The sequence below is a fragment of the Aulostomus chinensis genome, chromosome 3 (assembly GCF_037954235.1).
Source record: "Aulostomus chinensis isolate RoL2024-O1b breed Wild chromosome 3, RoL_Achi_v1.0, whole genome shotgun sequence".
Lineage (NCBI taxonomy): Eukaryota > Metazoa > Chordata > Actinopteri > Syngnathiformes > Aulostomidae > Aulostomus > Aulostomus chinensis.
The window spans coordinates 19,995,680-20,225,222 of NC_141322.1; the positions used below are offsets into that span (position 1 = coordinate 19,995,680).

Consider the following 229,543-nt stretch of genomic DNA (forward strand, 5'->3'; position numbering starts at 1 on the left):
GGGCAGCACTCTTATGTCAGGCTTGGTATAGATTCCTGCCTCAAAGGCTGTGAGCAGTATTTGTCTAAACAGAATGACTTGTTTTGTTATGGGAGATGATACATCTTTTAAAAAGTTGTCAGAGACAGGTGACGACAGACAATATTTCAAGAAGTTCTTTAAAGACGCAAACATGCATTCTGCGGTATTTTTCAATCCAATTATTCATTTCAACCGGACATTTTCCATTTTCATAGAGCTCAAAATACTCACAGACGCAACCCAACAGTTTTGTTCAAGCTACTGTAACTGGTGATGCTACTAGTTGGGGCTGAGAGGCTGGTATGTGGCTGTCTGGTTTGTCAGGTTGACTGAAGGAATATGAGAAAACAGATGGAAAAAGGCACATCTTCACTTATCTGTCTGATGGAACAGATGTGGAGGTCTCCATGGGATGGAAATAGAAACTCACATCCAGTTCATACCAAACATGATGAGATTGACTGCTACATTCTGTACTCTTCTGTTCAAACCAACTCTTTTGCTTTAGATTTCCATTTTCAAAAAAAGACCTTTGCAGGCTTTAGAGATGCCGACTGTCGTTCTTATGAATGAGAAATATCTTACAGTCATGGTCAAATTATTCAAAGCCTACATGGAATAATTCTTTCTTTTGTTAACACAATAGTCAGCTATCAGCGTGTTGTGCAGCAGCATTTGAAAAACTGAAATACCATACATCTGCTCTTACCTATGAAATCAACATTTTCCTGATCTGAATATTAATTCTATAAAGAGACATGGATCACACTTAACCAGGCTACTGCTATGCTTCTGAAATTTTGTCATATTTGCGCTAAAGACATATTGACAAATCCCATTAAAAAAAAAGAAAAAGAAAGAGAAAATCTCAATCAGACCCGAACCTAAAACTGTATCCAGCAAAGCAACTGCAAGAAATCAGTTTTGGGAATTTAATGAGCTATTATCTCAGAGAATGCCTGCAGGAGACATGCTCACAGTGGTTAATGTTTAATCCTGCATGGGGGGTGAGATATCTAATACCTGCACATTGTCTTGATTATCTTAAAACAATGCCTGACATTGATGGCTTCCAACTTTGGTTTTAAATAAAAAAAAAATCCTAAATGGAATATCTGTTTTATAATGTGCCATGCACTCATCAAAATCACCAGCAACACAGATAAATTACATTACCACACCAGGACTGATAGCGTATGACATAGAACTGGAAAATAAATGGTCATATATCTTGTTACACACAAACACACTGACATGAAACAGATGAGTGTTATAATAATGACTCCTCGTACAGAACTTGTCATGGAAATAGACAGAAAATTGATCCGCTGGTGCAGTCCTGACCACATATAAACCATTCCTGACATTGATTCACTTGGCAACTAAATCATCATTCCATCAGAATTGTTTAGAATCAAGTTGGCATGTTGTGACAGTCGTTGGTGATGTCAGCCTAGCGGCATCCTGAGGGTCACTGCAGCAGAGGGGTAATGGTGCAGCTGTCCTGTGGTTTCAGTGCACTCACAGGTATAAACCAACAGTCACTCTGCTTCCTAACCTGAAGCATGTGTGTGTGTGTGTGTGTGTGTGTGTGTGTGTGTGTGTGATGGTAGAAGAGCCTGAAATCATTTGCAGAACTGCATCACGCGAGCGTGACTACCCCATGGTTTGTGTGAATACTGCGAAGCAAAACAGACGCTGTCCCTAACAGAGAGTCATCCTCATTTAAATGTGTCTGTTGTATGTTTGACACATGTTTCAGGTTTGCTTTACATTAATTCACATTGCTTTTTCTTGGGGGGAATCTTTATGCAAATATTTCACGATCGACACTGATACATTTTGTTTTTAGTCTGATTTCACCAGAGCTGGGACAAAGAAGGTCAACAAAATGTGAGAATGCTTCCAAGTAATTGTTATTCAGATTAGTCTGAAGTGGATATAGTTTCAGTTTTTATAATAGAAATGCATTAAAAGATATGTTTAGATAACTGAACATTCAAAACTGGTTCATTTTGTGTTTTTTGAAAATAAGCTGTAACTGTACATGCTCCCCACCCAGTTAGCAAGAAGCAAGGGAACGTAAACATCCACAGATTCCATATATTCTCCTTAGGAGTTGATAGACACACACAAAAAAAACATAAAAACAGACTTTAGTGTAACATTCAGCTTTTACGTTTTTTCAAACATGTAATACAGAAAACTCAAGAAAAGTAAAAAACAAATATCAGCAAATATGCATATATAACTCTCAATAAACACCTCAATAACAATTACATTTCTCAAAATCAGTACAAGGAAACTTGTCTGAATGCTGAATGAATGCTTATTATTTCCATCCATCCATTTTCTACCACTTATCCTGTTAAGGGTTGGGGGGGGGGGGGGGGGGCTGAAGCCTATCCCAGCAGCCTTCAGGTGTGAGGCGGGGTTCAGCCTGGACAGGTCACCAGTCCATCACAGGACCAACACATAGAGACAGACAACCACTCACACTCACAGTCACACCTACGGTCAATTTAGAGTATCAATCAGCCTCGTCCCCTCTTGATGTCTTTGGACTGTGGGAGGAAGCTGGAGTACCAGAGAGAACCCACACAGGAACAGGGAGAACATGGAGACTCACACAGAAAGATCCTGTGCCCGAGCCAGGGCTCGAACCCTGAACCTTCTTGCTGTGAGGCGACAGTGCTGACCACTGCACCACCGTGCCACCCACTTAATTATTTCACTTTGTGTTTTTCAATTTAAATGAAACAATTACCTTTTCAAATTTATGTAATCATCAGGTGACAGTCCACTTTCTTGAACTGATTTATATTTTTTTACTTTCAGTTCAACAACATTAAAGCATTATACAAATTCAACCCGTATTCTCAAATACACAGTCTTCTTTGTGCCACAATGCTTTTTATGGTTGAATTTTCATCTCAAGTTGTATCCCTTCTTTTGTCTTGAAAGATTTTTGTGTGTTTTGCCAGAAAATACATTATTTCTTGCTTTGTTCATTATTTCTACCAGATCCATGAAATTCAGAGCATGTGTCTTTAAAAACAGCATGTTTGTGTGTTTTGGAAATGTTACCTCATTTGCTATCCCCATGCCTATTTTCTGTACAATTAGAATAGATGCTACAGGTACATTTTAGCCCACAGATCCTCTTAAATTAGGTGCAGGGATACTGCTGAACTTTATATTGTACAATGCTTCATGATTCAGGAAGTACCTCCTTTATCCCAGAAATGTAGTTCTCCTTGCAATCTTTGCAAGTGTATCCATCAGGTTTTATGTTCTAATATGACACACATTCATATTTGTTTTCATACTTTTACAAATTCTTGGTTATATGTTTTCCCTTTCTCTCCAAAACAACAACAACAACAACAAAAACAAAGTTTCAGTATCTGAGATTCCCTAAATATGACATTCATGTACAAAATAACAAAAAACAACAACAAACTTAATATGGATTCCTGCACCTGTTGTTTGTGTCCTATAGGCTCAGCACACTGTAGCGTTTCAGATAAGATAGCATATGCCTGTTAGCTGTCAATCAATATCAAATCAACCTCTCTCTCTGGGCTGGCTGTGCCCAGCTAGGCAGAAGTTCCACCCTTACTGTGGCAAACCACAGGTATCACCATCAAGCGCTGCTCTCATTGTTTAAATTTCAACTTTTACTTTCTCCACTGTTGACCTTGTGAAGTGTGAGTGGTTGTTGACGAAGCAGCCGAGTATTTCTTTTGAAGTATTCTTGCATCTTACTCAAAACGGTGAAACATGGAGACACTGTCAGCAATAGGAGCTCTTGATCCTTCTGCTTCACACCCATATGCTGCGCTCCCTACAGCTCATGGTGAGTGTAAGAGCACATTTCTTATTGTGTGAAGGTACCAAGATGAGGAAGGGCAACCTGAGAAGGGATGAAGGGAGCAGGAGTCAGGGAGGTGAGCAAGGAGTGAAAAAGAAGATGTCATGGGTAGAGATGACAACGAACCAGGAGGGCAGTAGAGGAGAAGAGAGGGAGCAGTGAAAGAATAAGGAGGAGGAGGAGGAGGAGCCAAATGAAGTAAATGAGATGGGAAGGCAAAAGTGAATGAAGAGGAAGGAGGATGAGTAAAGCAGAGCAGATAAAAGACAATAGAACATGTCATCTTTCACGACAGCCAGTGATCAGATTTCTTTGTGGAGGACATAACTGATCAGAGAAAGACATTAAACTTCAAGATAATTAATATATTCATAAAACTTTGCATGCTGTGCTACTTCTCTCTAATATAATTGAAGTGAACGTTATTCTGTTGGTGTAACATTCAATTTAGAGTATTGAACACCACATTCATTTTTCACTTGGATCCCTAATTTGTAATTACATCAGCTCTGATTATTATGGAATAAATTCAAATGAAGCAGTCGTGTCAGCTAAATATGAACTCTCCTCGAGCACATACAATATTAGAAGACCACAGCAAAGGTGTTGAAATTATTCGTGCTGTTTAGAAAACGTATAAACTCATGTTAAGAAACCAAATGGTGGTAATAGATCCATTTTTTTGTCTGTTTTTGGGTGGCAGGACAGAGAATTGTTTATCCTCAATACTGAGTCAGAATGACGAGAGTTAGACAACAATCACATGTAATAGGACGGATGCTGGTGTCTGGGGTTTTTTTTTTTCTAGGATTTTCCCAAATAATGTACAGATTTGTAGGCATCCATTATTTCCAATGGCTGAAAAAATATTACATATAGCTACCATAAATGGAGAAAAAATGCTAGGTGCAGCCATGGCGTGCACTTAGCACTCCGAAATAGGAGCACTCTGCTGTGCACTTCTATTTGGCTTTCACTCTGTCTATTTTTCCCCTCATATTTTTTCTCTCTCAGAGAGACCTGGACACGGGTGATAATAGTTACAATGAATGTAAGTACCCCTCTCCACTTTCTTCTTTCTGCATTGGCAGGTAATTTTACTTTTTACTGCAAAAAAAAAAAAAAAAGAACTCAACTTTTGGCCAATGCAGATCAATTTAATTCCCTTTACCTTCCTGGGATGCTGCCAAATATATCAGATATATTCGGCAGGGCCTTTTTTGTAGAGTAAGTGGACTTCAGCCTCTATTAAGCTTCTTACTGACTCCACCGACCCATGTGACCCCCTGGTGCCGCTCAGTCATGTGGCGTATAAACCACAACGACTTAAACACTACAATGGTCTGACAGATTTGGTCACGTAGCGGCTTAAAATGTCAAGCGCTTCACTTCTATATGTCAGAAGCAGGTGACAAAAGTAGTAGGACGTATATTTCAGGCTTTGTGTTGATCGGAGGAGTTACTGCGTCATATTCTACATGGCTCGGACGAGTGCAGCATCCAGAGGGGTCGCAGCGTTTTACTGCATGTTTGATGATAAAGTCTGTGGCGAGAGATCATCTAATGTCAGAGTGGCGGTCAGAGAGACTGTATCAGATCAAATTCAAGGGTAGAAAACATGTTGCTAGGATTCACCTCAAAATCATGCATCTTCTTGAACAAATTTTACTGGGCAACACGAGAGCTCTTCTCCCAGCTCATGTACAAAGTCCTTGAGTTTTACAGAGTCCCCTCTAGTGTTTTCTGTCAAAGCCACATTGCACATTTTCAGGACAGAAAATCCCGTAGACTGATTTGATCTGACGGTTAGATGATTTTGCTGTTCTATCGTTTCATAAGACTGTACCATTGTTTTTCACTTGTCGTGCAGGTAGTACAACAGTAGCCATGCATACCACTGAGTACATTTCATCATGAAATTAGTGAAATCTAATTTATTCGGCGTAGCTGCAGCACATTTAGCCACACTGAGAATTACATGTTACTAAAACATTTTTTGGCCCCTTTCTTGTTTTAAATCTTATCTGTTGTGCTACATATGAAATAAGATATTATGTTTACAGAGAGACACTGAGAGTATGTAGATGAAAACAAGATGGGGATTACGCTTGAGTTCTGAAGGAAAATAGACAATGAGTCTTAAAGAAAAGGATGAGTTACATTTTGGCTTTACGTTCGAGGTATCAACTCAGACATCTGAGCTCGAGGCTCTCAGTTAAAAGACTCAGCCAACAAAACATGTGTTTTATCCATAAAAAGCAACCCCAGCTTAAAAAATTCAAATCGTGGAACATCGGAGATGAGAAATACCTATAAAACTGTCATCAGCTGCTACCAAGGCCCAGAAGAAGCCAAAATCCAAGATTGTGGTACAAAGTTTGGTGTGAATCTGTGAATGTTTACACTGCAGATGGGAGATTACGTCATTCATACTCAAGCTGTCTATTGGAGGAAGAAACAAACAATAGGTCCCTCTACACCCATTCATTTGAACATACTCATCATTGTACTTATATGTAATAAATCACCAAAAAGTTATGAAGCAAGAACATAAGAACATGTTTGTACATGTAATAAGTTGTTACATTACTGGTGGTATAAAAATATTATGTCAAGGATGTAATAACTGCTGATAACAATCATTTCTCAGTTCGTAACGTCATTAAAGCCGGTAATGTTATAAATTACCAACGATTGAAAAAATATGTTTCTCTCTGTCATTACATGATCCACTTGAAAGCTTTATTGCAAGAGCAGCATTGATGGGACCAACCATGAGAACCCGCAAAGCAAAAGAAACACGGCCACTGAATAAAATACTAATTTCACGAATCAAATGTATCTTGGAAATACCCACTGAAATATTTATTTTTATATCATTAACATATGTATTGTTTTTTCTTCAGGAATTCTCCTTGGACTCTTTTCTTCCCAATCTTGAAAGATATTTCTGTTTTTGTTCATCCATCCATTCAACGACCCATTTTCTTCCACTTATTCCTGTTAAGGGTCGCGGGGGGGCCTTGTCTCCTCTCTTGATGTCTTTGGACTGTGGGAGGAAGCTGGAGTACCAGAGAGAACCCACACAGGAACAGGGAGAACATGCAGACTCCACACAGGAAGATCCTGTGCCCGAGCTGGGACTCGAACCTGGAACCTTCTTGCTGTGAGGCGACTGTGCAGACCACTGCACCACCGTGCTGCCTTGTTTTTGTTCATTCAACAGTAAAGTTTTACATAGCATGACAGAGGCAGCTTATTTTTGCTTAAAAGAACCTACAGAAGAGACGGAAACCATAATGATTTTGAGTGTATTGAAGTGAATGAACTGTAATAACGGCCCATTAGTCAACTACATGGAGGCCGGTTATTTCTATAAATTCAACAACTGAGGATAGTGCCGCTTTTTCTTTTTCCTTTATAGTCTGTTTGTTAAGGCTTAAATGGTCTGTGGCCTAATTTTACCTTATCGGAAGATATTATCACAAGATATTCTGAGATGTTTTTCCTGAAGTCAGACAACAATCAAAATGGAAAGCGGGGGTGTGTAAAATAAATGTAATCAGTCATGTAATGTGATGACAGCACATGCTGTATGGCGGTTTGATAAGCGAGCACGCAGGAGATGTAGGCGTCTGTAACAAGAACGTATGTTTTCATAACCCAGTGAACTCCAACTTTTGCCTTAAAGAGTCCCATATGCAGCTTTAAACTAAATATTTCCATGTATGTCGACATTTCGTACTTAATAAGTTCCTGTTCCTACACTTCATTGAGTCAAAAGCCAAGCCTGCTTTTTCAACACTGCTCCATTACTTTAAAAGGATATATTTACTATGTTTTGTGCATATTTGGGACCATGTAGCATGACTTCAGTACATACGAATAAAGACTATACCCACACCGAGTTCTCTTATCTACGTACTGATAGTATTATTTGTTTACAGTAGTCGTATTTTGATTTAACCAATATGATTGGTTATTCTTGGGGTGTTTGTTTAAAAGATAAGTATCAGAATATGAGCTTAAAAAAATAAAATCCAGAAGGATCTATCGTACTCTCTCTGACACTCCAGGCTGATTAAATTTTAACAAGAAAATTCAATTTAATGTTCACATTTGGGACTAAGTGGTTAATCTTCAGTACAATCTCAAGGCCTGTCACATACGGAACACATTACACTGGCCATTCATTGTTCCCGGTTAGCCTGTTTTATTTCCACCATTTCAGTCCATGTAATCAAAAATCTTTATAAGTTATTGAAATGTAATTATGGGCCAGCTGAAATTGCCCAGGAAAAAAAACCCAAAGTCATTCAATATTGCCTTTAGCACCTTTAATTACATGAAAATGACTCATTTTATTCTCACATATAAACTAGAACATCATATAACAAGCAACTGTCGACACGCATATGTCTACTTTGTCCTTATTCTTGCGTCAGTAAAACAATTGTTAGCGTCACGAAACCCCCGCAAAGTTTCACTGTCCCGTTTGACCCATTCAGTCTGACAACTTTGGAAAGTCTAGAGGAGATGCGCAATTAAATTATTCGTCCACATTCATGTTAGCGGAGGGCTCAGTCGGCTTACAGTAGCTGCGAAGCATGCAGTCTTGGGGCAGAGCATGCTCAGTAGGTCCTTCCAGCAATGGCGCCACATACAGTACACCAAATTCATAAACTGTACAAAGCAGTTCGATTTACCGGGCAGCGTTGAGCTCAATGACCAATGTGTGAACTCATTTGCCGATTTTTTGAATGTTCATTTATATGCAAAAGTGCTGCAAAGAAAGGGCAGGAGGGGACGACACGCAGCGAAAGGCCCAGCAGTCTGGACTCATTTCCAGGCTGCAGCAGGAAGGAGTGTATACACACTACCATGTGACTGGCACGCCCCATAAACCAATATTTTCTAACCTAACCACACAATCTATTTCACTTAAACTGGTTATCTCTTTGTTCATGGACACAAAAAGATGGTTTTAAATGATAACATCCTCAGATGTGTAGCTTGGATATCCTATTATGAGTATCCACACCTGGGTGTTTTCATTCTGGTGTCAATAAGGAGCAAACACTCAGATCTGGAGTCTTATAATGATAACATGCCCCTTTCATTGAGCTCCTCCTGTAAACCAGCTGTGTCCTTGAGGTTCAGTGCATGTTGAGACATCACACTGTGGGTAAAATCAAAGCCGTGAAAACCAACAAACACGATCAGCTTTTCTCTAATTCAGGCAAGGTGAAGTCTTACGAAGTGGAAGGAGGCTGCAAGTTCAAACATCTGAATCATCATGAAACCAGTCATGCAACAAACATTTCATTGCCATCGAGTTATGAAGAGTTAACATAACTTAATGTAGGCTGCTAACAGCCTTGTGCCTGCAGCCAGATTGCCTTATTTGTCTCTGGACGACCACAAATCCTACTCTGCAGCATTTCAATTGACCTTATCTGGGATATTGAATAAAACACATGGTGATAATGATGCAATAAACATAACAAAACCAAATGGAAATACAACACAATTCAATTTAGATGAGGGAACAGCGGGCGTACTGCTTGCCCTAATGCAGTTGTGTAAGTGACTATCATTCGCTGTCAGGAAGGCTGGCGGATATCAATGAACATCACTGTGATTTCATTCGAATTCTCCTTCCACTCAAGAATGTGTTTTTGTTATTGTTATTTTAAAAATGATGTATTTGCTGAGTTTATCATCAGAATCTCTCTTTATATTTCTGAGCTGATGGGGAACGTTTTCTGGAAGATGTGTGCACAATTCCAGAAGGCAACTTAATCCAGTCTGATATGGAAAATTCAAGCCTCCAAGAATGAACTTTTCAAGGAAGCAGGGGACTTCTTGATTAGAGTAAAAATGTTTGTATATTCATAGATGATAATTTCTCACAAATTAAACTTATTTTTGGAAAAACTACCATTGCAGAACAGGGTTCATGTCAGTGTTTTTTTCCCATCATTTCTTGTTTTAATTGTTTATCTGGAACTCATCACTGCATCAGGCAAGACTAGAGGGAATGAGGGTTAGTCACGGACCCTTGTTATGTTTACACAATAAAATAATAGTTAACTCACGCAGCCTTTGCAGAGGAAATTACATTTTATGAAGTGACAGCAAATCTAATGTGACAGGACAATGGAAGAGGTGTAGAACTCTAGTGGGTCAGCGGTGGCCTAAAGCTTACAGAAGTTGGATGTGACCCGAGTTGCGAGTCGTCCAGAAGTCCTTTCATTCTTATGAGAACCTCCATGAGCTCTGAAACTCTGCAAAACTCCTCCTTCCATTTTGTTCCCTTCTCCGGAATATGTATCGGGTCTGCTGAATTTTTTTTGAGATTTCGGAGAGACTGTATGAAACAGGCCAACAGGCAAGGCAAACAAGCCGTCGTCCATTAATAATATTGTTCCTGTCTCTGTATTGCTCCAAGTGCATATCCCACATGACTAGATGGCGAAAGACACACAAAGTTAGCCTCCCACCCCATGGCTAACAAGCCACAACCCTGTTAGCCCGCTAGCTAGCAGGTGGCGTTTCCGTCGAGCCCAAAAGAAATGCAGTTCCTTCAGTGAAACAGCAGGGGGCATCATCCATATAATGTATTACAGTGACAGACCGATGTGATCCAGGGCTGCTCGGGGTGTTCCACTCAAATAAATAAAGGTTAAAAAACTAGAAATACTGTGTTGCAGGTTCTTCCACAAAGTAAGCCTGTCACATTGACCTTTGACCTCCAATTTTGTTTCAGTTGGTCCTTGAGTTCCAATAGGTGTGTAAAAATTTGAGGAAATGCCCTCATGGCATTCCAGATGTACTGTGATAATGATAATGGTAGAGAAGTTTTACTCATGTAGATGACCTTTGACCACAAATTTACTTTCAGTTCATCCTTCAGTCCAACATTCCAGATTTATTGCATAAATGAGGATGGAACTGATGTATGTACGGACAGACCACCCAGAAACATAGTGGCCCTAATTTACAGCTGTCGTTGGTGTGGAGTTAAACTATGATAATCCCTAACTTTGGACAGGAGCTGCGCTCCAGATGATACTGATTGATTCAAACAGCTGCACTTTAAATGGAAAACCTGGAAAATAAAAAGGGTGTGATGCATCGGTCTGGAACAGATGCATCACACCCTTCTCTGGTTTATTCTGAGAAATGAAGAGGCCTGGTCATAGTAATGGGTAGTCTATGACCAGGCCTTCATTTCTCAGAATAAGCCTGAGACACTAAGCAGATTGGTTGTGATGAAAGGAAGGTGTCAAATACTACAATGTAAATTGGGCTATTGTTATTTTTTTTAGCTTTAGGGTTGTAGATTTTCCATAAGTCACTGTGCGATAAGCTAATGATGATCTTCCAGACCTAAACAAAGTAGTAAAAACAAGGAGGCTTCAGTCTGTGTTTACGGTCCTCAAACACGTCCAGATGAAAAGACCCATGAATGTGATTTTTAGATTGGATACTCACACTCGTCTGACCTCCGAGGTTATTTTTGCCACAGAGTGCAACAAAGTGTTTATACTGAAGCAAAGATACAAAAAAGTTTGTCCTTTTATGTTCGAAAATATCTTTTTTTGCAAAGCACCCCCGAGCTCTCAATCGTCCCCTGGTGGCCGGTTGCTGAACAGGTCATAAATTGCATTCCCTGCGCGGGAGTAACAAGGGCCCGGGTCCAGACTAAAACAGACAAAGAAGATAAAAATTGCTAAACATGTTTTTCATCATCTTATGCAGATCTCATCACACTGTTGTATATTCAAGTGTTCACTTTCCAGATAGGTTTAATTATTAGGTCGCATAAAATCTGTCCGACAGACTTTAATTCCAAATGATGTCACTGGCACAATACGGCAGGCAGCGTCCGTAGCCAAGGTACTTGGACCAATATACACACAGTGGGAGAAAGCAAATGTTTGAACCCGTTATCACAGTGGGGGCCCTGCCTTTCCGGTCTCTCTTTATTACCACTATCAAAAAAAAGACATAACAACAGTATGTTTGAAGAGATTTCACATTAATATCTGCTCTGCTTAGGGAAAGGGTCGTCTCTGGCTCTCAGTCACAATTCTGTATCTAATCGAAGCATTTGGCAGAGAGAGTGCATTGTCTCTATATGGAGCAAGTGTTACTGTATGTAGGTCCATTTCAATTCAAGCCATGAGTTTTTTTGAGTCCCTCATATCGAAATAACCCAATATCAACTATGCAAAATATAAACAGAATGTTCCACATGAAACTTACAAATTTGACAGCAAAATAAACAAAAGGCAAAAGGAATTTTGCTCAGTAATCTGAGGCTCCATTTAAAGCTTGTAAAGATGAAGCTGAAAATGGAAATGAAACTAACAACAGAGAGACATTAAATATAAAACTCACGACTGGAAATGGAAAAGCAATGTTGGAAATACTTAAATGAAATGTATCATAGCAAAAACATTGATGAGTTATATATTTTTTTGCATTAAAAATTTGTTTTTTTCCATTTGTCTTTTTTCCACCACACTGACCAACAGAACTACTGTTGCTCTCGGGTCTGCGTGGCTGACACACTGACCCACATCTATACTGATGATAACTGTCGTACTATGGATCACTACCTCATACAGCCCTGTTTCAATAAATCCCTTAAAGTGCCACATTACCTTTTCTTTTTTGCATGGATTTCTGTTCCCAAGATTGCTGGGGTGGACTGAGGGTGAAGGAGGTGGGACGACATACAAAACCAGGCTGTTTGTTACGTAAATGTTGATTAAAAAAACTGAATGGGCTCCTCAAGTGGTCCACAGGGCATCCGGCCAGCCAGGAATTTTCTCCCTTGATACTCAATGGCCAGCCCAACATGGCGTGTCTTGTCCTAGATGTTGACATCTGGGAGAGATTTGATCATGCTATTCATTTTCCTGTTATTTATCCCCCCCCCCCCCACAAACATTTTTCATACATAACAAATTAGCCTTGATGCTTGTATGTACGATCTACTCAAGCAGACACCTTGCCCTGATTACAGTGATCAAAGCCAAATCCCTCAGTTAGCATGAAATCAAGATGTATTTCATTGTGTCGCTTCCCAGCAGATCTCCGCAGACCGCTGGTCATTTCATCGAGTAAACAAATATGATCAGCTTTTCCAGTTCTGCCTCTTTAGATCACAGCAAACAAATATGGACACTGGACAGCCCCGACCTCAAAGCCACTCACTTAATATGAGAATGTCAAATGGATTCAACTGTGTTTCCTATCACTCCTTAAATGTACCTATTATAACACGTTGAAATTCACATTGAAATTCAAATTTGACAGTAACAGCATGTATTGTGGTAAAAAAAAAAAAAAATCTAAATATATTGTCCACAAATGTAATTTCTTACCGTGAAAAAAAAAGGTGATTCTTTTTCCTAGTTGCTGGGCGAGACAGGTGTTGTTGTTGGGATAGCTCAATCTCTCCTAACCATTCACAAAGGTTAGGAGACTGTAAACCCGAAAATGTAAACAAAAGGATGAAATAAAACCCCCCCCCAAAAAAAATTCTCCTATGACTGTATTTTTTTTTCTCTTTTTTTTGGAAACAGGAATAGTTGCTTAACTGTTTGCAATCATTTTTTTCACCACATTTCTGGAGCTCAGCAGCTCCGGTTGTTGCTGCATCCTCTGGTTCTGCACACAAGGAATGGAGGAATTAAGGGAAATGTAATGATATTTTGTGCTGGAAACATATTTACATGCATAGTCAGATCATTTGCTTTCTAAGATGACTGGTTATTCAGTTGTAATTGAATTCTTCTGTCCATGTGCAGCATTTCAATAGAAATCTGATAAACGCTCATTACCGCTGAGCATTTTTCAATGACAATGTTCTTTTGGAGTAAAGAAATCAAAACCAGTTGTTGTTACACATTTTCATAAATCCATAAAATGCTAAAAAAAACAACAAAAAAAAACGTTTTGTTATTTTGATCTTAGATATCAACAGGAAAGAAACATTAAAATGATATCATTGTGTTACGTCATGGTGGTGTGGTATGGTTAGGGGTCTCATGAGTGGATGACATTCTGCCCCGTCCTCCTGCGAATGCCACTGTGGCTGCCTACATGTCCACAGGAAGAGCAGAGGGTAAGCAAACAAACAGTCCCCTGCTACAGGGCTTCATATGTAACACATTGCATCTCAAAATGTGGGAAACAGATCTTACATCTGTCTCTCATCCACAGGAAGATGATATCCATGAAATCAATTTTGGGGGGGGGGGGGGTGTTCTCTCAGTAGTGTATTATAGTGACAATCCTTCAAGCAACTCAAGAGATTTACAAAGAAAAAAAACAACAACTATCTGTATCAAATGTCAATCTGCTCCTGGTCATTTACGTAATGGACCCTAAGGACCTCACTTGTAGGACAGAAACTCCACAGCCAGGGAGTTCTCATACCATGAGACAATCCCACTGTCATATTCTACGTTAACAAGGAAGATATTGGTATGTTCAATCTGAGCGGGATTATAATCTATGTACTTAAACACATCAGAGGGGGAAACGTCAGTTAAAAGACATTTGACCACCACATTTACTCAGGTGAAACACATTTTGTTAGCAGGAGAAAAATAAACAATTTTGAAAATTTAAATGCTGCAGGCAGACGTGAACGCTGGTGGTAAAAATAAGTGCAGATACTGTCAAGCTACTGTTGGACAGGGGTCTTTTATCTCCAGTTTAGTTTCGTTTATGTTTCATGGTTTCTTTTCCCACACTTGGTCCTCGTCAGCCCCCAAAATGAACTCAGAGTATTTAGTCAGGATCTATTAGCATTTATGTGAAAACTCAAAAGCAGGATCCGTAGGAAGTGAACCAAACTCAATCAAAAATCAGAGTATCACCTTCCACAATGACGCCAAGGAGTATTGATGAATGGAACGACACGTTAAGTATCAATAGTAGGAAAGTTCCTCCTCACAATACTGCACAAAACAAATATAATCTTTCTTTAGTTTGACTTTGAGCCGAGATTTCTCTTTTCCTGATCAAATTTAGTTTGACTTGTGATTGACCCTGGGACTTGCTGAGTGAGGCCATGAGTGTCTGAAGGGGGCCGATACTCACCGTACACAGTCCTCACACTTATGATTCCTCTTTTTCTTACATGTGATGCTTCTCTCAAGCTGCACAGACTCTATAAAGTGCACGATCCAGGTCCAATTTGAAAAATGTAGTTAAATTGACATTGCATACCATTTAATGCCATTTACTGATTTTGTAAATGCTGCAGCTGCGGTAGCAACAATTTTGCTAATGCTACATCGACTAGCGCCTCTCTGCTAGTGGTGCTAACATTAGGTTACTACTCTAAGTTGTATTTACGTCTGGTTCTGGTTGAAGCTTTGTTGTGTTGTTCCATTTGGGACCTTTTGAAGAGGCAGGCCAATGTTACTGTTTTGAATGTAGTTTATTATTAGCATGATATTAGCTGCAGGCACACTTAAAAGAGACAATAACCAACAATATAAAACACATTCTATACAAATAACAGTAAACACACATACAGTCTATAGAATTAAGATTTTAATATATGTAAGTACTAATAAATTTACATAGGGTCATATCACCTATCCATCCATCCATTGTCTTCCTCTTATCCTGTTAAGGGTCGTGGGGGGGCTGGAGCCTATCCCAGCAGCCTCCAGGTGAGAGGCGGGGTTCACCCTGGACAGGTCACCAGCCCATCACAGGACCAACACATAGAGACAGACAACCATTCACTGTCACAGTCACACCTACAGTCAATTTAGAGTATCAATCAGCCTCGTCCCCTCTTGATGTCTTTGGACTGTGGGAGGAAGCTGGAGTACCAGAGAGAACCCACACAGGAACAGGGAGAACATGGAGACTCCACACAGAATGTCCTGTGCTGGAGCCGGGGCTCGAACCCAGAACCTTCTTGCTGTGAGGCGACAGTGCTGACCACTGCACCACCGTGCAGCCCGTCATATCTTATCTTATCGTACCTTGCATTCTCAGAAATTTAAAGTAATACTACTGAATTTTGATTCCACTCGATAGGCCTACACATGTAAATTCGTGAACTCTCAGCATTTATTTACTGCTTCAACTGTAATTTTACCATTTGACTTCTGCCACTTTTGAATCAGTTGTCATGTTTTCTCTCCTTTATATTAAAATCCTTTAGTTCACTAAATGCTACGTCTTCTAACGGTTGCATCAGCACCCTCTAGTTGTAACTTGGTCCATCACCCTGGAAACAGACACCGAAATGTTCCCGCTTCTTGCACTGCAGGGGCCAGAGGAGCCAGAGGCTGCATGGTGGGGCTCATTCCATTCACATCTCATCTCCAACATGCCGCATAATTTTCACCCACAAGCAAGCAACAGCAACTCATTTTCAACTCACAACTCGACCTCATGCAGTTTTATGGACTTCAGCTGCTCTTCTTGTTTCACGTTGTTCACTAAAAGCGCTGACTTGAAGATATGGATTCTTTTTTTTTAACTTTCTTACAGCTGTACAAGTAATACTATTATTCTTTTATTTGATTAGTTGATAAAAATGACATCACTTTGGCTCCATGAGTGGGCTGATCTCTTTGACATGTAAAAGGTGCCTCTCAGCCCGACAGCATCCAGAGAAATGATTTTGCTCCTCCGGTCAGTGTGGATGCTCTCGTAGGCTGTACACTTTAAATGTCAAAATATCCCCATCTGAGGTGTCGTAGAGGAGGAAAGGTGAAGAAAATGACATGACCAAGAAAAAAAAAATTCAAATGACCAATTCAACTTTTTGGATATATGTTAATTATCTATTAATTCGTGTTTAAAGGTTAGAGATGGACTAATTCCTCTCTGAGATTCACAGGAGTGGCTAAAGTCCATCTCTCTCTGACATGAGGAGAAAAATATGCCAAGGTTCTGTGGCCTTCAGAGCACTGCAGCTGCACAACAATACTGAATAGTTGGAGAAAATATCGGTCAAAAACATGTGCGCAAGCTCCAAAATCTCTTGCAATCGGCTGTAAATCTGCAGTTTGATAGTTGAATATTTCCTCATTTGGTTGATATCATCCCATTTGGGGCTAGTTGTCAATGAAAATATTTCAAAATTAGCACGTGTTTAAGATTTTCCTCTCCGTTGAACCTTGTTACTGTCTGACTAAGATGTCCTTCAAAATTGCTTGTTTATAAAGACTACATCCTCCCTGCTTGACTTTCATCAATTCATTAGTAACGAAACTTTTTCTAATTTATTTTTTTGATGAGTTGCCTTGTTGAGTTACGCTTAAGAAATCAGATAGGTAACAGATGACCAATCACATCAGCTTTGTGTTAAGGTTGAGCTGCAGATGAAAGGAAACATGTGATGTTCAAGCATGTCAGTGCAAAGAGCGGGCCTGATGAAATACAACGCACCAAACTGGCAGCTCTGCCTCACCGTGAATGACAATCAGGACTTTGTTATTGTAACCAGACATTTGAGGATCAGGCCATGACGAGGGAACGTAGATTAATACTGAGAATCATATATAAAGTTTGCAGAGACGTCAGGTCATTTTAGTACATATCCAACACTGCAACTTTCCCCCCAAAAAATAAGAATAAAAGAACACCGAAAAGAAAAATAATATCAGGAAGAGTAATCGTGTTTTGTCAAACTCGAGTAAATCAAAGAAACTGTTAATATCAGTCCGAGATGTTGTTATTTTACAACAGTAACACCAGTGAAATATACTGAAAAATAATCCGTTGTCTCTAACCCAAAAGGTCAACAGACGATGCGCGAGATTCACATTTCATATGTTGCATTTCATATTTTGCCAAAGTGGTGAATGAATTTAGAAATAAGAAATATGAGTTAAAAGTTGATAATCGTGACTGTGAAATAGATGAGGCTTGAGAGTGAGCGTATGGGAACTGACTGATGTCAATGTTTGGTATGAATGAGTCACATCGCATGGCTGGTCTGTGCTCAACAATCTGTTCAATTCACTGGAAACTTTATGCTCTTAAGAAACCTAATGGTGTGGAAGATTGATGTGTGTGTGTGTGTGTGTGTGTGTGTGTGGGGGGGGGGGGTGTTCTTCAGTGAGCTATGTCACATGGCAGTGCAGCGTTTATTAATGAACAAAACACATTACAAACGTTATCATTCCAATTCTTCTGTTTGAGTGAAACAAACACATTTCCCCGTCAGACTGACCTTTGTTAGAAACGCTCTGATCAAAGAGAAACACGGAGTTAATCACATTTACGACATGGAGGTGACTTGGGGGTATTTTCATTAGTGAGTGAGCCAAACTGGAGGTGTAAGGAGGACTTCAAAGTGGACCAGCTTGCATGGGCTCCTTCATTGGCTCACAGGTTTTCATACAAGGAAGATGAACCAACAGCTGTAAATGATTCCATTTTTTTTTTAAGAAAAAAAGTGCTGTAATATATTTCCAAGAACAAAGTCACTCTATTCAAGTGATTTTTTTTTTTGTTCAGAACATTTGTTCCTTTGACTAAAAAGTTCAAGATATCTGAACAGGGAAAGAAAAGCTGTTGATTCATAAATGTCCTAAATACATGGAACCTAACTGTCAATCCTGCTAATGCTAGCTGGCTAAATATCAAATGAAACATCCTTTTGGTGGGTTGATGGTTTCTCTTGCTGAGGTCCACTTCAGATTTGAATCTTCGATCCTGCTGACTCAGATGCACTAACATTTGTATTTAGCTAGAATCCTTTTGGAACGTACATCTTCTGGAAACAGCCATGAATCCAGATGAACGCTAGTTACTGTTTTGTAGTGCTTGGAGCTCGTTTCTACTGCCCCCAAGTGGCCAAAAAAACCCAACCATTAAATCGCATGTTTAAAGGGACAGTTCAGATTTATTAAAATAGCAGCTACTTGTTACAACCCCACCTCAATAAATACAGTGTATCTCTTTGAGGGGTCATGGATGGTTGGAGTTACCGTAAACTATTTAAATGACAAAAATAAATTCAACCAGGAAATCTCGTCGTCTACGCAAGCGATTCATTCATCATTTCTCGTCAGTGTTACCAGTACAAACATCTTCCCCTGGTGTTCTGCATTCATACATAGGTGACCAATAATTGTAGAGCTAAGTTTTACCAAGAGGCCATGTCAGCCTCCCTACTATCCAATAAGGGGATGACGGTATCTGTGTCTTGTCTCACTCACCTCTCTGCTGTTTTCTGTATGCTGTCTCTTACACCTCCAGTTGGTCCTCGTCCGGGAATCAGTTCCACCCCCACCCCCAACCCACCTGATGCCAGATTGATGACGGGGGCCAGCGCTAAATACTCTTAACCTCACTTCAGGGACTGCTAAGCTCATTTCTGTCCTTGCATTTTGTAACTGATAAACATCCTCAGGAATAAAAACTTTTATCCCATTCTGGTGGAACCGCTTGTGGAGTCAAAAGGGGTCAAGAGGTTGAGTTGTGTTGCATCCAACCAGTTACAGTAAAAAATTCCAATATAAAAGGTTTCAAAAACACATAAAAGTTTGTAAATGGAGATTTTTGAGGAAAGTTTTGCTGTCGTTAGTTGGTGGCCATGGAGCACAATTAGCTATATACATATGGCTGGCTCTTTCTGCATTCTGGAATCATAAAGAATTGTTGCAAGAGGGAAATAAATGTCTATGTGCTTTGTGAAAGGAAAAATGCCCTTTTTTTTTGGTGAGGTATCGCTTTTGACTGATTCAAAACTCTCAGTCAATGCTACGTTCTGCATGGGGTTATAAAATCTGTCTTTTTGGATTAAATGTGACCAAGATGTTTGGCGAAAGTTCGTAAAATATGTTCATATTTTGAATCACTATTGATTAGACATCCCCGCCCCAGAGCTGTTGAGACACTGTTGTTCAGAAATACTGAGAGGACTGAGACCACAAGTCTTACTGTAATGATGCTGGTGACCTCAATAATCATATCACAGTATGAGGACAAAGACCTTTAGAACTAGGAAAGCCAGAAAGCTAGGTGTTAGTCCACAGGTGGCCTGTTCCCTCCTGGCAGGATTGAGTCACACTGAAAAAGAGATAATCTGATTATATTCTCACTTCAATCCCTGAAACACACAAAGGAACTGAACCTGACACTGAGAGCAGCCAAGGGTGAAGTAAAACCATCAATCAGCTAAAACAGGATTAGAAACATAAAGAACTTTTGTTTTGTTTGTTTGTTTTGCCAGGAAGTATGTCATTATCTCTTTTAATTCAAGAAATAATTAAAATCATTTATGTCAAAGTAATGACACATTCCATTTTGACAAAAAAATACACTTCAGTCAATTTATTTATACTCAGAGGAACAAGGATGCAAACCTCAAGTGGACTGGGTGGCAGAGTCAGTGAGTCTTGTTTGTTTTTGCTGGCCCTTTGTAGCGTTTCCTTTTTCCGTTTTTTCTTTAATTTGTTTGGTTCGTAGTTCATTTGGGCGTTTTTCTTATGCACATCGGAAACTGTCCGGCATGTGTGTCCAATTCAAGATCAAATACGATTCATCATCTTACTGCACGGGCAATTTTCAATGATCTGTTCAGTTTTCTGGCATCATTTTAGTGAACAGATCAGAGACAGACATTTTTAGTGACAGCTCATGATATAGAAGAGAATTTCTTTCCTCATTGTTGTACCAGGATGACATGTTTCCATCTAGAGGACACAAGTTGTAATACAACAAATACTTACAAGGAAGCAGGGCACAAGACATCACTGTATCAAGTTATTTTCTAAAATCACTCTGTCGCTGTGGTGAAAAAGAACGACTTTGGATTGTGCAGTGAGGCTGCTGCAGCTTTAAATGTTACTGTGCTGTTTGTGGATTGATTTTAATCCTGAGTTTAAATCTAAATTGACCAGTAGATGGCACTGCAAGACCACTAGAGTTAACATATGACCCATACGATAGCTGCACATTTCACCAGATTTTAACAAGGACCCTTAAGTAATGTGCACAAAAAAGAACGAGACATTTTCTTGTGAATTTTCATCGGTTTATTCTTTTATATTTTAATGCTTGTGCAAGGATAAGAGTTACAAAAATCTACAGACTAAATGATAATATATCCTGTTCCTATCATACATTGTTATTTATACAAGTATCCTTTAACAGTAAGTATATTTTCAATCAGATGGACCTATTACATTTGAACAATATATTGATCATCCTCATGGAGACAGACGACAAACAGCACCAACAGTAAATAAGTTCATCTAAACACCCACGCAGCCTGAATGCACCGCGTGCAATCTAGACATTATGTAAGCTTCATCGATGTGCTATGTCACGTTTTTTAGAACAACATCGTCAAAATGAAAACACAGAACTGTCTACAAATGCAGCACAATTCCCAATAGTGTTTTTTTTAAGTGCATTAGTTACTTGGATGGTTGGAAGTTTACTAATCTGTTTCATATAGAGATGACTATGTTATGAGAGTCGTTTGACTGATTTTTCTATTCATTATAGGACTGACATCTATTTTACCCACAGATTGTATTGTAGTTGGGCCTAATCAGTCACACACTAACCTGCCAATGACATATGAAAGGCATATTTTCTTGTCTTTTAATTAAACTCTAAAAAGTACCGTTGCAAACAGCTTCCCACTACTGACACACAGTGAACTCAATGAATTCATCATCAACCATTAGATACTGCAGAATTGTGGGCAGAGACACAGGCTTTTATTGTGCTGTTGCATTTCTACCGGTCAACCCGTCCAGAACCAGCAGGCCCGTGGTCCCAGCCAGGCTTGGTTGTGTGCTGGGCGGCCAGATCACAGCAGGACCGCAAGCTATTTGTGCTTTGTTTGTCAACTGTAAACAAGTCATGAAACCAAAACCGTTGTTTTCTTTTGGAATTATTTTGCCCGAATTCTTTCTTTCTCTATAAACTTTTGGGAAGTTCAGTTTTCTCCCATTTTGAAATCATTATGTTTCTGAGTTATTTTTTAAGGTTACAGGCTGGATTTCCCTTTCAAGAAAAACAATCTCACTGCAGTCTATTGTTTCCTGTTGATTCCTGTGCCATGTACTGGGCAGCACTGCTGTCTGCCTCAGCTTTGTTTGGTTTACTACCACCAGGGGGAGCCAGAGTGAACATTTTTTTCTTTTTTCAAGTTCTACTCATAAAAAAATATTTCTCAATGTCAAAGATCCTTCCTTGGAAGAAAGGGTCATTCAGGTCAGGACCTCCAGAAGATATAATCAGAACTTCTTCACAGGATACAGAGACCAGACACTGGATAGTCGAGTGCACCCAACATGAAGGCGCCAAACACTTAAGAACCCGACTATCGCTGGCAGGGATTGAAACATAAAAATGTTGGACAAAAGCTTCCGATAAGCCTTCCAAAGACATCTAAATTTAAATTCATTGTGCTATTTTGTAGCAATCATGACTAAAATAAGTTAATTCTGATCTTCTTTTTTTTTTTTAATTATTCTACTTGACATCAGGACATTATTTTGATGATGAGCAGTGACCAGGAAAATAATCTGCACAACCTGGCTGCCAAAAGCTTCAGTCAGTCTCATCTAGATTGTGGGTTTCACACCAAAATCACCAGAGCAAGCTTCTAAAATAGCTTTTTTTGCATGGACTGACCACATATTTGAAAGGTAACACCTGAAAAATTATCAAAGCAACTGGATGTGCAACATATTGCTGCAATCGTTGATGCCGATATTAATCCGCTTGTGCATGAGCACTGGATTGTGGGTGGTTTAACATCCTGAATGTTATAATGGGGCATTTCTGAAAATCTTGCTGATTGAAAGACACTGGGCAATGGAACAGATTTTTTTTTTTTTAATTGGGATTTAATTACATAGCAGCCCAAAAAATCCTGCCATCTGAAAAATTGTCCTTGACACTTCGAAACCCCCCTATTTTGAGCTCAGTCAAATGAAACGTCATTGCTAGTTTCAAGTCAGCAAAAATGTTTTCACACCAAGAACCCTCACCCTTTAACTAGCAAATGAACTTGCACCCTGCTCTGAATGGTGCTTAAGTATGTTAATGAGGCGTGGTGTGTTGCAACCATGGCACATTGCTATTTTGAAACACCAGAGAATGTTGGCACCATAGACCAAGAAGAGGCTGGTCTTTGGTCAATGGTGTTATGTGTGAAGTTTTATTTAAAGGGTGCAGCAATCAGACACGCAAATGCATGGCACTGCAATGTGGTTCTAATGATGCCTGAAACCATGGCAACATGGCTGCCACCTCCCCCTTTGCCTGCATCACCTCCGGTGGCCTGGGTCGATGTCTGATGCTCCCATATATAAACATAAGACATGCTCACGTGCCTTCACCTGGCGCACGAGGTCAGTTTCTCTAGGAGACAAGTGTTCATCTCTCTTGTGTAGAAATGCGCACGCCACTAAAATAGTAACACGTCAAGTCTGGGAGCAACCTGGGCTTTAAGGGGACAAGAGGCACTCTGACTTGTGAGCTATAAGTGGCATCACACCTGGAACACACCTATGACTGGTTAAGTGTGTAATAACCGTCTCTTTGCACCGTGTGCCATGTTTTGCACCCTGATTACACGCCCTCTAAATACCAAAATGTTGCTGAACAGGCTCTGAACACATGGCACACACAGCGCCATCCACCAACTGCCTGGTGCCATAAATTGCTTAAATAGGGCCCCTAATGTCGCACTTTGCTCAGTACCAGCATCTAGTGGCCATTAGAGGAACTACACTTTTTTCACTCTTGGCCCTCGTATGCGCCTGTTTGAGAAAATCTTACATTTGCTGGTGTATATTGGCACTGTGGAAAAGCTCTCTTGAGAAACATATCTGTCAATATTAATGGAGCCTAAAACAGAGTTATAGTTTTTTATAGACTATATCACCAACAAGCACAGACTGGATGTCTACATACTTAGTGGTGTGGTATTCTCTTAATTGTTCCCTCGTAATGATAAAGGAAACCAGACACAAAGTCCAACCTCATAACATTTGTAACCTAATAAAATTTAATAGAAATGCATCAGAGTCTGATATATTTTCAAGTGCATCTGTTTTTCTACCCTGCATGGCTACTCAGGATGGTGGCGTTCAATCCAAGTATTCTCACAAGCATTTGAAAACTGACCTGTCCACCAACAAGTCAATGTGTGGGAAAAAGATTTGACAAAAACCAGCGGTACCGCCAAACACGCTACGAGTTTAAGTAGTGATAAATATTCATTATACAGACTTGGTGTCAACGGTTGTTGTTTTTTTATTCTGCTGTCAAAAAGAGGTTTATGGGGATCAGTATCTACAGTGTTCTCCAACTATTAGATTTGACTGAAGCTACATGTGACCTTGTTTGTCTGAGGATGAGGAGGAGGTGGATGGTGATGGGGATGGTGCTTTGGGAAAAACCCTGTCAGTAGGGGTGATGCTTGGGCTACCTAGACCAGAGGAGCTAGAACTACTGGAGCGGTGTGGTCCCTGACCCTGCCCCAGTACAGGAGCAGGTCGGACGGGTCTGACAGGTGGAGGCCTGAGAGGTGCATTGGGTCTGCGCGTTGACAGCGCGGGTTTAAAAGTGGTCATGGTCTCAGAGGAGGAGGTGTTGCTGCTACGTCGCTGGGCTGCGTCTGGATCCCTGATGACCATGGTGTGTAGAGGGCTGCCGGGTAGCTCGTGAGCCCCACCGGGGTGTTTTAGAGGCTCCAATGTGTCCAGAACAACATCAGGGGCGTGTTTGGCTACATTCTGTCGCTCCAGTTCACGCAGCTCGTGGAGGGCTGTATTCATTGTTTTCTCGATATCCTGACAAACGTGAGAAGAAAGCAAAATAATGTTGACATTTAAGAATCAATGGAAGGTAACTACTTTTCATCTGAAGTGGCAAAATCGATGAAGCCTCCCCTTGATTTGTCTCTTTCAAAGTCAATTCAAGTATAATTTGTTCATGTAATTGTTATTGATGTATGGTTTGCAATTTTTTTTTTCCTCACTGGATTTTAATGAATGTATTTTCATGTATCTTCTTCCCCTTTCCCATGCCAAACCATTCTTAGGAGGACAAAGTCTAATGCAATGACAGAACTCACCTCAGCGAGGGCCTCAGCCTCCAGCGCTTTGTGGTCTCCCAGACTTGCATGCCGGGTGGTGCTGGGTGATGATCGCTGAGAGTGGGTGTCAGCAAAGGCCTTTCTGTCAGGGTGGTTGACGCAGCCAGCACTGCCAAAAGTGGTGAGACGGCGTTTCTCTGGACTATCCGTTGGACCTCTGCTAACCGCTATTTTGTGTGGGCTGCAGGGCCGAGGCATAACCCTCGGGGGTTGGTTTGCAGGTCTGGTGGGGCTGTGGCTGTCACCATTCCTGTGGCGCTGAACTGCAGCCCCATCTGACCGTACTCTCACTCTAGAAGAAAGTTGTTGATACATCTCATTTGGATTTTTTATTAAGAAGAAGAAGCAGCAACCAATGAACTGCCTAACACGTAAATCAAAGTGACTAACCCCTACCTTCCCAAAGCTGCGCCAAAACGGAGTTCCAGAGTGTGGTCACAAGGAGTTTGGTAGTCATTTCTGGAGGAGGCTCGTTCCTCTTGATGTGGTCCACTGCTGGCCTCACTGTCAGTCCTCTGGAGGTTTTCCGAGAATGCATCGTCCCTGGTAGAGACGATCGACAGAACACGCTCACATCGCGTGTTCAAAGGATCTGACTTCAAACTCCATCCTCTTAAAACGCCTTCAGAAAAGCTTCATCGTGAACACATGACAGAGTAATACAAAGCTCTACATTCAAATCACCTTCAATTTAATCCTTCCGTCTGCATTACCATATAAAACTAACTATCTTACTAGCTTAAAAGTGGGCCAAATGAAACTGAAATGAAATACAGACGAAACCACTGAAGGAGGCAGAGGTTTGTAGAGGTGACTGACCGCAAGAGAAGAGACCAAATGGGGAAAACATCGGAAAATCACCTAAAAATGTCTTTGCAGTGCATTGGAAGGTAGATTGCTCTCAAAAGACAAAATTCCTGCTTCACCTGTTTATTTAGGTCATTGGACCTACACGTTGAACAACTGATACCTTTATTCAACTGATGGTTTGTTGTATCTTTTCAGCATGAAATTGATTTCAAGCCTGTTAAACTGCATTAAACATTAACAGCTAAAAACACTGAGGAGTTTTCTGAAGAATCTTGGACACGGATATCTCATTAGCAGGCAAGAAAACAAGGAGGAAAATGACCATTTTCGCTTCACTGATCCTTAGACAGATGCAGGTTTTATTATGCCAGGTTTCTAGAAACAAAGCACTAAAAACAGAAAGACTCATTATAGGAAATAGAGAAATAGACATCATGACCAAGCCTGATGTCACCCCCAGTTGTACTTCAGAAGAACAAAAGGACATCATGAACGAATATTATCTTGTTGCTGTCATCTTTTCCAAATCCAAACGCACTCGTACATCAGGCATCGCACTCACATGTCCTGTACTACAATGTACTGGTGGGGGATGAGCCCGTCCACACCGTTATGTCGGCCCTCCCACCAGTCCTCAGAGGCCCGCAGGTAGAGTAACAGGGAAGCTCCTTTCTTGAATGAAAGCTCTCGAGGAGTTCGGCCCACATAGTCAAACTTTGCTATGGCTTCTATCTGCTCCAGCTCTGCAAGACAGTGACAGACAGAATCTGATTAGTTCTTCCCCCAGCTGAGCTGCAACAGTAAACCCACTGTGACTCACCATCATCACTTGTGTTGGGTCCGGTACCGTTGTCTACTTCATCGAGAGCGCCCGGTTCACTGTGAGGACTTTCACTGCACGGAGCAATAGAGAGTCAGTCAAAAATTGTAATAAAAGGGAAACAAAGAGTAACCTTCAAGAAAATGCCACATGCATGAGTCCAAACATGTTTCCTATGAGAGCATGAAGAATTAGCAACCCCAGCTTTGGTCTTGTGGCATGGGACTTGCAGGTCCTGAGCTGGGTGGATTTGGGTGTGGTGACACTATCTAGGAAAACCTGGTCAGTGTGCTGGAACTTTTACTGCTACGTTCTATTGTACAGGGAACTCTGAAAAAACAAAAAGAAAACAACACAAAAACCTCGGAGAAGGAAAAGTACGATATGGCAGTCGCACAAATCCAAGTATGGGACTCAAGACAAGATCCACTACGTTGACCAAGACAAAGAAACCTGACATCACTTTAATACAGTAGAATAGAATAGAGTAGAATTACCTTTTTCACATTTATATTGGAACTTATGACTATTAACTCTGAATTATTGACTTCCGAATTGAAATGGCTTGCAGCATTAAACCAGCTCTAGCTGCCAGCGTGACAGTCCAGTCCTCCCCTGCTGCGCTCCACTGACTCCTCTCTTTTGCCATATTTTTGTTTTACACCATTAACATGCACGTTCACACACCATCCATCCTGACTTTCACACCTCATCAATCAAGATTACTGCCAGCCAAAAACATCTCCTTATGAGTATGTCACGTGAAGTCAAGGACTTTGATCCGTGTCCAGAAAAATACCACTGGTAGTTACATCCTGCCAACGGCCAAGAACATTCTTCAGGATCAGGAATCTACAATTTATTCCAGATTGCCTCCTAAAAGTGAACACTAAATTTAATCAAAACCTGACCGGTATTCGTTTTTAAGAATTCCACTCATAACATAAAGTACTTCAAAAGAATCGCACTGCACCTGAATGTTGCAAACACATTCTTATACATCAGTCAATTGGATACAGACACTCAACACGTCTATATTTACCTTAAAGTGTCTACAGGCATGTTCAAGCGGGACATTTTAAGTATGTAGTGGAAAAAAAAAAACCTTGTTTTCAGTCTGTTGCTCCAAAGTAAAATTACACAAAAGTATGATAAAAATAATTTGGACTTGAGTGTAATGTTTGGTACATCGTGTCAAACAAGACAAATCCCGCCCTGAGGTTTCTCTTCTACCACAACATCTCCAGCAGACATGTTTTTCCCGAATTAACAGAGGATTTAATATCACTTGTTATAATCTGGCTGCAAGCGCTTTATATACACTGTTACTGTTCAATGATTGTGTCAAATGTGAAGAATTATCACCTTAGAAGTTCATGACTGAAAGTATAAAGTGCAGAATATTTTCTGCATCTGAGTGTTGAATTATTGACTGTTAAAAGCTGTAATATGACACGTGCTGTTCGACTCACCAGTACTCCTCTCCTCCAGCCATGCACTTCTCATACACAGGCCCCTCTAACTCATGCAGGGTTGGGAAGATGGCCTCGTGGTGAATGATAATGGTCTTAATGACTTCATTAACATGCGCCTGGCAGGCCACAGGATCCTGGTCCTCTGGAATGGGCATCAATGTGGGGCCAAAGCAAATGGCCAGGTTGTATGGGTCCATCATGTTCTCATCACTGTACTGGGATAGGCTGGAGAGGCAGAGCTAATAAATTCCACTACATCCATATCACTTGGTGTAAAAAGACTAAATGACTGCTGAGATGACTCACTGATTTAGAAATGCAAACAAGTATCTCATGACGATGATCACGGGCCTCTGAAGAGCCACAATGATCTGCTGAAGGTGATGAGCTCTCTCTGCCCCCGAGTCAAGCTCTGTAATTGAAGAAGAAAAGTGGGACACATTATAAAGCTGCAACAAAATAAATCCTCCTGTCTGATCTGGAGAGGTTTTCCTGGAAGGTGACTCACTAGTAGTGAAGATGAGGTCAAGGAAACGCTCTTTAGGGAACAGCGGGTTTTCTAGACCCCTGAAATAGAGCTTAAGAACACCCGCCACAGAGTTGATGTCATGATCAGTCTGGTCGTCCACAAGTGGATCCTCTCCTACACACACACACGCACACACACACACACACACACACACACACACACACACACACACACACACACGATCAAGCGGTTAGTCATCATGTAAGGTGCCACTCATACAATTTGTGTGCAGGCTGGAAGTGGAAGGTTAAGATAAACACTGAGAGTAGAATTATCTTTACTTCAAGATGCTGCTCCTATGTTTTATGCATCTAAAGTGTGTTACACGGGACACACTAGATCTTCATTTGAACTTGAAGAGTGTGCGTGTGTTTGTTTGTGTGTTTGTGTGTTATGGGGTTGGGGAGTTGGGGGCCACTCTGTGGTTTTTGAGGTGGACAAAATACAATTTAAAATCCATCAAGAGAAGATGGCCAAGCACACTAACCTCTTTCAAATGCATTTTTAATGTCGTTGACTTCGACCTGGGATCCTGGAACCCGGAATATACCTTGCTGCTGAAGACCTGTGGACAGAAGGAGCCATTAGTATGACGAGTATCACTAAAAAAAGGACACAGCCACAGACAAAATCTCCTCAAGTCAGGAACTAATCCAGGCATTTGTAACTAGTGGGTGACTCCGGGTTGACTAGAATTTCCTGTCAGTGAGAGCATTGCACTACCATATGGTGCAAAGCAATGACGTGTGAGCAAAAAACAGAATACAATCACCATGAATGTGGCTAATATTTCATTTTCATCCACTAAAAATCAGAAATCTGGGACAGAGACAAGAAAAATGTTTTTTATTTGAGTATCATAAATATTGAAATCTAAATTCAACATGCAACTTAAAGATTTCACCTCACTGTTCCAGGAATGTTTTTTCTAAAGCAGCGTTCATCTCTGTATATCTACAGAGGTGTGTCCCACATTTCAATCAGCTCACATTTGTGTGTGACATTTGACCTTTTTTTGACCTTATCACCAAAAATGGCGAAAACTGTTGAGTGATAAAGGTTTTCTGCCTGCCTGATGATTTCCATGCTTATCTATTAGCGCGAGAAGCAAAATGTGCAATAAAGATACAAAGCTGTTGATAAAATGTACACACTGACTGGTAAAAAATGTGGTTATTTGTTTTGTTAAATAATATTTTTATGTCTAAAAAAATATCAAATGTACAAGCTGAGAACAGGTATGAATGCCTGACTTATTGCGATAACAAAAATGAAAGAGAGACAGAATTTGATCGGGCAAGAAACACATGGCACCTACCGTACAGGTTGATGTATCGAATACAGCTCTCAACCACCACCGGTATGGGCTGCCCCGAGTCCTGCCAGTCAGATTCAAATGAGAATTATTGAAGGCGTGTGAACAATAAAATAAGGTAAAAAAAAATTAGTCGCATCAGCAGGATTCATAAAAACACATTGTTAATTATTAAATAGCTTTTGGTTTTTAACTAACTGATGTTAGATTGACATAACAAAACCAAACAGCCAATTATGTTAGTATCTGCACCACCGTGTAGTGTTATTAGTTGTGTATTATCAGACCAGATTATATAAGTTTAGGCTTCACACATGAAGCGTGCCAACAAGACAGAAGTGAACACAGTGTGATGGTCCCACCCGGCTTTAAGACAGAGTACCTGAGTCCTGGTACGGACATTCCTTCTTCCCCTGGGCAGAGAGCAGTAAGGCAGGCACGTAGACAGAGGAAGAGATGCAACAACAACCACAACAGGTTAGTGAGAGAGACAGATCTTACAGCGAGAAAAAAGAGGAGGCCTGGCCTGAGAGAATGCCAAAGCATCAGCGCCTTGTGGGGTGTGAGACGTGGGGGCGAGGGTGTGGGGGTGCTGCTGCACGAGGCTGAATTCTAGGCCTGCAAATAATTCCTTTCATTAACAACTTATTTGCCCATTATTTCCTAGGATATCTGGTTGATTAGCAATGGGTGGCCAATTAAAGCCTGAATAATTTAGTGTAGAAACTGATGAATGCAGATGCTTCCACGTGTAACAGATGGGTCACTAAATGTTTTTTTGCAAGTACAAAAATGATTTGAATCATATATTCACACTATCTGACCTTTGCAGGCAACAAAGCTCAAAAGCATTGCAAGCCTATGGGAGAGTCTGCACCAACATGTTTCGTGCATGTCCATGCATGCATTTTTTGTTGGTATTTGTGTACCTGTAAATTTTTTGTGACCATGCGACTTCGATTTTTGTATATAATCTAAACCAACAAGCACGTCAGCCATCGGAGAAGCTGTTTGAGGAGGGATTCGTACAAGCAGGCTGCTGTGTGAAACATTTATCTTCAGATTTGGTCACAATGGATGAGTCAATGCATGCTTGTCGTTTCCTGTCTGTTCTGCTGCTCGAACTTGATGAGTTTCTGCCGCTATCCACTCGCTTGTCTGTAGATGCTATCAAAAATGTTAGCAGAGGATTTAAAAGAACGTATACAGTAGATACGGTACAGTGCTACAGGTATATGCCGATCTACTGGGCACATTCAGAATATAAAATGCATGACTACGCGACTCTTGTGTTCGTAGCTCTCTGTATGCAAACAAATTTGGACTCAACAACCAGCCATTGAAGCTGTTCTGCCAGCTCAAGGTGGTCCATCACCTTCTTATGACCTTAAGTTGGAGAACCTTTAATTTTTCACCTATCGGTTTTTGATGAAAACCTTCAATACTATTCCTTAGTGCTGTTGGTGCACAGTCTGCTTGCCTCTGTTTGATTAGAGTAGATGTGGCCATGTGGTTATTAGCATAGCCTAACATGGCTGGTGCATGGCCAACTGCACAAACAGCCAAATCAATTCAGTGTCTGGGGGCTGACAGGGATAAGAATGTTAAAAGCAAATCTCCCACTGCTGCGGCGCCTTTGAAATCAAACCATCACCATGTTAGAGCAACCGGTTTTCACCTAAACTTGTCTTTCTTGGTCGACTATGATGACAAGGCAACGAGCAAGAAGAAAGTCAGTGCATGAGTGAGCCAACATTTGGGTAAAAGAGTGGTCAAAGGCAAGGAAACCCCAAAAGACTGCTAGCGAGACAGCTGAGCTCATGGAGAGACAAACACCACAAATGAGCTAATACCTGAATGAAGGCCTCCATATTGCCGTTAAACAGCTTACGGTTAAAAATGGAACGAGGTCTAGACTTCCGCATTCTCTGGGGTTTAGGGGGAAGTGTGGGGGGCCTGGGGAGAGGGTGGGGGGGTGTACAGTTGGTACATGATATTTATGAATAATGCAGTTGAAGCTGACAATTTTTTCTCTGACTTATTTGGCATCATCTCTGTTCCGCAGTCATTAGCAACGTCCCGAAAACAAACAAACAAACAAAAACCCAAACAACATTCAAAATGATACTATATTAATATACATACATCAGAAGCGGGTGTTTGTTTTGGACTAAGTTTGCTAAAACATGACTTGAAATGAAAAAGAAGATGCTTGGGATAATTCAGTAGTGTTGTAATCACATAGTTTGTCCAGCAGAGGGTGCTGACATAATGTAACCACAGGCTTCAATGTTAACAATACCATCAAAACTGGATAGAGCCCAGTAGGGAGACATCATATCAAGTCACAGCTGAGGAGACAGAATTATACGGCGTATCGGTGGTTAGTTGGGAACTAGTCTGTGGAATAAAAATAGATAACAGTTGTTGGATTGAGTCTGAGTGCTGACTTCGTGCTAAATTCTGTACTTTTACTGGACGTTAGCTAAAGTCGAATTACTGCTTTAGTCGAACTAAAACTGGACGATTAAAATAGGTGTAGATGAGTTGGTCAGACTGAAATCGTACTTTTCAAAGACAGACAAACATCCTTTGATATTGGGAACCAAATTGCCCGGGCATGTATACACTCCGATCAGTCCAGAATTGGTTGCTCAGTTGTCTGTGTATAATTTGGTCTGTTTGGTCTACTAATATTTGGACACTCTAGAGGAGCAAAAGGAATAAACCGCTACCTCCGTTCAAGTAAACGGAGGGTTACACAGGAGGTTCTGCTGTTGAAACTCTTTTGTGTTCTTGTTCTATTCTCCTGTGTGGCCCATATAGAACATACTGGATGCACTTGTATTCCCTTCATAGCTTGCAGTGAAACTTTTTTCCTCCATGTGCCAATGAGCAGTTTTCTAGAAATGAACGAGGCCATGACTCTGACACAGTTGTCTTTGTACTTCCATGGCAAGTGGAGTGGAAGCTCATGGATATCAGCCTGTTCTGCAGACGCTTTAGAAAATTAAGAAGCGTGCAATGTTACATGATTTCACAGCAAACTGTTTAGTTCTCAGCAGCAGTGAACCATGAGTTTTACATTGTAAATATTATACTTTAGTCACAAGTGATATTACATTTTATAAATTGTAGTGTTAATTGAATAATAAGAGTCATGACTCATGAGTAAACACGCTGACTGGTTTGTTCGCACCCTGTTAATGGCATTTAATTTAATTTTTTACCATTTTTTTAAAAAATTACAACCTGAAAGGACCTTTCTGAGCTCCAAATTCTCTACTTTGGAAAAATTGGGATTAGCTTCTATTCACGCTTATTTCTGCCACTTCCAGGGACACGAAGGGAACGGTTTTACACATCATCGCCAACTTTATTCACTCGCTTGTCACTGGACATCTTACCTCGTTGTTCCATATTCAGCCCTCTCCCCTAAAAAACAAAAGAGGAGAAAGACTGAATTAGTATACGCTAGTTTTACACTCACAGAAGTTTGTGGTATGGTTGAGTGCTGGCCGAATATACAGGGCTGGCAGATGGAGACAGAAAGGGGTGTTATGAGAAAACGGGCATCTATTCAGACAGTCTCAATGGGGTGAGCACCATGGTTGCATTTGTCTCACTGCCAAGCAGCGGTCATTCAGTGGTCGCCCTAGTAACGGCGAAAGAGCCCCTGAAGGGGACAGCCTGACTACTCTCTCTGCACAGAGAAAATATATCCAGGGCAACAAGGGTGGAAGTGTTGAGGAACTGATTTGTACTGTGTGCAATGATTTCATAACATCTCACATTATGCCCCATATTTGTGCACACACACACAGACACAGGGACACACACACACACACACACACACACACGGACATATCTCCCTGTATGCAAACAAATTAAGGCCTCACTTTGATCAGTCAATCAGAAATGATTGTTCAAGGATCCTGTCATGTGTAAAGCAGCTTTCAGCACAATCCTTCTCTATGTCAAACTCACATAATTCCAACCCTACAGGAGACGCCTGCATGCAGTTTGAAGCAGCAACACAAAGACATCCTCACATTTGTAGACATTGTTTTGATACAGAAACACGCAACATAAATATCTGGAATATATTGAGAACATGGCAAAGATCCTGGAGCGCTACCCCGGCCTGCTCCTTCTCTTTTTGTAATTTTCCCATCTAAAGTGACCCTGCACATAGTTTTACGTCTTTAACAGATATATCAGAAATATACGTCGATAAAGATCCACATAACAGCCTAAAACAAGGTAATGACCACAAGTTGATGCTTGTAGATGAAATCCAATGACCCTCACCCTTCCAGCTTATGTGCTTTAAATAATGTGCATAATTGTGTATTGCTAATGAGGAGCTCCAGATGGACAGGCTATTTTTACCTTTCTCAAATATTTTTGATGAAAATTTACAAACCAAATACACACCCAGAACACCATCTGCATCTTAAATATCTGCTACTTTAGAAGTTTAGTAGCGTAATAGCACTTACAAAACCACTTATATGTAAAACAAATAAAACCTCACACCTTCTCCCAGTGTCTGCTTCAGAAGGTCATGCTTGGCTTGAAGTTTGACAATAAGATTGCTGCCATTCAAGTACTCCTTGTATTTCTGCAGATAACACAATCATAAAGACAGGTTAGCGATACTGTATATTTGTCATACTGCAGCGCCGAGCACTCTCACTGACTCACAGTGAAGTAGAAGCCCTCAGTCTCTTGCTGATTGGCACGTCTCTTTGCAATGTTCGCCTTGCTCATGTAGGAGTCAGACGAGGCTGATTTGACAGACTCGGTGGACTGGCTGTGCTGGAAGGCCTCTGAAACATCAAAGTCCTCCACTGTGAGCATGTCCTGCAGGGTCTGCATGGTGGCGTCTAGAGTCTTCCTCACCTAACACGCACAGCAAGCCAACACTATTGAAATCTGACTGTAACAAACAAAACATTATTTAAAATTACAGCACATATGTGGTAAATATCAAATCAGTATTATAAGCTATTATGTTCAAATAAGAAAAAAATGACAAAAATAATGGTATTTTACCAAAAATACATATCACAAACAGGCAGCGCGGTGTAATCAAACCAGCAGAGTTGAGGTTAACACCCCCGCAAGCCATTTTCACAGCGGTTTGATCGACAAACCGTAAACAACAGAGTAATTAGCTTCCTAGCATGAAGTGTCATGACATAAAAGATTAACCTTGTGAGGCAGACGGGGAAGGGAAAGGTTGTGCAGGGGAAGGTTTGTGCATTTCCGTATTCATGACAGCCACTGACACATATATAACCTGTGACCTTTAAAAAGGTCTGTGTGAGTTAATATTACAAAAACACAGGAGGGATTAAAACACTGTAATACCAGGCCTTTGATAAATGAGACAGTGAGATGATAAACATGGACTGAGGTGGTCCAATCAGAGGCACCAAATGTAAAATTGAGTATTTTTGTTTCTCATCTTCAGATGTTTTTGCTTGTTTCGTTTTTTTGTTTGTTTGTTTTTTAGGTTGTTTTTTTTTGTGTGCAGCTAAGCTAAGCTCAACTAAACTGAACCAAGCAAAGCTAAGCAAAAGCTAAGCTGCTTAAACTGATTTGCCATCTTGGATAAATAAAGATTTCTGAGAAGAACTGAATCTAAACTGAGCTAAGCTACATAGGTTCATATATCTGAGGAGGTACAGGCTGGAATCAACCTACTACTCAAAATCTCCCAAGATAGCCCCTTGATTTTTGACTACTTCTTTCAAAATGGTTACATCGCAGATCTGAGGAAGCCCACATCCCTTAAACTTCACAAGCACGTAGAGAGCAGCAGATATGAATCACATCCACTCTCTCCCCTGCTCTGCAACATTTGGTCGTTTATGATTGATGGTTTGAATGATAAGATGCTTCATTTCCTGCCACAGTGCTTTGCAATAACCTGTTGGCAAGCCACAGTTTTAGGTTACATGTTGCAACTCAGATTATTACTGCATGTGCTTCATGCTACACAATAGCAGCCTTCAGCAAGCGTCTTTCACCTATTGTTAACCTTGTTACTATTAAAATGAATGCTTCTCTCACTAGTAGATATTTCTACCTCAATGTGAGCCTATAGAGAATGTAAAAACTACGTTGTATGATTAAAATGTGAATATAACTCAATATATCAGCCTCTAAAATAGACACAAAATTGACTCCCACCCTGAGCAGCAGAGTCAGCTTCATTCTTGAAATGCTGCTTTTGACCCACTAAGACTTTTTTGAAAAGAATACCTCACCTCTTCGTTTTCTATCTTCAGCGTGGCCAGGCGAGACTGCAGCTGGTGGTAACGCATCAAGAGCTCAGTCTGGACAGGCTGCTGTGCACTCACCTGGCACACCTGGCATGAAAGGAGAGAGGAAACCACAGCGATTTGACAAAGACCGCATGCAACAAACAAGGATGAGAAGCACTCTGTCAAAACTGCAGGCGAACACAGCTAAAGGTCACGACCCCACCCCCCTCACCTCATCCCCCATGTGTGGCTGATAATCAAAGCGTGCTGGAGGACAGAAGATTTGGCAGTGTGTATCCATGAACTTCAGTTTATCTCCTCTGATGTCCAAGGCATCTACTGCTCCTTCCAGCACATCCAAACCTTCATGGCGAGAAGTTTCCAGACTATATTCTGCAGACAGGTAGGTTCTCATGGTGCGTGCCAGGCTAGCGTGGTACCCTAAGTCACAACACTGAGGATACAGACATATTGCCTTTAAAAAGGGATTCTGGTTCCTTGTCAGCACTTTAGCTTATTTTTCAGGATTTACTTACATCTATCATATCTGAGACATCATGGATATAGTATTTGGCAACCAAGGCGTTGGTGGCTGCCAGATTGAGAAGATAGTCATTCCGGGCCTTTGTGCATTTGAGTTTGTTTTCGGAGTACTTGGCTTGTCTCTACGTAGAAATGGGAAGACACAGTCACATCAATGCATGAAGTAAAACTGATCCAATCAAGTGCTTCTAAAGGTCTAGCAGCTCAGGCATGCGCACAGATACTGTACACAGATAAACCTCCCTGCCCTTGAAGCTTCAGACAACATAAATTCCCTTTTTCCTTTGTGCAGACTTTTTTTTTCCATTTCTAGTTTTTAATTTCAGCTCATGGCATCAGTTCTCAAATAAAATCGTGATGTAATGCCTGACAGCAGCATTCCAGATCTAAATCAGCAGACCACATGAGCCACTGCCCCTCCTTCTCACCCCTGTCACAGCCACCAGAGCTGAGGGCCCTGAGAAGCCCTGACCTGCCTTCACTGGTGTCACCCAGGTAACAATAGTATTTGTGCTGATGGGTTTCACTCTGGCGTCAGTTGAAGGCCTGCCGCGTTCCATACTGACGACAGAGGACACCTTGTGCATCTGAATAAGACGCTGCGAGATGCACGCTGAGAGATGTGAGCGGCATCGTTTGGCATCGTGGGATCATGCTCTAATTCGTTTTAGAGAGGTGTGACTCTCCTCTTTTGGAGGCTGTAATTGGTGGTGATGTTGAACTGTACTGTAATACTAAGAGGTGTTCCATATATTATGTCCATTCATACAAATAGGATGGACAAAATACAGTATCTCCTGCTACCACAGCAGAGTGGGTTTTTTAATTTCATTTCAGTACATATAATTTAATTATTTCAAATGACCATGAAGCCTGCTTTATCAGGACAATAAATAAGTTCAAAGCATTTTTCAATTTCCTGTCAAGATTTGATTTAAATGGGTGTTTCTTTCATGCAAAACTAAAACGTGCACATTGGGTCATTGATTTGTTGTTGCCTGTCCTTGTGACAGATGTAGTCATAGTGACTATCATTTCTGTGTGTGCCGATAACTTTGGAGAGAATGTTTGAATGTCGTGACATTGCTATACATAAATATGCCTGTATGAGCCGCTGTGTCTGCTTTAAAAATGTTCACTACACAATCCCAAGTTTCATTTTGCATATGTGAATCACCAACTTTTGAGCACACAAATAAAGTCACATTCGTTTGTAACTATGTTACTGATTCATTCCAGCAGCACGAGTGTCTTTGCGTGCCATCGTCGATGTCAATGCTACATTCAGTATCGCACGTAGACAAATGAGCTAAATACAGACCTTCTCCTTCATCTTCTCCATCTTCTTAACAGAGCTCCGCCGCTGTGGACGCTCGTCATGCCCGTAACGCAGCAAACTGGTGCTGATGTCACTGGCCTTGCCGATGTGCTTCTCCTCCTGTTTTTCAGCCTCCTTCAGCTTGCTCTCAGCACTCAGGCTCTCGGTATGATACATGTGGTAAGTCTTCATCACCTGTGAGAACACACATCCGGAGTGAAGCTCAGTGTCAAGGCTGTTTACTGAAAGTGATGCGACATGGATGGAAATAATACAAATCTCTTCTCTTAAGAAAGCATCCACATTGAATCCAATTTGAACCAAAATCATAAAACAGCTTGCTGTTTTGTTGCTGTTTATGCTCTGCGTGAAAAAATAATTACAAAATATAATTATTTTCCTTCTGGAGAGTTTCCTCTGTCTTGTTTTTTTTGCTTGAATGTCAACAATATTTGCTGCAGGGACATTAAGAACTCAAAGCAGCCCCTCTACTCTTTAAAGTAAACCACTAAAGAAACAACAGCCCAAACCTCGATACAACACCTACAAAAAAGAAGAAAAGAAAAGAAAAAGATCATCTAGAGAGGAGGATGGCTTTTTTACTCCAAACAATCTCAATGTATGCGCATGGACTGTGTGCACATGTGGAGAAGAACACATATCATTAATATTTGACGTCAGAATCTGACGGATCTCATGTGCACATCAGGAGATTTAAATCAATGACGTTAAGCTGCTGTTCTGCTGCAGGTTCACTGCGGGTTCTGATATTTGTGTATTCTGTTATCAGACAAGTTTTGGATAGAAGCTGAACAGACTTGGTTATTTTCTCAATATTCTCCATTTCATGCCACCACTTGCTAGAATACGCATATAGAGGGGGAAAATGCACGATTACGATTCGTGTGGATAAATATGAGAGGACAGATGGGTGAGTACTTACACTTAATGTGACATCCTTTCAGAACAGAGCAACTATCAGTTTGGCCTATTTTGCTTTTCTACTTAAAATTCACACCTTGGTAAGTAGCTGTTTTCCTCCAGGTTGCTCCTGGCAATTACCTGCACTCCACAGCCCAGAAAGGATACACAATCTCTAAAAGTGCTTTTTGTAGCCCATCTTTGGAATATTGTAGCTAGTTTTCTCACGCCAGACCAGCATCTATAACATACAGCATTGAGTAATTACACAGCCTGGATGATGTGCACGTAGATTCTTGCGCATGTCATTTCCTAAGCAATCATGAAGTCTCCTTCACATGCTTCTTTGATCTGGTGACGTTTTCTTCCATCGAGGTGGGACAATCTGGACGCAACGTTCGTTTCCTTCAACCGTTACTGTGGAGTTTCTAGTTTCACAACATGAGCTGCGATACAACCGTTTAGTTTGCTTGAGAAGAAACAACGTAGGGACAGAAGTTTTGAAGAAATGTCTATGAGGTAAAAACCTGCAAAGTGACAGCAGCACAGTTAATAGAGCTCAACTGTGCTGACGGCATTTAACTAGAAATCCTGAATCTCTGACGAGATTAAAACACCATAGGCTTCACCATCACTCACTCTCAAATTCTCGTTTCCTAGCAACCCTGACTGTAACTGATGTGCAAAGGACAGCGAGATCGATCAGCGAGGGAGAAAAGTGGTTACAAAGTGACAGTGAGACCTTCCCCCCCTGCTACATGAAAAAAGAAAGTGCCTGATTTCTACAGAATAAAAGGCCAAAAAGAGGGAAAGGCAGATCGATAGCAGACACAAGCAAGCTAACAAAGATCCATATTTAATTTTACACAAACAGATCATATTTACAACTTCTGCCATTTTTCCATTTGAGTTATTTATCTGGCTCAAATTTTGATAGACTACTGAAATGTTTGATGCTGTGTGTGTGGGGGGGCTGCAGAGGGGTATTTAAAAATTTATGAATCAGAGAAGATGAGTCAATATCATTAAAGCATTAAATGTTATAAATGTTGCATGTGAGAATATCACCGATGCCTTCTATGATGGTGCCGTTTCAATTTCAGCTCCATGTGCGATTTAATTTCATGCCCTCTTTTGTCTCTCCCTCATTTCATTGTATGAGCTACATCTGTTACATACATGAATCCAGAACATGTTGCCAAAATCTCCTGTTTACTTACAGATCTTACACTTTCTGTTTTCAGTCACTCTTTTTGTTTATTTTGATTAATGTACCTTTAGTCAAATACTTCAGGACCAAAGTTTTTAATTATCACTGAGTCATCCCCATTAGTATTTATCCAACAGCCTTTAAGATGTATGACAGATGACAACATGTGCAGCAAATAGCCAAAGTGTGAGCTAAAGATATAAATGAAGAAAATATGAGTGCAAACAGCACATGAACGTGTTCTCTCGACGGTTATTTAGTGCACTTGGCAGGGTGTTAAATCATAGATTCTCTAAGATGCAGGCATAGAGAATATTGTTCAATATGGCTTGTTTGGTTTGTTTGGTTTTTTTGCGAGCCGTGTACACTACAATACACCTATTTAAGTAGGAGTTTAAAATGTCACCGTGTTTTAAACGTATGCGACTTCATTTTGGACTTAATTTTCCATGAAAGTGCATCAATTTGAAGCTTGAATTTCAAATATGATGAAGGATAACTTCATATCCTGCAGTTCCTCTTGAACTGACTGTGGAGCTTTTGTCATATCAAATAACTGTTTTTGCAAATCAGCTACTGAACAATTGAGAGGAACCATTATATGACATTCTGCATGAAGACCCACGAGGATGCATTCTTGTTGCGTTGTGAAGTCTGTGTCCCACACACAGCAGGCAATATCGCTGCATCAGTTCATTTTCCTCCGCCAAAAAAGAGAAGGCATCAGCAATGGACCCAGCTGTTTCCTATTTACATCACCACACACACCAGTTGTGCAAGTGATGTTATATGCTGTGTGTGCCTGCATGCTCTGTATGTGAATGGTGTCTTTTTTCCCCAACACAACAAAACACATGTGTCAGATTACATGCAACTTTAGCTGAAATGTTGGCCGGGAACACCTCTGCAGCACAGACTGCTGAAACTGCTGGAAGCACAGCCAGGGGTAACAACACCCTCTCCTTCAACTGATGTAGATAATGCAAATATTCCCCCCTTTCACGACCTCTAGAGAAGGAAGAACTGACCTGTTAGAGACTGGGCTGCTGACAAAGCATATCTGCTGTGTGCAGCATCTGGCCAGCTGCCTCACAGGTCACAGGTTCTGGTTTGATGACTGAAGTATAAGTATTGCGTCACAATCGACGTATGGTTCCAAAATGTGACCTTAAGGTTATTAAAGTGTAATCAAATGTGTTTTTAGTTGTGCAACAGTAGGTCATAGCCTCATTAATGGTGGTTCCCAAATAATACACAAATTAGTTCACTCAACAAGTGATTTTCTTTAAAAAGGGTGGAAAAGGGCTAAAATAGATGTGGATGTGAAATGTGGGAATTTCTGAGAATGTAATGCACCACACTGAGGCATAAAACAGGGTGGATTAATGAGCCACAGGCAGCGAACACAAGACCAAAGGCAAAACGAGCAGCATGTTACAAACAGAACAAGGAGAGGCATGACAGCCTAATAATTTTGTTTAACTTACTGTGTAAAGCTCATTCGTGACTTTCACCAACTCCTCATGCATCTGCACGCCAATATCTTTGCTCTGTAGGGAGATCAAAGCAGATGAGAGACTCCATATGTGACGATAAAACATTTCTAAAAAGGGAAAAATTAAGGCAGATATTTAGACAACAGAATAATCGTAACTGCTTTATACGAAATGGAAAGTTTGAATGCTGTTTAATATGTGAGGGGTGTAAGCAGTCGTTGGAATGCTGTCATTACTCTGCACCAGAAAACATCAAATACAGTGCCTCAAGTGCACATGCAGATAAAAATAGAACTGTGCACTAACTGCAGAAGATTTTCCAGATTTTTTTCAGGTTTCATGCCCAGTTACAGGGGCTCAGAGTCTATGATGAATTGAGCATGTCCAAAGATGGGGCTTATAGCCCAAGAGGACAAACGCGGCCAATGGTGAGCGACTCTGGAAATCCTGTTGGGGCATCTGGAGCAACATTTATCCCAGTCAGGCTTTTGCCACCTCTTAGAGACCACTTGTCGAAACAGCAACCCTTCATGTGACTTGAATTAAACTCTGGCATATTCAATTAACTTAAAAGTGCTCCAAACGGCAGAGCTGACGAGTTCCCTTCCCACACGTGTAATGTATTAGCAATGAAACGGCACGGCAGCTGGATGCTGCAGCATGACATGATTTTTTTTTTTTTTTTTTGGAGTCACAAGTTGAGCTAACCTCTTGCAGAGGGAGACAGATTTTCTGCAAACAGTTATGAGTCTCCTTCTCTGCTGGCTAGAAGTCATCCCATTGACATCAAGGTTCCCCTCATGACAGTGCAGAGCCCCCTAGAGGGCATACATTACTAGAGATTCCTGCTGCTCTCAAGTGACACTCATTTAACATCTTTGACACCGATTATTCATCACATCCTCTGAACCATAAGCCCTTTGCTAGCTTTACCCGGACCACATATTACAATTATGCGCGACGTGTTGTTAAGAGTGTAACCAAAGAAAAAAAACGTTAAAACCTCAATGGCTGTCTATACATGGACTGCAATAATTCTGATTAAGATGTTTATCTTAGTTACTCACAGATTGATTATAATAATGGAAGAAAAGAAAAACAGAATATGATTAGAAAATGTCATTTCATAGAATATGTTGTTCCATAGACATATTTTCTTGATTGGGTTAAGCACTGTTGATAATCCATTTTCTATGATATCCATTTTCTACCGCTTATCCATTAAGGGTTGTGGGCGGGCTGGAGTCTACCCCAGCCACGCCTACGGTCAATTTAGAGTATCAATCAGCCTCGTCCCCTCTTGATGTCTTTGGACTGTGGGAGGAAGCTGGAGTACCAGAGAGAACCCACACAGGAACAGGGAGAACATGGAGACTCCACACAGAAAGATGCTGTGCTTGAGTCAGGGCTCAAACCCACAACCTTCTTGCTGTGAAGTGACAGTGCACCACTGTCACCACTGCACCATCGTGCTACCAAGACGAATGTTTTACTTTAAATTCTCTCTGTATGTTATTGGATTTGATGTGAAATAAAAATGGAATAAAGTCAAACACAGGACCAGGAGTCCCAGCAGAGAGATGATGTGGAGTGAGTCAGAAAAAAGTTTTGTTATCTGAAATGCATCTGATATTGAATATGAGAATATATTTGTTTAGTTGGTCAGGTTTAAAAAAAAAAATCGATCAGATCCACATTAAGCTTTGCTTACACACATACTTACCCTCAGAGATGGTTTGTAGTGAAGGATTCAACTGGCGTAGCCCAAGAGTCGGAGACAGTAACCCGCGAAACATCAGTCAAATTTGATCCGTCCTCAGAAGGACGACGTCACATAAGAAGCTCACAATAAACTATTGATGTGTCCAGTGTGTCATCAAACACTGAAATTCATATTCTTGTCACTGTGGCGTCCAGTGTGCAGCTGTAGGCATCAGTTGCGTAATCTGAACGGATGATTTCTATGACTCAAGACTATTTGACGTTCTTAAGAGTCAGGGTTAGATGTGCTCATCCATTTAATTCCATTTCTGACCTTTTTGAAGAGTCTGATGACATCCTCGCCCACGTGTGCCAAACGGACAATGACGTTGTTGTTGTAGATGTCGCTGAGAGTGGCGTGGTCTCTGCTCTCCCGCCTGGTCTGGTCCAGGACCAAATACCAGCAGTTAACAGTGGAGAGGAGGTTTTGGTCCTTCCTGAAACAGCAAAAAAGAAAAAACTTTATTCGTCTTGTGACTAATATTTACAAATCTGATAAAATACAGATATTTTTGCTCTTTGAGGAAAATGTATTCGACCTTCTCATTTTTTTGCAAAGATTAATGTTGTTTTTACCAGATTGGTTTTACTGTAGCAGCAATTATTGTACATCATAAGATGAGACAAGAACCATCAAACACAAATTACCACAAAAAAAAGCAATGCTGTAAAGTGCCCATGCTGTTTTTCTAACCAAATTGGTAATATAATTCAAGAGTACACAGCAGGACTTCACCGGGACTGTCAGCGGTCACAGCGTTCCTGGAGGTGCACAAAATCATTTACAATCAGAGCCGACTGCAGCCTCATGAAAACCTCTGGTAGCCACTACTTCGGTCTGCAGCCGTGATGAATCCAGACCTGCCCCGAGTGAGGTAGCTCTTAAGAGAGATACTAGAACCTGAATCTGTGAATCCTGCAGAAAGCACTCAGAGAAAGCATAGTACTATCAGGATCATGCCAGGATGTTCCTCTGACAACTGCTTCTCGTGGATTTGATAAATATGATCAAAATTCATCTGATGTCAAAAAATGCAGCTAATGCAGCATCTTAAAATAACCTAGAGCAGTCCAGCTGTGACAAGTTGATCCTGATCATGTCCAAAACTTAATCAGGTGTTCCTTGTAATATTATCTATCTTTCCACAGAACATCATCAAAATCGATCCACTAGTGTTTGAGATATCCTGCTAACAAACAAACAGGCGCATACCAGTGATCACATGACCTCCTCAGTAATTACATAACAGGGACTTGCTTTTTGTCTCTAAAAGGAAAACAAGTTCCTACAAAGTGACTAATAACTTGAGTTCCAACAACATGAGGAATATCGACTTAACACACATTTGTATGAATGTCAGAGTGGATGTCATCATCACGCACATAAACCTTCACCATTACAATGAAGCCCAAATCGAAACTAAGTCATAAAACCAAGTCTAGATCCTTACACTACCCTTTGAAGATGTCTCAGAAGGTCAAAACTGGCTTAAATGTTCTCACTAAGATGGTTTAGCTGTTCAAGTGTGCGCACGCACGCACACAATCATATATTTGTGAGGAATTTCATTAACATAATGCATTCCTTAGCCCCTCTCCCTAAACCTAGCCATCTCAACTGATTACCCGACCCCAACCTTGACCCTAAACCAAACCAGATCCCAATTCTAACCTCAACCCTAAAACCAAGTCTTGACCTTCAAACGGCCCTTTGAAGATGTGAGGACCGGCTAAAATGTCCTCACTTTCAAAAAATGTCCTCACTCTGTTAGTTAAATACATATTCTAGTACTCAATATGTAGCAAGTACACACACACACACACACACACACACACACACACACACACACACACACACACACACACTCTCTGTCTCGATCTAACTGCACTTGCTTTATTGCTTGAGGGGGCATGTGAGTTCAATTATGCTCCCACAGAGGATTTAACGTCTTCTTTCGTCTTTAGGGAATATTTTACTGTTTTCTTCTTGTTGTGACTAAAATGTAGAAACCGCTGATGGCCGATTGATGACCTGCGCTGGGATCCAAACCAGATCCAATTTTACTTCTACTTTAATGGCTGGTCGAAAGGAGTGAGTGAAGTTAATATGCATGAGTTTAACACTTTGCATGTCTTTGTTATAGGGAAGAGGACATTGAAAAGACAGTTGAGCCCAAGATAGCCATCATTAATTACATTCAGCTGCGGAACAGTTCCTCCTATTCATACCACACTCAAATCAGAAGGCTGCTCTGATTGATTTTGTACATAACTGTAAATAACATCTCTCACCTATTATAATGAATATAATTTAGGTGTTCGCGCTTTGTCAAGCTTTTATATAGCAACTCATAAATGTCCTCCTCCTTGTGGGTAGCTATATATAAATGAAACATCAAATGCACTCAGAATTTGATGATGGTTCTTTCAGACTTTGATTCGTTTTCACTTTAATATTAGAGGGACAGCAGCAAGTATAAAATCTCAGGAGTTTGATTTCAACAACACAGAAACGACACTCTGTTGCAGAGTTCTGCATTTTTCAACTAAATATATAAAATATACTTTTACTGAATATTTCTAACTGATTCCTTCACGATTACTCTGTAACAGCATGCCATCTCTAATACCATTAGCAACTATGCTCACATGTGCATATGTTCTCTGTTTCTTAAAATGATCCAGCAGGTATTTTATCCCTTTCTCAAAGAAAATGGTTTTGTTTGACTCTGATTATAAAAACGGTGTAATAAGACATGCAGCGGTTATTTTTGGATCAACTCTTGTTTTGAAGATCAGACTGAAAGAGCAGTCCAAACCTCTTTTTCTGTCAAGTGATTTGAAATCTTTCATCATTTCTGTCCCCAGAGAGTTGTATTTCTGCTTTTAATCTCTTTTAAGTGTATCCTGGTGACTGTCCTTTATCTTAGCTGCTGAAGATCAGTATTCCTCACATCCTATGGAACGCATGAATCCACACTGTACAAGACCGACTGTATGTCTTGATGTCTACTATGTTTCCCCTCATGCAGTCAAAACAGTATTGATTTTTTCCATTTATTGACAATACTGCCACGATGAGTTGAAACCCTATTCAGTTATGCCAGAATGCAACCACTTATGAAGTTGGATAATATTTTACGAGTTGTTGACGCCTTTTTGTACAGCACATACCTGCGTACCGAAGATTCTTTTCCTTTTTTCTTGTGTTGAATGTCCCAAACACGCCAGGAAACCACGTAAACAAACAGTATACACAATGTAAAGCAGCGTGAAGGGCGCTGACTGTGGTTTAGGGTTACTATTTTATGTATTTTGCTTCAGCCTGTTTTCAAAAAGGACATCAACTAAAGGGTGTTTGCTGCTCCCAAGGGCTTTAAGGAAATTTACTCATTGCTATTAGCACCAATGCCTGAAACACCTGCAGAACCACTGCAGACAAATGACCACGTTAACCCAGGTTTTGTGTCGTGCCAATTGGAGTGAGAGCCCATAAATCAGTGTCTGTTAACAAAGTCATTTGACTCAGGGTTGAATGTGGACTAGCCCCATCCCGTCACAGATAAGGCCAGGCGCTAGCTGTTTTTGGAAATTTATAGGCATTTAAGAATGTTATATTGGACCCCAGCAGTATAGTAGAGTTGTAAGTTAAGTGATTTTCAATACCTGTAAACAGCACTGCACACCCCCACCTGATCCGTTTACCTCTGAACATCTGCTGTACATAGCGCTGGCTCTATTTTCACTTCATAATTTGACCAGTCTGTTTGGATGTTGGAAAAGTAGCTCAAGTGTAGCACAACAGGAAAGTCGTCTGAGAGGTTCTGTGTCTACACTGAAATAAAAAGGTTGGATTCATGTGAAAGGTAATCCAGAGTGCTTGGCATCAGCATCTTAGCATTTCCCTTTCATCCCTCAACACTTTGGTAGAGATGTGAACAACCTATCCCTACAGGCCTTTCATTCACGCAGAACGATCCTGGGCATGAGAAGCCAGGAACCTGACTGTAAATCTTTGGCTGCTCTTGGAGTTGAGACTCGAAGGAGTTGATCCAAAAACGTGAATGGAAGATGACTATCTGACAGCCAATGAAAACTGCAACAATACTCATCTCACGAGAAGGTCTGGACATGCAGCTCTCAGCTTAAATGTCGAGTTTGCAGCATTTTCCTTCAAATTCCAAATTTAGACTTGGAATTAATCCGGTTCAATCATTACTTATGGGCCTCTGGATATGTGTGATGGTGACTGCGTCTGTAGAGCTTCAACCTTCTGCCTGCCCACTAAGGACAGCCTGCAGGTGAGGTTGGGTGTGGATAGAACACGGTGACAAGACAAAATTCAATCTTCTGAAAATGACAGAGCATAAAGAACTGCGAAGAAAAGTAAATACAGCCCCACTGAGGCAAAATGGCGAGCAGATAAAGCTCGTTCCAGAACAAGAGTGAATTAGTCTGGCTTTCATCCGCTTTAGAGCGCTGAAGGAGAGACGAGGGATGGGGAGCAAAGAGTGAGTCTCTCTGCTTTCTCCACAACAGGTAGGTTTCAAACACCATTGGTTTGCTTGTGCTAGCTGACATTTAGCTTTTCCCAGCCAACATTTAACATTTTCCAGCTGGCGTAGAGCTCGTCTTAGCCGGCATTTAGCTTTTGGTAGCCGGCTGTTAGTTTGTCCAAGCCAGAGCTGGCATTAAGCAGGTGTTAGCCAGCAGTTAGCTTGCAGATGATTGCAGGGTGGGGATGTTCATGTTGTTAGGGGCGGGGTGCATACTCTCCTGGGGCCGTTGAATCTGGGAGGGGCCCAGTTTGACTTAATGTTGTATTACAGACTCTACCTGTAACTTTATTAACAGTGCAACCCTTTTGCTAATTAATTCCTGTAAATAAGATTTTTTTTTCTTCCAAATTTAGGCCCTACTCTGAGCACGCATTCTACTACAGGCTCCCAAATGAGGCAGGTCTGGAGAATGTTCGTATGAAAATCTCCCCACAGCTCATTATTATATCTTGACACTAAAAATGAAAAGCTCAAAGGATAATATAGAGGAGCACTGAGGTCATACTGTTAAAAAAATGACAGAAAGAGTACGGAGCCAGCAGTGGATCTCCAAAATAAATTGGGATTAATGATGGAGAGACTCAGTCAGGGCCATTGTTGTCAGTGAGGATGAATCCAGCCTTTGACAGACAGACATAATGATGACCATTTAATGTGACAGGGGGGGGGGGGGGATCTGGGACAGCGAGTGTGGAGACATGTCATGCGATGTGAATACCATACAGGGGTCTCCTTTTATGGGGGATGTTCCATTTATCTCCGTCTCCATGATGGGAGATCCCTGCCATGATTACGCTTTATGTCCAACTTGCTGGAGACTGACACCAAAACAGAGACTTGTGTTGAGTAAGTTACACAACCAGGTAACATGAAAAGTTGTATGAATTTATAGATTCAACAGCTTTTTAACGGAAAACTTTCAACACCTGGGGGTGAAGAATGTTCATGGTTTTAGGTCCTCTACGTCAAACTTAGCATTTCCACATATGGCAACATACAGGAACATGATCTACAAGAGCGTTTCCTCAACATGCTGTAGGGTATGTTTGATTCATGACCCCGGATCTCCCTTACACAAACAGTTAAAATAATTTGAGTAAAATAGCCCCCGCGGTTTCATTCCTAACTCTCTGATTTATTTTCTGTGGCCAGTGAGAAAATATAAGTATTTGAGTAGCAGTCTAGCGTGAAGTTGTTTGAGAATGGAAATGAAATGACAGCCACACAGAAAAGACGGGGGGTGGATAAAGAGTCTGACCTAGTTGGGAGAAATGCAGCAGCCTGAGGCCACAAGCTTCCTTGGCCCTGGCTTCATTTCAGGTCATTTCCTCTGCATTTATACCTCCTCTACTTTTTTTGTTCATCCTTCCTTCCTCCCTGTCTCTCTCTCTCTCTCTCTCTCTCTCTCCTCATCTCTCTGTTCCATGCCAGTTATCAGTATGAAATATGTAGCAGTTGTTTATCACACACATTCGATCCAGTGCTTAGCAAGCAGACAGTGGCGTGACTCACTTGAAGTGCTGGTGCTCTCTGGAGGTGCGGATCTTGGCGGAGTAGCGCTCGGCCAGCTTGTCCAGGCTTCTGGAGTACTCCAGCTGGAGCTCGGCCTTGCGGCGGAAGAACTCCTGCAGGTCCTGAAGCAGCTGCAGCCGGGATTCCGACTGCTGCTCCAAACAACGGAACTGCTCCACCAGCTGGTTACGGATCTCTGCATATCAAAAAGAGAAACCACATTCAGAGTGAACACTGGGCCTTCTTTTACCCTGTCAAACATTGCTGCAGGTCAGCATTTAACCCACAGTCCTGGATGGAGCATGAAGTAGTAGAAATAAACATGCGAGGACACAGTCAAGCCAGCACAAGCACGAATAAAACAACAAAGTCATCATAATTGATAACACTGGGCATCAAAGAGCATTTGTCTACTGTGTATGGGGCTGGGGGGGTGTAAAGGGGGTGTCTGAATGCTGGGGTAGCACACGTGCATATGAGATGCATGTCTGTTTATTGCAGCAGACAGCACGGAAAATATAAAATAGGTCAGCTTCTCCAAATGCATTGTGCTGAGAGAGAGGCTTCGGAGAAGTTTGTCTTGAAAAACAAATATCAGGAATTCTTTCAATTATACAAAATGGCTGTGGTTTGATTCTGGCGAGGTTTGGAAACTCACTGCTGCTACAGTCTGAGAATGAGTACCAGATAGGTTTGGTCTTTAGATATGACATTTACAAAAAGACAAATATTTGCTTAAAATCACCAATATCAATCAATAAGCTATATATCCTGTTGATAGCACATGCTCACACTGGAGTGTAACCATGTGTCTGTTTTCCAGTGAATTCATTTTAATTTGATCATGGGCTGATAAGAACACAAGCTAACACAGCTTGTGTTTCAGGAGAATTATTAGTCCATGGAGGATTTCAAAATAAGCCCAAGTAAATATCTATAGAATATGCTCCCTGCAGGACAGTCTGCCTTGATGGTTCATTATTTCTAAACACCTCAGGGATTACTTGCAATAAAAACTGCGTCCAGTCCTAAAGTAATTACTTTTAACACTGACTGGAATATATGCAACAATTTTTCACCCACAGACGTTTTATTACAAGGCTGCCATAAGAGGCTCCTGAATGTGCTGTGTCAGACAAACCGTACATCATGTACCAACAAAGGCTGAGGTGATACTGTTGAATCCCCATATTAAGAGTGATTTTTGCCTCCACCGAAGAGGAGCTCTGATGACTGGAATGTTGTTGTTTTTAATGCAGGTGATATTACAAGGAACATGTGATCATCTTTTCAAGGTGATCTGGATCAAATTGGAGATCCTGGATCCTGAAGCCACTGGCAGGATTTAGCTCTTAGCGCTATTTTATGGGAGATGTCATAGATTATTTTCAATCGACTTCCTTGAGTCCATGCGAAATGCTTGAAAGATATCTCAGCTTGTGGAAATCCTGTTTATCATATTCTTAATCTGTGATCCACAGGACCTGTTTTTAATAACATAGTTGATGTCACTGATATCCAGCATATTTTCATAAAATTCACTGAGGCTACTTGTTAAGTATTAAGCTCCTGGAGAAGGTATGGACTGTATTGGAACAGGGATCCACAAAAGTTATTTTTAGAAACTGGGAAGAATATTATGAACAGATTTTGAAGATGCTCTCTTCTTAGTTTTAGTGCAGATGGTTATAATGTTTTGGCTGACTTGTGTAGACTGTGTGTCCCCCTCATGCCCCTGAAACAGCTTGCTTGCACTCAAAACGACTTCTGAAGGTGTCCTGTGGTGTCTGGTATCAAGATGTTTGCAGCAGATCTGGGGTTTTTTCAGCAGCTGGTGAGATACAAGCACTTTACTAAGATCGGACCAGACAAGCTATCCTTCACTCCCGCCAGTGCATCAATAAGCCTGTGATCCGGTTCTGGTTGGCACTCACCACGTCACAACAGGAAGACAACACAAGACTTGTTGTTTTTGGCTATGACCTGGTCGTCTCATCAGAATTTGTCCTGTACCGAAGTCGTTCTAAAACAGCAACTTGTTTACTGATTGGTGCCATGGTAACCTAGTAGATTATCAACTGAGGTGAGTGGCATTGATTAAGATGCTAATGCTGTGGCTTTCTTGTTTCATATGAAAAGACTTGCAAATGTATGACAAATAAAATTCAAATACCAAACAATGAATCATTGTTTTGGGTACATAAGATCAAACTCATCATTCCTGTATTTCTAACATGCTTTTAATTACAATTTGTCCAAAACCATTCATGAGTCATACAAACATTATGTCAGCCCACAGAGAACTGTAGTTAAAGTGGATAACCGTGTGATACTCAACAACTGGCTGGTTCACATCTGTGGATTCAACACACACTCTTACTCACGCACAAAGGGAGTAAACAAAGTGTCTCTCTCCAAGACAATGGGATGCAGTTGAGCAACACTGAAACGGCCTGAGAGGTTTCTTTATGACAGACCATTTCAACCATGCATATGATTTCTGTCCACTGAGAGGAACTTTGTTGAAATGTATCAATGGAAAACGGGAAGAAAAGGCCTTTTCTTCAGCTCTAAATGCGGTTTCTGTATCTAGACAAAAGGATTTCAGAAATTCATCCCCCGTAGACTATGAGTGTAAGTGTGAAAACGTGAATGAGACAGCAAGAAAGACAGAGTAAATATGTTCTGTAGGCCCTTGCTGTTTGGAGATGTAATCCTCGTGGTCCCTATAGTTGCCCAGTTGCCAGGTTACGTGTCTCTGGAGGCATCTCCATGAGAGCAGGCCGGTTCCCTGTTCTGACACTTGCACCAGTCAGTCTGTCTGCCATCATGGCGAAGGACAAGGGCAACTTTCCCTGCGTCGAAATGCTCTGAACACGGACTGTGCTGATGAGCGATTTTAAAATACGACAAGAAGTGTCACTCTGATGTAATCCTGCTCGGGCTAAAACAGACCGCTGAACAGCACAATTTGTCGGCCTTTGTGACTTTTTAATCATGCAGTGACAGTGGAGGAGAACAAGCAGACAATATAATGAGCCAATCTTAATTGATTTAACTGCACAGTTTTATCAGCGAGGCATCAAATAGACTCATATTTGCATTCGCTCTCCTGCTCGAGAGTGTTATTTTTAGAATTGAACCGTTACTAGAGACTGTGCAATATTGCACTACATTCAATGAATGATTCAAGCCTTTGCAGAGTATGCATAATTATGAAGAAGAAACTGGCAAGCACTTCACATTTATAATATACCAAGAAGCAAGCTTCAACAGCTAAATTCAGTCTGTCCCTCTCTCTCTGTCTCTTTTGTGTTTATATCGATATCACGATAGCAAAGGCAGCAATAGGCAGAGTCACATGCAACATCAGGTTCTGGAATTGGCAACAGCGTTTTAGCAAAATGAAAAAGATGGTCCACACCCACAGGCATGTGGAGATTTAATTAGAAGGAATTTACACATTTGCAATATTTATTTTCTTCCTAACCCACACTGTTAACATGCTGATATGTCCTGGGGACTCTGAGTACAAATGAATTGTTTCCAGAGACTTGAGGGTAACACCGAAGCAGGAAATGAAGAAAATAACTTGTTTTAGTTGCTTTAGGCATCATTTCTATTATGACTGCACAAAGGGATGTTGTTGCATACCAGATACAGATCATATGGTAAACATTAACATGATACCACTTTTTTTTTTTTGAAAACCGAGTACAATAAAACATCATTTTGATCAACCTAATTGATCAGTTTTGTTTACGTCATGAAGATCTGCTTGGTATGAGATCTTGACCTATTTCATCCAGTAGATTCAATAGCACAATTCCTGTCCTCCTGCCAAGCTACAACACAGCATGTGTGTAGTGGCGACATGCCTGGATCCCTAACAGATAATGCAGTGAAATGCATGGAAACTATTGGTCACTGTTGCCTTGCAGGCTTTCCAGTCAGACTGCTGCAGTAAAGAGCACCAAATATCACACAGCAAGGAGGAGTCATTGTCACCAAAGCAGCCTGCTTAAGCTAGCTTAGCACAGCTACTGCAATAGCCAGCAGCAGTCTCTGGAGCAGTGTCTGCAGTTAGCCATGCGTGACTAGACACATGTGTCCTAACCCAGACTGACACGTTGACATAATTTGGTAGAAAGTCAAGGCTGGCTTCTGTGAGCACTTGTGTTCCGAGCACGGTAATGGCTATGGTATGCCTTTACAGTCTATTTGCTGGAGTTCATTCTCTCCTTCGCCATCAAAATACTACTAACAAGGAGAGGCATCAGAATGTGTTCAACCACAGGACAGGAAAAACCAAGTTGTTGTGGGCAGAATTCCAAGCAGTTTTCTCCTGACTGTGCATCAACACGGGGGTGCCTCATGCTACCAAGACACAGGCAACAAAGATATTGTTTCGCTGTTGTAATACAACCCTGACATTTCAAGGCAGTATCAGTCTCGGCATTCTTTCATTATGATGAATACACCCACAGGGGTGTGTCGACATGCTCCATGAAGAATCCAAATCTGCTCTCAATAAGGTAGCAATAAGAACCAATAGTAATATGATAGTTTGTGATACTCAGATTGCCCCCATTCCAGTATAAGCAATATTTACTCTCTGTCATAGATATAACTGCAACTGACTTTTCCATGATGATCTTTCATAATGTTGCGGAGGCAAACATCCCCAGGTCGATGTTAATTTACACAAATTCTGCTGTGACATATGTTCCTTTGAAAACAACAAATCCTTCAGTCCATGTTTAGCATTATGCCCTATTAGAGCAATTTGTGCTCAAGACTCCAAACAGATCAAATGACATTAAAGATAATGTGGCCCACAGCTAGAAGTACAGTATGACACATAATTAGAGACATACTCTCATTTAGTTGTGTTTCTGTTCAGCAGGAAGCTCGGGGATACTTGAAATTGTAATTGAAGACAAACAGTGTTTGTCACAAACAAATAAATATGGACAACAAAAATAAGGTCCTTTCAGCTGGTCATAAAAACCACAGGATGACTACTGTGATGACTAAATACCTGCATTTTCATGTCAAGTGAATACTGACTCATCAGTGAATCTGAGGAAGTGTTAGTCAATCAGAGCCAAACGGATGTATAAGTCAGTTTTTTCGCCAGGCGTTATCAGCCTTCCACTCACATATGGCACAAAAGTTGGCCAGCACCAACATAAAAATCTTTTGAAAATAATAATGCAGGGGAGGAAGGTTGTTTGGGACATGGTGACGATGCTACTGATGTCATGGATGAGTCAAAATAGTGGCAGCAACAAGGGGGGTTTGGGGTAAATTCAAAGTGATGTCATCTAACGCCGAACGACTAATTGCAATGAATTGCAAATTCCACTACGGCCTGCAATTTTCTAATTGCAATAAGGCACAACTTTTCTGAGCTAATTATGTGTCAAAATACCATTTTAATTAAATATGGTGGTGCTGCAGAGATGTCCAGTTTACATGTCATATTCCACAGGCACTATAAAACTCAGCAAAAAAAAAAGACAATTATGACGTAAAACTAACTATTCTCTCAAATATGAAACATCACATTGCTACTGCAATAACAAACAATGTAATTTAAATCAGACTTTTCAAAGTTATGAAGCCCTATGGCCGAAATTTAAAAAAAGAAAAGATACTTGGGTTAATTTTAAAAATGCTATTATCACATAATTTGTTTAGGTGACTGTTTTTTTCCCAGGCCTCACAGTTCAATACGTCCTCCAAACCAAAGACCGCATATTAGAAATGTTTACAAAAGTTGAAAGTGCTTTTCTGCCGAGACGCGTTGAAAGTTTCCACTGAACAGTCATCGCTTAACTCAGCAGCAACGAACTAGGATTTGCTGTTGACGTTTGTACGTCAACAGTATTGCTCGAGTTGATATTTTGACATGCGTTTGTGATTTAAGTTCAGTCTATTCAAACAAAACATCAGCACACAACACAAATCTGGCCTGATAGATTAGTTGTTCAGTAGAGTGCACCGTTTTTACCAGTTACTTCACTCGTGTTATTTTTAAGATTAACTGCTTAATTGTGTTACTTAATATCAATATCAGCATCACTCCTCTAGAGACAATAATTGCAACTACAGGCCCGGACCTGTAAAGTTGTTAACTCAGAACACACCGCTTGCTGAAATGTGATATTGGCTTTGATCCTGATTGAACTGCAGTGCAGTCAACAACTCAGCGTTATTGGCAGCTAGAGTCAGAGTCAACGTAAGCCCTCGCCGCTCACTACTGATCTCATCCAAGTTAGCAAATGAGCTTAAGATGTCAGCTTAAAAGCTTTTGCTGAAACTGAGATGAGAGACAAAGCTGCGATGGCTTTCTCACAGCCGCAACACTGGTGTTGAGACCTGAGAGAGAGTGAGAGTGTGTGAGAGAGAGAGTGTGTATGAAAGGGAGAGAGTGAAGGACTCAAACAAATAAACAGACAGAGTCAAAGGGAGAGAGTACAACACACCCGTGCCTGATGAATGTTAGTCACACTCTTCATTTCAGACTCATGCTGACGAGCTTCGGTGAGAATCTCCTTTAGAGTACATTTCACTTGGGGCAGCTATTTGTAACATAACATCACCAATATTAGCCAAGTAGCATGAAGCGCTCTAAAACCAAAGTTTTCCTTCATTTGGCTGATAAGAAAGTTGCTTTTTAAGTTAATACTGTCACAGCTTTTAGGTGTTGGGTTTTAGCTCCGACCGTTTATAGAGCCTCAGTTTTGACCTTCCTGTTGCTGTCCTGTGTTATGGTTTTTGAATTGCTTCAAATTACTTCATCTCATTCCACTTATTTCATGTATTATTTTTTGAAAATCTCTGCCCTCTCGCGCCCTGTCCTCCTTTCTTCTTGTCTCGGTTCATTTTCCCTCCTTTTTCTGAGATCACCTGTGTCTCGTTTGCTAATCAGCCCTCATCAGCCACAGCCTTGTTCCAAGTGTCTCTTATCCAATCAGCTCCGTCCCTGCCTGCCTGTTCTCACACCTGTTTCTTGTTGTCTCATTAGGGGACTTCATGGTTTAGTTGGGCTTGTCAGTTTTTCTGTTGTGCGTCCTGTGTCATTCTGCCTCTTAGTTTGCATTTTAGTCTGGTTTGTTTTCATTTATTTCTGTCCATAAATAGTCTCTTTTTTTTTTTTTAAATCCATTCCTGTCTGATTGCTTCTGTATTCGGCTGACCTGCCATCACACCATCATCCCTGACAAATTTCACATGTATAATGAATAATTACAGACTGATGGTGAAGTTAAATAAACATTAACACTGAGGTTATACCTGATTGAAGATTATCTAATGGTGTGTTTAAGGTGAACTGATTCCCTTTTTTTTTTTTTTTAACTGTTAAAAAAATTCTACAGGACCTGCATTTTAAATGAGATGCATCTTGGGATTTGCAGGCATTCACATTCAGACTGTTAACTCTTCTATATGGAGCACAATTTGCATGCAGCTTGAGATCCTACCACCTTACAAAGCTCCTTATACAAACATCTCAAGGCTGCAGCTGAGAGGTTTTTTTTTCCACTTTCAATTAAGCTACCAGCCTTAATTCCCTCCAATTAATCAGCCAATTGCTTGTTATCATCGATGTATTACTTGATTTGTTTGACCAAATGTACAAAAAGGCAAAGAAAAGCAGTAAATCTGAGAGTTTCGGACTGTTGGCTGATCAGTCAAGTGACAAATCCCTTCAACTGTGTCAGCTGTAAAATGCAGCTTAGCATCTCTCTGTTTTCGTGTTCTTTATTGAGCTTGATTATGTTGCACTTCTGAAGACATGATGTACAAAATTGCTCAGGGTTAGCCTTGCCTGAAGTTGTCTCTAAAATGCTGTGGAGCTCCTCACTAAGGTCTTTGCTGATCCAGAGTCAGTGTTCTGGACTTCCTTCGCTCTCTGGGTGGTTTATGGTCACATATTTAGTGGCAGACAGGAAAATCCTTTCATGGTTCATAATTGATGCAGACATCATACATTATTTATGGACATTCGGAACTGTTTGCTGTGTGACCTTCTCGAGCTTCTCTGATATTACACTTGAAGCATCAAGGAAAAGATTCGCTGCTAACATTAGAGCTACAACAATTAAACCATCAATCGATCGCAGGAAAGATATTCACCAACTGTGTGTGATTTCAATTCGAGGTCAGTCAAGACCACATTTTCATCTTCTACAACAGGAAATGAAGAGTCTTTGGACTGTTGCTAGCAAATTCTAATCCAACACTCTGGGTTCTGGGAAATTAGGGTGAGCATTTTTGAAATTTTCAGTAAATTTTATAGATTCAATTCATTGTGGAAATAATTGTTATTTGAAAGACCCTGCTCACATTACTCAAATGTCAAAAATGTAATAAGTTTCTGTGAAAGAGACAGCTGTTGTTTGCAAGTCTGTTTGTAAAATCAATGCCGGTACCTTGACTTTGATATCAGTTCCAAACCACTTTTTATTTTTCCTTTGTAAAAACCAGAAAACACATAATGTGAAAAAATGGATTTTAGTTTTCAGCTCACTCAAAATTTAAATATAGACCAATTTACTTAAACGTGCTTCGATTCATCAATGCAGTTTTTCCATGAAAAATGAACTTCAATTTAGAGATTTACTCCTTAAGTATTGATATTTGCTGCTGAATGACAAGGCATCTTTGGAAACACTATAATACTGAGACTATTCAATTGGTGCCATAACAGTATGTTGAAGGAGGACACACATCCTTGACGTCTTCGGGTATGAGCAGAGGAATAACCTGCAAAATACAGTGCAGATTCTTCAAGGGGAATTTTAACACGTCCCTGTTTGATGAGCACCATTAGAGACTAATAGCTGTACTAAGAAACTAATTACGATGCCCGAGTAGCTTTGACTGGCCACACATGCAGGGCTAGGCTCGTCATAATCCTGGGTTTGAGGCGCGTGCGCGCCCGCGCGCGCGCACACACACACACACACACACACACACACACAGAGTCATGTTGAGTATGCAAAAAAACCGGATCTACCAAGTTGCAATCTATAGTGTTGAGGACTCATGTAAAACATCACCCAGCACAGCCAGAGTTAAGGCTCAGTGACAAAGTAAATACACAGGAATGTGTTAAAAAATACATGACTGCCATATAGACTCAGTCCCACCCCACAGCATCGCACACAGAAAGCCTAAAGCTTGTGGTAAAGTTACGCAATAGTGACACACAGAATAACAAATCGAGCAGGCCTGCACGTTACCAACCTTTCACTTGGGTCTCATATTCGGCAATAATCTCTTTGTCCTTCTTGACTTTCGCCTGAGATGACATGTTGGGGAGAAGGGATTGTGCAATCCTCAGGCAAGAATCGGCGTCTCTGTAGCCACAATGCAGCGATATTATTCCGTCTGCAGTCCTCTAGAGATAGTTGACCAACAATCAGATGCCAAACATCGCCTGCGAGACACAACTTCGGAGATTTAACGCACTTGAGTGTCTGCGTTGTGGCTGCGCTGCGTCCAAGGCGACGTCGAGCCTAAAAGTGCATAATGATGTCCGATCCTGACCACTCCTCTTCAGCAGCACGCCTCGGTGGATCGGGAAACAATCCACGTTTGATGCTCATGTCGTGAAGCCTTCGGTAGAATGTGGATGGAAGGAAGAGCGATAATGAGACTGCTCTCTCTCTCTCGCTCTCTCTCTCCTCTCTCTCTCGCTCTCTCTCTCCTCTCTCTCTCTCTCTCTCTCTCTCTCTCTCTCTCTCTCCGCAAGTTCAGTGCTGCTGCAGAAAAGGCTGAATGAATGTGAAAGTCAATGTGAGACTCCTCCTTCCCCTCAGCCCCCTCCCATCCACGCCCCTTCTCTCCCAAAGCATGATGTAAGAATCAGAGTGAACTGATTTGCAAACCCTCTGCCAAAAACAGATATAATGCTAAAAATAGCCGAGAGACATCACAAGGTTCCATGATGGTGTGTGAAACAGTTTTTCTGAGGTCTCAATTCAGCTATAATCAATAAGTGAGGCAATGCAGGAGTTGCTATTGGCAGGGACGTCACCATATTTATCACAAGTTTTTCAAGACTCATTATGATTCCATACAATATTCAATACATATTTTGATATTTTAGATACTTTGAGTACCACCTGTAGATTAGTACTGTGCACATGACAATTACTTTATCTAATTCATTACTTTCTGGTTTATCTTTAAAACCAAAATGCAAACAAAGGCTTATAAAGCTGCTGGCGCCATTCTAATGTACAGGGGCTGGAATATTCATACTGTAGCATGAAAAAATATTGCAATATATAGCTTTATTTATTTCACAGCCCTAAAGTGGCATTGAAATGGAGTGCATTATGGAGAAAGACGTTTTAAATTATCACCCACTGTCATAAGTATACATCAATATATGCTGTTCAGCGTCAACATCTCTGCAAACTAACCGTTGTTTCCGAAGAACGATCGGTAAAAGTTGGTAAACTGACAGTGGCTGTGCACAGTCCCCGCCTGGAAATAAGGGTAATAAAAGATGATGCACAGTGCTCTGAAGTCAGTCCTCTATGTTGGATGACTCAGGTTTATCTGTTGTGAAAGAATAAACTCCACTTCATTTGGACTCTTTCTCTCTCCGGTGTTTTATTGTTTGGCTGTTTTGCGACTCCATGTGGCACCAGACGGATGATGGATGCTCATGTCGTGAAGCCTTACAGTAGAATGTGCATGTGTGCACCGTGGGTTTTGGGGCAGGTTCAGCCTCATTTTGCTATTTGGGTGCATAATCAGTGCGTGAACCACAGCTCAAAGAGGACCTCGGGCTGAGGGACCAACCTGCACTACAGGACCAGTGGCCATGAATTAAAAGGGTACACAGAACCTTTTATTTCTGCTAATTTGTTAGTGTAAGGTGGACTCTGCCCAGGTAGGGGATGAATCCTACCTGTCTCTTCTCAAAAGAAATTAGTTAAATTTTATTGGAGAAACTTCTGATGAAGTCACTGAAATTCCATCCATCCATTTTCTTCCGCTTATCCTGTTAAGGGTCGCGGGGGGACTGGAGCAAGGCACGGGGAGAACTTGTAAACTCCACACAGAAAGATCCAGTGCCCGAGCCAGGACTCGAACCAAGAACCATCTTGCTGTGAGGCGACAGTGCTGACCACTGCATCACTGTGCCACCTGTCACTGCGATCGTACCGCTAAATTATTGCTCAAACGTGACCACTGGTCAATGAAGATGAATGTTTAATGTGTGTATGTGTGTATGTAGCGGGCTTGAATAGCATGGTGCAGAATGAATGTTTTGCATGCTGATTGGCTGCATGTCTCACATGTGTTTGATGAATGTTGTAGCTGGGACTACATGTCTATATGATGAGTGAGCCATAAGGACCCAGGAGAGCATTAGAGCAGTGTAGAAAGAGGCAGTGGTTCAGAGGTTCATGTCTGGGTTGGTCCCACTATATATCACCACTGTGACAGAGCTTTTAGTTAGGGCTGGTTCACGTAGCTCTGAACCATTTTATATCTATGCTGCTATAGGCTTAGACTGCTGGGGGACACATCTGGTCACATGGAGCCTTCTCCTCTCCCCTCCTCTCTTCTCTCCTCTCCTCTCCCCTCCTCTCTTCTTCTCCCCCCCTCCTCTCCTCTCCTCTCTGCACATTTTGAACTGTCATTATCATTATCTGTTGCACTTTGTAGTTTGGCCTTGGTGTCTCACACTCCCTCTGTGTTTACACAAATCCACCGGAGCTCCATCTCTCTGCACCAACCGCCGCCTGCATCACCCACCTACCCCCCATTTCCCCTGCTGTTAACCCGCCTGCACTCCCCTCCCATGAACCAGTCTGCCATCCAGTCCTCTCATTAAGCTGGCCCACTCTCCTTGCCTCTCTTGCCTACTAGAAGCTTCCTTCTTCAGCTGTTGTTAACATTTCCATGTTTTCCACATTTTGTATTATAAACTGTTTTCTTCTCTGTAACAACATCTACTGCACATCTGTCCCTCCTGGGTGAGGGATCCCTCCTCTGTTGCTCACCCTGAGGTTTCTCCGATTTTTCCCTGTTAAAAGGGTTTTCTATGGAGTTTTTCCTCAGTCACTGTGAGGGTCTCAGGGCAGAGGATGTTGTTATGATGCCATGTAAAGCCCTTTGACATAAACTGTTTGTGAAAACGGGCTATATAAATAAAATTGCCTTGCCTTGCCTATCTTTTGAACACTTTGACGTACACCCAATCTCCTGGTACGACTGCAGTGGGTCAGGAATGTAGGCTCCTCTGTCCTATGCAACACAAGTTTCCTGTTGAAATATTGCCCTGTGTATTTGAGTTAAATGTTATAGATGATTTATCTATCTCTTCCACATCACTCAGATAGTGGCCCTTCATATGGACCTCAAACAGACGGCATAAGCATCGGTCTTCTGTCAGCATTGCATGTGGGAATAGTTTGCAATCTCATTGACATTGAAGGTACTGGAAAAAACTTCTACCCAGTTAAGTTTATTTTGACTCTCTGCCATAACATTTGATTAATTTAGATTTAAAGAATGTTTTTCTGCTCCTTGCAACTGAAGGTGCTATACACATCTAAACTTCTGCTTGACTCTAAGCAGCTTAAAAGCTACCTTATCAGCTAGAAAATGGCTTCCGATGTCTGAGTTGATTGTTTCCAGCAAGCCAAAACGGGATATAACTTCATCCATCCATTTGCTACTGCTTATCATGTTAAGGGTTGCGGGGGGGGGGGGGGGTGCTTTTGCTCAGTTGGAATGAAAACCTGTTGCCGCACGGCCCTTACTGGACCAGTTTGACAGCCCTACTCTAAATTGACCGTAGGTGTGGCTGTGAGTGTGAATGGTTGTCTGTCTCTATGTGTTGGCCCTGAGATGGACTGGTGACCTGTCCAGGGTGAACGCTCACCTGAGGGCTGGAGCCTATCCCTATCCTTCAGAAGTGAGGCGGGGTTCACCCTGGACAGGTCACCTGTCCATCGCAGGGCCAACACATATAGACAGACAACCATTCACACTCACAGTCACACCGACGGATAATTTAGAGTATCAATCAGCCTCGTCCCCTCTTGATGTCTTTGGCCTGTGGGAGGAAGCCGCAGTACCAGAGAGAGCTCATGCAGCCACAGGGAGAACATGCAGACTCCACACAGAAAGACCCCGTGCTGGAGCCGGGGCTCAAACATGGAGCGTTCTTGCTGTGAGGCGACAGTGCTGACCGCTGCACCACCGTGGGACAACTTCTTTTCATAGAAATGTAGCTTGTGTTGTGCAGTCTGATGTAGGATTAATCCAGCCATGAACCATATATATATACCACCAGTAAAATGCTGAAAATGCCTTTCATACGTTGCGATGCGCACAGAGACTAGATGCAACACTCCACCAAAAATGGTGACCACCAGACTGCCTTGAGGTGCCAAGCGACCTCCCCCCTTGCTCAGTGATCTGAGCCATGCGTGTAATTAACAGCCTTTCTAAACTTTGTACTAGACAACACATAACATCCATGACTGCCTTTCCAGAAAACTTTTCTGTCTTGTGTAACTTTAAGGACCTCCCTTTTTTTTACCCATCATGTTTTTTTTTCTTTTTCTCTGCACTAGTTCCATCTTGAGCCATGATGAGAGATGAAAGACTCAGCAGTCCTCTGCCACAAAGATTGGACTCATACATGTGCCCACCGCTGCTTGTTTTTTGGCTTCTACTGCTAAATTATTTCTCTTGGCTACAAGGGTATCAGCCTTATAATGGGCCGACCGTTTAATGATAGCTTTCACTGATGGCATATGAATAGCAACCAATAGTTCAGAGACAGCTCCCCCATGGATTACTGGGGTGCCACCAGCTCTAAGAAAGCCTCTTTCCTTCCAGATGTTCCCATGTACACGAGACACCCGAAAGCATATGCTGAGTCTGTGCACACATTAAGATGCTTTCCCCTTGCCAACTTACACGCAGCTGTTAGATCACTGCTAATTGAACAGAGCAAGGTTGGGTAGCTTTGGTTGCCTGAACTGCTGTGCAGGTATTGTCTTATATGACTGCGTATCCTGCGTGATTACCTGTTGTGTCTTTAAAGCAGTAATCGTCCACAATGTTACATCCACTGTGATTGGCTGATTGTGCGTATCTTCACGCAGTTGCAGCAACAGCTGTTGCGTTGACACAGTCATGGGGGACTCAGTCTACAGATATCACCTTGGGAGTCACTAGATTAACTTTATTGCAGTGCAGGCCTGTTTCAATGTTATCCAGCTTAGTACTACAACACCTTGGCAGTGCAAGTCCCTTCTAATTGCTAGAAATGCTCCCTCTGCCTCCTGTTGTAGGAGGTTTTCAGGATAGCCATGCAACTGTTAGTATTATAAAATTGTGAGAATAGAAACCAAATCAAATGCTGATCATCGCATATATTTTATTATGCTGTAAATCATTGCAATCCGTTAAACCATAGTATTATTGTGCTCTGTTACCGTGAAAAATGGATGCCATATTCATGTAACTGCCACGTGATAGGACAATCTATGGAGTCTGAAGTTTGATTGAGCATGTAGCCTAAAATGTCCATCCATCCGTCCATCCATTTTCTTCTGCTTATCCTGTTAAGGGTTGTGGGGGGACTGGAGCCTATCCCAGCAGCCTTCAGGCGAGAGGCAGGGTTCACCCTGGACAGGTCACCAGTCCATCTCAGGGCCAAGACATAGAGACAAACAACCATTCACTCTCACAGCCACACCTACGGTCACTTGATACTCTAAATCAGGGCTGTCAAACTGATTCAGTCAAGGGCCGTGTGGCTGCAGGTTTTCATTCCAACCAAGCAAAAGCAAAACCTGATTCTACTTAAATCAACTAAGCTGTGTCCGCACAGCTCATTTGTTTGGATCAGGTGTTGCTTTTGCTTGGTTGGAATGAAAACCTGCAGCCACACGGCCCTTTACTGAATCAGTTTGACACCCTCGATTAGAGTATCAATTATCCTCTTCCCCTCTTGCATGTCTTTGGACTGTGGGAGGAAGCCAGAGAGAACCCACGCAGGCATGGGGAGAACATGCAAACTCCACACAGAAAGATCCTGTGCCCGAGCCGGAACTCGAACCCGAAACCTTCTTGTGGTGAGGCGACAGTGCTAACCACTGCACCACTGCACCACCTTGGTATAAGTATATTTTCAACAAAACTATTAGTTTTTGTTTCCGGTGAATTGTTATAGTTTGTCAAGAGGGATTTTTGTTGTTGTTGTTGTATTGCAATGTCAGTATATTGTCCCGCTCCAGCAGTTAACCAGACAAAGTTGCAGAATTTTCGATATCCATGTATAATATCGTTACCCTGCAAAATATTTTGTTTTGAATTGAGATGACAGAGCAGTTCCTTAGAGAAAGTCAGAGTCCCTCTGCGTCTCTTCTTGTTGTCATGCACACTTCTTTTCATTTCAGTTTGCTGACGATACCACAAAATAATTTCCTGTTTCTTCTGAGGTGCAAGAGTTTACTTTGTTCTCACAACTTCCTCTCACAGATTGTTATTAAACTTGATGCGAATTGATGTAGCCAACATAATTGAGCACTTTCTTTCCAAAGTAAATTAGATTTTGATCCACATTAAGAGATCCCGGTGTGCTAATGCATCCAGTTCTTCGGACCCCTGTCCGCTACCGTCAGCATGTGACAACAGCTGAAGCTGGAAGACAGCCCAGGAGAAATCTGCGGGGGAATCAATCAGTCACCATCTGATCTCTTTTCCAACCTCTAATTTCCTGAGCAAATGATACTCACCAATCTTCCTAGGCCTCAGTGGGACTGATGAAAGTTAGAGTGGGTTTGAAAAGAATGCAGAAAAGCTCTAACAAGGCACTTATACGTCTTTACCAGAAGAATGATTATCATGTTGTCCACAAAGACCAGATTAGATTCCTTCAGGAGCACAACAACAATGCTTTACCGTGATGTTGTTTCAACAACAACACAATGAGGTTTACACAATTTGTTGTATTTACAAAAAATAGAAATAGCAGTTGATCAATGCATATGTACTGATAATTATTTCTATTATGAGAGTTTTATGCAGCAGAGGACCAGCTGTTCAGATACAAAGACTGCACATTCCACACCTGCGTGTTCATGTAACAAACTGTATAAAATACAGTTTCTGAAAGATTTGTTCCAGCGCTTCTGCACCCAACACTCAGGAGATGACTTGAGAATATACAGTTGAAGTCTGATTCAGACGTGAATGGAACATAACTTTTCAATTCTTATTTTCCAGTTGTAACACCAGACTGAGGGGTAAGTTCATTTCTCTCCTCCAGGTTTGAGGACAGAAGGTCCCCCACATGTTTGATCACAAGGTGATCATCTTTAACCTTACTTTGCCATAGTTGGCTTACAATTTCATGTGAGAAAAGAATCTAAATTTATAGCATGAATGTTATCGTAGGAATAATAAGAAAATTGAATGCAGCAGGAACAATGCAGCATGTATTTCTGACCTTATTTCTAACAGCAGAATTTCATTTATTTTGAGCAGTACAGCATTTTTTTACAACATAAATGACATGCATACAACAAAAATTGAAATGAAATGCTTTGAATAGGAGACATGCAGTTTTGATATTCAGATTAATTAATTAATACTCGAAAAGGAGTAGGAAGGAGAAAAATTATTTAATCCCACAATCTCAATCCTCAATCTGAGGATTCATTTCAGTGTGTCATTAGGATCTGGTTACCGCACTTTCTGTCTAAAATGATATATGTGTGTGTGTAGTAAATCAGACATACTTTGTTGTTCCATATTTGAAAATGACATCTTTCCAAAAGTGCCTCTACACTCCTCTATGACATAATTATCATGGCCCAAATAATTAACTTTCATGCTGAAATTAGGAAATATTAGCAGAAAAAAATAACAATATATTATTTATACACCATTATTTATGTTGTGTGTTCTGTGACCATGACTGTCCAGTGTGTGAACAGAGATCATCACTCTACTAAATGGCCAGTAAATTAATTTCAGTGTTGCCATGTTTGTATTAAGTTTGTGTTTCATTTTTTATGTCAGTTATCATCACGACCAGTACTTTGTGACCCCACTATACACTTTATTTGTTTTATTACAATAGAGATATTTATTTGTCCATTTTTTTTTAATGGAAACAAAGTTATAGCAAACTTCAATATCACATCAAGGATATGGTTCATATTATTGTGTGCAAACAGCATCTGCAAGCGGAGAGATGTGAGGTGTGTTTACTGGCAGGAGGATAGCCTGTTGGAGGCGGGACAGGTTGTAAGTGTGTTTTTGATCTTTACAACCCACATACATCAAATGCATGTGCAAGCGTCCACTGATAGCTTTCCTCAAGCTGTTAAAAGTTCGAGCGCACAGCTCCCTCTGTTGGTGTATCAAACACACAGCAGCCGTCGTACTGTTGGTGCAAACGTATGGAGGGTTTTTATCAGTTAGTATTTGGGTTTTTTTGGGGGGGGGGGTTCCTAGAAGCCAGTCTTTAATGTCATTCCCTTAGTTTTCATGCATTTATTTAGTGTTTTTCCCAGCAAGGTGTGACATATTGGTGACTCAGTCATTCATTGGTTAGCACATTAATACACTCATTTAGAGCAGAAACTAGTTACACCCCGTATATACAATTACTAGTTATTAGGAGGTTTCAGTGCAGCAGCGTCATCCATAGATGATGAATGTAATAGTTGTGTCAAAGATGAATAATCACACGTTGTTATTTTCCAAAAATAGCTATTTCACAATGTTAGAACTTTTTTTTTTAACCCATTGACGTAAGGATATCGGCCAAAAAACATGTGTGTCCTGACATCACTCCTTACTAAATGAAACATGAAGCCATTCACGCGATGATGTCACTGCTGTGAAATGTTCAAGCGTTGAAGGGTTCGACTTAATGAGAGCCCCTCCCCCACGGTGGAGGTTTAGATGTCATTTGGACTGGTTTCAGTTTATGATCTCACTCTGGATATGCTGTATTTGAGGGGTTACACTCTCTACTGTGTGACTCTTATGCAACTCATTATGTGACTAGACACACCTTTCCACGCCTCCAAAGGAGGAATAGCTACAGCTGAGCAAGTCTCCAGGATAAAAGTCACCAGCGGCTATGGTGTGAATTATTTGTGGGACAACAGAAGTTTCCAACTTTACAGAGCCATGCTATGGACAATATTTTTGCTGCTGCTCAATGGGATCCTTATACTAATTTTCCTTTACCCCTCTCGCACAAGGTAAAGCCATTAATCTGTATGATGAGTATTGTAGATACTGTAAGACTGATTGACAACATTTTATTGACACGTAGTTGAGGTTCAAAGATTGCGCGAAATCATATTTTGTGAGAGTTGTCATGTATTAAGAAAAAAGTTGAATTCTGTAACAACAATAAATAAAGTGGATGTCAATCAGTCGGATTATTAAAAGACATGAAAAGACGATTTTCATTCATTTGCACTGCACTCAAACACACTCTGTAAGTAAATAGCTCAGAACATTCCTCATGGCTTTAACTCTGGCCGGTGGTAGGCATGGCTCTTCATCAACATGGCTGAGAGCTCTTTGTTTGTGAACTCCAAACCTGTCGGTTGAGTTTTGAGTATGGTAAATAAACGTCACAATCCTGCAATCAATCAGTTTCCTTCTGTGTGACAGACAGAAAAATGAGCCACCCCTGGACAAAGGCTTCCTTCCATGGTTGGGACATGCGCTTGAGTTTGGGAGAGATGCTGCTAAGTTTCTGGCCAGGATGAAAGACAAACACGGGGATATCTTCACAGTAAGCGCTGATAAAGATCAGCAGTTGATCTGACACCTGCAGGTGCCGTGACACGCTTTTATACCAATGTGGTTTTGACCGCAAGAAGAAAATTAGAAATATATTTATGATAAGAAAGCTATTTTAAATCCATCCAAAATATATAAGTGAAAAAAAAGAAAAATATATGAAATAGTAAATGCAATTGGAGTTATATAAAACACGCTTGTATAATGGGGATATGTTTATACGTATTTACATCCCTTAAAAGCAGTCACCTGTACATGTATGCAGAAGTGTTTTTCACAGAGGGATGAGAAATGTTTAAATCAGGTTATAGGATTTTTATTTAGGGGAAAAAAGGATAGATGTTTCAGGAACTGAGAAAATATGCATGTATGTATGATAGCACAATTTGATGAGTCCAACAGAATTGTTTTAATCCAATTATACCTATCAAGATTTCTGCAAGCAAGTAACAAATATTCCAAAGGAAATGAAAAAACTAAATTTAGGAATTACTTCTTGTGATAAAAGAACACAAATTAAAACTTTAAAATGTAACTGACAACAATAAATATCTCTCTACTGCAGGTGTGTGTTGCTGGTCATCACGTGACGGTGCTGTTGGACCCAAACTCCTTTGATGCTGTGCTGAATGACACCGTCTTCTTGGACGTCACTCGCAGTAGAAACCAGATCATAAAACGAGTTTTCAGCCTGCAGCTGCCAAGTGTCAAACCTACGGCAGAGAGGAAATGGATGGAAAAGTAAAAAACGCACCATTTCACTGCAGATTTGCAGGATGAGAGTTGAAACATCTGTTTTAAGTGAATATAATCTGTCTCAGGCATTTCAAGGGTCTCTGCCTGTCTGAGCTCAGCGGTTCCATGACCACTCATGTCCAGAACCTGCTGCTGAATGAGCGGAGGGGCTGCAGCCCATCAGGCTGGAGACAAGAAGGACTCTTCAGCCTTTGTTACAGCCTTCTCTTCAGGTGAAACACAGCACTGTTCTATGACTGCATTTCAAATATAATAGGATAAGTGACACAACTGTGAGTGACAAATGTGAAGCTTATTCAGCTGTTCTGTTGTTTTCAGAGCCGGATATCTTACTTTGTTTGAGAAGAGAGATAACGCTGCTGCCGTCTACAAAGAGTTTCGCAAGTTCGATAATCTGCTTGCCAAACTGGCTCGCTGCACACTCAAGAGAGGTAAGCTCCACAATGGATGATAGTACGATTGTTTTGCTTTCAATTTCCTATCTGACAGCACAGTGGGATTTATACAAATATGTGGTGGATCTGTGACAGGAGAGAGCAAAACAGCCAACTCATCACGAGAGCGACTGTGGGAGCTGTTGTCCCCTGACGGTGCAGGGTCCACGTCGGGCTCCTGGCAGCAGAGCTATCATGACTTCCTTCAGGAGGAGGGAGTCGATGCTGAAATGCAGAAAAGAGCTTTGCTGCTGCAGCTGTGGACCACACAGGTGGGAGTGGTTTCTTGTCCTGCTCAAATACTAACACGCACATTCACACACACTCTCTCAAATGCCACACACTAATATCTAAACATACAAACTCTCCACACCCAGAGTGCATGTTTAAATTCCACATCGCATTGCTCATCCCAGCCAGCTATGCAGAAGTGAGAGACGGTGAATTCCTCTGTGCCAGTTCCTCAGAGCAACCTGCCTCAACATGCAACTCAGAGCAGTTTGGATCATGTGATTTGGTTTCCATGACACTTAATCATAGTTGAATGATTGCACATGGAAACTGGATGGAAGAAAAATCTCTTTGTCAGTGAGAGGTTGTTTTCTTTCCTTCTCAGTTTCCTGCGCATGGATACAGATGTTGTCCTAAACAGGCTTTATTGGCTATTTCTATCTCGGGGCTTCACCCATACTGCAATCTTCTTGTTTCTATTTATTTAGATTAAAGTATGCAGAGCACAAATGACCAATATTTACTCAGGTGTGATGAAAATGTTGCTTCCTCTGAATCACCAGCAAAGGTAGTACAAGCACACACATTCTTTGCTGTGTTGGGAGGACCGACGCTTGCGTGAGAAAAACGGGTTAATTTCATTTGTTTCAGTTCATTCACAAATCTTTACAATGTATATATTCAAAAGCAAGAATGAGAGATACAAATGAGAGATTGTGTGAAGAGGGACACCCCGGTCTGCTATTCAGAGTTTGTGAATGGGGACCCAGATCTTAAATATAATTTACACAAGACAAATCCAGGCTAAAAATCTCATTAAAGTAAAAAGAAAGCAGCCTTTGAAGGACAATTCTCCATCTGTTTTGTGCAAAGTATATCCATCGTCATCTTCCGCTTACTCCTTATTAGTAAGGGTCGCGGGGGGGCTGGAGCCTATCCCAGCAGCTACGGGCGAGAGGCGGGGTTCACCCTGGACAGGTGTGCAAAGTATATTTTACCAATAAATATGATAAAAGATTTAAAAAAAAACAACACTGAAAGTTGTGAACATTACCTTCGTTTCAGTGTGCAAATACATTTTGAGCGTCAGCAAAAAAAACAAACCCTCCAAGTCTTATTATACTAAATAGGGGAGCAGGACTTAAAAGGGGAAATAGATGACATGGCACACCGAGGACACACCAAGGGATCTTTGCTATGATTAACTGTCACTTGTGCATTAAATTACTCTAGACTTTAGGGAAGATGCACAGCGATGCAAAATAAAACATGATGGTGCAAGAATGCATTAAATCTACAGTAACAAGCCTGTTTTGAAGACATAAGAAATACAATAAAAGGTACAGATATAGCTGTTAAATTCAGGAGATTAAAGTCCAACCTTGTTGGTAAAATATATGATAAAGTAAAGTGTAGATAGCTGAAAACTCTTAGGAGTAGCTGCAAAGTATATTTGCTATCCCTGCTCACCAGTCTGTTCAATTCCAAAGTAATATGGTGCAATTGCACATTTTTGCCAGGTGGAGGAGCTAGCGAGCTGCTTCATCGTCTCATCGTCAGCTGTGTAGATATGCTACATTTTAGCTTTCAAAACAGCTCTCTGATAACTGGAAATCTCTCTGGACCAAAGATCGTTCACACTGCAACAGTGCACAGTATGAAAGGGAGAGAAGACCTTTGCTGAGTCACCCTCACTGTGGGCATCATCAGATGCACTGCTGGTTGGGGGAAGACCATTATTCCTCCAGCATGTTTGTTTGTGCCTCATCATGCCTGCTGGGATATTGGAGCACACAGTCTCCATCTGGGAAGGAAACTGGAGCAGCACTGAGGAGAATAGACGGATTAGATGTGAGACGAGTGAGAGGTGCCAGAGTGAATATTGCTGATAAATGTGTTCCAGGCAGACTGAGGTATTCCGGAGTACACGGTAATACTAGGACTTCAATAAAGCGTCTATGAGGCCTGTAAAAGCTGTTGGTTGCCATTCTTCCTCCATGTTCATATAATCGTTAAATATTGGCTGAAACATATCCTAAAATTGATTTATCAGCTGCTTCCTTTAGAAGGAAAAGATTGGTTAATGTGTTGTGGTAGTTTCACCCCCTAATAGACACACATGCTTTAAAAAATAATTGCTGATGATATCAGGAAAATGAAAGTGCGGGAGGTCACTTGCTTGTTCGAGTCCTGCATATTTAATCTTTTATTTTTTTATTTTTAAGATGTACCACGTCACGGGTGTTAGTGTGAAAAGACTCTAATTGTCTGAAGCATCAGATCTGGTGATGTGAGCAACAAGGCCATATGATGCACCATTCAGCCAGTTTGGGGCGTTTGCCCTGGCTGTCAAAGGACAGCTTATCAGAGGTAGAAAGAACAGCTCCCTTAACCCCACCAATTACTGGCTCAGGTGTGGAATGATTCACTAGCTTCCCCTCATACTGCTCACATTCACACAGCAGCACTACAACATGCTCCACACTGACTTAGTGTGTGCTATAAGCTGGATCTTTGTTTGTTTGTTTTTCTTTCCATCCAGTGTAACGCTGGACCAGCTGCCTTCTGGCTCCTAGGCTTCCTGCTCACTCACCCGGAGGCCATGGAGGCTGTTAAATCAGAGATCCGAGGCCAGGAGAGCTCCCCGCAGCAACCCCCCATCAACAGACTGGAGGCACACGGCACACCTGTGTTTGGTATGGAACAGCTGCTGGCAGCCTTTTCAGTTATTCGCTCAAGCTCCTCCACCTTGGGGTGCAGCCGACTTAGCGAGCTGGAAACACAGGCTCAATTTGAGTTGACGGGAATGACAAGATCAGAGCAGCATTCTGAAACAATCCTATTGTTTAAGTTTGACCTTTGTTTCAATTAAGCAATGATCACCATATACTCTGATCAGCTGTAACAATAAAACCACCTGACAAATAATATGTTGGCTGTGCTGCTAAAACAGCTTTTATCAGCCAATATATGGACTTCACAAGGCCTCTGAAAGTGCGCTGTGGTATCTCAGGCCAAGACTAAAGCAGTAGATACTTTAAGTGCTGTATATTACAAGCTGGGACCTCCATGGCTCCCCACGTGCATCAGTGAGCCTCGATCTCATGACCCTGTCACTGTTCACCAGTCGTCCTTCCTTGGTTCGCTCAGATCTTTACACTCATCCATTTTTCCTGCTTCAACTTCAAGGACAAAATGTTCACTTGCTGCCTAATATATCCCACCCACTGACAGGTGCCATTGAAATACTCATTGTTATTCACTTCATCATTCTGATGCTTGCTAGAGCTTCAGAAGGTCCTCTTGACCGTGTCTACCTGACAAAAATATTTTGTTGAAAAGTACAGTTGAAACCTGAGGTGATTTATCTCACGCTGCTGCTCTTTCTGATCTTTAGATAGTGTTCTGAGTGAGACCCTGAGGCTCACTGCTGCTGTAATGATCACCAGAGAAGTGGTGCAAGACAAGATCCTCCACATGGCCGATGGACAGGAATATCACCTCAGACAAGGGGACAAAGTGTGTCTGTTCCCCCTCCTCAGCCCTCAAATGGACCCTGAGATTCACCAAGAACCACAGGTAACCCACTAGAATTGAAAGAGATATTGGGAACCTCCGATATGATACTTTGGTGCAATGTTTTAATAGAAAAATGTCGTTTTTAAGGAGGCAGGACTTAGCAATAATTGAGAAGTTTAATATAAGATGACGTGCAGATAAAATAAGAAGAGTGAGTTCAAGATCATGCGAGGCTTTTCCATGGCAGCACTTTTATAAAAAATGCACACATCTAACGTGTGTCTTTATAATTTGTTCTTCTCAAAAGACTTTCAAGTATGATCGCTTCTTAAATGATGATGGGACAGTGAGGGATAAGTTCTACAAGGATGGAAAAAGGCTGAAATACTACACCATGCCTTGGGGCGCAGGGAGTAACATCTGTGTTGGGAAAGAGTTTGCTGTTGCAGCCATTAAAACGTGAGTATAAATACCCCCAGATTCATGTCTTTACTAGGGCTTAAAATGATGCATTCACGATCAAAGCATTTTCTGTAATTTCATCCCAATTACTTGAGCAGAACCAGTCAAATCCATCTCCACATAATATTCCCCCTATTATCGTTTCAGCCCTGCTTTCATGTCCTCTGTAATTATTAGCAACAAGCTGTAATGTAGTAATCGCCTATACGCCGTAATGAGTCGCTAGAGGCTGAGGGTTAAAGAGGACACAGCCTCTGTCAGATATCATATTCAGAGAGAAAAAGGTTAAAGGTCAAACCCTGTGATTTGTAAAATATGCAAATAGGATGCTATGAGTCAGCTTTAGGTATTTAGTTCTCATGTACTTCCTTTTCATCAATTTGATTTATGGGTGCTTGAGTAATCGCTGCTTTTCCTAACTGCTTTGGTGTGTGTGTGTGTGTGTGTGTGTGTGTGTGTGTGTGTGTGTGTGTGTGTGTGTGTGTGTGTGTCTAGATTTGTGTTCCTGCTCTTGACTCATCTTGATCTGGAGTTGTGTGACCCGGATGCTAAACTGCCACCAGTGAATTCCAGTCGTTATGGTTTTGGGATGCTTCAGCCGGAAGGAGATCTGCAGGTTCAATACAGACTAAAGCAGATGCAACAATAAAAATGACTCATTTATATAAACTGTGTGATTAATAAGGTTTTTTTTTTAAATATATGTTGAATAATTTATTCTGTATTTAATCATTGCATGTCTTTGTAGGCTATTGTAATAAAACATTTCCCATTTTACAATGTCTCCATTCTTCACACATAATAATCTTCAAGGTTCCTCCCACAAATGTGTTGTTGCTTTTTCTGTTTTCTTTTGGATTTTTGACCTTTTTTTTCCAGAAAGATGCACACACCAGTAGCTATGTTTGAGGTACTTCTACTCACAACTATTCTTTCTACTGCATTACATTTCACCACCAAAACCAACCAGACAGGAGTAATGACACCGGAAATCTCATTATTAAGGTATGTTTCATACTGCAGTAATATGCTGTACAACTCTAATATTTACTTGACCGGTAGCAGAAGAAGAAAAGGGGGAAATAACAGATTGGACAAGTGCTGCTTCGTGTCTGGAGAGAGGAGTTGAATTACTTTGCTGGTTTACTTTTGTTCTTGTGACACAGTCGTGGAAAAAAAAAAACTGGATGAAGAGATCAAGCCACATTAAACTGCTTTAGTTGCTTCAATCAAAACTTCTGTCATTGATTTTTGTCTCAAGTTCTTGGCCATGAGCCTGTAGATCACACAACCCGAGGTCAAACAAATTTACTCCTATTTTGTTGCCTATTTGCTTTATCATTATTACATAAGGCTTTTTTAAAAAAAAAAACTAGAACCTCACTCCTGCTTAACAGATGCATCTCCATACAAAGAAGCATCCTGGTGGAGCTGAAAGAGTTAATCAGATGTGGAGGAGACCGGTGAAGCAGCCACGGATGGATCCACCTTCAGAGAGACGCGGCGCCTCCTCGCACAGCTGACTGGGAGCACAGGTAGTCTCCCGGCTGACTTGTTGATCTTCAGGCGGAGCAGCGGGGCGATGTGCGGAGCAGCAGAGCAGCGGGTAGGCGGTGGATCGTGCTGAAGATTCCTCCAACATGTCGGAGTCAAAGGATAGGGAGATGGATTGGGTTAGACCCTGGCAAGAGTAACCCAAGAACGGCGCCTCCTTTTTTCTTTTTCTTTTTTTCTTTCTTTTTGCTTCATCTTCGCTTGAGCCGGTGGATTGATTGTTCTCAGAGCGGTACGTGCTGCTTTCATCCACTACAACATGACAACAACTCATCATCATCATCATCATCCTCATCATCATCATCCTTATTGTTATTAGCTACAAACCTTATTATGATTACGATTAGCTTGTTTGAATCCTAAGTGACTGTATCTATGGCTGCAGAAAAGCTGCACCAATATGGAGCCTCTGGAAAACAGAAACGATGGTGGATTTTGCAGTTCACGGTATTAGACGAGCAAACATCCCGGTCTCGTCTCAACAGTGCACGTCAGTACAACGTGTACGCGAACGGCTTTTCGTGCTCTGATCGAAGCCAACAGGAGGGTCCTTCACCTTGTTTGTACTGAACCTCCGCAGGTGTTTACACAACCACCTCTGCACCCTCACTCGCGCGTTTGCGTGCGCATTGTGATGTGAGTTGGTCTTAATTGTGAAGTATAAAAACTTTGCATAGCACATTTGCAGGATTTGGTAAATAAACTCAATAGATGAGCAGCTTGCGCCACGTCTACAGGTTTATGTTCTATGTGAGGAGAAGATCTAGGCTCGTCGTCCCCCCCTTTTTTTTTGGGGGGGGGGGGGGGGGCTCTTCTCCTCGATCCGGGAGGAGAGGAGCTGCTTCCAGGCGTTTCAGCACCATTAAACTGGACAGCTCTCACTTTGTACCGCACTCAGCACCGAGGCGTCCCCGCGTCCCCACCCACACCGACGGCCGACTGACTCAAGAACGCTAGGAATAACACACACACACACACACACACACACACACACACACACACACACACACACACACACACATTACATCAGGAAATGACTGCAGCTGTAAAAGACAATCTGGAGACGTTTGGTTTGTTATTAAGACTTATTTAATGTCATACCAGATGTGTTCATAAAAATTATTCAGAGTGTTTTGGTTGTAATATTCATGTTAGAGAATTAAAATATTGGATTTTTTTCCCCCCAACTAATTTGACCGATAAGCAAAATTTTTGATGCCAACAGAATCTGTATGATATTCACACTTTGTACAAAACACATGTACACACTGTTAATTTGAAAACCAACTAAGGTTTTAATTTATTTCCTAAGCATTCGGGGAAGCTCATAAATGATAGCATATCATATCCTCATCTTTTCAGCACCGTTTTGTCATCATAAATGACAGATGATGAGCAAAGAAGACGACCTAGGCCTGGATCGACAACACTAAATTTTTTAAAGAAGGAACATTTTTTTTGCAGATTCTGATAATAATGATGATATTTTCACACATCTGTAATTTATATCGGTGTGGCAGGAAGATTTATTAAGCGAGGTATCTATCTTTCGGTCACTTCCTCAGAACAAGATCTCTAACTATAATGTTCAAATGTTTTCTTGGTAATGCATAAAATTGGTGTGAGTCATCACAAGAACTCACGCTGATTCTGGACTGAATGTAAAATTCACTTATTAATCACTGTAAAACTTCCACAAATGAGATATTCCTTGATCCTTTCAAAATCCCCGTAAAGTTCCAAACAGAATCTTCATTTCTCCCATCTGGCAATGACACTCATTCCAAACAACTGTCGAAAGACTCAAAGGTCATGGCCTACACCGTTGTTACTGTTGTGTCTGTAAACTTCCAGTCAGGCTTTGTGATACGACTCATTCCACCTTCAGAATTTGATCCATTTGGTCTGTTAACATTTGGAGGAGCAACACAATCAAGTTATTTATCCACACTGAAGCTACAGGAGAGCTAATCAGAGGTTCTGGTGTGTTGCCACAGACATAGATACCATAAACTGATAGACAACGTGAAGTACAAATGTGAACCTTACCTGGCGATGAGCTTTCATGAGTACTTTTGATTGTTTGCGAAGATGTGAATGTAAAGGACATTTATATATTTCTGGTCAGGGATTCTTGTGGCTTCTATGGCCTTTGTGAATAAATGCGCTGTGAGTAACTTTGTCCTCTTGGATGTCTTTATTCGAAGGATTTATAAAGATTTGAAGAGGTAAAAGCATAAAGTTACCAGAAAAAGAAACAAGTGTGCACAATGGAAATACTTAATTTTTCTCTCGGGTCATTTCAGGTTGAGAATTACTGCTCCTATCAGGTCAAAGGCCACTGGCTATCATCACCATATTAGTTGAGTTTTGGATTTTATCCTGCAATACTAATGTTTTCTTTCTATTTTTTGACTTCTTCAGACACAATAATGAAAGAAAACAGGACCGAGTGTTGTCCATAGTTCTGGATGTTTGTCTGCTTCCTCGTCCTAACGTCACCATGGAGAAATCTCTGGCAGAACTCAACAAAGCCAACTCACAATCAACGTCATCGCTTCCTCCCGAGCCGGTGGACATCATTCGCAGCAAGTCTTGTTTCCGCAGGGTCAGGCTGAACGTTGGAGGCCTCCCCCATGAGGTTTTGTGGCGAACGTTAGATAGGCTACCACGAACACGTTTAGGAAAGTTACGAGACTGCAGCACCCACGAGTCTCTAATGGAGGTGTGTGATGACTACAACCTGGAGGAGAATGAGTACTTTTTTGACAGACATCCTGGTGCGTTCACATCCATTCTGAACTTTTATCGCACTGGTAAGCTGCACATGATGGAGGAAATGTGCGCACTGTCTTTCAGTCAGGAACTGGACTACTGGGGCATTGATGAGATCTACCTTGAGTCGTGTTGCCAAGCCAGGTACCACCAGAAAAAGGAACAAATGAACGAGGAGCTTAAAAGAGAGGCCGATAATTTAAAAGACAGAGAGGGAGAAGAATTTGACAATACGTGCTGCGCTGAAAAGCGAAAGAAACTTTGGGACCTCCTGGAAAAGCCCAGCTCATCTGTTGCTGCCAAGGTAATAACTGTTATTGGATATGATTGGTTGTTTACGTGTGATCAAGCCTGCAAATGTGTGGTATCATTCCATTCCTGATACACACACAAACCATTTAGTCTGCAATAACCACACGTCACCACAACGTACTCAAACACAACATCGCATCCTTTATTGGACAATCAGAGATCGGGAAATAACTGATTTGGGGATGGACCACTAATTGAACGATTTATGCATCAAAACAGAAAACAATCACAGAGAATATAAAAGCTGATTTTTTCAGACCAACACTTTGTTTGTTTCATTGTTTTCAACAAAATCCAACCATATTCAATGAATGCATTGCAAAAATCGAGCATTATTCTCTGAAGTTATCAATCATGTAACGTTGTGCAAGCTAAACATGCATTGTGTTCATGTTCTTGAAAAATATGGCTGAGCAAGCAAGCAGGGATACATAAGATAGTACAAGTATGGTATGAAGCAATGAGTGAGGACAGATTCCTGTGGGTGTCTTTTTATTAGAAAATGAGGTGCACTGATTAATTGAGGTGACTTGATAAGTGATTATTAGTTGATTTTCTGCCTCTAATTATCACACCTAAACCTTTCCAGTGCAATAAAATCAAAGGTTTAATCCATCCATCCATTTTCTACAGCTTATCCTGCAGGGGGGGGGGGGGGGGGCAGCCCTCAGGTGAGCGTTCACCCTGGACAGGTCACCAGTCCATCTCAGGGCCAACACATAGAGACAGACAACCATTCACACTCACAGCCACACCTACGGTCAATTTAGAGTAGGGCTGTCAAACTGGTCCAGTAAGGGCCGTGCGGCAGCAGGTTTTCATTCCAACTGAGCAAAAGCAACACCTGATTCCACTTAAATCAACTAAGCTGTGTCCACACAGCTCATTTGTTGGATCAGGTGTTGGTTTTTCTTGGTTGGAATGAAAACCTGCTGCCGCACAGCCCTTACTGGACCAGTTTGACACCCTCGATTAGAGTATCAATTAACCTCGTCCCCTCTTGATGTGTTTGGACTGTGGGAGGACGCCAGAGTGGAGAGAACCCACGCAGGCACAGGCAGAACATGCAGACTCCACACAGAACCCGGAACCTTCTTGCTGTGAGGTGACAGTGCTGACCACTGCACCATCATGTCGACCCAAAGGTTTAATGTGGGTTCCTTTTCCTTCAGAATAACTGGAGCAACTGAACCTAGATATCTGTTTTTTTAATTATATAACACTAACTATATGCATCTTAGTTGCAATTACAACAGACATTTGCTATTCATTTTCTGTATATTTTCATTGTTTCATTGTTGTTGTATTATTCTCTTACATCAAAATTAATCAACAACTAAAAAAAAACTGTTTTATTTTTACATCCATATTACTTTCCCTGTCGGGAAAGTGTCCCTCTTGATTCATTGTTGTTAAAATTTTACCAAACCTGCTCTAAAAGTCAGTTTCTCTGTTATAGTTTCATTTTTGACATGGTGGCTCTGTCACTCCAGCAGAAAACACACATGTAGAGTAAAGCACCAGTCTAGATATGCGTAAGCATGTGTTTAAAGAGATATTTCACCCCAACGGTGGGTTTTTTCATTTCAAATACTTAGTTGTAGGTTCCTTGAGCTCATGAAGATGTTTTTCTACCGCTGCATCACTTCTCTGTGGTTCAACGAGTCAGACAATGGCATTCACGTATACTTAGCTTGAAGCTAATGGTGCCCCATAACCAAGTAACAAGTTTTGGAGGCTGCGAATGCCTGATGTTTCACTAAAAACATTTTTTTTCACCAGAAAAATGGTTGAAAATGTCTCATTGTCTCACTCCTGTCTCATGATTACATGGATGATACACAAATTAGATTGCATTACTCATAGATAAGTGGAAAGACTGAGTGAAACAGCCTGTTTGGTTTGTGACTGAAAGAATGAGATCACGTTGTTTCTTTTACAAGTTAGCTGGTCTGGACAGTTCCTCATGCTGCTACATTATGGAGTATGATCTATATCGTATGTTTGTATATCGTCCCTGTTTCTCCATCCTTGCTGGAAGAGGAGCTTCAGGATTTGATTTGTTGAGGCGCGATGATCTTCACGCTACACTGACACAGTGATCAGTGGCACCTCTAGTGGAATAACAGTGTATTACATGACAAGACTGACCACCAGCAGCAAATTATCTCTGTTAAAGATTATGCCTTTCAAGTCATATTGCCGTCATTCTGTTTGTGACAACCCCACTCAGAATCTCCCCATGTGAGATGCTTTCCAGAAGACTGGAATATTGAATTATGTGTGCGTGCACACGAACAAGTCAGAAATGATTGGGGATTGTTTGTATCATTTAGATAAATCAATGCTTGGCAGGAACAGGTTTTGATCGATAGAGATTTTACTTTAGATTTTTCTGATAAACAACTGAATTGGTTTGTAATTGTGGAGTTCAGGCTTATTCAGACAGTTCTTAGGAAGGAAGCACTCTGATACTCAACCAGTTCATTCAAAAGGAGTTTTAGAAATCAGAATTTAAAAGCCCTGTGATTGTTTAACATATCGCGGGAGCTTGCTGAATAAGCCTGAATCTAATCGTTCCAGTTCTAATCAGATACTTGGATACTCTCTTTACTGCATCCTCATCTGAAGACTATGCCTTTTATGTTGGATGTTTATCTGCTGTTTTCACCTTTAGTCTGTGCCAAATGACAGTTATTGGCCATTGCAGACCTTTCAGAAAGCTGCACCTGCACCCTGCAAGACCACCGCCGTGTTAAACATGAGCAGCCTTTGATCACGCTCTTCCTGGCAGGATTGACAGAAGACACATCGGTGCACTAAAAGGCAGAGCTACGCCTTGTTTGGCTTGCAGCGAGCATCTTATAGGAAATGGAAATTAAACTATTAGCAGTTAGTGCTGGCTTGATGCTTCATTGTGAGGATTTGGTTAGAAGTGTCAGCGCTTCCTACAAACACATTGAGTCTGTCAGTGAAATGCCTTCTTCATAGAAATCAAAGGGATATAAGAATCAATGTTTATTGTGTTAGAGCTAAAAAAGTGCTGCAGCCTACAAAAAAGAGATGAGTCGACCATACACGCCTGTCTCCATTATTGCACCCCGACATCTTCGGTTTAGTTTTTGAAGTACTTAACCAAGATGAAGGCTTTGAATAATGACACAGCAAAGCGCACATGCATATTGATTCTTGCAAATCTATAACTCTCAATAGCCACCCACTGATAAGCCGCTGCAGTGTTGAGCCATCCCTCACATCATCTGTTGGTTTGGCATCAGCCTACAACAAAGGATGGCTGCCAGAGAAAAAGAGCAACCTCGACATAGCAAGGAACTGAGTTTATCAATTTCTAATTAGCTTAAAATGGTATTGTGAAACCACAGAGCTAGCAACTAAACTAAAAGCACTAATAGGCGTGGATATATTTTCATTTCTTTAATAAGCTGTGGGCTTGTTGAGTGGTCAACCACAAAAACTCTCAGCGTTGGTCCATCGGCTGCTCTTCTATCCTGGGTCAGATGGAAATGTGTGTCTAACAGCCCATAAACAGATTGTGAATGGTGGAGCACAAAACAAATGGTTACTAAGCAACAAAGGTATCATCACTGGAGCAGCGGGGGACTGAACATCACATTAGCCATATTTGTGTTTAATACCCAGCAAGAAAAGAAAGTGGGCAGTAGATGCGGTATTCTTTTTTTTTGGAGGGGGGGAGATATTTAGGGAGGGAAAGCTAATATTTCATCTATTCTCTCTGACCTGTCGTCCTTCCTGTCTCTCTTTTCCCGCACTGGCTCATATCTCTGCTTCCTTCCTCCTCGTCTTCTGGCTCCTCCACTATACCTCTGACTAAATGTCAGGGAAATGTCACATTAATTATTCTTCAGGAGACTCCAGGCCCAATTTGAAGCTCCCTTCTCTCCTCTCTCTGTTTACATTCTTCGTAAGCCACAGCGTTGTCTGTCTCTCGCTTAAATCAGAAGTGACTCACCATAAAATGAGATTGTGCCTGACCGCTGGCTAAGCAATGCCTTACAATCACACTGGTGCCAAGAAAAGCCACCATCCCCCCCCTTTTTTTTTAACACCTGCAGTATCATTTATGTAACCTCATCACAGATTTGGATGGTTTCTGTCATTAATAATTAGTGATAGATAGGACCATTATAACCAGATTAGGATGCTTGACATATCATTTATCCTAAACCTCCACTAAGGAGGTTACGTGATCAGTGACATGTTTTTTTGTCTGTCTGACTGCAGGATTATGTGAAAACTATCGGGTAGATTTTCACCAAACTTGGTGGAGGGGTACGGACCAAGGAAGAACCCATGAAATGTCAGAGCAGATCTGTTTAACAGGAAAAAATGGCACTTTGGCTGAGTTGCAGTCTCAGCTCTCCTCTTCCAAACCTTCCCTTTCTTAAATCTATCAACTCATCACATGAGATCATTTCCATTTTCATTTTCTCACTCTGTTTATCAGCATGTCTTTGGCAGCAAACTATTTAAAATAGAAACCAAAGCCAAACATAAATGCTGCTGTCGTTTCTAGGTATTTGTCTTGTCCTCCGTGCATCCAGAAATGGAGAAATCACTAATTCTCTGCCAGTTTGTATTGTGGCTCAGATGGCAGGCAACAAATTCCAATTATTCTCCTTTCCATGTCACACTTAAGATGACATAAATGTAGCCTGGCTATATTCTGACCCATAAATCAGTCTGACGCAGAAGTGATGACACGAAGCAAGCGGACTAGAATCTATCACCCTTCCGGAAAGCTTGCGAGTCAGTCGCACGGATGAGAATATATCAGAGGTCATGTGATCACAAGACCAAGCATTCATCAATTACGTCTACATTTCTGAACAGAGTCAACCAGTATACTGTATGATAAATGTCATGTTTTCTTTGTCTAAATTTAAAGGTTATTGGAATAGTCCATGCTGTAGCAGTCAGGAAATCCTTAAACTTTGTTGTCCCTGAGAGACTCGATGGCCTTATTTAGAAAAGAGGAGAAGGAGGAGAGAAGAGAGGAGTTTGTAAATGTCATGGTCTCAAGCTTGTAGAAGTGACACTATTGTTGAGACAGCTCCTTTTGACAATATTCCCTCTCTGGTTTCCACATAATATAAACTTGGGTAAGTCTTTTGGATCATTTAATTAGAGGGTGTTCCTCAAAGATCCATTCTTGGTCACCTTTTATTTCCACAAAGCATTTGTTCCCATGTTAAGTCATTCTAAAAAGCCAGGACTAACATACAATTACTCAATCCACCTGTAATCCTTCACTTTCAGCAGCCATAATTAAATAAAATGCAGTACAATAAAGCTTCACATGCACCTAAATACTGTGATGCTTGTTTCTTTCGGCTTCTCTCCAAATTTCTCTACGGTCTGTTTATTCAATTAGAGAATATCTTTTGTATTATTACACATTTTCTTAAGAGTCGTGCCAGAGAAATGGCAATTAAGTAGAATTTAAATATCAAGAACATTTTATAGAGTGTAATTAAATTTGCTTATCCCTGATGAGACACATGCCTATATGTGAAGAAATGGAGTGCCAGTGCTTCTTTTTCCACTGGGAATTTTATAGTTTATCATGAAACATTAGACGGACCCTACTCTTCTAGTATTGTGGAGCTGCATTGAATTTTGGCCTATGGAGCTACAACATGTCAGTTCTCATGAATTAAAAACTGATCTTGTGTTATTCATGAATATCTGAATAATCCACAACAGCTCTGAATTCTGTGCATTCATACAAGTACTAAAAAAGATACGTTTTACTGTCTTCAGGTGACTTCTATACAGATTTTATACACTGTTATATTTGTGTTTTTTGATATTGTTATATATAAAATGGATTTTTTTCATTGTTAAAGTGGTAAGGTAGTATGACAGTCTACATTGCAGAGAAACAATTTCCTTTAAAAGTAAAAAAAAATCATACGCACAAACTGTCTGGCATACACACTCACATTTTTTTAATCTTGAGTACATTAGTAATCTCTAAACAAGGTCTTCATAGCAAATGCAGGGAACATTGATGAATAATTCAAACCTTTTGTCAAATTTGTTACCATCCAAGTTTGTGGAGCTTGACTCGTGTTGCTGAAGGTGCTGTTCTCTGACTGTGAGCCATTTTAAGTTACACTATATGTGGCGAAAGGATGTACCATTTTAAAACCCATATCAGTGATACACTGAGTATCAAGTAACTCCTCTATGGCAGGAAGCAGCAAAGTGAGCACGTGATATGAATTCGTGCTTGATAGGGAATTACAGGGAAATGATGTCAGTGTTTTCCAGGTTACTTGTGCATGTTTTCGGGGTCTGTGTGGTGCAGGGATGTAGGACAGGATCATGTGTACTTAGGGATTGAGTGTCCTAGTGCTTGCTTTCATGCAAGCGGCTCTATGTGCCAGGCACTCAGTTGCCTCATCAACAGAGCTGACACTCAGTGTTCCTGATGTCACTCTCCAATGTAGCCTTAGAAAACTTTAACTGTGACTTCTGACGGTTAAAGAGAACAAATCCGACTTTGGTCCAGATCTCAGGTTTCTTTAGCTATAGTGTACTAAAGGTATTGATTTATGGACATGGATTCGCTGAGCAATTGATTAACTGCTCAGGCCTTTTGCCGGCTTTGTGGTTGCTGCAGGCGAACACAAGAATACATAAACATTTGCGTAATACATAGTTTCTTGAAACTTAATCCCTGGGGTATATCATGCAATTTTACAATAGGTTTAAATCATCACATATGCAGAGTTGTGTTTGTGGATACTTGATCGATTGTTGATGAGAAAATACCCCAACCTCATTTGACTTATCAATTCACATTTTCCTGAAGAGTTTTTAATCTAGTCTGGTTATATAGTAATATTAAAATTTGTTTCTAGTCCTATTTAGAGTGAAATAGATGCTTTGAGGAATGGGTTTGATATGTCATTACCACCCCTTGCACCACAAAATACCAAAGTTTAGAAAAAAAACAAACAAAAAAAGACAATGTGCTGAATGCCAAATTGCTAAATTTTCTACAAAGAGGAGTCCACCCTTTTACACAGTCTGTGATTGAGGTTTTTTTTAAGTTTGGCAGTGTTTGCTTGCAGTTTTCTCATTGTGCTGCATGTTTTCATGCTCATTCACTGTTAATGTGAAAAGGTCGAGTCTCTGAGACTGAGTCATGATTGTGTGTATTTTTACAAGTCATGTCATGCATTTTGTAGTGGATCACTCAGGATTTGTGGTGTCAGCCGAGGCTGGCAGCGGTGGGTCCATCCATTGTGTGCTGCAGAGTGGGTTTAGTAAAGACAGTTTCTGCTCTTCAGTGACTAATTTGAAAGAGAAATTATATAACTGTTGTAATCAGTGCAGCAATCCTGATGTCACTACGAACTCTACACAACAGATACTGTAAGTTGAAACAAAAAGTTCAAGAAAAAGAAAAATTGAAACCTAATACATCTTCATAACATATTAATGAATTTGGAGCAGTGTAAGGGATGGATGGTTCATGAATTGTACATTGCCACTGCAAAGCAAGACAGCTTCTTTGTTGATTCAATTTGCAGTGGAGTTGTATTGTGAGCACTGAAAGACAAAGACGTCACAGTCCCCGCCAGGGGGAGGACAGCCAGAGGAGCGAAGAGTGAGAGAAAGAAAGTAGGAACAGATCAAGATGGATGGAGAGTGCAAACATGGAAAAAGAAAATTACTGTGAGACACGTAAGCTGAATCTCACTGTGAGGAAGCCGGTCTATGACTCAGGGAAAAAAATAACGAGAATTTAACCGATGATAGAAGAATGTTCTTTCTTCTAAGACACTAAGAACACTTCATCTCCTGGCTCAGTGTACAACATTATGTTCAAATTAATAATTTCTGTTTCTTATTGGTATGAGAATCAAAAATGAATAATTGAGACTGTAGGGTATTACATGAAGAAATTTTTTTTTTTTAAAGAATGCTGTTTGGACTTTTAGATCAGGTGCAGAGATATTGGTATGATTCTAATTCAACAGAATGTTCTTGCTTAAAGGGTTTTATATTCATTTATTGGGATTATTATTATAACAATACTATAAAGACTACTTCCAGACGTAGGTTCATAGCATGTGTAAACTTTGTAATGGAATTCCTGAAGAACTAGAGTATTTGTAATGGTTCAAAACTGAAACAAGACTCAAATACAACACTTGAAGACAGGCAGGCTGAGAGCAAACAAAGATCTGTAATAATAACGCTCACTGGACACAAACAGTTGGGGCGTAGAACAGTCGGACAGGAATCGGGGATGAGTATGATCGGAACCTGGAAGAGAGGGTAAGGGAAAAGCTGGAAAACTAGGACTGAGTATATCAGACAACTGGGAACAAAGAAAATGGGTCAGTGTATAAAGAAGGGGAGGTGATTGAGAAACGTGTGCAGGTGTGTCCAAAGGCCAGGAGCACATCTAGTCCTGACAGAAAATGATATAAAATTGTTCTTTAAATGCTAACAGTGGTGTGTTTTGTGAGCTATGGCCGCTGAGGCCATTCTTTGTGTCCTTTTTGAATAATTTTTGGAGCCTGATCACTTTTATGTGTTTCATATTTAAGTCCTAATGAACTGAACTGACAAAACGAGTTTGATGTCAGATTTGTATATTCCTGCAAGTCCCCCCCCCCCCCATGCATGAATGTGTGTCACACTTCAAAAGTCATTTAAGTAGTGTTCATTAGTGAGGATTATCTTGTGAAACAAAATGTGTAAGTCTCGCTGTTCTTTGGCCACAGTGCTTATTTTCTGCAATAATCCAAAATTCCATGTAAAATTCCCAGGGGCTTTTGATTGAGGGAACTCATGGTGGTTGGCCTGCAAAGAATACCTCATTCCTGAAGCGTTCTATTATGGCTGGGTTTGTTTCAACAGATCTGCAGTCACATGACGCTTGCTTGTTCTCACCCGGCAAGTGGCTCTATCACATCTCCTAAAACATTACATTAAATTTCCAAACAGGTGTCATTTGGATCAAGTAACCCCTTATTGAGAAACTAAGTGGTTACTTTCAAAACCTCAACTGAGTGACACATTAACAGCTTTTAGCCTGCCTCAGAGTATTGCGTTGTCTGAAGAGGGGCACAGTATTTAAGTAAATCTCTAGCAAATCCACAAGTAGCCCCACATAATACATTTGAAATTATACTTAGCATGAATGCTACATTGGTGTGGACTTGGAACACACCGATGGCAGGAGAAAAACCTCTCTGATGGGGTCAGAATACTGAAGTTACTGCAGGGCAAGAGGGAGGAAGGATCTGACATGACAGTCAGTCAGAGATAATGCAGGGAACACTGAGAGTGAATGACAAGAAGACCAGGAGACTATTTGTGCATGGCTGACATGACAGCATTAATTTGTAGATTCATTAGAGGGAAATTAGTTCAGGTGTCAGAAAGAGTCCCCCCCCCCCCCCCCCCAACACACACACTGACACACACACACACTGACACACACACAAGGATTTTTCTTTCTTGTTCCCATATTTAATTTTTGATTTATGCTGTGCAGACTGATGCTTTGACACTGAATAGTTGTTTTCGTATTCATGAGCTGATGGGGAAAATCTCTCTGTGGTCACATAGCAACATGACATGTCGGTGTGTGATGCACAAACCCTGAGACTGGACTTTTCAGACATAGAACGCATCTTATGTCTCCAGTTATTAACACGGTTAACATTTGCGTTAATATTTAGCCATTAGCCTCAAGCCAAATGTAGATGACCAGCTCTTTCTGCATTCTGGAGTCACAAAGTAATGCAAAAGTGAAAAAAAAAACCTATGTCCTCATGGCACCTATTTGTAAATACTTGAAAAGAAAAAGCTCAATGTCATACAAGTTGGTATCAGACAAAACTGGGCAACTTAACTAAAAACTTGAGCCGCTGTGATTCTCTAACATCACCTTACCAACGACCTCACCGTGATGATGCTTTTTTTTTGGTTTGAACAGAAACAAATACAGCAATAGAGGCATAAAACTTTTGAGTCAGCTCTCTCACCAGTTTTGCTTTTAGGCCACACAGATGTTGATTTGATGCTGTGGTTACTGACGTTGTCAATATATGCTACCTATCAATGCGTGCTACTAACCAGTTAGCTAACGGTTTGTGCTACAATTATCCTGCTCAGGGTTCTGTCATTTTTAGAAGGAATGGCAGTGGAACATCTGTCCATATTTCCAGAGGCAGACACACCATACAAATTTAGTCAGTCATTTGTTTTAATAAAAGAGGAGTTTATGAAATACTTGGAATTAATTACTTACAAGATGAAAAATTATGGAAAACTTGAGAAGGTTACTAAATATCTGGGGGTGCTGAACATCTTTCTCTGCTGATGTGAAGGCATATATGCTGAAATCATGTGTATCATCTATGATCTTTTTTAAAGGGCTTTTAAGGGTGAGGGTTAAAAAAATACATCACCCAAGGCCTGTAGCAGTTTATTATATATTTTATTGAAGATACTGAACTTGTCTTACAGTTGGAAGGACATTGAGGTCATGCTGTCCACTGAAATGCTGTCTCACTCATAGCAGAATGCTGTGTAAGTCTGCAAGCGAAGTGATTAATAATGAAAGTGTGTCATTTTTTTTTCCTGAATCAGTGCTCACTCTCATAGAGTGCTCATCAATGACTCTCTCAAGTGCTGAATCGCACAAATGTACAGAGTACCGCTGTGTAACAAACACGTAGTGAGGAGACTTTGAACAAAAACATTCCATTGTCTGATGATCAGAGGATGCTCGGGGCTGTAATTATACTCAGTAATGAACGGGCTTGGAATTCACTTTTTTGTCCCTCTGCCACTGTGTCTGGATACAGTTTACAGTGTTTTGGCTGACTCTGATACCCATCAGGGTTTATTCAAGACAACTGATGAAATGAGAGCGATAACATAACAGAAGCTGCTGCAAAATGCAAAGAGAATACCAGGAGATTTCTCAGAGCTGATGTTGGTGTGTTCTTATCCTATTCCTGCTGTCTTCCCGCGAGTCAACATCTGCTGGTGATTGTTGGTAACTTCTTCTTCTTCTTCTTCCTTTCTTTTGTCACGGTCACGGCACAGCACAAATCATGTTTGTCGTCCATAAAAGTTGTCCAGTTAAATTGGATTCAATTTCCTGCAGAGCAACATCTTCAATTGCATTCAATACTTCCTATTCAAAATGCCAGTCATAAAAACATATATAGTAAAACATACAAGCACATGCACTTATAAAACCAAATCCCACCCTCATCCACCCTACCCTGGTCCCACATGCGGTCACATGACTGATTGTCTTTTAAATTTTTCTACGGTTGGATTTTAAAATGCTGATGATTCTGTTCTGCTTTTAGTTTGGTTGGCAGCTCCTTCCCTGTCTTGGCTCTCTTAAATGAGAAGGAGGTCTGGCCAAAGGAGGCTTTCCTGTATCTTACAGTTTCCTGCGGCAGGATTTCTGGTGGACACTCCATCACCCTGTAGTGACTGCACCATGTCACAGAGAGCCTGAGGAGCCTGTCCATGTAAACACTTCCAGAGATTGGTGTTTGCAAATGCAGTCTAGCTTTACAAAGTCAGCATGTTCAGATCTGACAGATGTGACAGTGGTGTGATCCAATGGAGCCTTTTGTTCAATATTATTTAATGCAAGATTGTATAATTTTTCTACTGGTTAAATCACAGATGTACTATTGTAAGCAGGCTAATATATTTTCATCTTTTATTAAAAAATATCCTTTGTTTCCCTAAAAGATTCTCATTTCTGTTAATGTGTTTCCATATTATTACAGTAGCCATTGTTAGTACAAACATTATCTTGTAATTACTTTGGCATTTACATGACTATTACTCAACTACATACATGATTATTATCTCTTTATGATCATGCTGTTGCACATCTATTACATATTTTTACTGTGCTGTCATCAAAGTTGGGTTTCAGTTGTTCTGTTCAAAAACATCCAAATGAGGAACTTTCAATCCAAATCAGAATAGAGTTAAAAAAGAAGCATTGAACTTAATTATTCAAATTTCCTGACTAAACTGCAATTGCATTTGTGTCAGTTTTATGTAGTGTAATGGATGGCATGTCTGCATGTATGAGACACTGTAATACACAGGGACTTAATCTCGTAGTATGGACACTCAGGTGTAATGTAATTGGTTGATGAAGGTGGAAACCAAGATGGGTCCACCTGACAATCATTCTCCACTTTTTCCATGGTATACTGTCCAGTGAAGGAGAAAATAACCACTTCAGTGAGTTAACCCATGTGGAATGGATTTATTATGTGTGTGCAGTACTCTAGTGTACTCTAAGTTGATATTTGGCGTCTATGCTCAGAGGTCGCTGCTCCCCATGAGGCTGCAGTCAGCTATAGTTGGGTAGTGTGTCAGAAATAGACTCTACAGTTTGAAAATCAACATTGCATCAGCTAGGGGTGAACAAAACAAATGCATTTTCAGATGAGATATAAACGATACGCCTGATAAAGTCATTCACCGGAGTGGAGGATCTGCAGTCTGCTTACCGTAAATAATGCAGTCCACGCCATGGCTTTTAAATCCGTGCCATGTGACAATTTAAGGAATATATCAGTGAAATGAGTTTTTTTTTTTTTTAAAAAGCTTTCTTGCACAGACATCATGTAGGGGTGATCTTGAGGTACCTGCAGGCCCTGGTGCAGCATAAAGGGCATGACACCATTACTTTGATAGGCAGCCCCCTGAGTACTATCTCCTCAGCTCACCATCTACGTGTGCAGAGAGCAGCACAACTCCACTTGTCCTCATGGCTGGATTTACTAGCTGGATGGAAAGTTGAATGAATGACTTTGAGGAGGGTGTGAAGGCCAGAGGCAGGAATAGAATCCAGTAAGGTGAAGGGGAAACATTCATCAAGCCACTGGCTGATTGTGAGAGTAGGGAGAGAGCTCTTGACCACTGGTGCGGGAAGACTCTCACCTTGATGAGGATGTTCATGTGGCCTGGAAATGCTTTCAGGTGTCACCATGCAAGCCTCAATGCAGTACGCACAGTCAGAAACATACCGAAGGACCTTCATCCCACCACCACCAGTATTTTTTTTCCAGATGCCTTTACTTTCTCTGTGTTGTCATAACTTAAGCCTGTTGTAAATTCAACTGAGGGAATATTCTCCACCTCCTTCAAATTGAAACCAAAATAGCCCAGATTCAGATGCTGCCACTGGAAGTTGCATTTCAATCAGCATGGTCAAATATGCTCTGACAGCATAGCCAAGACAACTTCCACACTTGACGGACCAAGCGTTTCCACACTGCTGGATTCTTTGTTTCTACTTGTGTAACTTGAAAGTTCCTTTACACTTCATCTTGATTGCGGAAATCAAGGACATATTGTTTTAAAATGCATGCTAGACTGTGGAGCAGAAACTCTGCCATCAGTGTATCATTCTGCATTCATTTTCGATAGGATAGCACATAGTTTCTTGTACTCGCAGCAGGAATTGCATTGCACAGTAGATCGATCTTTACAATATATTATACAGCTCATAGTGGACCAACACCAAGTTTTTCCTTTAATTTGCTACATCAAATGGTCACTCTGACTGTTTAATTGTCTCAGTACCAATACAGTTTATATGCTGGGATGTAAGTGGGTAAAACCATGACCAAAACGTCATGGTTTTACATTAATCTGAGCGTAACTCAAGAGATTAATACTGATGATCTGAGCTCAAACGTAAAATGTGGACTCAGTGTAGCGCTGCACTGTGTTGAATATCTGCAGTGGGCGAGCTCCTACTCTGTGAATAAAATATGTGACATGCACATCTTTCACTCTAGGTCACTCACATCTTGTCTTTGCCTCACTGTTTTTAATGGTTTTTGTGCTCTCTCTCTATATCTTTTTTTTCTTTTATTTCCTTTTCACTGCCGTCACTAAAATGTGGAAAAGTTCACTGTAGTATCTCCATGGCAACTGTCATTTCTGTGATGCCTAGACTTGCAGCTGCCTTCTATTCAGGCATTAGTGATGATTGACTACGTGCATGTGTGTCTTTGAGTTGTGTGTGCGTGTGTGTGCGCGCGTGTGTGTGTATCTGTCTTTGCATTAATCAGCATCTCACATTTACATTTTCCTTTCTTCCTTTTTGCCTGAGTATACATGATGTTCTCTGATTTTTGCAATACATAGTTGTAGAGGATCTTTGTGTGATGAAGGAATTCGCCAAACACAAGAAACAGGCTGGAGACTCAGAGATGTCTTACACAGAACACTTTACTGGACTTCCATGATAGAGGTCCAAGGTTGGCTGTGTGATGAGGTTGAGTCAACTCCCCCACAGCATCTGAGTCCAGCCCCTCGTAAACAGTGGTACTAGAAATGTCAGGCACTACCAGTAACACCCAGTTGGAACTTCCTGCACTATGCGACCTTCTCATAGTCTAAACACAGCTACGAATCTAGACAACGCTGGCTCTGTGAGTGCCAGCTTTATTATCAGTAAGGGTTCTAAAAAGGAATTTAAGTCAATAAATGAACATATGGAAGACCCAGACCCACAGGAAAGGCGGAAGATGACGACGATGTATGGAAGATGCCACATGTTCACTCCCAGACCCACGTCAAGGCCCTGGGGTCAGACCAGCTTTTAACCCTACACATGAATGATGAGGATGAGGTACAAGAAAGTTCAAACAGAGGATACCAGATCAAATTCCTTATCACATCTATTGTATGGTGTGCTGAAAACTGCTTTCCATGTCAGTGTAGAACTTCCTGTGATATAATATTGTCCAGCTCATCACTGATGCTTGGGATGGGATACACTGCACATTAGAAGATAGCAACAGGATTTTTTTTTTTTTTTATGGACAGAAGAATGAGGTAAACCTTTTCCCCACATTCCCTGGCCTCTGTTACAGCTCTGGGATTTTTCCTCAATCCTTAAATGCCTTCACACAACACTGACTAAGCTGTCTTTCATCTCCTTCCAGCCCAGATAAATGTTGCGTATATAGTAGTCTGACAAAATTCCGGTTGAAAACAGTCTGCTTTGGTGTGCCAGAGCCTATATTGTTTCTATTTATACAGCCACCACGGACCAGCCAGAGTTTAAATTTAGATGCTGAGTCTGGATTCTCTTCTTCATCTGAAATTCATGAATAATTGAGAAGGAGAGGAGATGAGGTGGGATTCATTCAGGAGATGGATGGTCTTGGCATAGATTTCCTACCTACATTAGTGGTTTACTGAATGGAGTTTTGGGGGCACTTTGTGCATGCAAGGCAAGCACTGCATGAGTAAGGGGAAAGTTTGACACAGGCCCAAAAAATGCCTCTTACAGTAGAACTGGTCACCTGTCAGCTTGTCCTTGCCTCTCCATTTCTGTCATTAAGTGTACTGTACTTTTAGCATATTTGTCTTATTGATAGGGTCTGACTGAATACTAGAATTTAAGAAACAAATGCTTTTTTTTTAATTATTTGACTGTCCTACCTACTTTCAGGCATAGAGAAAAAAAACTTCAGTAGAAACGTACAGTATGTGGTACATGAGCTGAGGCAAACAAGGAAGAACAGCGGTCAGAAATGATATCATGAAGATGGTCTTACAAGGTATAATGTGGAGACTGTATGTGAAGATACTTAAATATCATATTAATATTAACACTATTTCACCAAAAAAGACTTCAACAGAAATACATAAGAAGGCAAAAAGGACATGCTAATGAATTTCCATGTTGACTTCATGTTTTGTGGATTTGACTCTCAAGCCAAAATACACAGCGTATTGATTATTTTAAAGACACAGGAGATTAAAATAAATGGGCTTCTGCTGTTCAAACTCTCGAGCAGATGTGATGTAGGGTTGGAAGAACTACAGCTCAGGCACTGCAAATGTATGTGTTTCAAACGATCATGCTGGGGAAATGTGGAAGACACAGCCGCCTCCCGTCTCCATGGAAACCCCATCTCTTTCACAGGCGGAGAGGCAGAGCCTTTCCACATTCAGAATCAGGGGTGTGAATTATTCCACATTGTTTAATGCTGTCTTTATTTTCTCTCATATTATTTATCCCTGCCAGCTGTGTCTTGAGTGACAGATGGGGTACACAGTGAAAACATCTGCAAACCTCTGTAGATCAGCTGGATGTATTTATGGAGTTCTTGTTTCCATTTTTGAGGGAAATGTTGGACATGTTTTACAAACTGAGCCACGATGCCAGTGAGCTGATCATCTCTGAGGACTGTGAGGCGCATGTCCAGTACAAATAGCAGTCTGGCACAAATAAGGAAGGACGAGTGACTCCAGCGACTGGAGCAGTACAGATGGTTCAAAGCTGTGAGAGCTGAATAAGGTGCAAATCAGGGATAAGAGGGAGGAGGGAGAGACAGGGAGAAGGAGACTCTGTCAGACATGCTTTTCACAAGCAGGTCCACATAGCCACCTCCTGTCGAACTTCAAGGGGGTTGTCATGGTGACAGTGGCTGGTAGTCGAAGCCGAGGGAGTGTTGCATGGTATGCCAGTGGCCTCGGATGGGGAAGGCAAGTCAGAGGATCTTAGAGATCAAGCAAGAATTGGATTACATACACCTTGACCAGAATATTTTCAGTCCATGCATATTGGAGTCGAAGGTTTAAGGTTATTTCCTGTCATTAATCAGTTGGTCAAATGTCTTTCACTGGGTCAGAGCTGGGCAAAGAACAAGTGTGAGATCTGAGCTCTAGGACTTCCTGATCTGTTTCTTGGGATTCCACCGCACTGGTAGCAGTATGCGAACATGAACCTGGAGGGACTGAACCTTTAACACAACTAAGCTAGAAGGGAACTCTGCAGAGTACATGCTTCCACCAAATGCATTTTTCCCTCTGTGTTAAATAGAACTGCCTAAAAACCAGGATGAATTCTTCCTTGACTCATGCTACGACGCTCCTCCGAGTTGAGTAAAAATCCATCCATAAAAAGGTCCAAAAATCCATCCATTTTCGAGGCAGGGTTCACCCTGGACAGGTCGCCAGTCCATCGCAGGGCCAACACATATAGACAGACAACCATTCGCACTCACAGCCACACACACCTATGGTCAATTTAGAGTATCCAATTAGCCTAGTCCTCAATTGCATGTCTTTGGATAGTGAGAAGAAGAGGGTTCTCTCTGGGGACTCCACACAGAGGCACAGGGAGAACATGCAAACTCCACACAGAAAGATCCCGTGCCCAAGCTGAAAACCTCTGAACCTTTTTCGCTGTGCAGTATTTTTACAATACTGAACTGAATTATCCAGTGTTATTTTAGAATAGTTGCTGGGGCCATTGCCATTATTTCACTATTGGGAGTTATCCATTTAATTATTTATTTGTTTACAATCACATATCGCATTACATTGTTCTTTTGTCCCCAGCCCATTTCTACAATGAACCCCCACTTTATGGAAAGGCAGCAAGTAAAACTGTACAGAAACTATCACAATCAAACTCACTTTTGCAGTGCTGTTGCCCACTTCATCAGCAGATCAGAAAAGTACTACATATGCAGCCCATTTGCCATTCATACAGCCTATAAAGGTAAATAACAAGTAGTGGAACATAGCTGAGTGGATATTTCCCTCTCAAGCTGATATCGTTGCAGGTAGTGACAGATATCCCCAAGTGCTCAAAAAAATTATTAACAAACCCCAAAACATTTTTTTAAATGAATTCTACGGACTGTATCTTCCTTATTATCTATTAGCAGATGCCTCAGTGACCACTCTTTTCATTCAGTGCCCGCATCATAAGATTCTGGCCATCTGTCCTTGGTGGATGAGCACTTGGTGGACAGATAAATAGACCTGGCCCTCATGAAACCACTGTTGCACAAAGAAAATTAATCACAGCTGCTGGAGAAGAGCCAACATAAAACCAGGCCATGCACACATTGTTGAGAACAAGAGTTGCTGCTGGGGAAAAACAACATCTACAAGTACAGTAAAATGCCCAGGAACAAGTTTAAATGAATGAGGTTTTTCTCCTCCCCACATCCCCAAGAGTGCACCTCTAGCAAGCTGAGCATTTTTTTGATGCAGAGTGGGTTTATCAAGGAAAACTGAACATGATACAGTATAAGGCAGTGTGTTGCAGTTTTCAAGGGTGTTCTGGATATCTTTTCAAACATCGTAAGGAGTAGCGACTCCTTGTCCTGTGGAAAACATAGATCTCTGCGGCGTATTGCGTCTCCTGAGCTACTTGATGGTCTGCCATGAGAGACACAAACCAGTGTGATCTGGCTTTGTTTAACGTCACAGTGGGATTTCCTGTCAGTCTGGTCTCTCGCTTTCACTTGTACGTAGATCTCTCTCTCTCTATCTCTCCCTCTCTGTCTGTCTTTCTCCCCTCAGATATAAAAATATACCTCCTTTTTTTAATCCTTTAGTAGGCCACCAAGGAGCATTTCTCCAAGTATTTATCACAAAATAGCTGCAGACATAAAAGAGCATCATCTGGGGTGTGGCCGCTGTTGACATCTTTTTTGAAATGTAGGCCTCTAGGTCGACTGGGAGTCTATAAATAGCCTGTTATTCTCTTGATGTTATTACAAGCATGTCTGGAGCTCCATTCAACCTTCTCTGTGACATTTATTTGTTTGTGTTCTCCTTTATGTGCCCAGAATGGTTTATCTCAAATTTACAGAGCAATATTTGAGGAAATTAGTGCCCAATGACATTAAACAACCCAGAAAATAGGTGATAAAGACAGCCGGGCAGTTAGAAGGAGTACACAGTGTAGAGACGAGGACATGAGGGACACAGGCCGGTGGGAATTGTGCAGGGTTTCCGAGTGGAACTTGACTTCATAACTCTATGTTAAACAGCAGCTCCAGCGTGCCTTCATTAGTGACCTTTTTATAGCATCTCAATCCTATTACCACTGCCCTCTGTAGCTGCACAGCCTCATATTTGGAAATTGTCAGCATCAATCTTATTCTCACACTCATTACAAGCATGTTGTGTGTGCTACCTGATGAGAGAATGTAATTATTACCTCCACCAAGAAAGCCATGTTTTCAGTGCTGTTTGTCTGTCAGCTGGATTGTGCAACAATCTGACGTTCATGAAACATGTTGAAAGTGTGCAGCTATGTAGTTTTCAATTTAGAGGTACGGCACTCTGACGCGTTCCTAGTTTATTACATCGATATACCGATAATACACGCCATTTAATGCACTATAATTTGCATATAACCCTGATAATCTGCAGGAGCAAGATATAAGGACATCTGTAGCCATGTAACTGGCAACAAAACCTTGTGATTTTAGAAAGGTGTTGGCATGTTTGCAAACCATTTTTCTGGCAAAAATACTGAAAGTATTTTTTAGTAGGAGCATCAGGATTTTTCCAGGTGTATTTCTGGCAACAGAAGTGTATTTTTAATGATGTCAGAATATTTTCTGGCATTTTCCGATGGCAAATCCAATTGTTTTAGCCAGACATCAGGTCTTTTATTCAAGGGATATGTTTGGGAAAGTTCATGGGTTAGGTTAAAATATCCTCATCAGGAGGTTTTTGAGTTGTTAACACAAGTTTGGTCAAAACCACCTTAAAATATTAGCTATTCTACTGAGAATAAAGTAAATGTCCGACAACACTGACTGTTCGTGTTGCTTGACAATTACAGGATTATGCTGGAAAAATTGCGCAAAATTTTATGCTTATCTAATTTATATCAATGCTTTTCCGTCTGATCAAATATGTTTTCCATTCTTAGCAGCTCTGCACCCTCACATCTTTGTCAGTTTCATGCTGCCCTCATCAGCTCCACCTTCACTCCTCCACCTCCTCTCTACTCTTGAAGTGTTTGTTTCAGATAGATTTGCTTGAGGGCAGAAGGAGAGGAGCACAGAGAGAGGAAAATAAACAGATAGGGTCATTATTCATGTCTGCCATGACGCTATGGCAACAGTGTCCTCTTGCTCTGATTGGTTGTTGATAAGGGTGCCTCTTTGGCCATCACGTTTAGTCTTGGGAGTGGACTTCAAATTATCAGGCCGTTGTCAAGGCCTACACTGTCAATCACATCTTAGCAAGCGTTGCTATAGCCTTCATTTCCTCTGGATATCCTCAGTGGGCAGTGTATAAGGAAAATGCCTCATGTCCCAGACGTCAGCAGTCACTGTTTTGTTTACACAAATGACTGTGTGTCAAACAAGAAGATTCAGTGAACAGGTGAGGTTTTGAAAGGAATGGGGAGCGAGAGGGAGAACTGTTTGATGCACTGTTTTATAATTAATGATAATGCTACAAAGAAATAATTAATTTCATACTTAACTAAATGTTACATGGCTGCCTTGTGGATTCAGTGTGACTCATGTCTACCCAGCATTATGGCTCAGTAGGACTCATTTTTGGAGAAGCCTGTTTTAACTATATGATTTATTGAATTCTTTGTGTGGGCTATTGGCACAAATGCCTCTGTGTTCCAGGCACAACCTACTCATCCTCTAAGTTCTGCTGTGTGTCAGAATTTTTTGGAGCCATTCGGGGTTGATATAACATACAGGCCCTAGCTTTGGATGTAATTCTGTCCCAGGTCCACCAAAATAACAGGACTGCTCTTGTCCCAAATCATAGCAAATTAACTTTGGCAGAATAGATTTGTTTAGGGGGTTTCAATGTCATACCACCGTTATGAATATATCCAGCAGCAGTTTCTACCCCACAAGCAAGACACAAGTGATTTTCAACAGCAGTAGATACAAAAAAATCTTTTCAATAAAGGCTGAGCTGACGAGGAGGGGGTTTCAGTGCGCACTCAGTAAATAGAATGAACACCAACTCGACTGACTGAATACTTTTCCCTATAATCATACACAGCTGTGGTTGATATAGAGAACAACTGTAGGAAGAAACTGGCTGAACTGATGTTACACTTGATTTCATTCAGGCCCACTCTCTTAGTGACAATGCAAATTGCAGATTTTGCTCAAATTGCTCATCAATTGACTGATGGAATGGTTTTGTTAGAGGAGCTTTTTATGTGGGCATATTGAGCAACTGATTCGACCCCTCCAAACAAAATCTACTAGAGGTGGTAAGACCATTTTCTTACCACTTTTGATAGATGTTGTTTGGGGGACAATGTCTACAGGCACACTGGTAAGGAACGCTGACCCTAGATATGCAGGTAAAGACATGGAAAATTGCCCCTACAGACATGCAGTCAAAGGGTCTCCACCCCCAACATTGCTGATTTACCAAAGAGGAAAAAATTCTGCTGAAAAATACCCTTAATCATTTCATAGATTTGTCCATTACTAAAGCAGGGAGGGAAAAGACTAAGCAGACGAAACCAGGCTAGAATTGTTTTAATGAGAGGACAAGAAGAATATCAGCATCCTTCTCAATGCTTATTGTTTCATTTAGATTCTAAATGAAAGAGCAAAAAAAATTCAGGGTGTAGGAATCAGATAAGATATATTGGCTCATGTAAACCTTAGGGCGCATTCATACCAGGATAGTCAGGGGGATTCTGTTCATTTGGGCAGGGAATGCAAAAAAAAATTCACTCCTTCATTTGGTTTGGCTCACTTTCACGCTGAAATTTTGAAAGCTGACCAAACTGCCTAGACATCATCACGCATTTACAACAGCTGCTGGTTTTGGGCAGTGTTGCCTGAAACAAGATCTGACCTGGAGGAGAAAAAGCATGAGGAAGAAGAAAACACAGCTTATTGATTGGCCAGGACTGAAAACGGAAATCCATCCCCTTCAGCTGGCTTGTTCAACTTTAGTTCACTGTAACTGAAGCGTGACCCACGTTTTCAGACAGACAAAAGTTTGCTTGTTTGGTCCCCACCAGATGAGCTTTTAAACCTAGTGGTCTATCCGAGGAAATAAACTCTGGTCCATTGAAACTGAACCAAATAGCTCTGGTGCGAAAGCGACCTTAGAAACAATTACAAACCCCAAAATGCAACCATTTCAGCCTGATGTTAGCACAGATTTAAAGTTTTCATTTTGACAAATAAAACAAAGGTAGTGTAAACACCAAAGTAGCACAACTTCTGTAAGTTGAACAAGCCTAAAAGTAATAATAATGAATACGTAACTGTATTGCAGTAGAATGTCCCAAATTGAACTTAAGAGAAAATGTTGGGATAGGTTCAGCTACATACAATATGCCACTCATAAGCATACTGAACCCTAGAACATGATTTATACAAGTCATAGCAACAAAGCTATCTGATCTCCCAAGCTAGCTTACAGGTGCTGATTAGTACAGCTCTGAAGAGGGAGCAGAAACACCGCCACAGAAGCACAAGATGCATAGGAAACAGTGGAAAACTCCACAATGGCGAACAGAAATACAGGTAGTTAGGCAGCAAATGAATCCAATGGGAATACTGCTCAACAGGTGAAACACAGACTGAAATTAGCAGTTCTCCAAAAGATCCAAAGTAAGAACTGGTGTTGTCAGCTGCTGCAGCAGGTGTGTTTGAGTGCATGCTCAGGAAGCAGAATGAATGCCAGGTAGGCTGATTAAACGATTCCATGCAGCTGTGGTTAATTGAGAAATTGATGGAAGGATATGATTGGCTGTTGTAAGTGGCGTTCACTACATTAGCTTTGTCTTGAGGACAATGCACAGAGTTTGTCTTGAAGAATTTTAGGCAAAAAAAAAAAAAGCTGCTTTTGATTCTTTCTGTGAGGAAAAGTTCAGGGTAAGAAAATCCTTTGGTTCAGATTAAAACGGAGTCATTACAAGGGCTTTTTGTTGGAAGTCTGTAGCAGAAAGCCTTTAAGGCAACCTTCTCCCATGTGAGGACTCAATTTAACATAGTTGAAGTTTGGACACACTTAGTGTATATACAAAAATTTTAGTTGTCTAGCCAGTTGTCAGTATCGAAATAAATGTGGAAGCATGGGAATAACTGTGAATCAGAATGTCAGATAATAATAATGCATAAATAGATATGCACAGTATACAGTATATACTGTGTAGTTTCCAAGGCTGTAGTAAGACATAATGATATATGAACATAAACTTTTTTGTTGTTGTTTTTGTACAATGAATTGATTGTGATGTTACGAGCTGGATTACAGCAAAGGATTTTTCCCGGTATTCTCACTGTGGTTCTCAAGAGTCATCTTCCTGCAAGAAATCTCTCGAGCTCAAAAAAACTGTCACTGTCTGTATGTCTGTGACTCAATTATCTCAACAGCAACCATTCATCCAACCAACGTCAACCTTGGCGCGTAAATTGCTGCTGCCTCAAGGTAGCACAGTGCAGAGCAAGAAGTCTGGGGTCAAAGGGGGTCAGAGGTCGAAGGTCTGAGTCAGGTTTCTGATGTCAGTGATAATGACAGCCACCCAGATACTGTCATTCTGATGGAGATGACTCATTATTTCCTCCTAGAATTGCAATAAGTTTCTGTCTATAAGTGTGGATGTATGTCTGGGGCTGAAGTGTCATGCAGATATTGCGTTGATTCTGTCTGCCTGTATGTGGCGAGTCCTTACTCATCACTGCAGACAGCTGGTCTCCTAGTTTTATTCAAAGATAGCATCATGTGGAAATGAAGTCCTTAAATTCTGTGGGAGGTCTGTTAATTCATGGCAGAGAAAATCCAGTCCATAGTGGTGCATCTTCGCACCCAACCTTCATCTAAATAGAAATCCAATAACCGGTGGCGTTAGAGAAGCATTTCAGTATGTCAGACATGTTGAATTTCATATACTGTATATGATCTTTTGTTTATTGGTTGGTAAAAATTATCTTCCAATAAAAAGCCTCTCTCATAAGGATGACCTGACAAGAGTGTCATGAATAAATAAATGGTCCAAGTCAATCCAGTCCATTAGTTCTCAGCCAACCACACACAGTCTGGCTTTTAATGAGGGTGTGTTTAGATTTCATGGCTATTGGAATTCACTTGCAGTCAGCACTGTCACACTGTAATCATAATGTACAATGGAAGAGGATTCATGTTTTGCCAATTTTAAAGCCATATCTTATATCTGATTTTGACTTATCTCCCTCTTATTCATTTTACTCATTTTAATTTGTCTTTCAGATCTTGGCCATCATCTCCATCCTCTTCATCGTTCTGTCCACCATTGCATTATCTCTGAACACCCTTCCTGAGCTGCAGGATACAGATGAGTATGGCCAGTCCACAGACAACCCACAACTGGCTCACGTGGAGGCTGTGTGTATCGCCTGGTTCACCATGGAGTACCTGCTGCGCTTCCTCTCTTCCCCAAATAAGTGGAAGTTCTTCAAGGGTCCTCTGAACGTCATTGACCTGCTGGCCATCCTGCCCTACTATGTCACCATCTTTCTGACAGAATCCAACAAGAGTGTGTTACAGTTTCAAAATGTGCGTCGCGTGGTTCAGATTTTCCGGATCATGCGGATCCTTCGCATTCTGAAGCTTGCCCGTCACTCAACAGGACTTCAGTCTCTGGGATTCACTCTTAGGAGAAGCTACAATGAGTTGGGACTGCTCATTCTCTTCCTTGCAATGGGTATCATGATCTTCTCGAGTTTAGTGTTTTTTGCTGAGAAGGATGAGGAGGATACAAAGTTTAAAAGCATTCCAGCTTCTTTCTGGTGGGCAACAATTACTATGACTACAGTGGGCTATGGCGACATCTACCCTAAGACTTTGCTTGGAAAGATAGTGGGGGGTTTATGCTGCATAGCAGGAGTACTTGTGATAGCTTTACCTATTCCCATTATTGTAAATAACTTTTCTGAATTCTACAAGGAGCAAAAGAGGCAAGAAAAAGCACTTAAACGAAGGGAAGCATTGGAGAGGGCAAAGAGAAATGGTAGCATTGTCTCAATGAACTTGAAAGAGGCATTTGCCCGTAGCGCAGAACTGATGGATGTGGTTGTGGAGAAGTGTGAAAGGCCACATGACAACCACCTCTCTCCAAGCCGTTGGAAATGGACCCCCAAGAGGGCTGCTTCAGAAACAAGTTCTAACCGCTCTTACAATGGCCAGGAGTTAGGCTCTCCAAACAAGACCCGAAATACAAGTCCTCAAAGGTTAAATGTTCAGAAGCTGGAGGAGATGTACAATCAGATGGCCAAGACACAGTCACAACCCAACCTCAATGCTAAAGAAAGAGGATCGAAGAATGGCAAACAGAGAGATGAGATTGAGCTGGGAGCCATACAAGACCATGGGCCACCTGTGCTGGGAACCAGAGAAGGCCTGGGGGACATGAAGAGCTTGTCTAGCATTGACAGCTACATTAGTTGTGCAACAGACTTCCAGGAGAATTCACACTTCCCCCATAGTCCAGCAACAGACCTTGGACAGGAAAGCAACCGGTTCTCCCATAGGCCAGCAATAGCTATATCCCAGCACACCGGCACAAAACCAGGCCAACAAGCTGCTGGGGAGCGTGAGCCTATGCTGGCCGCCTTGTCTGTCACAAAACCATCAGAAAATGCACGTAAGTTCTTATTTTCTGGCAACCCCTCAAGAAGCCTTATCGCCAAAGGAGGGTGCCGCAGTGAGAGAGATTCAGGGCCATCCCCTTTCTCAGACAGCTCAGTCCTATCAGACCATTCTCTGTTAAGCCCTGAAGTTTCTGTCTACACCACAGCCAGCAGCAGGACCCCACCAAAGTCCCCAGACATCACAGCTTTATCCCCAAACGTCTTCACCTTCCATGACTCCTCCATCAGCAAATACATTGATGCCGATACAGATGACGATGAGCATCTCCGTGACATCTCTGATGCCAGCCCCTCAGAGCGCCTGTTGTCTGGATCAAGCCCCAAACGCAGCATCAACATTAATTACCAGAGAGGTACCAACCATTTAGAAACAGCCCAGAAAATGCTGGGTCAAAATTGTCTATTCCCTCTTGAGGGTATTCGTGGAGTTAGTCACGAGAATCATGTGGTACCTGAGATGGCACGTAGACCAAAGGGGGAGCGAGGGCGTCAAAATACTTTGGACAAAAACCTCTGAGGTACAAGAGCAAAGTGAAAACCAGGAGAGGAGTGTTTGTGAGGGGACACCCAACAGACAAAACACTCTACAAGCCAGAGACAAAGGAAGGGAGGTACAAAGGGTCTCACCAAAACTTTTCACAAGTTACCTGAGCATGCCATGAGCCAGAGGCTCAGAGAGAACATGTGGGGTGAATACTCTGGGAGAAAAACATTTCTAAAATTGAGAATGTCACTGCCCCTCCTTCAGCTCATTCCTATTAGAGGAATCCCACAGCCACAAAACAAAGAAGCACTCCCATGTAGCCAGCAGGTCTGCTCAAAGATCCAAGTGAAAGCTTGAGACTTGGTTATAACTGGTTTAACACAACTGAATGATGGGGCCGGGGTTATCTCAATATTCTCCAGGGAAAAAATCCGAGCTGCCCACTGTCCCATTGCCCAGTCCCCATTCATTTTGTTGTCTTGGAGATACAGGAAAGGAACTAGAAGCCTATAAGCTACTTACTTGTGCCCTCCATTCCTAAACCTGGCCTTAGTCATTTGCATTTGTGTGTGCATGTCTGCATATATGTGTGTGTGTGTGTGTGTGTGTGTGTGTGTGTGTGTGTGTGTGTGTGTGTGTGTGTGTGTTTGAATATGAATGGTGAACTAATAGTAATTCATGTATACACCCTTTTGAGATTGTCTTACCTGATTTATTTTTATATAGATAAAGATAAAGTTCCTTATAGAGATATGCTATTTGATAGTCTGCTATGTCATAATCATAGGTGAAAAGTAATCCTGTATAAGGCTCAATGTCTCGGCACAGAAACTGCGGATATTGGAGGCTCCAGCCCATCATCTGTTATAATGAATGCTCTTTCCTGAACAGTATTTTGCCATGTTATTATGTCACGGTGAAATGGATGATTCTTTAAAATGTCTGCCAGTGAATATTTTCTTAGCATCAGTATCATCGATCATCAAAGATGACGGCGGTGGACCAAGAGTCGTTTCATTTATTTATCTTTTTTATTGGGGGCTAATATAACAGCCGGGAATAGTAATCTCACAACATAAAGTGCACATTTTAAGAAGCATGCACTCACCCAACTGGTCAACATGCAAAAACATGACACATTTATCCTTGCCGATCAGACGTGAAAATCCTTTCATATGTTCAGGCAATATTGTGCATTGTTTAAACTAAACAATATTTTGATGGTACACTGACTTGTGAATAAGACGAATGGTGCCACTTTCATTCAGCCTCTGAGCTCCAAACACCCACTTCTGCACTGTGTAATAGATAGTTAAAATATAATAACTTTTAGTGCTGTCTTCAGGTACGAGAGACAATATCAGAATTCGAAGCTTCGAACCATGCAGGACATTCATCGAAGAAGCTAAGAAGAGAGAAAAATGAGACTTTACTCGCTGCAAGTCACTAACAGATTTTTGCACCTACAGAGAAAGACTTATTTTTGATTTTGAACTGTTCTCAGTATTCTTACCCCAAAAAATGATTTGTTTCAATCCTCCAAATTGTGTTTGCCAAAAAAAAAGTTTTTATGCGGCTAACTGGATTTGATAGTTTGATAGACCACTCAAGCAGTGATTGGACGAAAACTGTTGAGAACGCGAGCCAGTTTGGTAAACAGGACCAACATTCAGGAAAAACTTGAATGGCACTGGCTCAAGAAAAAAAAAAAAAGAAATCAGTCAGCGTAACACTAGCTGTTAGCAACTGCGTTTTTGTTAGCACATATCTTCTTTCATTTGAGATTGTTGGTCACGTTTATGAGATCAGTCATAAGCATGAAGGATGTCACAGTTGAACCAAAAGTAATTTTACCTCATGTTACAACTTGTTTCTGTTTTTCTCTGTCCAAGTCTCATTGTCAAAATCTATTTTACCTCAAATCACATTACAATAGTGCAGTACTCTACTAATTATCAAAATTAATAGATTTGGATGCACCTTCCTATATCTGAACACCTGTATCAGCAGAGGCAGCCGTTTCTCAACAAAACTACAGCCTACTGATTTAAATGTTTTTGGCATATATTTGCTTAAAAAGTATTTTGATTTTAAGAAGAAATGTCCGGCATGCATTGGCTTTCCCTCCCCTCCAATATAAGATTGGTTTTATGTAATGGGAAATTTGTGTTTAAGACACTCAAAGCTGGAAATTGTCTTCACATTTTCCTTGAATAGTTAAAACAAAATCCATGTAATAAACTGTAATATCACTGTATAAACACAACCATTAAATGTCAGAGATGAGCATGAGCACATTCACACGCAAACACTCACACACACACATAGACATATACACAAACACACACACACACACACACACACATCCTGGTACAAATGATATATACAGGTATGGAAGACAATGCACATAGTTTCCATGGTGACAGCAGTTGTCCTCAAAGCTTGGCAGCAGCTCAGCAATTGTTTGTTAATTAGGGCAGGAAGGTCTGAATGAATGAAATGTTTAGCCCCCCCCCCCCCCACACACACACACACACACATGTATTACACACAGAGATATTCATGAGTTCCAAATGCTATGTTCTGATGTCATGACCCCTCACAATCTATGTAGCATCCCATAAAACCTGCATTTTAAAAAAATATATACATTAATGGCAGTTTCTTGATTGTCAGGAATCATTCACTATTATAAGTTTATATTGATATTTTCCTATTATATTCATATTATATATAGCACATAGCAGAGCAAGAGGCTTAAATAACACGCCTCTGTCATTCTGCACCAAAAGATTCATCTTATCAGACCTGGTCCTTCAATGCTGAATGCACATGCAATATCAGAGCAAAACAAAACTATTTGTTACAAAGTGTTTAAGTGTTCATTTCAAAATGTGTGGATGTCTCAAAAATATCAAAAATACCTATCCAGGTGGTAAAAGAGCAATTGAAAACTCAAACAGCCAAAAATCTCTAAGCCACTTCAAGACACAATATATATGTTAATTATACTGTAAGATACTATTATAAATAATATACTCAATAAGAAATGTGTTGAATATATATTAGATCGAGGAAAGAACAGGTGATAGGCACACAGTGTCGTCTAATTACCAATCTTTATTTCATATTCTGTTTTAATCACGAAGTTAAACTATTTCATATTGCTCTCCCACAGTGAGAGAAGGTGAGGTGTGAAAGGAATAGCAATGATTGTGGCAAGCAGTGTGTGTGCGTGTGTGTGTGTGTGTGTGTGTGTGTGTGTGTGTGTGCGTGCATGCATGCGTGTGTGCATGTGTGTGTCTGCCTGCTGTAAAGCCAGGGCTTTGCAGCAGTGTGGGTGCTGCTTAATGGAGGAGAATGAACTGTTTCCAAATGGAAAATGCATGACGGGGGAATCCTCCTTTTGTTTTCTCCATATTCTATCTGCAGTTCTGACAGTCATTGATTGCAGCACCAAGAAATCCCCGATTGTAAGAGAAATGTGTATTATTTTAACATTTTCTTACTCTAAGACATAACAATTTTTGCAGTTCAGCTTCCTCTACAGCTGGTAAGTTAACACACACCGGTGATTAACAATTTCATCCAGGATTTAAGGCTCAGCTGTCTCCTGTGACTCATAACATCTTTCTTTTTTTTTTTACTTGTATTCAGGTGATATTTTTGACTCATCTGTTCAGGAAATCAGATCCCTTTACTGCAAGTAAACTACTAATATTAGAATCTATGGCTACAAGAAAGAAAATCGTTTCTACCCAAAAGGATTCTAACTCGTCTGTAAGATTGCGCTTCAGAGAGAAAAGATTATTTAGAAAATATTTTTTGCACAGGTGTAGTTGCTGATATCCACTTCTTTTTTACATTTTTTTGAAAATGATTTATCATGTGAGAGAAAAATAAGAAAATAAACAAAACAAACAAGAAAATAAATCATGGTATGCAGTTGCTCATTACTCAAGTATTGATGCTTAAGCTATACAGTTAAACAGACTAATTTTTAGAACATTTTAAATGAGCTTGAAAAGTTCTGGTGAGGACCTGACCTTTTTGCTTCATTAAAAATGTCCATAATCAGTTTAATCTTTTCTCTAATAAAAATCTAAATAATATCACAAGATGGAGGTGGAGGCACCAATTCAATTCCATAACGAAAACTTGACACTTTCCATCAAGTTATTCTTTCTTTTTTGTGTTTTATAATCAGGTTCCAAAATAGAAAATAAAACGTGGATTTAATTTCAGATTAACTCAGCAAAAATATTATAAAAGTCAAGGCCAATGTATGCCAAACATCACACCGTCATGTAATTTCTCAAGTTTGAATATTCGCCAACACTTTGGATCATAAATAATATGGAGTCCTCCTGCTGTAAGATAAAGGGCATTTAAATCACACAATCTGTCAAGAAGCATCGTCTTCTTCCTCATTTAGGTTTTCTATACTACGGCAGTCAGGGACCATCTTATCTGAAATATGATGACAATCAATATCTCATGAATAGACAGCAAACGCTAATGTAGAGATTCATTACGGACAAATATGATAGCGCATACAGGTACATCAACACAAACATACACAACACACACACACACGCACGCTTGAGTACTGGATCCTGATACCAGAAAAGGTTACGCGGAAAAAAAAACTGAATTCCGATTTGTTACCTTGACTGTGATACTGTGACATGAAGTACAAAAGTTTAATTTTATTTTTACGATTCTTCTTAGTTTACACTTAATTTGGGCACTTGAACCCCGATGGAGCCATTCGAAATAGTAAATCTAACGGTATCAGAGAGCTTTTAATTTCGCAGGGATCCCGGCGGAGAGATTTAGATGTCATAGATAGAGATTCATCAAGTGATTTGTTTTTATTTCTCATTTAGAAATACAAATTAAGATAAAGAGCACAGATTCTCAAACTTTTTCCATAGTAAGACTCCCAACTGTACAGTAAATGCTTTTAATTGAATTCTGAAAATAGACTTTGGTTGTTAGCTGCTAAACTGAATGTGGTTGAAGTCTTATTTTTATATTAGAGCCCCATCAAACCCTTCAGAGAGAATTGCTGATTTAGCAGGTAAATCCATTCCAAACGCTCTGAACACTGTATTCCAGGGTTGGGGTCCATTCGGTCCATTCAGGACGGCCAGTAAAACACATGAGTCATCACACATGACACAATAAAAAGCAACCAGTGTTCTGGAATGAGACAAATTTCAAATAAAAGAAGTGATACAAATTAAGAAATATAACTTATATTTTTTCTACATTTGAAGCTCTCAGTGGAATTGACCCCAACCTTGCCTAAGCCATCGGTCTTTGTAAAGTACTCTGTTTCCAGGGAATTGAAAAAAACAAAACAAAAAAGTTATTTGAAAGATCTTAGCCAGCTCTTATACAATGTTGTTTGTAGGTCCCGAGGTTGTCTGTTTTGTAAAGACATTTTTACCTGTTGACTTTCTATGCTGTTGTTTCTGTATAAATGTTCTATCGTTCTGTGCATGTTGTAACTTTGGCGTTGTGGCTGCTTGTGATTCACACAGAGCCAGTTCTTGTCATGTAAAAAGAAAAAAACAACAACAACAACAACAAAAAAATGTCTCAGTGTCCCAAGATATTTCTATTTCTTAAGAAAAGCACCATTTCCCTTGGATGACTCAAAATGAAATAAAGGAGATCACTTTACATTTTGATTAAGAATGTTTGACTTTCATTTTTATGTGAGTTTAGAGAAGTTTACGATGCAAAAGTGTAACGTTAGGGTTTACAATGAGAACACACGCACATACACACAGTCACATTAATAAAAGGTACATCATCCATCGTCCAATATGTACAGAGGCAGATTGTGATGGTGATGATACAGGAGGGTGGAGAACATTAGATGAAGAGGAAGCTGAGGGCGGTCGGGCAGGAGCAGGCCTCCAACCTCCCCACGCGTCTCCACACTCCTCTGCATTGAGGGTTTCCCACTGCCTGCCACTGGAGAGCCGGTCTTCTGCAGCGGGGGGGGGGGGGGGGGGGGGGGGGGTGAAGTGAGGGAGTGCTCCTCATCAAACAGGTGATGGATGAACAATAATGCCACCTACTGGTTGCTGAAGCTCACTGTTACTCTCACCACTGCACTCAAAATACAACTCATTCTTTTTGAGGACAAAGGTAAAACTAAGTGTTCTACTGCTGTGCGTATATTTGCTAGCAGTATGATCAATTAGTGTTAATTAACAGATGATTTAAATAAATCAAACGCTTTTATCTTAATAAAAGTTGACTTTTTCTCCACCTGTGATTGGAGGAACCCAGCTATGCTTGCTGTTTTGAAACAAAATTAATGTGTACAAAGTGCAAAACATAAATATGCAAAAATAAAAGTACCAAAAGATTTGGTGGGTGATCAAGTGTTATTTTTAGCTCTATAATTTGACAACAGATAACTCACAGTAGTTAAATAACAAATCCTTCTCGTTAGGTGATGGATATTAACTACAGGAAAACTTTTGTTCTTAGTTAAAAAAAAAAAAAAGCCTGCCTGTGGATTAATCTCGGAGGGTGTTGATGCTTTTACTTCTCTAGATTTTAAATTTTATGAACCACAATTGACAAACAAATATCTTGTCATTTTGCTGAGGATCAAACTTTGATACTTTTATAGCATATTAATACTAGACAACTGTTCAACACCAGGCTACAGTCTCCTTAAAGTTAGCATTCATTTTGTGTTGCAAAACTGTTTTGAGTGGGAAATGAGTGGTGTGATGTTCCACTTTGCACTAAGATGATTTATCCATCCATCCATTTCTATACCGCTTATCCATGAAGGGATGGGGGGGGGGGGGGGGGGCTAGAGCCTATCTCAGCTGACTTTGCCCAAGAGGCGGGGTTCACCTGGACGGGTCGCCAGTCCATTCGCCAGTCCATTGCTGGGCCATCAGGAGCAATTAGGGACTCTTGCTCAAGGATACTTGGACATGGTCACTGGGGGAGGTGAGGATCAAACCAGCGACCCTTAGGTTGCTAATCAGCCACTCTACCTCTGAGCCAGGTCGCCCCCTGAGATGATATATATCATGAACAACAATAATAATAATAATACAAAGCTCTAATCTGGAAACTCTTAAAGCAAAACAGCAGGAAATGATAAACTGGCTCTATTAAGTGTTACATCTCCAGCAGGCAGATTTTGTATCAAGCAGTGTCACACTGCTTCCCCCGTTTTGTAGGTTTTTTTATTGTTATTAGGGCCTGAGCCCGGAGGTACTCTGGGGCGAAGACCCTATTATGTTTGCTCGTTATTATTATTATTATTGATGGTGATAAGGAAGTTCATCTGGTATCCTTTGTTTTAAATTTCTTGGTCTTATCCTCGTAATTGGGCTGCACAGTGGTGGTGGTTAGCACTGGTGCCTAACAGCAAGAAGGTTCTGGGTTCAAGTCCCGGCTCGGGCACGGGGTCTTTCTGTGTGGAGTTTGCATGTTCTCCCCGTGCCTGCGTGGGTTCTCTCTTGTACTCTGGCTTCTTCCCACCATCCAAAGACATGAAATTGGGGACTAGGCTAACTGGTACTTTAAATTGGCTGTAGGTGTGAATGGTTGTTTGTCTATGTGTGTTGGCCCTGCTATGGACTGGCGACCCCTCCTCTCACCTGTAGCCGCTGGGATAGGCTCCAGCCCCCCCACGACCCTTAGTAGGAATAAGCGGAAGAAAATGGATGGATGGATCCTCGTAATTTGTCTGTCAGGATAAGAGCTGGTCTGAGCCCAGGCCTTGAACTCAGGCTGGGAGTGAACCTGTGAGTCCTCCATACATTCTTTTACAATCGTAAATCCATTGTTAGAACCCTTACTGATAGTAAAGCTGATGCTTACGACACCAGCGTTGTCCTGATGCGAAGCTGTGTTTAGACTCCGAGAAGGTTACATAGCGCAGGAAGTTCCAACTGGGTGTTACTGGTGGTGCCTGACATTACTGGTATGACTGTTTATGAGGGGCTGGACTCAGATGGTCTGGGGGAGCTGACTCAACCTCATCTCACAGCCAACCTTGGACCTCTGTCATGGACGTCCAGTAAAGTGTCCTGTGTAAGACATCTCTAAGTCTCCAGCCTGTGGCGAATACCTTCATCACACAAAATTCCTCTCCAGAGAGATGAAACTAACCAGATGCAAAGTGTTGGACGGAGAGTGCACAGACTTGTCATTGCTACCAGTCATATCGAATACTTTTGTAAAAAGTCTGGATATTTCTTCAATTCCAATGCAGCCTTGAAGCTAAATGGTCCTTGGCAGGTAAAGGACAAGAGGCCACTTGTGCATTTTGTGTCATTTCCCTTGAATCTTTCCTGCAGATAACAGGAGTTCTCCACCATCATGATGTAACACCGCTGTAAGACTTTCTGCTCAAAGAGGGCAAGTTGACAACAGTGTGACTGTGATCATATTTGCAATTTCCTGCCCTCGGACCTCCAAACAAATATCCTGTATCCTTGTTGTCAGTAATATGAGCCTGTTTTAAATAGCAAAGTTAAAAATATCAAGTTTATTGTTCGTTTCCACGTCAGTGCTAAAGAACGTAGCAGACAGGTCGACGCTGTTTCCCTGATGTGGTGAAATTATAGTTTTATTTCAGTATCAGCAAAAAAAAGCTTTATTTTAATGTCATACTTTAGTTAATCCTTAAAAGATCAATCTTTTTTTGTTGTTTTTTGTTAAGAAGAACTTGCAATGTTGAGGCAAGTTAGTTTCAACTAAATGGCCGGTTCATTTCTAGTCATTCAGTTGAACTCCATCCTTACCTGTCCTCCTCCCCACTGTTTTTCTCTCCGTCTCCAACACAGCGCTTCAGGCCAACAGCCAGAGCAGGTGGCTGACACTCCACACACACGTAGTGACCCTCCCTCAGGTACTGCATCCAGCGTGTGTGAGGCCCTGCACTTTGCTTGCATCCATTTGTTATAGACTTCAACTGAAACTGGACACAATACCTGTTTCACCCAAACACGCATACATGTGAGGATACACACAAATACACGCACACCTACAGATACACACACACACACACACACACACACACACACACACAGGCACACACATACTTCACTCCATTTAAAAGTGATATCACTGTTCGGATGATACCCTGTAATGTCACTGCCATCCGGAATTTCTCGTTTCCTCCTGGCGTTCCCATAGCCTCCTGTGGTAATAAGAGCAGGGACTGCAGAGAGAGAGTTTGTGATAAGGATAATACGCACGATGGTACTGAGCCTCGTAAGATAACGAGAGCTTGATTTCCTCAGTGTTTGGCAAAAAAATGTCATTCCTTGTCATGACATTGACCCGGAAGGCTGATGTGAGGTTTGATCAAATGATTATTGAGTTGTAAGGAAACTTCTACCAGGTAATTCCACACTAGCGTACAGTAGGCAGGCCCAGACAAGAAGTTAAACGCTTACGACTAAATGTAGAAATACATGTGTACATTCAGTTGTGTGTGTGTGTGTGTATGGTGTTATTATCTCAAGATAAAACCTGTTTTCTGTCTTGAACAGGTTTATTAAGCTTGTTATCTTGTTATGCTTTCTGCATCCGATTCTAGCTGAGTGCGGTTCCACCCTGTGTCAGACCTCCATTGAAGTAAACTCTGCTGGGGTTCAGCTGTCATGGCTCTTTGATCCTGCATTTCAGCTTGAAATCAATCAGTTTGTCATCTAAACTGAACCAAATTTACATCTTAAAGTCTTGCAGGCAGAAGCTGTCAGAATCACGATAATAAAATACCTGCATGACATGAAACTCCAGAGAAGTAAACATCCTTTTTTTAATTCTTATGAAAACATGATCATTATCTCCTGATCTTGAGATATAAAAACTCATTTGGAGAGATATCATGAGAAAACAAGCTTTGTGAAATAATTGCTCTCGTTATCTTACAAAATATAAAAAGTACAGCCTATTTTTAATTTCTCTCTCTTTCTTGGATGGGGCGGAGTGTCAAAGACTTTCATGGTCAAATGAAATGTAGAAGTTTCTCACCGAGTGAGTTGTGGCAGAGTCCTTGCTCGGACCAGTACTCTACACAGCCAGCCTGCTCCTCCAAATTGGGACAAGGCTTGCCGGCGTTGAGTCGCTCCCGCTGGATGGTCCTGCTCCTCCGGCGGACCGTAGCCTTGCAGGGTTCAGCACAGCCGGACCACTCCGTCCACTCACTCACCTCACAGGACACAGCTGAGGACAAACCCAGACCGCATCTCAGAGTTTACCTTTATAGTCCCCGCAGGTCGGTTATTCAATTCGCTGAATGAATTCAGAGGCAATCTGGACATTTCCTATCAGATGTCAAACCAGACCAGAGCCATTGATTTGACTGGAGGGGATGAGTAGAGGTAGATACAGCGCTGGTTTAAGGATATCAGTAGAACACACACGTAATAAACTGAAGACATTCTACCTCTACTAATACACTTATGGATTACGCTATCGTGTGAAAGCCACAGCATTTTAATGTTGTAAGCAGATAAACTAAGAAATGGTGTGTCAACAGGAGCTCACAGGTTTGATCTCTGCTGTATATGAGGAGGAAGAACATCTATTTATTCAGTGGGACATCTATGCACAAATGGTAAACAGTTGTAAATCTTTATTGTTGTTTTCAGTTCAGGATACTGCAAAACACATCTGTGACAATAATAAATCTGTGACTGCTCTAATATTCTCTCCCCTACATGCATTACTTACATACATTTCCTTTTCTGGGTTTTTATCCATATTTATCAGTTTCATTACATTATGTTGTTTCACTGTCTTGTCATCTGTCCTCATCTAGTTTAAATCATTATAAAAAAAGGATTTAACATTATTTTCGTTCGGTCAAATTTTCCAAAAGCTTTAACGAGAAAGTTTCCAAAGTTTATGAAAGGAACATAAAATTCGAAAACTGGGATCAGTCTGAGTTTATCTTGTCATGCGTGTGGGGAAACCCACCTGGACAGGCTGTCTCGTAGTCCTGGCAGCAGTCCATGGTGCTCACGCAGGTTTGGTCACAGTAGCAGGTGCCGTATGTCCTGTCAGGTCTCCATCCTTTACTGGTGCAGGACGAGTCTCGGCCGCTGCAGCACAGACCCGCGTCCCTGCAGCTGGACTGGCACCCGACCACCAGTAAAGACACTCCAACGCACAGCAGAGAGACGGAGCTGCTCCTCCAGGCTGTCATCACTACGGACGGGTAGTTCACACACTGTGTTCATCAGCAGTGTTCTCATGCACTCATATAAGTTGAGCGACGCTCAGCAGGTTGTACAAACTGTGCATCTCTTAAAGAAACAGTTCACCACGGAGATGAAGTTGAGAGCAATGAGCATGAAACATTTGGCCCTCAAGACTGCATGAGATCATGAGCGACTATGACTTGGCCTATTTGACCTATTCCTTATTTTGTTATTCTACAATATGTCCATATTCATTACCAAAGGGTCTCAATTCGTCTTTTCCAAGCACCATCAAAGAAATCTGTATTTTAATTTCCTGGACTTGTTATATCTAAAATTCTATACAATATCAAGCATCAGCCAAACCTGCGATGATTATACTTTATATGTAGAGGGAATGATTTTGTACAGAAGCAGTTTTATTGTCATTTTTAAAAAAACAAAAAACAAAATACCAATAAGATAAAATTAAGCTTCAAGCAAGTATATGTAAGTCATTTTAAGGTCAGAAGAGTTAGAAGAGTGAGATCGCTGACGCTTACAAAAGGTCGTAAACTAGTTTGCTTCAGGGATGTGTTTTCATGGCCTCTCTGTGGTGAGGCAGTCTGCCCATGTGTGCCTCAATATGTGAAAAGGGCGGATTAATGAAACTCCTATGGCTGGGCTCAGTCATGCAAAAAGAACAACATTGTGGACAGTGAGGGCCTCCGCTGGAACTCCGATTCCCAGTGGGCTACTAATGTGCGTGTAAAGACAGAGGGACAGAGAGGGAGGCTCAACAGTGTGTGGATTGTAGGACTATATATGAACACACACACACACACGCACACACACACTGACAGTCGACTCCACAAGATGACTCCTTATATATATTTCCAATCCTGTAAAATGACTTTTCTTTTTGCAATAGCAGAAAGGTTAAAGACTGTCAGTTACAACATGTCATTAAAGTTGTTGTTGTTTGTTTGTTTTCTTTAAATAGTTACAGTACATACAAGACAAGCACTTTTGCGCTTCCTATGGACTTTTCCTTAATTAAGTCTAAATTCTTGCTTGTGTTGTACGTCGCTTTGGACAAAAGCGTCTGCTAAATGAAATTGTAGAATTGTAGAATTGTAGAATACAAGACATCATTTACGGCATTCTGTGCTGGCAAACAGTCACACAAAACTCCTCTGAGGATCTACTTTCTTTTCTCCGTATACTGATATTCACGTTCTCACTTTGATGGGATCTTTGCAGCTGTTTTTAAGTTGTCTATCTCAGCGTTTCTCAATCCTGGCCCTCAAGGTGCACTGGCCTGCATGTTTTAGACGTAGCCCTGCTCCAACACAGCTGATTCAAATGTTCGGCTGGTTACTAGGCTCTGCTGAGGTCTGATAACGAGCCACTCGTTTGAATCAGGGGTGTTGGAGCAGGGCTACGTCTAAAACATGCAGGCCAGTGTACCTTGAGGACCAGGATTGAGAAACACTGTTCTATCTCAACAATCTCATATCTGAAGCTTTCTTCCAGGCGGCCATTTTTTGTATTCCACTCACCAAGTTATGAATGTGGAGTTATACTCATTTGCTACAACTGCTGTGAATGAATATTATTTTCAAATGATGTTAAAATGTAGTTTTTAGTCATAATCAAGCGACAGATCAGTTCTCTGTAAGTGTCTGCAGGATAACTGTGTTTCTCGACTGAGGATCTGTAGTGGTTTTACGTCAAACCTGGAAACTCCCTGGAATGATTCACTGAACGGGGCTCACATGCCAACATTGGGAGGAAACAAGGCTGCCAGTGTTGGCCTAGACAACAAGAACGTGATACACAAAAAAAAAAAAACGCCTTCTTTGGAATTAAGAAGCACTGCGGAGATTTACAGTTAGTAATCTCCTTACTTACCAGTTCAGTATGATTCTCACTTAAGGACAGGTGAAGGTGGGACCAAGCCTGGCATTAAATGATGTCCCTTTACTGAACCTGTTACTTATAAGCTTTGCTGTAAGGCAGGAATGCATCTGTAAGGGTTTTAGCATTTAATAAACAGCTTTCACATCCTTACTTCTTTCTGTATGACTCAAATATGTGAAAATACTCATTAATTACACTTGTGATTCTATTTCTGTGCTCTGCTCACCCTAATATGTCCTATGTGTGAGAATTACCTCCTTCTTCGACCTTTTATTGTGAACCTCAGTATATTTACTAGTTTCACGTGTTGCAAACGTGTCCTACAAAGGCCCTGAAACGTCAAGAATGTGTGCTTGCAGTAATTCCATCCAACACGTTACTTTCCTGAGTGTAATGCACACATTCACAGCTCACAGCAAAGGTGGTTTGATTAAGAGCTCAAAGTATTTCTTCTAATCCGTGAGGAGAGTGTTTAAATACACCAAGGATGGAGAACGGGAGTCTCAGACGGAGGGAAACACCAGCTTGGCTGTCTGCATCATCTCAAGCTTAGAACGCAAGAAACTCACAGGTGTGAACTTGGAGCCAGTGTCAGAATGATTTTTCTAATGGACCTTCAGATGATGCTGCTGGATGTGATTTACTTCATCCTGCGTAACACTGTACGCATTGTCCTGCGTCCTCGCACCAAACCTATTGAAGAGGAGCTGGTGCTGATCACTGGATCAGGCGGCGGTCTGGGTCGTCTCTTTGCCCAGGAGTTCACTAAGCACGGTGCAGAAGTGGTGCTATGGGACATCAACAGCAGCTCCAATGAGCAGACAGCCAAGCTGGTGCGTGAGATGGGGGGTAAGGCTCACACCTACACGGTGGACGTCACCAACAGGGAGGACGTGTATCGCAGCGCAGAGCTGGTACGGAAGGACCTGGGCCGGGATGTTACCATGCTAGTGAACAACGCCGGAGTGGTGGCTGGTGAACGCATGCTGGACTGTCCAGATGAACTGATGGAGAAGACCATGAAGGTCAACTGTCACGCCCTCTTCTGGGTGAGACCCTTCAGTCAATACGCGTTTGAAATAGTCTAGTTTGAATTCAACAATCGGTGCAGAGGAGATGAAGCCCCTCACAGGACCAGTGGCCTTTACTCCGAATAGAGCTGTAGAATATTTCTTATATAATATCATATATTATTATATAATATCATAGTGATGGCTGCCAGTATATCACAATTACGTGTGTCTGTGGGTACTTTTAGATGTTTTACTATTTCCAAAAAAACTATGAGGCCAAATTTCACCAAACTTGATGGAGGACGAAGCCATTCAAGTTTGATGAGGCTCTGAGTCACAGGGCAGATGCACTAATTATCTTTCCGTCACATTGATAGATGTTGGAGAAGAGCATGTTTTGACTGAGTATTGGATGTGTGACATCACACATGGGCGGCACGGCTCAGGGGATGAGTGGTCGTCCAGCAACCAAAGGGTTGCTGGTTCGATCCTGGACCCCGGTGACCATATTGAAGTGTCCTTGAGTAAGATACTGAACCCATAATTGCTCCTGATGAGTAGGCTGGCGCCTTGCATGGCAGCGTCCACCATCAGTGTGTGTGTGTGTGTGTGTGAATGAGATGACACTGTGAAGCGCTTTGAGTGCTGCTAAGGTAGAAAAGCACTCTATAAAATTGAGTCCATTTACCATTTGAGTCCATCACACACAGAGTCACAGGTGTTTGTTGAATTGGCCACAGTTTTCACTTTTCACAGAAATGTATTTGCTCAGAACATGCAGCTCATCTATCATCTAAGACATCTGAACATGATGCTCCATGGTCATGATATGTTAAGTTTCAGAAAAATAAAAACTGGCACCTTAGCAGAGGTACAGTGCATTCACTCATTTTCCTACATTTTAATGGCGTTTCAAGGTTGCTCGCATGAATGTTGATTTTAAAGTTTATAAGAGGTTTTTTATTAGTCAGTTCCCTGTGAACAGAAACCTGCCATTATCAAAAAAGCAGAAAGATAAAAACAGCCTTGAATATATTTTGTGAAGTCTTCTTGAGAGCATTGGACGTCAGGGGTCACGGTACAAGATGGTTAAGACCTTGACAGATCAACGAGGAAGAGTTTTGAATATCACGTCACACTCTGGATGCTCAGGAGGCCTCAGAATCAAATTGACCAACTTAAATCACGGATACATGAAACTATTTCCTTTTTCCCCGTCACATTTGACCCTTTTGTTAGGTCGTACACCTTTTTAAGTCCAACACAATGACTCAGGGACTGAGTGACATTAGGATTCAAGTGTATGAGTTGCTAAATAATTAAGTTGCTTTTCATCATCGGCTGCTTTACAGAGTAGGTTATTGTGTGTGATGTGACGCATGACGTGTAAAAAAATGTATTAACATGATCCCCTTCATGCTACGGATTCCCTCATCAATCCTCTTAATATGAAGCTGCTAGTGTAGCATAAGCTTCCTTCACATTGAGCAACGTTTCAGTCCACACTGTTTGTTGCCTCATGTTTTAACAAGGTGTGTGTGTGTGTGTGCGTGCGTGTGTGTTTCAGACGGTGAAGGCCTTTCTCCCTCAAATGAAAGCCCAGAATCACGGACACATTGTGACCATCGCCAGCGTCCTCGGGCTCTTCAGCACAGCTTGTGTTGAGGTGAAGTGGGAGGGAGGGAGAAACCTCACTGCAACACTAAGATAGGACAGATTTATTGTTGCAATTACGTCACAGAGCTGTCAGAGTCGATGAGTTGCATTTTCTTCTTGTCAAAACACAGTGAGATTGCGTTTATGTGTCGGTTTTTAATGTGAGACAGGATTACTGTGCCAGTAAGTTTGCTGCGGTGGGTTTCCATGAGTCTCTGGCCCATGAGCTGCTGGCGGAGGAGGTGGAAGGAGTGAAGACGACTCTGGTCTGTCCCTACATTGTTGACACGGGCATGTTTGAGGGCTGCAAGATACGGTATGTCTTATTCATGTTCCCCGTCTGACTCCGGTCCTTTGTTTAATTCAGACATTGTGTGGGTTTCATCACTCTGGTTGGTGCCATTTAGAGTACAAAACAAAATGGGGAAAAATGTAAAAATGCTATCATGCTAACATGGGGCCATAAAAAGATTTAAAAAACAAAAGAGAAAACAAGGGGATTCCAGCTCATTTGGATCTATGTGCTATAATTTCACACTTTGGTGCATTATTTGCACTTTCAGCATTATAAATTCCTGGACAGAGAAGTAACATCCAAACAGCGTACAACTGGATAAAGATTTGGAATGTACCAGATGATGTGTTTGACAGTTTTTGGACAGTTTTGCTGTTGACAGCCATCAGTCGCCATTAGCTTTACGCTAAATATAGACGTTGCTGGCTCTTTCTACATTCTGGGGTCACAAAGGTATGTTTTTGCTTTGAAATAACGAGAAGTCTCATCCTTCCCAGCATCTACTTGTCTATAAAGAATAGCAAATAACAGCCTTAATGATTCCCTACCTATAAATTAACAAAAGCATCTTTCACGATAACACATAATAAAAGCGCTTTTCAGCACCGTGAACAGCTGCTGACAACCCTCATAACCTTGCCGAGTTACTGAGATACTTCAAAATATAATAAAAAAAAGCAACAATTACAGCAGGATTGTGTATCAATGAAGAGGAGCGCTTGTGCTGCTTCACCCAGCTCATGCAACTCACTGCGAGTGCCAACCTGTTTGTCCTTGGGTGGCACTAACAGGGAGGAAGTGGAACTGATACTAGCCCCTCTGGAACCCCAGTACTGTGTTGAACAGGCCATGAATGCCATCCTGATAGACCAACCACTCGTGTGCATCCCACGTCTCACCTACCTGCCTTTCCTCTCCAGGGCGTGAGTATCAGGACACGCATTTATGTTGCACAGTTAATGTCCGCAGTAAGCTTGCATCACGCTTTGTCTTTCAGGTTGTTGCCATGGGAATCCAACGTGGTTACGTATCGTTTCTTGGGGTCCGATAAATGCATGTACCCTTTTATCGATGCCAAGAAGAGACAAGTGTCAAATTGTGTCACTACGGTGGCATAATCTCAAATGAATACATCCAACTTTAAAATCACGTCACTCAAAAGGGGTTCTCAAATACCACATGATGCAAAACAGAAAAAAAGCATCTGTCTGCTTGTGTGGACAAAAGAGCAGCTGCCAGGGTTCAATCACATGTTGATGCAGTGATGCAGAGATGGAAAGACTTGAGGAGTTTCAGACGGATCATTCAGAAGCCTCGATGGTGACGACTCAGACAAGTGGTCATCAGCCCTGAAAAAGATTTCAAGAATGTTCCGATTTAAAGCTGATCCAAAATGTCGTCACTTTAAACTTGTGAATGAACCCTGAACTGACCAAATGAGAATTTTAACATCTACAATTGCATGTTGTAACAGAATATTGTACTGTACGTTTACATAAAATAAAATGAATGAAAATATCAACTCCGGTGGCTCCGTTTAGCTCCAGCAGACAGGTGAGTGCTGACAACTGAAGAATGAAGCAAATGAGGAAAGAAGAAGCTCTGTGAGTAAGAACAGAAGTGTCTCAAAAACCTGGAGAGGTTCTGCAAGGGAACATGATTCAAATATATTTGGAACACAGATTCATCATTTCATTTTTCCACAAGATTAAACCTTTTGTTAGCGAGTGCTGTCCTTCCTCCCTCTGCTCCGTGGATCAGAAGGACTCAGGGGTTTTAACTCAAGACAGCAGTAAACAACACACACAACCTCAACGCAAGTGTGATTTTACTCACCAGGGGCGGGAAGCAGCACCACCTTCCTCTCTCTGACATGGCAGTGGTGGATGTGTGCGTGCTGCACATGGAAACACTTGTTTACTGTGGTTTAAGGGTGATTTGAGCAGCGCAGATTTGGTTAAGGGAGACAGGTAACATTTGATTGGACTCTGGCTATAAAGACTGTCTGACACAAATGAGAGGTTCTAACAGGTTAAGTTGTTGATGATATCTTTCAATGCAAAAAATGTAAGATTATTTAATCATGATTGCGAGGATGAACAGAAGAAAATCACTAGTCCAGGTTAAATTTCATCAAAGTATCTGCATTTAAAATTGAGTAACTTTCTGTACGTACTACACCCCAGTACACACACACAGCAACCCAGAACAAGCTCCCGTTGGGGAGAAGAATGAATAATCAAACACGTGGACATTTGCATCAGAGGCTTACATGTCCTCATCGATGTAGTTTTTCAATAAATTTGCTCAAATTTTGTGAACAGTTGTTTTAAATTATACTGATTGTAGATGAAGGATTAGTCTAACACACATTACGGCATTAGCAGTTATAAAAGAAGACACGATAACGTTACTTGTTTGGTGCTAGACAGCACGCGGGTTTAATTACCATGGGGGGGAGCAGAGATGGGAGGCTGACATAAGGGAGGTCACAGGAGCATCAGAGAAACTTCCTCGCCACACAAAGTGAAGACAACATCACATTACATCACACGCTACACTTAGTAACAAATTCTTCCCGGACCTACATGGTTATGTCAAGAACACTTCACTTGTGGTTGTTGATGCAAAGCACTCCAGGAAAATCAACAGAGGTTCACCAGCTGCACCCTAGACAAAGATGAGGTCTAAACCTTCCTAAGATTGTGTTTCATTAATTACCTCAGGGGAATAACACTTAAAAACAAGAGTTAGCAGGTCTCAGAGAGAGAAAACTTCTAGACAAAACAAAACATAGTTCACAGTATATCGCTTCTTTTTTTTTTTCCACATGAAGAAAACCCCCAAAATCATTGACTAGGATGCAGCTAATTTTTCTACAAAGCAACAAAGAAAATGTGAACAATTAAACAACATCAAGGAGGGGAAACCAGTTTTTCCAGTCAATCTTGTTTAACTGAACATTTCAGAATGATGAATATGAACAGTGATGGTTTAGTGCTGATGGTGCCCAGAGCATCCTGCAGCCGTATAAAACAGATTAAGAACACAGTGTCGGAGTTTTTCTCTAGTGCTTTTACAGACAACCCAACCTGATCATCTAAACAGTGCCATCCAGGGTCTGTGCCAATGTGCTTGAGTTAGCCTGTTTGAGGTGCAGCTCACCTTCAATCTCCTGCTTGCCACATCTGCAAAAAAAAACCCCCAAAACAAATATAAGTCATGTTCAAAGCTCATCAGTCCACCGATGTTCCTGTTGGTAGATGATTTTACATGCAGTGGTGTTCAGTCCTTCATTCACAGTGACATGTTTGCACGAGAGATTTCTTATTTAGAACATCAAAGTCCAGTGTGCGGAATCTTTTAGCAGAAATACAGTCGAAGTAGCTAAAAGGAGCATTCTTGCATCAGTGTATACCTACACCTTTTAACAACTGGAGCTGCTCATCTGTCCGCCATGTTGTAACCAAAGTAGCCGAGAACAGACAAGCCAACAGGCTTTTGGTTTAAAAGTTGATTGCTTCTTTATGTGTTTTGTCATATTTGTCTAACTCTGGACCCCCGTAAATTAACTAGTAGAGGGTGTTCTGCTGACCGATGGAGGAAGAACATCTAACTCGTGTTGGGTGAGCTGGGATCCTTTCACGGTCCTGACTAACCGGAATCAAAGTACAAAGAAAAGACGGTGATGGAAGATGGTTACATTACCAGAGGGGTCACATCATGTGGGACAGGCTGACTATGTAGCCGAACAAAGTTAGAATTTATCTAAATGACTGTTCCTACGTTTGTTATAATTTGGACTCAAATCACAATTCAAAGCTGTGAAACAACAGAAATCAGACATGATTGATCCTGCAGTCCACCAAAGGTCCTCTCGAGGGAGAGGAAAGGCGAGGGGCTCCAATTTGCAACGTCACCACTGGATGTAACCCAATCTTACACACTGGTCCTTTCTACTTATTGTGGATGCTGTTGTAGCTGTTTGTGGCTGCTTACCCAGGGACCGGTCCATTTCCTGCTCTCTCATTTGGCTGCTGGTCCAACTCAGAGAGCATCTTCAATATATTCAGTGCAGCCTGTAGGAACAAAGAATAGCTGTGAGCTGCTGCTCACTCTGAATCTTACCCACTACAATAAAAGGCTCGTTTTTGTGATAGTGTGTAGTTTTTTTAATAAAAACAAAACAAAAAAAGACTGAGTTTAAATTGTCAAACATCAATCGCACGGTACATTTTCTCAGGAAATATTTCAGTGACGTTGATGAAAATATTCAGGCCCACTTCTGGTCATTTTGGAAGCATAACCAATTGTTTCAGTTGCAAATTTACAAATAATGACAAGTGGGTTATGGCCCTTCGCAGAGATCTGCCCTCTCTAAGTTCCAAGTGCACTTCTAAGTTGTTGTATCTGTAAAAGTGGCAACGTGAGAGCTGCACTGTTGTGAATCAAAGCAGCAGCAGAGTCCTCTCTGAGATGTGTGGGAGGATGAGCAGTTTTCAGCCTCGTGGCATGGCTGATTTTTACTGGCCGTGTTTGAATGTGATCTTCTTGACTGATTCAAAGCTACAACTTGCTGGGAAAACTGGCACACCTGCAGCATCCACTGTGACTTGTTCAGCGACAGGATGCCTTATTTTCCAACCCTGCATAGACCTGCACGGCTCTGCTTTTGAGTCATAGAATGCAGGTGGGAAAAAAACAAACAATGCTGACAGGATGTTGGACATTGTTAAGAGCAAAGCTGATAGCCTCAGAAAGACAGAGATACAGTTGGACGTTGAGCAGAGCTTGTAGCAGACAGAGAGGAGAATCTGGACTGGTAGTGTTTGCTGTGAAATCTCACAGATACTTCAAATAATAGATGAGTATCATGAGCTCAGAGTGAGCTCTGGATCTGGAGCGCGGAGAGACGTCTACGTTATCCTTCCACAACTGTCAGGTCATCTTCCTCTCATATCTCATCAAAAATGTTGTCTCTGCTGTAACATCAATGTAAACTCACAAACAAATGTTCCATCTAGCAAATTTTACAGGATGAAATCAATACATTGCCATGTGAGTGAAACAGCAGTGATAAACTCACCATATCATGACAAGATTCTACATCTTTTCCAATCCCATGACTGATGAGCGGTGGTTGGGAGGAGCAGTTTATCAGAGACACAAACTCATTCTTATTGTTTTTAGGAAAGTCTTTGTATTCCACCTGCAAGAAAATGAACCAGATCAGGAAATATGTAATAGTTGTTATGTAAAAAAACAAGTTTAAGTCCAAACTAATGAATGCACTGGTGGCCTGACTGAGTTTAAAAGGGCAAAGCAGTTGGTTACCTGTAGGCCCTGCACAGATGCAAGAAAACCAAGCTGTTCTGAGGGTCTGGTGAGGGGTCCATGGGGCAGATGAGACAGGTTGTTTTTGTTCTTCAGGATAGTTTCGGCAGTCAGAGATGTCCCTGCGTAAAGCAGCTCATTGGCAATGACGGCAGTGACAGTGGCCTTGCCTGGGTTGGGCACTGCTCGACTGTAGTCCTTTGCGTGGGATCCTTGGCAAGCTCCCACCGCTTGAGCCACCTCTGGTACCATGGGCAGGATACCTGCAGGCAGCTGCTGGTGGCTCAAGTAAGGCAGGCGGAAGTCCTCCTCCTTGGACACTTCAGATTTTTTATGGAGACATTCTATTAAAAAATATATATAAAAAGATACACTATGACCACTGCTACATAGTAGAGTATAGAAACACTCAACTCACCCAATGCCACCTCCTCTACAGAACCAGGTTCAAAGAAGGTCACTTTGCGCCCATCACCAGCTTTTTTCACTGGGGTCTGAATATCACAAACACAAGAAACAACATCATATATACATGATCTGGTCAACTGTCTTGACTAATGACTGGAAAGAACATCTACAAGTAACCTTCTCGTCCGTTTTGAGTGCCGGTTTGGGAGGTTGAGGCTGAGGCACTTTATATCCCAAGAGTTCCAGCATTTTCTCTGCTGCGTTCCTCTTGGCCACCTTCTTGCTAGGTCCCATTCCCTCTGCAGACTGGCCGCATACAGTCACCTGTTATAGCAAACATGCAGCAAATACACATCAACAAGAACACGCACAGGAGACAAATGTTGCATAAGTGGAGCGGGTGGCTCGGTTCATTAACTGCTGACTCACCTGCATGACGAACTCGCGACGGCGTGGTAGACCCCTCTCCGTCACCATAGTGTACTCCGGCTCCTTCTCTTTCTTGGCCTGCTGGATCTGAGCCAGGCGGCTGATGGGATTCATACCCTGACCATATTCTGGGCTGGTCTGCAGCTGTTGGCATGACATGTTCATTATAACTTAATGAGGAGTCTTTAGGTCTGTACTGATGATCCTCTTTCCAGTTCAGCACATTTAAATTACCTTCATGATAGATTTGGTTTTCTTCTTGATGCGTGGCAGTGTCTTTTCTACACTGGGTATATAGGGTAGCCTCTTCAACTCGGCCAGCACTGCTGCAGCTGACAGCTTCTTGGCAATCTTTTTACTCTTTCCCTCACCTTCTCCAGAGAACTCGCCAACTGTAACACGCACTAAAAATCTCTTCATGTGTGGGGGGCCATCTTCTTTTAAAACCTAGAAAATACCAAGATGTCACCAATTTGGATTTAAACAAGTACAACAAGGCTAAAAGAGGCATTGTGACTACATATGATTGACCTGATGAGCTCCCATAAATGAGTAAATGTATCACCTCAAAATTAACAGGTAAGTTGCGTTTCAGTGCAATTTCAAACACTTGGCTGATTTCGGATTTGTTGAGGTTCTCTTCCTCAGGCTCTCCGTTAATCTGTGGGGAGCAGAAAGCAGTAAGGCTGGATTCAATTGCTCAAAACAGTTCTGGCACTATTTCATGCTGACTGTGCACTTCTTTTCTCACCACTGGCAACTGTTGCAGTATGGGCTCCTTCTGCAGAACTTTCAGAGCCTTTCCAGCAGCGTCATGTTTGGCTAACTGCCGCGTTCGCCCCTTCCCAATGAACTGCTGGCACCCGATGGATAATTCCATGTGGTATAACATTGGCCCCACTGGAGCAAATGGGTAGTAATACCTGGACACACAGTCCACTCGAGAAATGCAACTCCAATCTCACAAACAGACTTCACAAAATCGTCGATAAAACTAGGATGAAAGGATCTTTTGCTTTAAAGGAAACTCACTGCTGCATAGAGCGCTGGTACGGCCCAGGAGCTCGGACATTGTAGTTGAAGTTTGGTGGTCTCATTCCCGGGTAAGGGTCTAGAGGTTTATACATGGGCTTTTTCCCAAGCTTCATACATAGCGCATTCAACTCCATGGTATGCGTCATGCCGTCTGCTGTAAGGCCAGCACATATAAACACAATGAATCCAAGACAGAACAAACCAGCACGTGAGCTACACTCCTGAACAGCACCAGTGGGAGCAGCCCACCTAGATTCTTGCCTGTGTTGCGGGGTGTCCTGATGGTGGGCTTGGGTAGTGTAGTCTCAGCAAGGGCAGAGGCAGCAGCAGAATGCTGGGCTTTCTTGATGCTGGTCCCCTCAGCCTCCCAGTGCTGATCTCCCAGGGTGAGCCTCACTGAGAATATCTAAGAGATGCAACGCAGGAGCCAAAACTCAGACAAAAGACTCTGAAATTCATGCGTGGTCTATCATTAAACCAGAAACTAATTGACTCCTTCCCCACAGGTTGGTTTGTGAAACCAGTGTACCTTAGAGTGAGCTGGCCCTTGCTCACAAAGTAGCTTATATTCAGGTTGAATCTTGTTGAAACGGGCTAACTCATTCACCAAACACATGGGGGTCTTCTCTTTAGGGTTTGCCATGTTAGATACTGTAATAAAGAAAAAGATCCTGGATACTCTCAACATATAGGCATTATCACAATGTGGAAAAATTTGAGCATCCCAAATATTCAAATGCTAAAACGAGGCTTTGTGAACAAACCTGTGGTGGTAGTATAGGGCGTGGCTGAACCTGCAGGGAGAGCGGAGCTCCTGGTGGGCTGGCTGGCGCTCTCTGAGGGTAAGGTGCCTGAGGCACAGGGGATGCTGTACCCAGGCTGTGGCTGCCCCAGCTGCAGCGGGGCAGAAGCAGCAGGCATGGGGCTCGCCGGACACTGAAACTGGAGCTGGGACATCCTTGTTGGTCTAGCTTTGTCAATAATAGGCTGAGGTTGAGATAAGAAGTGTGCAGCTCTGCCACTATAGGGAATCTGTTGATTGAGGAGGTTTGAATGTGAAGCTCCGCCTGGAAAAAGAGGATTTAACAGAAGTAACGGAGATTAGCACATCTTTAAATACAACAGAAATAAGAGTATCCATTGGGTGGGATATCACTGAAGTTATGGATTCTACTTATCAGGCCAATTGTTTGTTGATTCCTGAAATGTATTCATTTGTTAACTATATACAAAAAGGTATGTACTGGAAACCTGCCTATAAAATTTTAGATTGCTCAAATGAATTTTATGGCTCCTCATCTTTTTTCCTAACACAGTACAGAAAAAAGACATCAAAAAATATGCTAGCATTGATAAGCTTGTGGGCATACAAGGTAGATTCTAAGAGGTCATGATACCAATTATTTTATGAGCCATGCCTCCGATTCCCATCCCCAGGAGGGAATAGTCAAGTTATTTCAATACAGGCTGCTGTTCGCTGAGTCTTGCCCGGGAGAAGAAACCTATGTAGACTACAGGGAAACATGAATATACAGCAAATGGTTCCTGACAGCCAGATCAGGTTTAAAATCAGCACCATCTGTGCAGTTACAGTGCTGCAGCAACTGAGTACTTAGCTTTTGCGCATCACATTTCATCTTAGACCCCACAAATGGATGAGATCAATTCTATGCACTCATACAGACAAGGGCATAAGAGAGAATGTCATGATACAAAAGAAAGGAGCAGAGGACGCTGGACAATTATGCTTATTTATAGGTTGTGATTTCAATTATGCTAGTGGTGACAGAGTGCAGCAATTGAACTCTTCCTTCGGGGGATAAATTATATTGACAGAAAAACATTTAGGGAATAGTTAATTAACAAATCAGTTGTATTTAGCAGCCGTGCCAACTGCACCATTCCGGGTTTTGCTTCACTCCATCATAACAAGCCTGCAGTGTGTGAATGAGCAGACTCGGACACGTTTACAGAATAAACGTGTTGACATAGCCACGTCATTCCTCAGTAGAGACACTAGCACTGTTAGCTCGAATGTTGCTCGTCAACAATCGGCTCAAACCTAATAGTGAATTAACAGTGCAGCTAAAACAACAACGAACACATTGTTCTCAACTGAGGTGCACGGATGCGGGATGCTACCTGGTCTGGCTGTTCAATGAATGGCTCCTTAAGCCCATTAAATACACATGCAAAAATACATAACTTGTACCTCGTCGCTTCATTAAATATTTGCATGATACACATTTTGATGAACCGGGTCAAGTTTAAATAGCTTTAATTGTTAAAAAAAAAAAAGGTTAGCCGGCAAACTAGCTAGCGTCAATATCTACAGGCTGATGGATATGCTCCACAGTCACACATCAATGTGCTTATACTTTATCAAATTGTTTGACAAAGCATGTGGAAAAGCCTATAAAGAACATTTTATCTGGACGGTGGGATGAAAGCAGGCCGCCGGAAGACCACAGGAGCTTTCCCAAAAGACCACGTTAGCCAATTAGCTTCATCCACAGTGGCAGGAAGTGCACAAAGAGACAACTTACACTAAAACACTTACAACCGCTTAAATGTCTAAAGCAAAGCTATTTTCGAAAAGATGCATCTTCTTACCGAAAAGGACAATAGCTGACACCGTTGTATTCATCCTGTTTAAGTGACTCTTACGGCTTTTATTAGTGAGACTGAGCAGCCGGTGAAACTGCTAGCCTAGCTAGCCAGCTAACCCCTATCGGTACCCTCGTCGAGTCATTGCACAAACTAAGCCTCACCTCGTCGTCCTTTTGTTCTGTGTGAGTTACGCCATCGGACACATTGATCAAGTGTCGGTTGCTTTGCCAAAGGCCAGTTTGAAGAGCCAGTCTTATTTTTTTTTTAATCAAAATGCGGGCGGTGAAGAGATGGACATAAGGAAGACAGGGCAAACACTAAAGAGAATGGCCCTGTCTCGATTCTCTCTTCCGGAAGTGACATCGACAAGAGGAAATACTTCCAAAATAAAGCACAGTCCAATGAATGATGGCGTGGCGTCAAGTGTGTTGCAAGACCGTTCAACTGGTCAGTCACAGACAAGTAACAGCAATACAACAAAGTTCAATTCAAGACAAACAAAGTAAACATGATTTTATAGTTTTATTTTCGTATCAATAAGCCAAAAACACTGGTTTTGCAGCAAAATTAATTCCATAGTGTAAAAAAATGAAAACACACACAACTATTAAGCTCATTATGCTTGCTAATAAATATAAAATTCATCATGATTCACTATAAAATATTGCTTCTATGGTTTATAATCAACCCTAAACTCCACAGCATCAGGATAAGAGCAGTTAGTGAGTTGATTATAATTGATGCCAGTCCGACACACTACAGATTGTGGGCCTGACAGATGTTCAGAGAGTCTCTCAGCATCAGGTCACGCAGGCGCCAAAGTGCATCCGCCATGGTGGTGTGGGCTCCTTTGCTTTTTAGCCAATGAGCTGGCAGCCGGCTCTCCTGCTCTTTAGTCATATGTGCGTCTCGTCTTTGAGCTGTTATGGAAATAGGGTTCTTGATTAAAGCAATTATCAAACAGCCTACTGACATTCACCTTTTTGAGACCTGTGATAAAGAAATACTGCAACTAACTGAAACAGTACAGAAATAATCTGTTATTGTTAATAAGTGAATAAGGAATCATTTTCCATCAAGATATTTCAATTACTTCAGATTTAAATGTGAAGTCATCACATAACCAGTCAATATTTCTACTTCAGCATGTAAAGATTGACAGATGTCACATGGTGCATCACCTTTGAGTGTTTGGTCCCACTTGCTGACAGTGCTAGATTCGGAATTCAAGCCCTCAATATACTTCAGGTAGGCTTCTGAGTGGAGCACCCGCTGAGTCTTTGGTGGAGGAGCCACAAACATGGGAGTGGTGGGCTGCAGGTGTGAAGGCTGGCCTAACTGGCCTTGACCTGGATATGGCGGTGGAGCATGTTGTCCTGGGCTGAACATCCCAGGCTGGAATTGAAAAAATGAGACATATGAAAAAATGAAACAAATACGGGAGCCATTTGTTTTTCCATTTCATCATTCGTAGATTAGATATTTGGCTTTCAGAGAGAAATCAGTGTCAGGTCGGTGTTGGTTAAACCTGGGATGGAGCTCACCTGTTGAATAAAGGTTCCTGGTGCAGGACTTCCTGACATGCCATTCATTCCAGCACCCATCACACCTGTATAATATGAATAATTAAGTTCTGTCTGGTAATCGTAATGATAACGTGAAAATTTCACATTTTACCAAAGCAAATATTAAATGTAGGTTTTACTCCTTCTTGTATGAAATGTATCAGTTGAATGTTAGTAGCTGGATATCAGTGATCTCACATGCATTACATGAGTGAGTGTGGCTTTTGTGTACTTTTTGTCTAGGTGTGGGACATAATACACACTGAGAGGCTACTGTAGACCAGGAACTGCACTGTGAGTGGATCAGGCTGTGAAGCCCGTGGACCAGGTAAACCCCTCCGACAGGAGAGACACGATTGGTGGCTGGGACAGTAGCCCTTACCCTGATGAAGCATGCCAGGGTACCCAGGCATACCTTGCTGAAGATGGTGAGGAGGTAGGTGTGCCCCCCCTGCAGGGTAAGGTGGCATTGGGGCCACACTCAACAAACCCTCATGGGGGCCCTGCAAGGGCATGTAAGGTGGGCCGTAAGCTCCCATCATGCCTTGGGGAAGAGTGCGAGGAGAGGATGACAACATATCCATGCATAAGTGACATGCAGCTGACTATGAAATAACAAGCATGCACTACTTCTGCACACAGTGGCCCCTTTCACACACACACACACACACACACACACTATTAAGCCGCCAATCTCAGGATTCGAACACAATGTGATTTGTTTACACACCCAAAACACGTTAAATATTCAAACTTAGGGCTGAGGTAAAGGAGGAGCACTGCAACAGCAGGAGGCTGAAGAGGAACTAAACTAGAGATTTTGGTTGTCTGGTCTGTTCAGCAACTGGTTGATTGACAACTTTCATGAGAATAAAGGTGCTTTTGTGAATTAATATTTCCCGCGGCAGGCACACACAGACAGACACAATGTATTTTATCTTTGCGTCTATACTGAGCGAACACCGAAGCTAACTGATCATTTCTCCAAGAACTGCACCGTGGCTTCAACTCTCAATTCGGTCACACGGGAGTTTGATTTGGTGGGAGCCAGCAAGAATCTTGAATCTTTATGCGGGTCATACCTAACATCTACAAGCAGGTTCCATGTATGAAAGGGGCCAATGATCTAAATAGATGTTAGCAGACAAAACAAAAATGAGAGTTAAATTATTTTAAAAGGTTATTCGTGCAGTCAATTTCATGCGTCTCCAAACATGAAGATAGTGATAACAAAACTATAAACATATAACATGTAACGGCAGCAAAGGAAGAAAACAAATGTTGCTTTAAGAAGGTTGTTTAAAAAGAAAAATAAGTTTCTAAAGGTTAAGAGGTTTTTCAACAGTCCAGCTTCAACTCCCTGCAGCCATCTTGTCAAACACTCGTGCTGTCTCTGAGAGGGGTTACCTGACACAGGTGTCATGGTCTGGTTTATCATGCCCATAGTGCTAGGCGAAGGCACGACCCCCATCAGTGACCCTACGGGGGTACCTGCTCTTGGGGACGCTTGCCTCTGGGGTGGCCTCTCTCGTTCTTGTTGCTCCACTATTTTGGCTGCACGTTCTGCAACATACAGAAAGATTCGATTTTGAATGGTGTTTTCTTTAAAGAATTTTCAGTGTCATGTTGAGCTTTTCCTCACCTTCATACTCCGCTTTCTTGGAAGCCTCAAGGGTCCTCCACTCTGTGCCCACCAGTCGACTCAGCTCCCCAAAGGAGAAGTCTGGGTGTCGAGCCTTGATGACAGCCCGCATTTCACTGCTGAACAGGATGTAGCCACTCATGTTGATCTTCCTCTTTGCACCCTCTTTCTTTGATAAGCCTTTAATTTTAGGAGTGGTCTTTGAAATGAAACAAAAAACGAATTTAAAAAACAAACAAGCTGTGTGTTCGATTTATTATCAGAACCCTGTGACCATGTAAAACGGGGCAGTGGAGGATGTGTACCTGAGAAGGTATGTATGGCATCATGTCCATATCATTTGCCAGAGGGGTTTGCATCTGAGGCATGGAGGGCGTCTCCATGGTCTCATCCTCTTCATCCATGTCTTCCATATCATCATCTGCATCCTCGATATCTGCCAGTTTAACTTCCAGCTCTTCAATCTTTTTATCTAAGAAGGGTGAAGCTTCCTTCTGTGGTACTATCAGTTTCCTACAATCAAGTACAAGAGAACACATTCATACATTCAGACTGGACAAAAAAGGGTTCAACCTCCACCAAAAAATGATTTCTGACTAACCTAAAATAGTAGATCTCATCCTCCACCACTTTGGAAGAGTATGAGAAGCGTTTTAGGCCCTTGAACTTTTTCATCTGCTTCTCAGTCTCGATGTAGCGACTCTCACACAGCAGGTTATCCTCTTCTGAAACCTCGGTAGGTCTGCATGAGAGGTAGTCCTTAAACGAGGACACCATGCATTTGCCTGTGAGCAAACAATATGAACAAAGCTGGTGGGTAATGAGACTGGGACCAAAATAGTAGCTGCAAAGTAAATTATTTAAAAGATGACGAAGGCTAACAATGTAAATAAACAAATGAATGGCTGACCGTACCTATGACACAGGTCATGGGTAAGGTCTCCTCCAGATTACTCAGAAACACTTCTCTCTTGTAGAACATCTTGGTGGGCTCGTGCTCGGTTTCCTCAGGATGAATGAAAATGGGTCCGAAGAAGAAAGTAGTTCCACTCTGCACCCACAGCTTCTCAATCCTACAGCCAGTCAAGGGAGCCACGTGACCAATAGCTAATTTTACTTTTGTTTGTTTGCACATATAAAAGACACATAAAACTGGATGAACAGATTTAAACTGTAACAATGTTTTTGTTTTGTTTTTTTTCGAAACAAGAACGCAAAAATTGTCTCCACCCACCTGGCAACCCGAGGCTTTGACAGACCATGTGACTGGATGTAAACGCAGTCACCCACTTTAAACCACATGTTATTGTAGTGTAACTGTTCATAGTATTGACAGTCAGGCTCAGCTCCACTCATCTCCATAGGCACATCCTCTCTCTCCTGAATGGATTAACATGCAGAGATTTGTTTAGAAGAGGGAAACATGAAATGACCACCTCCACTTTTACCGGCCTCCTTGTTTAGTTATCTCTCACTGCTATGCTAATCTTGGGTGGCGGGGATCTGGCTGGCCTTCTGAGACTGAGCCCCAGAGTAGATAAATGTGTTGTAAAACTTCATTATCTTAACCAAACAATTTGTCTTTTCTTTTTATCTGGAACAACAATGACCCAGTTTTCCATGAATGCGGGTTCACGGTTGATCACACGCAGCACTGAGGAGGGCTAAAATTAGAGCAGATTCCACTTTTGAGTAATAGTTGCATGTAGCCAAGACAGCACAGAGGTAATAGGGAGTCTGGGATGTGATCAAATTTTTAAAAATGTGTAAATATCTATTTGACTTGAGGTAAAATTAGTTATCATATGGCGCGGATTTGACAGCCCACTCACCTCAGATTGTGTAACATATTATATTTCAACCCCCAAAATAAAGCAATATCTCACCTTCTCCAGGAAGGTGCCACTGTCTGCGTATGAGAGAGGCAGCTGTTTCTCCTGGTCCGGTTTAGCAAACATGGAAGCAACACGGATGACAGGCAGCGGCACCTCTCGAGAGGCCAATTTCACCGAGCTGGCAGACATAGCCCATATCTTGATCTTCTTGAAGGACTTGTTTCTGGCTGCATAGCGGGACTCACACACATACACATCCTCAGCTCTGTAGCCCTCGGGTTGAAGTTTGAAATAATCCTACAGAAATCAGATCATATTCATACACGGGTCCAAGACTATGTTAAAATTACTTTTGTGTGTGTGTGTTTTAATATTCTATAGGCTGTCTTACCTTTACAAACATGACCACACATTTTCCCAAAACTTTACTGATGGAAACTTTGTTGTAGTAGTCACTCTTGAAGACCTCCTTTTCCAGAAACTTGCGAGTAGCCAGGTGGAAGGTTTCACTCGGCCTGTAGAACCAGCAGCCATAGAGCCACTTCTCACCTTCACGCATAAAAACACGCTCATATTAGCAATGCAAGAATGTAAACACTTCAATGAAAGAGAAAAAACCTCATGGGTCCCTGAAATGGCTCATAAAATGCCATATTAGTGTGATTATTATTTTATCTAATATTGTATTAATCTTTTATAATTAATGTTACTCCAATATATGATTGCCCCTGATGTGTGATACATTATGAACGAAAAATTATTTTGCATTTCTTTTAACAATCAAAGAATAATCTTCATTTAACTGTTATGAATAGGTTTTACTGGTCTTCTATGGTCATGCATTGTACAACTAATTCTATTGTCTGTGCTTACTGGGGAGAAAGATAATTAATAACGGGTCCATCCATCCTAACCTGCTTCATCCTCCCACAGACGTTCGATACAGACGATGTGAGGCTTCAGGTTTGCCTCTGACGGCTGCACGTAAACAAAATCCCCCACGTGGTAGGTGCTGTTTTCAAAGCTGCAGTTCTGACTGTACACGCGCTCTGTCTCTGACTCCGACTGCCACGCCTCCCCTGGCAGGTCCTTCGTCTTCTTACCTTCTTTGATGAAAACGGAAATTTCTTTTCAGTTACATTTCATCTTACTCTTGAAAGCTAATCATATCTATGATCTAAAAATCAATAAAAACACACACCTTTGTTCCCCTCTTCATCCTCATCCTCCTTCTGCTTGTCCTCCTCGATCTCTTTTGGGATTTTCTCCCTCTTTTCCTGCTCCACATCAGTGTGCATGTGTTTTACAGTGAAGTTGAGAGCGACAGACAACAGAATCTCACCATTCTTGCACAGCTCATCTCTGATCTTAATGAAAAACTGTTGAAGTTCTACTGAATCCTCAAATATCTCAGAATCAGTCCTGCAAAAAAAAAAACGACACAGAAGGCAAACACTGGTGACTATCTTGGTTCTCAGTTTAAGGTGTCACTTTAAAGCCGGCCTGCCTTAAGATGCATTACACTCTTTTAGCTGCGCAAACACTGGGCTCCTGCAGTTCACATTGGAATGTTTAGGAATGATCTTTTCCTTGTTTGCACTACTGCGTATGTAACAAGCAGGAAAAAAAAACAGTCAAATTCATGTAACCACTATAGAGGGTCTGTTGATAACATGAAAACAATTTCCTATTGATTGTAAAATGCTCTTGTTTTGATTTCCAACACTTCACTTTTACCATTCACCCTCAGGCTGCCACACAGCAGTATTTGGTAAGTAAGTGCTCCTACCTGTGCAGTCTTCTTGCCTTCTCCAGCACCTCAAACATGTGTTCCTGGAAGAGGTCAAGTCTCCTGTAACGGCCGCGTTCCACATTCATTCTGATGACATCAAAGTTAAGCGGTGGCTTTTCAGGGGCAGCTGGATCAACAGCGGGAATTTCAGCCAACGAGTCACTGTAGCATCGACCCTCTTCGTCCTGGTGACCCATCACGGACACAAACAGGTTCCTAATTAGCTCTCGCACCAGAGTTCCCACAGCAGCAGGCCCAGAGTCCTCCCCTCCCTCCTGCTGCTTCCGTGTCTCCAACAACACCCGGTGCAACACTAAAGCATCCCTGTAGATCAGAGATTCCGGCTCATTGTAGATGCAAGCGTTGTTGAACATGAGAGTAAAGTCCTCCACTAGGGCTTCAACATCTTGGTAACGGCCACCTGCCATATGGCTTCGTAGGCGCTCCATGTCGATGGGGCGCTTGATGGTTGCGTAGTAGTCTGGTAACTCCGCACGAGACGGCAGTCGGAGGAAGATTGTGCTCAGCCGGCGACCTCGGCGGTCAGTGAAGTTTCGCACTGAATCATAGAGCTCATTGAGCCTCTGCTGGAGAGGGGTGAGGTATTTAGACTTCTTTGGAGAAACACCACTCTTTCCTAGATAAAAAAAGAAATTACATGTAAAAAATCCCGCCAAGAAACAAGCTAAGACACAGTAGGAAGAACAACAACAACAAAAAACAACTACTTTAACACTATTTCCTAATATCTTCACAACTTAGATTCATACAGTTACATCAGCACAAGCAAACGTACTTAGTTTCAGCTTGGGGGATCCCACTTCCTCTTCTTCAGGCGGCGGCCCCAACTCCTTGCGCTTGTCTTTTAGTATCTTCTCCAGAATGTCAGCATCATTGTACACCTATGTCAACAAAAAGAAGTGGTACAAGTGTCATGCAAAGATTGTTGAGTATTCACTTAAATTAATCCCTTCACACATCCTACCTGAGATCCTTCCTCATTATAGTGCCGGGCGTTGCGGAACATCAACTTCATGTCTTCCATCAGCGCTTCCTCTGTGGCGTAGCGCTCATTACGAATGTTGTGCTCTATTGTCTTCAGGTCCATGGGTTCCAGGATGACCTTATAGTAGTCAGGGTAGTCCTTCTTGGATGGCTTGACCATAAAAAGATCACAAAGGCGACGATTGGTGCCTGCCTCTCTCGCGTCGGTCACTGCAGCGTATAGGGCTTTCATTCGGTTCTTTTTGACATTTTTCTTGTGGCTTCAAAAGAAGCAAAGAACAAAAAATGTGGTTGGTTGCAGAATCTTCACCCTTACCAGAAGCAACAATCAATGTGAAGGTTAAGAGAGAACCTGTAGAAGGAGAGAAGACCATCATACCTTTTTCTCTTGACGCTCCCTGTATCAGATGACAGAATACTGTCTCCATCTTCATCATCTCTCCGAAGGAGTTCTCTCTTCTTTGCCTACACAAAGTGATCACAGAAACACAGAAGTAGGCCATTATAATCTTTCTTCTGCCCAAACTGGAATGGAAACATCTTCAAAATCCAAAGCCAAAAGTCTTTACCTGTAAAATTTGCTGAAGCCTAAAGGCCCTTTTGTAAATGCTGGAGTACGGCATGTTGTATCGCTTTGCGTTCTCAAACATCAAAGTGAGGTCAGTCTCCATTTGTTCCACATTGTCATACTCGCCATTCTTCATCTTTGCCCTGATATGACATGCAATTAAATCATTTTGCTTCCCCTGAATCTATCATATCATGGAGGTACACGCTTTGAACAATAAAACCAGCTACTCCTTTTCCATCATTTTGCTTCTGAAGGATGTATCTTCACCTAATTTGCTGCAGGGAAATCGGCTGCTTGATTTGCTGATAATAGTCGGGATACTCCCGACGAGAGGGCAGCTGCTGGAAAGGCTCAGAGAAAAGTTGCCCCTGGTTGTTCCTTGCGCCCCTCACGGCTTCATAGAGCTGGAAGATGGGGTTGCTCATCTCCATACTGGAACTCTGACTCTCAGCCTCCGATTCTCCTTCATCGTAGCAAACAGAGCCTGCAAATATTGACGTGGTAAATTGTGGCACAAACTAGAGGTATAATTTTCTGCTGGCCAAAGCGCCGATGCTTACCAGAAAGCACAGGGTCCTCCTCACTCTCAGAGCCGTACTGGAGCGCAACACTGACACCAGAGAGTCGATCCCCCTGGACAACAGACCTGCGATTCCTAGAAAATCACAGTTGAAACACAGCATGTGAATTACACTTGGATCCCTTAAGCTACTAAATAATTGTGTTCTATGGGTTTAGGGTTAACAAAGTTCACACACGTAATAAATGTCAAACCTGATCCGAAGACTCGACTTAGTCGGTTCAGCATGTTCAAGTTCAGTTTTCCTCTGGATGAAGACTTTCTTTATGGTGTTAGCATCCTACACAATAACAGAAGAATTGTTAACTTTGATGTGACATCTTCTAAAAGTAATGAAATCCAAAATTTGAAGAAGAAGAAGAAGAGAAAAAAAAGAGTTTACCTTAAAAACCTGAGATCCTGGTTCATTGTATGTTTTGGCATTTTTGGCCATCAGGTCAATGTCCTTGGCCATAGCGTTGACACTTTTATAGAATCCAATCTATTCAAGTAAAACAAATTAGTACAGGTTAGAGATGAGTACAACAATGTGTAGAACTGTGAATTCTAAAAAGACAAACAAGCAAACCAACTACCTGTATTCTTTGAGCGATCGTTCTCAGATCTATTGGATCCTTTATGATGGCATAGTAGTCTGGGTAATGCTATGAAAGGTAACACAAAGGGTTAGGACATACAGAACAGAGACAAGTGAAATACGACCATAACAGAAATGACAAATAAATGAACTGAATTACTTCTTTCACCAATAAAATAAAGGACAAAGAACTCTTCAAGGACGTACCACTTTGGAAGGCAATTTCTGGAACAGTTCACTGACCAGACGCCCTGAGGGATCAGCGTACGACACTATGGCCTCCAGAAGTTGCTCCAACACTTCCTTCAAACTGCCTGTTGAGGTCTAAGAGATATAAAATAAATATGCAAACATTTATTCCATCACACCATTACATCACATATTTACAAGAGAAACATCATACACACAACCATTCAAAAGCAAACCCCCGCAAACAAAAAAACAACCCTGACATTTAAAAACATGACAGGTATTAAGGTGAAAAAGGACACCAAAGTTACCTCATCTTCAGTTGAGACTCCTGGATTATCAATCGTATCATCACCATCTTCATCATCCTCTTCTCCATCTCCAGGCTGCAAATAGTCATTCCTGTTTTGCAAATAAACTTCCCACAACTTACAGGCAGCTTGATACTCCTCGCTGTCACTCTAGATTGTTGAGCATGAAGAGAAATAGAATGACAGAGACTGTCACGTGAGTGGGCAGACGACCATTTCAATCACAGAATGCTTTACAATGATGCCAGGTTTGTTTTCGTATCTCAGACAAATAAGAAAGGAGCCACTGTATTGTTTTGAGGTTTTAACCTACGAAAACAAGAACAAAATCAAGGTTACCAGGACATATAAAGGCAAACAGAAATAAAACGATGTTTTCACTACCTTGTAGAATGATTTGGCATTGTTGAACATAAGCTGGAAATCTGCAGTAAGCTGCTCCACATCTTGGTAATCCTCTGACTTCAGTTTATACTGAATTTTTGTCATGTCTATTGGCTGGGACACAACCTCGTAATAATTAGGCTGATTCCTGGAAAAGAACAAGAAAGCATAATATAACTATATTCAGAACACTGTGTTTCATTTTTCTGAATGAGTTGCACGGCAAAAGCAACCAAATATTCAGCTCTAATACCTTCTCTTTGGTACCCTAAGAAAAAGTTCAGAGAGATGTCTTCCTTGATCATCCTTATGGTCCCTGACAGCATTGAACAGCTCATGGCAAACAGCAATCTACAGGATAGACACAATTTAAGGATGCCAAAAAATCCTCCTTCAACATTTACACAAACACACAGCAGAAGCTTCACCCTCATTAATGAGACCACACACCTCTGTAGATCTTTAAACCGCCTACAAACACTGCTACAGTTATAATATATCTCCTAATTGTTGCATTTACCGAATCCACGGGAGGAACACTGGAGACTCGTCTTCTTTTTCTGCCACTTCCAGGAGTAGAGGAGGAGACTTCGTCTAGGTCACCGCCTCCACTCACACTGCTGGAGGGTGAAGTCGCTCTTCTCCGCTTGCTTGCAGACATTGCGAGCTGGTTTAACGACAGACTAAATCAGCCCTTAGCGGCACAAACAATAGATATTAACTTTCCATTAGGCCCGTTTAACGTGGATATAATCAAAACTTAAGAACAAAACATTCGACTCTTTCATTCATTACATGGCTAGAAGTTGATTCACTGCAAAGTCAACCGGTTAGCATTAGCACGTCTTGCATGTATTGAAACAAAGCAGAGATAGGCTGTTAGCATGTCTTCCTAGCTGGTTTGCTAACCACAAAGCAACCCGACATATACTAACATTAGAGAAAGTTTGAGAACAGAATAACGTGCACTAAAAGAAACTAATAAAAAAAAACAATTTTACCCCCAAATCAGCAAAGTTTTCTGTAGTTCCCTGAGCAAAAATGTGTTTCGGCTAGCTAGTACTGTTTGAAAACTCCAGCCCGGCCGGAAGTTGAGATTGTATTGTTTTGGTGTGTAGAGAAGAAAATGGCTAACGGTGACATTGCTTCCCCCTATAGTTTAGGAGTAGTACTGCACTAGCATTTTGGTAGGCTCACGGTATCAAAGGTAGAAGAAGATACATGTTATACTGTACAGTACCATATGGCTGCTCGGTTTCTGCTTTGTGTTGTTGTGATGATTTACTTGGCGTTTGAAATAATTGTTAATAATTTCAGAAAAGATTTGTCTAGGCTCTATTAATCACCAAATAATATATTTCTATCCTTATGAGTAGCATTGCGCAGCACAAGTTGCTATTGTAATTGTAAGTCTAGTCCATTTTTAACTCTGAACGATAGTTTGTACGGAGAAAGACATGCAGATAGAACATATTGTCAGGAAAATAAAGTAAAATGAAAGCATGTATGAGAGCCATCTGTTTCCCATGAAAATTATCTACAATTTGAACATACTTCCTATTCTTATGGCTGAATGTGGGGTCACAACCAGTTTGCTGGTTTGCAACCAGTCAAACTTCTTTAATAATTATCATAATAACTTGAATAAACATTAAATGTATGGTCCCCGAGTATCTATCAATTCAAACAAGTGATATTATTATTATTATTATTATTATTATTATTATTATTATTATTATTATTATTATTATTATTACTATTACTATTATTATTAGAGTCGGTGGTGGTGTGCAGGAAAGATGAAAAAACTTTTTGGAGGGCGATTACTCGAATTCCTGCGATTTAATGTATGGATGCCTGTCACATCTGTTGGGCTCCAACTTGTGTGATTGTAGGAGAGTCAAACAGGGCGTTGCCTATATTGCTGTAAAAAAAAAAACAACAACAACAACTGTGGCTATAGGCTACATCAGGCCCGTTGGTTGGGCTATATTTCCCCCTTTGTGACAAGATCGCTGTCGTTATAAATTACTCACCGTGACACATTCTCCCTGCTTCAACGAATAGACACACACACACACACACACACACACACACACACACACTAAGGGAAAAAAGAAAACAATTTCGCATGTACTGTAAGAGATTGTGTCTTGGCTGTCATACGGTGCCTCACAGATCACGATGTCAAAAGAGCAGTAAAGTGATTTCATGCTGCACTACGTCCACAGACGTCTGGTTGTCTTGACGTCAGGAGGATCCTGAGCGGACCCAGCGCTGCGCACAAACACAGCCACATCGCTCCCAGAGGGAAGGAGAGCTGCACACCATAGCCACAGATCGCCATTTAGGTAGGTTTTATTTCACTTATATGTTTCAGAAAATTTCTTCAATAGACGTGTAGTTTTATATTCGACCGTAAGAGCCTAAGTGTGCACGGTGCGCTTCCATGTCGCATGTCCGCAACCTCCTGATTTAACCAAAGATGCGGGCTTCTTTTGACTGCCGTACCCTTGAGCGCTGCACTACACCCACAATTCTCTTTTTGTTGGCTACTTCCATAATCACCAGCATCAAATGGTACTGGTTCAGTGTGAGGTTATTTTTTTATGCTTATTTCAGTTCAACATATTGCTTGTCATTCACCGCATGCAGCCTTAATGCAGAGCCGGTATTTAAAGAAAAAATGTGCAATTTCCCCTCTAATCAAAAGGTCTTAATCTGTTCGTAGCTTTTCCGTCTTGAGTGTAAGTCTTCACACGTGAAATACAGCAAAGGTCCCTGAGCTGGCAGCATCCTCTAACCATGCGTTTGTTTTTGCGGCGGAACATGCGCTTGTTCTGTGTGCACTGTTTGCCCTACTTCCAAGCTGGTATTTGTTGCTATTTATTGTTCCCCAGCCCGGTTGGCTGGCAGGAGGCTGTGGTTGTAGGTGTGGCTGCTGGTGGGTATTTATGTTGTAATTTTGTTGTTGTTGTTGTTGTTGTTTTACTTTGGCCATTTGCCATTTAAGAGTAAAAATAATAATCTCCATAGAACTTACAATCGAACTGGCAACTGCAAAGTTTCATGCTCCAAATGCAAGCACACAGTCCGCCACAACCTAACCTTTTAATCAGGAAAACGAGTAGTGTAATGGCTGGAGGCTCTCTGCAACACTTGCATCTATCAGCCAAATTGTAATGGATATATTAAACTGATGCAGTGGCAGAACATTTCTTTCAGTCTAAAATTAAATGTAGGCTATTAAGCACTGCAGCCAGAGTGTCAGTCGATTGTGACGTGTGCTAAGAATGTTTGTCTTTATTCTCCTGTGCCGAGCTGTAGGCTGAACATTGTTATGTCATGGTCCAACATGACATAAAGCCATCCTTCCTTCAAATCTCACCAACATCAGTATCCGAATCTCCATCTGAAGAATTCACCACAATTCCGTCAAATGTGTTTGTCCATAAAGGATTAGGCCATCATATGAAGTGCAGGTTATATATTCTATAAATATATTGACTGTTTTTGTTCTGTCCTCTCAGCTGTAGTGTGGCGAATCCGATCAGCGTTGTAGGATGCCTCTTGGAGAGGATGGAAACGGATGGAAAAAGAAGACGTCAGACATCAAAGAACATTATGACTTCAAAGAAGTGCTGGGAACGTAAGTCCTACTTGTGAGTTTAGTGCTCTTGACAGGGCGAGGCTGCTTTATCAACCAGGGGCAACCACGCTTACGGCCCCAGACCCTCGAGGGTCCTGAAAACCCGACCTCTGTCTGGTAGGCAATTATGAAGCATTCTGAATGGCGATAATTTTACCTTCGGGGGGGCAGAAGTTTCAGCAGTTGATATCTTGTACCCTCAGAGAGTAGGATGGAAACTATCTGCTAACATTCCAACGTGCTAAATCTGAACATTTCACTTCAGTTCAGTCATGTCTTGTTAAACTTGCTGGTTCTTGGAGCTCAAGTCAAAATTCAATCCCAAATTTATAGAACACTGGAGAAGCTGGAGGGTCAGGCAGGGGCCCGCTTACTTAAGTTCTCCCAAATGGGCTGCAGCATTTGAGTTGAGAAGCATAACTGACACCCTGGGTGTGCCTGTTAGTCATAATGCATGTTTGACTTTTATTTATAAATCTGACTCATACTTGTCTTGTTCTTGGCACATGTTGGATGTTTAATTCATTACTCCTGACTTAATTTATTTAAGTATATATTTTTCACCCCCACCCTGACCAACCGGAGAGTAGGTCAAGCAGAACAAAAGGGATCATCATCACGTTGTCTTTATTGTATTTCTAAAGTTCTGACTTATTAAAATGAACAACACAATAAACATTACATGATCTAATAATAATAATAATAATAATAAAAGATTTGTAAAACACTATCAAGATTAACTTCACCAAGATTTTGTAACTTTATCCTTGTTGCTTTCAGTTCTCATAATACACCCAATGTACTTTTATTCAAATTATCTGAATCTTCTCAATGACACCACATTGTATCATCTGCAGAAGAGGAATACATACCAACTTTTCACGCTAAAATGAAGGCTCGTGGTCCTAATATTGACCCCAGGAGGACTCCACATATCATATTCAGATTTACTCTCAGTAAATTCTACATGATGTTTTACTGTCATGGCCACTTTACCAGGTGCACACAATACAATATAATGTGATCCAATACCACAGTACTGCCTCCAATTCTATTATATTGCACATATCCTATTAAATTGTGGACTTGGACACCAAATGGTAGATTTTCTTGGAAACTCTGTCACCATTTAATCTAACTGCTCCATCTCGCTATAGATCTTTGATTTGGTTCGAATGATTGTGAAAAGGTGTGTGAATGAATAACTTTTGTTGTCATAGACTGGTTCCTGCAACTGTCGGCTGCAATGTGACTGTTAGATTTTTGAAGCCCAACTTCAATTCCCACAGGGGAAATCTGCAATTTATTTTTCTGTTGCTTGGAGATTGACTCTGATTACCTTCACTACGGAGTGATACATGGTCACCTGCATGTGTCTCTTGTGTGCTGAACAAAACAAATGAACGGATTTAGATGACTTTATGTTGAGATAGGTAATATCATTTTAATTAAGTTTTGGAGGCAATCTGGATCAGATTGTAGATTCTGTTTCTTGAAGAATTTTGTAGGCCATTTGCAGGATATGGTTTCATCCATCCATCCATCCATCCATTTTCTATACCGCTTATCCGTTAAGGGTCACAGGGGGCTGGAACCTATCCCAGCTGACATTGGGTGAGAGGCGGATTCACCCTGGACGGGTCGCCAGTCCATCGCTGGGCCATCAGGAACAATTAGGGGTTCAGTATCTTGCTCAAGGACACTTGGACATGGTCACCAGGGGAAGTGAGGATCAAACCAGCGACCCTTCGGTTGCTAGACGGCTGAGCCACGTCTGAGCCATGCCGCCCCTCAACAGTTCAATGATACTATATTTGTGTCCTGTGTCCATGTAGTCTCCTTGGTGGAGGTATGAACTCTCTTACTACTTCCTTGTACCATTTTGTTACTGCCACATGTTCCAGCTCAAAAGAGATTAATCACATCTGATCTAAGACACATTAATTTCAATAATCTCAAGTTAGCAACAACCAACGGGGATGCACTGCACATGGTTATGGCGAGGGATGAACTGTGACTGCACCCTTCATGGGGACAGCTTTGAGCCCAGATGGTTGGGGGGGCAAGTCTTCCCCCAAACTAAGTTGAAGCGACCTAGTACGCCTCCACCTGTGGTGACATGAGTGGGCCATATGGAGAGTGGTTGTTTTCTTTCTTTTTGGGCTCACACCTGCTTCCCTGGAGAGGCTGCACACAAGCAGATATTAATGACTGTGCAACTCTGGTCCAAATCCAAAAATGTGAACTAGGCATGAGCAGATGATAAGGCTGTCTGGCTGTGCGGGGATCTGTAGGAGGATATCAAAGATGATTCTATCAGCCTGTGTCTCAGAGCTGATGGATGCAATGCATGTCATCTAATAAAATGGATATATGATCATCCGTGGTAACTGCCTCCTTGTGTCCCAGAAGACTTAACAGCAACTTTAAATAGAGTTATGTCATGCAGGCTGAGAGGGTGACCTGGCAGGATAGTACGTTCCCATATTTCAAAAAGAATGGAACAAATATGTTGTAATATTCTTTTCCTCCTGTCACCAATGGTGGACCTGGCAGAGGGCAGAATTAATGTTTTGACGGAAAGCTTCTTATGCTCGGAGAGAAGATTACAGAGCAGCTTTATCCAGGAATTCAGTGTGTGAAGTTAATTGATTTATGTTGAAATATTATATTCAATTCTACCTAATCCTCACAGTGCACCTCTGTTTGGAGTCCAATTCAGGACAGTTTGTCCTAAAGCATGTGGAATTAATCACTCACCATTCAACAGTTGTCATATCTATCACTCTTTGGTCTTAGTGACTCTTCTTTGTCATTCTCAACAGGTTTTCTCTGTTCATAAAATGATTTAGCTCTTCTGAGGCATCTAAGGTCCCTATAAATTACCTTATATGCTGTATATAATTTGAAATTGAGGATAACGATCCAAGAAAATGAAGTATAAAAGCTATTTTTTTCTGAAATGATAGCACAACCACGATGCGCTGCCTTCCAAGGTCACTCTTTTAGGCTGCCTGTTGCGCTGTCACTATTGCACACACCCACACTCTGCACGCAGACATTTTTATTGCCACACTGGCTTTAGTGAGAAAAATGAGGTACAAGCTACTTTGATTTTGGAGCCTGAAGTAGTTTGATTGGTCGGTAGGTTGGATCAGCAGCCTGAGAGTCCACTGGATGATGTGTATTGTCCTTTTTGAGGGGGAGTGGGGGGTTCTGCGTGTGTCGATACATGATTGATGGATCAGTGTTTGAGTACTTTTAATAAATGAGTCCAGCATCAGTGTGTTTATACACAACTAGACTGGTGCTCTTACTGAGATGAAGAGGCAGGAGTACACTTCATTACTCATTGTAATACTTTAGGAAACTAGACAGCATTGAAGGAGCAAATACCTCCAACCAGGCGAACTTTCGGCCCCTGCACGTTCACTCTCGGGCCCTCATTAAAAGCTTCAAGCAATGATGAATTGGCCCTTGCACCCCCACACACAAGTCGCAGTGTTTGGCTGTTCAACAGAGTGAAAGGGAGGTGAAACCCAATAATATTTGGATTTTGCGTGAAGGAACAGACAAGGACCTGGGTCTGCCCAATGTCTCTGCCTGTTAAAAGGCCATTTATGTCACCACAGTTGCAGATGCGCTCGCTCATGGGGAATTATTGGGCATTTCATTCACTGACGTCGTGGATTTCTGTCAAGGTTTGTGGTGTTTTTAGCTGTGGTGATATGAGTTATTTAGTGTTGGGGATGCTTTAATGGACAATAGTGAGGAAATTATCAAAGTGATCTCGTGGCTCGGCTGAAGTGCTTGGCTCCAGTTTAACGAATAATTCAGACCACACACAACAATAAAAACAGTTTTAACAATCCACTACAGTGAGTTGAGTAGCTTCTCCAGTTGCAGATGTGCCGATATTTCCTCTGTACAACATCAACATTGATACATTAAGCAGGTAGGATGTGCAACAGAGTGTGGAGCAGCAGTTTGTGGAGCTGTCTGCTAGCCCTTCACTATGAGCCATCCTCAAACATTGGAGGAGAGTCTACGTATTCAGTAAATGATAGATTTTGTAATGACGCAGTCAGACAGAGGCAAGCTAGAAAATGAAATATCAGTTTCATTGAGGTTCTAAAAAGTAGTGAAGTACATCTGTGGCTGTTCAGGTTTAAGAACCATTTGGCCCAGATGGGTATTGTGTCAGTGCATAAACATTGTGATTATTCCTAGCTGAACACTGTTGGAAAGCCCTTGTGCAGCGTGGAGTATTTATACAGGAGAGCCGAGGAGTGAAGAGGTTGACTTTAGTTTGGTAGACAGAAAACATGCAGCACAATTGTTAGCGAACAAGGCCCAAACTTTATTTCATTGAATAAAAAGTGCTGTTATTGACAATGATGTAAAAATGGAATCGCAATGGGATTATACGATGTGTTTCTCTCTCCCTCTTGAGCACAAACTCTGACAAAATGGATTACTCTAAAAAGAGAAAGCTTTTTTGGGACTTGTTGGGATGGAAGAGAGCACTTGCCTCAGGTGAGATCAATATATTGATGAATGCTCGTAGCTTTCTGCAACAGGTCCAAGGAGCCTTCTCGCCATGATATATAGTGCAGCTTTCAAAAGAAAATGGAATGAATAAACAAGTAAAAGCCATTATGATTAATGTTTTCCATTGCAGTAAATATCCTGGATCTGCAGCGAGATGCTGCAGGCTTTAATTAGAATGCACCAGCATTTCAATAGTTCTAACATAGTTCTATTCAGATGCTTTATGTGGATTAATGCATCACTTAAGACACACTCTGCTTGCTTCTCTTACCATCAAAAGGAGTTGAATCAAAGTATTAACACTCATTAACACATCCTCACATCATTTTACAGCCATTCCATGTCCAATAATATTCAAGATTCGGAAATTGATATAAAGGTCAAAGTGCATATTAGATTTTGATTTTGTTTTGCGGTGATCCCTCAAATATAGTTAGCAAAAATGTATGACCCAAAATATGACATATTACAGTTGAAAAATAAGTTTGAATCCCCAAAGTGACATCGGTGCACTGAAATGATCAACTTTACCAGTAAGATGTGAATTGTGATTTACCTCAAGTATCATTTCTGAATTATGACTTAGCTCAGGCTCAGTTCTGCATCAGCAGTGCTATATTTTAACTGTCAATATTCAGATGTGTGTGTGACAGGGTTTTTAAGTGACATAAACAGAAAGCGTCAGCAAAAAAAACCAACCCTGCATTGGTGCAATGAAATGTAATCTTGAACAGCCAGACAGTTACTTCACTAAATAGCAAATAGGAAATAAATTCAAGTCTATTAAAGTGGACAACATCAACGCTAATTCTGCCACATCAAGATGTCCACAAAGTCTTAAACTAAAACCCATTTCACAGTAACAGATGAAGCTTCCTGTCCTCTTCCATTTACTGCTCCTAACCCAAACCCGTGGAGACCCCCCCCCCCCCCCCCAGCATCTCTAAGGAGAAATGAGCAACTGGATAATTACAATGTGTCTCACAGCAACAGTATTAAAGTGTGTGCGTGTGTGTCTGTGGCTATACGTCCATGAACCACTTCTCCTAGCTGTCTCATTTGCTCTCCATCATTCAGTCACTCACAACTATCAGGTGAAATGATGCAGATGTAATTATCATATTTATAAAGCACCGTTTTAAGCATCAGTCCAGGTAACATGCAGCTCTACAGTTGCTACTAATGAGATGTCATTCCCTGCCTGGCTAGTTTTTTTTAAATTTTTTTTAATCAGGAATCTCATATAAATAATTTTGAGTGTGGATCAAGTCACATACAGAAAAAAACATTTCTCCAAGATGTATTTATGCGTACTACTATTGTTTTAGCAGAGAAAAGGAGAATTGTGCAAAAAATAAATGGTTGAAATTGTAACACAACTTTTGCAATTTCGAGTGTTGACAACAGATAAATGATCAATCTTCTTTTTAACTTCATTGAACTGTGAATCCTGTTATGATAATATAAGTAACCATCATGTTGGTGTTGATATCATTTGCGTGATCTATTATCAATTTGAAGTTGTTTTGAAGTGTCCTATTTTTCTGGTGTCCAATGTCTGCACAATATTATAGTAATATGAAATAATACAACTTAACTAAAGGTGTTTTAAGCGCTTCACACGAGACATAAAGTAAAAACTAAAACTACAACAACATGGTCGAAGTTAGAACAGATGAGAATACAACATTACAGTGTACAAAAAGAAGATGCCGTGAGATCAGGCAAATAATGAAAAAGTTAGGCGTATCAGAGGAGCTGCCCTTGAAGGAGACGAGTCTTGCAGAGGTTGTAGAAGATAAAAGGATACTCTTGCTGCTCTGATTGTATAAGCTAGCCCGTTCCACCAGCCTGTACACAGATCTATCATGTGTGTAGGGAATGATGATGATGATGTACAGTGGCTGAGGGGGAGCATGGGCCTGTATGATTGAGTTCCAGTAGATTGGTGCAGATCCAGAAGTCACTCTGCAAGCAGGCATTAGTGACTCGAATTTGATTTGGGCATCCATGGGTAGCCATTGGAGGTGAGGGAGCAGCGTGGTGACGTGAGCTCAAAAACCAGATGCATTCAAGATTTAAAAAAAAGAAAAAGAAACGCAATCTCTGGCCATTGCCTTCCATTGTAATGCTAAATCCACTGAATGTCATAAGATCCAACCCTTGTGTCTCTCTCAGGCCATCAACCCTCCTGTAAGCAACTAATAAATGGATTTTTACTCAGTTTGACACTCTGGCTGTAAATGCAGCCAACGTAAACACATTAAAAGGCTTTTATGAGTCGATGGGAGTTGTAGCTTTATGTAATCTGAGTTTAAAATCATTTTAATCAGAACATTTTTAAACGATGCAACTAGAGGTGCGTGAGGATCTGCTCTCCTCAAGTGCATCAGCTTCACTATGCAAACATTTCTGCTGCGGTGCTTGACTGAGCACAAGATGGCCACAGTACAAAGCCATCTCAAGGATTACCACAAATCCACACTGAGCATTTATTATGACATGATGATGGAAATGAGAAGGGGTGCGCTGTGTGGCGGTCAGCTGGTACAATAATTCTTCAGCGCTGTGTTAATAACCTCTAAATGCAGAATAAACAGTAATGTTTGCATTTGATCACAGGGGCCGACCTCTGAAGTCATCAGACTTTTGTTTAATGTTGCAGACTAAAGTCAACTTGTCCACCATTCAGACTGAGAGGACTCAAATGTTCCAGAGTTTAACAGAAGAAAAAAAAATGATGAAATATTGGAATCACGGTGAGGTTTTCGAGACCAATCTAGAGACTATTAAAAATTACAAAACAAAAAGTGGAAGTTGGTGTCAAACGCTGTTCGGTTTGGATTTTACACCACTATACCTCTCTAAAACTACATGTTAGTAGAAATCTATAGAATTGTTTCATACAGAAATAAGAAGATCTAAAATTTAGGCTTGTAATTTAAGCTTTTTTTTTACTTTGAATTTGTAAAAAAAGGTCTGAGCCAATCACACACACTGAGTACTTCAATCGGCATATTATGTTTTTAATCTCTGTGCTTTGTGATTGAAGGGGCTATAAATTGTAGTTAATGATTTCATAAATAACTTACCAATACTTAATCAGTTTAAGGTATTTAAGTCTTTTGCGGTGCCAGGTTACTGGGCTCAGGTGGTTACCTGACTGATGGCAAGATCAACAGCGTACACACACATATGTTATACGGACCACCCTAACCGCTGTATATTGGTTCTGTAGTGCAAGTAATTATTTCACTTATTTCACCAGAATTTCTTTAGAAACTGTAGCACAGATGTCTGACAACATTACCCAGCGACCTGAGTCTGGTAAAGCCTGGACTCATGAGGGTGTGCCTGGTTCTCCACCCCGGCTGTTGTGGATGATTACTCTTTTGTCATGATTTTGACTCAGCTTTCTTAGTCACATTTTTTTCTTTTTTTAGCTTTTTTTTTTTAGCTTTGTTTTTAATTTATGTAAGTTTAGTCAGTAGCAGTCAGCTGTAGTGGCCCACAGGGAAACATCCAGGTACTCCCTGGACAGCCACTGCACCACTGGCTGTTTCACAGATATGTACAGGATCCCTGCGGTTGCTAACAATGTTCATGCGTTGAGGCCTCCTCCTGTGCTTCCTCCCACGCTCCTGTGGGGAGACTGCGTAAATACACTCTATTCTCCCTCTCATCATCGCCACACCATAATCCATAATGCAGTCTAGTCTCCTTGAGGAACAGCCATTCTACATTTACTGTATCTATTATTGAATGGATTAAAAATAGTTTCTTTTTTCTTTAAAAAAAAGGCTATTTCCGTAAATGTCTCTATGTGAGTGTTGCTTCACCTCTCAAGCCTTTTTTCAGCCCCCAAACCTCTCTCTAATGTCACCATTTTGAATTATTCATCCAGTGACAGACACACACACACACACACACACACACACACACACACACACACACACACACACACACGTTCCATGCAAACACAGAACCTGATGGTTGAATGCAAAGCATCTGGGCATTTAGTTTGTTGGACTTAATATTTTGGTGAATAGAATATGACAACATATAATATATAAAATTTTTAGCATGCAGCACCTCAAAATGATCCTCACTACATTATGTTTTATACTTTCTGCTTCCTCATGGCTCGTATCTGAAACAGAATGCTCTTTCCTTAGCTTTCCTATCTTGCCCATTTCACCCCTCACGCCCACACATTTCTCTTGCTCTCGCTAATGTGTTCATTTGTGTGTCCACTGCCTGTGCTTTAGGGGAGCTTTCTCTGAGGTGGTTCTAGCAGAGGAGAAGAGGACCCAGAGGCTAGTGGCCATCAAGTGCATCCCTAAGAAAGCCTTGGAAGGCAAAGAGAACAATATAGAAAATGAGATTGCAGTACTACACAGGTGAGGCCTCCAAAAGTTCCTCGCAATGTGTCAGCAGTAGTTTTGTGTCCGGCGGGAGGAATCCGTCACTGCGGGATCTTATGACAACGTATGTTGAGATGCAGAATTTATGCAGGGGTCAATTGAATGGGTGACTAAATGCATGGTGTCAGTAGAAACAGTAGGATTGTGCACCGGAAATGTCAGGAGTAAAGAAGATAGACCTATTTTTAGTGTCCCTGTTGCCAGGGCAACAGCACACAGAGGCGGAGATGGTGAGGAGTTCCCTGCAGCAGTGTATTGAAGAGAAAGAGACATAGAGGTTGGGGTGGGGGGTGGGGGGTAGGTAGGGGGTTGTTATTGACAGAATATAGGAGGTATGGGTAGGTGGAGTTTAGCCAGATATTTAAAGTGAAGTAAAGTGAATAACAGAGCAAGAAAGATCCAACAAAGTTAAATAATTTAAACACTAATTGATACTTCTGTTTAGTGAGTGTTTTATTCTTCAAAGCCTGAGCGCTAAGAGAAATGTTGGTTCAACACCACTGCAAAGGTAATTTTTTTCAATATGAGACAGGTGCATGTTAAAGTCCCTCCCATAGTGTGCAGAGATGTTCATCGGTGAGAGGTACAAGCAGCACACACAGGTCTTTATGCAACTATTCCTTATAGTAGACAGCTAGAAACATGAAGCATTTGTGTGTTTGAACTGGAAATGTTGTTATTTAGTTGCTAAGGAGAAAGTTCTTCTTAGGAAAGAGAGAGCGGAGCACTCTCAATCTGAAATATGCATCAATCATGCCATCTGGTGACCAATTTGGAGTAAGTTTTTAGAGAAATGTATCAATGTATGCTTTCATTTGATTTCTGTCCATTTATCTTCCTCAGAATCAAGCACCCCAACATTGTTTCTCTGGAGGACATCTTTGAAAGCACATCTCATTTATATCTCGTCATGCAGTTGTGAGTGTTTCCTTTGTTACATGAATGTAATATAAAGCATGGATTTATATAACATTTTTTTTGGGGGGGGGGGGGGGATTGGGAGTCAATTAGCAGCAATGCATCAATCCAAAAGCAAAAAGCTTCCATTGTTCTAATCCTCAGTGGTACCGATCCTCAAGTTCTTATCATTTAGGTGCTTTATTCACTTGAACTAACAGTTCCCACATCATTTTGATAGTGCCCTGACTTATGAATAAACAGAAATGTGTCTTTTTCCATTCCTCTCTCGAGCTCTGTATGTCTGTTTCTACTCTTCCTAATATATAGAGCTGCTTTCAGGCACTAGGGGCGAGCATGGAAATCTCAATGCAAAAATCATTTAAAAGGTAAAAATGGATGGAGGGAGCTAAGAAGAGAAAAAAATGAGTCACAGGTAGTCAGTCGATGTTACGCTAGCAGGCAGCTACTGTATTTGGAACCGGTGTAGTACTGCTGTGGGTCCAGATTCAGACACAATATTCGCATCAATCAGAAGCCTGAAGAAGGTCACAGTAGTCTTGAGAAAATCAGTTTCACGTAACATGGTGGCACAATAGCGCAGTACTCTGCTAAATGAACAGATTTGAATGCACCATTGTTCTCTATTTTACTGCTTGGTACCAGCAGCAAAACTAGGTAATGCGGCTTGAGGGGAAACGAGTGTGTTATCGGACAGATAGTTTATGGTGAAAGCAACACCGTGCCACAGCTCATATTTGTAGTTCATTAGAACCGACCTATTAAGCAGCTGTTGAATGTGCAGGGTATCTGGAGGGGAGCTGTTCGACAGGATCGTGGAGAAAGGCTTCTACACCGAGAGAGACGCCAGCCAGCTCATCCACCAGATCTTGGATGCAGTCAAATATCTCCACGATATGGGAATCGTCCACCGAGACTTGAAGGTATTATGGCTCAGAGAGGACAATAATGTACCAACCTGGCTTGCCTCACTTGTAAAAACCTGCTCTTTGATCGTCTCCTTCTGTTCATGCAGCCAGAGAATTTGTTGTATTACAGCATGGATGAAGACTCCAAGATTATGATCAGTGATTTTGGACTGTCAAAGATCGAGGGAGCAGGCAGTGTTATGTCCACAGCTTGTGGTACTCCTGGATACGTGGGTGAGGCATTCATTTCAAGGATCATCCATTCTCTGCTCGCCCCCCCAGCCCCCACCTCCCCACCCTTCCCTCTCTTTCATGTGAGCTCAGCACTTGCTGTTTCAGCTGATATCCCCTCTTTATTCATGGCGTTGTGAGAGGCTCTTTTATCCACTACTGAGTCAATTGCAAGTGTTTCTGAAGTACTTTCTACCTGTTTAACTTGACCCATCAGATCATATGGTATTACTGAAAGAGATCAAGGTCAAGATTACTTGAATTCACCCAGACTGCTACTGCTTCATGTTTTTAATGCCTGCTGTTTGTAATTCTCAGCTCCCGAGGTACTCGCTCAGAAGCCGTACAGTAAAGCCGTGGACTGCTGGTCCATAGGAGTTATATCTTATATTCTGTGAGTCTGAGCTCATTCTTTTCTCAGAAGCATACAAAGCGATACCTGTAATGTACTAATATCCCTCCTTCAGGTTATGTGGGTATCCTCCTTTTTACGATGAAAACGATGCCAAGTTGTTTGAGCAGATTCTGAAAGCAGAGTATGAGTTTGACTCCCCGTACTGGGACGACATCTCCGATTCAGGTATTTATTTTAAATAACTACAGAAGGTCCAGTAATGTCGGTTATTATAGTAAGTGAACTTTTCTCTGCAGCCAAAGACTTCATCTGCCACCTGATGGAGAAAGATCCTTTAAAAAGATACACATGTGAGCTGGCCCTGCAGCATCCATGGTAGGAAGTTTGTTAGATATTCACACTATTAAAACTACTACTACTACTGAAACTGTTCTGATGATGAGAAAGAAAGAATTTGCAAAAAGGGATTACTTTTCAAGAGCAAATACCAAATATTTGCTGGTTCAACCATCGCAAATGCAATGAATTTTTAAAAAAAAATTCGGATACAGCCAAGACCGCAGTTTGTGTCCATTACTTTCATGCATTCCATTCATTGCTTTGTCTGTAAAATATCACATAAAATAGTGAAAAATATATAAGTTAAAATGACACAATTCACAGCAATATTCTGTCGACTGACTACCAATTATCATAATCGCTGATCTTCCTGTTGATGTTGCAGGATCTGTGGAGACACGGCTCTGGACAAGAATATTCATGAATCTGTCAGCGCTCAAATCAAGAAGAACTTTGCTAAAAGTAAATGGAAGGTCGGTGATTAGAGCAGCGTCTTCGCTATAGTTCTCTTTCAATAGCTGTACGGCACAGATGAGGCTTATGATCTCCTTCCTCTGCCCCCCCCCCCCCCCCCCCATGCAGCAAGCGTTTAACGCTACAGCAGTAGTGCGCCACATGCGCAAGTTACAGCTGGGCACGAGTCTCGAGGGACCTAGTCAGATTACTCCCACCAGTCCCTGCCATGGACATCTGCTCCCCGAGGAAGAGGAGGAGGATGATGAGGACTTAGGTAATGGGGAGGAAGAGAGCTGTGAGTATGCAAATATACTGCGGATGAACAAATTTGTCTGTTAGGAGTCCAAATCAAACCTCTTCGGCCTTCTTTACCGGGAACAGCCACACAAGAGCAGGTGAAGGAACAGGAAGGAAGAAGAGAGACATAAAGCATGAACCCGCTTTACAGTTTCTCAGACGTGTGTTTGTAACCTCTGATTTCTCTCAGGTTTTACATTTCTGCTCATGGTTCATTCAGTTTTTGGTTTCTATCTTCCATGGAAGATTCCCGAGGCTTTACTTTAGATTGTACTCATACACAAGAATTTAGAAGTATTTTAAATTCTGATATCATCACTAGTTTTATTGATACAGTGGTACATATTGATAATCTAAAAAAAAATACTTTTCAGGTCGTACAGATGATATCATCCTGAAAAAGGAAAAAGGCTGATATTATCAAAAATGTCCAATGTGGTCTAAGTATATTAAAAAAAAAAAAAAACAGCAAAATGAATGCTGTTTGAATCTTTCCAAAGGGTTAAAGTATCTCTCTCTGTTTCTCTGGATGTTATCGTCAGAACAACATCAGTTTTTCTCCTTTGATGAGGATTCAGAGAATTTTTGCACAATTTCACAAAGCTTTTATTCACAGAAGCCCTCTCAGGTAAGAATGTAACCTTGACTTGTCACTCAGTTTAGTCACCGGTGAATTGCAGAAGCTGCTTCTCTGTGTACAATGACCTCAGTTCTCTGGAGCCGTAGGGTTTATTTCTGAGCAGCAACATCTAACATTAGGCCTTAATTCTTAGCTGTAACCTAATTATCTACACCTGCAGCTTTTGTAAGTGTTGCCTTTTGAATGTTGATTAGACGATGAATCATACCACATCGCTGAGAGAGAACAAATCAGCCCAAATGGAGCTCCAGAGTAAAGCACGTCACATGCGTCCTCTTTATATTCCCCAGTGTCCCACTATGAGGACGGCCGGCGCGGGAGCACAGAGGGGAGCACAGACCGGGACAGTCTGAGGAGCTGCACCTACTGCTGCAGGCCAGCCAGTCGCGTTTGAGCACAACCTCCCGGTGTCACCATGACGTTGTATCCCTGGAGCGCCCAGAACCCTCCGACCTGCCCACCCACCCGCCTGCCTGCCCGCCCGCCCGCCCGCCCAGTCTGGCCAGGAACGCAGAGTAGTTATCAGGCACAGTCACCCACCCACAGTCAAAGTGTGGTAATCCTTTGTTCAAAACCGCGTCCCGACTCCAGGTACACACATTTGTTGCAGAAGAGTATGCAAAACTACCACAAGATTTTTTTAAAAAGGGGCTGTCTGCATCTTTGTCCTGTAATCACCCCCGCAGCAACTCAACACGTCCTTTGTGCAGCTATAGCAGACTCTTTTAGCAGAAGTGGCTCTGGATGTTAGATTTAGGAGAAAAACAACCTCTGGAGTCATCATCAGAGATGAAGCAGTGGTCTAAAGGCAAATTCTCTTCATTATTTTTGCTTTTTGTCCTCATATTATTTGTCACATCTACCTCTAATCACAAGTCCATCATGCACTACATTTCTGGCAGCTTTCTCAAAAAAGAAAAAAAAGAAAAAAAAAGACAAAAGTCTGGCCAGACAAGGAAGGAAGGATACGTTACAGAGGGAGATGGGCTGAATCCTGCATGTCTTTGCACTCTTACTGCCCACATAGATGTTTAGTTGAGTAGAATTAATGTCACGTCTTCACTGCCGACACCACTTGTCTTTTATTTCCTCATGTCGTCATTAAGTGTCTCTGTCTTTTGTTTTGTTTGAAGCCTTTCTGGAGAGGAGCTGTGTGAGAGTGGAGGACGGTGATTCAGGGGGGTTTGGACTCTATTCTGGCTCAGACTGGGTGGTTCTGACTTGAAGTGTCTGCATGCGTTTGTTGGGGAAAAACATCAAAATGTATCAAAAAGGAGAATTTCTTTTTTCTTTTTCTTTTTTTTTTGTTTTTGTTTTATGGCTGTTCTGTTATCAGAGGCTCAAACTGAGATCCCCTTAAAACTCACACAGCTATCGTTTCTCGTCATCTTATTTCAAAGGTGTGTTGAGTTCATCGTGCATGAGAAGAAAAAAACGTTGCGTTCTATATCACCCTCCTGCTGGCTGCCGGGCTCGGGCCTGTGTCGCGCCGACCCTGAGGGATCTCAGTCTGGGCGCTCCGCCTGCTCTGTGCTGTGCACCTCTAGTGGAAGAAGTTTTGGTCTACTGTTTGCATGACCTGGTTAAATATGTTTACATGAATGATGATCAATTAGTATAAACAGACATGATTATTATTACTCTGTTGTATTGAAAATGATGTAATACTGTAATTTTGAGCTATATAATGTGAAGTGAGTAACACCAAAAGTAATGTTGTTGACAAAGTACAACACAGCACAGTGGACGTATCATCTACACGATGGTCAAGTCTCTCTACCCAAGTGACATTTTCTCCTGTACTATGTTTATTTCAGTCTATTTTTTTGTGCATTGCCTCTGTCAAACTATCTATCTAATACCCAGCCACAAGCAGAGAAAAACACACACGTTTTTAAAATTTTACATGGGTGCCAGGGCACACATCAAAAAAATGAGAAGTTGCAAGGACTTCAGTGTATGCGTGTGTGCGTGTGTGTGTGTGTGTGTGTGAGAGGGAATGTTTGGCGGTAGGTTTAGATCCGTCACCAGTTAAATATATGACTCAGATGAAGGAAGAATGATTTAACGCTAAATTACCTGTCTGAAAGTACTTTAATCCTCTTCCAATTAAAATTTTAGTTTAGCTTCAGTGAGCCAAACAATCCACCGCATATTTTTGTTGAATCGGAGTACGTTCTGTTGCCCCTCTGATCTGTGGTCGATACATGCAGGTCCATAGTACAGTACAAGGAAGCAATCGCTCTGGATTTACATGACTGTAATTGTGGAAAATATGCAAACTGTGTGTGAAGGGCTTCATGTTAAATGTGAGATAGCTAACGTTGATGACTTTGATAAACGGGCTATTATATTTGTTTGTGACCTTCTGTTCAATCTAACCTGGCTGTGTTTTGTTTTGTTTTTTAAAGCTTGTTTTACCCATTAAAAAACACATCAAAATGCATAAAGAAACACCTGTATATTATATATATAAATATAAGTATATATTGTATATCCTTTTTTGTAAAGCTGTTTTGAGCTACAAATGTATGGATGCAATGCATCATGGGTTATTGAACAAGATGTAAGAAAATACAATGATTTGTACCCACAGAGATACGATTGCAGGAAATGAAATAAAACTTCCTTGTCTATGCATTGTGTGGTTTCTCTTTGTTTTGCAGCCAGCACATCACACTGGGGCTCACATGGGTTCTGCCTGTCATAAGTGGAGTTCGACTGGGCTCAGAGGGGGCTTTTAGGTTGTTGGTGGGGCTGGAAACTGGCATAGTGCAGGGTTTCTAAAGCACCGGCCCAGGGCCCATGGGTGGGCTGTGAGAGCCCCCTATTGAGCCACAAAATGTCTTCAAATCAGTCCAATGTGTGGAGTGTAGCTGGAATTGAATAGATGAGCAAATTCATTTGGGTCTTTTAATGGGCCGTTACCCTTGAATAGTTGGGCTTCAAAGGAGAAATTGGGCCCCAAACTTTAGAAACTGACAAAGTTTAACCTTGAAAACAAATATCTCAAAGTCCAAATTTAAAATTTTCTCATGGTTGTTGCTGTTGTCTTAAATTTAAAGGACCTCATTGTCCTCCGCCTCACACTGTCCAGGAGAAACTAAACTGACCTGAAGCTCAGGTGTGTAGTGGAAGTTAACAAGCACCATTTTCACAATTATTGAGGTCTGTTTTCCCCCCCAAAACATCTGAGAGGTCCAAAAAATCAGACATGACAAAGAACAATTTTAGAAAGCATTCACTTGTGTGTGTGTGCGTCCGTGCGTGCGTGCGTGCGTGTGTGTGTGTCTTTTAATTCATTTCACACAGACGGGCAGAGACAGTGTGGAAGGCAGAGCCTGCACTGTCCCCCGCTGGTCAACTGTAGAATAACATGATGGCCCACATCATTGTTCTTGTGTGTCAGATTGATTGGCAGCATGGCTCAGAGGCACGGGGGCCATCAAGTAACTTAAGGGTCATTAGTTCGATCCTCACTTCCCCTGGTGACCAAGTCCAAGTATCCTTGAGCGAGATACTGAGCCCCTAATTGCTCCTGATGGCCCTGCAATGGACTGGTGACCCGTCCAGGGTGAACCCCGCCTCTCACCCAATGTCAGCTGGGATATGCTCCAGCCACACACCCCCCCCCCCCCCCAACCATTAATGGATAAGAAAATGGATGAGAGGAGGAGTGGATGTTACATTAATCCTTGTTCATTTTGTCTAATGCATGTGACACTGATATTAGAGAAAATCTCGCTGGATATGAATCCTCCATCTTGACAGCACCTCAGAAATAATCTATAATCTATGAGACCAAGGAAAATGACGCATCATGACAACAACAAAACCAAATGTTTGCTGCACTATAAACATGACAATTGTGGAGTTATTGTTCTATGATGCTGCTTTGTAAGAGAATATACTTACATGAAATGTGTGGAATTTATTCATGAGCAGCACATTTTCTTGATTTATGGCCAAATCATATTTTGTGAGCTCACAGTGACATTGACTTTTGACCATCCATCCATCCATCATCCATCCATCATTCATCCATCCATCCATCATTCATCCATCATTCATCCATCCATCCATCCATCCATCCATCATCCATCCATCATCCATCCATCATTCATCCATCCATCCATCCATCCATCCATCCATCCATCCATCCATTCATCCATCATCCATCCATTCATCCATCCATTCCACGTTTTGACTTTTATGTAAACATTCTTTTCTCTAAAATAAAGACCAGTTCAAGTCAAGTCTAGCTTAAGTTCAGTGTAATGTTTTTACACAGCCAAAAATTACGTGACATTTCCCTCAGACTGTTGTTTAATGTTGAATGCATGACTCTGAAACTTTTCACCCTTAATTTGCAGTACACAAACAAAGTTTGAAAAAAAAAAAAGGTGAAGAAAACCATAGTGGAATGTTTTGATACATTATGAAGTACAATTACTAGCTATTAGCTATATTACATCAGCACATCTTGCATACAGGAGAGGTGAGAACAGCATGTCCTATCGATGACGTTCTTAACCATAAAAAAAGCAAACAATAACAGCAGCTCAATAGCAGAAGTGATCATGAAAGGGGCGGGTCTTGTTTACTGGGAAGGTCTGAAATCTATTTCCTCGTTGATACTAAAGTTTTTATAACCTTCACTTTTACTGTTCGAATCCCTCTGAAGATTCTGGAAGCGGCGTGCCAGACTTTTCTTCGCACGATTGCCTTGACTGGCATTTTTGTGATCTGGCGCTCTGTTTCTTCACACAATCAACTTGTTTCATTGTAAATGCAGAATCAAACCAAGTTGTGAGTTGAAGTGTCGGATTATTCATGTTTAAGTATCAGTTGCGTTGAAAGGAAAAGCAGCTGAAGAGTTGACTTTAGTGCACCGGGGAGCCGGAATGTTAAAAGCAGTAAATTGAGTGTCACTTGATGAGAAGGACTATAGAGGCATTAGCGTCAGTTCAAGTGTTAAACCTGAAAGACAAGTGATGTGTAACGTGTGAAATCCGTTTAAGTGATGAAAACACTTGCAGTTACACTTTTCCACACAGTTGAATCTCCTGTGGATGAATACGGATCAAATATGAAAGATGAATACATCTGAAGTGGATCATTCACTGAGGGAGGGATGTGTAGAAAAGATCATTTGTTTATTTTCAAGTTCATGAAGTGAATGTTTCCGTCACTCAGCTTCTGGGGAAACACCCTCCCACCTCCACCATCATGGGCCAGCCTTCGTAAAGGTTGGTTTTTGCGTCATGAGGAGCTTGCTGACGGATGAAGGAGTTCAGAGTCAATTGTTATGCATTTTTAGATGTTCATAAAAGACTAATTTCAGCCTCACTGACCTTCTCAAAGGAGCTTCTGTTTCCCATCCCACCTCTTCCCACAAACACCCAGTTGTCACGGTATTTTACAGACTGGATCAAAGTGCTTCCCATCCCGACAAATATCTCCCTCATTTCACTCGTCATCCTGCAACAGAAAAGAACAAGAGGGTTGTTTTGTGCAGTCGCTGGAGCGGATGAATCAACGCGGTCCTGACATACTTTGTGGTCACATCATCAAATGAAGCTGCAATAACAATCATTCCCGGTTTAATCGCCTGCAAATATGCCAGGATGTCTTCTGGGTCTGTTGTTAAAGAAACAAGGGTGGGGAAAAACAAAACATTAGTAAAAAAAATTCATTAGACTCTTAAATTGACAGCTTTCTTTTTTTTTTTGTCTAAAGAAAAAAAGCTTACTTCCAGCTTTCATATTAAGATAGGCGCTTTTTTCCACATCTCCATTTTCACCTGTAATCAAACGAATGATTCATTGAACATGATTAAATAAAATACTCCTTTTTTTTGTTGATCTCAGAATGTTGGAACCTTCAAAGCAGGATAACATTCTCTCGTCCTTTTTTGATATTATTTTTGGGAGATTTTGGGCAGTAACTCGCTGATGAGAGCATTGGCTTATCAACAGAGTGAAGTCACACAGCGACTGCGTTCTTTCATGTGTTTTTCAGCAGCAGTTGGTTTTTTTTTCCATTTATTGTGAAAGAAATGTATCCCTTTACAGCAGGGTAGCATTCTGTAATACATAGATAAACCGGCGCGATTTAGAAAATTTATATTGTTATTGATATTTAAATCACTGTGGAAATTGTACATAACTGCATTTATATCCGTATATCCTTTGTACCCATTTATTACTGTGTATTGTTTGACATTTCTAACTTGACCAACTATCCACTTTGCTGTTGTCATACTTTCAATTTCCCTCGGGACTTAACTTAGCTTCACATAACTTAATTGTGACCAACAATTCTGATGACACTGTATGTGAAAGGTTCATAATTTCAAATAGTGGCCAAATGAGCTTAGATGATCATAAAAGTGTTTTAAATGTCACATTTTATAATCTTTTGCCTCCAAAATGTCTCAGAAACCCCCCTCACAATGTCGCGGTTAAAAGGTTTTATGTGGGAAAAACTTATTAGGAACTCCATTTGAAACGATAAACATCCTTAAAATCTTCTTTAAGCATTAGATTCAAACTTTAAGATGTCAGTAGAACTTAGGCTGTGGAACCATGTCACGAGTAGACGGAGGCTGGCAAAGTACCACTTCTAATTCTTGTGGTTTGATTTTAGTTTTCTGGAGGTTAAGGAACCTGATGACCTCACCAAACTGCCCTTCCGTAGCTCAAGGATCATGATATAAAACTTCCAAAGCGGCGTACGAACAGAAGTGAACTTGGAAAATATGTTTGAGATTCTTTAATACTGCATAGACTCTCTTTTTTTGTTCAGTATTTTTTTTACTCACTGTTTATGATGACAATATTCAGTCCTGGTCCCACATTATTCAACACCTGACTCATGATGCTGTTGAAATGAAGTCTAATTTTAGTGCAGAATCATTATTTCCTTTAAAAAAACAACAACACACACACACAAAAAACCCAATCGTGTTCAGGATGAAACCCGTACATTTTACCATCAAAACAGATCTTTGGCCCCACAATGTTTGCTGCTCCGCTCCTGACGTGAACAGCAAAGTGCTGAGGTGGGCAGACCCCGTACAGGTTGCACTTTCTCGCGGGTGTAGGCAAAGCTGCAAATACAGAAGAACGATCAAAATGTGCGACATTAGAAACACGAGTTTTACTTTGATTTAAGTCCCAAAATAATTTAAGAGATTTTTTTTTAACTTACTTGTTTTGATTTCAGCTTGGATTTGCTTTGCCTCGTTATTAATCCCTACAACGGCAGAACCGAGACACTCATTTAAAAAAAAAAAAAAAAAAAACTGTGAATGAAAAATTGATCAGAGAATATCACCTCACCTAAAATACTTCTTTTCCCCTGAATGTCAAAAGATTTGATTGAGATTTCCCAAGTTATTAGGAGAACGACCACCGCTGCAGCAAAGTTCAGAAGAGCTGCCAGACCACAATGAGCACGGTGACGTCACCACACCAATCACCATAACCTGGGTTTTAATCAAGTATCTCACCCCGATATCTCATGCCTGCCACTGCGTCCCTGCGCGGCCTGGATCCTTGAAGTATTCAGCATAAATAATTGTCGACCTTCTCCTGATCATTGTACTGTGACTCCTCCTTGTGCCACATACCAGCAGGATGTGGTGTTAGATATTGTTGACACACCCACTGTCTGCTTGGTGATCAAGTTTCTCTTTTCAACGTCAGCCTTGGGGGAAAAGGCCACTAGTAAGGGATACTGCTCGACCGAACAACGCAGAGCAAACTCAAGACAGTTTGCAAACAGGCATGAAGAGGTGCAGAAACCACAGACCTGCGATTTCACAGGGGATGATGGCATCCAACTAATGAAGAATAACAGATATTTGTATGCCAGTTGTTGATGTATTCAGTTTTATTTCGATTACACGCCATTTTCTTTGATGTAGACGACATCTCAACCTCCTGTAAGATCAATAATAGGAGATCTCTCAGGATCTCTCAGGATCTCTTGTATAGGCCACGCCCCCTAGGGACACACCTGATGGCGAACAAGCTACACCAAGTAGCTGAGAACAAATGTACCTCCAGTTGCTTGTTCGTGTTTTGTTGTGATGGAAGTAAAATGTAGAATCTGTTTGTGGATGAATTTGACGGACGAGGAGTCCTGTCACCCCTGGGGAGCAGCGAGGGATCGTTCAGTGCCTCAAAACCAACCGCCCCCGGTGTGCCTCATTTTTAGGGCCTGAGCCTGAAGGCACTTCAGGCGAAAGACCCTGTTATGTTTTTAATATACAATTTCAAGTGGGAACTGGCTGGAGATAAAAATACAGCTGCTAAAGATTGGACTTTAAAAACATATTTGGGACGGATGGGCAAGGTTAGTAATCCCTTAAAATAAATCAACAAGCGTCTGTCCTGCTGATGTGTTTCAGGAAGCAGGATTAGAGAAAATAACCTGAGCAGAACCTGCGGTTTCATTCTCCGGCTGTTAACATGTCTCCTTTCATTCAGTCCCTGTTTTTCCTGAGCTCTGTAATTAGCTGAGCTTTAATATCACAAGCCAAAATCCTGATGGGATATTACCTCTGTTCTTCAGATATCTAAAGCTACTGTGACTAATCTGGAGGATTTGGGCTGACCTTTTGTTGACCCCCCCTCCCCCCTCGATCATTAGGAACACCTGTGTAGTGATGGCAGCCTTTTCTAATCGGCATCTTGATGTTCTGCACCTGTAAGATAGACAGATTATTTTAGCGAGGGAGAGATGATCGCTAACACCGATAGAGACGCATTTGAAGATGTTTTGAAGACAAAGAACAAATCTGTGGAATTAATTTGATCCAAACTGAAAACAGCAGCCAGAATAAAAGTGTTTATTTTGTCAGGAAACAGTTGACGGTTGTGGGGGGGAAAAAAAACAACAAAACACAATCTGATTTTTGATGAATAATTGAGTGGAAATAGAAGTCAGAGACAAGAAGAATTCAATATTTTGAAAATCTTCTAAAAGGTCAGAAATGCACATTTTGACAAACAGACCTGACAAAACATTCAAGCAATGCCTCTTTTAAGAGGATGAGTTTGTATCATTAGGTTTATATCCTTTGAAATGTGCAATAAAAACACAATAGTGGAGCTTTAATTGTGTTTTGGAATCATCCATCCTACTTTTTCACCCTCCTGATGATTTTCATGGCTTGTAGTGTAGTTTATTAGCCTCTGCGGCTGCCTGTCTGTAGCCAAAGCACTGTCAGAACCTGTATTTCACTATAGAGTAGCAGCAAATGAATTCATACCATGGTGTAATAATAAAGCAGACCAGAAGAGGGTCTTTGTGCACCACCGCTGACTTCATTCAGAGGCTTGAATAACTGGGGATTAAAACGCATCCTTTGACCCCTTTGACGACGCCATACTTGCGTTCTGTAGCAGGATGACAGCTTTGACCCACTCTCACCTGCAGAATTCACGTTGAAGCCTTTCCTTTCAAAAGCTCTGAAGAGAGTATAGCAACATAATCAAGGTCGCGTGTTAAAGCCAAGGACAAACGAGGAAGCTGCAAGGATCAGCTGGTTCACAGGTTGAATATTTTAATAATAACATAAATTAAGAGGTTCAGATGCTATACAATATGTAAAATGATAAGCGGAGGGCATCATTATCATCGTTCACACCACCGCCAGCATCGTCAGTAACTGCGCCGCAAATCACATTCATGCAAAAAGTGCAATAAAACAGGAGTTGAACACTGCCAACAAGAGGAGACCGGCAACTTCAAGTCTCAACTTTTATCACACATTCAATAATTAAACAAATGATCTCTAATGAATGATTCACCTGTAAGAAGACTCTTATATTTGGCTTTGTGGATGTCAGAAAAGCATCGCTGCAACATCACTTTGTCCCAGAAGTCCATTACTGAGTCTCTGAACCTCCAAGCAAATTTACTTAAGAGCAGGTTAATGTTAGCATAACAAGGAAAAAAGAGATTTCAAAGGGGAAATGGGCCGACTGATAGAAAGCTGCAGTCTCACTGAGTCGCAGCAGCCATTTATTTCTGGATGCTGTATCAGTCTCACTGTCCGTCGACACTGCTACAGTGCGGTGGTGTTCCAGGATTATTGAGGTACATTTAGCCACAGCCAATCAGGACATTGTTGCTGTTGAATTCGGTTACTTTGTCACCTCAGTTTATCGACCGATTCATTTCAGGTGAATGAATGTGCTATTAGCCGCTGTCCCGATCCCTCTCTTTTCACAGGATCTGAAGAGTTCGTGCCACAATTAATCATATTTTCTTTTAACCTTGTTGTAAATGAATGAGCGTCTTACTAATGACAAGTGAAAACAGGAGAAATCTAGACGTTGGAGGATTTTTTCATGTTTTTAAGGCAGCTTAAAGCTTCAATTAGATATACTTCTTAGCTTCAAGCTAATAACACTGGCTGGTGTTTTCTAACTTCTGGAGTCTGCAAGAACGGATGCGGGGGGGGGGGGCATCTGTAACTGTGAGTGCTTGAAAGGCAAATTACACTTTTGGGTGAAGTAACACTTTAAAAGGCACCAATTAATATTTTCTCACTGCAAACCTGCATAAATGTGTATTTTAAACCTGCTTAAAAAAAAGCGGATTGAATTGAGCCACTCTCATGGTGAATAGCCACAATGAGAAGGCCGTTTTTTTTCTTTTTCTCTTTTCTTTCCACATCCCACGTTATTAACCACGCCGGAAAACAGGGTAAACAACAGCCGTGGTTACAATGTGATATCTTTTACTCCCGTCTGTGTTTCAAACTCATCACTGACTAGACAGAAGCAGAACTATCTGTTTCACTGGGTTTGGAGTTTACGTCAATGCAACAGACAATTTCCATGTTTACTGCGGAGTCCTTTCACCAGCGAGTGAACGTAGATTGAACCTGTTCCCACGGCAGACACAAGCCAGATGTTAGCAGGTGCATTCTGGCCAGTGGAAAATGGGCTTTAGGTTAAAGAAAACCAAACAAAAACACACTACAAGAAAAAGAGAAATGGAGGCAATAAAGGAACATAAACAAGATTTTCCACTGCCAAAAAAAAAAAAAAAAAAAAAATCACAAAAGAGCTTTGTGAAGGGTTTTGTAGGCCTGGCGATGTGGATCAGTGTCACTGATGATACAGATCAAGCTCAAAATGTCACATACAACACTTAAAAGAACCGAAGCTTTGATGAGTAAAACTCCATAAACACAAATCTGCACAATTCATCCATAACACAGATTTGTGCAGTCTGTCTGTGTAGCAGCAGGCACGTCCAGATTCATTCCAGAAGATCCTGTCAAGAGAGAGAGGGGGAGAGAAAACGGGAAAATGACATGTGATGTGATAATGAAGGTTACGGCTGAACACAGTGGGACTGCTGAGAGTGAAAGCTCCAGTGCAGAGGGTTCAGATGAAGCAACCTCGTCTGACTCCTCTCCCACAGTGCAGGCTGTGCTGTCGCCATCCTCCTCTGTCACCACTGAACCCTGATCCAGCCGCCGCCGCAGCAGTGAGTATCTGTACGTCGCCTCACTGGAATAAAGTAATGTGACACACCAAGGTGTGTGCGTGAGAGTGTGTATTTACTGGACAGAGTCATTTAAAACAACCCTCTCAAGGCTCATTGATTACATTTGCTTACTTGACTGGGAAGCAGTATTTTCGGATGATCAATACAGCAGCAGCTATTGCCGCCACAGAGACGAAGATCACCGCCGCAATAATCCCAGGGTGAAGCCTTATCCCAACCTAAAAAGACAAATGTATCCAATAAGATTTAACAGTGGGGTAGTTAAAGAGCCCATAAAGCTAACTGCTCACTTCATAGTGTGTGGCTCAAATAAAAAGAAAATAAAGGCAGGAGATATGACAGTCAAACAGCAGTGTTATGGATCACACTGATGTAGAACAGCGGGGGGCTTCTTCAGTGACCACAGAACAAAAAAAAAGAGGCATCTCAAATCAGAATTTTGATCATGAGCACAGATCTTTCTCTCTTTTGCTCATCCATCCTGAGGAGGCAGATGGCTGAACAGACCCATCTGAGCATGCACTTCTCTGCGGTACACTGGGCAGGTCAGGGAGGACGTGGGGATCACCAACGCAGCCGCAAGTCTTTTTTTTTTTTCCCTCTTTGTTTTTTTGGCAGATTTGTGATGCTGTTCTAACAGAGGACTGCTCCCCCCTGCCTCTCTCTCTTCTTCTCCGGGCAGGTCAGTCCTGATCTGGAGGTTTCCAGGTCAAATCTAAAACTCCTCAAGGAGAATCCTTGTAATGACTTATTAAACCACCTTGTCTTGTTCCAGCCGTCTCACGCGAGGCTTTCTGGTCACATGGTCAGTCCATCTGAACTGCAAGCGGGGTGGGGATAGGGTGTCAGGAGGATGCAGCTCTGTTCCTCCGTCCCAGTTCACTCACTTAACACTCTCCTTTCACTCCATTTGACACTCTTTCCAATAGTTGGTGGTACATCAGAGGGAGAGACACAGGTGGCTTTAGGGGTACACAAGGAAAAGCAGTGGTAATACTACCGTAAAGCATATACTACTACTCAACAATGATGGGCAGCAAACCACCCACCCTCACTGTTGGGCCTGTGGGCCGTGCGTGCGTGTGTGTGTGTGTGTGTTCTTGTACTTGCTACATATTGAGGACTAGAATACATATTTAATGCACAGAGTGAGGACATTTTAGCTGATCCTCACATTTTCAAACGGCCATTTGAACATCAAGACTTGGTTTTAGGGTCGAGGTTAGAATTAGGATCTGGTTTGGTTTAGGGTCAAGGTTAGAGTCAGGCAGTCAGCTGAAATGGCTAGGTTTAGGGTGAGGGGCTAGCCTTGCACAGGTGTCAAACTGAAAAAGCAACACCTGATTCTACTTAAATCAACTAGGCTGTGTCCACACAGCTCATTTGTTGGATCAGGTGTTACTTTTGCTTGGTTGGAATGAAAACCTGCAGCCACGCGGCCCTTTACTGGATCAGTTTGACACCCCTGGCAAGGGAATGCATTATGTTAATTAAAGTCCTCACAAAGATATAAATACAAGTGTGTGTGTGAGTGTGTGTGAGTGTATGTGTGTGTGTGCATCCACCATCTCTTAATCTATCTGGCTCAACCTGTTATGTGCCAGTTCTCGTCATGATGGAGGTTCCACGCAGGGTTTTTAACAACTGGTCAACCTTGTTCTCTGCTCCCTCGGGGTCAACTTCATCTAAAACCCACCATGGTGGGGGGTACTGGCCTTGCTGAGGACTGCAGTGAGTATCAGTGAGTTTTGACGTGCTACATGATCCCGAGACATCTCAGGTGGAGGCAGATCAGTCTCCCTGTCCAGATGCAAAGATAGCAGCCCGGTAGAGCTTCATTCTTGCTCTGTGGCAGTAATTTCCCAGACACACCTTGTGAACTTCATGTGCACAGCACAAGACTTCTTCCCAGGTAATTGAACCTTGAGGTGTGGGCTGGCTGGAGGGTTCCCTGAGAGCTGAGCAGTACCAGACTTCAGGTACTCTGTGTTTAGGCTGCTGGTTGTCAGGCTAAAGAAGTCCTGATTCTTCACCGGAACACAGTCATCAGTAAACACATGTTTCTGAACACACACACACACACACACACACACACACACACACCCTCATACCCGGATAACAGCCTGATCCCTGCGCTGTTGCTCCGGGATAACGTCATCTGTGATGAAGGATGATTGCGTCACCTCACGTGTAAGTCATTCACCACTCACCTGAGACAGTTCAGTCTGACCTCCGAGAGTGAATCCTGTTGTATGTTCGAAATATGTGGCAAGTTCTGAGAAGGCGTCATTAGTTTATGACACACGGATCTATATAACGTGAAATTGTATTCGGTCGCTTTAAAATCTTCCAATAAGTTCATTGTTATCACTACCTGGTGATGATAGGAGCTTTAACATCAGGCTGAAATTGGCGGAATGACTCACATTCCGTGACGAGAAAGTGTTTTAACATCATTTCTTTCTTCATTAAATGTTCATGACAGTTAATATCACACCGCGTTTGTTTTGTCTAAAATTTGAGTATTTCGATCATGTCGTCTAATTTACCAAACATATGTCAATTATTTTTTAAAAGAACTCTTGACACGTTACGTGTTTCATGTCCACATACCTGTTCGGCGGACATGTCTGATAACCCTAAAAGTCCAAAGTTGTGTGACCTTCAAATAGAGCTCGCTTAATAAATGCTACGAACTTAAATTTGGCATCGGGCTCCAAAAGGAAAAAGTAAAATATTTAGAGACCGTTGTCGCCATTGTTTGTTTACTTCCTGCTTGCTCTCACCTTGAGCCTCGCAACATTGTCACGCCCATTTCCGGGATACGTACGGATTTGATTGGCGTTAAGCTGCGTCCAGGTGCGGGCGGATGGGAAGGGGGGCTGTTTGTCATGGATTTATTACTGATGTTCTTGACACTGGTCAGTATCAAGGGTTGACCAAAAATTCAGTTTCAGTTAAACCTCAATCAAATAAACGCTACATAATTTAAAATATGCACGAACACACAAACAATGTAGTTAGAACAACAGAGGACTGCCTATATCCAGCAACTGAAAGTTTGAATTAAGCCAACAAAAATCATATGGAAACTACCACTTTCATAAAATGAATACAATATATTTAATGTGTGGTATTCAGTGTCTACATTTATATCAGCGGTGTTGTCCTCATCAGGATCGGTGGAGGGAAAAGTACATAGTTCCTTTATTTAAGTAAATAGAACTAGCTAGATAAAACAAATCTTTCGCCGTTGAAAAAAAATCAACTTCAGATCATGTCGGGAAGTAGATTTATAATCCAGTTATAGACCAGTAGATCCATAATCCAGTTTACGAGGATATGACAAGCAAAAGAACACATTCTCCGTGACGTTGTCATCTTGACGTTGGCTGGCATCATATTCATACGGAGTACATCATCACCAGCTTTTGCAATGTTTTCTATGGAATATATAAAGCTTCCTTGTATTCACAGCCTAGTAACTGATAGGTCCTTATCAATGATAAATACAAATATGCAAGTACCTTGACATTGTACGAAGTACTTGTTAATACTAAGCTATGTACCACCACTGCAAATAATTCATACGGAACAACTGACAAATGTTCCAGACAGCTGACAGTCTGAGTCAATCCAACTGAACTGCTGTGGATCCACATAGCTTTTATGACAAAAACTTAATAAAATGTCTAATATCTTCATATTTGATCTTCACTACCATCATCTTCATCATCCTCATCAGTTGTTTCTCTGCATATTAACCAGAACAGATAATGGTTTGGTTCTGATAATCCTCTGTATTAAAATGATTAATATTCACGAGCTTGTTTGGTTTTTACTTGTCATATTCATGTGGGAACAAAAAAAGAGTTACAGTTTCAATTCTGAAAGCAATTAGTACGAAAACTATTTTAATACTCAATATTTCAAATACAATTCCAGGCTTTGACAATAAAAACAGGCGAAAATACATCTGAGCTGACAAGGCAACTTTAATTAAACTCCAATGAAACAAATGGAGACATCTTCAAATTTAATAAAGGCCATATATATTAACACACACATCAATTGCTATTTTACACAAATGATGAATAGAAAGAGTAAATGACAAAAAACGAATTCAAAATAAAGTTCATGTGAGTAGGATGACGCTCAGGATGTTCTTTCAGAAGACTTTCAAATGACATTAGAAGCAAAAACAGATGTGCAACTGCTAATAAATCAACTCAGTTTTTGCAAAAAAGCTCATCTATGACTTATTGATATCGACTCACTTCCAAATCCAAATGACTTCTGGTGACACAAAGCTCGTGCTAGCTTCTTAAACACTGAAGCAGCAACATGAAAAGCTTGTTGAGAGCAAGATTATTCATCACTGATCAATATACTTGGCCTACAAAGAGACTGCAGCCATTCATCCGCTGTCAATGTCTTCTGATTTATTAATTGTGATTCTCATGAGCTTTGAATCAAGCCAGTTCATAGTACTTCCCCGTTTTTGGATCAAAATAGCAGTGGAGGCAATGATCATAGAGCAGATTTAAATACTCGGCCTCGTTCTCTTTTTCAGGCAGTGGCTCGTCTCCTCCTGCAGTGAAGCAAGAAAACCACGATGAAAGCCGATAAAATTACAAGAGCACTTCAAATCAACGGACGCCAAAGACAATAAATCTAAAATGTATATTGTATTTTCTACAGGGCTGCTCCTCTCTCTCCCTGCTGAGAGGCATTGATAGTGGTTTGACCTTCAAACTCAGGTGGCTTGAAAAGTTTTCAACCTTTTTTTTTTTCTTTCTGCTCATCAATCAAAACCAAAGACGCACCAGCTCTCTACGACATTATGAAGCTGTAAAGAGATTCCCTGTAATCCCCCGCTACTTTGAAGCACAAGATTTTAGCTGTTAAATTGACAGGCAGTTAAATGCTAAAAAGGTTAAGGAATGCTCCAGGAGGAACATTTTATCTTATCAGAACTTTTGCGACGATAATGAAAACTAATTATAAGACACATTGTGTGAGAGGTTTAGAAACGATGTTGTAAACTGGAAAGGTTCCATCAATTAACCTTGTCGACGCGTCTAGGGGGTACGGACCTGTAATGAGCCTGTCACTTCTGACCTATGGAGTTATGTGGAGGACAGAGAGCTTTACTCTCATGGGTTTTTCTTTTTTACCCTTAATTACAGTTTCATGAGCTCTTCCCATCATGCTGTGTGCATTCACTGGCATTTCTGATGTCAGTGAATGGTTCCATTAGCTCCATCCGCAATTAGTGTCAATGCCTACTGGATCCTGGACTTTAAAAGGATACAAGTGGGGGCAAAACAAACCAAATTAAGAAGGTAACTGTACCTTTGATTGGGGCTTCACTATGTTTCTCTGTGTTGTCTGGCATTCTCTGCTGGCTGGTGGGTATGATGGGAGGGCTGAGCACATCCATCCAGTCCCTAGGACAAGACCATCAAGGAACAGAGTCATGTCAACACATCCTACTATTTTCACCATCCTATTACTGCAGAAAGTATGTTTCAAGTACACATAAATGAGAGTCTTAAGCTCACAAATGTATTATTTTACTGCTACATCACTTGTTAAGGTTTCCATAAAGTAGAAAAAGCTGGCCACAACATTTAGCTTGAAGCTAGCAGTAGAAAAAGTGAGCTAACTACAGTACTGCAGGTTCTAGGCGGGGCTAGTTCACTGTGGTACTGAACCCGAAGGGTAGTAGTTATAACTGGCACTTCTGGATCCTGCTCTTTGTAGATGGTGGTTATGGGTCATTAGCCTCAAGCTAGTTCCAAATGGCCAGTTCTTTCAACACTCAAACAAGTGATGCATTAGTGAGAAAACATTTTGGGAGCTCAAGACAGTATTTGTGAGTACTTGAGAAGCACAATACATTATTTGGGTGAAGTTCCACTTTAATACTCAAGTCCCTGTTGCCAGATATCCAACGTCCTTGGTCACACATAGATTCATAGTTTTACCTGCAATATTTGACCGTGCCTGAAAGATTTAATTTTTTTCCATACAAACTGATCTTCTCAGAGGAAAACCAGCTACAAATTAAAGTAATACAGTTTCATTTTTTTTTTCTTGCCAGTACTGCACAGATTCATTCTTTTAAACAATGTAGAATCATTTCAGGCGATGCAACATTCCATTTACATATTTTGCCTCTGGACAAGGCATCTCATAAAAGCACATGATAGCATATTTAATGAGGAACCGTAACCTTCTTCTGTTTAATATTCAACTGATGGCAGGCGGTTCAGATGTTGGTGTCATCATGTCTGTCTCATCAGCAAGAAGAGTGATGATTGATGATGCCGTTCAATTTGATAATCAAAGTAGATTTCTATACATAGATGATTAAGCACTATGGTTACTGTAAATTAAATCAAGCCCATTAAAATGCCAAACGTGATGCAAAAAACACAAACCATTGATATTAAAAGTAGATATTTCCACACATTTTAGCATGGATTTGAAATATTTTCACCTTTAAATTCATGCAGTGGGATTTAATATATATTCTCAACTGAGGCTCTGATTTTATTCAATTAAAAAGGGCATTTAATCCGCTTATACTCTTTTGACTATATGCCAAACAGCAATGTGGTGCATTAGTTATTGACACTATTGAGGGATCTCTTTGCAGTTTTCCAACAAAACAGCAAACTGGACTTAAAATGAATACATGGCACTTTGTGAGTTAATAAATTCTTAGATTTCAAAGTAAACGTTCATTTGAATGATTTAATTATTTACTGCAAACATTAAAGCACAAAGAGGAGGTGTATTAAATCAAACTTTACAAATAATATCAGGGCCACTCAGTTTAGCACACTGGATGTTGTACTGTTTACTCACAATACTTGATATTGTAAAACACTCTTTATTGTAAAACAGAGCAACAGGAGCATTTAAGCTCTCAAGAGCTGTTGCCCCCAACAGCAAGGACGCCTCGCAGTACAGCCAGGATACACATAAAACACTCTCAGTTGGGCAACGTCTAAAAAAGTAGTGAATTAATTGTAGCTGCTCGTCAATATGTAAATCATGGACTGCTTCTAGGTGCAATGTCAATAGTAGTGGTAGTGGGAGGCAAGCTGGAGAGAGGAACAGCAATAATTATTTGGGTTAAAAAGCGAAACCCTTCTGGATATTCAACCAGCTCAAAGAAATACACCCGCATAACACTTCTATGTGATCCACCAGAGATGGAGATGAACCCAGACTAGACCCAGAAGATATTAGCAGTGAATACAGGATCTCCAGAACCATCCTCAGGATAACTGGACTCATCTATAGGCTACTATGTTGGCTCTTCAGGTGCCTCTCTGCCAGCTTGAATACTACCCTGAGCTCACTCGGACACCTTTTCTACCAACAGAGAGATTCTAGCGCTGGTTCTGTTCAGGATTCTTTACACATTGTAGCCATCTGGCGAACCCGACCATCTTTGCATCGCTTTCAGTCAAAAATGCATCATCATCAAGACAGAAAGTTGCATGTCATCATGCTACAGAAAAACATCAATTACAGGGTTCCAAACTTGTCATGTTCCAGACTAATTTCAGTTCAAACAACTCAAGCTGTACTGTGAGAGACACAAGCTGTTCCTTGTTGGTGCTCGTTGACTCTTCATGCTATTAGATGCAAAGCAGCGTTAACGTGTCATCTTGTATAACTGATGATAGCACGGCAGGTACCCCAGCAGAGAACATCAACATTAAACTTGCCTCCCAGAGGTAGGCTCTCTTTTAAAGACATCACAAAAGCAAACTCAGAGTAACATAAAACTTTTTTTTTTTCACTTGGCCTTCACAACTACAACAATAGAATCAAATACGTAAAAGAGGAAAAACAGATATGGCTGCTTTCGAATTATGAGGTACTGAGACTTCTGCTGCGCAAAAACCGACCATTGCCTTCACAATGTCGGTTTGGTCTGTGAAGGATAGTGCTATCATGACATGATGACTATCAGCAGTAAAAGGTAAAATAATAAAACAATGATAAATTAATGTATACTTGTGAAACTGACAACAGCACTCACATGAAAAGATGCTCATTATATTTGCAGACGCTGTGAGTGAGATAAGCTCCTGTCTGCAAATCTGACATTTAGCTTTAATTCTGCAGACAGTTAGCATCTGCTTGCTTATCAGGGAGTGTTTCCTGTATAAGCTGCCAAACATAATCACAGAGAACGAAGCGTAAGAGATTATTTGTTCGGATAAAACTATCATTACACCATGTGGTGTTTGCTCACCTGGGGTTTGAGTCTCGGAGGGGGTTCATTTCCTTCTGATAGTGTTGACCCTGATAGGCAGGCTAGATCCATAAAAGACGGTAAAGAAAAAAACAGGTTGTTAAAGATGCTTCAATGCAAAGAAATATTAAACATATGATTGCCGTGTTTAAAAGGATATGTGGTGTTCTGTTGAGGCATCGAACGCTTTCTTTGCACTGGCTTCAGATTAAGATCAAAATGTTTGTCAGATTCAGTGGGAACTCTGCATTTATCACAGCTCAGGAATGAGGGCTATCATGTTCATCACAACAACGCTACCGCTGCAGCTCGACGGGCTGACAAATGATGGTTGTCTCTCAACAGAAGTGATACACAAGTGTCACTCACAGGGCATGCTGTCACCACTGCACACCTGCTTCTTTAATTAGAATACATCAACAACACATGGTCGCACCCTCAATGCAAAAATGTGTTTTTCTATCTGTTTCTAAGCTCATCTGGGAATAAATGTAACACTGCTGAGGAGGAGAAGTCAATCAGCGGAATGAGTGTTAGGAACATGTTGAGAGCCCAATGTCCAGAGTGTTGAGAAACTCTGCATGGGTGCAGACCCGGAGAAACACCAGCTCAAGAATAATACTGAAATGGTAGTTATGAAGAGGAATTATCCTAATTATACTTATTGACTGATGAGATCAAATGCAGGTCATTATGTTTTCTCAAAAATAAATTTCAATAATGCTGGAATATATTCATTTTCCAGAACCTCTGTTCCAAATTCAAAATACGCCACCCTCCATCTGTCACATGACTGGTTAGTTATATGAATGGTCACAATGATACTCTCCCTCTATCAGGCAAGTCATTTCAAAGCAAAGCAAGAAAAAGCAGGAAATTGCAAAAATTTGTTCAGAAATTTCAACGTGACCATTGCCAGTAAAAACCTGCTGTTAAATGTATGATCTGGACCATTTAAAACAATAGTAACTCTGATTTTTTTGTGAGCTGTAAGAACCGGTAAAATATTAGAAGATAAGAACGGTCTCAAATTCAGTGAAGAGTGCTCTTCATCTGCAGGAAATACAAGTTCATTACCCTCTTTGTCTTGTCAAAGCTAAGGACCATATTATGGCCTCGGGAGGCTATTTAAGCCTAGCGCCTGTTTAAAGGCTATTACATTACAAGACTTTGATGCAGAGGCAGTCATGTTGAGGCTGTGCTCTGTGTTTTTACTCAACTTAGTTCCAAGTATCAGCAGATTCCTTTGCCTTATTTATGTAACACTCTTGAAAAATTGTAGCCTGTGGTATTCTGCAGGTAAGTTACTGATGATGATGACGAGTTAGGTGGAAGTAGATGGTGTGAATACTTTTGGGAAGGTTGGAGCCATTTTTGTATTTTTATCTGTAATATTAAAGCTGCCGCATTAAACGGCCATTTAAACTTGCATTAACAACAGTATCAAAGGCAATGCTTTGATGTAAAAAAAAAAAAAGCACATCTGCTGGTAGTAGTGCATTACTAATTTTGAAGTGACAGCACCTCCTAATCTAATTGCAAAAGGTCAGTGTTAATACAGCAGCAGCCAGTCAGTGTGATGGTAAAACCAAATGTGCAGCATCCAAGAAGAACCTGGAACAACTCACTACACACGAGGTACAACAAAGCACGAGATGTTCATTTTTATTTATAATCAATCATTTCTGCTTCTATTTGACTTATGGATACATCAAAATTAGCAGAAAAACTACTGCTGCTCAGTACACTCATCTGACTGCCAACCAAAGAAACTGTTGCTACATCACTTGTTTTAAAATCCAACTTACTCAAAAGGCTGTTTTCAAGTAATGGTCAGTGGATAAGTAGCACACTATGGTGGTAGTTTTCCTTATCTAATTTTGACAATCAAATGAGATATTACAACCTTGTTTACAGGATTGGGGAAATAGTAGGACCCTATGTTTTTTTCTTTGCTTGCACACTCATAGAAGAAACATCATGGGTTCAGCCTTGCACTTCAGAGAAGCTTGTATCTGAAAACAGACATTAAACATTTATTAGATGTCCTTGTGGTAACCTGGTTCGATGCCGGTGTTCCAAATGAAGACATGACTACTAGTGGATTTATCTAATTTAGATGTGAAAGGAAAAGTAAACAAGGTGCAGAGAGATTCACTGCTCCTCTCTTCCACAGAAGTTTGACTATGTTGATCTCAATATAAGTTTTCTGAGTGGTTGTCTGCTCACTCTCCTCAGGAACTAATGATCAACTAGTAAAACAGTGACTGATCCTCAAGGGGGTAAACCGATTCAAATTCATGATTTTTTTTCAAATAATATACCCTCATTACAGGTGGTCATGCTGAGGATAGATAACAAATAAGATCTAAATCTGAAATTATTCTTGCTATCTGAGACAGACTGATAACTGAATAATAGTTACGCAGCAAGTTCTGGAATTAAATGAAAAACACTCATCAGCACTTAGCAGTGAGAAAGTCCACTTCATGATAAAAATGATATGATCCAAGCTTCATAACCATTCCATCAAGATTCAAAATTGGCTATTAAACCATTCTCTATGAAAGAGGAAAAACTCTAAAATCAAGATGGAGTGAAGGTTCTACATTTAAGACCTGTAGTTTTACCAAGTTTGACTTCATTTCTGTTGCTGTAATGCTATGTTGTGGTCCATCTGAAAGAACTCTGACATGACTCCAGTCGAGGTGTGCAAAATCTAGATTCACACCACTATGCAGTGTAGAATGATGACTTTGTTTTTTTTCTTTATTTTTTTAGTGTTTCAAGTTACATCTGGTACAACAACAGAAACAGCAGCAGCTACACTGGAGTCTGACAGTATCCGGGGACGAGAGATGCCAGCGTGAGACGAGAACTCCTAGAACCAGAGAGGAACTGTTCTCCTGAAGTAGGTCCCATGACAACCTCCTGTTCAGTCTTTCCTTCAGTTTCTTTCACTTTACTTATATACACACACCAGATGGTAACATGACAAGCCTTTTCTTAATATGCTGATGGTGGTGCTGTTGTCATATGTATATTTAGTGCTCCAGAGCTGATTCAAATTACATCACTACCAAAGCGTTTGATAAGTAAATCTTGTCCAGTCCATGTGGGAATCAGGTCCCTACAGAGAACCTGATTTTAATGGTGGCCGCATCGCTATGCCTTCAAAAAAACAAAACAAAAAGCAAGAAGCATGAAATGATAATCCCTGTGGTAATACCACTATTCATTGTGCTCTAGTTGAATCTCAGTATATTACCGGGCACCTATGTACAGAGATGGTAACAGGCTTATAACGTGAGCATCGACTGTACTCACTGGGGATCATACCCAGGAGCCAGTAGGGGCCAGGCAGGCCTGTGTTCTCTCTGCCATGGTGAAATGTGCTTATGCTAATGGACAATAGATCCAAATGACCTTCAACAGCCATGAGCAAAACTATACTATCTTTAAATTTTAAAAAAAGGACTTCAGGGGATAATTTCAATGACCTAAATAATTTTAAGTCATTGGGGAAACCTCAGTTATTATGCCGGTGTACTTTTAAAAGCTGCAAGAGGCCAATTAAAATGTTTCTATCTCCATATCGTCCTTTGTAATTCAGAAAACACACTGGAGAATGAGGTGTGTTACAGCTTCACTGTGGCACAAGCTAGGGGTTTGAAATGGAAATTACCATGAGTGAGGATCAATCAGGGTCACTCGAAGCATTCCACATGGGAGACAGAAAGAGGGTCAACTTACGTACTTGAAAACTCAAAGATAAAACACCAAGTACAAACCATGGAGACGTGGGTCCAGGTAGAGTTGTCGTCACTGCTCATGCTGATGCTAACATCACAGTTGTGAAGCTGGGATGCGTTGAGGCTCGAGTCCCTAGATTCATCTTCTTCCTGCTGTCTTTTCAGGCTTGCTAGCATTTGAAGCTCCTCATCATGAACACCATGCGATGGCAGATTGTTGTCAGGTATTGAGTCATAATCACTGGATTCAACTGGATGCAGTGTCTTGTCTTCCTCCTTTAAAATGATTAGGAAAAGGAAGCATTATCATATGGAAGCAATGACAAGACCTTTTATTTAGACAGCGTAACACACACAAACTCAATCCACAAAGCTGTCAGTGTGACCAGTAAAGTTGCAAATGATGTTCCCAGACTGGACACTGGATGTTGGCCATTGTTTGACCCTCCCAGGAAATGTCATTTAACAGTGGATGCATTCATTTAGCAGAGTACTGCTTTAACTGGATTTGTCTGACAAAGTGCAAGCAGGCCTGGAGTTGTCTGGATGCTGAATCAATGGGAGTCAATAAACCAGGGCTGCAGGGAGGGAAACAAACTCCTTGTCATATTTCTCTGACAACCTTTCAATCAAAGGCTTGACTGCAGGCTTCCTACTGGAGTTGGCACGAATCAGTTGTCAGAAACTGCACTGATGCAGTAGTGAGTTGTGTAAACACAGAGAGGAAGAGCTGAGTGACAGCTCTCCCTTCACAGGCCTTTTGATCAATCCAGTTGAACATCATCTGGTCCTGGATTCCCGCACCACCAACAGGGTCCACCTCTTTATCCTTCTCTACATGGCATTACAGACCTCCTTAGGCCCAAATAAGCAATGATCAGACATTACCTGGAGAAAGCTTGACAGAATAGTATCTTAAAGCCAGATCTAAGATACTTATAACTGTAAAACAATAAATTTGAGATATTGAAGATTTTCCAATACATTTTTATCACCAGTCACCACATTTTGTCTGCTTTTTGTTGGTGCTGGGAAGAATGTATTAAGAGCTGCCTGCAGAGATTTATGAGAGCAGCTCAGATTCAGCTATAATTTGGGGTCATAAATCCAAACTCAGGGACAAAAGTGGCTAAAAAGGTCTGCAAAGTTCTTCTTGACTTCAGGACTACAATCAATCTCATCCACACTACAGTCTCTTGATCCAAGTAGTGCATCTTGTAACTGTGCAAGTAAAGTTATTTGATCTTATATTGATCATATAATTGATGTAAAATGAATTATGTATCACTTAAAAAGAGCTGATATCCGTTTCCATGTTTGCTGTGTTTGTAATATTTTTGCGAGAACAGACAACCCTTTGTTTTGGCACTACAGCTTACAACCACAAAAACAACAATAAGTGTCACTAATTTAGAAAGAGGAAAAGAGAAAACAAGCATTGCCTGGTGCCAGAAAGAATTCTACTGTTCGTCTTCTGACTGCAACATGATGAGTCTAGAGGAGCTGAACAATGGAACCTTGTCTGAGTCTCATGGAGACTAACAATGTGAGCTTTGTTTGCATTGCTACATTCTGTTATTATAATCTATGTGTTGTTTGCTTGTTTTCAGTATTTCTGGGATTTTTTTTTAATGATTTGGTGAGATAATGTTTATGTATCTTCATATGTTAATGTAAATGATGTGTAAATGTTAGCTCAGGCAGGCTACTTGAATCTCCTCCCCTCAGCTGTTCCCACCAACAACAACCTATAAACAGTTGGCCTGCCTGCCTTTCCGTCTGCTTGCAGTGAGACGCCGTCCTTCTCCACAGCTCCTCCTATAACTGTTTAACATGAGTAAGTACTAAAGATTTTTCTGTCCTTTTAAATTCTGTCATATTTAAGTGTTATGCATATGCATATTATAACATATGTATTAAGTTGTCTTAAATTTTGTTTTTTTTTCTCTCCTCACATCTGTTTTCTATCATGTATTACTATTAGCATCATGCCTGCAGCTGGCTTGTTCAGAGGATAGCGCACTTATGTATGAACCTGAAAATGCATATATTGGATGCAAAAGTCTTCTCAGGAGGGTGGCTAGCATCGCCCTCAGGGAGGGAGTGAGAGGCTTCGTCATCTGTGAGGGACTCAAAATAGAGTCGCTGCTCCTTGTAGAGTCAGTTGAGGGGATTTGAGGATCTTGTTAAGAATATAAAACTAACCATTGAGGGAGTCTTTTAGCTGTTGCTTTTTAAAAAGGTTGTGGGTAAACCTAAACGCATGAGGATTAACAGTTAATAACCATTCATCTGATTATCGTAGGAACTTAAAATTACACTAGGTTACCTGCTAGTCTATGTCACAGAAACATTCAGAGGTCTGAAGGTTATTAAAACTGGAAGCAGTCCCTTGGATACCTTGTGCAGTTCAGAGTCATCCCTTTCTAACTGTTGTCTCTTGGACAGTGATACACTGTGGATCCCACTCAGAACCTGGTCCACCAAATCTGCTCCACACCTGAGGTCCTGTCTGCTTCCACAGGGTGAGAGACAGCGTTCTGGGACCATCCCAGCATTCCCTGATCTCCCACTGGTTGGGGATTGTGTATGGGCACTGGTGGAAGCTGGAGAGAGGTGGCTTAGTGATAGCTGATCGGAGTAAGGATATTCAGGATCGATGTCTAAAGTTGAATCAGGATATTTGGAAGTCGTTCTTTGACAGAGTAAAGTGGTGCTCTCATCCTAGAAGAAAAACAAAAACGACATAAATTAAAACTGAAAAATGATTGTAGAACACACTGAAAACAAGACGGCTCAGCATGATCCAAGAGTGTATGGTAGACTATTTCCAGCATTTCTTATTTTAGCTGAGTAACTTTTATGTTGTTCTCTGCCCTTTAGATTGAAGTGTTTAATGAAACATGTTAATGAGATGCCAAGATGACACTTGAATTAAGATGATGTTGGAACCTTAATTTATTTTTAAAGGGGCTAATGATATTCTCTTTAATAAAATGCTACTCTTAAACTTTCAAATACAAAGTTAACGCTCCATACATATATATATAAATATATATATATATATATATATATATATATATATATATACACGCGCACACACACACACACACACACACACACACACACACACACACATACACACATACACACACACAGAACAGTGTATCATCTTCAAGTGAAATGTACAGTATTAAGGGTGTAGTTCCATCAGCAAAGTAACAATGATCATAACTTGTGGCCTTCTGGTTACGTAACACACCGCATATTCTTCTAAATATTAAAGGAACACTCCACTTTTTGAAAACCTTTCTTTTGAATAGCAAATACTTTTCTTTCCCTTACAGGCATTAAAACTGCCTCTCTATAGTTTGCAGCCTTCCTCTTCACTCTTCACTCAGGATAGCAGCTGTGGATTCACACAAGTTACTAATGATTCAAATGGTAACAATACACTCCAGTAGCAAGACCTACTCTGGCTGCATGCTAACACTTATGTACTAACTGACCGGCATCATCTAAACCTGCACACCAACATCAGCTTAAGTGCAATGCAAGCACATTTAGGAGAGAGCAATGTTTTGGCCATATTAGAGAATGCTATAGTCTTGGTACATAACAATAACACTAACAAACACTGTCGATGTGATGACACTACTGTACAAGAGATTTGGAACAAGTGAATTCATCTCTTGATTGTAAACTCACTAGCCACTTCATTAGGAGCTTAATATGATCAAATACAAGACATCTGCAATAAAATCTGGCTTTGTACGCATAGTGTTCCATTTAGACTGATGCAGTTAGAGAAGCATTATATTGGCTACATTTTATTATTGAGGTTATAGTCATAGCATCCTATTAAGGTACATATAATACTCAAACATAAAAAGGTTTGAATATTAGGAAAAATGTTCAACACACCAACACCCACTACCACCTCAGTAATCAAAATAAAATAGAACGGCGACCTTTCTGGATCTGGTCAAAAATGTAATGAAAAACTGGATTATATGAGCATGTGTATGTGTACCTATAAAGGGACTTAAGAGTACAAATCTACATTGCACGTTTTATCATGAGATTCCCACTGACCAGAAATGTCAAGACAAAGGTAATAAGTCATTATAAGTAATAAGTATCAAACCTTTTTTACTTATAGAGGGTAACAATAGTGAACTTTATTCACCACTACAAGACTTGGTTTCTTCTCACCGCTTTCTCTATTTGGGGCGAGCCTTGTTTCTGGTGAAAGAATACTGTAAGACCTTGGCGCTTTCAGCTCATCTGCTCCGTATGTCACCAGCATTTTCCTTTCTTATACTTTACCATTTTCATTTCAAGTTCAAGTGAATAAACAATGAACCGTATGTATTATTGAGTTTGTGTATTGAAGACATGTTGCAATACATGGTTGCGCTTACATCTGTGTTCAAGTGTATTTGACTCAAGAACTGCATACTTGATTGTTCTTCCGCTTCAGCTATTTCAACAATAATTGCGTTTACCTCATAATGCGGTACAGTTTACAATGTGCCTTTGTGCCTTCTACGTTTGAAAGTAGGTACAATACACTAAAAGATCATTGCCTTCTTCTGCTTTTAATATTTCTCTCTATGTTTAAAAACAAATGTAGGCTCAAAAGAATTGCATGAACCTGATGCAACACCTTGAAAGATGACATTGCTCAAAGTTGAGAAATGAAAAATCTGCCACAAATGACTGAAAATCTAACAGGTCAACCAGATAACCCCAGTGCCTCTTGATTTTGATGGTAAAATATTGTGACTTAACAAGTGAAAGCTCAGATTTAGGAAGCTTAGGTCATACCTTGTGTTACAGTCAGCATTTGGACTGATGTTTATTTTATTTTATGGTAGAGATACATGATTTCTTCTTCAAGAAAGTTCTGGTCAAGAGGGCAGCACAAATAATTCACACAAAACTATTTCACTGGGTAGAACACAAACGATTTATGTAAGCCAAAGAACAGAAAAGTTAAAAGAAGAGAAACCAAAAGGCTCCATCCTTGATATCTGTAGAAAAGTCATGCTCCCTTCCACACATGTATCAACGCACACAGATACGTTTTTTTGCAGAGATGAAACTGTAATTACTACATTTAAATTCTTCTAATGCCATCATGCACTCACTGGAAATTCCAGAGTATATGAATATGCACATTTGTTTTTAACTGCAGGACACAAGCTTCAAAATGCAACATATTTCTTTATATAGATATTTGCATTTATCTCAGCGTCCAAATCGTGTTCTGCACACGAAAAACATCTTTGTTTAATACAGATCCCCCCAAAAAATCCACAATAATCATTTCAAGAAGTTTTTCTATTAAAATGTTAATGACACAAAAACAATTACACTGTCCAATATTGTGGATAATACTGCAGGTGTAATATCAGTCAAAATAAATACTTCCAATATTTTTTCATTCAGCCATTCTAAGTCAGTCATATTTTGGCCAGTTTGACCATCAGCTGATTATCTAGTGTAATCTATTACATTTCAATTATTTTGTCTAGCTCTGCCCGGTGGGAAGAGGTTAACAGTATCTCCAGGCACTCTGCGGCGCACTATGTTTTCCACACACATGGAGTACAATGCAGCTTGTGCACCTCCACACGTAGCCTTGCTCAATAACCCACATCATAAAATTGATCTCAGAGAAACATGTCTGTGTGCTGCTGCTGGTTGCAGTGTATTTTGTACTTAAAATAAGATGTGTTTAAATACAGGACATACTAATAGCCATTGTGTGCTCTGGATGTTAAAAACAAGTGTGATTCTTGTCACTTTATAGTCACTTTCAAAATAACCATCTCATAGAAATGTTGTATGTTTGCAGCCTGGAAACATAAAACTGCCCTTCCTACTGCCGGTAGTTTTATTCAAAATGAATGAAAATTGTGTTTTCCTGCTTTTACCGAATTATGTTGAATACTGCCTAGCCCTCGATCAATTTGCTGATTTGAAAACGTGCTGCTTTACCCATCCAACACTCTCAGTGTGATTACCCTGCCTCTCTTTATTTGTTTATCTGACTGTTAGTAGGATTACAACAACAACAAAAAAAAGGAGGGAAAATATTCAGCTGGAGGGTCAACATGGGCCAAGGAAGAAGTCCAGTCAGATTTAACAAACACTGAATAAAAAAAAAAGTATCTCTTTCACTGTCCTTGATGTGCTATCTGATGTGCCCTTCAACTTTTAATCTAGGTTTTCTCAACATCATCTCAGGCTATCAGAGCATTTCTCAGATTCAAACAGGTTGAGTTTTTATAAGTGTGTACAGAGAGAGTAACCGACTATATAAATGATATTTTTAACTGTTGTTAAAAATGTATAAAAAATGAAGACGTTGATAAAACTATGCAGGAGACAAAGAGCAGACTTATAGCGCCAAAATTCAAAATTAAAGGACATCATCCATCAAGATGTAAACATGGCAACCCTAGTCGCTCATACGCATTTATTGAGGCTACTGTTGTAAACACTGGAATAGCCTCCTCTGATAACTTAATGCATATTAGTGTTTTAATAAAATGTCACAGTTAATAATTCACTGTGACATTTATTTTTTTCATTTGAAAATACTGAAGCAATGACAAATGTATTGGTTCTGTTTATTCTATAGATGGAAATCAGTAAATCACATAACAGACACAACACATTTAAAACTAACCCTAATTAAATTGAGGCAGCATAGCATATGCCCGTTTTTATTTATTTTTCACATTTTTTAGTTTGTCTGTGCAATTTTCTTGATTAATTTAAAAATGTTGTCAAGGATTAACTAATCATCTGCACCACAAAATGTGTTACTTGCATATGACTTATTAGACTTATTATAAAGGTCGAAATAGGTAAAATGTACTAGCATTTCTTTGAAGATAGTCATCTTTAAAATCATAGTTCAATGTTGATTAATTTCCAGTCTCCCCTCAGAATAAAGAAAATTATTCTTGATTGTAATTCTCAGAACCATTAAAAAAGGATCAGATGATGAAAACACTACTGCCATTTTTAAAGTAAGAACTGAAATACAACAAACAAATGGAAATGTTCTTGAGGAAAAAGTGAAATCAATGTTTAATTAATGCAGAAATGCATATAGTAGCACAATATTGTATATTGTTATACATGAAAGAAAACTATAACAGGCCAAGCTTGGTGCACGAGGAATAGAGAATGCTGACTGAAATAGCAAGATTATACCTGCAGTTTATTCTGGTAATCTAGACTAATGACTCTTTGAGTCTTTACTGCTGAATTAAGATTAAATTAGACTGTTGATCCAATAAATTAGTCACTGCTAAAATAGAGAAGTCATTTCATGAAGAAGTAGAAATAGTTAGCACGTCATGCAACAATTCATGTGTCAAGGCCACATGACCTGACACATGTAATGTGTGCATGTGTCTCTGCAGAGCAAACATACCTCATCACTTTCACTACCGATGAAGTCATCTTTAGGCTGGGCTTCATACCGCTTCCCTCTTTTGCTCTGAAACTGATCCTCTCCCAGCTCCATCTTGTCTTGGTCACCCTGGGCTTGCCCTCCTCTAGGTGAGTGAGGCTGTGATGAGAAAGTGAAGACCTCCTCTTGCAGAGGGAGCTGGAGCTCAGGCTCCTCATTATTCTCCCAGCAGCTCCGGACCTCCAGGTCAGGACACAAACCTGGTCGGATGGAGAGGGTGGGAGAGAGTCTCTGCTTTTCATAAATGCACTGAGGCTGGTCGGATGGAGAGGGTGGGAGAGAGTCTCTGCTTTTCATAAATGCACTGAGGCTATACTCAAGTTAAGTACAAAAATATATAACAAGACAGAATAATCAACACTTTTCATGGTCTGAACCCAAGCAGAGTAAAAATTAAGGGTTGAAGATTCAATGAGCATCAGGGGCTTTGAGTGAACAATCTCTAATACAGATGATTAAGTATTTTAGGATGAATAAGCTAATTAGACAAGATCATTGTCATAACGCCAGAGTAATTTAAACTTTTTTCACTATCTAAAATCAAACATTTTCAGTCATTAAGTCTCTAAAAGTTGCATGCAATCATGTGTGCATATAAGAAATATTAAAGATCCACATATATACATTTTAGAGAGCATAGTCAGAGTCTGACAGGGACCCAACGGCTCAGGCATGTTTCACACAAATATCTGAAAATGACTTTGTGTTGAGTTTGTCTATTTTGGCTGAGGCAGCCAGCTCGATACATTGCTGTCAGTGAAAGTATAGTGGAAAAAATTCAAATGCAGATCTATTTTGTTCAGTGTTAAGTGATTAATCTCCATTAATTAAATGTTTTGGATTACTGTTGCTAATATCCTGGGACAGCCAAACTGGATTGTTGGCAGTTTTTTTCCATCTTATTTTTATCTATGTCTTATCTTTTATCTTAAAATCTCTTTCACACCTTGGCAGATTTTCTTCAGCAACAGGGGGTTTTATAAGCATCTAAATATAAATTGCATTCTAAAATGTTTACTTCCTGTTTCACTTTCCATATTGGATTATTGACTACCTCGGTCATCATCGGTCATTCAGCACTCCTTCAGAGGACAGAATGTAGTTTTAGACGTCTGTTCACACATACATCCCATGTTATTATGTGCACGTTGTGATAGGATTACGCCTTAAAAACGGGTTCGTACATCTGCAACTGTCTGGCAGGCCTAAGATCAAACATGGGGGCACCTCTCTCGCTATGAGTGAGTGAGCAAATTTCAACCTCTTGACAGTATAATCACTTTCTGTAATTGCCCACTGTGTGGCAGACCCTGGGCCCGGGAGATGTCACTCTGACTTTTATTTAATGTGCCACATTACCATTAATGAACTAACTACTTTTCATCTGTGAGAAGTGCCACAGCAAAGGAGCTTACTGTAGAAACATCTATAAATGAGCTTTCAGAACACATTCACACATATTGTGCAGGACAATGTGGATGTCGGAGAGTGTGCATGTGTGTGTGTGTGTGTGTGTGTGTGTGTGTGTGTGTGTGTGTGTGTGTGTGTGTGTGTGTGTGTAGTGGGAAAATTGGAGTTCTACCAAAAAATTCTGCAAATGGCCTTGACATGGTTGACGCAATATTTGAAGAGGGGAACAAAACCAATGCTTTTTAAAATTCATGAAACTGAAAACAAAATTAAAATTAATGGGAGAAAACATGTCTTATTCTGAAGTATAAAGGGTCTACTTGGTAAAACATGGAGAGCAGATCAATATCATTCCACATACATATTACTCCCTTTCAAATGATTTCACTGCGCTTTTACAGATTGTAATGGGGGTGGGGGGGTCCTATCTGAAGCCTGATGAGGACTTCACCTGCCAGTGGCGGCCCTGTCCATCCTGTTAGGGTCAGTGGTTGTTGCCTGGCCTCTTGTCTATGAGATGGAGGCCCCCTGGTCGGAGTCCTCTTAATGTGGCCACCGGGAGCCACATCTGGACAGACTGTTAACCAGAATCAAACACCATAGTTACTGTATGGACTGCATTCTAGCATACACATGGAATAAGAAATGCAAAGAACTCAGTTTACCTGCTGATGCTGCTGATCTTGCTCTTGCTGCACTTGAGAACCGAGGTTTATTCTCACATCCTTGCTCATCACAGACACTTTCTTTTGGGGGATTTGGCTGTAAATTGCCAGATATTCCTACTGTACAATAATTTCAACATTAGAAAGGCTCTGTAATACAATGTTATTAAAGCGTGCCAGAAGGATATCTGTGAACTGAATATAGAGCATGAAAATCCCCACTAATAAGGACATTCAGCATCTTACTTTCATTGGCACCATTATATTTTTCTGAATTAAGAAATTGTAATCTTTCAATTTTAAATTCAGCCATGCTAAAACAGTATTGTATAATCAATTGTAAAAGTTATCATTAAGTTCTTGGGAGAATATTCATATATGATTGCATTTTCCATCACATATTCTAAGAATTATTAAAAGCACTCACTCTTAAGAAGAAGAAAAAAAGAAATAAAGAAAATAAAAATAAAATAAAGAGAAATAAAAATAGAAATAAAGAAATAAAACTTCTATAACTGAGATGCAGACAACAAAATCAATGTAACACTCCATCTTACCCTCACGTTGAAGGTGTGAGGGATCTTCAATGGATAATTTCTCTGTCAAGTTGTTCTTTTTCCCTGCTGTTTTGTTAGCTTTACCCAGCAAGTTGTCCTGTGACACAACATACAGGTTGCAAAGCATGTGATAATATGATCCAAATCATTCAAAGAATTATTTTGAGATTCACAATATCTTATGAATAAAGGGTGCGTACATTTCTCTCCCTTCCATCTAAGGCTCCAACGCTTTTCCTTCCAGTTTGAGGAGGTGGTCCTGGAGTCCTGGAGCCCATGGCTGTCTCAGGAATAGCTCTTTGATGAACAGGTCTAGGCAAAGCAGACTGATCACAACCTGTAATGAGATTTTTTTTGTGATAATTCACTGGCCATTACTGATCACAGTTTTGGTGAAATCATTTATTGAAAGTAGAGAGAATGCCTGACTTACAGAGAAACAAAGCTCCTTAATCCAATGATGTGTCAAGTGGAGCTGCAACTTTTAGCTATTTTCTCATATACACTAAATTAAACCATGTTCATGATCAATGTTTATAAAAGGTTGTATAATCAACCTGTTGTGTGTTAGAACCATGAAAGCGCTTCATGATTATAGATATTAAAGAGTAGCCACTTGGATTTCTGCTTCATCTTGAACCCAGTTAAGTGAAGGATTCAGAGCCAGCATTTTCTCTTCAAAAAAGCTCTTTTCAAGATACTTTAGACCTTTTTATTGTGAATAAAGTACTTTTAGCACACGTATGTCTGAATATCATGCACTTCAGGATATTTTTTCCATGATTAGAGGACTATACAGATGATATACAAAAACTACAAGTGTACACTGAGACACTCCAAAGGCCGTCATGGCTACTTTAAAACTGGAGATGGATGGATGGAGATATTTTCATGATCTAATCTGCTTCTGCTTGAAGGAAAATGATGTATTGTCTGGTAACATTAAGGGAAAACAAAAAAACATATAATGGACTCAGAAATACTTTGAGCAAAGATTGTGACTGACTATTGAAGGGAATGATAAAATATTTGTGGTCTTTTCCAAAGTTTGCAGGAATAACATTGTGCGTATAAACTAAAAATTGAATGATAGTTTGCATTCTTCGCCCTTCTTCTTTTTGTTTGCAACCGTTTTCCCACTCAGGATTTGTAAAGATATATGTATGTAACATTTATGACGATAAAGGTGTTTCATATTCATTTCTGACAGGGACGATGCACAGGGATGATGCACAGCTACTTGGCACTATCAGAGTTAGCTGATGACTGCTGTGCTGGCAATAGAGGCTCATCTAACTACACCAGGCAACTGTAGGACTGACTACAGTTTTTGTTTCTTGCTCCATGAACACCACTGTAAATCATCTCTAACAGTTTCGGACAGGTTGCTGTCACAGTTAAACTGGATGTCTACTTTAATAGCAGTCATTTTCATTATGATTAGGAGTGTTATGCTAATGATGCTAAGTAGGATGAGCTATTTCTTGTATGTGGTCGCCACTCCCTTCTATGGGCAGTTGAATCAACATGACTTAGACAGCTGTCAGAGCAAATAAATAGTTGCTGATAAAAAAGGCCACAGAGGCAGTGAAACTGGATCACTGGTGCATGTCTTTATATATGGGGAGATAATTGTAGCTCTCCGAGTACAGGTGAGGCGCAAATGAATCCATAGGAATGTCATACTCAGAAAATAAATGATCATCACCGCCTCTCTGCAGACAAACAGTTCCCCTCGTGCATGATCCTCTTCCATCAACTATTTCATGGGTGAATTGTATATCCCTTGTAATTTACACTTTGAGTAAACTTAATTTAAGTGACTTTCAAATCCACAGTGTCTTTGTACCGCATGTGATTTCTAAGAACATATCTTTCCAAAATCATGAGCATTCTGCCATGACACTCTCCATTTTTCTGGAAGGATTCTCATAAAGTTTGTAGAGGTGCAATTCTGCAAAGATAAAGTACGAGCTTTTACTCTCTTTCGGTAAACCATTTCTTAATAAACTCTGTGCACACAGATTTTGATGTAACCAACACTGTGGTTTACTTTGCTTACATTGTGAACTGAAGTAACTAAAGTGTTTGTGTATAAACTACCATGTATAAACAACCAAGTTTTTCTCTTAATTTTCTGTTAATTTCATTTATTATTTCACCCAGAACCCAGTAGTTTATGCTTACCTTCAGCAACCTTCATACAAGCTGTCTTCAAATCCATCAAAGTGTCCCTATTCAGAACCTGATATACATGGATTACGTCCTTAGGCAACTGGCAACTGAGCGGGATCAAATACTTGAGGTCATCTCCACTGCTGAGAAACATATCTAGATTCAAATGAGAACCATCTTCAGTTAATCCAAAATCTTAAGATAGTAACATTTTGATCTACTTAGAAGCACTGAATGACAAAGATGCATCAGCTCTCTCTCTTGAAACACACAAACTCAATTCTTTCTTAAATGGTGATGACAGAATTGTATGTCTTCTGTAATCACTCATACTTAAAGTGTCTCACGAAAAAGAAAAGGTAAATGTGTGTGGTTAACTTTTCAGGAGACCCGTTTGGATGCTTAACTGCTGTTTCAGACTGGTTTAGTCAGTTTCTATTCTTCTTTTCTTCTGCCAGTATAATATCTTCACTGGTGATGAGTCAGCTAATCAGCCATGTCTTTTCCCAGCGGTTTCATTTACATGCACATTAATATCCTTGTATTGTTCAAGAAATAGTATATTGGCAATAAGCATCTGGAGTCTGGGGTTTTAAAGTGGTTTGTGTCCTCTTGCAAGAAGCTTAGATGGAATATGGTCATTTTCACAATAGGTGCAAAAACCAGAACAACAGTGGAGAATTGAGCACATGCAAACATTCTCGTTGGCTGTATCTTTATTCACAACTCCATCCTCACTATCTAGGAATTTCAATCCAGAGGAACATATAGGGAGCTCAAGGATTATTTCAAGTGAGATGGATGATGGGGTATAGTGCTTGGTTAGTTACCATTGGCTGCACATTATTTATTTTCTCATTATTGTTTGAGTCAAGTATATTGGGTATAATACCCTATACAGTGTGATACCACTACACAGTGGCAAACTCACTATATTGTGAGTCCTCCTCCTCAGCCATCTGTCCTGCTGTCTGTCAGATCCTCTGTTGTTTCAGGTCTATTCAGGTAACCCTTTGTTGTGTCCTAATAGTTTATTGTTTCTATTCTTTTGCCCGCCAATTATCTTCTATCCAACCCTTTGTTAGGAAAAGTAAACCTATTTTCTTTGAGTCCTGTCTCCTCTTACCTTCCTCTACACATGACAAACATAATAAAGCTTTTTTCTTTATGTGGTCAATTATCTTACCATCATCTAACATACCTCTAAACTCAGTTTTCATGGTGAAGACTCTCCGGACTTTACAGGTAGCAAACAAACTGATGCCATCCAGCGTTAAAAACTCTGCATCGTTGAACAGATCTCTGGTGAATGACACAAGGTCAATACACCAAGTAGACCACTAATAAAAGAGGATAAAAAGGTAAAACTTAAACAAAAGAATCCTTAAGAGTGCTTTCACAATCTGACTAGTCTGAATCAAATGGAACGTTTCTATGTACAAGCCCATTTATAGATTAAAGTTAAGTGCTAAAGTCAAGACTAAATACGAAAAATACATTTACTAAAGGGTTTGTACAAGGAAGCAGAGAAAATGCGCCAACTAGAATTTCTCTTATCAGTCAAAAAATTAGGGCTGAAAAATGTAAATGCTTTGGCCCAGATGTCTAGTGGCAAACATCCTGTTCCATGTTATTGTTCATATTTGAACAGTCCATAATCCTTTGTACTCAAACGAATCCCGCCGGTGTTTGAACCACACCAGATTTCCATTAAAACAGACTACACGCTGTTTTGTTGTTGTTTTTGAAGGTGTGATTTGAGATACGGGTCAATGTAAAATCAGACGACGAATGATAAAAAGGTACAAAGCTAAAAATAATGACAAGCATGAGACAGATACTCACAATATTTCGATGTAATCCTATCAAAGGAATTTTTGCATGCAAAACTGTGGCAGAGAACTCCCGATACACAGTTGATAAGTAAAGTCTTCTTTTCAGGTGTCCCATGTCAGTTATCCTGTTCGTTATCAATGGGACAGAATATGAATCAACCAGGGGTGTGTCAAGGTCATCGTGACCACAGACTTCCTCCCGGGCCTTATGACATGCACCATCACACAAACACACAGACACACACAAATATACATACACATAGAGGACAATTTACATGTCCTCAGATTCTTAAAATGATGTGGTATATGAGCAATAAGAAAATAATCTATAATTCATTCCTTAAATTTCTGACTGAGTATTCATTTTCTACGGCTCCTACAACTTAAAGTCTAAATTAGCGTTCATGTATGTTGGGGTCTGGGGGTGGCCATGGCTACAGCAGGGGGGTCCTGGGATTATCAAACCCTATATTTTGCAGGAAAACTGATTAATCAATAAGGTCAATATGTGAATTAACACCTAAATGCATGTAGCTCTGTGTAATTATGTAAATCGCTCAATGCTTCTTCTTTTCTCGCTAAAAAGTGATTTAATGTTGGGGAGGAAAGGCCCAATCTGGCAAGACTGGGGTTTGTGGACTCAAAAAGAGGGGCCGATCAATGAAATGCTTGCTAAAAAATGTTTTAAAAGTGCACAAATGAGTGAATATTACTTTTTTTTGGGGGGGGGGGGGGGGTGCTGAAAGTAGCCGTTGCCACCCTGCACACTGTCTGGTAACAGTCGTTAACAGTAACAACATTTCAAACATGGACATTTGAGTCCAGTTAAAATCTTCAAATGATTGCAAATAATCTGTTTTATTGATTAAATAACACTGATAACAGAGAAACAGTCTCCCTCGAGTCTTATATTCAACCTTGCTGAATGAGCCAAGGCTGTCAGAATAAAAGCCATCTTAATACCAAAGGAATCTTTCAGTTGCTAATTAATAATGCTTATTCAAGCAATGGCATAAAAGCACTGAAAAAAATCACGCCCTTCACATTTGCAGGTAGCTCCAGGAAAACAACGAAGAAACAGAGCATACAAGATATAAGAAGTGATTCACCGTGGAATTATCGTCTGTGCTTTACAATGTGATATAATACTGCTGGGGGTGGCATGGCTCAGAGGTAGAGTGGCCGTCTAGAAACTGAAGGGTCACTGGTTCGAACCTCACTTCGCCCAGTGACCATGTCCAAGTATTCTTAAGCAAGACACTGCCTCCCTAATTGCTCCTGATGGCCCTGCACAGACAGAATAGGCTGGAATAGGCTCCACCCCCCCACCCCCCATGACCCTTAATGGATAAGTGGTATAGAATAGAAAATGGATGGATGGATATCATACTGCTCTCTTGTGCAAAACATGGTTAATTTAATCAATTAATGATAATGGTGGTAAGTGAGTATTATGATTTTTTTTTTATTTATGAACCATGAATGAATAATTTATTACAAACCACAGGATTCAACAAAGAAGGGATCCAATGATATTATCAGCATGTCATCATCAATGTTTTAACACATCGGTAAGAGTGATTGGCTTTTCCAAATGTTTTGGAGTTAAAGGGAAAATGTTCTACTTTTTCAAATTCACAATGTGTACATGCTTCTTCAGTCAGTAGAAAAAGGAATTATATCAATAACGTGTTTTTACAGATTATATCCCATCAGCTATTTGTCAAATCAGCTGTTAAAGTACCAGCGTACTAGATATTGGCAAAATATCTTTCATCCCCACAAGAAAAGTTGTTAAATGTAAGTTGTCACGTTTTCTTAAATGTGACTGCTGTACTTACACAAGCTCAATTGAAAAGTCTTTGCCCGGGGGAATATTCACTTGAAGAACTAAGAATCTTTGCAGAAGACCAACTAAGGATAAAACACAAATCACATCACAAATCAACACTGATAATTTTGCTAATATTAAACATGTATAAAGTGGGTACCAATGACTTACGAGACATTTTTCCATTCTCTGGTAGCTGCATCTTCACTCTCTGACTGCTCCCCTCCAGAGAGTAAACAAACCCCTTGATTTCTTTGTTAAAATCCTAGAAAACAGGCACAACACAGGAGAGGCCTTGTTAAGAACGGACAGTCCTGTGTGTGTTAGTCTAAATCCTCTGAATGAGTGCAAATCACTGTTTTATGTGAGCAAATACGATGTTTGAGGTAGAGATAGTTTGACTTAAAATGTCAGTAACTGGAGGATACATGGAAAACATTGTCATTGTTAGCAGTATTCAAGAAACCAGTACTGCAGTACCTGTTGTTTGAGGGACAGGCTCATGGCTTGTATGATGTTGCAAAACCTACAATCCAATCATAAAGTGATCTCATCTAGACCCTATCAAAAGGCTAACCCTGATCCCAGTTTTCCCAGCTGTTCTATCATCTAAAACCCCAGACCTCAGATCCCAGACCCCTTAGCCCAAACTCAGTGCTGGACTTTCTAGAGGCACCATCCGATTATTTAAGACTTTTACCTCCATTATGATTCATAACGGATACCTTTAAACTTGTCTATACTGTTGTAATAGTTATTGGAAAAGCTCTGTACAGTAAATCAAAGAAAAAAACTATTGGGTAAAGTATTAACAGTTATTTGCATTCCTAGGGCTGAACTGTGTAGGAGAACTATAAACGTTAGTGTGAAATATTCAACGTCTGACGCACAGTCTCACCCGGGACTTGTTAGCATTTAGCCATAAGACCGTCACTGTTGAGATGTAGCTGGTGCCAACCTTCAAGTGTTAGGGGTGAAACACTCTGTAAACTCACTTTGTGTATGTTTGCCTGGCTTCCACAGAGTTTCCATTTTGCTACAGGATCTTTTCCTTGGGCACTGAAGACCTCAACCACAGCTCCACCCTGCAAGACACAATCTACACTATTACAACCCCTATCAGCAAACGTTACAACAAGCTAACGCTTTCATAATGTTAGCGCGTCCGTAGTTAGAACAAGTTATTACGAGGGGGCAGTTTTAAAGAGCAGGAGGTTTCACTTTACCTGATAATTATTCTTGAACATTTTTTTTTTATCAGCTGTCACGCTGTGTATTTACCAGTATTTTAACAAGAATTTGTTGAGGCTCTATTTGACGTTTGGACGTGTCGCCGTTCGAAGGCTCGAGGTCTTCACCGTTGAAATTAATGACGAAGGCGCGTGCTCAGACCAAAACATTGAGTCATATTAATGTTATATTATTCGGATACTCCACTAAAGTCTAAAGCACTAAATTCTGCTGAAGGAAAATACATTGTCGAATTTTGATGCAAGTTTGTGTCCTGCGGTCTGCAAGCGGTGTCCGTTGCTGGAGAGAAGGCTTGGCTGTTTATTCCACCTTTATTATTATATATTGAGCGTTTTCGTCAAAATGTAAAGCTATCTCATGTAAAGGTCAAATAAGTAACCGAGAGGTTGTTTGACAGCAGTTTAGCGAACGCAGCACTCGTCTCCATGGTAACCAGACGCTACTTAAGCAACCGGTAAACTAGGAACCAGAGATGTTAAAAATGAAGATGGCTCACCTCTCATTTGCTCTTAGCGTTTTTTAACTGATGTGACCATAAGAAGCTTTCTAGCTTTAGCTTCAATCCCTGAGCCAAACGCTTCATTAACAACAGACACGCATTTATTAGGCGGACCAGCAAATTAAAATGAGTTTGTTTCTGTAATAAGAGGTATACCCACAGTTTGTGTGAAAGAAATACTATGAAGGATATAAATATCTGCTATCCCTAAAAGTTGATGGGGTAAAATCAGCCAGAAAATACTTACAGTTCTTCCACTGTAGGGGAAACCTGTGTGGGATTTGCAGTTAGATCATATAGACTACTAGACTTGGCTATACGACTTTTGAGTCTGTATCTCTACTAAAATAAGAAATGTTCAGTGTAAAATATCATGTCACAATGTCACATTTATTCACAGGCATAAAACATGGTGGTTCCTGACTTACTGACATTAAGTCTCACTCATTAAATGTCCTTAAGCCCTACACTGGACTTTGTTAGTCCTCATTTTCGAGACAGACAAGAGCCTGATGGTTAGTTGTATCTCCTTGCTCCTGACATCTCTTGAACCTCGTGTTACATTCATGTCTATGCAAGCCTGCGACTGACGGTTACGGGAGGTGCACAGATGTCATTAGCAGGGTTCCCCCTCCAACAGCATGAATTCTCCTGCAGCCCCTTTCCTCTGCTGTATTCAGTTGTCAGTCACGGATCTTCATCACGACAGGGAGCGAGGAAGAGTTACAAGTAGAACAAAAGTGAAAGTTAGAAATGTTCTAGTACAAATTTGTGTGGAAGAACATGTCATGAGGCCTCTTGATATCAGGGGCATAGTTCACCTCAAAAAATGAAAATTCGGTCATTGTTAAGTGATGTTTTTACATCCTGAGTTTCAAAGTGTTGTAGTCATCTCCCAAACAGTTGAAGTAAGGCTATAAAACATTTAGTCAGGAAAGTTTTTTTTTTAAAAAAACAACTTGCTTTGTCAAGGCTTGGTCACTTGGATGACTTCGGACAAGCTTATGGAGGAGTTCTGAGTTGTTGTTTTTTTTCTTTTTATGTTTGAAATTTGTTCTCTGTTCACTTATTCTCAGGGCTATTACCACAACAATTTTTTTTTCCCGTGGGACTACAAACTTCGCCCGGGCTTTCACTGGCATCAGGGAGAGTAAATAAGGACTGATATTTTCAATTCTGGTTGAGATATCCGTTTAGGTGCATCGTTTGTGGTATTGAGCCAGAAACAACACAATACTATTTATATACTTAGGAGTTTTTGCATGAAAATACTTAGGTGTAAAACAGCCTTCATTTTTTTTTTTTTTTTTACAGTTTAACAGCAAATGATAAGGTTATTCATGGAGTCTGAATTGAGACACCTCTAATTATACGTAAAGGATGTTCCAAAAAAAATATCACACCTAGAGATACTGTTAACCAAAACAGTTTAAAATAGACCTGTTCTAAAGTTGTTCCTTTCAATTGAAATGCAAAAATCCATTGTGTCATTGTCACTTGTTTTGTTTACCCGGACAGCAGAGCTATAATGAGATCAAAAAGATGTCTTTTTAATTAGCTACTGAGGGAGAGACCGCATCCGGAAGTACAACTGTATACGGCTTAGTGCTTATTACCATTTTTTGCATGTATCTGACTTCAAACACAAGGTGGTCTCAATTATTTATGGATATTACAGCAAAAGAGACCACAAAAAGCCATCCGTCCTGTCACACCTAAAGTGAGTTTTATTCTTGAACAAACGTCACTACAAATTCACTGTCCTAATGTCGTGCATTATCGGGACTCAACATTTTTGAGTGCTAGAAACGCAGAAACATGAAAATGTTTTGTTGGGTTTTTTTTTAACATTTCCTTTGACTTTGACTCATCTTTATATTGCAAGTACCTCTGAATAATAAGTGGATTAAATTATGAAGGTCACTTCCAGACAATTGCGTATGCCAATTGCTTAAATCGACTTAATTTCACAGTTTTCATACTCATTGTTCAACAATTTCCTGTGTTACAATATTGAAAACTTTATTTTGTCCTTAGGTAACTCTACATTTTTCCAATATAAACTAATGGTTTTGAGAGTTCTCAAGCCCATTTTTGCAATTCTCCAGTATTTTTGTTTTTATCTGTTCATGGAGTTAGCTTGATTTGTGAACGTGTGATCAGATAAAAATAAATGTAATATTGTTTAAGAGCGAATATGCACTTTTTCTTGGTCTGGTGTCACCCTCAACTCTTTGTCCCCCGCCTTATCCGAATACTGGAATACAGGCTTCGTAAAACAGCCTGTATTCCACTGATGGAGCATGGCACAATGAAAAGTTTATTATTGCCTTTTCTCCTCTCCACAGGAATGGCTTTACATTGATTGGGCCAGACAGCACAATTAAAATACAGGCTGGCATGCAGCGAACACTGATGGAGCTGCTATGGCGAAATCAGTTGATAAATCACGCCTTATTAGAATTCCTAATTATGATTAATGATTAATTCATTATTTTCAAAATAATGTATTCATTTGAATCTATCACAACACACCAATTAGTGCACACACAAGGGCTGAGCATAATCAAAACATTAATTGAAATATCAAAATCACAACATAACCGAGTTTAATATCTATAGAGCTTCTTATTCTTTTCTTTCTTTCTTTTTTTTTTCTTGATATGATACATGATTTACAACATACAGTACCATTGTACCGGGGTTGCTCAACAGAGATGCTCCAGCCTGAAAATCAGAAATGCAAAAGAGCACAACAAAAATCACATTATCATTTTTCAAAGGTTATTCTGTGAAAATGAAATGCAAAAATTACCATCGCTACTAAACCCCGTTGACAATAGCTGTCAAAATAAGAGTGCGGACCATTTAAGTTCCGATAGAAGTGGCAAAACACCAATTTTCTTTGTCATGAATGAAACTTTACATGTTCTATTAAAATCTGCATTATTCCAATGATTGCCTCCCATTTACGAGACATTTATATTTTGGTTTTCAATGAAAAGGTGTTTCTGCTGTTCATCTTAGAAGTACAAGTCGGCAAGTATGTGTGAATAGGAGCCAGTCAGCGACTTAGTTTACTTGTTTTACTTCATTTCACAAAATACAAAAGCTTGTGAAAATATACTTGAAAATACATTTAACCAAATCCTATTTTCAAATACTGCTGAATATGTATTTATAGCAGCATTTGGCCAGTCCGTGTTGTATTATCAGTAAAGTCACATGACATTTTGTTTATTAAGTCAAGACACAATTTGCCTCCGGGGGAGCTGAAAAGGACTGTTAGCATGCATGTCTCATAAGAGAAAAGGGAAGATTGTGGAGTGTAAAACAAGAGTGAGAGGTTATGATGACGGGCAGCTTCAGGTGTCATCAGAGTCACATGACACAGCCATAGCCCACATATTAGAAAAAAAAGAAACATTATTATAAACTCCATGGTCCTTTCACTATCACACAGCTGACCTACATGAATGCAATTAAAACAGGAACATGTACTGTTTAAGTCACCTTAACAGTATCTGGACACACTACATGCACAACCTTGAATATGAAATATCTATTTCTGGAGCCGGGTCTTAATACTTGTTGTAAGTTCACAAAGAGCAACCAACCAAAGTCTGGTTTCAGGGTCATTACCACCATCCTCCATATTCTATCTTCTTGTCCTAGTGGCCTGTGGGGCAAACTCTAACCTCTTTTTGTATTCCACAAAGCTTTAACTATTTGGAAAAGCGCTTCATCCATTATCTCAGCCCATTTGTTCCAATAAGGCCTGGTTTAATATACAGAAGGGTCTAAGTCTCTGACCTATTCCTGTGTATGAAAAAAAAAAAAACATGAATTTTGCGCAAAACTATTAATATAAAATAAAGGAGGCAGTAAAATGTAATAAAAAATAAAGGTGTGTCCTGCTCTTCCAGTCGAGTACCAACAGCTAAAACTGATTTAGAGCCCCAAAAGAGGCTCGCAGGACTTGGAAGTTTTTTAGAATAAAAACACAAAACAAAAAACTCTGAGTTTATATCTGAAAAAAAGAAAAACACTGAATTTTACACCTAATATTCATAAAACAATTGGCAGCAAAAAAAAAAAAGACAGAAAAAAAAGTGAATTAAAAGAGGAGCGTTCTACACTACCAGTCGTGTATTAATATCTGGGACTGATCTGGAATCCTGAGGTCACATTTGCAGTATATGTGAAAAACCGCCAAAACATTTAGCACTAAAATATTCACATTAAATGTAGGATACAAAAAAAACAAAACGAGTAGAAAAGGTGTGTCTTGTAACACTGGTGAGAAAAAAAAAATCACTGCGTTTTGTGATAGATGAAAAAACAATGAACCCTGAAATGAAATACTGACTGAGGCAATAATGTGCAATAAGAGGAAATGTTGTACGCTTCGGTATTTGAGCTGACTTAACAATCTCCTAGCAGTGAACAAGTTGTTAAGCGCTAGTAGCTCAGGTGGGGGATCAGCTACTGACTCAACAAACTACCACCTGGCACCATGTTCTTCCTTTTTGTGTGCTTATTCATTTATATTCCTGCGGGATTAGAAAAGAATTTCTGTTTCTATTTGTGGTGGAAAGTAGTAAGTACAGTATCTGTACCTCATACGATCATACTAAGCTACAATAACCTGAAGAAAAAAAGAAAAACACAACTCCCCTCACTAGCCATCTGCGGTCCTGCTGTATTTCTGTTTGTGGTAGTTGGCAACAATACATGTACATTTAGCAGGAAAATACCATCAGCAGTTGTGTGTGGCTGCTGGGCCGAGAGCGGCTGCACGGATAGTTGCAAGGCCGGGGAAAGACAGAGGGAGCTGCTGCCCGCTGCTGGGACAGCTGGTAGCGGCAGCTGGTGGAGTCGATGGGGGCATCATGTCTGGTGACAATTCCACTGCATATGCAGAGTTGGGCTCTTATCCGACCTGCCACTATTTTTCATATAAATATTTTCTATTAGATTACCTAAAACTGGAACAACTGCGGTTGCAAGGCCACCCTGGTAGATCATCCCCTGCTGCCCACCTCACCGGCTGAAAATGAATGTAGAAATTGAGATTCTTTTTCAATGCTGAATGGAAAACTAAACCAGAGGGCTCTCATTGAAAAAATTGCACTTGATAAATAGAATGATTAGCTTTTAAGCAATGAAATGCTAATGCAAAAAATAAATGAGACAAATGAGTGAAAGGATGCATAAAGGGATCGGATTTTTAAAAACAGAATATCTACAGCGACTGTTAGCGTCTCGTCTAGCGTGTGATTGTATTTATAGGGTTGTTGATTTTTCCTCAGCGTGTTTTTGGTGCTGTGGTCTCCCCTGCCTTTTGTTTGGAAGAGCACTATCGATTAATTCAAGTTTTATTTTGAAATCACTTCCATCTTGGTGTGCTTTAGCTCCTGTTTTGTGTTCTTGCCTTCTCCTGCGTGATCAGCTACGTCCTCCCCTGTGATTAGTCCCGCTTTTAGCTCCTTCTTTGCTGTCTGTCTCCGTCAGGTGTTCTTGTTCCAGTCTGGCTTGAAGGTGTGTGCTAAGTCCATTTTCTCGGTCAAATCCTCTCTCAGCCTTGTTTTGCCTAAGTAGTTTTCTTACCAGTGCTTTTTGTCACTTTAGAGGATAAAATTCTCAACGCTCCACTTCCGCTGCAGCTCTTTGTGTATTCGTATCGTCCTGCAACCCCAAATAGATCACTTTTATTTCCCCCTGCGAAACATTAAACATGATATATTGTGTATCGGTTCAAAGCAAGCTTGTCATACGTTGGTTCTGTTTCTCCAAATTCGTCCCACTTTTTCAAATGTTTTTCTTCATTTTTAATTACATTTTAGTGCATTTTAGTGCTGGGGGCTGATAATAGAGGAGGGACTCATTCTAATTCAGTCAAATTAGCCAGAGGCTGAAGTCAAAGTCAGTGAGGTCTCTGTCATGGTGAAGTGTTGATTAATTTGTCAAATGATGCTTTCTCCAAATTATATTTCAGTGCCGCTTGGAAATGACTTGAAATAATTCACATGCACGGTGAAAAAGAGACAGGCTTTTTGTTTTTTTTTATTTTTTTAGAATCTGAATTTGAATCATATCTGATAAACGAGTGCGCTCAAGGCTTCAGAGGAGCAGAGATTGATGAGTTTCTGAAATGTTGACACCTAAACGATAACAAGTCACATGAGGGAAAACACATTTCTTATCTGAACTTTGAAGATAACCGCAGAGTTCTGAAGTTTTGCCTTGATCTTGTCTTTGTGTAGCCTGATTCTTACAATCTGCTCTCGACACTGAATTCTGTTGAGACGAACCATGTAGAATTTGGAGACGAAATTGGTCCGAATGAAAATAGCACACCAACCTGGGTGTAGCTCGGCAGTACAGACATTTATGCGTGATTGTGTCAGCGCTCATATTCATCACAGTCCTCACAAGGAAGACATATTTCTCACTAAATTCCATTTTACTTTTTAACATGTAACCCTTTATTCAGCGAGGAACTATAAACGGTAACGTCTTGTAGAGTCCTGCAATGACACTCTAGGGTTGAAATTTTGAATTTCCTAGTATTTCAATAGAGGTGGCCGATAAAGTATTAAGATTCCCACAGTGGCTGTCATACTCAGATTGCACGCTGGGGTGAGCAAGAGTTGGTTGGTAAAAGCCAGCCTTTACTTTTCATATACCCCAGTGCTACTTTTGGTGTGAATGTAATGAAATCTGTGTTATTTATTATGTAGGAGGGGTCATGCATTTTCCTCAGTGACTCAGGGAAAAAAAAATCAAGAAAAAATATTAGTAGCTCCAGGGAAGTCAGTATGAATAAAAAATATTTAGTGACACCACAGCCACCCTTATGAATAATGGACAATCTCTAAATAACCCTTTACTGGCGGTGGCCCCTTTTAGGAAAAAGGCCCGTCTGACACTGAGCCGTACTGGTTGTAACTGGTTTCGTCTTCTGCAGCTCAGACGAACAGTGTTTTTGGATTCAAGTGCTCACGATGGAAAAACTAAGTAAAAAAACAAGATAATCCATCTCTTGCACAGGTGCCACGGATGAAAGACGCTGATTAAAAGCCCTGATCACTACACAGGTGTTCCTTCTGACAGGGTCGCAAACAGGACACCCATCGATTTGTCACAAGTCAACAGGAAGAGGACAGCTGGCATGTTGCAAGCTGGCATGTCAGCTTGGGTAAATCGCTGCTGTTGTAAATGGTAATATGTCAACGATAAGCTGCCACAGAATTTGGTTCCAGCAGTTTGGAACTACAGCCAATCAACCACATGCCCCAGAAAACCAACCCAAGTCACTGCTGTCCATGGAGGAGCAGCTTTCCCCTCCATCATAGAGCTGGTTGGCAATGTGTTGTCACGTGGAGCTATGTACAGTCATTATTGTGTTTTCTTTTTTCTTTTTTTTGTCCGTCAACACAATGTCACTTTTTAGCATTTAATTGCTGGCCTTGATGTCGCTAGGTTGTGCACGCAGTTTCAAAAAGCCGAAGACATCTCAGACCTCCGCTGGCTCTCTAACCAGCAGCCAGATCCACCATGATGAGTGTCTGCGTGACTCTCAAAATAAAACTGAACTAAAGCTAAAAATAATAGGGCAAAAAAGTTGAACTATAGATGCCCTGAATTTAAGTATGAAAATGGTGGTTGAAGAAATTGATGAAAGAAACGTCACTGACACGCTGTCTCATTTTTGTGCGCATCGTCGATTTAATGTACCTGCATTATTTGGAAGTCCTTTAGAATCACATCAACTATTATGTTTATGACAGTCCTAGCGACAGAGACTGAGAGGTGATGTCATTATATCACTTAGAAATGAAAACCAGCTACAAGATACGGGGCTTATATATATATTTTTTGTCAAACATGAAGCGAGAGCAGAGCTAGTTTGCATAAGCAACTACATTTTCTAACACCGTGTAGGTGGATAAAGTGCTGCTCCACTGAAAATAATACAACTGGCTATGAAAAGATGAAGATCAAATATGATGAGGAGAATGTGGTGTAACTTTTATTTAGGTTTTATCCCTTTTAATGAGGAGCCATCAAAATGCACAGCACGCTTCAGTCTATATATGACAAAACAAAACATCCTTAACTTGGGTCATGCATCTTTTTTTCTTTCTTTTTTTTTGTTCCACAATCCCTGTTGGTCATTTTAATTTCATTTACTGCCTTTGCTGAAGCAAGCTGTATCTTGCACATAAACCTGCATATAATAATGTTCGGTCCACTGGGGGAATTTATTCACCTAATATGCTTGCTTGCCACCAGCCAGATTAATGTAATATCATTATTCCTAAGAGGTATAAAGTTGCGTAAATAAGGAATAATCCGTGACACACCATTCAGTGAGGTTTGTGTTGAAGGGTTTATGCACAAGATCTTGGTTGGTTTGGTTGTTGGTTTGGTTTAGGAGATTAGATAATTTTTTTAAACTACAAAACATAAAGAGTAATATTGCATGGGTCGGTATTCCGTTTGTATCTGTGTTTAAACATCAGCTCCTTTTCATGTCAAGGCCTCGGAACCCAGCGCGCGGAGCAGCGACAATTTCTGAAGCGCGGCGTCATTTCTGTAAAACATTTGTGAACAATCCCTTCTGCCCGTGTGAGACCTTTGGCCATGGTCAGCAGCCTCCTTTCATCATTAACCTTTACCTCACTTTCAAATTACTGTATAATAGAGTAAGGTAATCTTTTGCTCTGCTTAGAGAAGACCTTATGCACTGCATTTAGCTAATCGCTTTCAAGTCTTCTCAAGATAAAAAAAAAGTAATTTCTAACACTGAGAAAGATAAGACGGCACAGAAACTCTTTCATTTTCTTCTATGTAGCGTTTTAAACTTAAGAAAGAATTTTTTTTCTCCTCGCCGTCTCGGGGCCACGTGTGTGTCTCAGCTGAAGGTTCCTTCCTCACTATGAGCGTGTGGATTCTTATACTGTAGCATTTTAGATCCCACATCGCAGCAGTGTTGTGTGTGGACGTCACAGAACAGGTCCCACCTTCAATTCTCCTCTACCAATTCAGCAAGTGTCAAGAAAAATTTCTGCTTGACAGTTGCGCAGAAGCACATCGAATTCAATAGAGGAAAAAAGTGCCCTTTTCCAAATGAACTTTTTAATTATATCTCATTAAGGAAAACACAGCAGTTTTTTTTTAATTATATCTCATTAATTCAGAAAAAAAGAGAATCGGAAAAACAGCCCTGTTTTATGAATGAACAAGATAATTTTTCTAAATAAGTGAAATAATTAAGTTGCTAACTCAGAAAGACATAGCAGACTTCTTTTTTCCCACAAGTGAATACAATTCGCCTCCTAACGACAGAGAAGAAATGCTTTGTTTTTCAAGGATATGTATTTTTGCTGGTTCACTTACTCGTGCTCTGACTTTTATAGTTCCACAGAGCAACGTTAATTTGCCGCATGTGCATCATATTCTTGCGCTGAAAACACGAGAAGGAAACGTGGAAAATATGAATCATATGGAAACTGTTGATAGGCATCTCTGTTCAAAATATTACGTGTCAGTATGAGTGATTGTCAGAACAAAATGTTGATTTTGGGGTCCTATATTCATGTTGTTTTACACATGTGTGTTGTGTGTTTCATGTATACACACAACAAAATAAGACTCCGTAAACCGGCAAAATGCTTCTCTACATCCCGTGTGAGATTTTCCACGGCAGTATATTTATTACACCTGAGCCATTTAGTTTGATCTACAAGTGATGCAAGTCCTTGAAATAGGGTGTTGCCTCAGCTCGTTAAAGGGTATATGTGACTAAAAGAGGATGATTTGATGTATTTGATGTCCCTTTATAAAAAATATTCCAAATCCTTTAGCCTGACAGCTGTAATTACAACAAGACATGTCCACTGACCTGCAGATTTAACAGGGTATACTTTACATAACTGTCACGTGCACGACCTAAACTACACATCCCTGCAGGGATCTTAGATCACACATTCCTTACTGCATGTGACAAAGTTGGATTCTCACAAATTGTGGTGACCTTCATTTGCACGAGAAATAGAAAAACACAAATCTTCCAGTAAAAACTTCTTATTGTATTTGCAATTATTTTTAAATCAATTGAGCAAATGAGTCAAATCCCTCTTCATAGGTGCAGAGGACAAAATTCCAATAACAGAATCAATCCAACAAAAATGAGATGGTCCTTTTCTTGCTTTCATTTTGCTTTGAGGACCTTCAGCATGCTCCCTGTGGACCTGCCCATCTAAATGTAGACCCTCACACTTGATTAAATGTGTCAGGTAGTTGCTGCCTGGGGGTGTCTGGGGGGTGTAGTTTCCTGACAGCTTCTGGATTTGATCTCTGATCCACGTTTCCACAGACATGAGCACATTAGGAGTGATACCATATGTTTAAAGCAACCTGTTCGCTCCCCCAACTTGTCAAGATTCTGATGCTCAGTCACACTGTCTAAGGAAAAGGCCTCATTAGGGTTTTATATAGAATGTTTGGGTTCTATATCTTCCGCCAAAGATCCATCTGTCTTTTAAAACCTCTGTAAGCCAACAAAGAGGCCAAGAGAAGAAATGAGAACATGTCGCAGTGTATTTAATGCAATGAAGCATTCCAAAGCATTCAAAAAGGTTGTTTTTTGAACAGAGATAAGATTTGGTTTAGCTGCCCCGCAGACTTAATTAACACGAAGGTGCTTGACGCTTTGATGTTAAAGATGATCAAAAATATGCACTTTTATATCTGAATATGTTCCACAGGCTCTCATAAAGAGATGCAGGGCATGTTTGTCATCAGTAAAAGTGCTTTTGCCCAGGTCTTTTTTTTTATTCAATCTCAGTAGTCCATTTACCCATTAATTGCAATTGTTTTTTCTGATAAAACAAAGACTGATTAGTGTATGAGGCTGCACGGTGGTGCAGTGGTCAGCACAGCTGCCTCACAGCAAGAAGGTTCTGGGTTCGAGCCCTGGCTCCAGCACAGGATCTTTCTGTGTGGAGTCTGCATGTTCTCCCTGTTCCTGTGTGGGTTCTCTCTGGTACTCCAGCTTCCTCCCACAGTCCAGAGACATCAAGAGGGGACGAGGTTAATCCAGACTCTAAACTGACCGTAGGTGTGACTGTGAGTGTGAATGGTTGTCTGTCTCCAAGTGTTGGCCCTGTGATGGACTGGCAACCCAAACAGGTTGAACCCCAACTCACGCCTGAAAGCTGCTGGGATAGGCTCCAGCCAACCCCACACCGCCCCACCCCCCGTGACCCTTAACAGGATAAGCAGAAGAAAATGGATGGATGGATGATTAGTGTATATTCATATCTGTGGTTGCGTTCCTGTTGGTGGGATCACTCGCTGGAAACGGTCACGGACTGATTTAATTTCCAAAGGCTTGTTCTCAGGTTCTGGACCCACTTCTCTCTCCCCCTCATTACACTCCTAATGCACATTCCCTTCATTTCTACAGACAATCCATCTGTCGTTTGAAATGCATTTTTGTCAAGAGTCATTGACTCTGCAGAGTTCAATCAGACACAGGGTAGACCCAAACACAAGATGAGGAAATAGGTGGTTGGGATGTAAAATGAAAATGATTTATTAAGAGATTTGGACAGAGAAGGAGGGAGAATGGGCAGTGCACGGTTCTGAACTTGCAGAGAAGAGTGGTGTGGGTGGAAGTTGGTCAGTGGGTCCCCAGACGCAGAGAAACACATATTAGAACAAGGATCAAAAAACTACACTGAGACTTTTCAACAAAGACTGGGATCGGGTCTCTTCTCCTGCAGAGCTGGAGCCTGATCACTGGCAGGTGGGCTTGACTGCAGCATAAGAACCAGGCCAAGACATAAAGAGGATCGATACACCCTCACACACAGGAGACTGGACAGGACACGGGGGAAAATATCACAAAACCTCCTTGACGCCATGGGCTATTATTAATCTCACTCGTTTCATGTTTTGCAGTGAAATCATCTGATTGATTGTCAGTATGTTGATTGTCTTGACTTTCTCTTCCACAGATATAATCAATAGTAAGTATCATCCAGTTTTGATTGGGATTTGTGAAGAAAGGGTGGCTCTGGTGTAACCTCTGAATGAGTGGTAGTTTGAGCAGAAGCTGTGGCTCTTCACCATCCCATCCCGTCATCTGTACCATTTATCCTTTTCATGGTTTTGTGTGTTTGTGTGTGTGTGTGTGTGTGTGTGTGTGTGTGTGTGTGTGTGTGTGTGTGTGTGGTGGGGAGGGGGTTCAGCTATGATGTGGGGGTACTGTACATGTCATCAGTATCACAGGGCCACACAGAGAGAGAGAGAGAGAGAGAGAGAGAGAGAGAGAGAGAGAGAGAGAGAGAGCCCACACGTATAAGGTGAACATGCAGACACGGTTGTATGCCTCCACCATGTGTCACAGTGACCATGACCTTTGACCTTTGTAATTTTTCAGGCTGTTTGGAGCATATTTAGATCAAGCCTGTCAAGGCATTCCCTGTGCTTATGTGAGGTGACGGTGACCTTGATCTTTGACCACCAGAATCTTTTCCTCCGTCCTTGAGGAGGAGTTTGAAGAAATTTCCTCACGGTGTTCCAGAGATCCCATTAACGAAAAATGGGTCAAAAGGATGAGGACAGCTTTTGTCAGTGTGGAAGAATAAAGATGCAGAAGAGTAAAAAGTGACAAAGACAAACATTCGCAGATACATTTGGCTGAAAAGAAAATTTAGCTTTTTGTGTTTTCATTCCAGATATAAGAATTTAATGAGTTCTGGTCACCTAAAATTAATAATAAAAATAAACTGGATGGGTTTGTACTCTTGGATTATAACTCTTTTCTTGAAGCCAAAGGTAGGAGGAGCTGACAGGGGCCGATCTCGAATAATGACAGTCCTGGCAACGAAGGACAGGACCAGACAAGAAGGACACAGCTGATTGGGACTCCAGCTTTAATCTAGCAAGAGGCGCAGAGGATTTCTGAGCACTCCTAATCAATTCGTTTACACCCATGTTTCTCATGTAAGTGAGATCTGATCTGGAATCAATTTCACTTTGGTGCCTCCGATACCTTGCTGACCTCATCTTTTTTTTCATTAAATTAGCATCGAACGAATGAGTCTTAGTGTCTCGCTGCCATACAGTCCCTCAGACGTCCCAGGGGCCAGATGCCATGTACATATCCACAAGGACAGAATTATGCATATACATTCAGATTTATAAAGCTGTACATCTCTGTGGATCTGTTCTGCGAATCACAGTACAATTCACATGCACGAGTCTAACGTCCTCTTGACGCATCCTTAATGATCTCATTTCCATATGAATTACTGTTGCTGTTCATTCATTCTTTGGATATGGCACCGAAAAAGGAAATTAAATAAAAGTTATAATTGTTCCAGAGGACAGTCGGAGGGCAAGGCAGACGACTAGAAACACCAAGCGGGGGGTGCTGCAGCAGGCCGGGAAGGTGTGGATACTCAGGAGGATGACCTGACCACAGGAGAAGGGGGAAGAATATCTCTGGAAGATGGAAGCAGAGGTGGGACAACAAGAAATCCCTTTGAAACTGAATGATGGGCTTGCTGGTGGTTTAGCTAGTGAAGAATTAGGGCAGGTGAGCTGTGGGCTAGTTCGCTCAGATCAAGCCCACGAGCCTGAACTCTCTGGGGTGTACACAGGGTTGCAAACAGTCCAGGATACAGGCTTGGGCAAATAACTGAAACCAGGAACTGAGGTATGTACCGGTTGCTGAAAGTCAGAAGAGGAGGCAAAAGGCAAGCTTGCTGGAGGCCAGCTGACTGGGGACATGGATGCTTCAAGAGTGGCTGGTTGAATAAAAAGTTGAGGTACAGCTAGCAGCTAGCCTCAAGCATTTCATCAGGTAGCGCTAAAGTTCTAGATAGTTTTTTTGTAATACGAGCAAACTAAAAGCGTCTGAAGAATTTTATAAAAACTCCTAGAAGCAAGCTGGTTGACCACATCGATGAGACACCCCAAAACCACACAAGCACGCAAGCCGGACCTGAAAAAGGATCAGATCAAACCGAGACAAAAAACAAAAAGAAAGAACCAAAAATGAAACTGAAAAAAAATCACACATGAGGAGCTGATTGAAGGAGCAGGGCAGACAGTGATGAACTGATAAAGTAATCCACAAAAGGGAAGGAAAAACACTTGAAAAGGTGACGGCAACAACACACAAGAGGCAAACTGTTCCAAATGACACTGAGGGTACCAAACTCATGGGTCTACAAACATAAGACACAGGAACAAACGCCACAAAAATTACAAATCACACACCGGGGAATAATTACAAACAATACAAAGACCGCATGAAGAAAACTGAGCCCAAACAACTACTACATAACGGTCCAGAGGGAGCCGTGGCGTCATCCCTTGATATTCTCGCAGTTGTAGACTCATCAAAGACCTTGCTTAGAGTTCAGTGAATGGAAATGTTTATCAGATTTTGTCTTGCAGATTCTCTGCTCAGAGGTGCAGAGTGCCTTGATGTACACAGCATGTGATCAGCCACATCTGAAGACCATGTATACCTGTGCATACAACCCCAGGCTAGGTTTTAATGAGCATTTACAAAACAAAGAGACATTGCATACCAAATGCGAAACAAGGCCCCTAAAGGAAGGGGAAGAAATGTTTCAGAGTATATGACAGATATCAAATCAGCAGTGAAGAGTAGGCACAGTTTTTTTTTTTTTTTACACATACTACGTAATTATGTGTATTAATCAATTTGTACAGCACTTTTTATTCAACTGTGTTGTAGCAAAAAAGTGCCTCGCAAGGATCAAGTTCAAAGATAAACTGTTAAACTCACCACACCAACAGAACACAAACACACACACACACACACACACACACACACACACGGAGTCAAATCAAAGCAAATAGAGGGAAGGTCAAACCACCCACATGGACGAAAAGCTCCATTAAAAGAAGAGAGCATGGGGACTGAGGAAAACTAGGGAAGCGCCAGAGGTGGGATTAAAATAACTTGATAAAATAATAAAATGATGAATAAAATTAATAAATACATAAAGTATCTAAAATAATGACTGTGTTAATATTTTGTACTAACAAGTACAGTATCATGTACTAAACATAAACACTTGCATTTTTATGGTTAGTGGAAAAAGTTTGAGTTGCTAGAAATCTACATTTTGCAAACAAAAGCATGCTTGTCAAGTTTTTCATTCCATACAGAGCATAGCTAACATATCCACATGAAAACAAATTTTACAAAATAATAAGCATTGCTTTTCAAGAGAGAACCAGACGAAAATGGGACATAAAAACAGGAGGACAATAGAAGCATAGTAAAATATAACGAGATGTTCTTCCATGTGAGCCTCTCTAATTAGGAGGGGAGCGATTGTACAACACAAACTTAAATGAAATCAGTTTGAGAGGTAAAAATCCCTTTCAGTTCTGGGTATGATTTTTTTTTTTTAAACTGAGAAACTCTGTCAATGTCCTGATTCCAGACCAGCATCATTGGAGTTGGCAGGTTCAAAGATCTGGGGACAACAAGAATGTTCAGTGGGAATGGAAGCCCCTGAATTGTGTGAACTGTAAATCATTATTTAATTTAGTTTCGTTTTTATCAATTTATAATATTTTGGTCAATTACAATTTCAGATAGTTGATTTTTTTTGCAAAAGTCTTTTTTTGGTTTCATTCGTGATAACTGTCCTAAAAGCCAAGATTAATTATTCGCCAGAAAACGTATCCGCGGCTGCTTTGATGAAGGCTTCGCTTTTGGTAAATAATATTGTTTTAGTTACTTATGAAGGCGAAATCGAGAAACATTTGCTGGTTCCAGCTTTTCAAATAAGACTGGCAGCTATCAATTATGTAAATATCAACAGCTTGTTATTCCAGAGACAAATGCTGAAAAATACCAGATTCATCTATTATGAAAATAACAGTTCACTGCTCCCTCATAATTGAGGCGTCTTTCATCTTCAGAGCAAATGCGTCAAATCAGCAACAGCAACCTTTGTATTATTTGTCAATGGATGTCAATGAGAGACTATCAGCTCATCATCTCCTGGAAATGCAATTAATGAAAATAAAACATTAATTCCGTGCATAAACTATCCTTTTCCATTTTTGTTTCTTTGTTTGTTTTAACGGTTATGCTTCAAAAATTAAAATGTGACCGCCGTTTAGATCGTCCGTCCCCTCTTGGTGATTCATTATACATGCATTGAGATATGAGATTACCATGTTGAGTACCACCACCCCACCCACTCCCACACAGACACCTGCTTACTGAAGGTCAATGCTGAAGGACAGGTTTGCAATTTTAATTTTGCAGACAGAAGAGTAAAGCTTTACACTAGGCTGTGTTTTGCGGCGATCATCTTTGTGTCTCTACATCAAAAGCATCAGCGGTACTTCGGGTTAAACGTTTAAGGTTGACGGGCGCGTAGAGTGGATTTTCACTTCAGTGCTGCAGGAGAAAATAAAAAAATGCTAATTGTTCGGCTTACACTCATTTTGTTAAAGTATTAGAATCCTCTCTAACATGATGGGGTTATTTTATTTTATTGTTTCTTTCTTTCTTTCTTACATTGCTCAGTGGACTTTTAAAAAGCCAACTGTCAACTTACCTGACAGCATCTGTTACTGTTATTATTATTTCCAGAAAACAAAAGGAGGGAGGAATATTTTAAAGAAAATATTTCATGGCATGATATGACAAGGAGATCAAGAGAAAGAGGCCAACTTGCATTCTTAAATGTGTCATTCCCAGACTATTTTCTGTCTCCACTCCAGTTGTATTCTTACATCAAAGGACATGTTCTATTTTTCTTGGACTCAAATGGACTCTGTGACCAGCTTCCTTCTCATGTTGCAATCATTTCTTGTTTCTTGGGGAGTAGCAGAATAAGAATATACTTTTAAGAGTGCAACATAATACTGCTTTTCTGCAGCTGCCCGTTCCTTCAACCGTCCCTTCCACTTATACTGTTCTCTCTTTCTCTCTCTCTCCAACATATTCTTTCTCTGTTTCTGCAGTAACTCAAATGGAAGAAGGGACCTGCCAGCTGACTTGCTCATCATCCATCACAGTCTGTGAGAGTGTATACGCAGCGGGTGAGTCAGCGGCAACTGGGGTATCGGAGGGTGAGACTGCACCACATCCCTGAGGGTTGAGTCAGGAGACATATGTGGGTCTCAGGGAAGTGGACAACTGTGCAGCTTTTGGCATGCTGTCAGACATCCTCTTTGCCTGCCTGCCTTCCACCTCTGACCTGGCCCGGTGTGGCTGGAATGTTAATGAGAGCAGCGAGGGCGTTGTCATTGGAGTACGCTCTGAAATGTCATTAACGACAAGGCCACATCATGCTAATCGCTATCATCTTGAAGTGGCTGTTTGTGATGGTGGTGCAAAGTGGGGGGAGCGTGTGTGTGTGTGTGTGTGTGTGGGGGGGGGGGGGTCAGAATGACGGCTGATGGTTGTTGAATGGCCACAATAGAGAAACACTCACGCTGTCACTGCGCTGCTGCACCTGTGAATGCACCGTGACAGAGAGCCCAGTCTTCATCCTGCTAAGCGGATTGATAAAGCAGCCAAGGGTAAAAACATTGGTAGCAAGTTGATGTTTTCCATGGAATGGTCATACAGAGTATCAAGCAAAGCCGTTTATGTGATAATTTGGTGAATATGCGATTTGTCGCTGGAAAATCCAGCTGATCCAAGCAGGCTTATTCACTTAAGAGTTACATAACTTCTATTTAAAAAAAAAAAAATCTGTATATCACACTGAATTATGCTTGCAAATAAGTGCAACATTTTTATTCAAAACCAAACACCTGCAACACACCAAATAACTTCCCGATGTTGTGCATAATCGAGTCTCTCTAGCCGATTCTCTCTCATGCAAACATACACATGCATATTGAGTAAATGTTTACCAATTAGCATTTCAAAACCAAACAGAATACATTAGATGCTTATCTTGTGTGCTTCATAATGGATTGTCATTGGTTTTGTTCTCTATCCGACACACACTGTGGATGCATGCCGACTTGGGAATGTTTAATTTCAACATGAGCAATCTGGGGTTAAAAGCCCTGCTCAAGGGCACGTTGGTAAATTATTCAGCCTGTGTTACAATGAAGCTGAGTGTCAGTCATAGATCTAATCAAGAGCGGAGGAATTAATTTATATTAATAAATAACTTTATCTTATATCTCATCATGTAATAGGATGATAAGCAAATTATAAGTTTGTTTCTGCAAAAAAACAAACAATTGCAAGTCTGTTTTCTCACTGATATTTTTTTCCACCTCTGCATTAACCTGAAGTTGCACAGTCGCAACTGAGCTGTTCTGAAATCCAAATTTAAATACCCTGCCGTTGCTGTACTAATATACAGTACAACAACTGTGGAAGAATTAGTTTGCAAAATAATGACTTTGTATTATGTTCACGGGAAATACAAGTACTTTAAGTACATGGGATGAAAACCGTAGAGTCAAAAAGCAGGCCTGTAAAATTAAAGTCACAAAAATATTTAAAAAATATCGAACATGTGAGCAGATGTTGCCTTTTTATGTGTGCATTTATTTGGTGGTGAAAAACATTTTTAGAGCTGCCTCTCTGCACAGAAGACACGCTGACCTACATCGACTAAAGCTAACACCTGGACTACAATCTCTCTTTAATAAATATGAAATATGCTTTTGAAATTGTGTCCGCACAAGACAATATTTTTGGCACTCTTTGGCCTAGGATCAAGATAATGTTTTTTTTTCCAGGGAAGATATTGAAGAAGAGCAAACAACAGCAAACATGATTTCCTCACTCAGCAGCTGTTGAGCTACACCATCTTTCATTCCTCCGTCCCCCTGCAGAGTGGAAATTGGGTGTAAATTCTCAGTTAAAACTTTGAATTGGTCTTCATTCCGTGATTCCTTCTTTTTCATTGTCCAGCTCAACAGCTTAAATGCAGATGCTCGGGAATAAAAGCCTTATGTACTAATGTCGGTCAAAGTCATTGCTGTAGGTAAAAATTACTGCTAAGGTGACGGAGAGGATACTGTCAGGCCCGTATCGTATTTTATGCATACCAATCAGATAGTGTTGCGGGGCCTGCGGTGCCCTCTCACTCAAGCAGAACATTACTTGCAGTGTTAAATTATTTCTCATGCTGCTTGTGTTGATGCTCGTATAAATGAACTGTTTGGCTTTTTTAATTGAGATGAGCAGGGCCTTTTCTCCTGATTAGACCGGACTAAAGGGAGTGACCCCTTCTAATGAACAGCAAACAAACGATCAAATGTAGCGCTATGAGATAAGTATAGTTGCAATCATGAAATCTCATCTTGTTGGTGCAGTAAATCAGAATAATGTTTTGTAATTAATAACTTAAGAATGAACAGAATGTCAACCGCTGAATAAATAAAAGTGGTGTTCATTTTTTTTAATACCAGTACTATAAAATGAACTGACTTTGTTGTTGTGAATTTCCTGCCAGACAGCCACAATTACCAACATCTGCATTTACATTAATGACCCATTATAATGCCATTACCAGTACAGCAACATGCCATAACTTAAAGTAATGATCGAAATATGGCCAGCTGCACTTACAGCGTCTCCTCTATGACTCACTGTATTCGTGAGCAGATTTTAATACACAAACCAGCTGATAAACACTGTCATGTTTATATAAAATGAGCTTAAAGCAGGTTCCATCAATCCTCGGCTTCCTCCCTGGCATCTGTATAATCACACTTGCATATGACCTGGTACACTCACACAAAGCTGATCTCCATCTGCTGCTGTGGGAAACAAACACCAGCTCTTTTCAGCTCAAAGCATCAAACTTACACACCTGTTACTGCTAGACAGACTTTAGTTGTTTTTGGCAGCTCACACAACATCATAAATGAGATTCCTGCTGCCTCCATTAAACGTAATCCACTAAATCAAGTTTGGTAAGGAAAAGTGTTCTCCTCCTTCATGCGACTGTGATTCAAAGTGATTGTGACCTTTACAGAGAATAATTTGTCATTTAAAATTTGTCAGCTATACACTATTTTTTTCCCCTTTTATTCCTGCTGTGTTTTCATGATTGCAAAATAAAATGCGGGTTTGTTATGAGTGCATGTCAGGTAGGAGAAAATGAGCCAAATGAGAATACCTTTGGCATTATTATCAAAAACAAATGCTATTTACGCCCCTAAATCAGCTTTACCTGGAATGACACTGCAAAGATGATCTAATAATAAGAGTGATAACATAAGATAAGAAAATTTAAGATTAGTTTCAGGAAGACAACACTGAGCCAAAAACTCAGGCCAAAGACTAAAGATGGAAATGACATCACACGGGAGAAGAAATACAACAAAGATTCCTGCTACCAGTGAATCTGGGGTGGTAATTCCACCATAAATCACCGACATGTATGATTGCAAGATATCTCCAAAATAGATGTCGAAATTTCTGTGAAATTTGGAGGAGGTACAGGTAACATTACTCGGAACAAGTTGGTTTGGTTCTTTGAGTCCATTAATGGACTTGAGCTGATCACACAATCAATTTCTTTTATCTACATTTTCGAGTTCATAAACATTGGCGGTAAGATTATCTGGATGGATGATATGATATGGTATTCAACAGGCTTAACCGCAAAGAAAATGTGGTGTTATGAAAATTATTTGCCTACAAATGATGATACAAATCGATGAGACTATCCTATATACACGTAATCTCCTCGGCGGAGATTATACATTATTACTTCCATCTGTGCTTGACAAATCCAAATTCTTATATGAATAACCTGTCCCAGACTGGTCTGTCATGGCAGCACAGGTGTGAGTGTGTGTGTGCGTGCGTGCTTGTGTGTGTGTGTGTGTTTGTGTAGGGGCAAATTCCCTGTGACATACAGTGATGTGTTATATCCTCCTGGGAAGAGAGGAAGCCAAACCTGTACAAATGCTTGGATAAGTAACTGGCTGCAAATGTGTCTTTTACTGAAGATGCAGTGAAATCATTCAGAAATGCAGATGCTGACAGGGCTAATTAAGCTGCAGGTGTTCTGTGCTGCTAAATGAGCTGGCTACAGGGTCTCACTATGACGCTGCTGTTTTGTTGCTTTTCCTCTTATACGCTTTGTGGTTATTTCAAGCAGAGATATTTAACCCAAAATTCAAAGTGTTATGTGAACTCAGCAAAAGAAATGGACTCTCAGTGTTTCTTAAATGGGAAGCAGATGTGATCACGGGGGGCATCCCTCTTACGCTTCTTTTTTCGGGTCTCAGGTGACTTCTCTTTTATGTCTTTTGGGCAAATTGGTGCCAATTAGGGGATTTTTTTTTTTTCCTCCGGGTAGAATAGGGCTCCAAGCAACCAAGCAAAGATGGAAATACTGTGAGCCGAATCGTGGAAACTTTCTTTTTAAAATGAACAGCAGCAAAGCACTGATATGGATAACAATGGAAAAATGCAATTACTTTATTTAAACCACACCCCTGTCTCTTTCTGTCAGGCCCTCTTACTATTTTCATCAGCGTAACATTAAGTCCCAACAGCCGTAACAGCAACTACATGCAGGATTACATTAGTCAAAGTCCTGTTTGATTCGGCTATGATAACTAAATTATCGGTTGTAACAGCTATATTCGGCTTAATAAAAAAGTCAGGCAATAATTAACCTTTTGTTGCGATCTGATTTGATCAGCAGTGTCTGATTGTGAATCAGTAGCACGTAGTGAAAAGAGTCAGTCACCAGCAGCTACTCCAATAACAGCTCACTCCTGGCTGCCTCTCCCAGGTCCATCACTCCTTGTGATATTTCAAACGGATCTGCTGTCAACAAACTGCCATAAATGGCCAATGACTTGCTTTGTAGAATTATTTTTATATCAACAACAGCACTCAGCGCTGAGCTCATTCACTCCAGTCAAATGCTTCTATTGTCAAGCTGCACTGGTAGGAAATGGTTGTTGTTGTTATTATTATTATTATTATTATTATTATTATTATATCCCTGCAAGGAAGTACTCTGATACGTTGAGGAAATGAGACATAATTGTTGAGTCTTTCATGACTGAAATCTGGCGTGAAGAGGCTGAAGAAAACAGTTACATAACGCGATGTAACGTAGCCCCAAAGCTAACGGTTCAGTGTTGAAGCTACATTGACGCTCCCTCGCAACCACGTAACCAGGTTTTGTTAGTCTAGTTTACAGGAACAACTTTCTGGGAAAAGGGAAACAAAGGACAATTATTTCAGTTGGCACACTTCTTCCCACTTTCTGATTTTGGTGGGATTTTATTTTCAATGCCCCACTCGGTACATAAAACACAAATTCCAAGCTAACAAACCAGTCAATGAACATGCTGAAAATCAGCTGACAAAGATTTGGATCTTCCAATAAGACCGACTACTCGGATCTTTATGTGAATTTTTTTGGGGGGTATTATTTCTTTTTGAAAAGACATGCAAAATGAAACTATATATGGGTAAACAAGTTCCCAGAATAGAACGTTATCCCCTTCTAGGTTATTTTGCAAGAGCACCACTGCTGCATATGTCTCGCTTCATGAGTCAAGCTTATTGTTGTTGTTGATAAAAGAAGCAAGCCAACCACATCTTTATTGTGCAATCCTAGATTTAATCAGATCCACATTAAGTGCTATAGTCAATGGTAGCAATGGGGCCCGAAGTACTTGTGGACATGTACTTGTGTCTGAAAAACAGTATTCAAAACTGCCAGGATGTTTGTTGTCATGGTTACTGACATGGCTGTCAATCAGCTTCATCGTCCCTGGTAGAAACAAAGTGAATGTTAAAAGTACAAAGACAAAGCAGATCATTTTTTCCTTGCTTGTTCGAAGAGGCGCATCTTAAATAGCAAAATTACTGATGTTATCTGTGCAGGTGACTTTTATTGTCTCTGTTGGAGCAAACTAATTATGCATAGAATCTCCACTTTCTCCTCAGTGGCTAATGTGATTATACATCACCAGCTAGAGGAAAAGGGCCAAAAGTTCAATTAAACAAAGACAAATATGAGAGGTTTGTGATATTTAGTTTATGAACTTCCCATCATGTTTTCTGAGGTCTCAGCAACTATGAAAGTATGGACATGTCTTGGTACAAAGTGAGCTGGCAAATAGATCAGCATTGTGTGCCAAATGTATTTTTTTTCTTCCTGTGACTAAGAAAGCAAAAAGATTTCTTTCTTCTTCTTCTTCTTCTTTTTTTTTTTTATAAATTCATGAATAGTTCCAAAAGACATTTTTATTTATCACAACAGAATGCAGAAGATGAAGTCTGATAATGAGCAGATTCTCTTGTCCTTTTGTGCAGATTCGGAGCAAGCAAGTAAGAGAGATGCTTATCTTTTTAAAAATTCGATGTAAAAAGTTTCTTCAGGGAAAGCTTCATCATCAGGCCAATTCGCCAGCTTTGATGTGAGATAAAGCAATCGAGAATCGCATTAATACCAAAACATGGTTTCGAAGATTTATCTCGACCAGCTAATGAGGCTGGGAATGATTCCAGTCTACATAATGAAATGCAGAGAAAATACAATACATTATTAGCATATAGCAAATAAGTGCTAAAACAAATCCGCCACTGCAGGTACAAAGGGATAGGTAGACTGTGACAGAACTGGAAAGACTACAGAAGATTTACAGGGGAACAAAACACCAAAGATACACATGTTCCTCATCAATATTTATGATAATTTCCTTAATAAAACCAAAGCGTACTGAATAAAGATAGCTCGCCTCCACTATTGTGCGAATTTATTTATAAATATACTTCCTTTCTCACAGCAGTTTTTAAAGCTTTTATTTTTCCTGTCATTGCCACAGCCCAATTTGCAAACTTCACAGGGTTATTAAATGAGAGAACAAACGATTAAAAGGAAAAATCCAGTTTATTATGACCTGGGTCTTATCTTCATTTGGCCACGGGGCTCTGGCTTTGTTTAGGTTTTTTTAATTATTTGTTGTCTAATGTTTCAGGACCTCTTGTGCAGTCGACTGCCACCCTGAATCTGCCTGAGTTCTTTTCTTTTTTTTTTAGCAAAGTCTCTGTATTCACAGATACAAGGATATGAATGATAACACAAAATTCTAAATAATAATTAAAAAAAACAAGTTCCATTCCTATTTATTACAGTCTTTTTTTTTCTTTCTTTTTTTTCGAAAATCAAGGAAGGAAAAGCTTAAAACACGGGTCCAAACAATTTCACGCATCATCCTGAATAAAGGGAATATGACATTTCTCATTCATCACAACCTCAATTAGTGCCTCTCACTTGTCACACAGTTTGTGTTGTACTGTCACAGCATGGGGCCACCACATCACAACTAACTTTTGCTGAAGTGAGAACACACTCCCAGGATGTAGCAATGATTGGATTAGTAGCCAACTAAATTACAGAGAAAATGTGTCTTTCAACCAAGCATCGAAAAGATGCTGTGAAAACATTCCGAATTGCAGATGATTGTGACGGAGCTAATTAAGCTGTGGCTGTTGTGTGGCTTTAAATGAGCTGGCTAACGGGTCCATGTAAAGAGACTGTTATGATACTGTCATCTTTGCACAGCGTGTGATTATCGAATGCACAGAAAAACCAATTAAAAGAGCATCTGCATAGTTTCATTACTTAAACTGAGCCGATGCAGAAACCTCTATGAATCAACTTTTCGTTTTTCAGTTTCTGTCGTCGATTTAAAAAACGTGCGATTAATCCAGAATATTGCCCCTGTGATTCACTGGTGTTCAATTTGAATATGGAAAAAGAGCAAGATTAACAACCCTTGACAGTGAAATATTAGATGATCCAAATGCAAATACACTGCATGGCTCAAGATGCTTTAAAAAAAAAAAAATTTCAATTCAAGGGCAGAAATTAGACTTGCAAAATTTCACCCATACACTTGGAATTTACACTGAGATGCAGCCTTGCTTTTAACAGCAAACAACAGGGGGTTGAGCATGCACCAAAAAGAAGGGACCATCAATCTAATGAGATTCTGTTGCAAATTCTCTGCTTTTCGGTATTGCCAGCTCTCACTGGGAGTATAGTCCACGCTGGAATAGGTTTTACACTCCTCAGCTAACACACAGGGGGACTGACGCGCTCTAGACACATAACATGTAAAACTGTGTAATGAAATTTGTAACATTCTACCACCCCAATAGCAGCGCGGAAAATAAGACTGTGAAAAGTCAGAATCCGGTGAAAACCAAATCTGCCTCATTAGATGTGATAATAGTCTCACTTTGTCATCGCAGTCACAATGGCTGTGCACTAACTCTGTTCATTAAGGAGCCTCGTGGTGACCAGAAAGTGGCGGCGGTAAGAGTCGGACATCATTGCACAAAGTATTTCACAGTAAGTAACCAAAGATAGGATTCTTTTCTTTCCTTTTTTTAAAAAAAAAGTCACATGCTGCTTGAAAAGCAAGAGCAGTTTGAGGCTCTTCCCTTGTGCGCTCATTTGCATTGGAAAAGACAGAAAGTGCATGGCCGTGCGACAAATTTGGAAGAGACATGATTACAGCGACACTGGCAGCATTGGTTGTCACATCAGCAATGCTTCAAAAAAACAGTCATCCTCTCCAAACATGCAACTTCCTCTTTGCCATAGTCACAGACTGCCTGAAATTTTATCACCCTCCTACCCTCGTGCACATCATGCAATGGGCAGGATATTAAGAACTCCTCTCTTTTTGTTTAGAGGCACTGGAGTGAGTACAAAAACCCTGAAATTAGTTAGCATTGTTGAATGTTGGGTGGGGGGTGGGGGGGTCAGTTACATGCCTGAAATGAGGTCTTTGGTTTGGTGGTAACATTTTGTTCATTTTGTCAGCCATCACGTCACATGAATTTCAAAGCGTTGCCTGCCTCTTAAAAATGGGGGTCGTTCACAAATGAGCCTCCTGGAAGTTATGTATATGTGTGCAGTTGGGGGGGGGGGGGGGGGTCCTGGCTCTCCTTCTGATTAGCTGCAATGATTTAATATGTATCATCCGTCCACCCAGGCAGGGGGTAGCGCTGTTGCCTCACAGCAAGAAGGTTCCATCAGTCAGCCAGGTTCTATTTGTGTGTTGTTCTACATGTTCTCCTCACGTCTGCGTGGGTTCTCTCCGGGTACTCCGGCTTCCTCCCACACGCCCTCAAACATGCTCCTTAGGTTAATTACAGACTCTAAACTGCGAGGTGTGAATGTGAGTGTGATTGGCAACCAGTCCTGGGTGTACCCCGCCTCTCATCCCATGACAGCTGGGATAGACTACAGCTCGAGCCTGAAAAAGATAACATTGTGGATGGATGGATGGATGGATGAATGTCCACCCGGGGAAGCTCAGAGGTGCTTGGCCAGTGTCTATAAGGTGTACGCTGTTTTCTTCATATAAAAGTGAGAGAGGCTGAATCGAAAAAGACAATACAAATAAGGCAAGCAGCCAGTGAGGAGCATCAAGGAGGGGAGAATAAGTGAGCCAAGCAGCACCCTGGTGACCAGAGCATGCCAGCAGAGTGCTGCGGGGGCACGTGCGACACAGAGAGACCAGTCTGACTGAGCATGACCTCCAGCAGCTCAGGCTCTGCACTAGATTGTCACGGAGTGGTCTGAGGGAGGGGGGGAGGAGAGAGGAGGCGCTGGGGGGGTCCTCATATACTTCTCCTGATTTCGCGGTGACTTCACAGGTGAGAGCGTTACCACTTTCTACAGAGCCCCACACAGAATGTACCCCAGGACTCTCTTCACACTGACTCGCCACTATCCCAGATTCCCAGCCTCTTTCCTGGATCCTAGACTAGCACTTGCTGTGTAATTTGAAAGAGACTTTAGCTCTGGACTATTTTGATTTTCCTGTTGTTGTTTTAAATTGTGTTTCTCCCAAATTTGTCAGCTGTTTCGACAGACTGCTCCCAGGGCGGAAAGAGGAAACTAGTGGTTTCACCCTGTTTCAATAGACATACATTAATCCTACAGTATAAGAACACACAGCTTTGCTATCAAAGCCAAAGACATTTCCATTATAGGACAATAAAAAGGCAATAAGAAGGGTTTTCGGGGGGGGGGGGGGGTTACTGCAAGAATTAGAAATAAACAAAAAGCAACCAAAGAACACGTGAGCCTGATCTTCTCCAGGCATATACACAGCTCCAAATCTACACATGACATGACCGCACTGACTCACAAAACATTCAAATTCAAATATGTACTGAAACACTGCAACTTTATGTCTTTTAAATTAGTACTTTGCAGCTCGCTCTGGCTACAGAACCAGCAGCAGCTGCAAAATGGCTCCCACAAATTTCCTTGTAGACATTTTCATTTATAAAATACCATTTATACTTTAGTTTGACTGGATACCCGATGGTTATTATTTACCCAGAGGTGCACATTCATATTACCAAATGCAAAAATCATCAACATATTAAAATCAATATTCAATCACTGGTCTGTCAGTTGATTGCTTTCCACGCTGCATTTTTCTGGAGCTGCAAAGCTTAACTGAGACGTCTGTACCGGCTTAAGAATGTGGCAAGAATTATATGTATTTCATACATGGTAGTGATGGTTGTTATGTAACTACTCTTCAAACTTTTCATTTTAGATTTAAAGAATATTTAAAAAAAAATTACAAACACTGACAAAATTTCAGCTTTCCTGTCTTCATGCGCCCCGGTCCTACGCTCCTGTGTTCTCAGTCACTTGGACTCTTTGGCAAACACCGTATACGTTCAAATTTCCTTCATGTCATTTTACTTTGCACTACACAACTGAGGCAACAAAACTCTTCTTTGTTCGTTTTCATTTTATCGTTGTCAGGCTTTGATTTTAAATTCAAAGAAAGAGCTACACATTTTTAATTCAATGCCTTTTGAGAGAAAATAAACCCCAAGTGAATTAATAATAATTGCATGCATTTTCAAAAGCATAAGAAACTTAGCAGACGGTGCTAATTGCTGTTGTATAATTTGAACCTGATAACTTATAAGTCACAGTAAATTGTCACTTCTACCAATTATTTGATTCTTTTGTTAATTTTATTCCTGTAATAATGGATATGAAGCTGTTATAATCTTTATCAAGTTCAAATGTTTTGCCGGATGCATGTTAATGAGAACGCATTGTAAATAACACTTCTCTCACCTCACTTAAGTGTGAAAATTCCTGAAATGTTTCCCCAGCTTCGAACAATTTGTGGGGACACGACATATTTCTGAGTTGCTTTTTGTTCTATTCTGTTCCTTTTTTGATGTAACAATTCAATTTTATTTAAGAGTTCTTCATTTTTCTTTTTACATTCAGTTCATTGCTTCGCCATCATCGCTGACATGTCCTTGCTCCTGTTAGGGACAATAAATTAAGTGGAAATGAATATAGTTAATTGCTATAGTGTATACAGGAAGATCGGAGACATCATCGCTGCCTTCTACGTCATACCGCTCTGTTCATTTGTCAATATCACTCGCCATTTTTACTTTCAAGGGCACATAAATGAAAGGTTGATAGCAGAAGCTGAACCTAATTATGCTGATGGTTGTGGGACTCTAAAAGCTGTGGGTCATTAGCTCTCATAAAGGTCTACACGCTGCCCCCAGAGTGACGTTGTGCTGAGGACAGGGAGATACATCTGATGCATTTTTATCATTGACTCCACAATGACTGCAGAGGGAAGCTGGTCGATAAAACAAAAGCTTGAGAAGTGTATTGTTTTTTCAACTATCATGCCTGGCGTCCTGCGTTTATATTCGAATCTATTCTCAGGATGCATGGTTGTATCGTATATCTGCAGAGTAAGACACAGCAACGCAGTGAAAAAAAGAAATGACAGTGCAATTCTGCAGCGAAAGGCCAAATAATACAATGACCCAATCAATGTGTTTGTCTATTTTATGACAAAGGTATTTCTACTTTACAAATGGAAGACACCTGGACAACATCATTTACAGGAACATGCCTTATTTGTTGCCATTGATAAAAGCATCATTTATTATTTGCAACCCTTGTTCATGCGTTCTCCCATGGAACACATCTGTCTCCACACCATACAACTTGATTTATTTTCAGTCCACTCTGTGCATACGATAATGTTGTTTAAGCTGATTCAAGGCTGAATCCTGGCATCCAGGTAAGGGGAACATTTCTGTCTGCTCTTGATTTGGTTCCATCTTTTTTTTTTTCTCTCTCTCTCTTGGACCCAAAACAAAGTATGTGCTGGATAGGAGCCACTACACAGATGAGTAGCTCAGAGAAAGATCTTCAGTGAGCATCAATTCAGTAATGATTCAGTGTGTGTGTGTGTGTGTGGGGGGGGGGGGGGGGGCTGAATGGTGCTCATCTGCAAAAGCTGTCACTGCAAAACAAACAAATTAAGGTGAGTTGCTGAAGGCACTGAAAAGGTAACAGCTCATATTGAAAGAGGCTTTACAGTTCCATGTACTGTTGTTGGGATCATGTTTATTTCAAAAAGAATCCACCAGGCCATTATTGCATTGAGGTGTGTATGTATTCAAAGGATTTAACTCCTTTTACTTCCACCAAGACAGCTTCAGGGAAGTAAAACAGTGAAAGCCCTAAAGACTGTCTTCATAGTACTCATATATATCTTGAGGGTGCAGAAACCCAACGAGGCTTTTATGCATTGATGTAAAATTGATTTTTGTCATGTATCTCTATGTGGTACCACAGCTCTCAACAACAGAGTTATCATAGTAAGCAGTCATCTCACACTGCGACTGTATGATTTCAAACACAACATAAACCTATCTCTCATACACACACACACACACACACACACACACACACACACACACACACACACATCTTGAATCAGGGTGACATACTCCACCGAGGAGAGAGAGAAGAAAAAGAAACGAAGCTCAAGTGTCAAGAATAAGAATTTCACCTCAGTTCATGGACTACTCATATGTATGTATGTATGTATACATATATATACACACTCACACACACACACACACACACACACACAAAACCAATAACCTAGGCAGTCAGTATTGAATAAATGAGTGAATATGGCTACAGTTGCAGGGATAGTAGTATTTTGATATAAACCCCAAAAAACAATAATCTGAATAAGACACGGCCATGTAAACTCCAATTAATAAGGTTATAGCTGCGGAAACAATAATTAGATTAAGACTCTGTGCAGTATTCCAATCTTAGTCAGACTGCTTTATGACACATGGTCCAGCTTCCAGCAAGAGATACACTCAGCTCTCTCAGCGCAGATTTCTGCAATACTGGCAAGAACCTCAGTCACATCATGGTGTGAAGATGTAAACACTTTAATCAAAATATGTTCTATTTAGAACGAAGCCAGTTTAATCCATGTAAATGTAGCTAATGACTTCCTAACATCTTTTACGTCAGGTCCCACCAAACTCAATAAGAGCAGGAACTTCTGCATACTGCATCAAACAGTAATCGCTGTAATGGACAAAAATGGATGCATGCATGTGGATGATAAATATTCTACCCTGAACAACATTATAAATGCAACATTTTAAGTCTAATAAACATTTTAAGTATTTCTGTCTCAAATATTTTAATCAAATAATGCAGATATGTAAAATCAATATGAAACACGCTTCATTAACCGTGTAAACACTGTTTATATTTCGTAATGTCCCCTGATGAATGAGATTTCTGGTTGAATTCCTCCACAAGAGCAACTCCTAGTTCACGGGTGTTTCCCGAG

At 40.8% G+C, this 229,543-nt stretch overlaps 10 protein-coding genes and 1 long non-coding RNA gene across 35 annotated transcripts; 4 read left to right on the forward strand and 7 right to left on the reverse strand.

The window, feature by feature from the left end:
* Positions 1 to 20,927: 20,927 nt before the first annotated feature.
* Positions 20,928 to 59,321, reverse strand: LOC147268130 (SLIT-ROBO Rho GTPase-activating protein 3-like). Of its 4 annotated transcripts, none has more exons than XM_086199416.1 (23): positions 59,053 to 59,321; positions 58,828 to 58,940; positions 49,570 to 49,765; positions 43,773 to 43,935; positions 41,729 to 41,791; positions 38,114 to 38,305; positions 36,786 to 36,914; positions 36,482 to 36,703; positions 36,248 to 36,354; positions 34,682 to 34,874; positions 34,514 to 34,598; positions 33,382 to 33,409; positions 31,828 to 31,930; positions 29,978 to 30,038; positions 29,147 to 29,224; positions 28,639 to 28,773; positions 28,437 to 28,542; positions 28,128 to 28,355; positions 26,656 to 26,729; positions 26,398 to 26,578; positions 25,422 to 25,568; positions 25,005 to 25,317; positions 20,928 to 24,720 (listed from the first exon to the last, which is right to left on the reverse strand). In XM_086199416.1, exons 2-23 carry the CDS (start codon positions 58,892 to 58,894, stop codon positions 24,256 to 24,258), a joined length of 3,336 nt encoding a protein of 1,111 aa, XP_086055542.1. In that variant the 5' UTR covers positions 58,895 to 58,940; positions 59,053 to 59,321; the 3' UTR covers positions 20,928 to 24,255. The 4 variants fall into 4 exon arrangements, with proteins under 4 accessions (XP_086055542.1, XP_086055541.1, XP_086055540.1 ...); XM_086199415.1 differs by having other exon boundaries at positions 58,828 to 58,981; XM_086199414.1 differs by having other exon boundaries at positions 58,828 to 59,321.
* An 8,278-nt stretch (positions 59,322 to 67,599) lies between these two features.
* Positions 67,600 to 74,916, forward strand: ptgis (prostaglandin I2 (prostacyclin) synthase). The gene is made up of 10 exons (XM_086200782.1): positions 67,600 to 67,847; positions 68,269 to 68,392; positions 68,966 to 69,141; positions 69,222 to 69,368; positions 69,475 to 69,587; positions 69,687 to 69,862; positions 72,364 to 72,517; positions 73,219 to 73,400; positions 73,648 to 73,799; positions 74,298 to 74,916. The coding sequence occupies exons 1-10, from the start codon at positions 67,774 to 67,776 to the stop codon at positions 74,449 to 74,451; spliced, it is 1,452 nt and encodes a 483-aa protein (XP_086056908.1). The 5' UTR covers positions 67,600 to 67,773; the 3' UTR covers positions 74,452 to 74,916.
* A 420-nt stretch (positions 74,917 to 75,336) lies between these two features.
* kcnb1 (potassium voltage-gated channel, Shab-related subfamily, member 1) lies at positions 75,337 to 110,074 on the forward strand. Its single transcript, XM_086199418.1, has 3 exons — positions 75,337 to 75,588; positions 77,781 to 78,435; positions 102,525 to 110,074. The coding sequence occupies exons 2-3, from the start codon at positions 77,860 to 77,862 to the stop codon at positions 104,439 to 104,441; spliced, it is 2,493 nt and encodes an 830-aa protein (XP_086055544.1). The 5' UTR covers positions 75,337 to 75,588; positions 77,781 to 77,859; the 3' UTR covers positions 104,442 to 110,074.
* A 3,298-nt stretch (positions 110,075 to 113,372) lies between these two features.
* LOC147268133 (somatomedin-B and thrombospondin type-1 domain-containing protein) lies at positions 113,373 to 115,620 on the reverse strand. Its single transcript, XM_086197430.1, has 4 exons — positions 115,392 to 115,620; positions 114,444 to 114,635; positions 113,533 to 113,625; positions 113,373 to 113,395 (listed from the first exon to the last, which is right to left on the reverse strand). Exons 1-4 carry the CDS (start codon positions 115,618 to 115,620, stop codon positions 113,373 to 113,375), a joined length of 537 nt encoding a protein of 178 aa, XP_086053556.1.
* A 2,457-nt stretch (positions 115,621 to 118,077) lies between these two features.
* Positions 118,078 to 122,056, forward strand: rdh20 (retinol dehydrogenase 20). Its single transcript, XM_086199427.1, has 5 exons — positions 118,078 to 118,566; positions 120,098 to 120,196; positions 120,357 to 120,502; positions 121,273 to 121,404; positions 121,479 to 122,056. The coding sequence occupies exons 1-5, from the start codon at positions 118,114 to 118,116 to the stop codon at positions 121,597 to 121,599; spliced, it is 951 nt and encodes a 316-aa protein (XP_086055553.1). The 5' UTR covers positions 118,078 to 118,113; the 3' UTR covers positions 121,600 to 122,056.
* Positions 122,057 to 122,891: 835 nt separating this feature from the next.
* Positions 122,892 to 130,643, reverse strand: stau1 (staufen double-stranded RNA binding protein 1). 7 transcript variants are annotated; one of them, XM_086199422.1, is made up of 15 exons: positions 130,459 to 130,643; positions 128,452 to 128,754; positions 128,217 to 128,338; positions 127,949 to 128,093; positions 127,685 to 127,838; positions 127,404 to 127,575; positions 127,218 to 127,313; positions 126,887 to 127,099; positions 126,653 to 126,796; positions 126,401 to 126,547; positions 126,234 to 126,309; positions 125,816 to 126,159; positions 125,568 to 125,690; positions 124,481 to 124,560; positions 122,892 to 123,669 (listed from the first exon to the last, which is right to left on the reverse strand). In XM_086199422.1, exons 2-15 carry the CDS (start codon positions 128,642 to 128,644, stop codon positions 123,582 to 123,584), a joined length of 2,097 nt encoding a protein of 698 aa, XP_086055548.1. In that variant the 5' UTR covers positions 128,645 to 128,754; positions 130,459 to 130,643; the 3' UTR covers positions 122,892 to 123,581. The 7 variants fall into 7 exon arrangements, with proteins under 7 accessions (XP_086055548.1, XP_086055552.1, XP_086055547.1 ...); XM_086199426.1 differs by having other exon boundaries at positions 125,816 to 126,135; positions 127,685 to 127,841; XM_086199421.1 differs by having other exon boundaries at positions 127,685 to 127,841.
* A 163-nt stretch (positions 130,644 to 130,806) lies between these two features.
* pbrm1l (polybromo 1, like) lies at positions 130,807 to 141,878 on the reverse strand. Of its 7 annotated transcripts, none has more exons than XM_086199429.1 (30): positions 141,750 to 141,878; positions 141,269 to 141,415; positions 141,002 to 141,099; positions 140,749 to 140,896; positions 140,365 to 140,514; positions 140,072 to 140,188; positions 139,863 to 139,931; positions 139,670 to 139,768; positions 139,482 to 139,567; positions 139,268 to 139,362; positions 138,975 to 139,191; positions 138,706 to 138,847; positions 138,516 to 138,601; positions 138,117 to 138,396; positions 137,928 to 138,033; positions 137,129 to 137,768; positions 136,541 to 136,761; positions 136,254 to 136,442; positions 135,731 to 135,888; positions 135,391 to 135,636; positions 134,739 to 134,884; positions 134,420 to 134,577; positions 134,106 to 134,289; positions 133,810 to 134,017; positions 133,505 to 133,703; positions 133,270 to 133,425; positions 132,245 to 132,406; positions 131,842 to 131,906; positions 131,479 to 131,692; positions 130,807 to 131,217 (listed from the first exon to the last, which is right to left on the reverse strand). In XM_086199429.1, exons 2-30 carry the CDS (start codon positions 141,407 to 141,409, stop codon positions 131,054 to 131,056), a joined length of 4,944 nt encoding a protein of 1,647 aa, XP_086055555.1. In that variant the 5' UTR covers positions 141,410 to 141,415; positions 141,750 to 141,878; the 3' UTR covers positions 130,807 to 131,053. The 7 variants fall into 7 exon arrangements, with proteins under 7 accessions (XP_086055555.1, XP_086055558.1, XP_086055557.1 ...); XM_086199432.1 differs by having other exon boundaries at positions 132,278 to 132,406; positions 133,354 to 133,425; positions 136,254 to 136,445; XM_086199431.1 differs by having other exon boundaries at positions 133,354 to 133,425; positions 136,254 to 136,445.
* A 1,009-nt stretch (positions 141,879 to 142,887) lies between these two features.
* camk1a (calcium/calmodulin-dependent protein kinase Ia) lies at positions 142,888 to 160,146 on the forward strand. 2 transcript variants are annotated; one of them, XM_086199437.1, is made up of 12 exons: positions 142,888 to 143,099; positions 144,279 to 144,397; positions 153,217 to 153,348; positions 154,216 to 154,290; positions 155,075 to 155,213; positions 155,306 to 155,432; positions 155,748 to 155,823; positions 155,897 to 156,009; positions 156,081 to 156,159; positions 156,509 to 156,596; positions 156,706 to 156,853; positions 157,807 to 160,146. In XM_086199437.1, exons 2-12 carry the CDS (start codon positions 144,312 to 144,314, stop codon positions 157,908 to 157,910), a joined length of 1,167 nt encoding a protein of 388 aa, XP_086055563.1. In that variant the 5' UTR covers positions 142,888 to 143,099; positions 144,279 to 144,311; the 3' UTR covers positions 157,911 to 160,146. The 2 variants fall into 2 exon arrangements, with proteins under 2 accessions (XP_086055563.1, XP_086055562.1); XM_086199436.1 differs by having other exon boundaries at positions 142,889 to 143,099; positions 156,706 to 156,874.
* Positions 160,147 to 161,853: 1,707 nt separating this feature from the next.
* Positions 161,854 to 165,164, reverse strand: LOC147268138 (protein FAM3C). Of its 2 annotated transcripts, XM_086200783.1 has the most exons (9): positions 165,030 to 165,164; positions 164,860 to 164,955; positions 164,729 to 164,773; positions 164,504 to 164,627; positions 164,340 to 164,398; positions 163,269 to 163,319; positions 163,072 to 163,156; positions 162,871 to 162,997; positions 161,854 to 162,792 (listed from the first exon to the last, which is right to left on the reverse strand). In XM_086200783.1, exons 1-9 carry the CDS (start codon positions 165,040 to 165,042, stop codon positions 162,709 to 162,711), a joined length of 684 nt encoding a protein of 227 aa, XP_086056909.1. In that variant the 5' UTR covers positions 165,043 to 165,164; the 3' UTR covers positions 161,854 to 162,708. The 2 variants fall into 2 exon arrangements, with proteins under 2 accessions (XP_086056909.1, XP_086056910.1); XM_086200784.1 differs by lacking the exon at positions 164,340 to 164,398 and having other exon boundaries at positions 164,511 to 164,627.
* Positions 165,165 to 166,974: 1,810 nt separating this feature from the next.
* On the reverse strand, positions 166,975 to 171,850 carry LOC147268139 (uncharacterized). Of its 3 annotated transcripts, none has more exons than XR_015112305.1 (5): positions 171,665 to 171,850; positions 169,812 to 170,013; positions 169,163 to 169,269; positions 168,942 to 169,053; positions 166,975 to 168,814 (listed from the first exon to the last, which is right to left on the reverse strand). It is a non-coding gene; the product is annotated as an uncharacterized LOC147268139 (long non-coding RNA). The 3 variants fall into 3 exon arrangements; XR_015112304.1 differs by having other exon boundaries at positions 171,262 to 171,850; XR_015112303.1 differs by lacking the exon at positions 169,812 to 170,013.
* Positions 171,851 to 173,028: 1,178 nt separating this feature from the next.
* Positions 173,029 to 198,708, reverse strand: cfap20dc (CFAP20 domain containing). Of its 6 annotated transcripts, none has more exons than XM_086199441.1 (17): positions 198,279 to 198,707; positions 198,048 to 198,137; positions 197,224 to 197,317; positions 197,063 to 197,135; positions 195,232 to 195,346; positions 194,588 to 194,726; positions 193,399 to 193,542; positions 191,412 to 191,548; positions 191,212 to 191,308; positions 190,655 to 190,681; positions 190,441 to 190,566; positions 188,541 to 188,779; positions 183,485 to 183,808; positions 181,124 to 181,360; positions 177,333 to 177,394; positions 174,407 to 174,501; positions 173,029 to 173,642 (listed from the first exon to the last, which is right to left on the reverse strand). In XM_086199441.1, the coding sequence occupies exons 1-17, from the start codon at positions 198,297 to 198,299 to the stop codon at positions 173,524 to 173,526; spliced, it is 2,139 nt and encodes a 712-aa protein (XP_086055567.1). In that variant the 5' UTR covers positions 198,300 to 198,707; the 3' UTR covers positions 173,029 to 173,523. The 6 variants fall into 6 exon arrangements, with proteins under 6 accessions (XP_086055567.1, XP_086055565.1, XP_086055564.1 ...); XM_086199439.1 differs by having other exon boundaries at positions 190,655 to 190,771; XM_086199438.1 differs by having other exon boundaries at positions 190,655 to 190,774.
* Between the last annotated feature and the right edge of the window lie 30,835 nt (positions 198,709 to 229,543).

Excerpts from the sequence above, each read along its gene's own strand:
- kcnb1 (XM_086199418.1), top strand. The coding sequence starts at position 77,860 with ATGGAGAAATCTCTGGCAGAACTCAACAAAGCCAACTCACAATCAACG. Across the intron at positions 78,436-102,524 it reads GCTCATCTGTTGCTGCCAAG|ATCTTGGCCATCATCTCCAT; the intron begins GTAATAACTGTT and ends TTTGTCTTTCAG.
- rdh20 (XM_086199427.1), top strand. The coding sequence starts at position 118,114 with ATGATTTTTCTAATGGACCTTCAGATGATGCTGCTGGATGTGATTTAC. Across the intron at positions 120,197-120,356 it reads TCAGCACAGCTTGTGTTGAG|GATTACTGTGCCAGTAAGTT; the intron begins GTGAAGTGGGAG and ends AATGTGAGACAG. Across the intron at positions 121,405-121,478 it reads CTGCCTTTCCTCTCCAGGGC|GTTGTTGCCATGGGAATCCA; the intron begins GTGAGTATCAGG and ends TTTGTCTTTCAG.
- LOC147268138 (XM_086200783.1), bottom strand. Across the intron at positions 164,628-164,728 it reads CCAAGCTGAAATCAAAACAA|CTTTGCCTACACCCGCGAGA; the intron begins GTAAGTTAAAAA and ends CTGTATTTGCAG. Across the intron at positions 162,793-162,870 it reads ACAGAAGCTCCTTTGAGAAG|CAAGCTCCTCATGACGCAAA; the intron begins GTCAGTGAGGCT and ends TTCATCCGTCAG.
- stau1 (XM_086199419.1), bottom strand. The coding sequence starts at position 128,644 with ATGTCCCAGCTCCAGTTTCAGTGTCCGGCGAGCCCCATGCCTGCTGCT. Across the intron at positions 127,100-127,217 it reads ACTTACCTGTTAATTTTGAG|GTTTTAAAAGAAGATGGCCC; the intron begins GTGATACATTTA and ends GGTATTTTCTAG. Across the intron at positions 125,691-125,815 it reads CATCTGTGCAGGGCCTACAG|GTGGAATACAAAGACTTTCC; the intron begins GTAACCAACTGC and ends ATTTTCTTGCAG.
- LOC147268130 (XM_086199416.1), bottom strand. The coding sequence starts at position 58,894 with ATGTCATCTCAGGCGAAAGTCAAGAAGGACAAAGAGATTATTGCCGAA. Across the intron at positions 25,569-26,397 it reads TACATTGTAGTACAGGACAT|GGACGATGCATTCTCGGAAA; the intron begins GTGAGTGCGATG and ends CGTCTCTACCAG. Across the intron at positions 25,318-25,421 it reads TTTGGCGCAGCTTTGGGAAG|AGTGAGAGTACGGTCAGATG; the intron begins GTAGGGGTTAGT and ends ACTTTCTTCTAG.
- ptgis (XM_086200782.1), top strand. The coding sequence starts at position 67,774 with ATGCTATGGACAATATTTTTGCTGCTGCTCAATGGGATCCTTATACTA. Across the intron at positions 72,518-73,218 it reads ACACGGCACACCTGTGTTTG|ATAGTGTTCTGAGTGAGACC; the intron begins GTATGGAACAGC and ends TCTGATCTTTAG. Across the intron at positions 73,401-73,647 it reads AGATTCACCAAGAACCACAG|ACTTTCAAGTATGATCGCTT; the intron begins GTAACCCACTAG and ends TCTTCTCAAAAG.
- camk1a (XM_086199436.1), top strand. The coding sequence starts at position 144,312 with ATGCCTCTTGGAGAGGATGGAAACGGATGGAAAAAGAAGACGTCAGAC. Across the intron at positions 153,349-154,215 it reads GAGATTGCAGTACTACACAG|AATCAAGCACCCCAACATTG; the intron begins GTGAGGCCTCCA and ends TATCTTCCTCAG. Across the intron at positions 155,214-155,305 it reads TCGTCCACCGAGACTTGAAG|CCAGAGAATTTGTTGTATTA; the intron begins GTATTATGGCTC and ends CTGTTCATGCAG.
- LOC147268133 (XM_086197430.1), bottom strand. The coding sequence starts at position 115,620 with ATGACAGCCTGGAGGAGCAGCTCCGTCTCTCTGCTGTGCGTTGGAGTG. Across the intron at positions 114,636-115,391 it reads CTACGAGACAGCCTGTCCAG|CTGTGTCCTGTGAGGTGAGT; the intron begins GTGGGTTTCCCC and ends GTTTGTCCTCAG. Across the intron at positions 113,396-113,532 it reads TACAGGGTATCATCCGAACA|GTATTGTGTCCAGTTTCAGT; the intron begins GTGATATCACTT and ends TGGGTGAAACAG.
- cfap20dc (XM_086199438.1), bottom strand. The coding sequence starts at position 198,299 with ATGTTCAAGAATAATTATCAG. Across the intron at positions 193,543-194,587 it reads CATGAAAACTGAGTTTAGAG|ATATGTTTCTCAGCAGTGGA; the intron begins GTATGTTAGATG and ends ATTTGAATCTAG. Across the intron at positions 174,502-177,332 it reads CTCCGAGACTCAAACCCCAG|GGACTGGATGGATGTGCTCA; the intron begins GTGAGCAAACAC and ends GTCTTGTCCTAG.
- pbrm1l (XM_086199428.1), bottom strand. The coding sequence starts at position 141,409 with ATGTCTGCAAGCAAGCGGAGAAGAGCGACTTCACCCTCCAGCAGTGTG. Across the intron at positions 140,189-140,364 it reads GAGTCTCAACTGAAGATGAG|ACCTCAACAGGCAGTTTGAA; the intron begins GTAACTTTGGTG and ends TATATCTCTTAG. Across the intron at positions 134,578-134,738 it reads TCAAAGCCTCGGGTTGCCAG|GATTGAGAAGCTGTGGGTGC; the intron begins GTGGGTGGAGAC and ends GACTGGCTGTAG.